This window comes from Bombyx mori, chromosome 25 (genome assembly GCF_030269925.1).
Source record: "Bombyx mori chromosome 25, ASM3026992v2".
Lineage (NCBI taxonomy): Eukaryota > Metazoa > Arthropoda > Insecta > Lepidoptera > Bombycidae > Bombyx > Bombyx mori.
The window spans coordinates 7988814-8270706 of NC_085131.1; the positions used below are offsets into that span (position 1 = coordinate 7988814).

The 281893-nt window shown below is 39.7% G+C and overlaps 2 protein-coding genes, 2 long non-coding RNA genes and 1 other non-coding gene across 8 annotated transcripts; 3 read left to right on the forward strand and 2 right to left on the reverse strand.

The window, feature by feature from the left end:
• Nucleotides 1–14613: 14613 nt before the first annotated feature.
• On the reverse strand, nucleotides 14614–15936 carry LOC134201355 (uncharacterized). Its single transcript, XR_009976610.1, has 2 exons — nucleotides 15812–15936; nucleotides 14614–15404 (listed from the first exon to the last, which is right to left on the reverse strand). It is a non-coding gene; the product is annotated as an uncharacterized LOC134201355 (long non-coding RNA).
• Nucleotides 15937–38315: 22379 nt separating this feature from the next.
• Nucleotides 38316–146450, forward strand: LOC101737236 (neural cell adhesion molecule 1). 2 transcript variants are annotated; one of them, XM_062676171.1, is made up of 18 exons: nucleotides 38316–38608; nucleotides 58354–58581; nucleotides 67172–67313; nucleotides 85419–85627; nucleotides 98242–98352; nucleotides 105312–105518; nucleotides 107984–108129; nucleotides 109063–109213; nucleotides 121945–122075; nucleotides 124264–124423; nucleotides 127856–128017; nucleotides 128914–129048; nucleotides 141917–142102; nucleotides 142557–142718; nucleotides 143239–143496; nucleotides 143857–143922; nucleotides 144084–144160; nucleotides 144253–146450. In XM_062676171.1, exons 2-18 carry the CDS (start codon nucleotides 58482–58484, stop codon nucleotides 144571–144573), a joined length of 2724 nt encoding a protein of 907 aa, XP_062532155.1. In that variant the 5' UTR covers nucleotides 38316–38608; nucleotides 58354–58481; the 3' UTR covers nucleotides 144574–146450. The 2 variants fall into 2 exon arrangements, with proteins under 2 accessions (XP_062532155.1, XP_021202959.1); XM_021347284.3 differs by having other exon boundaries at nucleotides 38339–38580.
• LOC119630614 (U6 spliceosomal RNA) lies at nucleotides 41845–41947 on the forward strand. The gene has a single exon (XR_005246338.1). It is a non-coding gene; the product is annotated as a U6 spliceosomal RNA (small nuclear RNA).
• LOC134201435 (uncharacterized) lies at nucleotides 144018–144742 on the reverse strand. Its single transcript, XR_009976726.1, has 2 exons — nucleotides 144613–144742; nucleotides 144018–144167 (listed from the first exon to the last, which is right to left on the reverse strand). It is a non-coding gene; the product is annotated as an uncharacterized LOC134201435 (long non-coding RNA).
• Nucleotides 146451–254327: 107877 nt separating the features above from the next.
• On the forward strand, nucleotides 254328–256480 carry LOC101737092 (lipid droplet-associated hydrolase). 3 transcript variants are annotated; one of them, XM_004921809.5, is made up of 3 exons: nucleotides 254328–254567; nucleotides 255341–255615; nucleotides 255888–256480. In XM_004921809.5, the coding sequence occupies exons 1-3, from the start codon at nucleotides 254384–254386 to the stop codon at nucleotides 255888–255890; spliced, it is 462 nt and encodes a 153-aa protein (XP_004921866.1). In that variant the 5' UTR covers nucleotides 254328–254383; the 3' UTR covers nucleotides 255891–256480. The 3 variants fall into 3 exon arrangements, with proteins under 3 accessions (XP_004921866.1, XP_062532216.1, XP_012544537.2); XM_062676232.1 differs by having other exon boundaries at nucleotides 254333–254567; nucleotides 255341–255601; XM_012689083.4 differs by having other exon boundaries at nucleotides 254333–254567; nucleotides 255341–256480.
• Nucleotides 256481–281893: the final 25413 nt, after the last annotated feature.

Genomic DNA, 281893 nt, shown 5'->3' on the forward strand with positions numbered 1-281893 from the left:
AAACGAAGCTCTATATCATTATAGTGTAGGGTATATATGCATATATATATAAATGCATAGTAAGCTAAGCGGGGTGGGGTATCATTCCCCTACAATAGTATCTATACTATCTGTCTGGATTTATATAAACGTCGGAGCGGCCGATAATACATTTAAACCCACTCATGGCCACTCATTGTGGGGTCGATGCAGGAATCCGGACGAGAATGTTCTTGATATTTAGAGTTTACATTTGATCATGACACACAACGCAGTCCATAATAATTACGATCAACTCAATAATTGTAGGCAATAGCAAATTCCACTTAATTAATTCTACCCGAGAAAGACTCTGTTACGTTTACAATATTTGTATCTCGTTGAACATCTTTATTCCTGGATCGGTGGATGGTTTATAGGCATATTAAATTGTTTAACTAGATATTACAAAATTCAACCTCCCTTATTACCAAGTAAATCCTTTCCGAATACAGTAGTCTGAAAGAAAACATTCTAAACAAGAAGACTGTCTACTGTTGCAAATATTTATCTTTCCCTGATCCACACTTTTCGGTCAAACAATATCCTGGGTCGCGAAGGTCGAGTACCTAGGAGTCACCCTCGATTGAAGTATGACATCCATTCCCACATTAAATCTCGATAGACTCTATCCGGTGATCTGCAAGTGAGGTTTAGAAATTACTTTTCATAATAAGGTGACACTACAAAACTTCTTATAACGTTCACCCTAAACATGTTCTTTCGGATCCTCTTGATCCACTTTCGTTGGTTTTTCGGTATTCCAAGCACCGGATACATCAAACTCGTTGAGTTTAACTTATAGCTTAACCTTTCTTTTTTGGGCCAGCTGCCGAACCTCCTTCGAGGTCACCGCGTCTAGGTGGCGCGCGCGGTATGTGGGACTGGTCCGCGACCGCGAACCGCGGGCCCAAGGATGTTTTTAGGACAAAAACCCTTTCGCTAAACGACTCCCCTGCACTCTTACACCCGACGTCCGAACTCCGCTCGCGGTCAGGACCCGGTCAGAGTAGGGGGGTTCCCGCGGTCAATACAACCTGTAACCTTAACACAACCCATCAAGTTTCTCGCCGTATCTTCTCCGTGGATCTCGATTCCGATCCGGTGGTACGTCAGAGTAGAGAGAAATATTATTACCGTCACGATTATTTCTGTCGATAAACTGTGATTACAAAATGCAATTGAGATTTCGGGTCTCAAAGGCAAAGCGAAGCATAGATGAAAAAAAAAAAACCGGAAAATATAGGAAACTACATTTATCAAAATTAAATAAGTCATTAGCATCATCATTACTTGAGACGTGAATAAAAGTGAACTGAACTGACAAATAAATAGTAATGAAATCCTAAAGCATGTTACTATTTAATAAATTACATGTTGTTATCTGGCAAGTAAATTCTTGTGCATTCAAGCCATATACAATATACAGCGATGGGTTATATGCAGTATGAAATTAGCGAAGTCTAGCGGCAATAATTAAACGCTGCTTGATCTAACAGGGAAGCTGCGTTTCACTAGCTGAAATTAAACCAAGTTACAGCGAACTTCCCTTGAGGAACGTGCGACTTGAATATTGTTCACAAAAGCTTTATACAAGAGGGGAATGAGAAAAAAATTCTAAAGGAACTTTGGTTTTGAATAAAAACGTCATTAATTTAAACTGGTATTTTGTAAGTATCACTATATAAAAAAATTGCGTATTTCGGAGCACTATCTTATAAGGTAAGTATGGTTTTCAAGTAATAGACAATCAGACTTGCCGTGAGGTTCGAAATCACCACGATCGCGGTCAAAGATGAGAAAATTCGTAGAAAAACTAATGTAACTGATAACCTCATAGTACAAATCCCCAAGTGACATCCCCGACCCAGACGACGGACAAACAAGCAGATGCGGTCGCTTAGACATGTCATTTCAGGTCCTCCCGTTCCAATCTCGGCGCTTACAGATCTTCTAAGCCCTGGTCACCATTCTCATCGAACTCGTCGTGTAATTTAATGCACAGACACAATCCACTCAGCATTTCGCCGGATCTTGTCAGTAGATCTAGATTCCAGTCTGGTGGTGGATTCACCAAGACACTGCTCTTGCTAGGGCTGATGTTAGTAAATTCTTTCAAGCTGAGCCCCGTGAGCTCGCCCATCAACTACGGTGAAGCCAGATCAACTGCGAAGCTACTGGGAGACAGCTAGGCAAAAAAGCAGAAAGTTACGGAGTGTGAAAGAGAGATTTTCCTGCCTCTTACACGGCATACAAGACCGTCGATCTTTTAGATACCCTGAATATCTCAGCTCACGTTATCCGCCTATGGAAGCCTACCCGAATAACCTTGCTAAGCATTTAATGGTCAACCAAATGACCACAATGAGACTCAGAAGAAGAGTGCCTCAAGATCTACTAGATCTACTGTAGATTAATCGATATGGCCATGTCAATAGACATTGTGCGTGCACCGCCTAAGAAATTGTTTTTCTCAAAACTACGTTTGATTGTCTTAAGACAACTTACTGTATAGAATTAAATGTAAAAAAAAACGGTTATCCGCTAACATATACTTTTAGAGTCATAAACGGATACTTGGGTTGTTGAGCTACGAAGGCATTGTAATTGATTGGTCATGTGGTATCAGTCGAGAACAACACCATCCCATCTCATCTTGTGCGAGTCGTAAAAGGCGAACTAAGGAACTTTAGGTAGAATGGGCACCAGTATTATCTTAGTAATATTATACCAGCGTACTTCGGAGTAGTCATGGTTTGATGAATGGGACAGCTTACTGTTATTAGCTTAGATGTAAATGATATGCGTAATATTATAATACGTGTGTATCGCAAATGTTTGAATTCGAATTATCTTCGATAGATTTTTATCGAGTCCGCCGTCATCCTTTATAATGAAAAAAATAATTCAGTATGTTTATCTATAGAAACCCTATTACGCAATTCGATTAACCGGCTCCATTTAGACCGCTAGCTATTCAAAGGATGTTTGTTCCTTTGTTAATTTATTTTTTTTATATTTTCCGGCCCTTATCAACCGACCGTCGCTGCCATAGTCGTAATTTCATAATCCATTCACTTAAGATACCTTTTAGATAGGGTAATTTCTTTTTCCCCAAACGCACCCAAAGTATTTTGTTCGCGGATACGGTCGACTATTAGATAATGTAGATTTTTTAAAAAGGTTTCGTTGTTCTGAAGGTCCGTAGTCCGTAGTAATGTTTGTAATTATATAAGTAAAGTCGTTAAAGTTTTTATTAAAAGTAATTAGAATTTTGGCAGAACTAAAATAAAAATAAGGGCTTGATTAAGAACATAGAGGAATTCAACTAATCTTCAAAAATATGTTGCTGCTTTCAATATCCGAGATATATAAACTCAATATACAAATGAGAATTCAAGCACACGTCTCAAAGTAAATAATATGGTATTCATTTTCTATAACTTCCGGAAACCATTTACTGTTCAGAGAATCTAAAAATTAAGTAAAAACACGTAGTGAATTATTCCTTAAGATAAAACACGAAATATATCTAAAATACATTAATGATATAACGTGACATATGTACTGCTTGTTTCTGCGAAGCAATCATGCGTTCCGGTTTCAAGGATAGGGCAGACGTAATTACTGACGTAACACCCGAGACGCGGAACTCGATATCATAAAAAAGCCTCAAAAATATATATCTGTCTCCTTCTCTCAATCGTCATCGTATAAAACATGAAAGAGACGGCAACTCATACCAAAAATAGCTGTGTGAAAATATAAAAATACACGATCTATTATCACTATCCAGGGCGGAAATAGGGGGAAAACGCATTTTCTATGAACACCACCCGAATAAAGCAGATTACTTCATCAAAAAATCTATATATACAAAAATGAATTGCTGTTCGTTAGTTTCGCTAAAACTCGAGAACGGCTGGACCGATTTGGCTAGTCCAGAGAAGGTTTAAAAGGTGAATAAATATGAAAATGCTCGGAATTAAATAAAAATAACATTTTTCTTTTGTTTCCTTTTGTTTGTTTTAAGTTTATCTTATACAAAAGTTTAGGTCTTTTATTTATCGATCGAGGCACTGCGAAGTGTACCGGGTCAGCTTTTTTTTTTTTTTTTTTTTTTGTCAGGAGGAAATCGCCGGACTTCCGCCCTTCACTGGGGATGGAGGGCGGGGCATGTCGGAGTCGAACCGACTAAAACCTCCTGTCTCTCAACAACCAACGTCCAAACCTCGCAAACCTTCGGGGAAAGTGAAGCGTTTAGTGCGGAGCACATCTCTCCCATCACCCTCCCCCTCGGGACGCCGGACTGGCGGTCGTCGGCGCCACGACCACCAGCCCTCTCGGTCGGCAGGCTATCCGAAGCCCGCCTAGATGGCGCCGGTTAGAATGGTCTATCCTACGGAATACCCCGCTGGGTCAGAACCAGCGTGGGTTGAGGATAGCCGGCCTTCCATCACCCGGATGCTCATGCATAAAATGCGTGCAGAGCAGCTTGCACGTCGTCTTCTTAGGCCCCCTTCGCCGGTCCCCAGGCCGACATGTGAGGGGACCCGAAACACTTAGAGGGCCAGGGCTTGGGCGATATCCGCCTCCCTGGCCCCCGCTCGACGGCGGCGGGCCTGTGCGTCTCTCACGCGCCCCGCCGCCTCCTTCTGCGAGATGGTGCACTCGCAGAAGTCGAGCATCGCCTTCCACGACTCGTCGTCACCGAGCATCGATGCCACAACACTCGGCAACGACAAGTCGTTTCCTATTTTTGCGACGAGGACACGGCGCCACCCCTCCCATGCGGGGCAGGCGACGAGCGTGTGCTCCGCCGTGTCCAAGTCGCAACCACAATGGTGGCACTCTGCCGTCGGCTCGGCTCTGATCCGGTGCAGGAACTCACCGAAGCAACCATGCCCAGTGAGCACCTGCGTGAGCCGGAAAGTGAGGCGTCCTCTGTCACGATTCACCCAGTTCACAAGAACCGGGCGAATCGCCTCGACGGTCCTACGACCAGCCGAAGGATCGGCCAGCCGTCTGGACCATGACTCCAGCACGGACCGCCGAGATTGGGCCTTCCGCGCTCTGACCACACTGGGGCTGGGACGCGCCACGCCCCGGACACGAAGGTCAGCCCGCCACTGATAGTCAGCAGCGAGCGCCTCCGCCTCCAGGACCCAAGGCGGCGTCCCAGCCAGTACACACGCCGCCTCGAAAGAGATGGTGCGATAACCACGGATGACCCTGACCGCGATGGTGCGTTGCGGCCGTTGCAGCAGCTTCGCTACCCCCACGGCCAGGGACTGGCCCCACACGGGCGCCCCGTATAGGGCCATTGATAGCACCACCCCTGTATAGAGACGGCGCGTCACCTGGTCAGGCCCCCCGACATTGGGAAGGAGCCGGCTTAACGCGCCGGCCACCCCCAACAAACGAGGGACCAGATTCTGAAAATGAGCACGGAAGGTCCAACGACTGTCCAGAATGAGGCCGAGGTACTTCAACTGCACCCCGACCCCGATACGGACGCCTCCAACCACGATATGGGCATCGACAGGCGGCACTCTCCGGGGCCTGTGGAACCACATGGCCTCGGATTTACTGAGCGCCACGTCGAGGCCCAATCTCCTGATTTTGCCGACGACATGCGCCACCCCAGCCGTAGCAAGACGGGCAGACTCAGCAAAACTCCCCCCCCGGGCCACGACCAACGTGTCGTCTGCGTAACAGATTACGCTCAGGCCCGGGAGGAGGGCACCCCTCAGCACCCAGTCATACCCGATATTCCACAAAAGAGGGCCGAGCACCGACCCCTGTGGAACACCGCGCACGACCGGGAACCGGTGCACGATCCCACCGTGTCCGGTACACGTGACCGATCTGTCCTCCAAGTAGGAACCCACCAGCCGGCGAAGGTAGGGGGGCACTCCGTGTCGTTCCAGCGCCCCTCCTATCACGGACCAGGGCAGGGTGTTGAACGCATTGGCGATATCGAGTGACACCGCCAAAGCCACCCCACCCCCGGAAACGGCCTCATCCGAGAGGGCCCGCACGCGAAGGATCGCGTCTACCGTTGAGCGGCCCTCTCGGAAGCCATATTGCTCCGCCGACAGATCGGGTCCCACCCTGACCAGATGCTGGATGATGCGGGCTGCCAGAATGCGTTCCAGCAGCTTGCCCACCTCATCCAGCAACACGATGGGACGGTACCCGGCGGCAGTATCCGCCGGGCGCCCCTCCTTTCTCAACAGCACGAGTCTGCCCGTCCTCCACGATGAAGGAAACCGTCCCGACTCGAGGCAGGAGTTGTAAAGCCTCAAGAGTCGGTCCCCCAGGGCACCAAGAGCCAAGGCCCAAACCCGGCCATGGACACCGGGTCAGCTAGTAAAACTATAAATTGATTTGTTTACTGATAAAAACAGAACATTTTAAACAATTCAATTATTTCCAATCAATTTTTATCTGTAGGAATTCACGTCATTCTGCAAACGAACAACCAATTAGATATCGACAATTTTACCAAATAACGGCGTCCGTCAGTTTCGAGTGTCAATTGTTTCAGAGCAAATATTTAACAATGCAAATAATGAAAACCTTTATAATTTGATTCGGCAGGTTTGCGTGATCCTATTTCATAATTCGATCTTATTCCCTACCAAATGTTTCGGATCCTAAAATAATAATTTGAAGTACTACTTACTACTGATTTGTACTAAGCCCGTGCTATCCAACGGCTTCTACGATGAAAAAAAAAAAAATACTTCGCAATAAATGTAAATAAATATTAATATTATAACTCGGAACAAATCAAGCGGAGTCATTCGGCCCCAATTTGGGATTCCCTGTTTTCTGGATACCAGAGATCTATAAACAAACTAATATATGTTTAAATATATAGATAATAAACACCCAGACAAAGAACAAACAAATCTGTTAATCACACAATGTTTGCCGGATGTGGGTATCGCAACAATCAGGGGCCAATAACTGCACCATCGAATCAGTAAAAAAAATTAAAAAATATATATTCTAAATTCAAAATTTATAAATCTACGTAATCACTGGTGGTAGGGCGTTTAGTGAATACGCACAAATTGAGACCACTATCCTGGATATTTCGTGTGCTACTACGAAACTATCGTAATACAAAGCAATTGAAACTTCCACCTCAAGTCTTACGATTGATTGTGATTGTTATGTCCATAGGCGCTGATAATTACCACGTCCCGTATTCTAGTCGGTTAGTTTTTCTACTTTCATTAGTTGTAGCTAACGTATGATGAAAACCTGATGAAAAGAGGTCACCACTGCCCATGGTTACTGGCTATGCTAGGGGCACCTCCAAACAGTTGCCGAGAATAAAAACATAACAAACAAAGGTACTTGACATTTCGAAATAAAACAAAGATAATTTCGCTACATCTATATCTATACTAATATATACAGTGGTTTTTACGGATGTTCCTTTATAACTACTGAACCATACATCCGATTGACTTAAAACTTGGTATCCATGTAGAAAATATAAGTACTCAATGAATAGGCTAATATTTATATGGATAGGCTAATATTTATCTCATCATTAACGCCCCCCAATTGCGGGGGTGCTAATGATGAGAATATTTGTGGGGGTGAGAAATAATAATGTTAATTTGAAATGCCCAGCGAAACGGACGGGTACAGCTAGTAAGCCATAAATTCTGAATGAATTTAAAGTTTCATTTAGACTGTTTTTTTTACCAAGTACTTATTCGGACATATTTGACAAGAAAAAACTACATATTTTTTTAAAACTCTAGATAATTCATAAATAATGAAATATTTTATAGTTTCTTTCTTTTTACTGCAGTATCGCGTCATTTTGACCTAATCAGAGCTTTCATGCGGTATGTTCAGAAAAGTAATATCAACTGACTCGATGCGTGCAAATTACTTTCTGATTTTTTCTTCTCGTCTCTTCTATTCTCTCTGAATACGCATCTAGTTCCCACGACTGTCATCTGACTTGAATACGATTACTATATATAATACTCGTAGTATTCAGAGTGTCTTGTGCCTAATTTGACTCGTAAGGCATTGCAACTCGTAAGAGTAGCCTTTTGTTTTAACTAAAAAACACCAAAACAGTCAAACACAAAACAACAAAACAAACAAACATAAGAACAAAGAGAGCGACGTAATTTTCAAAATAAGTTTGCATATGTACAAGTTCCGAACAATAAAGTTTGGACCGACGGTCTACCGCGCAATTGCACCCGCTCGGTAGAAGGTCTTTCCTTTGTCGTATACCTCTAATATAAACGACATCCAACAAGCATGTTAAAGTAGTAAATTAAAATAAAAGGCCTGAATATATTACTGGTCTAATAAATCGATGCCTCCAATGAACACTACTCTAACTCAAAATTTTGAAATTTTTTCTTGCAAATCGCTTCACTATGTTAAAAGTTTTACAATTAATCATTATTGATGGGGTTCAAAGCAAGACTAAATCAGCTAGTTACACAAAAAAACCATAAATATATCTGCAATAATAAAGATTTTATCAACTTTTTTCGTTTAAACGCTCCTCCTGTAAATCTACGAATTAGGAGTTAGCGTAGTGTTCATTGGAGGCATCGAAATGGAAGATCAGGTGTACTTATAGTCATACCATTATGACGCGATCTGGTAGAGGTAACCATTTTTAATACGGATCAAGACCCTTGCAATTTCCGTACTTGGTCTCAGCAGGAACTGGACGCTTGGGTGAAATAATGAAATTGCTTAGTAAACATGGCTCTAGATACCATCACGCCCCGACACACAACGCTATGGTCTGTCTTTTAAACCCCCCATAATGAAAGTACTTGTTTGTACAGTTATTGTGTTATCAATAAAAAAAATTAGAAGAAAAACTTAAAAACGAGGTTGAAATCATTGGTTGGTTACTCTGTGCTCCACTCAAGTCGGCACCAGCTCTCTCTTTCAGAGTTCCGGGTCGTGGTTCTCTTCTCCTCTTCTCTTCTTCAACCTGTATCCACCCTATGCTGAGTGTAGTTTTCTTCAAATGCACCGCATTCTTTTCGGTCGTAGTTTTATCGAAGCAGTTTTAGGACTTCAATCAATTCCATATTCCACCCACACTCATCAGACAAGAGAAAGCTTTACTAAATTATTTTAATAAACAAGAATAGTCATTTATAATGACAGAGACATAGAACACTAGTCTATTCAGTTCATTGAAAATAACGAGAGAAAATATAGATATAGATTTAAAAAATCGGAAAAAATGAATTTTATACGCATGTGGTATCGAAAGAAATCAGGGTTGCTAACAGGACTGTTTTTCCAGTACAATGCGGATGTTTACCTCTGCAAATGAGATTTGAATATGTTCAATAACATTAAAATTTATATTAATTTATTATACTTAACTTATTAACATTATTATTAAAGCCGACCGTTAAGTACGACTTAAAATGTTTGAATATTTAAAACTACAAAAATGACGGTAATATCAGATAGCAATAGGTACATATAATCTACTATTATAATTTGAGAATAACAAATGGTAGGGTGTTAATCAATCGAGCTTACCAAGCACAAATAACAAGGTCGCAGTAAAAGTCAACAGTGCGGAACAGTTTAGAGAGTTCTCATCAGAGCTCGGCCGAAGCCAGGCGGTTAGCCTAGTCAAAGAGACGATTTGATAACATTCGAGTTGAACGAACCGTAAGGTTAATTTGAATAAATCAAATCTCTCGTAATTCAAACTATATCTGAAGTAAAACGCGTTACAGAACGTTTGAACTTCGTAGTATAAATGAGAGAGAATTTATTTGTACGAAGGCGTCTCGTTTTGTAAAATTATAATACAACACAGTATTAATAATTTTCGTATAATTTACGTACCGAAACAGTTTATTTAGGCTGTTTTCTGTATTATTATTGTCTATTTATATTAAAAAATCCAGAGCCTTCGAGATCTTACTCTTTACTTGGCGACTGCCGAATAACCTTGACGCCCATAAATAACTTGAGAGATAAGCCCCGCCGATCTTAAGATATAAAATAAAAGTTATAACTGTACTATACTAATGACTGAATTAAAAAAAGTGCCTGCTTCAATGGTTATTAATCACCAGACCCTCGATTTTGCTCGATATGATTTTCAGAAGACTGTCGCCACTCAGGTTTATAATATATCTACATACATATGAATATAATTGAAAATAGAATTCGAATTTGGTACGACAATTAAAAATTGCGATGAGCTCTCGTTTCGTTTTCCATTCGTAAAATTGAATTGGCTTTAATAGGATCACGTAAAATATGATTTTGTCGAACGTGTCTCGCTGTGGTGCACCGCACCAAAACTCAGTGCACCTGCGAGTGACTTTGCACCCGCTGCGCGTAGCGTGTACGGAAATCCGATAGTCTTCAAAAGGATCAACTTTATTTTAAGGAACACTGAATATTGCAATTTTAATACGCTTTTATCAGCTTCAGACTTATGTATGTTTGTAACGGAATCTTTGAACATGGTTTTGAACCCCTTCATAACGTTGGATTAACTCGAAATTTGGTATACTTATAAAGGACCGATGACAACTCATTATTAAAAAAAATTGGAAAAATTGAAATTCAACAAAAAATGAAAAATAAATAATAGTTTAAAAAAACTAACAAAATATGCTTTCATAGAAAATCCAACTAAAAATAGAAAATAAAATTTAATAAATTGTAAATAATATGAAAAATATCAAATTGATGATCCGAGAAATGATCGAAATGTTCTTCTGTTTCCAATTTATTGTGAATATTTTGAATACAAAGTATGGTATGCTTATTTTTTACATCAAAAACGTAGATTGAAAATTTACTTTTGTGTTCTTTATATTTAAGGACAATAGACAATATTATCGCTAAATAGAAGAAATGTATCAGTTTTGCTTCAATAAAATACCTATCATGTGTGGTGCACAATTTGTAATGATCCCCATTAAAATTATGTAGTCCTTATTGCAATATCAACATCCACATTCTGAGAAGTGTGTTTGTTATATAAAACACATCGAAGCTTTGTATAAACTTGCTAAATTTTATTAGATCAAATCATAAACTTATGTAATAATCTATAGATACTGAAATCCTCCTAAGCTTACTGACTCCAATTAATAGTTACTAACAATATTGGTATTATGTTTGGAGAAGTTCCGACAAAATAATTACTATCGAAGTATTCGTAACAAGTCGGTGTACTCCGCCGAGACAAAAGCTGACAACTACATATTTACTCAAATTATAGAATACTGTAAATATTATAGCTGATTTTCAAATTATTTTCTATGGTCAGAAATGTGAGAGACATTTGTCTCATAGTCTCGTATATTCGAAGTGATTAGTTTGTGTGTGTATGTGTATGTAATTTTTTTATGTTGAAAAATCCATTACAATAGTGAGAAAGAATAACAAATTGAAAATAACGTTTGCACTTTAACGGATGCGTCAGCCGTTGTTCAAACAACTGAGACTTCAAACTGTCATGCTCTGTGTCATGTCTCCCGTTAACACAGCGCCAACTATGCCTTTGTCCACTGGCTATCCATTAAGAATAATGATAAAATAAAATTCGCAATTGAATCACGGATAAAAATTTCAAGTATTGATTAGACGAACATTGATTTTTATTCCTATTAAATCATACACACAACAGTTAATAATGTCGCAATTATTATTGTGATCGTATTATTTATTTAAGTGTAATTAAGTTACATAATTTTAAAAAGGATTAAATATACTATGCTCGTGATAAAACATTGCTGCTGGTTGCAGTTCCGATGATAACCACTGGCTATGACGTCACTAGTGGCTAGGGCTCCAGAATGACTAAACGCCTTCACTACACACATCTCAAGAATATCACTTCTCTCTCAGACTCATAACCCAGTTGCATAAATTCCAAGAGTTTTCACTTCAACTTGTCAGTGTGTGAACTTTAATTTATAATAAATGATCCTTAATCGTTTCTCAAACAACTTGGATCATGAATCTAAACATAAAAAGTCGCGTCTTGATAAGGTACATCAAAAAGCACCCGTTGCTTTTGGGCAAAACAAAAAGTGTTGTCTCAATAAATAAATTTCACGGCATAAAGACAACACAGTGGCCGTTATGAAAGACGAAGCTCCCCCTGATTGAATTGTACAGATGCTGGATGTCCTTGTCGAAATTATTTTCTATTGGAACATTTTGTTCGGCGACAAAGTTAAATTGGATTTCTTATCGTAGATCGTAGAGTCCGGGTTAAACGGGAGCGATGGTGGATCAGATTCAGCCAGGCTGATGCCCAGCGTGTGCCAATCCACCACAGTCCTCGTGACGGGAACGGAATCGGGAGCGCGACCGAGCTTCATAACGACGGGACGGTGGTCTGAATCTAACTCTGAAACTACTTCGATCGAGTGTAAGCGCAGAGTTACGTTTTTTAATAACGCTATGTCGAGTATATCCGGGCGATGCGCGATATTTAGCGGGTAGTGAGTCGGGGTTAACGGAGCGACGATATCGAAGGCGAGATCATCGACTAACGCGTCAAGCCGCCTGCCATTCGGGGTTGTGGTGTGTGAGTTCCACCTGATGTGTTTACAATTTAGGTCGCCCGCCAGAATAACAGAGCTCCCCATGCCGAGCAGCGCCTCGATATCACTGCTTAGAACGATCTTATCCGGTGGAAGATAAACGGACGCGATAACGATCGGCGCGTGTCCCGTCAGTGAGATTCGGCACACTGATGCTTCGATATTAGCGAGCGCGGGAGGATCGAGCGGGACGCAATGCAGGGCTCTTCTATAGTAAATGACGGTACCACCACCACGGGCAGAGAGCCTGTCGTTCCTGACCATGTTATAGTTCGCGATTTTAGGGTCACGGCGCGCGGGCTTAAGTAGGGTCTCCTGCACTAAAAAGATATCAATTTGATGGTCACGCAAAAAGTCAGAAACCTGATCACGTTGATTTGCGAGACCGTAAGCGTTAAAAAATCCTATCGTCACGGATAGGGGCTTTATTCTACTTATATACGCCATTGATTACCGGCGGAGTGAGGGGAGGACGTACGTATTTAATGACGCGTATACGTCGGCGTATTCCTGCACAACGGCGATAAAGTGTTGTGCAGTGGAGGCAGCGCGAATGGCGTCGCCCAAAGCGTTAACGCGCTCAAAGTTGATCAACTGAAAGAAGTCGATCGCTAAAGCGAGATTTTCGGACGCGGTCGGAGGGCAAGTCGCGGGAGAGGGACGAGTCGCGGGGGCAGGACGAATCGCGGAGGAGGGAGTTGTAGCCGTGTTCGTGTACGGCAGCGGTTTCGCCCAGGCCGAGACACTGGGCACCGCCGCCGGAACGAACGCTGGCTTAGCCTGCGACGCAGAGGGTGCCGAGGCTTTGATGTCTGGGCCGGAAGCTCGGAGGCGGTTTTGGCGGGCGACGCGGCGATTTATTTTCGGGGCTCGGGGGCATCCGCGGTAATTTGCGGGGTGACCCTGTGTTCGACACAGGACGCAGCTAGGCGGTTCCGTCGCGGTTTTTTGATCGCGAGTGCATAGGGCCGTGGCGTGATCGCCTAAACATTTGACGCATCGGGGGCGCGCGTGACAGTTACGGGAAGAGTGCCCATACAATTGACAGTTATGGCACTGGCTAGGAGTGCCTTTTGTATGGGGGGCTTCGACAGCGATGCCAGAGAGCCTACAGACGGTCTGTGTGTTAAAGATTTTCTTACCCTCGGGGGTAGGCTAGAGAGCGACTAGAACCATATTATATGGCTCCCTACCGCGACCGGTGTGCATACGGTGCACAGAATTCACTGGTAGGCCTTGTTCTAACAGGTCGGCTTTTACGAGCTCTACATCTAACTCTTTAGGGATTCCGCGTATTACAACGCGGAGTTCGCGCTCCTCCTGAAGCGTATAAGTGTGGAAGCTTATACGCTCCTTACGGAGGTAAGAGGTGAGGGCCCTATGGTCATCAGATGAATGCACCTTTATTTGGATGCCGTTCGCGAGGTTACGGGCATTCGTGAAATTGATATTTTTGGCCTTAAGGGCCAGGGAAACTCGATCCCAAGCTGCCTTCTCTTGAAGGATTACCGGAGGAGGGGACTGGGTTTTATTTTGTGCCACCGGACGCGGCGACGGACTGGCACGGGCTGGAGGCGCAACGGGAGTCTGGGGGCGGGGGCGCGACGCGTTCGCGGCTTTGCTAATTTTAGCGGCCGCGGGAGCTCGAGACTCCGCGGCACGCTTCTTACCCTTTTGTACCAGGGTAAATCCATCCGTCGATGAGGCGGGGGCGAGGTCGACCTCCATCTCCGAGTCAGAGTCGGAGGACGAGGAGGCGGGCGCCGGTGACCTACGAGCAGGTGTTTTGGAGGACGCGACGGAGGCCGCAGATGATCGCACAGCTGGAACGGTGGCCACGGCGGACGACGCAGCAGTTTTACTCGCCAGTATAGGCGACGCGGGAACGGCAGGCACGACGGAGGTTGCGGTGCTCGATGTAGAAGCTTTGCACGCAAGTAGGGGAGACCGGGGCAAGATGAGATAGCTAAGACAAAACTCGCTGTACAAAGACAATTATACTGTTTAATTAAATTCTTTAAGAAAATAAGTAACGCTTATACATTTGTTTCTTAAAATTAATAATTTTATCAAGCAAAATCACAGAAGTTTTTTGACAAATAATGATTAACGATAATGTGGCAAATTTCCCGTCTTGCCCCATGGACGGGGTAAGATGGGAAATGCTATCGGGCAAAAGGAGTACGTATTTTAATCGGGCAGACAGCGTTCACAAATGTGTGCCTCGTCGTCTTCTTCATCTACTTCGGCACAGGAATCGTGTGCCCAACCATGGCAAATACTGCAGATAGCCCAACTCTCGGTTGACTCTTAGTATAAGTAACCACAATAGATGCAGGCCCAGTCACCGTCCTCCAATTAAGATGAACTATATTCCGATTCGATTTTTTTGGCGAGTCTTTTAGCTTGATGCTTGTTTTCAGTTCTTTTTATCTTCTTATTTCCAACTTTGTGTATTCGTTTTTTACGCCAATCTTCTCCTGTCATGTCGGTTTCTTCATTAAGTGGGCTATCTATATGATTTCGCTGAGCCAACTGATAAGCTATTACACGAAGTTATTTTCCGGTTAACCGTGCTTCCTGCATACTTAGTAGTTACCGGAATCAGTGTCGTCATCCACAGTATCACGAGATTTTCTTACATGGCGGCGGAACATCATATGTAGCAGAGGCTCGAGGAAGCCCCATCCTGTTATTAAGAACCCATAAGACCCAGAACTTCAGGGTCCCATTTGCCACGATCTGTTTTTCGTTTATAGTTCCGAACCATTGTATCTGAGAAAAAAACTTTGTGAGAAAAGCAACGATATATCTTGCTTATGTAGAAGTTACAACAATATGTACTTATACTTTTTTTTATACCACTAAGTCAGCAAAGAAGCTTACAGTTCGCCTGATGGAAAGCGGTTACCGTAGCCTATGGACGCTTGCTTAACCAGGTTGCAATACTATCGATAGGTAAGTGGGTACACAGAAGAAATTATTTAAACCACAAGGAAGGGGCAAAACGGGATAGTATTCCGTTATGCCCCGATCATTGTGCCCCGACCCACATGTATTCAAATAAGTTGAAGCAATTCTAATCTTAAATCTTACCGGCGCAAAAATCTAATCTGAATTTAAAGTGTTATAGTACTACAACACGCTGAGGATTAAAACATTATATTAATTCAAGTACTTACATGTCTGCACATCAGTTTGTTAACCAAAAACCGGATAAGAACACTTGCAAAATCAGTTTTTTTCCTATACAACGCAAAAACGAGATCCAATGCGTTCGCTTTGCTCGGACGCACTTGCGCAGTCTGAATTTCATGCAAATGGTGCCGTTACCGATCCGAACACGATTACCATTCATGGACAAAAGCTTATTTCCCGTCCTGCCCCGAACTTCATCTTGCCCCGGTCTCCCCTACAGGCGACGCAGGAGCGAGCACGGCGGAGTCTTCGAGAGAGCTCGCAGTGTGATTGGCCTTGAAAGCCAGAAACTCTGAGGCGAGCTGTGGATGACGAAGTCGGAGGAATTCCGCGAACACAGCGTCCATGATCGCTGAGTGCCCAGGTGGGGCGGCCCCGGGTCTTGAAGACACTCGCCTTGCGGCGAGGCCCCAACTTCTCGGACCTGAGCGGTTCTATTGAACACAGGTGGCGATGCGGCACGATTACTACAGGACAAAGAAAAAACACAACAAAACGGAAATAACAAAAAGAAACAAAACAATTAAACACTTCCAGGAAAGCAGTTTGTCGGCAGATGTACCACGAACACAGAAATAACGAAAGGAAACAAAACAAATAAAAACTTCCAGGAAAAAACACTTGGTCGGCAGATGTACCACGAACACAGGCCGCGCGAACAATGGCCGGGCTAACAAAAGCCGGGCGAACAAAGGCCGGGCGATCGAGTGGTCGATGGGCACGTCCGCACGTCACGGGTGCCTCTATCGGAATGGCAGTTGTATTCTTTAATAGCCGTCGCCTTCTTAGTTGCTACCTTTACTTTTATTAAATACCCTTAGTTATCCGACACTGATATTAACTTTATAAACAGAACTGAAAACACCATTCTCTTCTTCAACCCTTGTCCACCCAACGCTGACTGTAGGCCTCTTCAAATGCACACCATTTTTTTCGGTCTCTTTCCTTTCGTATCCAATCCTTAACAACTCTTCTCTTTTTTGCCACGTGCCATCCGGCTATGGAATGAGCTCCCCTTTACGGTGTTTCCCGAGCTCTATAACATATCCTTCATTAAAATAAGCTTGTGGAGAGTATTAAGCAGAAGGCAGCGGCTTGGCTCTGCCCCTGGCATTGCTGAAGTCCATGGGCGACGGTAACCACTCACTATCAGGTGGGCCGTATACTCGTCTGCCTACAAGGGCAATAAAAAAAAACAAAAACTATTTTGACCAGGTCATCGGTCCACTTCATTGGTTTTCTGGCTATATATATTATCCACTCACATAACTTAAAATGAGAATTGAATTCAGTGCCAGAAACATTTAAACTATCCTTTGCGTCTCACAAGCCGCTACGTACGAAAATAGTTAGGTGAATATTTCTTTAATATCAAGCAATATTTCACTTCAGGTTCCACACTCCATGGGCTGTACAGCGGCGTCACGTACACTATGAATTCAGTATACGCTGACTCCGAGACTATTCACTATTTTTACGAGTTCCATTCACGTGCACGCGCCTCAAGCGCGGTTCTGAGCTGCCTTTTAGCTTGCAAGCATTTAAAGTTGAAAACTTATATTTGAACCGGCAACGTAAAACAAAGATTCTGTCGTGAAAGTTTTACATACTTTGAATACAATCCTAAAATCCAAACTTAATGCCATCCAATATGTTGCTTTTCTTTTCTTTTTTTCTATCTAATCTGGTAGCCTGGAGCGGCTATTCCAGCGTAACCGTAACTAGTAGGTGAGCTCACGGGGCTCAAACCTGACGACGATGCTAGCACGAACGCTAGCAAGAGTCGTGCTTCGCAGAATCTACCACCGGATCGGAATTGCGACCCACTGAGAAGATCCGGTGAGAAACTCAGTGGGCTTTGTCTGAGAGTTAATTTACTCGTCGAGCCCTTCGTCGCAAGCGACGGGTTCGACGAGAACGGTGACCGGTGCTTGAAGTACCTAGAAGCACCGTTAGTGGATCGGGAGGAAAAATATATATTGCGATGAATGCTGTGATACAGTAATTTTTTTAGTAATAATAGTATAACCAATCTACTAATGACGCAATATTTAAATTTCACTTTATAGGATATTTAGAAAAATCAGGTCAATTTTGGAATCGAAATAAAAGAAAAAAATGCGGCGATTTATCAACAGCATTAACATATATGGCCAATATTTGGATAAAAAAATCATGTCTGGATTTAATTTATCAAGTTTTTTGTCCAAATATACACAAGATTTTAAATATACTTCTTATTTATGTGCCTTTCGAACTTTTCGAATCAAATAATATCAATTCCGATTCTATCATCATTATCATCAACATAATTTTATACCATAATGTTCGATAGCTGACACCACGTGTCATCGGTCCATCGTGCCATATGCCTTCTGAAACCTCTACGACCTAACCAGGGCCAACACTCCTTCGTTTAAAATTAAAAACAATATTATACACCAAAAACGTTGCTTCAATTTTCGATGTTCGAAAATTACCATAATACTAACTAACATCTTTTCTAAATTCACTAGGATCGCCGTTTCGCTAACGGAATTAAATAATATTATTCAAGTTACGCTGACGATAATTTAATTCGCCCAAAATTAGAACCGCCGAGCACACGGTCAGCGCATACGCGCCCAGGAATTTTGCCACTCTATAAATTCGTACCCTAACTTACGGAAAACAGACCGAATCGGAGCGATCCTTTAACTTGCTACGCATAAACTAGCACAGATACATCAGAAACAAAAGTCATTCGAGAGATTCCTCCAGTTCAGAAATTCTAATTGAATTACGAGCTCGAGCCCTGATACCGGTAACTACAACTGCCCTTTGTCTAAAGTTGTAGAGTTATTTCGGGAAATCTCAAACCTTTGCCAGATGCTAGACCAAACGCCGAGCACAGATTAAATCTGTTAATAATGACACATGTTTTTTTTTTTTTTTGTTAAACCGTGAAAGAGATCGCGTGCCGTTCGACCATTAAAACTCCATGAATTAATCACATTTATACGCAATTAATAAGTTGTAAAACCAGCAAGAACGATTATATAATTTTAATATAATTAACTCTGTATTACGTTGAACGTTGTTAATGGAAAATAATTAAATTCGAACGCTTAAATTTTAATGTTTGCTATGTTTAATTAATGCGGAAAATTCTTTTGATAATCTTTAACGGGATTATTTATTTATTAGAGTTTAGGTATATTTATGGGGTTAGCGATACAAGCCGAGAAGGCACATGTGTCACGTTCCATTGAGGTTGTAGTCCACACCCCTCAGCCGTCCTAGCTCTCAGGTCAGATGCCGCCGCGATACGGCACGACCTCGCATTGTGACGCTATCATGCTGCCACGATGAATGTTTGCGGTGAACGCCGTACAGCTTGCATAAACGACTGAAATTAAATATATCATTATACATGGAGACGTTGCGTAAACAAATCTATATATATAAAAATGAATTGCTGTTCGTAAGTCTCGCTAAAACTCGAGAACGGCTGGACCGATTTGGCTAATTTTGGTCTTGAATTATTTGTGGAAGTCCAGAGAAGGCTTAAAAGGTAGATAAATGTGAAAATGCTCTGAATTAAATAATAATACCAATTTTGTTTGTCCCCCTTCGGACGGATTCCTTTTGTTTGTTTTAAGTTTATTTTATACAAAAGTTTAGGTCTTTTATTTATCGATTTAGGCACTACGAAGTCTGCCGGATCAACTAGTAATTTTAATAAATTTTTCTTAGGTTTTCGCGTATTACATTGGTTTTATCTCGCGGCGGCATTTACGTTATTTAATTTTTATGAGCTCCGGTAATCAGTTAACATCAGGTTGGCCGTAAGTTCATCTACGTATGAAAGCAAAAATATACATGAATAATTAATTGAAGGCTTTTTTGAACATTTTAATTAACTACTTCAGAAATACACATAAATATAAAGCGAGAATTTCAAATATTTGCCAATCAAACTATCTTAATCTCTTAATTTATTATCATAAGTGATCCGAAGTTGCTCGAATAAATATTAGCATTATTACTATTAAAGTTTTCAGTATTTGTTGTCGCTTTACCGTATTACAAGACGTAATTATGATTTTTACCAAAACGTAATCCTCAAAACTTTTTTAATAATTTTTTTTAGGAATGAAGGATTAGTAGTGATTGGAACCCTTTCCAGTTTCACGAGGACAGGTGGAATCTCCAAAACTAAATTTGAACTACACATATATAATCCAGAAATGGTACAAAAAACAGTCGCCCAGCAAAGAAGGTAAAATTTTACTACAATTATTTTGCTTCTCTAATTCCATCTATCACGTCACGAACGCATTACTGAAAAATTCAACGTAGCCCCGCCCATCTCCTGTGCTCTTAATGTATTTAGTGTGTTTTCAAACGGATCTTAAGAAAGTTTTGCTAATTGGCAAGGTAACTAATTGGCAGCATGAGTTAAAGATAACTCCGCATCCTGAGAGTTTCTGACAGAATCGTCGGAGCACACTTAGTCTGACAAACGTTTTTTACAAATATTTGAGTTCAACTTAAGTTTCATCGCGACAAAGGGCAAGGGTGACAGTTAAGGTTGCCTCCTTCGTTGATTTAAAAAAAAAAATTAATAAGATACTTTTGTGTTTCCAAATTATATACAAAACCATGCCAAGTAGGCCAGCTCTGCCGCTCAATACAATTGAAAATTCAACCTCACTGCAGAAGGCTTCTATGAGCCTCAGTAACCATTTAACACCAGGCCCTCAACAAATACAAGATATAACTTAGGTCGTTATATATCAAATTTTATTTAAATAAAAAATTTGTCAGCTTGCGGATGTAAAAATTTAACAAATCTATACTACAGTATTAGATTAATTGTATATTACGTTTAGTTGACGATTGGTTACTTCAAATTCCAATATTACCAGTACTTTAATAAACGTTTTAAATGATAATAAATCACATAAAAATATTGACCTAAAATTTACAGTAAGCAGTAATGAGCATTTTATATATGTACGTTTCAACTTATTACGATAATGCTCCAAAAACCTTGTACGAAAAATAAATACTAAACTATTCCGAACAATCACAAAGTTTCCCCTCGTCGGAGTATAAAAACGCATTAAAGGTTGTCCCGGCTGAACTACAAGCTTTTGATTGGAAGTGGCGAGGTTAATCCGCAAAGAAAACGGCCGACAGAGTGGAAAAATAGGTTGAGAGCTGAACGGGATGGTGACCAATTTAAATTCAAGAATGCTTCCGACCGACGCCGGCAGATTCAGTGCACATTTCGCTGCCCCGTTTTATTACTGCGTGGTTTGTTAAAGGAAGGATTTACTTGACTTTTATATTTAAGCGCTGAAATACGAAATGCACAAATTTCGGTAACTGTTTTTACATGTAGTGAATCCGACGTGTCCCTGGAACTTGATAAGTACATACGTACGTATTTATAGAAAAGCATTGCAAGCCACAAATGATATGATGATAGGCCTTTGTCAGTATCCTTTCTTGTAGATCTAATAGCACACAACTTCATTAGCTTATACCTAATTAAAACTAAATTAATCTGAAGTTAATTAATTACTTCCGTATTATATCTACTACTCGCAAAAACCGAACTACTACAGTTTATACCTAATTAAAAGTAAGCTAGGATATGCCAAAAGAACTGTTAACTGTTTACGTTAAAGTGTATAAGTATGTTTATAGAGTGAGATTCTCAGCGGTTCGCAATTCCGATCCGATAGTAGATTCATTCGCGAAGCAGGTTAGGTGTCCTTTGGAGGTGCTCAGACAGCTGTTAGCAAATCCCACCCCTTCTGGCTGAGCCTTTGCTCGCCCACCTGTCCTGGCTAAGCGTTTGTTCGCCCACCCGTCCTGGTGAAACTGGAAAGGCCTCCGGGCCACCAGTAATCCATCAATCCTAAAAAAGCGTTAAGAAAACAATTTACCAATTTTAACTACGTAGCTTGTAATTCTGGAGATCAAACAGTTATTTTTTCCAAATAAATCGAGGAAGAGTTCGATAACAGACTGCATAATAAAAAAAAACGAATAATCTAATAAAAAGTTCATCCAGGAGGCAATTAATACAAATGGGCGACATTTAGATTGGGTCGAAAATTAAAAAATTCTTTCCCATATCGAGACGGTTAAACTAACTGGAATGCATTTAATAAAGAACTGAAAAACGCTGTAACAGGGACTTCAATAGTATATAACGCTTAATTGTTTTTATGTTCATTTACATTTGCAAATGGGATGCTATGAGATGGTTTCGTATAATAATGCTGTTATGGCATTGGATGACCTCAGACTTCAACTTAAAACATGTAGGTAGTGGTAATTTTATCAACACTTTGGCTAACTTCAATTTAAAACCGGAATGAACGCAGGAATGGTTCGCGGCAGAGGTATGAAGACTAATTTTAAAAAGAAAAGGCATTTGAGGAGACTGTGGCTACGTTAAGTTGAAAAAACTTGAGAAGAAACTTGAAAAAACTATACTTGAGACCTTAGAACTTATATCTCAAGGTGGGTGGCGCATTTACGTTGTAGATGTCTATGGGCTCCAGTAACCACTTAAACCAGGTGGGCTGTGAGCTCGTCCACCCATCTATGCAATAAAAAAATAAAAAAAGATTTTTAAAATACGCATCTTATTATACATAATATGTACATACTATAAGCCAATTCAACTCTTTATCGACACGTTTTTGATTTAGCTGTCTTAAAGCAAAAGTCTAACCTTATTTTTGTGGCCCTTTCCTACATATTTGGGTTGTATCTTTATTTATTCATTGCAACGTACCATAGCATGCTTCTTCTCTTGCTGTTTCTCTTACGTCATCCGGTTTTGGTTTCATCTCTAACATTTTATTATTATAAACATTTACACTAAAGTTCAGATTTTTAAATACCAAATTCTATTCATCTTTCATGAATTCAGATTTCTTGAAGAAATGTTCGTTTCATTTCGTTCAATTAAGTTATATACAATATATCAATTAAACCGGGTAAATTTAAAACGATTTATGAGTAAACTCTAAAATAATAAGTCTCTTTACCTATAAAGTTGGCATTCTACAATATTGGCCATTTGAAACAAAATTAATTTATGTATGCCTGGCAATAATTCGAAATTTAAATAATATTATTTTAAAAATACGTATGGAATTCTATTTTTAATTCAATCATGTATTTATTGATTAAAGTTTTGTTATCACTAAATTTGTATCATTCCTCGCCGCTTATTACCAAATGTCACCAGCGATACTGCGTATGTGTACTTTAAAAAACTGGTCACAGTGATGAAGAAGCTCCCAAATCTCTGGCCAGCCTTGGTTAATTACTTATCCCCGCTGCTTTTACATGATAACGCTCAACCTCATATGGTACAAGAGACGATCTCTAAGCTAAAACAAGAGCTAGGGTTGGAAATGGAAATTTTGCTCCATCCACCGTACTCCCCAGACTCTGCGGTTACAGATTTCCACTTTTCTCAAAGTTTGGACATCTTCTTGGCAGGGAAAAAAATCGATACTCGACAGGCAGTATAAAATGCGTCTGAAGGGGTTTTTAGGTCCCGTACACTAGACTTTTTTCATTGAAGGGCATTGAGAAATTAACACTGCGTTGGCAGAGATATATCGATACTATGGATGCCATATTTTGATGGGTAGAAATAAAAAATATTCATTAAACAATTATGTTCACTTTCTATATATTACACAGCAATTTCATAGGTAAATACTCCATATGTGGTATAACTGAAAAATAAGGTGATCTGAAAAAAATTAATAAAAATACAGTTAAAGTATCTTGAATACAGATTATTGCAGCGGCATGCCTAGCCGCATAAATAATAGTTGATAACTCAATGACAAATTCTATGAGAAGTGATAATAATATCATAATACAGTTCACGGCACCAAATTCATCCTAATAAAATTATCCAATAACAAACACGTACCATATCTAGAACATTTGAATTGATGTGCATATTGTTACGAAACTTTCAAATTCTCGTTTAATATTATCCTCCAATCTGATAACGTCGTCATGAATTAGGTTTCTAAGACGCTGAATTTCAGTTTGTGTAAATCTATAGATAAGGCACGAACACCGCCCACAGCTATACCGTATTAACCTTGAAACTAAACAAAGCGTCAATAACTTCATCACAATAGGTTTATATCATTATTAAGAAAATGTAAATTTATCCGAAGTCATGCTATAAATTAATAAGCACGTTTACTAGTGGTAGGTCGTGTTGAGAGCCTCATGGATAGGTACCACTATACCTATTTTTAGTACGAGACAGTAAGGAGTTCCGATTTGAAGTGTGGAACTAGCCTTACGCTATACAATGGAGGTCTAGCGGCAGTCTACAGTTAGACTATTATATTGGGCAATATTGCAAATTGGGCATTATTATTGACTGTTTAGGGTTAAATTTGAAGATTGCGCAATGATTGAACGAAAGTTTGAGTTCATTTAATTTTTTTTTATTTTTACTGCTGAGATGGATGGACGAGCTCACAGCCCACCTGGTGTTAAGTGGTTACTGGAGCCCATAGACATCTACGACGTAAATGCGCCACCCACCTTGAGATGTAAGTTCTAAGGTCTCAATATAGTTACAACGGCTGCCCCACCCTTCAAACCGAAACGCATTACTGCTTCACGGCAGAAATAGGCGGGGCGGTGGTACCTACCCGTGCGGACTCACAAGAGGTCCTACCACCAGTAAATCTTTCTTGCACCATATTTTTTCATTGCAACGTGTAGGGTTAGTATTGCGGTATATTTTTCAGTTTGGGTTCGTCCTTGACACCCATAACTATAGCACGAAAACATTGTGCTGTTCGTATTATTGTGCAATATAATTGATCGTTTGAATTTAGAGCGCCTTTCAATATAATAGTATAATACAATATTGTTGTAGGTCTAGGGGCCTCCGTCGATCTTATACTTATATATCAAGGCGGGAGGCGGTATTAACGTAACAACGTGTATAGGCTCCGGTAATCGTTTAAAATCGGGTGAGCCGCGAGCTCGTTCACAAAGCCAAGCATAAATTAAAAATTGGCTCGTCTGCATTTTTTAAATAACATCAATGAGAGACTTAGCTACTGATTACACTGGGAGCTTTACTTGTAGATTGCATAACGCTAAGTTATAGATATTAAAAAATGAGATGACGCTATGTTACGCTATTTAGCCAAAGATCGCTATTTTGTTAAATAATCACGTACTAAAAATAATAAAAATAAATACATAAATGATCCATAAGTAACAAAAAATAAGCGTAGAATTGTCCATAAAATACAATTTTTTAAGTTTTTTATTTTTATTTCCCATCTTATTCATCATTCGACTACAGTATAAATGTGCAGAATCAACGCATTTTACTTTCTGTTCGAAACCCCCAGTGTCAATTAGCGGGCAATAGACTGCACCCTGTCAGCAATGTAATAAATAATTGGGGCCAAAGCGCACACGACCATACAGGGATCCCCTGTATGGTCGTGTGCGCTCCCTAGAGCCAGAGTCTAAGAGTAGATTGACATTAGGTATTGATGTCTGATCGTGTATACACTAGTATATGCGTTACATGCTTAGATATTTTTAACACCTTAATACTTATAGTACTTATAATTTAATACTTACAAAGATATAAAGACGCAGACAGAGAGCATGAAAAAACAGTTCGAGCCGAATCGGACCCACGTCCCTCGTCCTGGGGCTCTGAGTGTTGCGCCAACTGGTCAGACAATTTTATTATATCACTAGCTGACCCGGCAGACTTCGTAGTGCCTCAATAGTATAATAGTATATAATATTAGTAGTAATAGATAAATAAAAGACCTAAAGTATTGTATAAAATAAACATAGAAACAAACAAAAGGAATTCGTCCGACGGGGGACACGTCAAAGGAAGAACAAAATTGTTATTTTTATTTAATTCCGAGCATTTTCATATTTATCTACCTTTTGAACCTTCTCTGGACTTTCACAAATAATTCAAGACCAAAATTAGCCAAATCGGTTCAGCCGTTCTCGAGTTTTAGCGAGACTAACGAACAGCAATTCATTTTTATATATAGAGATATCATTAGATAATATTTCATATTAATTCAGGTCCCTCGAAGCGAATTATTCGAACATACGTGGTCTGTTAATACGAATTGCCCACATTTGTGGTTTCAGATTCGGATTCCCAGTACAGGATAATTTAGCAAATGAACTTTTCTAAATTGGATCGGGTTCTGGAAAATGCATTCAAAGAGCGTTCGTTCATTGGTTTGGTACGTAGATTTCCAATCTAGTCCGATACTGATTTGCACTTTAGCAATTTTACAAGATTATTTTGTAGAATTAAGTTTTTTTTTTTGAGTACCCTCATAAATAAACTATTTCTAGTTTCATCCACGTTAATCTTAAACACCAAAAAGATGTGTTTTAATTATGTGCTTATACAATGCACCCGGTAACTATTTAACATCAGGACGACCGTGAGTTTCTCGTTAGGTGTTTTCAATGAATGGTGATTCCAATCCGATAGTCGCCAATTCGCAAAGCAACTACCCTTGAGCAATCAGATCTCCTTCAGGGGCGTTCTAGTATCTGTTAGAAACTCTCACCAGTTATGACAGAACCCATGCTTGCCCACCTGTCTTGGTGAAGCTAGATAAGCCTTTGAACCACGAGCAATTCCTCCATCCCAATTATTTTTAATTACGTACACATTGCATACTTAATTGTAATAATAAGTTAAGTAGTGTAATTGTTTAATTGTATATTGTGAATAAAATTATTACCTTACATTATAGGTTAGATTAATTTTCGTTATCGTGTTGTTTTGTCGTATAGTTGTAAGAAACGTTGTGTACATATTCAGCACTTTGTCTTGTTTAGTCGTGCGGGTAAAGCATTTTTTTTTTTTTGCTATGACTATGTGGACGATATCACAGCCCACCTGGTGTTAAGTGGTTACTGGAGCCCATAGACATATACAACGCAAATGCGCCACTCACCTTGAGATATAAGGTCTAAGGTCTCAATTATAGTTACAACGGCTGCCCCACCCTTCAAACCGAAACGCATTATTGCCTTATGGCAGAAATAGGCAGGGTGGTGGTACCTACCCGCGCGGACTCACAAGAGGTCTTACCACCAGTAAAAAGCCAGATTTTGTTTCTTTTTACTTGTGTTTTTTATGAATTTTTTTAGCTTGTGATATGTATTATGTGCCTAATAAATAAATTTTAATAAACTTGAACTCATAACCTCTCCACATCGAGGTTGTGATTCCGATCCGGTAGTAGATTCATTCGCGAAACAATTGCTCTTGAGTTGTTAGGTCTCCTTCGGACGCGCTCGGGCAGTTGTTAGCAAATCCCACCCCTCTTGGCTGAGCCTTTGCTCGCCCACCTGTCCTGGTGAAACCGGAAAGGCCTTCGGGCCACCATTAAACTTTCAATCACATCGAGGTCGTATTTAAAGTACCAACAAAACTTAGGAACAATACTAAGATATTAATAGTATTAGATTTATTGTTATTGTTTCATTGTATCCTGTGTTAATCCATGCGTTTAGTCAGATTAGTTCGATCGTGAATCGGCTGACTTGAATACGGTTGTTTCTATTTAAATCGAGAGCCGGAGTTGCAAGTGGTAGTTGTGTGTGAATGTGAATGTGAGTCGTAGTCGAGAGCTGACAAAGAGGGGTAATATACCACAAAGTGAAGCCGTTCTTGAACTAATTCACAATGCTATAATTGATGACGTTTGAATGTATATTTTAATATTTTTTTTAGGTTATGAGATTTTGTTGGAATTAATGATTTTGGTGGAATTAATTGTATTCATTTTCGTTTAAGTGTTCTAAATGCTTAGATCAATTTTTTGAAGTCGTCGTGGCCTAACGGCTAAGACGTCCGGTGCATTCGTGTTGAGCGATGCACCGGTGTTCGAATCTCAGACGGGTACCAATTTTTCTAATGAAATACGTACTCAACAAATGTTCACGATTGATTTTCACGGTGAAGGAATATCATCGTGTAATAAAAATGAAACCCGCAAAATTATAATTTGCGTAATTACTGATGGTAGGACCTCTTGTGAGTCCGCGCGGGTGGGTACCACCGCCCCGCCTATTTCTGCTGTGAAGCAGTAATGCGTTTCGGTTTGAATGGTTGTGCAGCCGTTGTAACTATACTTGAGACCGTAGAACTTATATCTCAAGGTGGGTGGCGCCTTTACGTTGTGGATGTCTATGGGCTCCAGTAACCACTTAACACCAGGTGGGCTGTGAGCTCGTCCACCCATCTAAGCAATAAAAAAAAAGTCTAAAAATACTAAAGTAGAGAGAGAAAAGAGAGAGAGAAAGAATAAACTTTATTGCACACCAAAACACAATTGACATTCAAAAGCAGTCAAAAAGCAGATACGTTTGTACAATAGGCGTTCTTATCGCTAAAAGCGATCTGTTCCAGACAACCGTTTAATTTACAGAAATTCTGGAAAATATAAAAATATAGCAGGCATGTTGCGGTGTACTATAGACAATACATTGATAAGAAAGTACATACAATAAATAGATAGATACCCTTTACACATAATAAAATATTTGGATAGAAAGTCTTAAAACCGGAAAGATTAATGTTTCAAGGTAAAACTTACTAGAGGCATCTTGTGAGGCCGCACGGGTTGGTACCCCCGTCCCGCCTATTTCTGCCGTGAAGTAGAAATGCGTTTCGCTTTGAAGGGTGGGGCAGCAGTTGTACTGTAAAAAATGAGACTTAGAACTCATCACTCCAAGTGACCACTTAACACCGGGTGAGCCGTGAGCTCGCCCATCTTAGTAATAAAAAAAGCAGAGTAGTAACAGTACCGTGTAAGTGCAGACTTACAACACGATCTGCCATCAGTAATTACGACAATTATAATTTGTACGTTTTTCAATTATATTTTTTATTTAACAATGCTTTTCCTTATTGTTACTAAATTTAGTACAATTAATTTCATATTCACTACGATTTCATTAGAAAACAAATTATAGCTTCTAGTGGGATATGAATGCTAGCATAATCGCATCGCTCCATATGACTAAACCGGCCGTCTTATCTTTCAGACCACGACGACATAAAATAAGATAATGCTGTCTTTTACTTTTACATATGTAAAGGGACTCAATTATAATTTAATTGTTGGCATATTTAACTTTTGTACAGCAGCTAAAATAAATGGATTAAAACCTTGTAGCTTTCATATGAATTTAAATCTATCTACACCGTATCTTTAGTTACTTGGTAACTGCATACTGTTTATTAATCATCATCTCAGCCTGTCTACTGTCCACTGCTGAACATAGGCCTCACCAACTGATGTCCAGTACGGCCGGTCCATTGCCACCTGCATCCAACGTGACCCAGAAATTTTCACCAGGTTGTCGGTCCATCTGATAGGTGGCCGTCCCACACTGCGTTTGCCAGTACGTGGTCTCCACTTCAGGATCTCTCTGCCCCATCAGCCGTCCGGTCTTCGCGCTATGTGACCTGCCCACTGCCACTTCAGCTTGCTAATCCTACCGGCTATGTCAGCAACTTTGGTTATTCCACGGATCTCCTCATTTTTGATTCGATTCTGTTATTAATGCTAGTGTGGTTTTTAATCCTTTGACAAAAATAACTAAATAACAGTAATAACAATTAACTCTTACTTAAGACGATGGCACCATCAATCTTTAAATTAGAAAACCAATGCCGAAATCCTCATCGATCCCGAACAGCAATTGGGTGAATGACATGACCGATACAAAATAAAAATGAATAAAAATATAATTATCTCTTCAAAGAAAAGAAAAAACACAGTGCTTCAAATAATACACGTCTGGCTGCACGGGCGGGTTTCAATTGCACAAAGTCAAATTTTCAATAAGGTAAGTGGAATCGCGGGCGTCTCAATGTCACAATCCGTATAATATTCCAATTTTTATCGTTATATTTCAAACGCATTTATAGATATTCTACATTGCGTATTTCTTAATATCATCATCAGAATCGGTTTCTCTTGGCAGAGTAGTCGTGGTCATGTGGAATTCTTGCTTATTAAAGCCTTGACAGATGTTTTCCATAGTCTGCGAACCGAGGCCCGGCGCACACACTCGTTAAGTAGGGGGTTTCAGTAAGGTCTTTCACCTGATCAGTCCAGCGCATGGGGATTCGTCCACGAGATTTCTTAATATAATGTCACATTAAAACCACTCTGATATTGAATTGATAATACAAAAATAACTGCTTCTAAGCTACTGTCTAGTAGACTTTAAGTTTGTGTTTATATATATCTATATATTTCAAGTCTTTATTTAACATTACCACTGAGTTTATGGAGTAATCTCGGTACAATAAACACAACATATGGCACTGCTGTGCAATTGAAATATTGTGTAGATTAAAAGATTTGTACTGCATTATTAACAAAAAAAAAGCATCTTATAGTTGTTATTATAACACATTTTGATATACTTGTTGACTCCAAAACGGAAAAGCGCGTTCATTCACTAATAAATGAAGTTTCGAATGATCGGTATTACATTAATAACTTTTTCGTTTATTTTACATTGATTAAAATATGTTGATCTACATATCGCGTTTATTAAAATAATTATTTGTATATTTGTTAAGCGCTTATGTGTTCACGTGCCATTTTTTCCAATGCGCTGAACCTTGGTTCGATTCTTCACACCACAATGAACACCACATGAAGTCGTCGTGGCCTAAAGGATAAGACGTCCGGTGCATACGTGTTGGGCGATGCACCGGTGTTCGAATCTCAGGCGGGTACCAATTTTTCTAATGAAATACGTACTCAACAAATGTTCACGATTGATTTCCACGGTGAAGAAATAACATCGTGTAATAAAAATGAAATCCGCAAAATTATAATTTGCGTAATTACTGGTGGTAGGTCCTCTTGTGAGTCCGCGCGGGTGGGTACCACCACCCTGCCTTTTTCTGCCGTGAAGCAGTAATGCGTTTCGATTTGAAGGGTGGGGCAGCTGTTGTAACTATATACTTGAGACCTTAGAACTTATATCTCAAGGTCAACATCTGTAAACAATTCAATGAATTTCAAATTACGATCCGCGCGCGTTACACATAAGATCAACTGGATTCCCGAGTATATTATAAAAGTCTTAATTACACACACAATTGAAAATTATTATAGCAGTATGTCGTTATATGACATAATATATTATATTTTCATGGCCTTCTTACTGCGATAACACATTCAACTGTTAACTGTGTAATTTTGTAAAATAGGTTACCTCCGTATATTCGCGGTGGCCATTCATATTATTTCTCACACTTGGAACTATTCCAGCGATCTCAAACGATCCTCAAGTTACGTTGTAGCGAGAGAAAGATGATAAAATATGCACGGTCATTATTAGCAGTTTGCTATCGAAATGTTAGCATGATATTATTGATTCTGTGTCTATTATGTTTATATGTAGCATGTTTTGGTAACTTGAACATCAACAAAATCAACAACCCAGAACAACTTGGTGTCGCTCGGTGGAGCAGGAGCTAGGGGTCTTGGGCATGACGTGGGAGGAGCTAAAACAGACTGCCCAAGACCAATGGAAAAATTTGATTCGAGCCCTACACCCGAGCAGAGGGTAATAGGAAGGAATGATGATGATGATGGTGATGTTTTGGTACTAGAATTGACATTTTGCACACCAAAAAAACATAGATGAATTGCTTAAATCAAGATGGAGTATCATTAAAATTCAAAGATAGTCTTACTGTTATCGATGATATGCGATCCTATGGTTTCCTGATCGTAAGTAGCTACCGTCGCTAACAGATTTCAATCTAAGAAATTGTTCCTATTCACATTTCAAGAAGGTCATATCATTATGTTCGTTATACTCCGGGCATTTTTTGCAAATCCAATAGCTGGGGACAATAATAAACTGCGGAAGAGTAGTTGTGCGGTTTATGTGGTTTATGATTGTAGTAATAAACGGTACGAACTACGATTGTAAAAGTTTGACATGATCAGATAAAAAGTTACTGTAGTTTTTTTTTACCTAAACCCGTAAACCAGCTCTGGACCCATCTGATGTTACCGGGACCATGAGCACAACGTTAATAGCAGCAACCACCTTGAGACATGAAGCTAAAGTCTAAATTTCAGAGTATAATAACGAAAAAGTACTTTCTACAATTAATTATTAAAATTCTACAACAAAGTAAATTATTGTATACATAAATATTGGCATTTTAACTACTAACCGCGACTGCGACACCACGATCCGTAATACTGATTCATCGTAAACCCACTAGTTTTAGGTCTCGATAAACCATCCCGGGCTGTAATCAGCAGATCGTTAGTTACCCCGGAACACGTCTACACGTGTCTAATATTCCCCGGGAGGCAGTGAAGTCGCGCGAGTGAGAAATGGTCCCCCCGCGCCTCTGTGACAGGGCCACCGATTTTTCTCCTGAGATAGGCTCTCGTATATCTTGAGGGGTGGCGTCAGATAAGGTCTAGGGGAAGCAGAGACAGCTGTTCCCAGGATGAAGATAACACTGCGTTCTCGTACTTGGTGTGTATGTAATTAGATTTTAGACAGATTAATAATAACTAGAGGTCCCACAGTAGTCGAAATTCGACTATAATTAATTGGAATTGTAAGTTTGTACACTATTATGATTTTATTTTCAAAGACTATTATTATACTTCTATAATCACAAATTTTGCCATGACTACACTATAAAAAATATTAACAAAGACAAACAATATTTAATCTATTCTCAATTTGACAACAGGCGTCAAGAACAAAAGTTTGACAATAAATAGTATGCATGCGTGTGTCAAACGCAAATACATGGTATGTAGTATGTGTAATGTTTTCTTTATTGATTTAATGTATCGTTTACGCATTATTTAAAACAAATATTAGCATTGTGCACTTCTTCTCTATATTCTCTATAAGTGTGGAAAATTTCATACTCCTCCGTCCGCGCAATTTTCGTAAAAAGGGATACAAAGTTTTTGCTTCACGTATTAATATATAGATATGAATTTTATATTAAATTGTGCATATTTCAGAACCGGAATGATATAAATTCCCAGATGGAACTTTATTTACTATATTATTCAAGCTGACTAATGTTTAATTCAAACGACGCTTTCTTTACTACAGAGTGGGAATTGGGGGCTAATTAGAAAATGTCAGTGCTATTAATTATCCTTATAAATAAAATTGTTTCGGACGATTTTGATGATAACAGTTTTATTGTTTTTAGTGTTTTCGTGATGTGCAATTGGACTCGTTAGGTGGCACTGCAGCTTGATTTCAGAATTTTTATTAGCTCCATGGCAGGACAGCATCTGCCGGACCCACTAGACATATTGACATGCTAGTAGATGCATATGAACAATGCCGTAAAATGAAAGATTATTTCTTTTCTTTTAGTAGAGTGAACTCGCATGTGTTACAACTATGGCTGAAATGGAATCGTCAATATTAATGCGTTCGCTCTATCACCAGTAAATTGAGACGTCGATGGCAAAAATAATAAAGAATGAGTTCATTGTGAACAAGGTACTGCTCCTATACTTTAGGCTAGGATAGGTTATGTTAGGTAAGAGAATGTAGTAGCTAAAGGTAGCCAAACTTACATAACAGTATCCATTATGATTGGTGAATAGTCAGGCATACCAGGTATATTAATACCTCTTGCCGAAAATGTTTACATAGATTGATCTTTACCTACCATTCTTATATTATATACTATAAACAAAAACGCCAAAATTCATATCGTATTATCTATTATATTATTTAATTGAGTAACAAATTTTTCTTATAAACATTTTATAATATAATTTATAGTAAATATTTTAGATGAATTTCCATTCTTCAGATACGAAATGTGCCGACTTAAAAGGATTTTACAATTTAAATAAAAACCGACAATAAATCTGGAATATTACAAAATCGTATAAATACCGATTTCGCGAAAGGTCTTGGTGGCTACATATAGCTTGAATTCCATTAGGTTTACGGTCTGCTCGTTGGAGAGATCGCGCATGAATTGGATAATTCTTTGAATGACAAACTTACGCAGTAGCCGCACTTAGGCGCCTCCTTTAAGGACCGAAAAGTAAAAGCTTATTACGGTCTAGTTAGTATGACTAACTACAGACTTCTTTTCAGCTTTCGGTCCAGCCGTTCTCGAGTTTTAGCGAGACTAACGAACAGCAGTTCATTTTTATATATATAGATATAAGATATAAGATTTCATTTTGTAAAATATTATTTCTCAAGTTTTGGCCTTAGTGACAAATTTGTAGGCAGCGGCTTGGCTCTGCCCCTGGCATTGCTGAAGTCCATGGGCGACGGTAACCACTCACCATCAGGTGGGCCGAATGCTCGTCTGCTTACAATGGCAATAAAAAAAATAGACCGATTAGACACTGATAACTTTAAGTTTTCTTACAAAAAGGTTTTAGGCGACAATTTTGATTGTTAATTAAGTAATTGAAAATAGTTGTTTTGAAAAGAAAACATAAACGAAACAGATAGACGTAGAAACAAACTCTAACTTAATTACCCGCTATTCTAGAAACGCTTTGTTCAATGACCTTTTAATAACAAAGTTTAACTCTCTGCTAATTGTATTACATTATTTTGCTTTGCCTTCATTATATGAAGAGACAATGGCTGCTTCTATTTTATTATATGTGCTTCTATTATATTATGTTATCATGAATCACGTAAACAGTGAAGCAAATTATATTATATTATTATTATTGTCTATTCTTCATTTTATAAAAGAAACAATACGTTACAAAAAGGAACTTTTTAAACAGTGTGTATGTTTTACACTGTACATCTTGATTAAGGTATAAGATATTAATAGTACTAGACGATGACCGTTTTTTTTTTTTTGAAAAAATTGTATTTTTTAGAAATTATATTTAAATACGAATTACATATTGATAAAGTGATGAAATATTCCAAGATCGTTTAGGCATTTTTAAGTGGCTTCGGGTGGCTTAACAACGCCATCTGCTGAAATAGCTTTAGTGTTATTGTGTCTTTAAAGCAGTTAGTTGCTCTCAATTATGAAAAAAATATTATTGTTCGCCAATAGATGTCGGGATGAGTCATAAAGTTGATTATCGATAAAGTTGATTATTGAAAACACGAAAAAAACAACATTTTCTGAAAATAAACCGTAGCTAGATCGATTTGTCGCCGAGAAATCCCCTTTATACTAAATTTTATAAAAACCGTTGGAGCCGTTGCCGAGATTCAGATTATATATACCTATATATACAAGATTTGCTCGTTTAAAGGTATAAGATTAAAGTCACAGGAATATGAGTAAGCTTTCATTTCATACTAATCCATGTGTGAATGTTGTTAGACACTTATTAAGTTCAGCAAAGCATAGCCAATAAAAAAATTTTTCTAATCGATTACATTGTTAGAATCTGTCCTCAATTCATTTCCAGTTTCCTGGGCGATTTTAAGCGATACGGCGGATTGATAATTACACACATACATTTGTACTAAAAAAAAATTATTTAGTCCCATATGATTTGTGGTCTTTCAATAAGTTATTCTATCCTCCACATTCCACCAACTAAAACATACGCATGTTTAATTTAAACCAAATCCACACATCGAATACAAAGTAACTCACGTTGGGCCGATTCGAAATTTAAATCAAGGGCCAATTCAAATCGATGATCCGTGGCCCAAAAAAAACATCCTGATTAAAATTTCATCAAAGTCCATCGGAAAATATACATATTTTCTGTGTACACAAGAACGCAAAAATCTGAACCCGTTCCTGTATTAACGCCGTACCATTCGAGCAAACAAACCAATTTAATTACGTAACCTTTATTAAAATTCGTTCTGAAAAAGTGTTCGTGTTGCAGTTAAAGCCCGTTTTTGGTTAGGACTCATTTTGCCTACAAGTTAGTTTATTCTCCTCCTTACGTCGTGTTCCTCAGTGTGAAGAGTCGTGACCTTTACGGAGCACTTTTGTTTGGACTAATTTCATTCATTCCCTCCTGTCCTCTGCGTTGAGTGGATAGCGACATTGATGCTGGAGCCCAATGTCGTCTTAATTTGATTGGACCAGCGCATGGGACTACGCTCACTTTTTTTTCCCTACCTAAGGCCTTGACAGCCTATTTTAGCGTAGCCTTAACAAGTAGGTGAGCTCACGGGGCTCAAACCTGACGACGTTGCTAACACGAACCCTAGCAAAGGCCGTGCTTCGCAGAATCTACCACCGGATCGGAAACGCGACCCACTGAGAAGATCCGGCGAGAAACTCAGTTGGCTGTGTCTATGGGTTAATTCGCTCGTCGAGCCCTTCGTCGCAAGCGACGGGTTCGACGAGGACGGTGACCGGTGCTTGTGGTACCTAAAAGTACCGTTGATGGATCGGAAGGATCCGTAATGACGTGTTTTGGGCAACGCCCCCTAGGCCTCTGTCCTTCCACTTTGTCGGTGATACCAATACCTGTAATAAGTATAACTCTAAATACATAAAACTAAAGTTAATTAAAAACTAGTTTTAACTATGTCGTCTTAGTGTGAACTTCATTGCAAATCCGGCCTACTTTCTTTAATTGGGAAGACTAAGGTAGATTAGAAAGACAGTAGATTTTCAGCCTTGTTTTTCAGTTGGTTTCTTTGATCATAATGATATTACCAAAAAACTCTTTTCTCTTACTATTTTTTCTTAAGATGTACAGACGAGCTTACGTTCCACCTCGGGGTATATAGCAACCAAAATCCACAAACATAATCGACAAATCGGGGTAGCTCGAAATGTCTGAACTAATTTATAAGCTATAGATCTAATAAAGGAATTTATTAAAAATTGGACAAAACGGGTACCAACTTAAATCAGATGTGCGCTGTAACATGCACTTCATACATATTGATAATGATATCTTCAACGAAGCATTAAGAAATTTCTACCACATACTCGTATATCAATAAACAGTGACTTTTTGTGTAAGATAAATGTATTTATTATATTAAGATGGTGTCGAAGGGTGTAAGGCCATTTGGTTTAAGCGACATTTCGATGAATACGCGACCGTTAGCTTTGTAATTAAGGGTGCATTTTATTTGGTATAAGAATCAACAGTTCGATGTTTTTAATTAAACTTCAATTAAGTTTACTCCATTCAAATACCTGAAGAAGTTTTTTTTTATGATATTTTTTCAAATTTTAAACTTTAAATGGCTCTCCTGTAAAGTTGCAAAAATTGCAATTAGCCTTTCACCCCTTGGTATGAAGTATTGTGGGAGGTAACGTTTGATTAAGCTTGCATATCAATACTATAATGCAGTATTGCAACAGACTGAAGGTGTGATTTTTCTGAAGACATTTTTAAACGTGATGGTGCTACTATTGTTGGTACGGCGTACTGTGAGCCCGAATCAATATTGTACAGTATCCCATCTAACTCAACCGCGACGCATTCATCCAGTCGTTCCTATATGAGGGTATATGAAAGTTAGGACTGCCATTTTACAATAAATATAGATTCATTCACGAAACAGCTGCTCTTGAATTATTAGGTCTCCTTCGGAGGCGCTCGGGCAGCTGTTAGCAAATCCCACCACTCTTGGCTGAACCTTTACTCGCTCACCTGTCCTGGTGAAACTGGAAAGGCTACCGGTACACCAGTAATCCTTCAATAAAAATATATATATATATATACAAGCCTTAGCCCTGTCTCGAGGTGGGTTGTGACATTCACGCTGTAATGCCCCATGACCACTTCAACAAGGAAAAAATACTTGTGTATCTGGAAATTGTGTACCCCAATCCGTTGATAAGCTAATAAATTAACGAGTTCTGTGAAGTTTTGGTCACTTCTACTGTTCTTCAAAAACAAACATCAATAAATAAATAAATAATAAATAAATATTTACTAACAATCACGCCACGTTAACAGGTCCCGTGGTAAGTTCGTAAAGAACTTGTGTTACAGGTACCAGATAACGGAAATAAATGTAACATTTTTATTATACACATACATATATTTAATAGACATCCATAACCCTGGAAAAGACATTTATATTTATCATACAAATATCTTCCCTTGGCGGGATTCGAACCCGCGACCCCCTTGTGTAGTGACCATGTCACTTACCACTACACCAGACGGCCGATGAACTTTTTAAATATATTTTTTATCTATTAAATGATCATTATTTTAAACAAATACATCACAAAACCAGTACACGAAATCTAATCGTGTGGCACAACATGGTTCTATGTTAATTTAGAATTAGGCAACTAAACCTTTTCAATAACAGGTTTGTAAGACTGAAAATCTTCACAAACGAATCGAGATGAGTTTTCCGAAGGCTTCCGAGTTTTCCCGAGGGTGTATGGAATCCTCACCTTTGGAAAACATCGCCCAATGCCGAATCAGTGCTGGCTCGTAGCTCGCCGCGAAAGGTCGTGACCAAACGCCGTAAAAAAGGAAATATTCGCGCGTAAATTGAAAAATAATACTGTGTTCTGTGATCAATCGAATCTGATTTATTTTTATTCTTAAATAATATTATTTCGTAACGTTTTCAATATGGCAGTGTAATTTTTACAAGATATAAATAATGAGCTATTTTCTCATACGACTTTAGTCTGTGAAATATCTTTAACATTTTTAAGGAGTGTACAACCAATTCATTTTGAGTAAGCAGCTTGGAGTTTTTTGCTAATGGTAGGGCTGGGCTTGTATTGTGCACCTGCAGTAGCTATCATCATCCTGCCGATTTCTGCGGCGTAGACCTTATGCGGTCCTGACCAAACCTGATCGCCTGACCGTCGGTCTTGTATTAAGGACTTCAGCCTCATATCTAAAGAAGAAGCTTTCACGTTGCAGTATCTATGAAATTCAGTGTAGGTATCACGTAAGATTCGATAATTGGTTAGTGGATCTGCTCATCAAAATTTAAAAGAATTAGAATTTTACAAGTTTTATACTTGAAAGAAGCGTGTTTGTTAAGACACTAATAAGTTATTTTCGCACTAATTGAGTCTACAATACAATGTATTGAAGGGTTTGGAGGAGGATACAAAAAATAGACACGAATAGACATCCCATTTAGTTTCAAAACATTTCCTTCCAATATACAATATTCGTAATGTTATTTCAATTCAAATTCAAATAACATTTACAACTATATATTATATTTACTCTTTCTGTATTTCTACTTATTTGTCTGATCGGTTTTACGGCTCAATGAATTTAAATGGCACGGAAATAGCTTCACCCCCGAAGAAGGCTACTATTATTTAAGAATCCACCCTTAAACGTGGTGAAAGGGGTAAAGTTTTGTAGGGGTAACTCTTGATAATGATACGTAGAAACTTGTTATTCCTAATGAGATAACTGTTTTCGTGATCGATACCTCAATACTGCATACAATAATAATCGATATCAATCACCCGGTGACTGATAAATAAAATTCGGGACTATTCCTTGAGTTCTAGAGAAATTTCAGAGAAAATGGAATTTCTTATAAAGCGGCAAAGGAACATGTTGCATTTGTGATAAGGCCACTTAAAAACACACTTTACAAAATAAATTAACATCATTTCTTTTGAATTTGGCCGGAGAAACCGTGCACAAACCTAGTTTAGTTGTATATCGCTACATTGTATATTTTTCTGATTTGTTTTAGATGCCAGCTCTCAAACCACGTTTTGAGATATCAAAAACAAGAGAAAGACACTATATGAATGCCGCTTTTTTGAGACATCAGATCCTATTCTCAATTTCTGTTTTCACACCCTCATACTAAGGACGTGTGATTGCTTTGCAATTATACCTTATATAAACTGCGTCTCAAGATCAGAGCTGGTACAATTTTGGCAATATTGGTGTATGTATCATAATTTTCTTGGACACTGACAGCTAGCCATCTGACAATAACTGTCATAATTAAATACGATGGCATTTAGTATTAAACTTATACTCTGATTTATACTCTTGAAGCTTATACTCTTATACTCTGATGAAAATAAAAATCTCAATTTTTTCATAAAATTATATTACTTGAAATAAGTAATAAAAATATTTACCATACATAAAGTGGGCTCTTTTAGTTCGATTCAAAAGAAACACTTTTACTGTATCAGCTATATAGTCAGTTATTCCGTTCTAATTCAGTTTTCTTGGGAAAATATTTTGAGAAACTTGATTTTCGTTATCAGAATAATTTGATTTCTAATTTGAAACGACTTTTTCAATATTTATAAGCAACACAGGATTTTTTTGTACTATTTGATAATAATTGTCATTTTATCTTAAGTTCTGGTACAATTAATATATTTAATGTGCTCAGTTTTGGCTAATTAAAGTGAGAAGCAGCTCCAATGAGGTTTATGAGATAGAACTTTTTCATTGTTACGCAATCAAACATTAATCGCACGTATTTTGCAGTCAAGACATACCTTAAATATACCTTATATTAATTTCACAGTGGATACCACAATACGAAAGCTGCTACGAGACATGAATGTTTCTTTGTTGTAAGGGGGTGAACGAGTACCCCACCTCGTATACTATAGTGATTACTGGAGTCTATAGAACGACCGTCTGGTGTAGTGGTAAGTGACAAGGGGGTCGCGGGTTCGAATCCCGCCAAGGGAGGATATTTGTATGATAAATATAAATGTCTTTTCCAGGGTTATGGATGTATCTTAAATATAATATGTATGTATAATAAAAATCTTACATTTCTTTCCGTTATCTGGTACCTGTAACACAGGTTCTTTACGAACTTACCACGGGACCAGTTAACGTGGCGTGATTGTTAGTAAAAAGTAAAAGTAATAGTGAAGCAAAAAAAAAACTTTATAGAAGTCAGAACCAAAATCCCGAATTCGAAACATGACACTGAAATTCGCTGCGTGCTTCTCGGCAGAAATATGCAGAACGGTAATATCTAACCGTGCGAGCTCCGAATAAGCCCACCACCAGTTCATGTTTAAATTTCAATAGCACCGGCTATTGGCTATTGCTATCCGAACCTTCAAACCGAATTATACAATATCACTGTTAAATCACTTTCGGCGTATTGGGTAATTTCAGTGATGTATGGTGCATTGCGTATTTTGGCGAGTTATCATAATTTATCCGGAGAAATAGATGTTTCATAAATCAATATTGTCGATATATTGAGAAGTATAAGAATAATAACGACATCGAGTTGACTGTAATTGGAATAACAATTTTTCATGTTTTTATCTTAGGTAAGTCTTAGTCTAATAGCATCTCTAGTCTAATAGCATATATGTACCGTACCTATATGTACCGTCCAACTATCTTATACCTTTAAACGAAATTCTTAATCTCAGAAAAGCTCCAACGATTTTCATAAAATTTAGTATACAGGGGATTTCGGGGGCGATAAATCGATCTAGCTACGATTTATTTTCAGAAAATGTTGTTTTATTCGTGTTTTCAATAATCAACTCTTCCCGACATCTATTGGCGAATAATAATACTATTTTTCTTAATTGAGGGTAACTAACCGCTTTAAAGACACAACAAGATGGCGTTATCAAAAAAAAAACCGGTCATCATCTAGTTAATCATAAAGCTTCCAATCTTCTATTTATTTGTAAACATACGTTAAATATAAGCATGATTGGAAAGTATCACTCAAACGCGTTTAATATTGAACTGTTATTTAATTTAAAGCACTACAAAACCGAACTATTCACTCGAACTCGTTAACTGAATCAGATAGTCGTCTGAATAACTCATTTGATAATAATAAATTGTTGGTCATAATTAAAAATGAACCGTACCTTACCTTAAGTTTTGGTTTATTAGAAACCATTTATTTTAGCTAGTAGTTAACTGATGGTAGAATTATGGATACGCCCCGATTAGTGCCATAATGTTATTCAAATAATCCTTTATAGACATTAACTGTACTTGCTTCGGCACTTCGGCAGTACAAATATTAAAATTGGAACGATACAGAGAAGATTAATATGGCCCCAGCGCAAGGATGACACGAAAAAAGATATCACTAGATAGATAGATAGATATAAGTGGAACTAAGCAAAAGCTTTCCAAATTTTTTTTCTTCATTCCAATCCTTTTTTTGGATGTGGCAACTGCAAGAAATGATGAATTCAATTTTCAGACATTTTTAGTTAGAGATTTCCTTTGTATGCTCTATTCGAAAAGCAATTGATTCAACCCCGATAGTTGAGTATTATCACTTCTTTTCAATTTCTTGACACTCACAATTTCACAATTTCTTCGATGCACGGAAATCATTCAAAGCTTCGATTAAATCTAACTTTTTGAAGTGAAAACTTCTTAAGAATCGTTGTGATTTCAAACCGGATGCAACGGAAAAAACGACAGGTAAGAGACACAAATACAAAAATGTGTAGGTTGAAGCCAGCAAAGAATGAGACAGAAATATACATACTATTTAATACAGCGCCATCTGTGAGTTTTTTTATTTATTTATTGCTTAGATGGGTGGACGAGCTCACAGCCCACCTGGTGTTAAGTGGTTACTGGAGCCCATAGATATCTACAACGTAAATGCGCCTCCCACCTTGAGATATAAGTTCTAAGGTCTCAGTATAGTTACAACGGCTGCCCCATCCTTCAAACCGAAACGCATTACTGCTTCACGGCAGAAATAAGCGGGGAGGTGGTACCTACCCGCGCGGACTACCAAGAGGTCCTACCACCAGTAAATCCAATCTAAGTATGCGGCATCGCGCCATCGCCTCTAACAGAGACGTTCATTATATCGAAAAATAGATTTCAATTTGATTTCGAATCAATCACAACCGGATTATGCGGGCAGTGAAAAAAGTCACCTGAATTTGCGTACAGTTTCGTCGAAAAATGCTCGGTCTACCCTTTACGTACGCCAAAAATCGTTTAAAACTGCCACACCAATTAGGTCGCTTTGTTCGTTCAAAATACCCAATTTTTATTCAAAATAGTCTCACGATGAAAGCAACCCAATTAGTTATTTTATCGTGTTTGTAACATAAACATTTATTTAATGTATTCTAAATAATATAGATCAAAAAACTTTACCGAATTTATTGAAGCTAAAACTGATTTTTGTATTCGTTTAAAATAATAAAGTTCGCTTATTTTTCAAGCAGTGCTTTTTTTTCTCAATTTAAAAAGTCTTTGATGGCGGCATCAGCAATATTGATGTATCAAAATTTTACTTTCTTATAAGCGGTAACCTTAATTGCAACGCAAATATTCATCAATTTCTTTACGAATTACAAAAAAAGCTATATGCTCTTCAAAGTAGCTCAAAATATCAGCGTTATAAAATAGTAAGACCGAATACGAACTTATACAGATACAAGAGAGGTGGATCATCAGAAATTTTTCGGACTACCTTCATGGAAGCGGTGGATGTAAGACGCCGAATAGGCACCGTGGAAATCTTACAAATATTGTTCATTGGGGTCAGAATGCATTAAGAGAAATCGGTCCATGCGCTGCACCGATTTCTCTTAATGCTGGACTCACCTTAATCTCTCTATTATTTTTCATTGCTTATATGGTTGGACGAGCTCACAGCTCACTTGGTGTTAAGTCCTTACGGAGTCCATAGACATCTACAACGTAAATACCCACCTTGGGATATAATTTCTAAAGTCTCAATATAGTTACAACCTGTACCCCAGGTACCTCAGGCTGGGGCAGCCGTTGTAACTATACTGAGACCTTAGAACTTACATCTCGTGGGTGGCGTATTTACAACGTAAATGTCCCACCCCCCTTTGGGTGTATCACCTAACCGTCACCACCTAAATGTCCATGGGCTCCAGTAACCACTTCACACCAGTTGAGGGGCGTGAGCTTGTCGAACCATCTAAGCAATAAAGAAAAAACCCGCATACGTAGATTCCACCATTCTACCTATTTTAGAAGCAGTCACACGTGTTTCAGTTTCAAGGGTTGAGCCAACTATTATAGAACGCAATTAAAAGTGGAGCTTCATGTTTCAAGGTGAGTTCAAGGCATTCATTTCATATCTAGTCTATTCCAGTCACCACTTTCCACCAGGCAGGAAGCAAACTCGTTCATCAGTCTAAGCCTAAATGAATCTTTAAAGCTTTTAAATTCAAGACAACTGCACAGTTCCTTTTAGCTACGAGGATTCGCAATGAGACTTTACCATCGCTTTCTCTCCGAGAATGCTCCTCAATTAACTCCGACTAGAATCAAATATACACGTACCTTGCAGAAAACAATTTTCTATTTAGTATTTATCTTATTACGGAGTTTTTATTTTTTATTTTTGAGTGAATTTCATTCTAAGTAGCTAATTCAAAATTGAAAATTCTAAGTAGATTGGTTGGATTGGATTGGATTTAGGAGATTGTATTCTAAGGTGTTAAGTGTTTTTTTTATTGCTTAGATGGGTGAACGAGCTCACAGCATACCTGGTGTTAAGTGGTTACAGGAGCACATAGATATCCACAAGATAAATGCGCCACCTACCTTGAGATATAAGTTCTGAGGTCTCAAGTATAGTTACAACGGCTGCCCCACCCTTCAAACCGAAACGCACTACTGCTTCACGGCAGAAATAGGCAGGGTGGTGGTACCTACCCGCGCGGACTCACAAGAGGTCTTACCACTAGTAATTACGCAAACTATAATTTTGCAGGTTTGATTTTTATTACACGATGTTATTCCTTCACCGTGGAAGTCAATCGTGAACATTTGTTTAAGTAGGTACGTATTTCATTGGAAAAATTGGTACATGCCGGCGGGATTCGAACACCGATGCATCGCTAGATACAAAATGCACCTGACGCCTTATCTTTTAGGGCACGACGACTTGCAATCTAATTCAAAACCATTTTGGGAAAAATGGTTTTGAATTAGATATTACTTAGTGTCTACGCGAGACACTGTGGCCTTATTGCGTTTATAATAAAACCAATTGAATTCTTGCTACTTGCCTTAATTCTAATTTACAATACTTTAGTCGTGATTGCACGTCGATGAATGTAATGAATCTGATTTTCTCGAAGAGGAAGGATCTTGTCCAATTATGATTTTTGTGAGGTATCATCTATATATTAATACGTGAAGCAAAAACTTTGTATCCCTTTTTACGAAAATTGCGCGGACGGAGGAGTAGGAAGTTTCTCACACTTATAGAGAATATAGGAAGGAGTGCACAATGATAATATTTATTTTTAAATTATGCTTTAATAATACATTAAATCAATAAAAAAACATTACACACATTACCATGTATTTGACGCACACACGCATGCATACTATTTATTGTCAAACTTTTGTTCTTGACGTCTGTTGTCAAATTGAGAATAGATTAAATATTGTTTGTCTTTGCTAATATTTTTTATAGTGTATAGTCTTGGCGAAGTTTGTGATTATAGAAGTATAAAATACAATCATAATAGTGTACAAACTTACAATTCCAATTAATTATGTCGAATTTCGACTACTGCGGGACCACTAGTGTACAATAATTGTACATGCATTTTTCTTTTCTACGAATTATCAGAATTAAATTCGAACACAAAACACATTCCGTTTTCTTTAAATCCCCGCTTACACTTCGAACGGCAGATCGATACCCGTTGTTCAGTAGTGCAATCGTAAATAAATGAAAATCCATTACTAAGAATATACGAACGCGTGAGTATCCAAGCAAAATAAAAATGCTATTCTTTCATATAGAAATACCGAAGTTTTTAAACAATTTTTTTGTTTATACTTTCTTAAAACTACTTAAAGCTTTGTAGTACGCTTCATGAATTTCTCATTGGAAACGAACAAATTTCCATTTTTTTTAAAAAAATACCAAGGCTATCTTATTCATGTGTTCTATATAAAAATAAAACTAGTTTGTGACACTCTTGATTCTATATACATAATTCATATGTATTCGTCGTTTTGTAGACGCTCACGCGTTGTTAGACCTGTTCAGTTGAAATTTATGCTAATGTTTTCATTACAGGAACAGTTTCTGACGAGATGATTGAACAGATTGCTGTATGTACTTCATATATTATACCTTTAAACGAGCAATTCTTGTATATTAATATATATATATATTCTGAATCTCGGAAACGGCTCCAACGATTTTCATAAAATTTAGTATACAGGGGATTCCGGGGGAGATAAATCGATCTAGCTACGAATTATTTTCAGAAAATGTTGTTTTAATCGTGTTTTCAATTTTCAACTTTATCGATTGACTCTTCCCGACATCTATTGGTGAATAATAATACTTTTAAGCTATTTCAGCAGATGGCGTTTTTAAGCCACCCGAAGCCAATGGGTGTTTGGTTTAAGGTTAGACCAAGAAAATGAATTGTTTATTTATATTATTTGTGTCTTTTTCATATAAAATATAAAAAAAATACCGAGCAAAGCTCGGTCATCGTCTAGTAGATTTATTGAGAGAATACATTTGAATATGCATTCTTTTTAAGAACATACAAAACAAATCAGTGAGGAGAGTTCATAAAAAGAAATAGCTATAAAATTATGTCATTACGGGAGGAAAATAAAGTCGATTTTACTTCGGGAAAGCCAAAAATGTTGTTCAAACATTCACAGACGACTTTCGACGAGTTTTTTTTTTCTTTGTTAACAAAAGGTCATGGTATAGACCGATAGACAATTACGGAGCGCTTCGAACACGATATTTACTCACGTCGACCAGATGCTGGGTTTCTTTCGTTCCCAATTTCCCGATACCGACGTACTGACTTATTGCCAGTTGCACTACCTTTTTTTCGACTTTCACCGTAGGATAGACAACTACATTATTTACTATTATTATTAGTTCTAATAAATATGATTTTCTTTTACAGTATTAATTAGAGATAAATAAAACGATTTCATTTCTGTTAAAAAAAAAACTTTTTCAGCCGCAACATTTTGCAGCCGATTTTTATATAACACTTCACGCTTCCATTAAATCAACTTGAGTGACCTTGTTGATATCTTCAAATTGATTACACCTGAAGTAAGCAGGTCGGAATGACTTAAAATAATACTTAGTCTACATCAGCCATACGCGTACCATACCATAGCGTATCATAGCGGTAGGCAGCGGCTTGGCTCTGCCCCTGGCATTGCTGACGTTCATGAGCGGCGGAAACCACTCACCATCAGGTGGGCCGTATGGTCGTCGGCCTACACAGGCAATAAAAAAAACATTACAATATGCAATTAGTTCTACACATAAATATACTAGGCTGGACATAAGTAGCCTGGTTCTTGAGTTCAGGCCGCGCATCGGCAAACGTAGCGTGGAACCCCCGCAGGTAGAGCCTGGTGGTTGCATATTACTTGCGAAGGGTAGCCGGCAAGAACTGGATGAGGGCAGCCGAAGACCGAGCTCCCTGGTGTAATTTGGGCGATAGTTATATTTAACAGAGGGCTCATGATGATGATATTGTATACAACGATAAACTAATTAAGTAGCACTTTCTTTTGTGTTTGTTTATTGATTTTTATTTTTTTTGGTATCTTCACTGTTGTCCATAAGATATTTCAAAAATAGACAGATTCCCTTTCAAGAAACGTGAAACTTTTAGATACTATTTCCTCTTCTCTTTGATTGTTTTTTGTTTCTCATATTGTTCTTATCTTTTTTTAGATTTCTTTGTAAGCAGACGAGCGTACGGCCCATATGATAATCATCGCCGTGAACATCAACAAACTGAGTAAAAAGGGAAGTTATGTTTTTTAAATGTCAACAAGACAAGAATAACATTTTTAATGCCCATTTTCAACATATCTGCAACAATTACAAAACATACTCATATAATAACTAGGCACAGATTAAAACATTACTGCAATTTGAAATGACCCACAGCCATAAATTTCAAATTGGAGTTAATCATTAAAACAAAATGAGATTTTTTTTCGAAAGTCCTCGGATACGTTTTAGTCTAACCCCTAAAAGTGTAATTCAGAAAATATAAATTGCGAAATAATAAAATCTGGAATTCTTAATTGAGCCGATAATTTAAATTTTATTAAAAAGGGATCATCACTGAAGGCGTCTTATTAAGCCGAGGTTTTAAAATAAAATCCGGTGAGTTTTTTTTTTTTTTTTGTAAAATGAAATTAGCCGAAAAAAGCGGCGCCATTAAAATTACATTAGCATAAATAAGAGGAATGCTAATGTAAGGGGAAATAAATCTTGGCAGAGAAATAAAAATAATCCCCTCGGCTAACGGTGTAGTGAGTGACACCCTGGCCGATATAATCTGATTTTCAATAACAATCTTGAGCGTTGAAATCTACCTTATTAACCGACTTCAAAAAAGGAGGAGGTTCTTAATTCGACTGTATTTTATGTGTTATAAACCTTATAACTTTTTTTAGAGAACTAATCGTGATGATTTTTCTTCCCGACGGTTTTCTTTTTTGTTAAAATTTTTGTAATGTTAATATTTTTTTATTGGCATTTAAACATCTCAGAGCTATAAAGTTACGCTTAATCGACTTTGCTTTTCTTGGGCCATTACATACAGTAATAAATTGACATTGACAATGACAGTACTAATAAATTTAATTCTCTTTTTCAATTGATTAATTTTCTATTGATAAAGAATTCTCACAATAGACTAGTAAATGATTACATTTAGTAGCGGAATCTACTTACAATATTTATGAACATGAATATGTTTCGACATTTTTAGAATTATGATAAAATTGTTACTTCGATACGTGCTTCATTGAAGTTTTTTTTTTATTGCTTAGATGGGTGGACGAGCTCACAGCCCACCTGGTGTTAAGTGGTTAATGGAGCCCATAGACATCCACAACGTAAATGCGCCACCCACCTTGAGATATAAGTTCTAAGGTCTCAAATATAGTTACAACGGCTGCCCCACCCTTCAAACCGAAACCCATTATTGCTTCACGGCAGAAAAAGGCAGGGTGGTGGTACCTACACGCGCGGCCTCACAAAAGGTCCTACCACCAGTCTCCGAAAATGACCCAACCTGTTATGATAAATTTGTTATGCGTCATAATTGGATCCGGTACGTGGCGTTACAGCCCTTTTTATTTTTAATTTAAGGGCAGAACAAAGCTTGTCATTTTTGGCTCACAAATCTTTCTAATTTGTTATAAAGTTATTTTACTAACTTTTATTGAAACAATTGTTTTTATAAACGTTATATTTTTTTGTTTTCGTGGAAGACCAGATGCATAGCAAATCTAAGATACTCTGTCCGGTTTTGTGTTGTTTTTCCTCAAAATATGCCTTGATGATATTTGGGCGAACGAAATTTTATAAAGTGGCCGTATTCGAAAAGGCTATCTCCTGGGACATTGAGTTCAACATAAACAAGAGCCGAAAACGTCCGTCAGTTAAGGAAAGTTTAACACTCTTTTATTCTAATTAGTCCCTTGAGAAAAAACTTAGGCCCGACCGAAAGCTGCGGGATAGAAACGCTGACTGCAACCCTTTGAGGTGCCTGTTCTACTGAAAATTATAATGTATCATTGTTACCGCGTAATATGACAGATTAGCTTAACACGTTATAATTGAGAACAAAAAGGATTTATGCATTTACATCACCAAACTCAAATTAAAACAAAGGGATGCATATAACCAAGAATAATGAAATAAATGTTTTTTTTTTTAACATACGATAAATAATTAGGCCAGCTGTTTAATATTTTTGAGTTCAATGAGATTGAAAATATTTATTTATTTATTTATTTATGTACACACAGAAAACAAGACACAGTACAGAGTAATAGGAAAATTATGTACAAAGGCACTGCTTATTTCTTTGAGAAATCTCTTCCAGCAGACCTGCGAGAGGATAATGAGAATAATAATAAAAAGTGATGAGTTTGTGTAGAACAAATAACACATAACTAAAATAACAAATACAACATGAGAATGATAGCACATACACATAGCAAATATTATAAGTAACACAGTAACACTCGTATATGCGAAGAGTATAGAACCATGATCATTCGGTTGATGAGAGATAAAATTGTTTGACCTTGTATTTAAAAACAGAAACAGACTTGCAAACTCGGATGTCAGCCGGCAACGATTACTTTATATTACTTTATACAAACAAATAAAATAAAATAATTACAATGAACATCGTCTATTTGCGCAGTCCGGCAAATTCTACGAACCACGACCCCTACACGGCTACACCAGATTCGATTGGATTCCCTCAGATAGGTATGAATATTCCACGTGCACAAAAATAGTCGCTTCGCCCACGGGCACGGATCGATGGCGCTCCGCACTGGGAAAGATAGGGTAATATCAAAACAGATGTCGACGACGGTTATGTCAACTGGCCGTCCATTCACGAAACTAATAAAAGATTCAGCATTGTCGTTCGGGCGAGAGAAGGTCCTTCCGAAGCATTGGCGCCCATTCCGCTCGGAACGCAAGGTTTTGAGGTCGTAGCGGACTTCAGGCCGTCATTATCACAGGATATGGTTTAGAACGAACACGAGTCGTAATCTCTCGCGTTATTCCCCTTTTTTGTACCCTTTTTGTAGGCGATTTCTTGTCATATCTACGTGCTATCGGACGGAGTATCTGTCGGTAATAACAATGAAGGCTGGTTCGCTTTATTCGGAAGACGGGAATATATATTTTTATTTTAATCAGATTACAAACAGCACTTTACTGTTATGACAATCGTCATCTCTTAAAAGAATACCGTAGTAGAAAAATAAGCGACGTCACTCGGATGTTTTACAAATAAATTGCACCAGTTAACCTTTATCAGAAGCAGTAACTTAACGAAATCTCGACATAAATTTTGTCACGCAATTAGATCCACATACAGCTGTACCAACATAATTAGATTTTCTTGCGTCTAAATAAACAAAGACAACACTTATCCTGTCTAGGGTTTAAGCTAATCTTGGCCTCGAGCGCGGAGAGCTAACAAATTACTAGCAGCGAAAACCGCGTCTATTTTCAAGCCGTTAAGTCGGTAGATTGGTCTACATAAATAGATTTGGTCTCGACGAACGGGATGCACAATTTATAGGGAAGCCGCAAATTCTATCGCTGTCCAGGAGATAATTTTATTATGTTCAGTGAACAACTAACTAAAAGCAATTTTCTTCGGATTTCGCGAGTCGTGGACTTACTTATAACTACTTGTACCCGGAGCAGTCAGTCAACCATGAACATTAAATTTATATATTTGTTTTTTAATTCTTAGAATGGTGGACGAGCTCACAGCTCACCTGGTGTTAAGTGGCTACTGAAGCCCATAGATATCTACAACGTAAATGCGCCACTCACCTTGAGATATAAGTTCTAAGGTCTCAACTATAGTTACAACGGCTGCCCTACCCTTCAAACCGAAACGCATTACTACTTCACGGCAGAAATAGGCAGGGTGACGGTACCTACCGCGCGGACTCACAAGAGGTCCTGCCACCAGTAAAGTTATTCGAAACAATTAATGTTTTTTAATGACAATAATAAACTTGCCATTAAAGCATTAAATAAGTTGTAATTATAACTATAACAAAGTTTGATTAGCTATCATTTTGAACAGTAAATACCATAAATTAAGAACGGTTTCAGCGGTATCATTAGTTTGTTTCATAAAATCATTATATATTATTTCAACATTAGATTCACTTATCATGGCATATATAATTATAATAGCCCATAGGATATAGGAGCCCATAGACATCTACAACGGAAATTCGCCACCCACATTGAGATATAAGTTCTAGGGTCTCAGTATGGTCCAAAACATTGTTCGAAATTCATGTAATCCAATAGTAATAGGACAAGCTGTCCTTGATGAGTTATTTTATTTTGTCTAAGCCAAAAAACCCTAATACTCCTAGGCGGATAGTATTTACGCTACCGATGCCTATCGTATGGACTCTGGTAGTATAAGAACTCGAAAACTCATCAGGTACAAAGAAATTCAAAGAAAGACACGCTCTTGTGAAACTTCAGCTTATATTTAATAGCTCTCTGGAGTCTCGAGTCTGGGAAATTAGTTAAGAATCGTTATACATCAGAACCAGGAATGGACTAGACTAAGAGATTTTGTATATTTGATGTACAATATTAAGGGGCAAACGGAACACGATTTGTGAACGAATATGTTACCCATAAATATAAAATGAAAAGGCGCTGCATACTATAAAGCGTATCTCTTTCTTCATAATCGCTTCTTTTTTTTTTCCTACCTAAGCTGATAGCCTTGAGAGGCTATTTCAGCGTAACCGTGGCTACTAGGTGAGCTCACGGGACTCAAACCTGATGACGTTGCTATCACGAACCCTAGCAAGAGCCGTGCTTCGCAGAATCTACCACCGGATCGGAAACGCGACCCACTGAGAAGATCCGGCGAGAAACTCAGTGGGCTGTGTCCACAGATAACCCCCAAGCTGTGTCTGAGAGTTAATTTACTCGTCGAGCCCTTCGTCGCAAGCGACGGGTTCGACGAGAACGGTGACCGGTGCTTGAAGTACCTAGAAGCACCGTTAGTGGATCGGGAGGATCCGAGATGACGTGTTTTGGGCGACGTCGACTGCTTTCCATTCTGTCCGCAGGATCGGGAATGAACATAATCGCAGTGACGTCATGACGCACTAGCGCACATCCGTGTACGCATGCCCTTAGCATTGCTGACGTCAATGAGCGACTGTAACCACTTACCATCAGGTGACTCGACTGCCTACAAAGGCAATAAAAATAAAAAAAATCTATTTGGCTTTATCAAAAAATAGTGTAACTCGTACAACCTCGCTCGCGGCATGCATTAATTGTCAATCTATATATTAATACGTGAAGCAGAAACTTTGTATCCCTTTTTACGAAAATTGCGCGGACGGACGAGTATGAAATTTTCCACACTTATAGAGAATATATAGAAGAAGTGCACAGTTCTAATATATTTTTTAAATAATGCATAAGAGATACATTAAATCAATAAAGAAAACATTACACACACTACCGTGTATTTGACACACACACGCATGCATACTATTTATTTATTGTCAAACTTTTGTTCTTGACGTGAAATTGAGAATCGATTAAATATTGTTTGTCTTTATTAATATTTTTCTATAGTGTAGTCTTGGCGTTGAAAATATAATCATAATAGTGTACAAACTTACAACTCCAATTAGTTATAGTCGAATTTCGACTACTGCGGGACCTCTAGTAATAGTAGGTATATAAACAAATAATATTATATCTAATCGTACATTCCCGAACGCGACTTCCTCTTATCTTTTCCAGAAAATTTGAGTAGTTCCCGTATTTTCTTTCTATTATTACGATCTTTTGCTCAGAAAAAAATCCAATGAGAAAACGGATTTCAATCATGTAAAAACAAGGAAATCTTAGGAAATATAAGATCGAAAATTACAACAGAATGTATATATCAAACAGCAATTGGCAATTCGGGATAGGAAAGGTTCGACCTATAAACTACGTGAGTCGGTCAGAAACAAACTTGTGCAATAAATAACCCGATCGGATAAGAGAAAGGTACGCACTCAGCCATTTTATATTCAATAAAAAATGAGATAAACCAAATTGTCTTACGATACAGTCGCTCAAAAGATTTATTGGACACCAACAACTTTTATTTTCACCATCATTGAATCATGTTTTCACCCGCATCAAATCTTTGCTTCAGTATAATTACTCTGTAATGAAACTACAATTCATTCCTTTAACATCAATGTGACATACGATATGAAAACACTTTACGCTACTGGTTGCTTTACTGGTGGTAGGACCTCTTGTGATTCCGCGCGGGTGGGTACCACCACCCTGCCTATTTCTGCCGTGAAGCAGTAATGCGTTTCGGTTCGAAGGGTGGGGTAGCCGTTGTAACTATACTGAGACCTTAGAACTTATATCTCGAGGTGGGTGACGCATTTATGTTGTAGATGTCTATGGGCTCCAGTAACCACTTAACACCAGATGGGCTGTGAGCTCGTCCATGCATCTCAGCAATAAATAAAAAATAAAAAATATGAAAACACTACGCTACATGCCTATTCTTATATCATCATCATCATCATCATCAACAGCCCACAGTCGTCCACTGCTGGACATAGGCCTCTCCCAATCCACACCACTGAGCCCGGTCTGCGGCTCTCCTCATCCACTTATATCCTATTCTTATAATGAATTCAGAAATATGGAAAATATACGTAAATTAACTACTCGCAGTCATATTCTTAATACTATTTCACAGGCTCGTGTTTTGGTTCACCGAGGAAACCGTGCTATTTAAACTGCTTTTCCGTAATTTCGAGGCACATACTTAAATGAACTGAACTTTATAATGTTAAAATAAATCAAGTAAATATAAACGACGATATGAGTTACGCTAAATTCAATGCGACATACAAGTGTTCTAATTTTGTGACGAACTCCGAGTTCGCTACGCCTTTCATTTTATGCCAATGAACAAAATCTTTTGCATAAAATTGCGCGAAATCTCATTAGTGTACGCGCAAGGTTTTAAGCATTTGGACCGTGGCCTAGTTTTAAGCTAAACGATTTTGCCTTTATTCTAAAATGACTCGTGTGCTTTCTATATTATAGGACTAGCTGAGCCCACGACTTTTGGATCTAGGGGTATTAATTACCGTGCCGAAATGCATGAACCAAAATCTAATTGCTTACAAATCATGAAGATACTTAGATTGTAGATTACTTTTAAATGTTGGTTCGAAATTTAATTTTTTGATTTATTTATTGCATGGTGGGGTAAGCGGGTTGGCGGCTCATATTGTGTAAAGCGATTACTAGATCCCATAGATATTATAACGGGAATAGCTTCACCTAACTTGAGACGTGAATCCGAAATTTTTTACTGGTTGTAGGATGTCTTGTGAGTCCGCGCGGATGGGTACCACCGCCCTGCCTATTTCTGCCGTGAAGCAGTAATGCGTTTCGGTTTGAAGGGTGAGGCAGCCATTGTAACTATACTTGAGACCTTAGAACTTATATCTCAAGGTAGGCGGCGCATTGACGTTGTGGATGTCTATGGGCTCCAGTAACCACTTAACACCACGTGGGCTAGCTAGTCCACCCATCAAAGCAATAAAAAAAAAGTAGTTGTCCCATTCCGCAAACAATTCATTCTGGAAACGCATGAATACTACGTAGCAGAAATAGCCTTCTAGATTATGAAACAAACTCCAAACAGACAAATTAATAATTACAAATTGACCAGATCCAACTGAAATATACGGAGTCGTTCCCGTGGGCCACTCCCACATTATCCTTTCCATTTGACCGAGTATAATACAACATAATCGAAAAATAAATTTTGTGTTACTCTTCATAACCTTTTTGAAAAGTTTTTTATACCCCAGGATAAGGGTCAGACGGTTCTGTACAGATTAAAAGACATTATTTACCCGTTTGTAACGAACGATGCGTCAAAGTTTTATTTTTTCTGACATGGGACTGAAAATCGTCCTTTTTGAACATGTGTTCCGACACATAATTGTGTGCTAGAGTGAAACGATTCTCTTTGAACTTCCCCAATCTACTCTAATTAATGAAAGACACCTTTTGAAGTGACTTTTATGGATCGCATACGTTCTGTAATTATCTAACTATACTGATATCTTAGAACTTATATCTCAAGGTGGGTGGCGCATTTACGTTGTAGATGTCTATGGGCTCCAGTAACCACTTAACACCAGGTGGGCTGTGAGTTCGTCCACACATATAAGCAATAAAAAAAAAAGATCTTTGTTTTTTTTTTTTTTTCGTACTGAAAGAAAAGCTCGTCATGGGTTTTAAGTTTGTCTTCATTTTAAGATTTTAATCTGACAAATCATAATTTACCAGTCAAAGGTGGACGGTTTTAACAAAACTAAGAGACATAGTATTGTTAAAGATTTTCCCGACTGAGTCAAAAACGGTCGCGCAAATGACAATTGATATTTTTGCACTGGTGGTATATATGCAATCTACAAGTATAGCAAGACTAGTTGACGCGCTGCTGACAATTGAAAGAAGCATTCACCTTAAAGGATCTGGTACTGGTGGTAGGACCTCTTGTGAGTCCGCACATGTAGGTATCACCACCCTGCCTATTTCTGCCGTGAAGCAGTAATGTGTTTCGATTTGAAGGGTGGGGCAGCCGTTGTAAGTATGCTGAGACCTTAGAATTTATATCTCAAGGTGGGTGGCGCATTTATGTTGTAAATGTCTATGGGCTCCATTAACCACTTAACACCAGGTTGGCTGTGAGCTCGTCCACCCATCTAAGCAATTAAAAAAAACATAAAAAAAGGATCTACTAAAACAATAAAACTTTGAAAATTAGAATTTTTCATTTGAATTTGAGTTATTCTATTATGTCTACATTCAAAGAAATGTCAGTGCCAGTGTCATGTATGTCCTTTATAGTATTATCAGGCTAACGACCGTAGCAATAGTTAATGAGTACAAATAACGTAAAATGCGAAACTAGAATGATATAGATCTTTCTTAATGTTTAAAACTTTTTGGGTTGCGGTCGTTCTGAAATAAGTTGAACCGGCAAACATTGTGCTGGCCAAATTTCAATATAATTATTTTCAATGTATGCCTTTTTTATTGCTTAGATGGGTGGACGAGCTCAAAGCCCACCTGGTGTTAAGTGGTTACTGGAGCCCATAGACATCTACAACGTAAATGCGCCACCGACCTTGAAATATGAGTTCTAAGGTCTCAGTATATATTTTTTTTTATATTGCCTTTGTAGGCAGACGGGCATACGGCCCACCTGATGGTGAGTGGTTACCGTCGCCCATGGACTTCAGCAATGCCAGGGGCAGAGCCAAGCCTCTGCCTACCGCTTAATACTCTCCACAAGCCCGTTTGAAGAAGGACATGTCATAGCGCTCGGGAAACACCGTGGAAGGGAGCTCATTCCATAGCCGGATGGTACGTGGCAAAAAAGATCTCTGGAAACGCACTGTGGATAACCGCAGTGGCTCCAGGTAGTCTGGATGAACTCTACTCCGGTGGCGGGCGGTGCGATGGTAAAAACGAGATGCTGGTATCATCTCGAACAATTCCTCAGAGCACTCCCCATGGAACATACGGTACAAAATACAGAGGGAACCGAAGTCCCTCCGCAGACCCAGAGGCTCCCAACGACCGCTACCCCACCCTTCAAGCCGAAACGCATTACTGCTTCACGGCAGAACCTACCCGTGCGGACTCACAAGAGGTCCTAACACCAGTAAAAAATGCCTGCCTGTTTGCTAATTTTTTTTTATCTTCTAAGAAACATCCATTATTACTTTCTGTAAAAACTTTGTGTAGATTAATAAACATTAAACAAAAATCGAACAAAAACCAAACAAACAAAATTTTATTTAGATGATTAATTTACTTAGATGATCAAACAAGCAAATGCTATTCGTTCGATTCATAATATTTCAGTCTAACTTATTACTGCCGAAATACGCGAACAGCCAATGAAACTCGATTTCCTTTTAGCTAAGACGTCGGATGTCTCGTCTTGGCCATTATTAGCGGCAAAATGACAGCTGAATTGGGCGAAAGCCTCACGCCTGTCTAGCTTGAACCTTGTCAGTTACTAAGTAGCTTTGCTAAGACTTACCGGCTTAAGCACTGAGTGAAATTTACTTTTAAACAAGATTATGTTTGTATTTTTTTAATATCTAAGATGAGCGCTAACCTACCCAACAGTTCCCGCTATTTTACTCATTGTAGGGCGGAATGCAAACGGGAATGTATATATGTATAATCCGTGAATTCTATAGGTAGGTTCACTGGTGGTAGGACCTCTTGTGAGTCCGCGCGGGTGGGTACCACCACCCTGCCTATTTCTGCCGTGAAGCAGTAATGCGTTTCGGTTTGAAGGGTGGGGCAGCCGTTGTAACTATACTTGAGACCTTAGAACTTGTATCTCAAAATGGGTGGCGCATTTACGTTGTGGATGTCTATGAGCTCCAGTAACCACTTAACCCCAGGTGGGCTGTGAGCTCGTCCACCCATCTAAGCAATAAAAAAAAGGTACTATAATTTTCTCTAGTAGACATTGTACAAAGGGTAGAACATATCCCAATGTATATAGTCACATCCACATTATATTCCGACTTTAGTTCTCACCCTCTATCAGGATCTTGTGATAGTTGACAATGTTCTTTACCACCAGTAGTTAAGACTGAAATTAGGAGGTTCCGAATTCACTCATTACGTAGGAAAATTAATTATAATATCACCACCTACTACAGGGTGTTCTGAATTAGCGGTCTGATACAAACGACGATGAAACCTGAAAAACGGTAGTACCTATCCGTGTAAACAGGACGCCCAAGAGTTACGTAAATCAAAGTCTGCTGGTTTGATTTTCATTACTTGATATCATTCTAAAACGTCGTAAAAATTACACTGTCATCAAGTAATTCAGACTTAATTACAGTGCTACGCGAGCATAAAGTCAAATATAACAATGATGTCGGTTATGACATTTTCAAAAATTTCGCATACATATAGAAACGTTAAGTGGTGAAGTAGTAGTGGTATGTGTGTAGTGTGACGATGTAAAATATGTTAAAAATGTGGTCGGTAAAGTGGATCAGGCTATTAGTGATGCTGGCAGCGTGCTGGGCTCAAGAAGGCGAGTGGAGTGAAGATGCTGAAGACTTGGGTAAGATTTTTATTTCTAAGCACATCTTTGTTACATGTTTTAGTTCGTATTATATTTGATAAACGTAGTCGAAATCTATAATTGTTGTTGTTGTGGGGGTGGCTCAACCACATACTGGAAAAGAACATGTAGGTACACGCAGACATCAAAGACCTGGTGATAGGACCTTTTGTGAGTCCGCGCGGGTAGGTACCACCACCCTGCCGTGCCGTGAAGCAGTAATGCGTTTCGGTTTGAAGGGTGGGGTAGACGTTGTAAGTAAACTGAGACCTTAGAACTTATATCTCAAGGTGAGTGTCGCATTTACGTTATAGATGGTTATGGGCTCCAGTAACCACTTAACACCAGGTGGGCTGTGAGCTCGTCCACCCATCTACACAATAAAAAAAATAAAAAATATGTGTGGTGTCGTGGGACACCGGATAGGAACGAAGTTCCTTATTATAAAAATATTAATTTTAAGTTCTATTCGAGGTATAAAGAAAATAATTATTCGGGTATACACTTTTTATTATGATTTTTTAATTGATAAAAATAAAAATAATCGCAAGGGTCAACCACTCCGCAGTGCAATGGAACAGACTCGCCTCGGGGGAACCGCCTGCATGATCACGGTATCCCCTACACCAGGTATGATTTAGCAAGAGAAATACGAGAACGTCTATCAACTTTGTAACATCTCGTCAACGCGAATAACAAACTAAATAGAAAAAACCTTACGTTACGGACGTTTTTTCCCGGTTAGCGTACCCCTCTGCATCGTCCCATATCGAAGTTCGTTCCAAAAAATCTTTCAAAATAATACAAACTACGACCGGAATTAGGATTCTTACGCTATAATACAGTAGTTTTCAGTATTATTAATCAATAGACTAATGAAGTGATCACTACATACAATCAAACGATATATACTTCTAACAACACTACGATTTTATTTACCGTTCAATGATCAAAAATATTATTTTAATAAAAAACAGATAATAAAAATGCGATGACAACATAATTTTCAGAAGATTTTTTTCTAATCTGAGGCAATATCAGACTTTTTACTTAACCTGAAACTTGCACAAAACTTTAGACTTCAATAAACTTATCACTTTGGCAACTCAGGGAAGTCCTCGTAGAAGCCAAAAGACACCCAAGAAAACTAAATTATTTGGATAAGCACTCAGCCAACATCACTGTTCTAAACTGAATAAAACTTTGTATAGATAGGTAACAATATTAGTAATAAAACTAAATAAGTGGTGACCTCGATAATAAAAAAGTTCTCGACGTCAAATTAACCTCACCTTCAAAAGCACAAAACTACTTAGCTTGATCTTAAAACATCAAATATGAATATACGCCGCCCAAATTTTCAGGCTGCCCTCAATTATGTTTTTTTTTTATTGCTTAGATGGGTGAACGAGCTCACAGCTCACCTGGTGTTAAGTGGTTACCGGAGCCCATAGACATCTACAACGTAAATGCGCCACCCACCTTGAGATATAAGTTCTAAGATCTCAGTATAGCTATAACGGCTGCCCTACCCTTCAGACCGAAACGCATTACTGCTACACGGCAGAAATAGGTGGTACCTACCCGCGCGGACTCACAAAAGGTCCTACCGCCAGTAAAAATGTTCAGACTAAAAATGTTCAGACTATTTTTCTTTACAACGTTAATTCGTGCAAACAGTCCAATAACAAAATGACGATTTTTTTATTATTATTATCGTCCCTGGTATTCACCACACCTCACGATGAATCGCTGAAGCGATCAAATGAAACAAAATCGAACAAAGTCAAGTGGGAATCGCGCTCAACCCATTAAACGCGATTGCTTGTCGAAAATGAAAATGGGGAAATATATTTTCGTTTGTCCGACAGAACGTTATTCCGATGTTTTTTTCGTGATTTTTATGCAATCCACCGGGAGCTGCGTTTACACGCAACAAATTGCTCACTTTGATTGAGTGCACATTACTGTGATCCTGCGATATGAAATGAAAATATCGACGCTTGAAAGTTAAACGTGACTAAGCGACAATAACTGCTTTGTACATAAATGATAGGCAATAACCATATTCGATGCGCAAAAAAAAATTATTTCTAGGTCTATTAAAATCATTTCAATCCTACTTATTCGTTATGATTCGTTAATGATTCGTTAAAATAGTTTTTTTTTTCTCAGGTATTTCAACTTTAAATTAGTCTACTGTAAAGTTCACTCATTGTCGCTTAGTCACGTTTGTCTTTCAAGCGTCGATATGTATAAATAGAGAACAAATTGCTTAACTGTAGATGTTTTCAATGCCATGCCGAACACGAGGATTTCAATGAGCTGCTTTAACGAATAACTAATTGTTCTCTGCGAATGAAGAAGCGTAAAGGGTGATAATAAAAAAAATGGAGTATGTCCTTTGAATACACGTCTTAATGTAACGAGGAACTTGCTCAAGTTCCATTTTTCATTTGGATGCCTACGAAAGGAACAAAAAAAAGCGACCCAATTAAAAAGTGTTCATGCATGGGTGGCTCTATTCAGCTCCAATTTTATTGGAACGATTAATTTTATTGCGAAAATTTCTGGACAGCGGAACGAATGGAAAACGAGAGTTGGCGGAGGTGGTTTCGTCGACCTTTTGTGGTTGCGCGATGGATGGGTTTGTTCCGCACCGAATCTAATCAAAGGGCAGGCACCCGAAAAAGTATTCGCTCGTTATTGTGAACATGACGAATGAATTGAAATTTTTTAATGTAATTGGAAACCGTTGATGATGGAACGCTCCGTATCGGCGTGTTCGGCAATCATAAATAACCACTGATATATATCCGTTCGACTTGTACGAATTGTTTATTTCGCTTTAGGATTTCCTCGTTCATTATTCGGTGGGGGCTTGCAAAATTTCACTGCTTGAATACCTTTGTTACGTTGTCGGATTTCACTTTAATCTAATTGAATCACAACAAAACATGGCCACAGATAACCCAAGCGAAATTGATTGAACTAGAGGTCCCGCAGTAGTCGAAATTCGACTACAATTAATTGGAATTGTAAGTTTGTACACTATTATGATTGTATTTTATACTTCTATAATCACAAATTTCGCCAAGACTACACTATAAAAAATATTAACAAAGACAAACAATATTTAATCTATTCTCAATTTGACAACAGACGTCAAGAACAAAAGTTTGACAATAAATAGTATGCATGCGTTTGTGCGTCAAATACATGGTATGTAGTGTGTGTAACGTTTTCTTTATTGATTTAAGGTATCTTTTATGCATTATTTTAAAAAAATATTAGCATTGTGCACTTCTTCTCTATGTTCTCTATAAGTGTAGAAAATTTCATACTCCTCCGTCCGCGCAATTTTCGTAAAAAAGGATACAAAGTTTTTGCTTCACGTATTAATATATAGATAATATGACTCGAATTACAACGAAACAAGTCTATTTTATTGATGTAAATCGTTTTAAAGCGGATAAACGAAATACATGCTCGTGAATGCGAAAATATTTGTAACGTTTTGCTTACAAATGCTACTCAAGCGCTGCTGGTTCTGTGCAACTGTCACTAATTAAACTTTGAGTACCATAGAGAGAAACCCTGCTATTTTTAGATTAGGATATTTACATGTTGTTCATTTACCGTGTTTACTTGTTATTTTAGTTTAATGTGTAACGCGTTTTGGTATCTTATTTTGAGTTAATTATTTTGGGTTTTAAAATTATCATGCATTGGTCAGCATTTGTTTAACACAAATTTAACTATTTTAGCAATAAAAACAAACTGTACCGTAGAGTCAGCAATGAAAACGCTAACATTATTCCCGTTTTTTTTTATTGCTCTTATGTGTGGACGATCTCACAGTCTCACAGGATACTGGAACCCATAGACATCTACAACGTAAATGCGCCACCCACCTTGAGTTATAAGTTCTAAGGTCTCAATATAGTTACAGAAGAGATCTTTCTAGTTCATAACATGAGGATTATATTGATCAGGTTGTCAAATAGTATAACAGAGCAGTCATATTATTATTTCAAATCATTAGACGAAGTTTGTTGTTCGCTTCGTGATACCAAGAAATATTATCCAATTTTACATGAAATTCAAGCAAAGACTGTTCCTCTGAAATCCCTTTTGAATTAATTTGCTGTAGGTGGCTAGGATTTGAATTTTAAATTGTTGTTATATCTCTTTGTAATTGCAAATGAAAGAGGAGACGTGTTCCACATAAAACTGAGACAAAACTTAGTATTTAAATGAATAAGGCACACGGATTTCAATTTAGTCAGTATATTTATTTATATTTGTTACTAGCTGACCCGGCAGACTTCGTAGTGCCTCAATCGATAAATAAAAGACCTACACTTTTGTATAAAATAAACTTAAAACAAACAAAAAGAATCCGTCCGATGGGGGACACATAAAAGGAAAAACAAAATTGTTATTATATTTTTATTTAATTCCGAGCATTTTCATATTTATCTACCTTTTAAACCTTCTCTGGACCTCCACAAATAATTCAAGACCAAAATTAGCCAAATCGGTCCAGCCGTTCTCGAAATTTAGCGAGACTAACGAACAGCAATTCATTTTTATATATATAGATTTGGGTTTTTTTAGTGTACTTCTTCTTCATCCTTAGGCAATCATAATTCAGAAAACAATACTTAAAGCTATTTATTAACCGAATTAATACTTCAAAAGATGTTATTACTAAAGTAGAATTTTACACACGATTTTAAAGAGTCAACAAGAGCTTATCACAGATCTGAAATCAGTGCCATCACTGAGAAAAACTTACTTGCTCTTTCCCAAATAGAATAAAGCTACAACTTTATGATACACTGTAGGTAAGGACCTAAAATAATTATAATTAGAAAGAATCTTGGTTACTATATTACTGAGCACTGACCAGAGACAATGTGGAGTGCTCGTATACTTCTTTTGAAATCTGGTAACATATTTATCGAAAACGAACCTATAATCCCAAATGCATTAAAAATTAGTGGAATAGTATCACTTTAAGGTGTTTCAAGTATAATTATGATTAAAAAAGTTTCAACAAACCAAAATCACTATATATATAACTGTCGAAATCGTCCCATAGAACAGCTATTTGTCAAAATAAATTCCTCTACTGGTTCAAAAGTCCTACAGGTCAAGCTCACGACCAAGCTACGTGTCCCGACAGTAATTTTATTAATATTACCAACGGAAACATGTCACGCCCGGATTCACCAACCGTATATCGTAACAGTCGGGAAAAAATATGATTTATTGTAAGAACGAGAGGAAGAAAAATAATACACAGCGCTGCAGGGCATGAATAAACTGCAAATGGTTGTGTGCATTACTATATCTTGATTGCTCATCGTATATTTAGGTAAAAGGCTATTTTTATTTCTATTAACATTGGAACTACAGCAGCTATTTTGTTGTAATACGTTGGCTGAAAGATGGGACTTGATATTCATAAACAGTCGCGGTATCTGAACATGAAAGGTTTGTTCGGTCCCAGCACAGTTTATCAAAAAACACTCATCACTAAGCAATTTACTCTCTTTCTGTTTGTCCACTTTCAGTCGCCTATATGAAAATTAAATAAAATTATAACTAATTTGTTTAGGTATCTGGTCAACTGATAAGTTTATGTTATTGTTTCCTCTGTATAGGTGCCTTTATTTTCCGTTCATCCTCTTCGGCCAACTCATACTCTGAGCCAGGAAGCTCAAGTACCTAAGAATAACCCTGGATGCATCCATGGCATTCCACCCACATTCAAAATCAGTCAGCGACCGTGCCGCGTTTATTCTCGGCAGACTCTACCCCATGATCTTTAAGCGGAGTAAAATGTCCCTGCTTAACAAGATGACACTTTACAAAACTTGCATAAGGTCCGTCATGACTTACGCGAGTGTGGTGTGGCCGTATGCTCGTCTGCCTACAAGAGCAATAAAAAAAAATTTAGGTCGATTAGACACTGATAACTTTAAGTTTATATATATGACGGAGGAGAAACGCTGAAGGAATGTTTTTAAAAAGTGTGACGTCAGCATTGTTGACGTCACGGTCATTAAGTTCTCGATGATGACTCATGTTTGGGCTTCCAAAACAAAACTTCACGAGAACTGCGTATATTGCGCGAGAAGCATAACAACGTTACAGAGAGATCCGTACTGTACTACGGCTCGGACACGAATGAATAAACGCTAGACAGCACGGCCGTATTTATAGGACTTCGTACACGTCAGCGTGTTTACAAGTATTAAACACGTGAGCGTGTTTACAAGATTTTAAAGTATTGAAATTACAATAAAAGGGACTGTTTAACATCAATTTCTTATCACAGAGTAATTAGTTGATGATCAGTAGGTAAATAGTCATATTTGCGCCGACACGGCCATACTGACAGGCGGTGCGTGCTCTGCACCGGCCTCGTTGATTCTCGTAGGTTTTTCTTTGATTCTCATTGACCTGTAGGAATAAAAAGTGTCTCTGAGTAGCGCATCTGTTATACTTGCGTTACTTGTAACTATGAAGGTTTGAGACTTATTAATGCGATTTGATTGTAGGGTTCTCGGAGGGTATCGTAGGGTTCTCGGAGGGTATAGTAGGGTTCTCGTAGAGTTCTCGGCGGTTCTCGTAGAGTTCTCGGCGGTTCTCGTAGAGTTCTCGGCGGTTCTCGTAGAGTTCTCGGCGGTTCTCGTAGATTTATTTAAGGTGTTCGGATAAGGATGTTGTGTAGTGGGATGTTGTGGCGTACACTGTGGTACTTATGTAGTGGGCGTACACTGTGGTACTTATGTAGTGGGCGTACACTGTGGTACTTATGTGGTGGAATTTTAGTAATCAAAAATAAAAACTTATCTTTGAGTGTTGATTTTGTTGCTCGACCATGCTGATTTGTGAAGTAGATGTATAGGCTCATCGGCTGTTGCTGGAGGGTAGTCTTCTTCCGCCGATATAGTTAAATGGTCTCCAGGTTCTTGCTGAGCGGAGGCGGCATGTGATCCCACTTCTGATGACGGAGGAGAAACGCTGAAGGAATGTTTTTAAAAAGTGTGACGTCAGCATTGTTGACGTCACGGTCATTAAGTTCTCGATGATGACTCATGTTTGGGCTTCCAAAACAAAACTTCACGAGAACTGCGTATATTGCGCGAGAAGCATAACAACGTTACAGAGAGATCCGTACTGTACTACGGCTCGGACACGAATGAATAAACGCTAGACAGCACGGCCGTATTTATAGGACTTCGTACACGTCAGCGTGTTTACAAGTATTAAACACGTGAGCGTGTTTACAAGATTTTAAAGTATTGAAATTACAATAAAAGGGACTGTTTAACATCAATTTCTTATCACAGAGTAATTAGTTGATGATCAGTAGGTAAATAGTCATATTTGCGCCGACATATATATATAGATAGAATAGATAACCGATTTCGCTTTTAAGATTACCGTCTTATCGTGGTCGCCTCCAACTATATCTCCGACCCAGACAACGAAACACTGCAAAGCTGGCGTCGCCAAAAGCATGTCTTATCCGATCCACCGTCAGTGCTTTTAAGCTCTCCAAGCACCGGTCACCATTCTTGTCGAACACGTCAAGTGCAAGAGTTCGACGTGCAACCTAGCCCATAGACACAATTCACTGAGTTTCTCATCAGATCTTCTCAGTGGATCGCGATTCAGATCCGTTGGTAGATTCAGTGAAGCACTGCTCTTGCTAGGGCTAGTGTTAGCAAATTCTCTGAGGTTGAGCCCGTGAGCTCACTTACTCTTCCGAGCGTAGCCCCTTAGACTACCAGCGGTCAGTTAGTGAAATAAAATAAAATACCATAGAAACTTTTTGAATGAATGATTGGTTTAGTGCGTTATGAACGCTTTCAATAAAATACGAATTCTTATCAAAATAAACTTCTTCTAACCGAAAACATATTCTATACTAGCGACCTGCTCTCGCTACGCTTCGGAAACATTTAATTTTATTATTGATAGCTAAGTCCCGCGATGTTACCCGCGATTATTGTTGTACCGCGGGTGACGCCGCGGGGCGAAGCTAGTGTAAAAAAAGTAGCGTAAGTTACTCCTTATATCATCAGCTACCTATCAGTGAATGTCCTGTCAAAATTGGTCCAGCCGTTCCAGAAATTAGCCGGAACAAATAGACAGACAGACAGACAGACAGACAAAAATTGTAAAAAATGATATTTTGGTGTATGTACCGCATACATATTTATGTGCATGCAGTAAAAAGCGGTTATTTCAAGATTACAAACAGACACTCCAATTTTATTTATATGTATAGATAACTACGATTTAATTTTAAAAATGCAGCATCAATTTTAGGTTTCCAATAAACAATTTTGCGTTCTCTTTGTACAAAAGGCTTACTTTTACTCATATCGCGGAACATCAAAACGTTTCTAAAATCCCATCACAAAAAATAAATACGCCAAACGAAGTCTTTAACCGGAAAGCATTTTCATTTTCCAATTCCGAACAAGGTTTTTCGGAGACCTTTCATAGACTGTCGGAATCGTGGACAGGTGCATAATAACTTTTGTTTTTATTTTATTTGTTTCAGTGTCGACAGTCGACGTTGACGCGGTGTTGGGGCGCACTGCCTCCCTGCCCTGTGACGTCACACCAGACGCTATTGAAGATCGCGTCTACATGGTGCTCTGGTTCAGAGCGGGAAAAGCCACGGGTGGAAAACCTATATACAGGTTAGTTCATCATATTCAATAACTTACATATATTTCAAAATAACGTATCCACTTTTATAACGTCACTAATGGAATTGGTAAGACGCCCGTGTGTATACGTATCAATGTAATAGGTGCCAGTTTTTGTGAAGAAACACTAAGAAATTATTCATTAATGAATAATCAATGTATATAATAACCATCCTGAGAAAAAATCAAGTCCACAGAATTTATAAATTGTCTTATACTGTTACACCACCCTTCTTATTTCAGCAGATCAATATATAATAAATCGGTGTTACAATTTACTTGAGTATTTACTATTAACAACCAGGGAGGCTGTAGGTTAATCTGCAGCATTAAAAACATAAAATCTCAACAAACAAAGCGAATTAGAATGAAAATTTGTAAAGACATTTTACTAATTTATCGAGTCGCCAAATGACTGTGAAATACATATAAACTCTACCGCGCTCAAGATATCAATCATACAAGGACAAATTTATGTGATTCCAATACAAGATACACATGAATAATACATGTAGAATGTCTCACGATCTCTCATGAAGTCGAATGTAATATCATCATTTGTTATGGAGATTCGAAGGAGTTTTCTCACCAAAGCCGTTGTTATATGACGACTGGTGGACATTATTCCATAGACTAGGATTCGCTCAATGTCGGAATTCGACCATAATGACATTGCTTCCGAGCATTTATACTCATTTTATGTATTTAATATTCTTTGTGGTTCTATTATTTATGATTTGGAAAAAAAACCTGAATTTTTGATATTTTGTTTTTGTTGTCCGGTTGATTATTGAGAGTCAGGTCAGAGATTCCTAAAATCGTATCTAATTTGGCTGACTGGTACTTTAGGAGATCATAAAACACACCTCGGGTCATGTCCAACTACTACAAAATTTTCTTCATATCTATTAACATAATTTTCCTCTTGCCTTCTCTCTCTTTCAAACTCTTTCTACCGTAACCCTTAATTTTACTAATGGAAAGACGTTTTCAAGCCCAAACCAGTGGCTACCACTTGCTTATTTCTACCGTTAAGCATTCTGAATCGTAGAACAAAATTCTACTAGAATTGAATTTTCTTTGGGATCTCTAGAGCGGTAGCATCAAATTCTCATTGATCTTACTGTTCAAATATTACACAAATTTATTAATAACCGAATATGTTCGTCTATATCTATACTAATATTATAAAGAAGAAAGATTTGTTTGTTTGTTTGTTTCGAATAGGCTCCGAAACTACTGGACCGATTTGAAAAATTCTTTTTCCATTAGAAGTCGACATTGTCCCTGATGAACATAGGCTACTTTTTTTTCATTTTTTTTTATTTTATTTTTTTGGTTTCATGTGTGTTTTAATGTTTCCGGGGCGAAGCGAGGGCGGGTCGCTAGTTTGCTAATATTTGCAGAATAATTTTGACTAATCTTACAATTAAGCAAAACTTTGGTCTGCGTAATAAACATTAAGCTAAGCTGGTACACATCTTTAGTACTTACCTTGTACTAAGTCTTATTTATGCGGAATTAAGAAAATAGAGTTTGTTTTAAATTAAAATATGATAGCTCCAAGTCCAGAACTATTAACAAGAAACAGAAAACTAACAAAAATAGCAACGCAAACACATTTTCTTTTTTGGCTCAACTTACACACACTTCCCCTAGGAAATAAGTATTTACACTAATGCCAAAGTAAATACGAAATATGAGATACACCTCAATTTCGGAAGATCCCTTGTTTGTATGGCGCGCCGGATTACCGTGTGCCTTCCGAAATGTAGGGCAGTACATTCGCGGAGAAAAATGGCGGATTGATTTACCGGACCCGTGTCGGCGACCGGATCTCCCGGTGACGTCGGAACTTCCGTGAACATGAACGGTTCCAAGAATAGAAATGGCATAGAATAGCTAAGTTTCCAACTTTTTTGTGAAATTTTAATTTTTCAAGGTATCGTAAGATAGAAGCAGGCTTAGCTAAATTGAGAAAATGGAAAAACAAATAGATTGGATTTTTTATTTATTTATTCGTAAAATCAAAAAAATCTGGTACTTTACTGGTGGTAAGGCACATTGTGAGCTGGTAGGTACCACCACCCTGCCTATTTCTGACCTGCTGCACTAATGAGTTTCGATTTGAATGGTTCGGTAACCGTTGTACTGTCAAAATTGAGACTTAGAACTCATGTTTTAAGGTGGGTGGCAGCATTAATGTGGTTGATGTCTATAGGTTCCGGTGACCAGTTAACACTGGGTGAGCCCTCACGGCCTCGTACATATATTGTTGCGATAAAAAAAAACTAAAAAAGGGGCAAGGTTGGAAAATATTTCTGAAGTTTCTCTAATCAAGAAAGTACATTTAAAAACCAATCAATAACGGAGCACTTCTAAGTATATTATTTATTCTATAACGTAGTTGATACGTCTATAAGACTGGTCTATCGAGACTTGGATCCAACGTTAAGAGTTCCGTATTCCTTTAGAAATTGAGTTCATCATTGAAGTAGCAATCATGAAGTGGATTGAAATATTGGTTCGGGATCGACCCGTAAATGTTTCAACGAAATTTTTCATATTTTATGAAGCCCTTCCGGTATGAAATAAAAACACTCATGTAATGAATTTTGAAATTATAAATACTACGTTAACTTTTCAAATGTTTTACATTACGATCAAATTAATTAGTTTAGATTGAAAACACTGTGCTTGAACTTAAAAATCAAAATGAAATCAAAGCACAAAACCTCAGTTTTCCCAAAAGGTTTGATCAAATTATGATTTTAAATTCATCTCTCGAATTCACAGAAGAATTCCGAATATTTTCACTGGTGGTAGGACCTCTTGGGAGTCCGCACGGGTAGGTACCACCACCCCGCCTATTTCCGCCGTGAAGCAGTAATGCGTTTCGGTTCGAAGGATGGGGTAGCCGTTGTAACTATACTGAGACCTTAGAACTTATATCTCGAGGTGGGTGGCGCATTTACGTTGTAGATGTCTATGGGCTCCAGTAACCACTTATCACCAGGTGGGCTGTGAGCTCGTCAACACATCTAAGCAATAATATATATATATATTAACACCTAAATAAAACATTAACTAGTAAAAAATTTTCATACGTTTTTCATACAACCAAAACTATTTATATACGAAACAAACCTAAATGAAATACCATTATAATTTTTTCCCGTTTAATACCTTCAAAAACCAGCAAGCTACTACCGTGTTGATTGGAGGCACATAATCAAAGAGATATATTTGATTATCTAATGATTTTTTCTGTAGATTTAAGCTATTTTGTACTACAACCGCTGAACATCAGAGTAACTCTAATGTAATCTGAAATGGTCCACTGCTAAACAATCCCCTAAAAGTTTGAAAGAAACCAATCGTCTAAATCAGCCGAATGACTTTGCAAATCCACGCGTAATTTACAACGAGAGTCCAATAATACACCGAGTTCCTTAAAACGAACTCATTTAACCATTGCGCAGATGGTGGCGCTCGTATGGGCCCGCAAATTTATCGGACACCACATTCAGACAGGGTAGTACTTGTGCCGCCAAAAAAAAGACCACCCCAAACTAGAAATGGCTATCATCGGCACTAGTGTCACAATGTTGCCGAATACGTTTAGGAAAATGAGCATTTTTTTTGACTCTTTAAGCCTTATAGCCTCTTTGATTATAATCAGTCACTATTGCCCATAGACATTAATAAAGCCAGTCACGTCAGTCAAGGCGACGAGTACTGCAAAACTGTACTTATACATCGAAGTAATTTGAAGACGTCATGGCCTAAAGGATAAGACGTCCGATGCATTCGTGTTGAACGATGCACTGGTGTTCGAATCCCAGGCGGGTACCAATTTTTTTAATTAAATACGTACTCAACAAATGTTCTCGATTGAGTTCCACGGTAAAGGAATAGCATCGTGTAATAAAAATCAAACCCGCCAATTTTAATTTGCGTACCGCCTATTTCTGCTGTGAAGCCGTAATGCGTTTCGGTTTTAACCCTACAAGGCACCTAGTTCCATATGTGGAACAGTGTCTTTAATCTTTCCTATAGCTACAAAACAAGAAATAGCGTCATCTATTGATATATTGATAGATGCTACAGACATTTAGCAATATTGTAATACGAAACTTTACCTAAAGATGTCTTTCGTGTTAAAGTTATAGTATATGAAGTGTGAAATTTGAATGAAATTGGAACGTTAGTCGTTTGTTTGAATTCAAAAATATTTAAAAAATAGTTATTGAACAGTTTTGACTCGAAAAAAATACTGTGCTGCAACGAAGTGTATATTTTGCAGAGGTAAGTTGTTTTTTTTATATTACAATAGTAAACGTATTAGTAAATCATATTTTTATGCATGTTCCACATACGGTACGTTGAGCTTTAGTGTCTGTTTTCACTTATACATACATTCCTTAGGAATTTTTAGATTTTATTGCAGAAAATGTCGCGAAGAAGATTGCGTGATGAAGATATTGAAGGTTTCTGGGATATTCCTTCTGGGAGAAGAAGATGGTCAAGATTTTTCTGATGCTGAAAGTGATGATGACATCGAAAAGGTTCAGTCCATCCGAAAAATTTTATCAGAACCACCAGCAACGTGGAAACTTCCTTCTCTCCGCAAATATATCAGTTTTCGTCTCCCATCAACGAGCTTGTTACGAATATTGAAAATCGTCAGCCAGAAATATCAAACCCTCAGCCTAGTACATCAGGAATGATTTCAAGGACAACTACAGGTATCATTACACAATCTCAGGAACCTAGACGATCATCGACTATGAGTAACACAATCGGTCATGGATCTAGAAACCCTTTGGCACTGTAACTGTCACTCAAAGAAAAAAAAAGATTTATTTGGAAGAAAACATATTTTCAATCACCCCTTTCTTCATTTACTGGAAACACAAATTTACAGTCACCGATTATAGACTTTGAAATTCCCCTTCAATATTTTTTATGGTTTTTTGATGATGCGTTATTTCAGCATATCGTAGAAGAAATGCACAAATTTAGTGTCTAAAAAAATTTTTTCAAAGAAAATGGTACTTGAGGCTATTTTATCATCTTCTTGATGTAACTAACCCTTGTCAATTGCTGGTTATTGTACAGAAGAGCCGGAGAGCAGCAGCATATACCAACCCCAATGAAACAGAAGGACTTCAAATATGAAGTAGGGAAAAGTTTATGCATATGTGGGTTATCAATAAACAAAAAGAGAGGTAGACCAAGTTTATCTGATGAAGTTGAAAACAAAAGACAGAAGCCAAATACATCAATCCTACCTTCGCGTGATGTCAGGCGCGATGAGTTTGAGCATTTTCCTGTTTGGGGTCAAAAAAGACAATGATGCAAATATCCTGGTTGCAAAGGAAAAGCATTCATATCTTGCGACAAATGTCGCGTAGAGCTTTGCCTCAATAAATGGAACAATTTTTTTAGATCCTTTCATCAATAAACAATTTTATATTAGTTATAAGTATGATTTTGCAATAATATACAAAAGTATAGGTAATAGTCATTTCATTTTGAATAATTTACAATTGAACAAAAAGTACATAGGAAACTTCCAAAGCAATTCAATTGTACTAGTTTAGTATACCAAAAAGTATAGTTAAGGCTCAGTGTACCATATGTGGAACTGAAATAAAAAGTTGATTTTTTCGTAAAATATGGTTTTATTTTTATTTTTATATGTTTTCCCTATCTTCTGATCACTAAATACAAACTATATATTTTTTTGATGCACAAAAAAAAATTGAGCCTTGTAGGGTTAAGAGTGGGGCAGCCGTTGTAACTATACTGAGACTTTAGAACTTATATCTCAAGGTGGGTAGCGCATTTACGTCGTAGATGTCTATGGGCTGCCAGTAACCACTTAACACCAGGTGGGCTATGAGCTCGTCCACTCATCTAAGCAATAATGTTTTTTTTTTTAATAATAATACCAAAAAGCAATGAATACATTTTTTCTCTATCCCATTATAGGTTTGACGTCGATCTTTTCATTAATTTAAGTAATACTCATAAACGTTCAATAAATTACCTCGGTTCCCTAGTTTACTAATACATTTAGTAATAGATCTTCATCATACATCGTTAGTGTAAATCGAACACACCCACCGCCTTCTCGAAACATAAGAAAGCAACAACGTAAAATCTATTAGCGGTAAGTAGTGTGCGCATCAAACGAACACAGCCGTAGAAATTGCACACAGCTTTGAGCCATATTGTCCATTAATCACTAGCGTCGTTTAGCACCATTATTAGGGTAGCTGCGGATCGCTTTTAAATATCTAGGGGCCTTGGCCAGCGTCACTCAAACTAAGTACTTTGGAGGTGACGAACTTAAAAAAGGTAACTAAATTAAAAAAAAGGTTTAACGAATACTTTTTAAACTTTAGTGTATATTTGATTGAGAGTTATTTTTATCTATAAACTAGCTGACCGGCAGACTTCGTAGTACCTCAATCGATAAATAAAAGATCTAAACTTTTGTATAAAATAAACTTGAAACAAACAAAAGGAATCCGTCCGACGGGGAACACATCAAAGGAAAAACAAAATTGTTATATTGATTTTAATTCCGAGCATTTTCATATTTATCTACCTTTTAAACCTTCTCTGGACTTCCACAAATAATTCAAGACCAAAATTAGCCAAATCGGTCCAGACGCTTTCGAGTTTTAGCGAGACTAACGAACAGCAATTCATTTTTATATATATATAGATTACGAAATGTGCATGCCAAAAATATTATAGGTAACTATTTAACTAGAGTATCACAATGCGCGTTTAGATTACTCAATTTTGATTAGATTGTTGCTACTCGACCCAACAGGTGGACAAGAGCCCTTTTTAGGTCACAATCCATCATGGCGACCCAGTGCAAATTGATGGATGACGCCATTTATAGTTCGGATACACTTCTTTTTCTTACTTGTGAACCATAAGCTATTTTGTGAATTTTTTTTTTCTTTTTTTTTTTTGTAGAGTAAGTAGACTTCAAATCTCCAAAACTTAAGCGGTTACGATACGACTTCTCATTTATCCATAATTTATATGTTGCTCATACATTCATCAGTTTATGGAACAACTGATTTATTAGAAAATCCTTCATCATAGAATTTGTTCATGAGCTCAAGCTAAATAAGCGATTAGTAAAAAAAAATGTTTATTAGCTACACCATTTGTGTTTAGATTCGGAACTACGACCACTCGATTCAGGTGGATTTCTGTCATCATATTTACTCATCGACTTAAATACGTAAAAAAAATCCAAATCCAATCCAATATAGGCAGCGAAATGCACAATATTTTACTTACGTCTCTTTATACAGGACGAATCATAAACTTATCGTCCAATAACATTTAAAAAACAAAAATTTCAAGATTGCGAGTTTTATAGAATTTTGTATTCCACCATGATCAAATGAGGAAAAAAAAAGAAAAACACTCAAGTAAAAATAACAGACAAAACAATGCTATTAATTCGTGCCCAAAGGCTCTTTGACTTTCAATTAATAATAATTATTTTATCAACGCAACAATGAACATTACACAAAAAATCGAAACGGTGTAATTGAGAATTACAGACGACATTTTTAAACATGAATGTAAGTTATTTTTATTTAGCGCTACCACAAAAAATGCGATCATTTAATGTACATACGTCGCATATCAACAGATTGTAAACAACCAGAACTAAATAGCGGAATGTGTAAAAATCACGAAGTGTGTTTTTATTTATCAAAAGACTGAGCTGACTTTAAGCCTTTTAGTCGCAATATAATATATAGCATGTTTTGAGAACTTGCCGGAAAACGAAGACAGATTATAAAAGATATCACTAAAAAAACACAATAATCTAAAACTAGCAGAAAACAGCAAATGCACGGAAACCGCGGTCTTGAGATGGCTTTGATTTGACTACCCACAGATCGAAGTTCACCGTCAAACCGGAACGCATTAAAACCTCTACAAATTCAAGTATCAGGCTCACAAGATTAGTGGTAGCAGCATACATACTATCAGAAGTCCCGTGCGTGCCTCACTGTGTTTCATATTCTGAAAATCGAAAGCCCCTATTTAAATTCGCTTTAAACCTTATTGGCTCTTCTGTATTATCGATGAGTTTGAGAAACGTCAATGCTATAAGCCTGACTGTGAAGGCGATAACTTGTCAGCGGATTCAACTGTACCCGTCTTTGATCGCGCCCACCGATTTCCGTTTAAATGTATTGAACGACTTCTCACTTACACAATACGTGTATATAAACTTTATGATGCTGCAACAAACCAGAATTTTCACTGGGGATTAACGTCGGGGACTACTTCAACAGCACTGCGTTAAAATTTGTAGGGTTTTAAGAATTGTTTAACTCTTGACAAAGTAATTAGGTTTGATCACACAAAAACAAGTTTTGATTTGAAGTTTTTTTTTTTTTTTTTTTTTTTTTTTCCCTACCTATGCTGATAGCCTTGAGAGGCTATTTCAGCTTCGCCCTAACGTTAGTAGGTGAGCTCGCGGGGCTCAACCGGAGAGTTGCTAACACTGACCCTAGCAAGAGCAGTGCTTCGCAGAATCTACCACCGGATCGGAAACGCGACCCACTGAGAAGATCCGGCGAGAAACTCAGTGGGCTGTGTCTATGGGTTAGTTCGCTCGTCGAGCCCTTCGTCGCAAGCGACGGGTTCGACGAGGACGGTGACCGGTGCTTGTGGTGCCTAAAAGCACCGTTAATGGATCAGGAGGATCCGTAATGACGTGCTTTGGGCGACGTCGACGGTTTACCATTCGGTCTACTGGGTCGGGTATGTAATTTCCAGCGGCTACGATGAGAGGGTTCTCATGTCGTGCCGCCTTCTCAAAATGGCGCAGTGATGCCGACTGTAGATACTTACTAAGAGAGTCGAGCTCCAGGTCATCGTGGAGATCCACATTCCTAAGGAACCATGGCGCTCCGACGGCTATCCTGCAGAATCGTGATTGAATAACCTGAAGGGATTTCAAGTGGGTGCGGGCTGAGTGAGCGAACACTACGCTTGCATACGTCATGACGGGGCGTATACAAGTTTTGTAGAGAGTTACCTTATTGCGGAGGGACAGTTTGCTTCGACTACAAAGCATTGGATAGAGTCGTCCTAGAATAAACGCGGCGCGGTCGCGTACCGTTTTTATATGGGGACGGAATGTCATCCCTCTGTCGAGGGTGACGCCTAGATATTTGACCTTCGAGACCCACGGTATGGGCTGGCCAAAGAGAGTGATGGGACTAACGGCGGAGGTGTTTGCGCGCCTACTACGGAGTGGGATGCTCGAAGTGATATTCGGAGGGCGACCCCTTTTGAAGAGCACCGCTGCGCTTTTCGTGGGGTTGATGTCTATTCGCCACTTCCGGAACCACTGTCCCATGGTGGCTACTGCGATCTGGAGTCGCCGATGAAGCAGCGACATCTTCCTACACGAGTAGTAGATAGCCGTGTCGTCGGCGAAGAGCGCTAGATGGGTCTCCGGAGACCGGGGTATATCATTGATATACAAACTAAATAATAACGGGGAGAGCGCGAAGCCTTGCGGGACTCCGGCAGTCAGTTGACGGGGACGAGAACGAGTTCCCTCTACTCGATATCGAAACGAACGGTTCGACAAGAAGTCTCGTATGATGAGCACGAGTCTGTCTGGCACTCCCATGTTGTACAGTTTGTAGATCAAACCGTTGTGCCAGACTTTGTCGAACGCCTTCGCGATGTCGAAGAAGAGGGCGCCGGTCGGGATTTGTTTTCGCCTATTTAGTCCTATCAGAATGTGCTCCGTGAGGCGGTGCACTTGTTGTACGCACGAGTGTTTTGAGCGGAATCCGAACTGTTCGTCTATGAGAATTTTGTTCGCGGTAACAAAATCCCAGAGGCGTTTCCTAAGGAGACGTTCGTAAATTTTTCCTATCGTCGAGAGGAGACTAATCGGACGGTAACTAGAAGTTTCGTTTCTCGGTTTGCCCGGCTTATGTATACCGATAACGTCCGCTTCTTTCCACACCGCGGGAAAGATGCAGTGCGTCATAGCGGCATTTAAAATTGTAGCCAACATTGCTATCAGTTGGACTGGCAAAAATTTTAGCGCGCGGTTGTGGATGCCGTCGGAGCCTGGTGCCTTCCTAGGTTGGAGGTTGTGGATCGCGTCTCTAACTTCGTCAGTGGTAATGGGGGGTAACGCGTCCGAGGGCGGCAGGGAAGCTCTGCGCTCGACCTCCCTGTCGACTAACTCGGTGTGTTCGGGGTCCGCGTGTTGAGTGCTGGTGGTGCACTGCTCTTGCAGTGCATCGGCCAGCAGCTCAGCCTTGTCATCGTCATCGAATGCCGGTGGTTGGCCTGAAGGGCGTAAGAGGGGAGGCATAGTAGCGGTAGTTTCGGATTTGAGAGTCCTAGCTAGTCGCCAGTATGCTTGGTGGGAGGGCGCGAGTTGTTCTAAATAACTATGCCAATTATCGTTACGCGCGTCGCTTAAGCGGGAGTGGACTTCGCGTTGTAGACGACGCATCTGAATCCGGTTTGAATGCGTGGGAAGACGATCGTAGGCCCGGATTGCCGCGTTCCTAACTCTTAAGAGATTCCTAAGATCGGGGGACAGTCTGATGCGGTGGAAGCTGTCCTCCACATCGACTTCTTTAGAAGATCTAATGATCGCGGAAGAGATGTGATCGGTAATGATGTTTATGGATTCGACGGTGTCCTCGGGGGATGGATTCGAATCCGGGCCGTAAGGGAGGATTGGCGGAGCGGCGTCGGCTAGGCACGTGCCCAGCTTATTCCAATCCACCATGGTCCTCGTAACAGTGACTGGGTTGTGAGGGCGACCGAGCTGCATAACGACAGGTCGGTGGTCTGAGTCGAGCTCTGACATTGCTTCGATGGAACGCAAGCGCAGAGTTACGTTCCTAAGCAATGCCAGGTCTATAGTGCTCGGACGGAGCGCGATGTTATACGGATAACATGTTGGAGTTGGGGGACCGACTATTTCAAAGGTGAGGTCGTCTATAAACGCGTCGAGACGCCTACCGTTAACGTTTGTACGATGGCAGTTCCACCTAGTGTGGTGGCAATTTAAATCGCCTGCCAGGATGACGGAGTCTCCCATGCCGAACAGTGACTCGATGTCACTGCTCAGGAGGGGCTTGTCCGGGGGGAGATAAACGGATGCGATGACGATCGGCTGGTGTCCCGTCAGCGAGATACGGCACACTGACGCCTCGATATGTAAGAGCGAGGGAGTATCGAGAGGGACAACGTGCAGGGCCCGTCTATAGTAAATGGCAGTCCCGCCTTTCGAGGCGGTGAGTCTGTCATTCCTAACCATGACGTAGTTCGCGACTTTCGGGTCGCGACGCGAGGGCTTCAGACAGGTCTCCTGCACTAACAAGATATCTATAAGATTGTCGCGGAGGAATTCGAAAATTTGATCGCGTTGCCGCGCGAGTCCGTTAGCATTGTAGAATGCTAACGTAAAGGAATACGGTTTTTCTCTACCTTTTTGCGCCATTGATTACCGGTAAAGATTTTATAACGTACGTGACACGGACTCGTAAACGTCCATGTGGTCGAAGGCGGCCGCGAGCCGCTGTTCGGGGGTTACCGACCTACGGATAGCGTCAGCGAACGATCGCAGACGGTCGAAGTTCACCGCGGTGACGAAGTCGCGCACGAGCGCGAAGTCGTTGACGGCAGAGGGTTGCGGGGGACGGAACGCGGGCGCGGGGCGAGGTGCGAGCAGAGGCTGGGGCGCGGGGCGTGTCACGAGCGGGGGCGGGGGTGCGGTTTCCGTTCCCGCCTTAGTATACGGCAGCGGTTTTTTCCACGCCGAGACCGTGGGAACTGCAGCCGGCACGAAGGCGGGTTTCGGCACTGAAGGTGCCGAAGTCTTTGGGCCGACGGTTCGCGGAGCCGGGTGGGTTGGACGTTTTCGCGGAGCCCTAGGACATCCACGGTAGTTCGCGGGGTGCCCTTGCTTTAGGCATAGGACACAGCTTGGAGGTTCGGTCGCGGTTTCCCTAACACGCGAGCAATCTAATGTGGCGTGGTCGCCGAGGCACTTTACGCAGCGGGGGCGCGCGTGGCAATTACGAGCCGAGTGGCCGTAAAGCTGGCATCTGTAGCACTGCCCGGGAGTGCCACGTTTATGGGGGGCTTCGATGGAGACCCCGGATAGGCCGCAAACTGTCGAGAGGCATGAGATTTTCTTTTTTGCCTCCGGGGTTGGCTCCAACGCGACGAGTATCATGTTGTAGGGCTGCTTGCCCCGCCCACTGTGCATCCGATGCACACTAACTATAGGGAGTGCCTGAGCGATCAGGTCCTCCTTAACGTAGTCTATGTCTAGTTCTTTCGGTACTCCGCGTATTACTACGCGGAGCTCGCGGTCCTCCTGAAGAACATAGGTGTGGAAACCTATGTTCTCCTTTCGGAGGTATGCTGAGAGGGCCCTATGGTCGCCCGGCGTTGCGACCTTAATCTGAATCCCATGCGCGACGTTACGCGCATGGATGTAGTTAATTTTATTTGCCTGAAGGGCCTGGGATACGCGATTCCACGCTGTCTTCTCTTGAAGTATCAGCGGGGGCGGGGCAGCTACTTTAGGAGCGGGCGCGGGCTTAGGACGCGGCGGCGGGGTTACGCGGCGAGCGGAGTCCGACTCCGGTGTCACGACTACCTGCGGGCGGGAGGCGGTCGCGGATTTTGTTTGCTTCGTCGTGGAGCTCCGGGACTCCACGGCGCGAGTACGCTTTTTACCGCGCGTTACGGTTTGGAACCCATCCGAAGTTCCAGGCTGAGGGCTTGACGCGGATTCGAAATCCATCTCCGATTCGGTATCGGAGCCTGAACTCGAAACGATCGAGGTCGCGACGGACGAAGCGCGCGATGACGTAAACGACGCGGACGCGGGGGTGGGGGTAGCGTTAGGCGCTTCGTGAGTCGCATCGTCGGAACGTGCGCTCGAACTTAACGCGGCGGCGGGGGGCGCGCGGCGTGCCTCCGAGGCACGGTTGAAATATGCGGCGACGGACGCGGGGGGGGAGGGATTGCCACGGGAGGCCCTATAAGCTAAGTACTCGGCCCTAATTGACGGGTACCTATCCCGGAGGAACCCGACAATGTCACTAGCACTTTCACTGACACTTTCTTCATGCTGCATTTTCGGTCTTCTTGCCCGGGGGGGGCGGCCCCGAGACTTTTGTTGAACTCGCCGAAAGGCGAGGCCCCGGATAGGATTTGTAACCCCCCTGTGCTGCAGGACAGCAAGGAGCAGGGGGGGGGGAATGCCTATGCCGTGAAAACGGCAATCGGCGGGGAAAAGGAAAGGAACCCGCTCGGGCTGTATAGTGCTACAGCAGGCAGAATCGCGAGCGGGGGTCTAGTCTTGAAAAAGACTGTTGTTTTGGGAAAGGTTAGGAAATCGCTAGCCTGTGAGTGCCACAGGAAGCCTGATCGTAGCGATTGGTTTTGCCTTGAAAAAGGCAGTTGGTAAAGGGTGGGTTCGCGGTTACAACACTTTAGCGCACAAAAATGGACTCCGAGACGCAAATCGCAAGCGACCAACGGATCGGCACGTCCGCACTACTGAATTGTAAGCACGATGTATTCACGGTCACTACACTGTCGAGCACAACTGTGAGTTCAGAGACGCAGCTCGCAAGCGGGCCACGGATCGGAAAGCACGTCCGCGCACGACCGAGTCGTGAGCGAGAATTGATTTGAAGTACCCCTCGGGATCCGTTTTGTACATTTGAGGTTTAGATTAGCTTTATTAGCCAGATATATGTGGGAACCTCTATTCGGTTTGGGCCAATGAAACAGTTGATTACTTCACACATACTTGATTTTATTTTCATATTTTGTTAAACAAGTAAATAAAATTTAAAGGCCTTTCGTCTTCAGAGTTTCACTGCGTCTGTCCACCGTTGCGTCCGGTATCTGCTCTCATTTCGTCTTCTCACTTAAAAATAAAATTATGTGTCCAACATTCATTCGCCTTCTTTCTTACCTACTAACACGTCGTCTCCTATCTCTCTCACTCAGTCATGCTCCATATCTGTCATTCATCCATACATCCTAGATGGTACACTTATTCTGGTATTAATTAAATGTCCTTCATTGGTCACCGAAATTCATAAACACTGCTTAGAATTCCGAAAATCAATCAATATATAAGTACCCGCCCTTATGGGATAATGGAGAGGATTAAAGTGAATACAAGTTATATTCCTTTTACCAAACACGGTCTGAGTAATTATTATAAATCTTACTTTGTCTTAAAATTGGCATTCAAAACCGTTTCTTGCTGTAACTACCCTGATAGTTTAATCAGAGTTAAAGCTATAGTAAAACATACCTTATGAATAGGTAATAAGTATCAACAATACAATAATTCATGCTATTTATCGTGAACCTAATACCCAAGTATGACAACCACTAACTCTCAGTTCCCGGACCAAGAGAAATATAATATTAACTGATTAAGTAGATAAGTTTGTACATGACCCTTGTTTATTTACGCTAACAATTTAGAACTCTGCTTAGTTAACAAGTTCATAGGGAGTAATAAACATTAACGTTTCCACATAATCCATATTTAGTGCTGCCAGGATTTAACTATTATTCTGATGTGATTACATTAATTAAATGAAACAGTAGTTTTGTCGCACAGCCTCACTTGCATTCCTTTTTGCAATTAGCACGAATTCTCCTCAAGTGAGTAGTCACCTTAGATTGGTTTTATTTACCTAATCTTAGGTACTCTTTTTTATTTATTTATTGCTTAGGTGGGTGGACGAGCTCACAGCCCACCTGGTGTTAAGTGGTTACTGGAGCCCATATACATCTACAACGTAAATGCGCCACCCACCTTGAGATATAAGTTCTAAGGTCTCACTATAGTTACAACGGCTGCCCCACCCTTCAAACCGAAACGCATTACTGCTTCACGGCAGAAATAGGCAGGGCGGTGGTACCTACCCGTGCGGACTCACAAGAGGTTCTTCCACCAGTTATGGTACTCTTCTATCTAATCTAATTAATTATTATTCAAATCAAGTTTGGTTGAAATTTGAGATCTGATAAACGACATATTACGATCATCTTTTTGTCAATATGAATCGTCTATATACAGAAAGGTTATGGTTACAAAACGAATTATGATGATGAAAAGAAGTCGTTAACGTAATGGTTTGAAACACAGTGGATTTCAAATAAATAGTATATAAGTTAAGAATAGTAAACAGTACAAGTTACGATTAGAAAATATTTTTTTTTTTTGCCGTAAAGGCAGACGATCATACGGCCCACCTGATGGTGAGTGGTTACCGTCGCTCATGGACGTCAGCAATGCCAGAGGCAGAGCCAAGCCGCTGCCTACCGTTTAATACTCTCCACAAGCCTCGTTTGAAGAAGGACATGTCATAGCGCTCGGGAAACACCGTGGAGGGGAGCTGATTCCATAGCCGGATGGTACGTGGCAAAAAAGATCTCTGGAAACGCACTGTGGATGAACGTAGTGGCTCCAGGTAGTATGGATGAACTCTACTCCGGTGGCGGGCGGTGCGATGGTAAAAACGAGATGTCGGTATCATCTCGAACAATTCCTCAGAGCACTTTCGGGGTTGTTGGCAACAATAATGGGCATCCAAAAATCAAAACTCAAATAATGAAAATTGGAAGGCGTTTGTCCTTACTGCATTGTGGTCACGAATCTTCAACATGATAATGTAATGGCGCATGCAAACATTTGTTGTTAGAAAGCTTTTTTCAACGATTTCATAAATAAAGCTATAATAAGTACGTGTTGTAAAACGTGATGAATGCATCGGAATGAAAATAAAAAAAAAAAAATTCTGTACGCAATATCAAAATTCCTATTAAGAATCATATATTTTTTATTACTTTTTAAATTCCTAACAAGCTATTTTATGTTTAGTCACGAATCATTTGTAGCCTTGTTTCTCTGTTTGATATCATATTTTCCATGAAGAGAACAATAAAGAGAAGCCTTCCCAACGGTTTTTTTGCGCGGCTTCCGAATATTGTTGTTTAGAATTTGTATTATCCAAGATTATATTCCGAATGTCCTCAGCGCGGTTCAGATTTTCGCTATTATTATAGTTATCAAACAAGGAGTGCTTTGAAATTTTGTTTTAGATGATCGTGTAATTAGTAATTTCAGGTTTTTTTTTATTGCTCAGATGGGTGGACGAGCTCACAGCCCACCTGGTGTTAAGTGGTTACTGGAGCCCATAGACATCTACAACGTAAATGCGCCACCCACCTTGAGATATCAGTTCTAAGGTCTCAAGTATAGTTACAACGGCTGCCCCACCCTTCAAACCGAAACGCATTACTGCTTCACGGCAGAAATAGGCAGGGTGGCGGTACCCACCCGCGCGGACTCACAAGAGGTCCTACCACCAGTAATTCCGCAAATTATAATTTTGCGGGTTTCTTTTTGATTACACGATATTATGCCTTCACCGTGGAAGTCAATCGTAAACATTTGTTAAGTACGTACTTCATTAGAAAAATTGGTACCCGCCTGAGATTCGAACCCCGGTGCATCGCTCAACACGAATGCACCGGACGTCTTATCCTTTAGGCCACGACGACTTCAAGCGCAGAGAAACCACTCTCTACCATCGAGGACGTTTTCAAACCTCATTCAAAAGAAGATATTGCATAGCATTCATTGAAGGGCTCATTCCAGAGATTGATAGTGCGTGGCACAAAAATAATCTGGAAAGACATTGTGATGAACAAAGCAGCTCTGGGTAGGAGCGATGAACTTCGCCCTTACACGATGTGTATAGTACACAGACAACGTGTAGGTAATTGGTACACTTGATACTCTAGCGCCAAACTATTAATCTTATAATGTAGGTTTTCGTGTCGGCTCACGATTATTATTCGTCCATCAAATTAGATCGTTTCTTGTAAATCATGATATATATTTATTTCCATAGAAGATGCGTTTAACTTATTTGAGCAACACAAGATGTCGTACCTTGAATTTTTTACTCAACCTGAAAATAAATCACGACAAACGACAATTCATTTCCTAGAAAGTACTTTTCCTAGTTTTAATGAGAAACTCTGCAAAGTAAATATTAACTATGCAATTACTCAGCATACGCGTTGTTGTTAGTTAGTCTGTAATTAAATTTTAATAGCTATAAATCTACATGCTATAATAATTTGTTGAAACTGTTTGCGCTTTATTTTTAACTAACAGCGATGTTAGTGAAAATAGTTTATTCTAATTCTAGCTATAACTACTATGTAACAATTATAAAATATAAAAAACCTCTCATTTGAATCTCAAATCCTTAAGATATATTCCTATAGCTTTTTTTCATTTATTTGCGCGATAAATCTATTCAATAGTTGATAAATAGATTTGTATTTATTCATTTATTTGCGCAATAGTTGAATAGATTTATCACGCTAAAATGGCTAAGCGGATTTAGATGAAAAACACGCACGAAGATAGTTATAACCCGGATTAACACATAGGTTACTTTTATCATAGTAAACGACAAAACCCGGACAACCCCGTGTATATCTGTTATAATAAATACGACAGTGCTCTCGCTGGTTCATAATTTTATGTACCAACAGATCTATACCCGATAAATGTTGTTTATAAAGTAAAAAAACACCTTAAATGGCAAACCGAACTAACAATTAACATCTTTTTTTTAACCAATTCGCAATAGTCAGGATATTAAATTATTTTACTGTCATCGGCCCTTGAAGCTTGTTTTTTTTATTGCTTAGATGGGTGGACAAGCTCACAGCCCACCTGGCGTTAAGTGGTTACTGGAGCCCATAGACATCTACAACGTAAATGCGCCACCCACCTTGAGATATAAGTTCTAAGATCTCAGTATAGTTACAACGGCTGCCCCACCCTTCAAACCGAAACGCATTACTGCTTCACGGCAGAAATAGGCAAGGCGGTGGTACCTACACGTGCGTACTCACAAGAGGTCCTACCACCAGAAATGATATAATTATCACTAAATTAACATACCACGTTTGTTTCAGCTTCGACGTCCGCGGGCGCTCGTTCAACAAAGCCCTGCAATGGTCCGACCCTAACGCTTTCGGTCCCCGGGCGTATTTCGCGACAGTCGCCCGTCCGGCTGCCCTCACCCTCGACACGGTTCAGCTAGACGACGAGGGAGTCTACCGATGCCGGGTCGACTTCAAGAACTCGCCAACAAGAAACTTTCAGATACGGCTATCCGTTATAGGTGAGTGAATATATTTTGTCATACGCGCAACACCCAGTACATTGTTCAGTTGCTGAATGTACCTGTCCGTTTCCGATCCGGTGGTAGATTCTGCGAAGCACTGCTCTTGCTAGGGCATTTTTTTTATTGCTTATATGGGTGGACGAGCTCACAGTCCACCTGGTGTTAAGTGGTTACTGGAGCCCAACGTAAATGCGCCACCCACCTTGAGATATAAGTTCTAAGGTCTCAAGTATAGTTACAAAGACTGCCCCACCCTTCAAACCAAAACGCATTACTACTTCACGGCAAAAATAGGTGGTGGTACCCACCCGCTCAGACTCACAAGAGGTCCTACCACCACTAAAAACAGTTGGGCCCGTTAGCTCACCTACCCGTCTGGGCGTAAATGTAATAGCCCAGGGGCTACCAACCAATAGGTATGTCAAAATAATTTGTGCAGTGTAACAATCATACATTTGGATTTTTATGGGTTTCAGTAACCACACGAAACCAGGTGACAGATGTTAATTAAATAAATATTACAAAGCAGCTTTTCATTGCGCAGTCTCTAACTTAACGTATTACGATCTACTTAACAGACTTAGTGGTCGTAAATAAACTAAAATTGTATTTAACTTAAACACTTAACGAGCATTCCGTCACAAAGTTGCGTCAAATTAATTTTTACTAACTCCCTAAGTTGAGGACACTAAGCGAGTCACTCGGAACTCAAATGAAAATACAACTTTTTATCTTAAATTACGAGAGAAATAAGGCGTATATAAATTAAATTAGGCAAAAGGTCCGCGCCGGGCGGTACCGAAAACATTTTTATTATAAACCTAAAGTAATTTCGTTGTAATCATTAAAGTCACAAAACTCTATTAAGGAATGTCTCGAGAAGAAAGAATTATCACTAACTTGAATCAATTGTGTATTGCGCCTCTAGAAAAAGACATTAAATATTCGAAAGAAAAAAAAAACTGAACTACCGCCGCTTCGTTGGTTACTTTTTTCAATTACGCTCAAAATATAATTGCCCACTTAACCGGTGAAACAGTTTCGCAAATAGCACGGCGCCACCACAAAACGTCGACCCTCGAAACCAGAATGGGAATCGCGGCAGATGCTCGCATTCCCACGGCGAAAAACTTCGGCGCGAAATGTCTGCTCTATTCTGAAAATTTATAAGAGAACCTTATCTAAAAAGCCAGCCTTTCAGCGGCTTTCGCGGAACGAGCGATGCAAAACAAAGCTTTGTTAGAGCTCCTTTGAATTTTCGGTAAGGAAAACGAGAGGTTACACACGGCCCTTACCCCGTCAAAGAACGCTCCGAGTGCTGTTATTACAATAATGTACTGCGATATCAAGAATAGAGAGGCGCCGCTTTCAGCTCGCAAAAGAAACCGCCAACTAACTTAGCCACTCGTTCTATGACGTCACGCCCCGTAAATTATGAATATTGTTCTATAACGCAAACATTTTCGCTGTGCCGCTTTTAACAGTGCTAAAATAAAAACGGATACGCGTGTCGATTTGTAGCTTTTGTACGTTTTTAGGAAAATATTTTTATTAAAAACTAAGCATTGTATGCTTTTGTGATGTTCTTTTATTAAAACAAACAAACTGGCATTTGTTTGTCTATAATATAATATTATGAAGAGGAAAGATTTGTTTGTTTGTTTGTATTGAATAGGCTCCGAAAGTACTAAACCGATTTGAAAAATTCTGTCATTATTTGGAAGCTACACTATTCCCAAGTGATATATAGGTATTATGCTATAATTTTTTTTTTTTAAATTAGGGATCCTTACTAAAACTCCCCTGGTGACCTAGCACTGAACCACTGACTTTTGTAACATAGGTTTAAAAAAAAAAAAAGTTTGTAAAAAAATAACCTAAAATATTTTTTACATCGCGTGCGCTGCGAAAACTATTGATGATAGAAAATAATGTACTACGACCCTGTAGAACACATTATTATTTACAAAAAGTGTCGCGACACCATAATAATATGTCTAACTATTATAGCTATGCCGCAATAAGTAGTCTTCTATAATATTTAAAAAAATAAAACAACGTCAAATATCGTTGAAAATTTTGTTCAAGACCCGAGCGTAGCCGGAGCGGACCGCTACTTATTAAATAAAACGAATAAATGTATCTTCGTATTTCAAGTATTGTTTACTGCGCAAAATACTGATGAATAAATAATGAAAGCAATAACTTTAACCGAAACCCACATAATTATCGCATCTACAGGCATGAGTAAAGGGGAATCGGCCAACAAAGTGATTTTATTAACTTTACTGCCCTAGCGCCTGACCGGTACCGCCTCGCCCCAGAATTTATTACACCCCAACCTATCTACATATGTTTATCGCGGAATTTTAAATTGTAAAAGAGCCCCACTTGAAAATACCAGTTACCGCATGAATATACGCTACATTTGTTTTGAGAACCGCATAATTTTATACCGTCGAAATTAGTATGGAAGAGATGATTCAGAATTAAATGTATCGTTGAAAGCGTGTTTTTAAACCGCGAATCATTGTTCTGCTTTTGCAAACTGTTAAATAATTTGGCAACATATAGAACTTTATGACGGAAGATTTTACGTGATCTCTCTAAATTTCGTCTTAAGCTAGGTGGGGTAGGGCTGGTGCAGCTATAGTTATTTATCTCTCAAAGCAATCAGGCCTAAAATATTTCAGCCCTTAAAGCGGCCGATATTCAAACGCATCTTTCGACTAGATATTTGAAGATAAGCAATAGCATTCATATTGGGATATGACCTTTTTTTCTAACTGGAAGTCTAGTCTCCCACGTGATTTACGTACCTAGTACGTGCAGGGAGTGTGTGGGAATTTCGAAGCAGTTCAATACAAGTCTTTACGGCCATCTTGCCCGGGACCCAACCGGAAGAGGTAGCGTAGGAAGGGCGATCACGTTCAACCCTGCAACACGTCGACGTCGCCCAAAACACGTCATTACGCATCCTCCCGACCCATTAACGGTGCTCTTAGGTACCACAAGCACCGGTCACCGCCCTCATCGGACCCGTCGCTTGTAACTAAGGGTTCGACGTCGTGGGTCGCGTTTCCGATCCGGTGGTAGATTCTGCGAAGCACTGCTCTTGCTAGGGCCAGTATTAACAACACTCCGGGTTGAGCCCCGTGAGCTCACCTACATGATAGGGCGAAGCTGAAATAGCCTCTCAAGGCTATCAGCATAGGGAGGTTAAAAACAAGCTGCAACACAACACGTAACCACACCAAGGACGCCTGACCGCCGGAGTCATAATCTACGTAAAACAACTCTATATTGACTTCGATAGGCGGTGCGTCAACCCTGCCACCAAGCATACCTATCCGACTAATTCCGAACCTATTTATAAGCTCAGGTACACGCTCCATAACACCGAAACGAACCAAAAACTACAGCCATGAAAATCTATTAACAACCTGCAGACATTCATGGTTTTTGGCACAGCGCCTATTCATTCGCGGGTTTATTAGCAGGAGTACAGCGAGCGGAATATAATTTATAAGCCCGACCTCGCAATGTGTCTACGTTGGTCCGCAGGCCGCGTCTACATACTTCCGCGTGTAATTCTTTCCGCGCCCGGGTTCTGAGTTAAGTGAAGCAATCCGTAACTGTTAAGTGGGAGGCAAGGGCGGATCCAGCTTTGGCGCCAGGAGGGGGTCACATAATCGTGGGCAAGTTAAGAACTTATAATTTAATTTTGATAACAATAGATAATAAATAAATCATGATGTTCCTCAATTAGTTAGTTCAAGTCCTGGAACTAGCTCAGGGGGGGGTCATGACCCCCATGACCCCCCCCTGGATCCGCCGTTGGTGGGGGGTTGCAGCATTGTAAACGTAAGTCATCGCTTCGCTTCGCGCTACGGTAAGCCGGGTAGTCCTTCCACAAACCGGTAAATCACTTTACTTAGACAACCACAGTTTACGAGCACAGATACTCTACAAACATGCATGCCTTATGTACCACCTCGTTTGATCGATGCCGACACGGTTCTCGTATTGATAAAGGCTTTACGTTACGTATCTTTATCGGGGCAAGCTTTTCGTTTATTTTCAATACAATTAATTTCAGACAGCAATCTGAGACCAATGGAACTTAGAATTATTCTAAACTAGCTGACCCGGCAGACTTCGTAGCGCCTCAGTCGATAAATAAAAGACCTAAACTTTTATATAAAATAAACTTGAAACATACAATATTAATCCGCTCGACGGGGGACACGCAAAGGAAACTAACTAAAGACTTATTTTCAGACAGCTGAAGTGCGTAAAGCATAATAATTTCGGTTTTCAGGTAACGGAATCGCGAGGTTTGTCTCATTCGAAATCAATCAAATAGGGACTTATTAACCCTTGAACCTAATCATAAATTTATATTTAACACTATCTGACCCGGCAAACTTCGTAGTGCCTCAATCGATAAATAAAAGACCTAAACTTTTGTATAAAATAAACTTGAAACAAACAAAAGGAATCCGTCCGACGGGGGGGACACAAAGGAAAAACAATATTGTTATTTTTATTTAATTCCGAGCATTTTCATATTTATCTACGTTTTAAAACTTCTCTGGACTTCCACAAATAATTCAAGACCAAAATTAGCCAAATCGGTCCAGCCGTTCTCGAGTTTTAGCGAGACTAACGAACAGCAATTCATTTTTATTTATACTTTATAGATAGATTTTAGCTCTTAAAACAAAGTTTGAATTTGAAACATGCAAAATTTACGTAGAAAGAATATCGAAAAACTAAAAACCTTGATTGCTTTAATTTGAGGTAAGTAACAAAATGTTATTAAATCATATCAATGTCGCTAGAGTTAATAGAGCCTAAATAGGAAATTACCAAAATTAGTCTCAAAGTTAAGTGTCTCTTTCGTTCATATTTCGAGGATGTTATGTTTGCGCGGCGTCACTTCGAAACACGCCGAAGTTTCTCTACATAGAGAATGTGATTATGCTGCGAACTTTAAGTGAATCGCTCGACATGAACTAAGAGAACTTAATTGTTCGATATAAAGGGCTTAACTCAAAACTTTGCTTGTCTTCGATCTGACTGACTAACGCTTCAAGTACAGTATATCGACACATATAAAATCTCAACGTTTAATTAAAAAGTTAAATTTTTGAGAGAAAAAAAAAAGATCATTTTTTTTTATTGTTTAGATAGGTGGACGAGCTCACAGCCCACCTGGTGTTAAGTGGTTACTGGAGCCCATAGACATTTACAACGTAAATGTGCCACCCACCTTGAGATATACGTTCTCAGGTATCAGTATAGCTAAAACGGCTGCCCCGCCCTTCAAACCGAAACGCATTACTGCTTCACGGCAGAAATAGGCAGGGTGGTGGTACCTAACCGCGCGGACTCACAAGAGGTCCTACCACCAGTAATCATTTGAAACTCGATTCATTTATATTCTAAAGTTTTCGTCAATATTAATAATTATGTTCGTAAGAAGTTAAAACTGAGACCGAAACATTGCAGAACTTAACAATTATCGCGGATCTTCTTCGGGAACCCTTTACGAAATACTTCGGATTGGAGAAAAACTTGGAGCGCTCGAATACGGGAACGACAAGAATATAAAAAGCAAAACTGTAGCCGCTGCGAAGCCGACGTGCGCCAACCATTCGCTGAATTAATAAATGAAACACGAAATTTGAATTTAATGAAAAAAGTTAGCGGGCAGCTGAGCGTATATCGATTCTCTTTACTCGCGAGACGCCGTGGAATACTTAAGACTCATTTGAATGCTTCGATGAATGAAGTGCCTGTGAAGATCTTAAATTGATCTAAATCAACGAAAAGAATGCTATCAATCACTTCATGTTGCTTACTCTTTTAAAAAAAAGGTATCCAAATTTTACCTGTGCTTATTGACATAAATGGTTAAGACAGTAAATAAAAATTGACGAAAAAAAAAGAAACTTAAATGAATTTAAAACATAATTAAAATTATTCGAATTTAGAATTTATTGCCAGTCAAAAATAAATTACGTTTGAAATGTCGAATTTGTAAAATGGCAACTTCATGGGTAAAGACCTATTGTTTTTGAGCTCAGAATAAAAGTATTTTTTTTAGTAATGGCAGTCATGATCGTACTCCTCGAAACACCTGAGTGCTAAATGTCTTGATATAGGGACTAGACTATAACTGAACAATTTTTTCCTCGAAGTCGCAACTAACAAATACATATAGGTATAGATCACAAGCGCTGTCATATCAATGGGCTTCAATTACCACAAACATACTTTAGATGATACATTAAAAGAACGATTGAAACGTAACTAAACTAGATACAGTATGAACTAGACAAGAAGAAAATTAAGTAAAAAGAGATACTAATTAGGTACGTGCAAGAAATACAATTAGCTTCACATTTACACAAAGAAAGTTTCATTAGAACGAACTTCAATTACATTTTAACCCTACGTATAGAAGAAGCTACGTGGCATTCTCGTAAAGGCTCATATAAAACGGGTGACCTATAAACTGGCGTCGTTTACGAACAAGCACCTCATACTCTATCGATCCCTTATTACGTAGTATCATTAGCGTCCGACATCTTTGCGATAGCTACGTCATCACCGTTTCATGTGAGTAAGTTATCTTGACACATTCGTGAACAATAATACGTTTTCAGTTTTGTTATATACAGCGATTCCATTTGACGTTCAGTAGAGAGAGAGAGTAGTCTTTATTTTACACCAAAAAACAAATAAACAGTGCGATACATTAAACACAAAAAAGTACAATTGGCGGTCTTATCGCTAAGAGCGATCTCTTCCAGACAACCATCAGGTGGACAAGAATCATTTGGAAACGAACTACGCGCGGTGTACCATTCCAGTGAAATACATATACATATATGTACACATACATACACACATACATATCTCCATAAATATACATACAATTAATACAAAGTATTATAATATAAGAATAATATTTTAAAATAAAAAAATAATTAAATTAAATTAAAAATAATTAAATTAACGCTATAGAGTTATGCTAAATATGTTCAAATTTTATTTAGTTTCTTTATAGACTGGTTTTTTTTTTTTTTTTGTTTTTCTGAATTTTCAAATATTATTTCGAATAGTTTACATGGCTATAATGAGAGGTATATTGTTGCCTTTATCGAACATTGACATAAACGATTTGATGTGAAACATGAAAAAGCTCTGATTCTAATTGAAGTACTTTAGCAGTTAAAACTAATGCACATTTTATAATTGCATAAACTGTTTTTTTAATTTAAACATACTCAAAGCAACCATTATTGTTATGTAATTGAAGTTCACCGGGTCACACGATCGACAGCAGAATTTTACAACCCCGAGCGTGTAGTTGCTGCATTATTCAGTAGCTATAATCTGTCTTGTAGCCCTATGTCATGCGATTTACTGCCGCATCAAACTAGCCTTATAACTTATGGAGTTAAATGAGGATATCGAAATAATAAGATGTAATGATGATAGCTAATTGATTCTAATATTAACACTAAATTACCCTTTTTTTACTGGTGGTAGGACCTCTTGTGAGTCCGCACGGGGAGATACCACCACCCTGCCTATTTCTGCCGTGAAGCAGTAATGCGTTTCGGTTTGAAGAGTGGGGCAGCCGTTGTAACTATACTTGAGACCTTAGAACTTATGTCTCAAGGTGGGTGGCACATTTACGTTATACGTGTCTATGGGTTCCAGTAACCACTTAACACTAGGTGGGCTGTGAGCTCATCCACACATCTAAGCAATAAAAAAACAAAAAAAAAGCCCTAATGAAGCGTGAAAAGAATGAAGCAAGTGATTCTGAAATCTCCTTTAAACCGTCGCAGAGCCTACTACTGGTGCAGGATTCATCTATACTGCCAGAAACTGCTATGTAAAGTGTAATTACCAGAGATTCCAGAGATTTCTATTTTGTACTAATCGGCTCTGGTATGGACTTCCCCTTCTTGATATTTCTTGAGCGCTATTTTGTCCTTGGTGAAACGTGGTTTTAGGAATATCCTCCGCGGTAGACAGTACTTTGACCATGACTACGTTCATGATCGACAATGACCACGTTCCGTCGTGAGTTGTAAGTTCATTTATCTTCCAAGGCTACAAATAATCATTTAACAACAGGTTCTGTTCGTCAAATTGTTATTAATAATTCCGATCCTCAATTACTCCGAAATTGCAAGTTCTAATAAAGTCAAAACTATAAAATCGTTGATTCCGATAATCGAACACGCAAAACATCATCAACAATGAATCAACTGCAATCTAATAATGAACACTCGCAAAATAAACGCCATATCGCCTCCGAACGTCATTTAATTGACGCTGTCAACTGTGAAATTCAAAATTGGATATTGTTCCGTCGGTCAGCGATTCCGCTATTGAGGGCCAAGTTGGCGAGCGGTCTCCCAGTAATGACTACTAACTAGCCAGCCGGATTCGGGAGCATTTCGTCGTTAGGCTAATTTCTGCCAATAGCTGAAAGGATTTGCTATTATTCGGTTTTGCGGTCGACCCTCCGGGCCGTCGGCGACCTCCTGTATTGTTTGTACAACCGTAATTAGAACCGTTCGTCATGTTGTGTTAGCAGGTTCCGAAGTGTTCACGTTCAGTGGCGATTTTCGACTATTCGTGGTTTGTTTGACATTTATTTGTTAAGTTTTATGTTGCGTTAGTCGTGTTTATGTTCTGACTATCCATTGTAACAATAAATCGTTTTTTTAATGTCACACTATTTGCCGACTTTTCGAATAGGCACCGTACAGACTACGAACATTGCTAAGTGTCATATATATATATTAATACGTGAAGCAAAAACTTTGTACCTATCCCTTTTTACGAAAATTGCGCGGACGGAGGAGTATGAAATTTTCCACACTTATAGAGAATATAGAGAAGAAGTGCACAATGCTAATATTTTTTAAAAATAATGCATAAAAGATATATTAAATCAATATAGAAAACATTACACACACTACATACCATGTATTTGACGCACACACGCATGCATACTATTTATTGTCAAACTTTTATTCTTGACGTCTGTTGTCAAATTGAGAATAGATTAAATATTGTTTATTATTATTTATCTCTGTTAATATTTTTTACAGTGTAGTCTTGGCAAAATTTGTGATTATAGAAGTATAAAATACAATCATAATAGTGTACAAACTTACAATTCCAATTAACTATAGTCGAATTTCGACTACTGCGGGACGTCTAGTTATGATTACTACGCATCACTTAAAGCAGTTTAATGTATGGTTTTTTTCCTTCAACAAATTTTACTTTGAATTTTACCACATAAATATTAATTTGTAGTAAAATTCAGTGTACAATAACACAGGTAGCTACACGCTACCTAGAACAGATAAATTTTAGGCATGCATACTTTTGTGTTCCACTTGTGTTTGCAATGCATTCATTAATAATGTAAGTAATGAGTAACCTAAAAATCTCCTTCATAGCAGAACATCTTAATCCATACGAATTGGCATCTAACTATACTCTAAAGCTTATCAGTATCAATCATACCCAAGCGAAAATTCCTCCTCACGTTTTTGTCACGCAAACCCTGCTCAAAGGACGAAAGCCCCCATTGTGTTGACATGTAACGTTGCATTATTCAATTGCCTGATAGTATTATAAGGGAGAATACAGGTCCGTGTTGAAGTTACGTGCGACACAAAGCATTTATGAGCGACGTAGGCTACGTCGTAAACTGTACTAAGTGAGGGTGATGCCGCGCCCGAGGACACAAATGGGATCGGTGATCATTTTGTATCTTAACATAATTTGGTCCATAATTTTGCTTCGTGTACAAGCACAAAAACATAGTAAACAGAAAACATGCATTACATTAAATACCGCGTTTATTATTATCAATGTTACGAATATGTACTAACGTCTAAAGAGTTCCAAAAATATTTTATTGCCTTCAAAGGAGAGTGCCTGTGTAATTTTTCTAATGAAATACGTACTCAACAACTGTTCACGGTTGACTTCCACGGTGAAGGAATAACATCGTGTAATCAAAAACAAACCCGAAAAATTATAATTTGCGTAATTACTGGTGGTAGGACCTCTTGAGTCCGCGCGGGTAGGTACCACCAACTTACCTATTTCTGCCGTGAAGCAGTAATGTGTTTCGGTCTGAAGAGTAGGGCAGCCGTTGTAACTATACTGAGAATCTTAGAATCATAGAACTTATATCTCAAGGTGGGTGGCGCATTTACGTTGTAGATGTCTGTGGGCTCCAGAAACCACTTAACATCAGGTGGGCTGAAAGCTCGTCCACCCATCTAAGCAATAAAAAATAAAAAAACCGAAACGTGGATTGGTCCACAAGTTTAGATCGCTCAGCGAGCTATGGAGAGGGCCATGCTTGGAGTTTCTCTGAAGGATCAAATTTGGACCGAAGACCCGACAGAGAACCAAAGCTATCACATAGCGCAGCGGAGTAGTAAGCTGAAGAAGCAATGAGCTGGCCACATTAACCGGGCAAGCGATAACCGTTGGCATAAACATGTTCTTGAGTGGAGACTGCGAATTAGCAAACGTATTGTACGACACCTTCAGGCTCGGTGTAATGACGTCTTATGCAGTTGGAAAAAGTTGGATGAGAAAAGCCGAGGCGATCAATGGCGTGTAATTGGCTACGTCCAGCAATGGACTTTTATAGGCAGATGATGATCTCGACGAAAGGGAATTCCAAATTCCGCCCACCGAAAAATGAGTGGGTCGTGGACATCAGCAATGCCAGGAAAACAGCCAAGCCTTTGATGACGGGCATTTGTAAAATTCAAATATAATACAATACATGAACATTTGTCATGACATGTACCTTATATTTATCAATACAAAGCGATAACAAAAGGTTTATCGTATTCGGATTATCACGTCAATTGATAGCGTCGTGCATTTGACAAGTTAATATTCCATCGCTTGTATGTACAAAATATGTAATAAACACGAAATGTCTAGTTAATGTCCTATTATTCGAAGACTGTGAAAATACAAATTTATTTTGACAAGAGATAAATTATTATTATTTTTTTTAATCCTGTAGGCTACTTCATTTTATGTGCCACATTGTATGTTGTACGATCACGGGATTCTGTAGACAACATAACGCAAATACCATCCATTTAAAGACAGTCGAAGTCTCAATTATATTGTGCAACGACCTCAAACTGGAACGCCTGATTGCTTCGCGGCGAAAATTGGATTGCGGTAACTACCCAGCTCCGATTATGATTATATGTAATATATTACGATTATATTACATTAGTTTATTAAAATCCACCTTCAAGAATATATAACACTATTTAATTTCACAACAATACATAAATACTTTTTTGTTATTGCATAGATATGTGGACGAGCTCACAGCTCACCTGGTGTTCAGTGGTTACTGGTTAGCCCATAGACATCTACAACGTAAATGCCGCCACCCACCTTGAGATATGAGTTCTAAGGTCTCAGTATAGTTACAACGACTGCCCCACCCTTCAAACCGAAACGCATTACTGCTTCACGGCAGAAGTAGGTGGAATGGTGGTACCTACCCGTGTGGACTCACAAGAGGTCCTACTTACTACCAGTAATTACGCAAATTATAATTTTGCGGGTTTGATTTTTATTACACGATGTTATTCCTTCTCCGTGAAAGTCAATCGTGAACATTTGATAAGTTCGTATTTCATTGGAAAAATTGGTACCTGCCGGCGGGATTCGAACAGCAGTGCATCGCTGAATACGAATTAAGGAACTTATAAAGCACTACCTGGTCCGGCAAACGTTGTTTTGCCATATAAATTATTTCGAGGAAAGATAAATAACCTAGATACCGACTGCAGCGCCATCTGTCGGGCTGATTTGTAAATCTAGATCATGCTCGAATCCACCTGAAGGTACACAGAAAATTTCATTAAAATCGGTCCAGCCGTTTTGGAGGACTTCAGTGACAAACACACGCACAGAAGAAATATACTTAGTCTGGCCATAAATACTGTTACAATTAAAATTTTAAAAAAATCTATTGCAAATAACATTTATTACTTTTACAGTGTGTTAGTTTAATACATAAATATAAAACAATTTAAAGTATAAAAAGCTAATTCGAAGTGGTCTCCATTGGCTGCAATACAGTCCTTTAAACGTTGAGACCAGTTATCAATAGAAGCACGCACTCTTTCCATGGGAAAATTTTTCATTGCCAATCGTACGGATTGTTTTAGGGACTCCAAATTATCATGGCGTTTAGAGCAAGCCGTGCTCTCTAAAACTGACCATAAATCACAATCCAGCGGATTAAGATCGGGACTAGACGACGGCCAGTCTTCAGCTATGATGAAGTCCGAAACGTTCGTTTCCAACCAAGACTGCGTAAACCGAGCTTTATGACCTGGCGCAGAGTCTTGCTGAAAGGACCATTAAAAAGGACCATATATTATTATAAAGATTGAAATTTCCATCCATATTAGTGCATGATACTCCAGAATTACATACAACGTTGCGAATATTCAATTTAACGTAAGGTCATATCACATATTAAATGTTCCTTTTTGTTTCAGTGCCACCGCATCAACTCATTCTGTACGATAAATCAGGACGAGACGTGTCCGGAGTCGTAGGACCTTTAGAAGAGGGCAACGAACTCGTTCTTATCTGCGAAGTGAGAGGAGGTAAAGAACCTAACACATAATAGTGATAATGTATGTAAAACATAACTGTATGTAAACAAAAACTGTCCTACTGACTGACTAGCCAATCATATCTCGCACACTATTCATAAATGGAACATGTTATGATAGTGTAACTCAAACTATTCTAGACACTATAAATTCATGGCGAAATAGTATCAGTGCGGAATAAACATAGGTTCTCTCCCAAGTGGGAGATGAGAAATTAAAGCGATTACATTGATATATCACTGTTAAACTTACCGATAAGTCAGTCCGTGAGAGATCGGCGCCAAATGGCACCCGGTGTAAAGTTATCTATCGCCCGGGGATACGCTGCGGGGGGTCGATCGCAACTCAAACACAAAATTGCTACCCCCTGTAACTTTTTTATTGCGTGAGTTTATACGACCATAAATAGCGCACAATTTTTACCATTTTAATCTCTCCAACTTCAATAGAACAATCGTGTTCTAGCTTAGAGGTTTTTAACAAGCTTTAATTAGCTTTTTGAAGTTATACTTCTTTAGGCGCGTTATGAAAAATTGATGAGAGTAAAATTTTACGATGCGCGCGCACCGTGACACAAAATTAACAGAATGAAGTTGCCCACTAAATCGCTCATTACAATACGACCGACGTAGCTTGGCGAGTCTGAATATAGCCGCAGGTGAACTTTCCGAACCCTACCGAGAATTACCGAATTTATACGATGTCAAGAAAAGGGATGTCCAATATGCGTGTTTGAGGATGTTGTTTAATCGATTTTCTTTCAACTTAATTAAAATTTAAATAAAAAAAAGAAATAAATTTAGTAAAAATAAAGTATAACTTCTTACGCGCGTACATAAGTACACGCACTCTTTTTTTTTATTGTCCTTCGCCTGTACGTAGGTTGTGTGCTTCCAGCAAAAACTTTGAAAGTAATTTACAGTCACTTAAAAACGTTTGATGACAATACAATAATTTAATAAGACTATTTTATTTTTCCGAATTAATAAATTAAAATTCAGATTTAGAAAGCAACGATTAAGAAAAAAAAACGTAATATAGACATTAAATCTTTGAGTCAACAACATAACTACTTATGTAATATAAATAAATTAAAATTTAGAACGGTTTACAGGAACTATCTATTTTAAATGGGATGATTTTAATTAGATTTCGTTCTATGGCGATCTAAGTCGGACTAATTTGTATTTTGCAACATACTCGTAACTCAGTTATACGATAATTAAATTATGTCTAAAAGAGTCCATTCTTCCGTTTCCTAGTGTCTTTTGATTAAGTTAGTTGCAGGACCCAAGATAAATTAGCTTGCCTTTGGATTTTCCGACCCTCATCGGTGAGTATTTTCGTATGAATGTGCTACACTGGAACTACTGGAGTATTAGGAGTGAGTGCTGTTAACCTTTAAGCTGGTCAGACTATTATCGTTAGATTATGTACCAGGCAAATCAAATGATCAAGATTTGTTGAATTTACCCCAAAGCGCAGAAGCAACTAACAGTATCTTAAAATAAAAGTGGGTTTTACATGTGGTATAAGCCTTCATAATACGAAACTCTAGTCGCAAACATATTTTCCACTGAAATTCAAAGGCTATTATTTATTACTTGTTCAATTTCGATATCTAAATACGTAGTATTAATTTCTGTTTCTTTAACGAGGATTTTGAAATCGTCATGGCTAAGCTTCGTGAAAACCTAACCGAGTTCTCAGCTAGTCGCGATTCCGATCCGATAGTAGATTCATTCGCGAAGCAACTGCTCTTGAGTTGTTAGGTCTCCTTCGGAGGCGCTCGGGCAGCTGTTAGCAAATCCCACCCCTCCTGGCTGAGCCTTTGCTCGTCCACCTATCCTGGTGAACCTGGAGAGACCTCAGGGCCACCAGTAATCCTTCAATCATAAAAAAAACCTAAGACAAAATGTCTCAACTCGACCGATGTTTTCGAATTACGTTACGACTCCCTAAAATGTGTTTCGTTTTTAGTAACAACAAAAAAATCATAATATTGTAAAAATAAAACGCGTATGACTCCCGAACTAAAATAACAGTGAACGACGCGATATCAATCAGCGTAATATAATAGTAATGTTAAACGAACGCTGTGATCGCGTGAGCGAAACAGGGTAAACCGAATAACGATTGGCTGTAATGCACTAAGTAATTTACCGCTCTTTTCATCTTTAAAAATCGATATCAATTTCTCCCTCGGAAAATATTTAATATACCCACATTTGAGGTCCATCATTTTGCTTCTTCTGTTTCGATCTTGCACTGCACAGAGATTCCGTGACGTGATTCTTACATTACAAAATTTAATTAAGTTATGTCAAATAAATAAGACCTAACTCACAATTTCGGTAGTTTAAAATCGAAAATGCCAATTACTAGCCATTAATAGTACGGTTTACCCTATTACGTACAAAATGATGGCAAGTCGAAAACCTTCTCGCATAATCCGCGCTTAATCCTCCGTAACGCTTAATATTTCGAGTTGGAATTATGCATAGCCCAGAGGATTAGCGGGTTGTCATCCCGTGTCGCGTCCCGAACGACTTCGCTACATCACTTTCATGGTCGGCTATACGTACAACTAATTGAATCCATAATTTACTCATAATAATTAATCTTCCCTAGCCCAATGGATAAGACGTTACTATATCATACGGTAGGAGGCGATGGACGAGGTTCGGGCCCCGGCCCGGGAAAAAAAAGTCATACGGTAGTAGTTTTAAATACGTAGATACCCAATGCATTAAGATCTTTTTGGACAAACGAAAAAAGGTGTTTGTAGAACGTACAATGAAAAAAAAAAGTGTAATTAAAAATTAATTATAAACCGAAAAATGCAATATCATTTTATATTAAAAAAAGAATCAAAACTAAGCATGATCTAAAAGATACCGTAAAGAACGTACTAGAAAATATTTTGATACGTATCATAAGCACGCGCCATTAATAATATATTAGTTAATTAAGCATTGTTAGAGTTTATTTAATCAAGAGAATATCAGAGACCTCACAGCTATACTTAGAGTAAATTACATCACGTTCAACGCCAACGTAATCTTCTCGATATTAAATGATCAATATAATAAATAAAAAACTCATTTTCAATTAACTTTTTACTAGATGAACTAAAAGATAAAACTTATAAATAATTTCGCTACGGCACGTGTCTGCTACAAAGTATGATGATTAATTTTAAATAAACTTCTTAAATAATTATGGGATTTCGCACTAATGCTAATACGTAAGGTGCTTAAGAAAAAGTATTGTAACAAATTCTCTCCGCAGTATTTAATTAGTACCGTGGCCCATATAAATAATGTAAATACCACCATTATATAAAAAATGTAGGTAAAAATCTCAAGTGGATTTCATAGGTATCATTTCATAAAAACGGAAAACATTCATACATATCGTTTAGAACAAATTAACTATTTTGGATTATTTTCCTTAGCCAAAGCTTGGAGTTATTTTGAGATATAAAAACCGTTCACATAAATATTATCAAACAATCATAATATGCAGAACAATTAAGATTCGATTAACATAATAGGTTACCACTAATTTGAGGTCATTCACTTTTCACGCTATTTCCACGTTCCTAACAAGCTATAGTTGTGCGCAAGTCTTAGGGGAGTTAACTGGAAGAAGTTCGGAATAAGTGACGTAGAATGATGAATATTGCAAGACCCGGAGTCCGCTGCCACGATAATACAATTATAGCCTGGTGAAGCCGAAATTACGTTATCTGCAGAGGATCTTACTTCAGTTAATTAGGTATATAGAATGTGCAGTAGTGCACTAACTAATATTACGCTAGTGTTAGTGTGCGCTTTTAACTCACACATGCGTTCTAGTTGAAAGAATTGGACAATATTTACAAATTACTGGTGGTAGGACCTCTTTACTGGTGGTAGGACCTCTTGTGAGTCCGCACGGGTAGGTACCACCGCCCTGCCTATTTCTGCCGTGAAGCAGTAATGCGTTTCGGTTTGAAGGGTGGGGCAGCCGTTGTAACTATACTGAGACCTTACAACTTATATCTCAAGGTGGGTGGCGCATTTACATTGTAGATGTCTATGGGCTCCAGTAACCACTTAACAACAGGTGGGCTGTGAGCTCGTCCACGCATCTAAGCAATAAAAAATTGAGACTTCCACATTTGACTATCTCATGTATTTCTATAGCTTTTAAAATCGATTAACAGGCTCGAATTCCAACAGCGAAAATTGTGATCTTCGTACCATAGATAATGGATACTGTAGCCATTAAAAGTGCATTAAGTTCAGTGCATGTGGCAATATTTTCCCAAACATTTATGAAAAAAAATATCTTATTTAGCGAATCCTGAATTAAAAACACTTGAGGCAATAAAGTGCCTTGAATTACCAAATCTACCGGCCAAATTGCAAAGTCTCCTTTAAGACAACGATTATTAGTTACTAGTGCTAAGTATTTCATTTACCTACCCAACTAACACGTTCAATGAATAAAACATAATAATTAAATTCTGCTCCAAAGTGGCTCATAATTGGTTGTTTGTTATTATTCATTAGGGTTTTTCAAATTGAATTTGTCGGCCGAGTGAATTGTCATTTCGAAAAGGAAAACTTTGCAAGCAGTAAGAACTCGTGCAGACCATACTACCAATTAAGTGATGTTCATTGCTGGGTGATCACATAATTTCCTCTGAATTGTTAAAATTTCATTTAAGCATAAGTATAAATTTGGCACGCAGTCATTTGAATAATAAAATCTTGATTGAGACTTTGATTTCCAGATAGTTACTCATTTTTTCATCATTAGATTAACTTTTCGGTATTATAACAATTCGCTTCTATACAAAATACTAACTTGTCAACAATGAAGCTTTTCTCTATTTGAAGCATGTATATTTTTTTGCTTTCTTGTATCGATCTATGTAACAAGACTTATTTTGGCGGAAAACCAAACAGTTTTATTTAATCTACTAGTTTTATTAAAAATAAGTTTATAAGGTAAAGCCACTTTTCATTGTATATTTGCAAACATAAGAACCTCGCTTAGTAGTTAAAGCATGGACTGACTTATAGATAATAAATAAGTCATAAGTACCTATATGAGTTCATTGACTTCCATTTTCCGTATACTCGCCAATATCTACGAACAATTTTTATTGAAGTACCTACACTAATACTTTATTTCATTCATCAAGATTGTCGATTCCGAAACGAATTACTACTAAGTAGTTTTACTAAAGCATTCGGCTATGTATATTGCGAGGTTCATTAACCTATAAAGAGTGAAGGTCGCATAGTTAATAGTTACAAGTGGAATGAAAATGTTCACTATAACATTGAGCCTTATAACGTTTCCTTAAATGAAATGAGTGAGGCTATGTTTGTATTGTTAAAATACAAATTAACTCTTCCAGAAAGGTGTATCTAAATAGCTATACAATTATAAGAAAAACTCACGGTCTGTTTGAGATAGATACCAGAGACCATGGACAACCCATGAACTCACTTACCCTTAACTAGCACTTAAGTTCCATTGTATTCCACTACGGAATTTATGACTGTTTTGGCACAGAAATTGATAGAACAATAACATATAATCCTGCGGGTACTTACTCGTACATTCTTAAATGTGATGATATCGTTCCAATAACCGAACGGGTTATTCATTTTATCGTAATTAAAAAAGTCTTCACAGAAGGGTATATTCAAAAATTCCATTCCAAAGTTATGTTATCATATCCGGGATCCAATTATGGTTTATAGATAATAATACCTTGACAAGTTAACCGGGTACAACTTACTGATTTGATTCGGTTTCGCTGTTATTATTCTGACTGGGACTCTCCAAACCTCGTTCATTATTATAAACGACTAGCCGTACTCGCCCGCTTCGCTGCGCATTTAAAATTAACATTATAATTTATTGTCATTATTATTAGAGAGTCCAACACTCATATAAATATTAGCCTATCCATTAAGCACATGTATTTTCTACATGGATACCAAGTTTCAAGTCAATCGGATGCATGTTTCAGTAGTTATAATGGAACATCCTTAAAAACCACTGTAGATTTATATATTACTAGCGACCCGCCCTCGCTTCGCTTCGGAAACATTAAAACACACATGAAACAAAACAAACAAAAAAATTTAAAAAAAGTAGCCTATGTTCATCAGGGACAATGTCGGCTTCTAATGGAAAAAGAATTTTTCAAATCGGTCCAGTAGTTTCGGAGCCTATTCGAAACAAACAAACAAACAAATCTTTCCTCTTTATAATATTAGTATAGATATAGATTATTTTATTAAATGCGTGAGCATAGTAAACTTCGTGCAATTTATTTTGAGTATCTGGGGTGTCTATTTCTATTGATGCTGGGCACAGTTGGTGTTAAATTGTTCTCTGAACTCAAAGAACTTAAACAGGTATTGAAATCGGAACGCACGACTGCATTGCGTCAGAAATAAGCGGCACGTCGATACCGACCTAGCTGAGCTCACAAAATGCTCCGCCAAACCAAAAATTACGTAAATTTTGTGAATTATGATAATCAGTACTTCAACGTCTAAGCCAGTTGTTTTAGTAGGAAATTCAAAGTACTACACTTATGTGTGGTAGAGCGTCTTGAGAGCCTGCTCGTATCGATAATACCACCCAGCCTATTTTCGCCCTGAAGCAGTAATGTGTTTCGGTTAGAAAAGTACGGCAGTCGTAATTAAAAAAATGAGACATGTGTCAAAGTGGGTAGCGACATTTACGCTGTATAATTCTACATGTTTAAAGGCTCTGGCATCCACTTGTCACCACATCGGCCATAAACTCGTCTACTAATACGTAAGCAATAAAAAATAACTAAATTTTGTGAAGTTATTTTCTCCTTTAGATAACAAAGAAGTGAATCTATTATAACTAAATTACATAAGTAAAACTAAGGTTTATTGTGTCAGGTCGTCCAGCACCTACCGTCATTTGGCTGATTGATGGCACACCTGCGCCTCAGTATATTGGTGAGAAGACCGATACGCACGTGGTCGTCAATCGATTAGAACTGCCACACGTCAGAAGAAGTCACTTGAACACAACCTTCAAATGCCGGGCGTCAAATACGAATCTAGTCAGTCCACAAGAGAAGACCGTCAGATTGGAAATGAATCGTAAGTTTTGTAAATCGTAAGTTACTCGTTAAAGGTAAATAAATAATAGTTTTAAAAAACTAACAAAATACGCTTTTATAGAAAATCCAACTAATAAATAGAAAATAAATTTGAATTAAAAACAGTGTAAGAAAAAATTATTTTATTGTAAAAAAGAGTGGGGTGCTTTTCAGGATATTATCAAAATAACCCTTCTACTCATATCTGTTCATAAAATATTTATAACTACTGATACCATGCACCCTACGCTTTTTTTACAATAAAATCATTATTTCTTACACTATTTTTAATTCAAATTTATTTTGTATTTTTTAGTTGGATTTTCTATAAAAGCGTATTTTGTTAGTTTCTCTAAACTATTATTTATTTTTTTGTTCAATTTAAATTTTTTCAATAATTTTTTTAATATTGAATTGCAACGGTCCTTAATAAGTATACCAAATATCGAGCTAATCAGACGTTTTGGAGGGGGTCAAAATCATGTTCAAAGATTCCGTTACATACTAACATACATACGTCTGAAGCTAATAAAAGCGTATTAAAAAGAATTACTAATAATACAAAACTTTAGTTTCACACTATACTTGGTCTTAACAAAGTACTTACGTCTACAAATTTATGATCGTATTTTTCATCAGAATAAACAGGCAATGTGGGTCAAAATCTGAATTGTATTAGAAAAGCTGACGTTACAAAGAAGTTCATAATTTTATACGTGTAGTTTCGTGCCAAAGAGTCACCAGTTACCAAAGTTGTTAAGTTACAAAAAAAACAATACATTTTGATTAAACAATTTATTTGTTAATCTTTTCAAGTTTAGTATTCTGAGTTTGTTATCTTATTGGGTTATCTTTCTAATTAAATATACATAACTATGTATATTATATTTAATTATGTATATATAATATGTTTACGTAGTGTACATAGTTATATATAATAATAATCTAAAACTATGCAAATATAGCTATGTATACAGAAATACGTGATAAAAAAAATTGATATCGATTAAAGATGTATAGCAGACATTTTAAAAATCCTGGCTAATATAAATATTACTTAAATATACAATTAATGATTCCTAATTCCACAATGTTGATTATTGTAAAAAAAATGTTGTGCTATTCTGAATACTATATTTATTGTTAGTTGAGCACGTTACGAAAGTTTTTAATTAAATTTTTATTTCACTTATATCGCTATTCTCTGCAACGAACGAATTTCTAAAGGACTATTTTTCAAGTTTCATCTCAAGAAAAAGTAGTTAGTTCATACGTCCTTCGTTTCAACTGTTTTTTTTTTTTAATAAAGAAATATTTACTAACAATCACGCCACGTTAACTGGTCCCGTGATAAGTTCGTCAAGAACTTGTGTTACAGGTACCAGGTAACGGTACGTTTAATATACATCCATAACCATAGAAAAGACATTTATATTTATTTACCATACAAATATCTTCCCTTGGCGGGATTCGAACCCGGCTTGTGTAGTGACCATGTCACTTACCACTACACCAGACGGCCGTTAAAATAATATTGACCTTTGAATAGCGAACACCAAAGCTTATACCACTTTGGAACTTAACACTTAAGGCATAAGTCGCTAAAAGTAATACAGAATTTCAATCAATTTTCATTACGCAATATTAACTTCAAAGCAAAGTAGATATTCTCTAATCTAGGGACAAATGATGACGTTATCGATTCAACATTTGGTAATCTAAATTTTGCATAATAATTAGCAATGCCACACATAGTCGATTAGAAGCATGACTCTAAACTATTCGTGCTGGAGCTTACACATTAAAATTAAAAATTCTTTGAATTTTTTTTAACAAATCTAAAATCTTTGTAGATCTAATCACTAAGTGAATCTCTGGTACACTCTCTCAGGAGAAATACCCAATGAAAGAGATATCTTAAATTGCGTGTGGGTATGTGATATCATATTCAGCAGCACTAATTACATTTAGTAAATGATTTACTCGTTTTTGTTCTTCCTTTTACCTCCCATTATTGATGGAAGTCGTATTTTTGAAGGTACTGAATTAACATGGTTCTTGTTATTACTTACGAAATTAGAAAAGCCCAGAGCCCAGCTGATGATGTTCCAGTCGTTCATGGGTATTATCACGGTCATTGGCACTGGCGAGCAGCTTTTTTTTTTGCTTGGATTAGTGGACGAGCTCACAGCCCACCTGGTGTTAAGTGGTTACTGGAGCCCATACACATCTACAACGTAAATGCGCCACCCACCTTGAGACGTAAGTACTAAGGTCTCAGTATAGTTACAACGGCTGCCCCGCCCTTCAAACCGAAACGCTTTACTGCTTCACGGCAGAAATAGGCAGGTTGTTTACCAAGCTATTTATATCTCGATTTAATACCGAACTCAACCAACATAAGTAGTCCATCGTATTAAACAATCACACATTTTTAAATGTATTAAAGCAGAAATAATTTTTCAGTGAAACCGAACATGATAGAGATCCTGAACAAACCAGTCACCTTATCGTCGGAGCGACACGTCACGCTAACGTGCGTATCGGAAGGCAGCCGACCCTCAGCCCAGCTCACTTGGTTCAAAGATAACAGAAAATTTAAAAGGGGAAAGGTAACATTTTATCGCATTCAAATTTCATATTCGTAAAATTATGGGGAGTTCTGTTTAATCGCGTGTAATAAATTTACCGAGTTTTTTTTTTTGCAACTCATTCTAATGATGTGTTTGTTTGTTTTAATGAACTCCTGAATATAAGGAAATTATACCCGAAAATGAAGACTGATTAATTCGAAAATTTAAATCAATTTTGGAATGTAACTAAGTTCTTTGGATACAAATTAACTAATATAAAATCAGCTGACGCCTGGGGTCAACGACTTCGTATATCGCGGGGTGAAGATACGAATACAAATATTGCATTCCATTGAACGATGAGTATTTAATGTAATAGTAACCTTGCAAATGGTGCAGATGTAATTACCATTAACTTCCGAAACGGATTCTTTTATTTTGATGTTTCTATATAAAACCTGAGAAATAATATTACAGAGACATACATTTTATTCTTCAAATCCGAAAAATAACTGCCAGCACCATTAGTGAAAACGTATTTGTATAGCATAACGTAGCTATGATAACACCAATTTACGCATGATTACAATGCATTAACTTCATATTTGCACACTTTGTTATGCATCTCCCGTCCGTGCTCATGGCACTCATGTTCATCATAATTTCTTACTGTCGACAAACAGACCTATTGAGTTATTTGAGAAACATTGAAATCGCAACGCGTATCTTTCCACTCACGTGAGGTCGATGCCTGAACGCCACAGTCTTCTAGTCCAGTACGCCTACGCCTAGTATTAGAGCCGTGAAAACATTAAAACTAGATTATCAAAACAAGCCTATTGGTCCTTTGGTGAAATTACCCTCGACGGTATTAAGCAATAGAAATTAGGCGACACAATCCTACATATACTCAAATATGGATGAAAACCGAACTACGCACAGTAGAATAATCTAATAAAAATAAAACACCAGGTAACCGAAGGAACGAACGAGACGTGGGTCAGCAGTCAGTTGATGTTCACCCCATTACCTGACGATGACAATGTCCAGCTTAAGTGCCAAGCGGACAACAACGCCTTACCCGGCCAGAGCATAGAAGATTCATTCAAACTGAATGTTGTATGTAAGTACCTCCGACTGTTATACATAATCTTTGTAGCGGGCTTAGCTTAGACAGTCTGTGTCGAGTCATTGCACAATAAACAGCTTACAAACTATCGTGTCTTGTCAATAATTATCACCCTGCATAATATCACACACGCTCTATATAAACACAGACTTAACAGTGATGACCCCGACGTGATATGAACACGCAACCTTCTGATTCTGAGGTTGAGCATGCGGCGAACACGAGATCTTAGTCTTTAAAAAAAAAGTTTATATCCATATATAATGAATTTTAGAAAATAAATAATAATTTGTGCAATTAAATGGTTAGGGACGTGTCTTAACTAGTGCTGCCCGAAATAGATCTTTCGGATCCATTATGATGTTTCGTGGAATGCAAAGGGCGTAAACCGAAATTGTGATACTAATATCGATCTTAAAATATTTATAAAATTATCGGTAAGTTTCCAACAGGTAAATTGACTGCCTACTAAATAACCACAAAGTGATTCGGTGAAACATACCACTATACCTACCGATGCGTACTCCACGTGAACAATTTAGGAATTTAGTTGCACAGTTAATATAACTAAACTAATTCCAGTTTGAGGACTGCTAGCTAAATAAACCGCAGCCTCGTTTTGTTGATATAAAGCATTCAAATTGAACGTTCATTATATTAACGTTAAACAAACGCTTTTAATATAATGAGACTGTCACCTATACAATAAATCGTGTTCATACACACATTTGGATTGCGTAATGTAATTAAAACCGAAAACTATGATTGAGCACATTACTTTAGAAAAATATTCGGATAATAATATTTAATTTTACAGAAAGATGAATCTTTTGTTATCAAAAGTAAAAACTTTTGAAGTTTTTCTCTCTATGACTGTTAGTCATCGTCATAGATGCCAAAGTGAATTTACGTCTTACCTTTAGCTAAATACGTATTTGACAGCAAATTATAGAAACCGTGAATCGTTTCAAATCTATTGTTCCTGACATTTTTTGGAATCTCTGGGTCTGCGGAGGGACTTCGGTTCTCTCTGTATTTTGTACCGTATGTTCCATGGGGAGTGCTCTGAGGAATTGTTCGAGATGATACCGGCATCTCGTTTTTACCATCGCACCGCCCGCCACCGGAGTAGAGTTCATCCATACTACCTGGAGCCACTGCGGTCATCCACAGTGCGTTTCCAGAGATCTTTTTTGCCACGTACCATCCGGCTATGGAATGAGCTCCCCTCCACGGTGTTTCCCGAGCGCTATGACATGTCCTTCTTCAAACGAGGCTTGTGGAGAGTATTAAGCGGTAGGCAGAGGCTTGGCTCTGCCCCTGGCATTGCTGAAGTTCATGGGCGACGGTAACCACTCACCATCAGGTGGGCCGTATGCTCGTCTGCTTACAAGAGCAATAAAAAAAAAACCTGTAAACTTGTAAAATTAGGCCACACATCGCGTTACTATAGCAAAGTAAATAAAACAAAATTCTATTTTGAAATGATTGCCACCACCTTTAATACTTTTTAAGTACTTTATGAGTCTTTCTTCGAAGTATCAACAACGACACATACTGGGCTAAGACGCTTGCTGAGGCACTAGGGATGGAATATTCAAACAACTGTTATACAATAGAATTAAGACTTGGGCCTCATTCATGATGACATTCATGTCTTGATGTCCATAAGCTCATATGCTAATCTAAGATGAGATTTAGTTCTATGCGGTTTTACTTAAAACTCTCTCTTTGGAATTAATTCATGACTTGACGCGCTTTTGCGGCAAATCAATATTTAATCGAATCTTAATTATGATCAAATCGATCTTCTAATATTTTTGGGTAATTTATATGCAAAGAATTATGTACAAAACTGAATAGTTGAAACTGGTGTATTGATATTAGTTTTGTACCGATAAATAATTTGGAAAATAAACATAATAAATACATAACTAAAATCGCGTGATCGGTCTCTCGTAGCTTAAAAGGTCCAGGAAATTCCTAAAAAAAAACTTTAAAAAAAAGGAAACACAATCTTAAAAGATTTGATGTCACCAGATGCCAGATTTTTCGGTAAGCTATTTTCGTATCAAGATATTTCAGTCATCTGAAACATTTACTCACTGTGTCGAGTCATCATCTTTCGAAGATAAAAATCCGATCGAAACTCTGTGAAAACTACAACATAAACTTTTTGCTTATTCAACAATTTCTTTGAAATGCTATCGATAGCTAAACTTTATAGGTGAAAAATATAAAAAAATTTTTGTTATAAAACCTCAGTAATTTTTTTTCAATCGAGTTTGCAATACAATTGAATGGCAAGTGACAGCTGTTTGTATTAAAGCACATGTCTATAGAAATAAAAATGAAATACTGTTCGTTTATAAAGACATCAATTGAAAGCGGCTGGGCCGATTTAGATATTTTTTACGTAAAAATATTTGTAATAGTTTTTAAAGCTATAAGTTTAGGGTTCTGATTAAAAATAAATGTGAAACGCGCTACAATCCAGCGTTACAATCTAATCCACGTTGAAAGTTCTAGGTGGTTTTTACTAACACTGTTTGTTTACGTGGGTTCCTGGATAGTTTAAATTTACAATTGAACCCATAGGTGTTATGATGTTATGATTACCAGATTCCAAATTTTTATTAAGATTTTTACGGCAGGTCGATGTCTACCAAGCCCGTTAGAATAAAATGAAGAATTTAACGTATTTTCCTTGTTAACTAGGTTTTTTTTGACCCGTAACAAATCGCCTGGCCTCCGCCTACACTTTGAAGGCGGTGGATCGGGCATGTCTGAGTTGAACCGACTAGAACTCTGTCGATCAACAAGCCACATCTGAGCTTCATGAGAATTCACCAGGCTCGAAAATTTTGAAGCGTTTCGCGGAGAACAAATGTCTCCCTCCACCCCATTGAACGCCGAAGGGTAGGTCGTCGACGCTACAGCCGCCGGGCTATCCAGAGCTCACGTTGGGTCTAGGCAGTCATTTGATTGCCACCTTTTTTTATTTTTATTGCCTAGATGTGTGGACGAGCTCACAGCCCACCTGGTGTTAAGTGGTTACTGGAACCCATAGATATAGGTTCTAAGGTCTCAGTATAGTTACAACGGCTGCCCCACCCTTCAAGCCGAAACGCCTTACTGCTTCAAGGCAGAAATAGGCGGGCGGTGGTACCTACCCGTGCGGACTCACAAGAGGTCCTACCACCAGTAAAAACCTGATTGAATTTAAAAAAAGGACACTTATTGTTGGCACTTAAAGAAATGAATCATGTTATTACAAATATACGATGCATTAATTTTGTATCTCATAATATATTTAACATAGACGATGGCGAAGCGAACGAAAGTAATAAATTCATAATGAAATTATTTTATACTCAAGCTATAAAAAGAACTGAACGAAATATCAAAGAACGGAAACAAACGTGTTGTGGAATTAAGAAATATACTAAAATAAGCGTGGAATTGTTTGTAGAAATCAACGTTATCGTTCGAACGCCGAGGGCGCAGTAACGCGAACTTCTTAATTCTCGAATACTCGTTCCGTAAACGAATATTGCTGCAAAATACGCAATAAAACGAACTTTGCTCAACCAGTTCTCACATCTCTGACGTCGTTAAGCGTAATTATCATTGCTACTTAAGTAGGTGCTCTCGCAGCAGAGACGATCTTACGCCTGACGCGCATACACGAGACAAATCCCTTTACAAATAAAGTTAAGACACCTTTTGTACTCTTATTCTGTTAATGAATGATGGCACAATGATTTGCAGTTTCGTTACGAGGCTTTCGTTGTAATTTATTTGGTGTATTGTTTAATTTCAATTATGCGCGTAATTAATGATGGGCGTTTTAGCGTGAAACACCCGGCCTGGGTCTGCCGTAATGCATTCATGCAATCCACTACGAAGGGTGGTGATAACAATAAAATATACCTTAAATATGATTTCTACGAGATAGCCGCGATGAAGTAGATACCCGACCCATACGACGAGACAACGCACAGCCGCCCTCATCCTAATCATGTCTGTCGGATACTGCCGATCCACTCACGGTGCTATTAGGCATTCCAAGTACCTGTCACCGTTTTCGTCGAACTCGTCGATTGCGTTCGGCGTGCAACCTAACCCATAGACACGACCCACTGAGTTTTTCGCCGGATCTTCTCTGTGAGTCGCGATTCCGATCTTATGGTAAGCTTAGTGATATGTGAACACTAACTAATCTTGCTACCCGTCCGTTGAAACCAGAATAGTCTCTTGAAGTTATTGATAAGTAGTTAGGGGGGAAAAATCAAGCATAATAATAAATAGATAATTAAAGATGTATAATATCTTGACACAAAAAATCCCAATCAAACCTGGAGAACAACCTCGGTTCTCCAGGACTACAACTAGCGATCAACTTACGAACCGAAATTCAAGTACCGCACTGATAACACCAAAGCTGCGACACTGCGCACTCGAAATGAGCACGGAAGGTTCAACAACTGTCCAATTCAAGGCTAAGGTAAAGGTACCTCGTCCGAGAGGGCTGGTGGTCGTGGCACCGATGACCGCCGGTCCGGCGTCCCAAGGGGGAGAGTGATGGGAGAGATGTGCTCCGCACTAAACGCTTTACTTCCCCCCTTTGCCTTTTTATGATTTCTGTCTCATACGAGGTTTGGACGTTGGTTTTTGAGCGACAGGAAGCTTTAGTCGCTTCGACTCCGACATGCTCCGCCTGCCATCCCCAATGGGGGGCAGAAGTCCAGCAATTTCCTCCTGACCAAAAAAAAAGGTACCTCGTACTTGTACCTTGAGGTGTACCTCGAACCCTATTCGAACCCCTCTAATCATGAGATGAGCGTCGACCGATGACACTCTCCAAGGCTCAAGAAACTTGGGAGCTATCAAGAGTCACACCCAGAAAGACAGAAAGCGGTCCATGAAAAAGGACACGGGAGAAGACTTGATAATCGTCTGATCTAATCATCGATTAGGTAGGACACCACGCAAATACCACACTTAACCTAATTTCAATAATCTATCTGATTTCTTGGTCATATACTGCTGGGTTTATTTCTTCTCACATGGTTTTTAAAGTCATTAAATTATGTCGAAAAAAAAGAAGCTTAAATCGTTTTCTAATTAGCTACTTAATTACGTATCATTAAAACTCACGCAACGAATTGTCCAATTTCGTTCTTTTGATAAAGTCGGCTAATAAGTAGTTTTAATTAATAAGTACACTTATACTGTGTTCATGGGTGGTCCTCGTCTGTAGACGAAGTGTCAAAAAAAGTCCAACAAGAACACTATTTATAAAACCATAAATTAAAAACATAATTATTGTATTGTTGTAATTTCAGTAAGACATTTCGTTTTGATTGTTATTTGAGTAACTTAACAACTTCATCCTTTAAAGATGTCTCCAAACTTTGATCGTTAAATTTCCTTTCGACCGAAATTATTCGAAGTAATTGATTCTTTTTCTGATTGGAATTACGCAAGGGGAAGTTTGTTAACTGTCCTCTAAATTTCTTAATCGAAAATTGGTTTTTAAAAGGCTGTAAAGACGAAACATTCTTTTTATGAGGAATAAATACTTTACTTCTTCATTTTTTTATATAGTCAGTTGAATGTCGGAGTCGTCGTGGCAGGATAAGGCGTCCAGTGCATTCATATCTAGCGATGCAACGGTTTTATTAGTGGTAGAACGTCTTGTGAGTCCGCATATCCGTACCACCACCCTGCCTATTTCTGCCGTGAGCCAATAATACGTTTCGGTTTGAAGGATGAGACAGTGTACTATGAAAACGGAAACTTAGAACTCATGTTTCAAGGGTGGCAGTATTTACTCTATGAGCTCCGGTGACCGCTTAAAACCAGGGGGCCGTTAGATTTTCCCTCCATCTATGCAACAACAAAAAAAAATTTGCTTTGCAAAACAATCAAGACACCCGTCTCGTGTGGATGGGCCATGCAGATTATCTATTGACTCCGCTAACCAGTGAACACCAGATGGATGGTGACCTGATTCACACAACTAGTGTACTAAAATCAACAGATTTCGCAAAAAAAAAAACACACCCTGTGGTTTCAGGGTGCAAGAAAAGCTAAAGCTTTTTATGTACAAGGCTACACACCTCCTCATGTTACTCATATAGAGTGCGATTTATGTATAAGCTTTCACAAATCCTAAACAGTCAATGACCCAAAAAAACTTCGCAAAATAAACAATTCACAGTACATCACTCCATGTTTCCGACAAAAAAGCACTTTCCTTTCAAAGCACTCTTTCGGTGTTATTTACGTGAGTGGACAACTTATTATTACCGTCCATTGACGTCAGCAATAAGTCCAGGTGTTGCTTTCGCGCGGAAATAAAAAATTTAAAATTTAAATGCCCATCAAGTCCACTTATCGAACTCACAAAAATAAAAAATAAAAACATTTTGTAGCTCAATATCCTTACGAAAGGGTAAACGTTTAAAAAAATGATCTATAGATTAATTTTTAAATAATTTCATAACAAAGGGTACCTCTTCCATCTCTCTTCAATCTCTTCCATCACAAGATGCTTAAACAAATGTGAGCGTTTGTTGTGCTACTTTCTTATCAACAACATTATTTCTCTTATGAAAACATAAAAAAAATATTATTTTATAAGTCGTTTCTGGTAACAAATTTCTAATTTTTGTGATTTCTAAATCTTTCTTCGAAGTCTCTGCGACGTAAATAAAGAAAATTTTAGGTCAACTACGATACGATTATAGGTGTAGGTGAATGCTAAATATGACTATATCTTTGAATCGCGTTGAGTGGGATAAATTTACAAAATGAAAGTTATAAAAAAAAATCCACGGACCAACGTAAAACGTGGTCACGATTCAGCGTATTTCGCCTCCAACCAAAAACATAGGTACTTCGAGCGTCGTTTGTGTTCCCCGTAAATGCTCTCTCACTTTATTGGGGACTGGCATTTCTGGGTATCTCGCCAAAATGAGTTACGTTATTATGTGAAACCATAAACAGAAGCACTTCGAATTTTCTTAATTAAACTGCCTACAATTAAAACACGCGTCACCGTTTCGTAATTATAATTTTGTTCCGTTTGCTGCCACCGTAGCGAATCAGAGCGATTTAATTTTCTAATGGCACTGCGTTATCTTAATTATTTCAATTCGATTTTAATTCAATTACTGTAACTTACAATCAAAATCATTATTTAACATTTATAGGTGATTAAAGGCACTATTTAAAAAAAAATACGATATTGAACGATGTGACCTCCTTCAATAAACTTTTTTTTTCCGAACAGTAGCTAACTGTCCCTATTATGAAGCAATATATAACAAACTATAGTTCGCGTCAAGTGGGTTAAATAGACTGTTTTTCAATCAAGGAACAAGGCTTTAAAGGGGAATGCCCATTTTCGGCCCAAAGCGGACAATAGATTATAGAAAAAATACTTAGTGCATTAATTTTGTCATAAATAAATATGCATTTACTTCCTTCCAAATGAGCGCCACTACAGTTTACAATAAGTAGTTTAAAAAAAGTAACTCTATTGAAAAAACAAAGATTTTGATTTTTGCGGGAAAAATATTATTGCCAGCTTCAAAACCTTTTACGTATGAAGTAAATATTTTAAGTATATAAATAAAACATATAAATCAAACATTTTAAGTATTATCATTAATCAATCGATTTAAATGGATTTTATGCACATAAAATAACATCGAAGACATACCCATTGGACTTTAACTTGTAACTATACTTGAGACCTTAGAACTTATATCTCAAGGTGGGTGGCGCATTTACGTTGTAGATGTCTGTGGGCTCGAGTAACCACTTAACAACACCAGGGTGGCTGTGAGCTCGTCCACCCATCTGAGCAATAAAAAAAACTACTAGTATTGTTATTTAAATATGTACAACTAAAACAAAAACATAAAAAATAATGTGTACTCGTAAAAAAAAGATTAAGATATAAACCAATTATCGGTTATTTAAAAAAAATATCGATATATGAATTTCATGTAATTATTTTTCTTTATACTGACAGCACTGAATTTAATCTGACTGACTGACACTTCGCTTGCTGCTTGTGGCATAGATTATACACTTAATATATTTGAGAGCTTGTGGTGTTGTGCTTGCGTACAAAATGGATGTGTTTTGATTTTTCTTTGATTTATTTTACTTTTATCAATAATGTTTCATACTACGACTAAAAAACATTGTGTGAATTGTGGTTTTACCCTGACCGAGATTTAAAACCGTGTATATGCTCTCCTTTGCTAGTTTTAGATGATTTACTAATTGTATATGAAGATGAAGAAAATATAGATATTTAAAGAAGTATGTGTGTTTTTTTATACCCTATTGGATAAAAATACATTAGGAACATCTTAAACATTAAGAAAATAAAAGTTCTTGAAGTATCTCACAATCCGACACTTATTTATATAGAAAATTAACCTCAAAACGAGTTTTTATTTTTATTATATTTTTTATAATAGTGGCGTCAATTTCAATATATTTTTTAGATATCCAATACATTTATGAATTTGAATCAGTACATTTTTATAGTAATATTTGATGTCCATCTTGGGCCTAGCACACTATGGAGAGTGGGCATTCCCCTTTGTGGTTAAGTTCAAAGGTGACGTTTTCATTTTAACCTCAGTATTCAGCTAAACAATCTAGGGTCAATAAAAATATAGCGGCATTCTCCATTAAGAAAACTGCGTTTATAGTGTAAAATTTACACAGATGTGCTTAATATAGACGCGATCTTAGCATAGCCTACTCATAAAAGATAAGAAAGAAAAGAAAGTATTCTTCTTTCCTTTCTTATCTTTGAAGTTTATTATTATTTGAAAGTTACTTCTAGAAGGGAGATTAGCAATTAGGAATTTATTTGGGAAAGTGAATATGAAGACAGAGAAGCTAGCTAGTAGTAGAAATACACGAAAGTAGAGTCGCTTGACGATACATCTTCTAAAAGATCTTCTAATGCTGAAGCCTTATTTACAGTTATAATAATGCTCCCACAATTCCTTTACTTAACAGTGTTTGAAATAACAATTAACTGTATCATTATTGAAGCGTTCCTATCCCTGTTCATTGATAAATTCGAAATGTACATACTACTACAAAATTTCTTCACACCGGTCACATAGCTTTTCTTGAAGTCATTGGTACTATAAGGCCACTGAGTTTCCCGCCGGATCTCCTCAGTGGGTCGCATTTCCGCTCCGGTGGTAGATTCTGCGAAGAACGGCTCTTGCTAGGGTTCATTTTAGCAACATCGTCAGGTTTGAGCTCACCTACTAGTTAAAGTTACGCTGATGTGGTCTCTCAAGACAATCAGCTTAGGTAGGAAAAAAGAAAGGTACAATAACTAACACCACACATGAAATTATATTATATAATATTATATTATTATAGATACTCCGTCTCGGTCTATATCTACCGTCTAAAAACCGCAATTTATTATTGAAAATTCATATAAATAGGCAACATCAATTCTATTTCTGTGTTGCAGTATTCTAGATTTCCGCTTTAAAGACTAGGGAAACCAGTACATAATAATCTAGTATTTATATTTAAGTCTATTCTAAGATATTGAAAACGACATTGACGTTGTTATATCTTTGTGTTTCGGTATACACTTAAAACCAGATGGACCGTGTATTACATACTTACAAATCGTAGTCGCCTAACTAAAGGGCTATAAATCCGGTGTATTCGTATAGAACGATGCGAATGTACTAGTGTTCAAACTTCGTAGGTTAGTACTAGTATTTCTAATGAAATACGTACCTAACAGGTGCTCACAAACGACTTCCACGATGGAGGAAAAACAATGTGTAATAAAAATCGAAAACAGAAAAATCTTAAATTTTCCTAATTCACGTTAACAATATGGCTTTCAACACCTCATTTACTAGCTGATCTTTTTTACAAGCTAAACCTTAAAAAAGCTTGTTTGCTCATACAAAATGCTGCAAATTAATCTATTAATATATTTTTAAGGTAAATAAAATAAATTATAATTTTTCTTCAAATAAGTAAACAAATTCAATTCAAAACGTTTGGTATATACAATTATATTACATAAATACCTACTAGACCATCAAACTGGCTATTTTATCTCGAAGGGTGACTGTTTCAACAAAAGCCCGACAAGTAATTTAGCACTAACCCCTTCTGTGTAAATATTCAACTTAACGGACAATTGTCAACATTTAAAAACAGACCTCCTCCGCGTAACAATATTAAAAGCTTGTATGCAGAAGAGAAACTCGGTAAAACGTAATTAAAACCTTGTTAGTGTTGGAGAACACACAACACCAACACTTAACCTCCGCAGAGGACCGGCCAAAACTAATTCAGAATAGTGAGGCTGTCGGCACCCTTTCTCCGCTCGGCGTGGTGGAATCGCAAAACGCTTCAAGGGATTAAACGGAGCTTAGCACCGAGCACGTTTACATATTGACAATGAGGCTTATCTTTGTTTTAAATAGCTCGTCGTCACTTTAGAACAATGTCTTTGTTACGATTTCGCAGTTCACTCACGTCATCTCGGATCCTCCCGATCCACTAACGGTGCTTCTAGGTACTTCAAGCACCGGTCACCGTTCTCGTCGAACCCATCGCTTGCGACGAAGGGCTTGACGAGTAAATTAACCCTCTGACACAGCCCACTGAGTTTCTCGCCGGATCTTCTCAGTGGGTCGTGCTTCCGATCCGGTGGTAGATTCTGCGAAGCACGACTCTTGCTAGGGTTCGTGTTAGCATCGTCGTCTGGTTTGAGCCCCGTGAGCTCACCTACTAGTTACGGTTACGCTGGAATAGCCTCTCTAGGCAACCAGTTTAGGAAGGAAGGAAAAAAAAAAAAAAAAGCCGTTCACAGTCGGTGCGTCCAATCAAAACGAACGCGATCCGTCTAGAAACGGTCACCTTTCGAAAAGAGCAAGGAAGCGCGCTGACTCCATTACGACAGGGGAAATTAATTTTCAAATATAAATAAATTCTATTTACTTCTGCTCGGCGAACCGTAATGCATTTAGAGCTCGGAGAATTTTGCCCGCTCTCGGCGTGAATCGTTTCGGCAACAATTTAAACGGTTGAATCGTAAATGTTTATTTGGCGAACGAGCGCTTCCTCCGGTTGCGGGCAACATCGTTATTGGTCTTTAATGGCCAATAAACTGTCATCGCCCGCCTCGCGGCAGATCCTAAACTTACCTGAACTCGACTAGTAAACAAAAAAAAAACATAATAATGACAGCTGTAACAGAAAAGTAATGGGCGATTGTTTAGTTGAAAATAGACTTAATAACATGTAGGTAGAATGAACGTCTAAGGTCAATAACTTTTTTGTTGGCTCTCAATTCGACCTCTAGAACACAATCTTAAAGGTTAACTATTATAGTAAAAGAGCCATAACTTTTGTAAATCCTTAGATATTTTTAGCACTATATAACCATCTACTTGGTCTGGCCATAAATACTGTTACAATTAAAAATAAACAAAATATTACAGTTGAATTTGGAATCTGTCAATTTTATATGATTGCTCATTGAGTTTTCTCATTTTGGCGCCAATACATTGTACAATATTTTGCGATGTTAAAATGGAGTGGGGTGATAAAGAGAACCGAATCGCTGTGATTGCATTACACAAAGTAGGAATGGATTCAACTGCAATTTTTAAAACTCTCCATATGCTTGGTGTTAGTAAAATGTTTGTGTACCGGGCTATTAATAGGTGCAATGAAACCTCCTCTGTTTGTGACAGAAGATCTGGCTGTTCACGTAGTGTTCGTACGAAAAAGGTGGTCAAAGCAGTAAGGGAAAGAATTTTAAGAAATCCTGTCCGAAAGCAAAAGATTTTATCTCGGGAGATGGAGATAGCACCTAGAACCATGTCGCGTATTTTAAAAGATGACTTAGGTAGTCTATAAGAGACGTACTGGTCATTTCTTAACTGATAATTTAAAAGAGAATAGGGTGGTAAAATCGAAACAACTACTGAAGCGGTACGCAAAGGGAGGTCATAGAATTTTTTTGTTTACGGATGAGAAATTTTACTGGTGGGAGGACCTCTTGTGAGTCCGCACGGGTAGGTACCACCTCCCTGCCTATTTCAGCCGTAAAGCAGTAATGCGTTTCGGTTTGAAGGGTGGGGCAGCCGTTGTAACTATACTGAGACCTTAGAACTTATATCTCAAGGTGCGTGGCGCATTTACATTGTAGATGTCTATGGGCTCCAGTTACCACTTAACACCAGGTGGGCTGTGAGCTCGTCCACTCATCAAAGCCAAAAAAAAAAAAAAGGTATCAAAACATCGGCACAAGTGTATCAAGATACCATTCTTGAGAAGGTAGTGAAGCCTCTTAACAACACCATGTTCAATAATCAAGAATGGTGCTTCCAGCAAGGGTCGGCGCCAGGTCATAAACGGAGACCACTTCTAATAAGCTTTTTATACTTTAAATTGTTTTATATTTATGTTAAACTAACACACTGTAAAAGTAATAAATGTTATTTGCAATAGAATTTTTTATATTTTTTATTGTAAAAGTATTTAAGTATAGGTATATAAGGTACCTCAGGTTCATTGACGTCCGTACAACTTTTCGTAATAAATATATTTCAACCTTTTTTAATTACTGTTTCATTTTTTAATTAATATTAAGCGGGTTTTTTTAATACTTTTATATTTTACTGTAGATCCTCCCGTCGTGTCGTTGTCATTGGGCAGCACCTTAAATCCACATGAGATAAAAGAAGGTGACGACGTCTACTTCGAATGCTCAGTGAAAGCTAATCCACGGGAACATCGGATATCATGGTATCATAACGTAAGTATCTGTTATTTTTTGCCCGCGAAAAGGAAAGGATAGCACAAAAAGAAATTTAAAAAATACTACGCGAATGCTCCTCCTACATAACGCGGATCTGGAATACAATATTATTTTATATTAAATTAATTCAGATAAATTAAATTTATTTGAGATAATTATGTAACTAAATGATAGATGATGGATCGCCTAGACTTACTGGTGGTAGGACCTCTTGTGAGTCCGCGCGGGTGGGTACCACCTCCCTGCCTATTTCTGTCGTGAAGCAGTAATGCGTTTCGGTTTGAAGGGTGGGGCAGCCGTTGTAACTATACTGAGACCTTAGAACTTATATCTCAAGGTGGGTGGCGCATTTACGTTGTGGATGTCCATGGGCTCCAGTAACCACTTAACACCAGGTGGGCTGTGAGGTCGTCCACCCATCTAAGCAATAAAAAAAAACTTAAATAAAATGAATGAATAATCGACTCACAGCATTCGATTTGTTAAATCGATTTCTGTTTCATAACACCGGGGAAAATCTAGTTAGGGCCCTTGAATACGAAGCCTTATTTGCTTTGTTCACGAAAAACCATGTGTATTTTCATAACAATCCCACATTTGTTATTATAAAAGTAAATTACCTCGTAATGATATAGTGGTTTGACCTTTTTCATGTTAACGTAACACTAGTCGAACGGATGTCACTTAATCGATCAATAAATACCTAATACGGAAATGACGAATTAAAATAAACGGAACTCCGTCATCATAACTTAAACAACGATAGTATTTCAGACAGTCTACGCTTACGTGAAAATTTTACATAAATCAGAGCTAAACAAAATGTAGATAGAAAATAAAATAAATAATCACTATATACATCCAATAGTAAAAAAACAAAAACAAAAATAGTTATACCAGTTGCATTTCGTTGGGTTTTAGGAGTCGTATACTTAATTAAAAATATTTTTACATTTATAATTATGAGTGTTTTTACGATCTAAAGTTATCTATCTATCTATACTTATATATATAAAAATGAAATGCTGTTCGTTAGTCTCGCTAAAACTAGAAAACGGCTGGACCGATTTGGTTAATTTTGGTATTGAATTATTTGTGAAAGTCCAGAGAAGGTTTAAAAGGTAGATAAATATGAAAATTCTCGGAATTAAATAAAAATAACAATTTTGTTTTTCCTTTGATGTGTCCCCCGTCGGACGGATTCCTTTTGTTTGGTTTATGTTTATTTTATACAAAAGTTTAGGTCTTTTATTTATCGATTGAGGCACTACGAAGTCTGCCGGGTCAGCTAGTCCATAATATTAACGTCACTGAAGCGAAGCCGCCTCATTCCCTTTTTGTTTCAAAGGAATAGCGGTTATCTCAATGCTTTTTTCGTAGAATGCGACGAAGAGTTAGACGTGCAATCTAGTCTAGCCTATAAATACAACCCATTGACTTTCTCACCGGTTCTTCTCCGTGGGTCGCGATTCGTATCTGGTAATAGATTCAGCATAGCACTGCTCTTGCTAGGGCTATTGTAAACCAGTCCTCCCAGGTTGAACATCGTGAGCCCACATACCAGGCCGCGCTTAATAGGAATAGCCCCATAGCCTACCAACAATTAGGTAGGGGAAAAAAACAAGACAATGAACTTCGAACTCATGTGTTCCGTAGCCATTTCTGAATTGGTGTGATAAAAGTTCACATACCTACCTAACTAAAAAAGGCCGCTCTATATAAATCTAAGTTTGATTTATATAAATTGTGTATATTCATTAGCAAAACGAGACGCCATTTTGCCTCAAAAACTACTCTGTCTTTCTGACACCAATAATTTACCGCGTCTAAAATTAAGTTCCGTTTCAAATCTCTTTAAACAATGGAATGTTTAAATATATCAAATGGGTAAGGAAAATTCTATTTCAGACAAGAGCAGTGGCTATAAAGAAGAGCTTATTGACTCAATACACTAGAATACAGTACCGAAATAGGTATTTGTTTGAATTATTAAAGGTGTACAAGACTCCGAAGCTAGCAATAACAGTTAGAAATGTTTCTAATCATTCATTCTATTATATAGTGTATTTAAGTTTAATTACATTTTAACTTACATATTGCTATTATATTTTAAGCGTCTTACCAATTAAGGTTCAATCAATCTCAAGCTACTTACTACAAGAGGATTTTGTAATTTTGTTCCCAGGACAAGCAAGTTCTTCATAACGTGGTATCGGGAGTAATCGTGAGCACCAAGTCTCTGGTTCTACAGAAAGTGACAAGAGATCTGGGAGGAGACTACTCTTGCAGGGCCACTAATGCTCTCGGTGAAACGGCCAGCCAGACAACACATCTCAGTATACAATGTAAGTTCATTAAAAATGTTAAATTATAACATAAATACTTACATTTACTCTCCATGGGTCATGACTAGGCTTTAGACTGTTTTCTTCAGTTTTCGCTAGCCGCAGAAATAATTAAAACAACTTTTACGCATTGATTTTGTGTTTTTGACTTGACTTGAAACTTTGAAAAGGTATAATAAATGTGTTGGCGCAAGTTCTGGTGCGTAAATTGGTTGAAGTGAAACTTTCAACCCTAGCTCTTGCAGCTTAAAGACCGTCTGCAATGCTGTATGAGTTCGAGCGTTGTTATAAAAACAGAAAAAAAAACAAAAAAAAAACATGTGCAGGTAAAAAGGTAACTGTAGATGGAACTTTATGGGAGTGCTCTTTAAATGTGTAATTTTAGAACGTTTAACATTCATAAATATCAACATGAATTCGTGAAAATATAAAATTTCAAATCACCAAAACAAGAATGTTTATAATTTTTATAGATAACTAACTAGCTATACCCGTACGCTTTGCTGGGCATTTAAAATTAACATTATTATTTCTCACCCCCACAAAGATTCTCATCATTAACGCCCCCGCAACTGGTGTAGGGAGTCCAACACGCATATAAATATTAACCTATCCATTAAGTACATGTATGTTCTACGTGGATACCAAGTTTCAAGTCAATTGGATGCACGGTTCAGTAGTTATAACGGAACATCCGTAAAAACCACTGTAGATTTATATATTAGTATAGATTTAAAAACCTTAAAATTACCATCACTTGCATTTATGGAGCTCGTTTACTATACCTATACAAAAAGTATGCGCATATATCGGTTTGTGATATAATTAATGACATTCAAACTGCACCTTTGATCCAAGTGTTGTACATTGGTATATAGTCTATGGCTTCTTGTTTACCAATGGGTCAGTTTCATTGGAACTAAACGGATGGATCCGACTATCTACAAGAATGCGAACATCGTACAGTTTTACTCATTATAAAGAACTTTGTCATTACGACATTTGTCGTTACGAAATAAATTGAACGGAACCTAAAATAAAGTTAATAATTTCAACGCTTTTAACGTAAAAACAAAAAACGTCATTCAACAGTTTTTAGGTTACGCCAATACAAAACTCATGCAATTATAATAAAATACCATAACTTTTAAAATTAAATTTATTTAACAACGTTGTCATGGGATGCTTAATAACAGCATTGTTTATCAATTAACAGTCACACAGCCGAAGCAAACGTTGAAAATTTTACATTAATAATCAAATTATGACGATGATAACTTTTGCGTCTTCCAAATTGGGGAGTCTTTTACTCCCTAATACAAACAGAGTGCTAATAAATTACATTTTCATTTCGCGAGGGGCTTTTTGTTCGCTGAATGTTGTATCAATCATTCTCAGTGAGATCTTAACAAAGATTTGTTACGAGTCAACGGAGTGAGACAAGATTCTATTGAATAATTCCATTACTGTAATACAATAGCCAACAGTGAAGATAAACTGTAAGGTCTGTTCATATAAGGTGCACACTTACGCCTCAACGTAATTCCTGGATAATGAGTCCTCGTTTTATTCAGGCCGTATCTTCTACCTCATTTTAGGTAATTTTTACGCACGTAGCCAGCCGAGTCGACACACCTCTTTAGTAACATAATCTAGCACTCGACACGTACGACGACTATGTGATGGGGCTACGAGCGTTCTCTTCATAATGAAACAATATAGGTGTCTCTATTAATCACTTTTCACATTTATAATGAGTTGTGTAATTTTTTTTTTGAATTTCAATAGCTTCGTATATCACTGAGAGAAACTTTGTTAGCTCATATATAGCCTTAGCAACTAAACCGTTGCCATCGGGATTAATTAACTATGATAAACAACGAGAAGCGAAATATGTATCATTGCGGCGTCGGCAGTGTTGGCTTCGACTGTATTCCGACAAGTAGAGTCGAGTCACTGAGCGAGCATCAATCATCGCGGGAGACTGCCTTCAAGATTTACGGGTGCGTCGCCGCGCGTCGGACCGATTCGCGACAAATGTACGTTATATCCCACCCTATCCGTCACCTAGGCTCGTTTGCAACATTCGTTCCACGAGTTTGTTGCCGTTTTATTGATTCCATTCCCGCACCTTTCTCCTCCAGCTAAGGAACGCTGTAATTCGCACGCGGTACACGATCGCCGCCGGTCTTACATTAATCCACATACATATTTTCATATTCCCGCTACAGTAATCGCGCCGTGGAAGGGCTGCTTAACGTGAACAAATATTTGAGAGTTTAATGAAAATCTGAGGCAGCCGGGGAGCGCAGTTTAGCAAGTAGATACCTAAATGAATCACAGTCGCCGACTGTACCCGGAGGGGAGCAGTTGGGCGATAAAATTTATATATCGTCTAACTTCTGTTATGATTTAACGAACTGGATCCGAGTTTTCTTTCAGCTGTTTACTGTTAATTTAGGTATTCTTCGTTCTGAGATTATTGAAGCAACAATTCGTTATATCCATAATACTTATTACATTTTGCTGTCTGTACAAATCAAGGGATCTCTAGTTGGAACAGTGAACGTGTGTTTTGATTAATGAGGAAATTCTCGCTGTAATACGGCACAGCAGAATACGTAGTGCCACGAGTGAGCTATGAAAGAATCCTGAGACGTCACCCTTTACATTGCATTGCTAATAAGCGTAGGAATGTTTCTTTTATGAAAACGTTGGCTTTTCAGAATGGTTTACTAGCATTTCATTAGCCTTTCATTTCAGTTTCATTTTCTTCTCTCTAAATATACAAACTATTTTATGCAGACAAAGAAGTTTTTGTATAAATGAAATTTAAACTGAATAGAACTATTATACTAACACTAACACACAGTGGAGATAAAAAGGTCGCGGTTGATCTTTGTGATAGCTGAAGCTATCGCTATTATTCTGCCGCTGCCTGTAATTTTAATCTTTTTTTTTTTTTATAGCTTAGGTGGGTGGACGAGCTCACAGCCCACCTGGTGTTAAGTGGTTACTGGAGCCCATAGACATCTACAACGTAAATGCGCCACGCACCTTGAGATATAAGTTCTAAGGTCTCAACTATAGTTACAAGTTAGAATCAAAATAAAAAAACAATGACGGTGCCAACCCTAATTGGCTTACGAAAACGCGTTAATCTAAAAAACTGTGAGAAATTAATTTATCGTAGATTTAAGATTGTTATTAAATCTTCAGGTACAAAGCCATTGATAAGCTTAAATCTAATAATACCTAAATTTAAAACTAAGTGGCATAATCTACAGAATCGCTGCCTTCGCACTTTGCTGTTAAAGTAGAAATTCCTTATAAAAGTATTTGAAAGGGTTTAATCCTTGTGAGTCTACTTCTCAAAGGCGCTTTTAACTTATTAAAAGACATGTCAAATTAAAAATTTTGTTATTAACATAGATGCACCAGTTTGTTCGCATCCAACACCTCAAGTATTAGGAGCACAAATAGAAGAAGCATTGAGAGTGAGATGCTCTGTCACAGCCAACCCTCCGGACGTGACGTTCTTCTGGCAATTTAACAACAGCGGCGAGAGTCTAGACGTATCTCCGCTAAAATTTGGTAAGAAGATTTCAATTTGGTTATGTCAAACAAATACGGTGGATCAAACGTATGAAACTATCGATTACTCTGATCGTATGAATGTTTTTGTCTCTTATATACTAACAGTATTTTTAAAGACTACTCTGTTTTTTTTGTTTGTTGGATGAGTACAAATACAACAAATATATGCAACTATCGATTACTCTAATCGTACCAATGTTTTTGTCTCTTATATACTAAAAGTATTATTTAAAGACTACCCTGATTTTTTTTATTGCTTAAATGGGTGAAGGAGCTCACAGCCCACCTGATGTTAAGTGGTCACTGGAGCCCATAGACATCTACAAGGTGAATGTGCCACCCACCTTGAGATATGAGTTCGAAGGTCTCAGTATAGTTACAACGGCTGCCCCACCCTTCAAACCGAAACGTATTACTGCTTCACGGCAGAAATAGGCAGGTTGGTGGTACCTACCCGTGTGGACTCACAAGAGGTCCTACCACCAGTAATTAAGCAAATTATAATTTTGCGGGTTTCATTTTTATTACACGATGTTATTCCTTTATCGTGGAAGTCAATCGTGAACATTTGTTAAGTACGTATTTCATTAGAGAAATTGGTACCCGCCTGCGGGATTCGAACACCATTGCATCGCTCGATACGAATGCACCGGACATCTTATCCTTTAGGTCAAGACCACTTCAATATTGTTAATAATATCACACCTCAACCTGCAGTATCTTTCTTAAAATTTCTGTATAAAAACGGTAGTCTGAAAAAGATCACTTTAAGCAATAAAACCGCTTATTGTATGCAATTATTCCTGCCTGTTGGTTGATTTCCAATGCATTTTTTGTGTCCAATAAAATATACTCTCTCTCTTTCTTTCTAAAAGTTTTTTTTTTGTGAATAGGTACAGCGAATGGCAGTACGAGCGAATTGGTGTACAAACCTCAGAGCGAGCGTGACTTTGGAACGCTTAGCTGTAGAGGCGCCAACACTGTCGGGAGACAACTGGAGCCATGTGACTTCCAAATTGTGCCAGCTGGTAAGTTTACAGAAATTGAAATAAACGTTTGTGACGAAATGCGAAACGGTAACTAATAACTGTAACCTACATATTGGTCAGATCTTAACAACATAATCTAAGAGCTAGTGATTAGATTTCGATCATAATAATACAGTACCCGACCATAAATATCGCACATCGACCTTTAGAAAGAGACATTTCGGCTACGACGAACGTTATCTCTCTCGCACGATAGACTAACAGTTCGATTGCACACTTCAACACTTGAACACTAACTGATAAACGTCGGGTAGGTAGTGTGCGACAGGGATAACGCATTGCGAAACTCAAATAAGCCGATTATTTCATTCCAAGACTTTTTTTTTTCCATTTTTTTTTTCCATTCCACTGGGGATGGAGGGCGGGGCATGTCAGAGTCGAACTGACTAAAACCTCCTGTCGCTCAACAACCAACGTCCAAACCTCGCATGAGACAGAACTCATGAAGAGGCAGAGGGGGGAAAGTGAAGCGTTTAGTGCGGAGCACATCTCTCCCATCACCCTCCCCCTCGGGACGCCGGACCGGCGGTCGTCGGCGTCACGACCACCAGCCCTCTCGGTCGGCAGGCTATCCGAAGCCCGCCTAGATGGCGCCGGTTAGAGTGAGCTATCCTACGGAATACCCCGCTGGACCAGAACCAGCGTGAGTCGAGGATAGCCGGCCTTCCATCACCCGGATGCTCTTGCGTAAAACGCGTGCAGAGCAGCTTGCACGTCGTCTTCTTAGGCCCCCCTCGCCGGTCCCCAGACCGACATGTGAGGGGGACCCGAAACACTTAGAGGGCCAGGGCTTGGGCGAGATCCGCCTCCCTGGCCCCCGCTCGACGGCGGCGGGATTGTGCGTCTCTCACGCGCCCCGCCGCCTCCTTCTGCGAGATGGTGCACTCGCAGAAGTCGAGCATCGCCTTCCACGACTCGCCGTCGCCGAGCATCGATGCCACGACACTCGGCAACGACAAGTCGTTTCCTGTTTTTGCGACGAGGACACGGCGCCACCCCTCCCATGCGGGGCAGGCAACGAGCGTGTGCTCCGCCGTGTCCAAGTCGCAACCACAATGGTGGCACTCTGCCGTCGGCTCGGCTCCGATCCGGTGCAGGAATTCACCGAAGCAACCATGCCCAGTGAGCACCTGCGTGAGCCGGAAAGTGAGGCGTCCTCTGTCACGATTCACCCAATCCACAAGGACCGGGCGAATCGCCTCGACGGTCCTACGACCGGCCGAAGGATCAGCCAGCCGTCTGGACCATGACTCCAGCACGGACCGCCGAGATTGGGCCCTCCGCGCTCTGACCACACAGGGGCTGGGACGCGCCACGCCCCGGGCACGAAGGTCAGCCCGCCACTGATAGTCAGCAGCGAGCGCCTCCGCTTCCAGAATCCAAGGCGGCGTCCCAGCCAGTACACACGCCGCCTCAAAGGAGATGGTGCGATAACCACGGATGACCCTGACCGCGATGGTGCGTTGCGGCCGTTGCAGCAGCTTCGCCACCCCCGCGGCCAGGGACTGGCCCCACACAGGTGCCCCGTATAGGGCCATTGATCGCACCACCCCCGTATAGAGACGGCGCGTCACCTGGTCAGGCCCCCCGACGTTGGGCAGAAGCCGGCTTAACGCGCCAGCCACCCCCAACAAACGAGGGACCAGGTTCTGAAAGTGAGCACGGAAGGTCCAACGACTGTCCAGGATGAGGCCGAGGTACTTCAACTGCACCCCGACCCCGATACGGACGCCTCCAACCACGATATGGGCATCGACAGGTGGCACTCTCCGGGGCCTGTGGAACCACATGGCCTCGGATTTACTGAGCGCCACGTCGAGGCCCAATCTCCTGATTTTGCCGACGACATGCGCCACCCCAGCGGTAGCAAGACGGGCAGACTCAGCAAAACTCCCCCCCCGGGCCACGACTAACGTGTCGTCTGCGTAACAGATTACGCTCAGGCCCGGGAGGAGGGCACCCCTTAGCACCCAGTCATACCCGATATTCCACAAAAGAGGGCCGAGCACCGACCCCTGTGGAACACCGCGCACGACCGGGAACCGGTGCAGGATCCCACCGTGTCCGGTACACGTGACCGATCTGTCCTCCAAGTAGGAACCCACCAGCCGGCGGAGGTAGGGAGGCACTCCATGTCGTTCCAGCGCCCCCCCACGGACCAGGGCAGGGTGTTAAACGCATTGGCGATGTCGAGCGACACCGCCAAAGCCACCCCACCCCTGGAGACGGCCTCCTCCGAGAGGGCCCGCACGCGAAGGATCGCGTCTACTGTTGAGCGGCCCTCTCGGAAGCCATACTGCTCCGCCGACAGATCGGGTCCCACCCTGACCAGATGCTGAATGATGCGGGCCGCCAGAATGCGTTCCAGCAGCTTGCCCACCTCATCCAGCAACACGATGGGACGGTACCCAGCGGCAGTATCCGCCGGGCGCCCTTCCTTTCTCAACAGCACGAGTCTGCCCGTCCTCCACGATGAAGGAAACCGTCCCGACTCGAGGCAGGAGTTGTAAAGCCTCAAGAGTCGGTCCCCTAGGGCACTAAGAGCCAAGGCCCAAACCCGGCCATGGATGCCATCCGGGCCGGGTGCAGTGTCTTTCGCGCACATTTTGCGCACGGCCACACGGAGCTCCGCCCCCGTTATGCGGAGCACCTCAGCAGGGACTTCGCCGTCGTATTCCGGCGGCGCGTCCATAGCGGGAGCGACAAATCCTTCCCGCTCCTGCGGGAACAGCGCCGAGACGATGTCCCGCAGCTGCTGAGGCTGGAGACGCTCCGTGATCGGGGGGGCCCATGGGCGCATTTTATTGCGCACCATATGATAGGGCCGCCCCCACGGATCCTCATCCAGCGTCTCCAAGAGACCCTCCATGTGTTGGTTCTTGGCTCTTCTGATGGCCAGCTGCAATGCCCTCTGCGCGACGCGAAATGCACCGTGCAGCCGGGCCTCTGCCGCCGCGAACGCAACCGGATCGTTGCGCCGCGGCAGGCAGCGGTGGCGATGCCTGGCGCACTCGCGCCTCGCCCGAACGCACTCCACGCGGAGTTGCGCAATTTCGGGCGACCACCAGTACGCCTGGCGATTAGGAAGTCGAGGGCCGATCCGGGGCATCGACGCATCACAGATGCGACGCATCGTGTCCCGGAACCACCCTGCCTCTCCCTCGACCTCGACCGGGTGTGGACGCATGGGCGCCCACGCCGCCACCGTAGAGGCTTCCATCAGGAGCTCCTTATTCAGGCGCTTCAGTGCCCACTTGGGGAATGACCGGGACGCACCACGGGGGTGGTCCCCGTGGACGTCCGCGACTGCGGAGCGGGCGGAGAGATCAAACCGAATATATCGGTGATCTGACAGTGTCTCCGCCCCCTCCAAAACTCTCCAGTCGCGGATACGGCGTGCGATGGCCGGGCTTGCGAATGTAACGTCCACAATAGACTCGCCCTGCCACCGCACGCACGTCGCAACCGAACCTCTATTCAACAAACAGAGGCCGGCCGCGTTCGCCCACCTCTCCAGTAGCCTACCACGAGCGTCCGAGCGGGGGGAGCCCCATGCGACAGACTTCGCATTGAGGTCCCCCGCGAGAATCACTGAGCGGGGAGCAAGGCGGCGAGCAATCGCCCCGATCCCGCCCAGGAAATGCCCGAACTCGACAGTAGGCCTGTTCGGAGAGAAGTACGCCCCGATCACGACGGTCCCTTCCAACTGCACCGCGACGAACCCTTGGCCCCTGGTCACCATCGCCAGGGGGGGGATCGCCGCGTCTCTTCTTATGACTATGGCCGCCAGGCCGTCATCGTCCCCGAACCAGCAATCATTTGCCGGGGGAACGAAGTACGGCTCGGCGACCACAGCCACATCTATGGACCACTCCGCCATGCTCTGAGACAGCATGTCCTGAGCTCTGGCGGAGTTATTCAGGTTTCCTTGGAGGAAACGATAGATGTGGTCCATTACTGTTGAACCACATCCATCGCTCCCTCCCCTTCACCGCTGCCCCCGCCCTCCGGCACCGGCGCCGCAGCGGGGATTACAACGTTGGCCAGTGCTCCTCTGGCCAACTTTCTCTTCTGCCGGCGCTTTGCCTTGCGACGCCGGTTGCGTTCGGTATCATCACCGGACGGGAAGCACGCTTTGCCTCCTGCCCGATGGTTTGCCCCGCGCCCGGCTGTAGCGCACAGAGCGCAGTGCGGGGCGGCCGTGCAGGACGCCGCTTTATGACCCGGTTGGCCGCATCGGAAGCAGAGACCACTGCGGTCAACCGAGCTGGTGCACCTGGTGAGGCCGTGTCCAGTGCTAAAGCACCGCAGGCATCTCCAGGCCCGCGGTTCTTGAAGACGCACGTGGGCCGCTATCCAGCCCACTCGCAGTCTCCCTGGATCCCCCGTCGATCTTCCCGGTGGAGGAGTGGCCAATAAGGTAGCCGCCTCAACCGGACAGCACGCCCACGCCGCCCTGGCCCCGGAGTACCCTGAGCGGAGTTCACCCACGGTCACACTCTCTGGAGCACATCCACCCTGGGCGGCTATCGCGGCTGCCACCTCCTCTTTGGTGGCGCAGTCGTCCAGGCCGGTGATCCTAATCTCGGCCATCCTCACCGGCCTGTGCACGCGCACCTCTTCCTCCGGCAGCGCCACGCGGAGCGTCGCCACTAGTTTTTCTGCGATGCCAGAGCTGTCGGCACCGGGACACTCCAGCAGCTTCGCCCCATTGGCAGTCTGCCGGAAACGGAGGCCTTCTTCTGCCCCGATTTCTTTCAAATTTACAGCCGCGCGCGCCCGGGCCATCACATTATTATAGGTAAGGCCCTTTTCGGCGGCGGCCGGCAGCAATGTCACTACAACGGCAGCCGACCGCGCTGCACGCGGCTTCTTCTTCTTGCTTTTCTTCTTGCCAGCGGCCGGTGCTCGACCCTCACGGGGAGCAGCCACGGCCGCTAGCGCTGTTTTACGGGCTGTAGCGGTCGGCGCTCGACCCCCCCGGGGAGCTGCCAGAGCCGCTGTCTGTCGCCATGCCTGGGTGCCCCGCCTCACCACTTCCGTCCAGCCCTCGTCCATGCTTGATGGGGGAGGCGGAAGGGGACGAGGCTGTGGTTGGGAACGTGGGGCGGGATTCTGGTCCCTGACACCTCTGTTGTTCTGGTTCCGGCCTCCACGCCGAACCACTCTCGCAGGTGGGGTAGGAGCGGAGGTCGGCCGGGCGGCCCGATCCCGCGGACTGACCGCGACTGTTGGCACCGGGATGCAGTCTCCGGAACGAATTGAGGAGCGGAGCATCTCCTCGAGGCCGGCAAAGTGCTTGCCGACCTCAACCGCCACCGCCCGCGAGATGCAGGCCACAATTTCCTCTCTGCTTGGGAGGCAGTCATCCACCCCCCCCATCCCAGCAGCCATATTGTTTGGCCTCTGCGACCCCGCAGCACGCGGGGCCGAAAGAGGCGGCTCCGCAATCCTAGGCCGTGGCAGCGCCGGCCACTCGTCCACCATCTTCGCAAGTGGCGAACGGATGTCGCCAGCCTGCGCTGGCGCAGGCCTTACCCTTCCTCTCCGTGTGGATGCAGAGGCAGCCGGTATCGACGGAGGCGGCGCAGGCCTTAACTCAACTCTCCGTGGGGATCGGGGGAGCACAGGAGTGAGTGCTCGCGTCACAGGGGCCACAGGGATGGGCGCTGTCATAGGCGCCGCCACACTCATCGCAGCCTGCGAGGGCACGTTAGTGTCCATCGTCCCCACGGAGGGCCCAGAGCATGCCAGCGTAGGCACTGGCGACAGGGAAGTCTCTCCCCGCGAGGCCGAGGAGTCCCCCGGGATGCGACTCTCCCTGGAGTCAAGCTGTGCGACGAGGCCTTTGTTTTCAGCCTCCCGGCTCGCCACCAAGTCATAGAGCTTGGACATGGTGGGGATCAGTCTCGTCCTTACCATAGCGGCTCCCTCCCGAAGCCTTTTCCGGTAGCTGCTGCCTGGTTGGGCGCCCTTGGCAGCCACGGTTGACAGCAGTTTACCGAGATTGACCAGCGCGAGGTCGAGATCACGAAACGTCTCGTCCCCGCTAGCCATAGACGCAACCGACGTCGACATCGACTCCACCGATGTCGCCGGTGAAACGGCACCCCTCCTCCTTACTGGTGCCCGCTGGGGTGCGGGCATCGTGTCTTTCGACGCGGCAGGCCCCGAAATCACCGGAGCCACGTCCTCGATGGCCATGGTCTTTTCCGGCACCTCAGTGCTGGAGGATGACGCACCGCCGTCGTCGGAAGATACTACGGGGGTCTTCCTTCGGCCCCTCTTTTTCTCCGCCGATGGTTTGGTGGGGATGATCGCACCCGAATCACTGGCGAGCGCAGAGCGCATCGAGCCGGCGATCAGGGAGCGCGTCGGTTCGACGGGAATTCCGCTGCCCGTCGCACAGCCTCCTTCATCCTGGCAATTGTTGCCCCCCCCCAGAGTACGTGGGGCAGCGTGCTTCCACCGAGGTGGAAGCACGGAGGGATTCTCCGCCCGACTCGCGGGCGGTACCCTCCTGGGGTACTAACTTTTCACAATTGGCCATTGTCATGTAGGTGTTCCTTTTTTATTAACCAGGGGTTTGGTCCCCTAGGATCTACGACACCCTCGGGACTGGAAACCCTCCAGCCATACATCCCATCGCCGGGTGTCGAGCTTGAGATTGGGGCATTTTTGAAGAGGTTTACGTCCTCGCGGCTCCGACCAGTAAAGGTAGGAGCCCCCGTTCCCCATCACTGGGGTTTACGGTTTGGCCGACGGTGGCCGAAGCCTGTCCGCCGCTCACAACGCGGTGTGGAGCCACGCCGGCAAGCCGGTACCTCCCATATCTGGAAGGCTTTCCCCTGTAGCCGAAGCCGGGGACATGGCAACCCGCAGCCGGAAGACACAAAAGTGCCGCCAGCTCATCAGGCTCCCGAGAGCCAACCCCTCATCCCCTGAATGCCTCCCTTTGCCAGTGCAAAGGGCGTGGGGAGAGAGCCCCTCGCTCTCTCTCAAGGCAGCACCCGTTGAATACGGAGGCAGCCAAGGAGAGCTGGGTGCAGTTCTCTTGGTCGCGGCGTCCCACACAGATTCCTCTGCACGCGATTTAGGGACGCACGCTTAAGCCCCACCGCCACGACAAGGCGGAACTACATTCGGTGGGGTCATTCCAAGACTAGATCTTATCGCCGGGTACTGTACAATTATTTAAATTCCACAGTTCCAGTCCATTCATAGTTTCTTCGGGTGTACCTCAGGGTTCCATCTTGGGTCCACTATTTTTTAACATCTTTATCAACGAAATTACAAATCTTTTTAAATATTCTACCTGTTACCTATTTGCTGACGATCTTAAAATAATGCGTGTTATAAATGATGTGAATGATGCTGAACTATTGCAGAGTGATATTGATAAATTGGTTGATTGGTGCCAAATTAATAAAATGTATTTGAATATTTCGAAATGTCTACATATAAAATTTACATTAAAACGCAATATAATACCAACACAATATCATATTTCAGGGGAATGCTTGAGTGAAGTTTCTCAGACTCGTGATTTAGGGGTGGAGCTTGATACCAAGCTGAATTTCGCTAAGCACATTGACAAAATTATAGATGCCGCGAACAAATCACTGGGTTTTGTACTTAGGAATGGTAGGGAGTTTAAGAAGGTTTCCACTGTTATGTTAGAAGGTTTCCACTGTTATGTTAGAAGCAAACTTGATTACTGCAGCACTGTGTGGTGTCCTACATACAAAACCCATATTAACAGGATTGAGAGAATTCAAAAAAAGTTACTTCGCCACATGTCGTACCGTTTTAGGCCGCCTAATAATGTTGAATCTTATGTTGATAGGGCTAAATATTTTAAAATGCAAACATTGAATGATCGCCGCGATATGTTAGGCTTGTGTTTTTTACATCAAGTTATGAGCGGTGCTGTCGACTCCCAATCCATCCTCAATAAATTCTCTTTGAAGGTGCCATCCAGGTTACCTCGTCGCCCCGTTGCTCTTTTCAGCACCCGCTTTAGCAGAACCAATCTAGGCAAGCCTGCTCCTCGTCTAACTAATCTTTATAATAATCTAGTCAGAAAAGCTGAAAACCTTGACATATTTGGCGATTCCCTTCCAATATTCAGGAACAAAATTATAAAAAGTTGTTGTTGAACCTCAGCCTCAGCCTTGGTCTGAGTACTCGGGTATTACTGTCCTTGTTGTTTTTCTTTTGTTTTTAATTTTTTATTATTATTAATAGTATTGTTAAATCTCTATTGATATATTAATGTAATGCATGCTGTGATTGCCTCTAATTAGAGTTGCAGTTGTCAATTGCTCTATACATGTCAATGTTATTTTATGTCTTACTGTAAGCCCTGTCGGTACTCCTTAAATAAATAAATTAATTAAAATTTGAGAAAGCTATACATGAAAACTTAACGACTCCTAAGTACGTTACGCCAAAATGCAAAGACGCGTCAGATTTATGGCCAACTATGTCTGAGTTTTCCTTTTTTTGTTCCAACTAATCTCTTATCAACTTTTACCTTGATAATCATGATAGATGTAAATAAGACTATTTAATTTTTTTACAGATCTAAATAAAAGTCATTCCGAGAAAATATATACATATATAAGTATAACATAGCACTCGACACCAGATAAGCCGTACAATTGGACACTACTACTACTACTACTACTACTACTACTACTAGTGCGCTGGCGCTATGACTCTATAGTGGGTCTTGGCCTCCGATAAGAAATGTTGCCATTCATCCCGGCACAGCGCAACACCTTGCCAGTCCGACACTTGGAGCTCACGTAAATTTCCCTCCACAGCGTTAGACCAGTGGTACTTGGGCCTCTCTACGGAACGGCGTCCCTCCGGTACACCCACGTACACTCATTTTACAGCCCGATCCTACGCACTCATGTAGTGCGTAGGGAGCAATCCGAGCCTCCGTGCCTTCATCTCCCCCAGAATATTTGGCTCACCAAAAAGCCTGTCCAAATCCTTGTTTTTCCGATCGTGCCAAGAACCGTCATCTTTCTGAGCCTGTAGTACCAGTATATTTGTGGGACGGTGGGGTGGATGTAATGTGCTCTGCGTCAACCGTGTCCCGCCGTCTCAATAGCCCCGACTGGGCTCCGGCCCACTCCGAGGTAGGGGGCCGGTTGTGAGCGGCAGGAGTTTTTAGTGAGGTTCAACTCCTACATACCCCACCTGCCGCGCGGGTGGGGATCCAGCGATTTTCCCAGGTGGAAAAAAACCAGTACATTTGGACACTTGAATACGTAAAAAGAAATCTAGCTACTAATAAACCGAGTTCTTAAATTTATAAAAGACTACCCTCCGTATCTTATAAAAAGTGATCAAACATTATGTGTCCTCGTTTTACGAACTGTTAAGAAGAAAGATTATTGTATGTTATTTTGAAGCCTTGAATGATTATACTATATCATTACAGCCACATTCAATGATAATGAAAACACTTCAGTATTCAAAAGATCCGTCCACAAGAGTACTTATTAATATGCTGCAACGGTATTTCTGTGATTCTCGAATGTTCCCATACATTAACGCCATTAAGATTTGCAAATGTTTTATAAAACGTGACTTGAGTTTTCGAAATCAATTTTGGTACAATACGATTTTCTTTAAGTGAATCGGTACGTTTTCTCACCCTCGTCTTTTAAATACCAATTTTTTTTTATCGAGAAAATAAAAAAAATCATAAGATCGTACAGTCGAAAATCGCACATCGCAATCTTTTTCCTTTATTGATGCACAAAACAAATTACAACCATAGAAATTATAAGTTTAAATATTTAATATAACAATCTGGATTGCAATTCAAAACAGGTGCATACAGAAAAAGTATAACTGAACTAATGCCTAAATACCTTATGTATATATACACATACACACAAACGCTCACATACACACACATATGTAAGTTACTATCTAATTAAATTTAATCTAATGTATCATTAACTGGACAAAATTAAATGAACAAAAAATGGACGCGCATGTCAATTCTATATTTGTAAAATAATTAAAACCAATATAATTAGTATTTGAAGAAGTAAAAACGCATTTATTCATTTTCTTGGCCACCTCAAGATACCTAAGAAATAGATGCAACATTTCTATTTAACATTTTATTCTAGAAACCCATCCACTCTTAATCTTTTAATTTAAGTAATTGAAAAATGAATAAAATTAACAGAAGCAAATACGACTTCTAATAATATTAAAACGTAAAGTGGCGAAACAGGATGTAGAATCCAAATCCTAATAAAACCACGTATATATAATTTGAATCAACAGCAGGCTACGAATCTACATTTTATAATTCTCGAATTCACCCGGATTTTACTCGCACGTATGTAGCTTGCCGAATCTCATAACTTTTCGTTCATGGTATTAGAAAAACTAGATGTGCAACTTGGCACATATTTTTTGTGTGTGTTTTTTTTATTGCTTAGATGTGTGGACGAGCTCACAGCCCACCTGGTGTTAAGTGGTTACTGGAGCCCATAGACATCTACAACATAAATGCGCCACAGACCTTGAGATATAGTTCTAAGGTCTCAGTATAGTCACAACGGCTGCCCCACCCATCAAACCGAAACGCATTACTGCTTCACGGCAGAAATAGGCGGGGCGGTGGTACCTACCCGTGCGAACTCACAACAGGTCCTACCACCAGTGTTTCTGGAACAACAAAATTTACTCGTTCTGTGTCTCATGAGCAACGTCTACTATTTACCATCAGGAGGGCTGTATACTCGTCTGTCAAGAAAAGAAAAAGAAAGAAAAAAAACTACTTTTAATTATCTTTTTTTCAATACTGGGTGACAGACCAGATGATTTGTCTGCTACTTCTTCACCATGACCTCGTAGTGATAGTAAAGACGCCGAATACTGATGGAAAATGATTAATGGGACCGCTGCCTCAAAGCAAGATTACGATTACTCTTAATCTAATACAGTCGACCACAGTAATATCTTAAGTATCTGAACTATTTTTCTGTTTTTCCATTTACTAATAGTAATATGATGCTAAGAAAAATATCTAATTACTCCCGTTAACCATTGTAAGTTGAATTAAATAAGAACACTTAACTCAATAAAAATATAGATATGAAATCGATTTAAAAAAAAACATAATTTAAAAACCGTATTATCGAAAGCAAGATTAAAATGATTTATGCCGCAATTTATAATTTCACATGTATACCGAAAAAAATCCATAAGTTACAAATCACAATACGTAAGCTATTTCAAAATCAAAAGTGAATCTTTATCCCACATTCATACCAGATTTACAACTTTATTATCGACTATTTACATCAAAATAAATAGAGATATGTGCTAAATAAAGTTGTCTTACACCATATTATGTGTAGCATGCAGATTTTGTGTAAACTAATTAAGCTGTAAACAAAGCAATCAAGCTGAAACGCCAACAGTAAAGTAAACAAGTTTAAGGGAAAAAGGCAAAGCCACATTTTTCAATTAACACTTCCACCGCGCGGCTAACTCTTTGACTTTCAAGAAAATATGAATACAGTACTACAGGCAGTGCACGGTAATACGAGACCAACCCGCAGCGCTTAATATCAAAGCACTTTGTTATAACATATCGTGCTAAATTGTCACACGGCTGCCTTAAGTAAAGACGAAATTAGTGAGTTTCCCTCTGCAGTTAATTTTCTTGTTCGCGTGACGTGTAAATTAGATACGTTTTGTGTTCTTGTGATGTGCCAACAAATTTTGTTAAACTAATTTCATACGTTTTTGCTTTTTTCTGTCTCACTTAGAAATTTAAACGGACATTAAGTTTTATCACTTCCAAGACATCAATGTGGGGATTGATAAAACAGAATAGAGATTAGAGAGAGGACTAAATTATATAATATATAAATTATGTAATATCCCCTTCACACTACACCTACCAAGCTTCATCTCTGCACTCCCCTAAGGTAGACTGTTAGAGAATGCCTATGGCATTAAGTCCGCCTTTATACTTTCTAGTATAAGAAGTTATAAATAAATAAATAAATTAGGAATTTTTTTTTTGTTCGTTTTTTTTTGTGTTAGTTATCATCATCATCAATATCCTGCCCTTCACCCAGTTACCTGGGGTCGGCGCAAGATGTTTTCTCCTTCCATACTCTTCTATCATATACCATATTTTCTTCGCTCACTCCCCTTTACCCATATCGTCCTTCACACAATCCATCCATTTCTTCTTAGGTCTATCACTTCCTCTATATCCTTCCACATTCATTGTTAACATTTTCTTACCAACCTCATTTTCATCTCGTCTCATCACATGTCCATACCAACCCAAACACGCACTTCTCAGCTTCTCTGTCACAGGTGCCACTTTCAGACTTCCTCTAACATATTCATTCCGTATTCTATCCATTCTCGTTACTCCACACATCCATCGCAACATTCGCATCTCTGTATATTAAATTTAAAAGAAAAAGATAGAAATAAACTACGAACTATGTTGTCATCCGATGGATTTTAGGGAAAATTCGACATGGTCTATTCGTTCGTTCGAGCATCACTCAAAAACTACTGCATTCATTTTGATGAAACTCCATTTCAATAAACTAAATTGTTAGTCAACCATTAGATAAAAAAGCTATAAATATGACTTATCTAGCTACGTTTGCGGAAGACGAAATCATAATAAAGTCATAATAACCACTTATATATTTTATATAATGATGAAAAACCAACATATAATGAGCTCCGATATGACGTCCTTTATACTTTTCCTAATAGAAACAATGTTAAGTGTGATTTCCATATTAAAGCGTCACCGTTTTCTTTATAGCAAGGCCTACGGCACCACGCAACTGTTCTCTTCAAGTAAGCAATACCAGTATAGAAGGCATGAGCTCCTGGCTCCGGATCCGCTGCGTCGCTGGCTACGACGGAGGATTACCTCAGTTTTTCATTCTCGAAGCACTAGACCCCATCACGGGCAAGACCAGATTGAATAGCAGCGTTAATGAAACCGGTCAGTCCAGTGTATACATATTTTATGTGTGTGTGTGTTTTGTTTTTATTGCTTATATGGGTTTACGAGCTCACAGCCCATCTTGTGCTAAGTGGTTACTGGAACCCATAAACATTTACAACGTACATGCGCCACCCATCTTGAGATATAAGTTCTAAAGTCTCAAGTATAGTTACAACGGCTGCCCCACCCTTCGAACCGAAACGCATTACTGCTTTACGGCAGAAATAAGCAGGGTGGTGGTACCTACCCGCGCGGACTCACAAGAGGAAATTTAGTAGTTATATTGTAAACACCAATATTTGAATCATCATTATCGACAACCCGTGTCTCTCCACACAATACAATACACGGTCCAAATTCAACTCCCAACTTCCTCTATTATTTACTTAAAATTCAAATAAATTAAAGTTTTTATTTACAAGGCATTTTATTAAAACTCTATTTCCTGTAGATGGCCTCGCTATGTTCAAGTTGGATCTGTCCCAACTCACTTCGACGGGCGAGGGAGATAGCGCAACATTCAATTTGTTGATATACGCTAAGAATTTAAAAGGGGACTCAGAAAAAACTCTCCTGGAAAATATTGCGTTCAACGATGCGGCTAGAAGGACAGGTAGACTTTGGTGATTTATTAACTTCGGAAACAATAATAATTATTGTTTAAAAAATTTGACGAGCCGTTAGTGAAAACAATTCATTTCTAATAACCATTTCCCTTATTAACAATAGTATGAACACGTTTAAAACTTTTTGCGATCCGTTGTAGTAAATCTAGTTCCCCGTAACATCAAAACATGTTGTTGGATGTAAGTTCGAAATGAATATTTCAATTCGATTCATATTTTAATTCGAATTGCTTGATAGGTTTTTCGCAGAATTTTCCGTTCGTGCTTTATTTGCGTATTTGAAAACATGTTTCAATTAGTGGGTATTTAGTTTTATAGTCGAAACTAATAATAATCATTTGTATAATTCAGAATTTCAATATTTTCAGACATGACAATATTTTCAAAAAGAGAAATAGCATTCCAATGCTCTAATTGTCATTACGGTCAAATTCACCTAATCCACTTTTATGTTATTCTTTTTTTCACATGAATTCAAAAATTATTTTTTTTGCAACATTCATACAGACGGCAAAACAACAATGGGAGGGGTGACCCTTGGTGTTTTAGTAGCCGCAGCACTTGGAGCTACATTAGCTTTGGCCGGCTTGGCTTTTGGAGCGCTTTGTGCTAGAAGACGAAGATCCCAACCTCCCCACAAACATCCGCCAAGAGATATGCTGGAACTCAGCGATGGTGGAAGAAGATATGTTGTTGCCTACACTATCAAGCCATCCCCGGATTCAAAAACTCCAGATCCACAACCAGATATTCTTAATGCGCCAGGTAAACGATATGAAGTAATACCTTTTTTTCAGTTTCCAATATTGTGTTAAGAGTTTTTTTTATTGATTAATGAGAACAAGTTAACTTGTTTTATTCTTAACTCGTCCGGACAGATACGACCACCTTACTTATTTCTTCTAAAAAACAGTCATGCGCAAGGTAGCAACCCTTATTACAATATTTGTGCCATTATTGGGTCATCGACCACATAAAATATATGTCTGGTTTTTATGCTGTGAAGTCTATAGGTACCGGTTATTACACAAGCTGGGGTATGATCGTGAACTTAGATAGCTTTAGGTGATTCTCAGTTACCTTGTCGGATTACTTAAACTTGTTTCTATTGTTATTTAATTTTAGATGCTGACGGCCAAGTACCAAAACTAGACGATGCTGATGAGTGGCCTAGTATAAAGGAAGTTCGAGGTAAATTTCAATCTTAAATCTTCTTTAATATCCCAACTAAAGTCCTTAATTTGAGACAATAAGTTGGGTCGCTATTTATTACGTGAATCGCTCTCGGTTTTAAATAAATTTATTCAGATAATTTTCTACATAATATTACAAATTCATAATTTCATCTTCAGGAGAATGGACCAAATCCGGTGCAGTTTTCTCGGCGGAAGATTTAGCGTTGTTAGATTCAGCCGTGCGACCACAACAGGTTAGTGCTAAAAACGATATTTTGTTCTTACAAAAATTTTAATGGAATTTTTTGAGGATTTTTTGAGTTGAATTATAATTATTATTTTCCAGCTAACTCCAGGTAACGAAGTCGCACCTAATAGCAGACAAGACGATGTTTTAAACCAGAATTTACCCCAACCAATAGGTAGTAATAATTTTAGGGCCAACTATGGAACAAATAGTCCTACTTTGGGTAGTCCCAATTTTGTTTGTCCCAATGGTAATTTAGGATCGCCATTTGGGAGCCAATCTTTAGGCCTCAGTGGGCCAACTTTGAGCTCAAGTAGCCTCGCTACTTCGACTTTACATAGAACCAAAGGGAAAGGTAACACGCGGAGAAGAGAACATGTCTTAGCTGAAAACTTACCTGGACCCGAAAGTTGCGTCTAGAACTTTACTTATGATTAATATTCAGAAAGGCCTACTAACTTATTTAGTTATTAATGTCATCTTGGACGATGAGTTATATTTTCATAGTTATCGGATCTATTTATGTAATATGATCGTGTATTCATTGATTGAGATGTCTTGACATTTTAAAGTACCTTTTTAATATAATTTCACTTTCATTACTAAACCAAAACTATAAAAAACATAATCCTAAATTTCAAACTTATTGTTAAAATGATATTTATTAAATAGTTTCTAAAATAACAATATTGCGTTATTGTTAAAATAGAAAACTTTTAAGTTAAAACATAATTAAGTGTCAAAGTGCGTTGACATATGTACCTATTATGAATTAATATTAAATGTGTTTAAATTGACAGGGGCAGTTTTTTTTTAAAATCTTATATGTTGGCGTTTAGTTACAATTTTAGTTTTGCTTAGAATATATATAATATACTTGTAATACAATAATTAGTTACTATGATCGTGTTCCTGTCAAATTTAAAAGTTTTTAGAAATCAGTTTTTTTTTTTTGTTATAGAGTTGCAAGCACTAAAATTACAAACTTCACTCATTCTAATAGACAGTTTACGGTTTAATCTCATGCTCATTTCCTTTGTTTTCGTTCGATCATTCAACTATGAAAACTGGCGTATTAAATGAATGTTAATATAAATGTACTGCGAAAATGTTTTTAATAATTTCCAGACTATGAAAAGAAAGAAAAAAGTCACTTTTCGGTCAAAAATTTTAACTTATTGTAGAGCTTAAAACATAGTATGACTTTGTAAACAATGTATACTGCTGACACCATATGATTAAAGATATAACGGAAAACCAAAAGGTATCCCATAGGTACCAACTATCGATTGGCTGTCAATAAATAAAAAAATAATCTAAAATTTTTTTAATCTTTTTTTAAAAGTCGGTTGTGTGAATGTAAATAATGTTAGCTGTAAAATTTAAATGTATAGAGTTTATAGTGCAAAAAAACGCTTTTATTGTTATATTTTTTATGTGATTCTAGGGAATTTGTAAATTATAAAAATTAAAATTAATCGACCGCTCTAACTTACTGTTTTAAATTGATAACGTAAAATTCAGAGAGTTATTTTGTTTATTTAAAGACATATATAAAAATTTCATTCCAGTTTTATAGAGATATTCTTGATGTCTTGTGACTTCGATCTTGATGTGTAGGGCGTTATTCACATTAAAGTATATAATATAAATATATGTACCGGTAATACGCCAATAAATACGTTTATTAAACTAGTTTGGAGTCTCTTTAAAACAGTTATTTAAGCGGTTATGCTGCAATTAGTGCCATTCCGAGAATTATTGTAAGCGTTTCGAATTGTGTTGATTTTATTGTAGAGTTTAATATCGAAGCCGTGGGATTAAGTGCAGACTCCCGATTTCAGAGTAAGTTGTTTGCATATGCCTTATAATTTTTTTAATAAATAGTTTTAAAGTAAATTAAGGGTTCGTTTCAAAATAATTTTGAAACGGTTAAGACCTGATCTAAGTATTAAATAGAAAGGACGTTTGATGTAAATTACAACAAAAGCAATTGACTATTCTTTTCATGTTGATCAAATAGTGAACAATACAGAACTACAAATTCTACAAAAAAAGACACGAACAATCCGTAAATTATATGTCGCTTCTAGAAAAAGCTGCCATAAAATCTACGTATTGGCTCATTAACCCAATTTCTTGTCAAATTAACAAACAACCTTACTCTGATATCGATTAGAAATGTCCTATTTGATAAGTTTTGAGGATGAATGTAGACGATGAGTAAGAAACAATTCAGAGCTCCAGAAGAGATGACCGTTTTATATTTAATAAATAAATAATGGTTTATAAAATAATCGTGATTTTTATTCCTATTTTACAAATCGCTCCTACAACATTTCGTACTTATTTATTTATTGTTTTTGGAACGAAGTTCCTTATGGGACGATGCGGAGGGGTATCCTAACCGGGAAAAAACGTCCGTAACGTAAGATTTTTATTAGTAATGCACACCGTGTACGACTTAAGTTTATAATAACGTACAAAAAATAACATATTTTTTTATCATTAATTGACCACGATCTCAGAGCGTTCGTTTGCGCAATACACTAACTCTTATGCTAACAACCGTGAATGAAGTGTACCACAATAAGTTCGCACGTTACCGAATGACCGTGGTTTGTTGCGAAACCTCCTCCTCTTTTATTTTCTTTGTACCTCAAATAGAACTTAAAATTAATATTTTTATAATAAGGAACTTCGTTCCTATCCGGTGTCACACGACACCACACATCTTTTTTTTTAACTTATCCGGTTTGATGAACTCACAGCCCAGTGTAAGTGGTTTCCGGTGCCCATAGGTACCAACAACGTAACTACTACCACTCGCTTTGAAACATGAGTTCTAAGTGTCAGTTTTACGGCTGCCCCCACCCTTCAAACCGAAACGCACTGCTTCACTGCAGAAATAGGCAGTGTTGTGGTACCTACCCATACTGGCATTTTTTTCCTACCTATTCGCTCGAAGCGTAAGGGGGCTACTCTAGCTACACCCGGACGGATAGGTGAGCTCACAGGTTCAACCTCAGAGAATTTGCTAACACTAGCTAGCCCTAGCAAGAGCAGTGATCGGAAACGCAACCCACTGAGAAGATCCGGCAAGAAACTCGGCGGACTGGCCGGCAAACAAAACGCCGTAACACCAGTGAAGTATTCCAGATGGTCTGTCTTACAATTACGGCACAATCGTATTTATAGTAAAAACCAAAACTATAACTATAACTTGTAGTCAATAATAATTTGCGCAGGAGTTGCCGCCCCTTTCAACATGTCCTCCGCCTGAAGAACAATAGATCAAAGCGTGGCCATCTTGTGTCTTTACCACTTCGACAAATAAGATGCGCCGGCGACATGTTGCAGGGGGCGTGGTTTAACAGTCTTTGCACACGGCCCTCGCATCACCTGATGTGACGTAAAATCGTATGATTTCGGTGCTGCGTTGAGTGAGATGTGCGAGTTGACTTCTCACTCGCCACACCAGTAATTACGCACATAACCGTTTCTGCGGGTCTACGCAGAACGCATTAAAGCGGAAAACTTTAAACTATTAATATTTGTCTCAACAAGGTCCGGTCGAATAATCTAATAAATACTACCTCCCTTAGCCAGCGCCTGACCCCTCCCTCACCTGACTTGCCGGGTCCGTATATCGGATTAACGCGACGACACGAGGAATATAGCTTCTCTGTCTAGACTGGGCTTAACTAATAACAATACGTTTTTACTAATATTAACGTTTCGTGATATTAACTAAAATATTATGGCATCATTTATATACAGTTTTAGACCTTTAGAACCGGCTAACCAAGTGACCAAAGTAAATTAAAGGTTAATTCAAAAAAAAAAACTCACTTTAGTCCACTATTGTTAGTCCCTTTGCACTCGATAGGTGAGTTTGGCTAACCAAGGTAAATGGTAATCGTCACCTCACAAGCGCAAAACGTCAATAAGGTCGTCCATATGAAACTTCACGTCACAATTTTTTTGCTTGAGGACATCTTACCCTCTAGTTCAATATTTACTGCCTAGTCAATTTTGTCAAAAGGCCGAGACAATTTTGTTCTTGTTCTAATATCACGCCCGAAACTCTTCCAAACATTGATAAAAGCGTTCGGAATCGGCAGACCACTGTTACAATACAAACTATACAAATATTTCGCATCTTTTCAATAAAATCTAAAATTGTAGCGTCCACACCTATTGCCATTTCACTAGAAGCAAAAATGATTTAAAGCAAATCAATACCATCAGCGGTACACAGGCCACAGGAATTCTTTTTTTTATTTATTGCTTAGATGGGTGGACGAGCTCACAGTCCACCTGGTGTTAAGTGGTTACTGGAGCCCATAGACATATACAACGTAAATGCGCCACCCACCTTGAGATATAAGTTATAAGGTCTCAGTATAGTTACAATGGCAGCCCCACGCTTCAAACCGAAACGCATTACTGCTTCACGGCAGAAATAGGCGAGGTGGTGGTACCTACCCGCACGGACTCACAAAAGGTCCTACCACCAGTAATTACGCAAATTGTAATTTTGCGGGTTTGATTTTTATTACACGATATTATTCCTTCACCGTGGAATTCAATCGTCAACATTTGTTGAGTACGTATTTGTTTAGAAATATTGGTACCCGCCTGCGGGATTCGAACACCAGTGCATCGCTAGATACGAATACACCGGACGTCTTATCCTTTGGGCCACGACGACTTCGAAAACTGTTGATATCTTCATAACTCTCGATTTTGTACTTTATTACGAGCGACTGAACTGAATTGCTAACAACATTCGCAACTTAGACTTCATGTAAATCTGTAGTAGGCACGTTAAGGACTACATAAGCGTTGAATTCCTAGGACACGAAGATGGTTCTTACTTCGTTTATTTAGAGAGACATTAAAGCGATGCGAATTTGCTAAACAGACTCGAATGAAATTACACTATGAAACAGGCCTATTCCCTGAGCTTATTCCTAGTGATTACGCCTCCCGCTGCTTTTAAGGAATAGAATTAAAATGAACTGCCTGAGAACGTAATAGTGTTAGCGGTTTTCGGCTTGCGGTCTGGAGTCTTGTTTAGCTACATCATAGTTATTAAAGTTGACTTCCTCCTTGGTTACGTTCGATAAATTAATAACTGCGCTTCGTATGTAATGGATGTATCTACTCACGTTGTTCCGTTTTGATTTACTATCAATAATACAGAGAGAGAGAGAGAGAGAGAGAGAGAGAGAGATATGTGTATGTATTTGTAAGTTAATATAAATTTCATTGCACCTACTACAATTTACTCTGCACTACCTGGTTGACTGGTGGAGAATGCCTTAGGCATTAAGTCCGCCAATGTAAATTTTACATGAAGGGTAATAAAAAAATATAGTTCAAAACATGCAGTTGAAATTGTTCAGATTGTGATTTTTATTTATTAGTTCCGTCACTATATCTTTAAGCAATTCGTTGCGAAGCTAAGTCGTAAAATGGCATGAATGCCTCCGCAACACGTCCGCAAAAGAAAAGTTTTTCATCTTCCTGAAACTAGTTTCGGAGTTCTGTTTAAAATTTACACTTCAGTGAAGCTAAAGCTGAGCTTCGAATGCGGGATGCTCTGTCAAAACGAAGCCAATCATAACTTACAGAGATTTCGTACCTGTACTTTGATTACCAGGTATACATTTTAAATTGGAACCCCTTTTGAGAGAGATTGGCATTAACTTTGGAGATCATGCTTAAATTGACAGATTGTATGTTTTTTAACTTAACTAGGAACAAATCACGCACAGTCATCCGGGCCCAAATTAAGATTCCCCAGTGTTATGGGTACCAGATATTGGCATAAAAATTTATATACGTGTAAAGAAACTATATTTCTTTATAGTACATTTGTACAGCGTTCTATACCTCCTATGTAATCATATACATGACGCTGTTGATAATGGTAACATGCATTGATATTGAAGAAGCCATGCGCGGGGGCATATTGTTACTAAATTAAATTGGATAATAATTATAAGGAATTGAGAGTGGTGGACTTTGAATGTCGTTTTTTTGTTGTCAGGTGAGATACCTATTATAGGTTTGCAATGTGGTCGTACTGTTTGTTACTGTTTTGCACGTTTTAACTTATTACAATAATAAAACATTTGTTTTCAGAGCAACGCCATGTTTATTTCAACTTACAATTCCTACTTATAATTCCTAGTAAGTTAAATAGAAAAAAGTATTATATAAGTTTAAATCTCTATGTACATAGACAGATAATAAAACCTCAGACTAAGAGCAAACAAACCTGTTCATCACACGGACGTTTGTCCGATTTGGGAATCGAACCCGCGACCCTTGGCACAACAGTCAAGGGCGCTTACAACTGCTCCACCGAATCAGGCTTATTATTTCATCATTAATATCAATCTACACTTCTCTACTGCTATACGCTTTCCCCTCTTATGCCACTGAACCCAGTTTTCAACTTTGCACGTTAATTTCTTACTGGCCACCCTTTATAAATCATCGCCACTGTAGGCTGATTATAATTACATCATTAAAATTACTTTTATGGTTTACTTTTTTATTGTCATTATCTAATTTCCGATTACATCATAGCTTTACACAAGACGAAAAGCAAAATTAAACCGTAAAAGCAGCTTTAATTATGTTTACATTTACGAGAATCGACTATTACTATGATTATGTTCATACACAAACTGAAATTCGTTAGTCACACGATCTAATTTGATTTCATCTAATATCCTACATCAGTCTGTCTAAAAATGGTTGTACTCACAGTCGCCGGCTTTTACTAACTCAAAGCTACGAGAACATCATAATGTTAGTATAGTAATGCAGAAAGCCTAAATATATCCATGATATTTGATAAAGTATTATTTAATAATTTCCTCATGAATCGGTAGACAAGATCACGGCTCATTTAACGTTAGGCGGTTAGCGGAACCCATATCGATGTGTACGATATCCACGAATGCCAAAGCCCTTTTTATGACTGCTCCAAACCTCAAATGCTCCATTCTTCATATCGGAATAGGATAATATCGTGGTACTTACTTATGTGGGATCTTAATATAATCAAAATGAATACAATACCACTTCCGTTATGACGTGAAACGAAAACATGTATCTTTTTATCTTTTTAAGCCACAAAACTTTCGCTCGCAATAAGTACTGCTACTTAGCTTCTAACATGGCATCGCCATAAGATATGTTTGTACTGAGATTTCAGGCCGAGATTGTTTGCCAGCGGGAGTCCAAGAGTTTAAGTTTAGTAAACTGCTCTTGCGTACGAGTTTGACTGAGACAAAGAGACGGCGATTGTCGGCGAGGTGCCACATTGTTGGACACCCGCCTAAATACTAGGGGTGTTCTATAAAAAGTGATAATGGGTATGACGCAATTATCATTTGTTAAATTTTATTTTATTTTTCGACGTAGCCATCTTCTCGGTTTGTACACTTTGTATATATTTTTTCTATGGCTAAAATTTCTTTTTTTTTCTTCAAAAATTTACATCCTGATCCCTTTAAAAACGGTGTACCAGCGTCATGCTTCGTCATCTTCAAAGTTATGGCCCCTGAGATATTTCTTTAATCCCAATTGACGATAAGGCAAGTTCTTCCTCAGTTGAACTCAGCACACCAATGCGCAACCGTAGAGCTGAACCCTTAATGTTGCTCTCAAGTCTTAATTTACCAGCTCCTTAGCAAAAATTTTCAAGCAGTGATATTTTTAAGCACATTCCGACACTACGCTAACAAATGACTTCTGTGTATTTAAAAAAAAAACAAAATATAATTGATTGGTTTTTTATTATTATTTTTCATGTCTGAATTGTGCCTGTCAGTATTTATTTTTCTCTTTCCAAGGAGAACGTATATCTCATTAACACTATTTATTGAACATCCCTCGTAAAACAACCATGCCAACACAGATCGTATAGCCCGCTGTGAAAATTAAATTTATTATTGTCTGCAAGTGATTTTTCATATAACATTAAAAAATGTTATCTGGTCAATGGTCTAGACTGATGCGGGGTGCGTCTACCTTGCTTTATTTATTTATTTATTTATTTAAATAAGTACTGCCACATCACAAACATCTAACATTGAAAATAAATTTAAACTATTTAATTTATGGCCTGATGCATGTGACAACAATGGCGTACATAGCATTGGCAATTCATTCTATTTGCTTCTACCTAATGAAAAGACATTGCGGCTTCACTTATATGAATTGATAACAAAAATATATAATACTAGCGACCCGCCCTCGCTTCGCTTCGGAAACATTAAAACACACATGAAACCAAAAAAAAAAAAAAAAATTTTTTAAAAAAAGTAGCCTATTTTCATCAGGGACAATGTCGGCTTCTAATGGAAAAAGAATTTTTCAAATCGGTCCAGTAGTTTCGGAGCCTATTTGAAACAAACAAACAAACAAATATTTCCTCTTTATAATATTAGTATAGAAGAACAATCTGAAATTTGTTTTCCTGTTTCTGTTGAAAATAATTAAAGAACAATTTGATTTATATTTCAGTAATTAGGAATCGGACTTCTATGTCATTTTGATAATAATTTTGACACAGTACAAGTTGAAACATACGATTCTTATAATGTTATTATATCTAACACAAACTAACAATACATTAACATAATAGCTAATCTAAAATTAAGTAATCTAAATGATCATAATTTGACAATCAACTTTTTTTTTAAATATTATTGACAAAGTTACGCCCCAAAATATCATAGAATATCTATAATTCCGTAATTACATACGGACCCCTAGCTTAAAACCTTTCGTGTGAAAGAAGGTGGACTATGAGTCAACGGACCGCGACTGCATTACGGGGGCTTACAGCGGCGTCGAACGTTTGTAAGTAGATACATATGTAGCGACGTTGGTAAGTATGCAGTATACGGCACGAGGATTATACCGAGCTTGGACTAAAGCTGGTATTTATCAGTTTTCTTTATACGAAGTGCGCAGGACTACCAACCGCAGTGCATGCATAATTTCAAATAATTACCAACATATAGATATTACAACATAAACACCACCGGAATAAAACCTTATTTTATTTATTTCACCATTTGGTTAGTATACAGTTGGAATTCATTCAGCTACTATTTGACCATCTGGCTGATCAAATTAATGCATCGTAAATTTCTGCCTTAGGTGTAATATCCATGGTTAAATTTTGTCAAATTAAATATATCCTGTTTTAATTGGATAATTTTAATTGGATATATCAATGAACACATTTTTTAGGACTTTTCTTTTAATCAGCTAATAGTCTAATGTAATTGTTGTAGTTGTATTAAATATGTATTAAAACTGTAATTGTATTATAGGCCACCACGGTACGACCATCATTACTACATATTTCTGCCACAAAGCAATTAATTGAAAGTTTGACCTCATATTTTAAGGTATGTCAAGCATTATATGTTTAAGCTCCGGACACTTAACACCAAATAGACACCTTTTTCGCCTACAAACTCAATTAAAAAACCTTGATTTCTTAAAATTCTATCACTATTATTTCTTCCTAAAGGTATTAATTTTACATCTAGATTTTGCTGTGCTCTAGCGATTTAGAAATTTAGAAACCCAAATAAACGTTTATTACTAAAAAGAAATAAGAAAAATAAAACTACTTGTTATACCTTTTAACAAGAGGTCCTACCACCAGTATTCAGTGTACAATATTATTGTTAAAACTCGTTTGATCTATTTTAATAGATCTTTCTGAATATTGTTAACGCAACATACCAAACGTCTCTTTTTTATAATTTTATTAGATGAAAACCGTTGTTAAGAAGAGATCGCTTGGTAAAACCGCCTATTATACACTGAAAACTATCTATTGATCTTCAATAATAATTATGTTTTCATATGCAATAAAGTACACTCTCTTTCTCGATCAAACTAGAAACCATTAAAGGGGAAAATTGCTTTTTTTATTACGTACGGCAAAAACTAAAATCAAATATTGAGAATGTGTGAAATTTTACATCATTTTTCCCCGACTAAAACCAGGAAACAAGTACTGAATAAAAAAAAAAAAAAATTATTTTTATGTTAATGGGCCACTGCCTTTGAGTACTCAAGAACAATCTTTATGTTTCGTACTACTTCCGACTTAAGAGAACTAAGCACATCGCGGTACACACCCAACCTCGAAACATTCTCGTATAAAAATCACGCATAACATAGTATTACGCGCTGGGGTTCGAGATAAATAAAATTCTACCGAATTACAACTTAACATTGTGTTTATCACTTAAAACACTTTAAAATTCTCAATTCACTTCTTCCGCTTCGCTTCAGGGGATCCGTTTGCTATTTCGCTTCGAGTAGTTCCTGCCATCTCTGCAACACCTTTATAGTCAAGACGAAATCCTTAGAATCGTCGAGAATATTTCACACAAGTCGAGTATTGTGTGTTTCCGCTATCTGACAATAGATGGCGTTGTACTTCTCGAGCGCTCTAGATGCTACTAGATCCTTCGATATTCGTTCGACTATTCGGCGATAGATGGCGTTTCTCTTACCGGCATAACAATAGCTTAGCCACGAGAGAATCTAATTATTGTTTTATTTTAATACAAAAATACGGTAACAGCGTAAAAATGAATCGCTTTTATAGACTCCACTCATTTTTATTTCAGCATAACGATCAAAGAGAAATGTAATAAAAGCTATGTTGCCTTTTAAAATGGGAATACATTTCCAAAACATTCACAACTAACACAAGTAAAGAGCATGTTTTGTGTTATATTTATGACATGCCTTTGTAAATTTTCATACGTGTAATAAGTAATTAACAAACAACATCCCAATACAACCACGATCATCATAAAAGTACATCAAGTATGGATTTTATAAAAACTATGCGTACATGGTGGTTTTCGTGAAACACGTTCAGTTGATATTTTGAAAGCGAAAGTACATGATCTCTTTTTCAAAACACAGATAGCTAGATTGTTTTGTAGTATGTTGTGGTTTATATAATTTATTTTATTTGATATGTATTTCTTATCTATGTATCTTTGTATGTATTTGTATGTATGTATCTATGTATTTGGTTTGGCAATGTAATTTATAACCTAGTGTTTGTTCATTTTACTCATGTCTACTGTAATTCTTTAAATTATCGCCATGTATTAACTTCATCATAGCTACGCACTTCTTGAGTCTTTCACTTCATCAACGAGGGTTAACTGGAAGAGAATGCTTGCATGGCGTTAAGTTCGCCTTTGTACACTATTTTGTGCAATAAAGAATTTTCATTCATTCATTCATTCATTCATTCATTCATTCATTCATTCATGGTGCAAGGAAAGCATAGTTCAAACGACTAGCTGTCAGCTGGCGCGAGGTCAACGACCTCGTGCGAACAAAGCGTCCGCTATTAAATATGAACTCGCTAATTCGATGAGTATATCTGTTTAGCTTAATGTGAATAGTATTTACCGCTAATGAAATGTAAAAATAGGTTTGTATTCAATCGATGCCTTTTCCCAACTATAATATACTAGTGATAAATAATAATAGCATAATATATTAATATATAATTCAATTGACTAGAGATAAAGGGCGAATGAAAGAAAATTCGCTACAATCTTACATAAAACTATTCCTGTATTCAACTCGAGTTGAGCTCGTCTTTACATAAATAGTATTTACAGTTGCTATAATTTTCCTTTATATTTCTGTAAATATAACAAAATAAAAAATAAATAAAAAAACAAACAAAAATTTAGAATAAGATAATAAACTTTTTTTATTATAATACAATAACGAAAAATTAGCATCGTTTAAAACATAATAGAATTTCGTGCTCTAGTTCTTTATAGTACGTACAAAATAAGAAGTTCTTTTTATGAACGTCATATTTAAATATCAGACATCAGACAGTGCTGTTTCAAAGCAAAACGTCTTGTTTCCCAGCAATAAGTCGAAGTTCAAAGCCAAAAATCAACATATTATGAGGTATAACTCATAAGAGTATTATAAAAAAGAGACGCGAACAAAATGCAAACTTGTCTCTATGTATTTTTAGGGTTCTGTAACGAATTCTAGTTTGGTTCCATTCATTTACAACCAAAAAGGATTCTGAAATAAAAAAAGGCAATTGTTCGAGATGATACCGGCAACTAGTTTTTACCATCGCACCGCCCGCCACCGGAGTAGAGTTCATCCATACTACCTGAAGCCACTGTGGTCATCCACAGTGCGTTTCCAGAGGTCTTTTTTGCCACGTACCATCCGGCTATGGAATGAGCTTCCCTCCACGGTGTTTCCCGAGCGCTATGACATGTCCTTCTTCAAACGAGGCTTGTGGAGAGTATTAAGCGGTAGGCAGCGGCTTGGCTCTGCCCCTGGCATTACTGAAGTCCATGGGCGACGGTAACCACTCACCATCAGATGGGCCGTATGCACGTCTATCTACAAGGACGATAAAAAAAAACTTCTTATTTAATAGGGATTAAGGAGACTGTTTCTTAAGCCGAAACGATCAACTATTAGTCGTGAATTAAGCTAATCACAATATTGATTTAATATAATGAGCATTAGTGCTTTTTTCGGATATTTAGCCGCGTCTCACTCCCATCACTACAAATTCTGTACCGATGAGTTTCAGTCCAATCGAGGGATAGTAAATCGTTTTGAATCCAAACGTAAAACACTTAATCAGAAGACGTAAGAATTTAGATTTAGAGTTCCCTTCAGAGAAAGCGAGAAACAATATGTATCAGTCGCAACAATCTCAGCTAACATTGCACGACGGGCCGCTTATAAATATAGAATTAGAAATTGGTTTTTTCGCGATTTCATACTGTACTAACCACTAAACTTAGTCCATTGAAATAACAAATTTCGCGCTTTATTAGATTTTTAATAAAATTGATAAACAATTTCTACTTCAGAAAAGATTTTGTAGCTTTTAAAATATCTAATATTGTTGTATACATACTGTACACTTCATTAATTTTGCTTTTAATTTTAATCTAGGGAGTGCCTTATATGATTTAACTCGATTATGTTTTATTCGCTTACGATCGAAAGACGAGAAGCAAACAGTTGACATAATTGCAAAAATCGGTGCTTATGAGATTAAGGCACTACTGTTAACAAAACATCTACTGTAATGAAAGAACTTCAGATACCTCTTTATCTGGAAACCGAAAATATCGGGGTTCATGCACAGAAACGAAACCAGCGATACTAAGTCACCAAAGTACATCTATTCTCCACGTTAATGGTGATAGGGTGTCTTGTGAATCCGCATGGATAGGTACCACCACCCCGTCCATTCTTCCCGGGAAGCAAAAGTGCGTTTCGGCTTAAAGGATGGGGTAAACGCTTTACTATGAGATTGAGACTTAGAACTGATGTCTCAACGTGGGTAGCGGCATATACTTTGTTGCACTCCGGTAACCGCTTAAGATCAGACGGGCCGTGAGCTCGTCCACCCATCTAAACAAAGAAAGATATCAATTAATGTCTCTACACGATCATGCCATGAAAGCAGTGATTTTTGCCAATTCGAGACGTAATAAAAATTACTCTTGGGGTTTTATCACGCACTTATCATTCTTATTTTATTATAAAATATACGTTTCCAATTCTTAAAAGTTTACGCCATGACTACGAAAACTCATTAAACAATTTAAAAAAAATGTGTTTGATTTTCATATGAATATTTATTGTATTTTCGCGCCAACCTTTGTTAGATGCTTTGGTGTTATAGTGGAGAAGATTGATAAAGGGAATAAATAATATTCTGTTGATAGGATTACATATAGTATATCAAGAACCTAATTCAATTTAATTAAATGCCTCATCTTGATGTTAATCAAGCTGGGTATAGCGAATTTTCGTCTTTTCCACGTGGTATTCGTACAAAAACGCGATCAAATAAATTCACTATATCAGAAAAGAATCTGAAGGAATTTTGTCAGAAAATAAAATATTTTATCTAGGGATAACCAATATAGTAACCTAAATTATGTTGCGCATTTTAAAAGATCACTTGAAGCTTCTAAATAGACGCACCGATCATTGATTAACTGATAATTAATTAAAAAATGATTCTGATAGTAAAATCGAAACCACTTTTAAGACGGTACGCAATGGGTGATAGCAAAACAAAAAAAAAACAAAATGTGTGCAATTCACACGTGGTAGAAGTGAAACCTTCCAAAATTAAAATACAATTATCCTAAACGTCTTAAGTATATGTAAAATTTTGTCATTAGTAAATAATTGTAAGGTAGCGCCCTCTGTGAATTGATATTTTAATTTCACGTATAATCCTAAATTAAAATTCACTACAAGAGCTTTCATAGACACGTTAGTATTAAAAAATCTCACAGATGGCGCTGTATTAAATAGTATGTATATTTCTGTCTCATTCTTTGCTGGCTTCATCCTACACATTTTTGTATTTGTGTCTCTTACCTGTCGTTTTTCCGTTGCATCCGGTTTGAAATCACAACGATTCTAAAGGAGTTTTCACTTCAAAAATACCAAACTATACTTATGACATTCACGTAGTCAGTCGAAGATACGTTTTCTTCAATCATCATAATATGTATGTTCGTTATATAACGATGATCTAAGCCCTTATCATAAACAACATCCATTGCGCCCTTCTAAAAATACTTGTTACCTTCCATAACCCATGAGATCCCAAATCGCAGGTGTCGACCGTTGTAATAATGCTCATCGGGCGTTTTGTTGCTGCGAATATACAATGGTAGCTTATTTATGTAAGCCATGGATCAGTTGAAGTCGTCGTGGCCTAAAGGATAAAGACGTCGGGTGCATTCGTATTGAGCGATGCACCGGTGTTCGAATCCCAAGCGTGTATCAATTTTTCTAATGAAATACGTACTCAACAAATGTTCACGATTGACTTCCACGGTGAAGGAATAAAACATCGCGTAATAAAAATCCAACCCACAAAATTATAATTTGCGTAATTACTGGTGGTAGGACTTCTTGTGAGTCTGCGCGAGTAGGTCTGCCTATTTCTGCCGTGAATTAGTAATGCGTTTCGGTTTGAAGAGCGGGGCAGCCGTTGTAACTATACTGAGACCTTAGAACTGATATCTCAAGGTGGGTGGCGCATATACGTCGTAGATGTATATGGGCTCCAGTAACCACTTAACACCAGGTGAGCTTTGAGCTCATCCACCCAACTAAGCAATAAAAAAAAATACTCGCCTAAAATACTTACGTATATATTTTAGCCAAAGCAGACATTACCTACAAATAATATGGATGATGCCTTCACCTCTAACGCCAGGAGCAGGCTTAGTGATCCCGGTAGCCATATTCGTCGAACTCGGCAAGATCGAAGCAATTTTGTATTACAGATTACAGAGTAAAACAGCTGTTTTGACAATAAATTTATGACTATGACGTCATCTCTTAAGAAAAGAGCGGATACTTGTTTTTTTTTGCCTGCCTATTCGCTGGTAGTCTAAGGGGCTATTCCAGCTACGCCCGGACGGGTAGCTAAGCTCACGGCCTCAACCTTGTGCACTTACATTCCGGACTTATAAAATAAAGTTGGCATCTTCTTTTTATCATCGCACCTCCCGCCATCGGAGCAGAGTTTATCCATATTATCTGCCACGTACCATCCGGCTTTGGAATGAACTCCCCTCCACGGTGTTTTCCGAGCGCTATGACATGTCCTTCTTCAAACGAGGCTTGCGGAGAGTACTTAACGGTAGACAGCGGCTTGGCTCTGCCCCTGGCATTGCTGACGTCCATGAGTGACGGTGACCACTTACCATCAGGTAGGCCGTATGCTCATCTGCCTACAATGGCAATAAAAAAAAAGTAGATACCTAATCTAAGCCGGTTATCGAAGCCAATCAAACGGCGTCTTATTTTATACATAAACTGTAGTTACGATTGATAAAATACAATGATTGTCGTACTCCTGAAATTTGAAATACATAATAGATTCACGGTAGAAATAAGCTGATCGTAAAGGAAATCAGTATCCCTTACCACGAGTATTTAAATTAGATATTAGGTGAGGTATTCCTAATCCCCTGACAATTATTATATATTCATGTATTATTTGTAACTAGTGGTCCTCGCAGTAGTCGAAATTCGACTAAAATTAGTTGAAATTAACAATTTAAACATTTTTATGGTTCTATTGTCAAGCACTATTATATTTCTATAATAATACAGATTTCGGCAAAACTACACTATAAATGTGTGTGCTGCCGGTCATGACATATGGCGCTGAAACGTGGACATTAACTATAGGTTTGGTCCGTAAGCTCAAAGTCGCTCAGCGTGCTATGGAAAGGTGTATGCTCGGAGTTTCTTTGATGGATCGAGTCAGAAATGATGAAATTCGTCAAAGAACTAAAGTAACCGACATAGTCCTAAAGGTTAGCAAGCTGAAGTGGCAATGGGCCGGACATACGGGTCGCAGAACCGATGGCCGATGGAGCAGACGTGTTCTGGACTGGAGACCGCGTACCGGTAAACGCAGCGTTGGGCGTCACCCTGCCCGTTGGACCGATGACTTGCGGCGATATGCTGGGAGAGATTGGATGCGGAAGGCGGAGGATCGTTCATTGTGGCGGACAATGGGAGAGGCCTACATCCAGCAGTGGAGAGATACAGGCTGATGATGATGACACTATAAATAAATAATATTAAAGACAGACAATATTAATCTATTCTCAATTTGACCATAGACTTTAAGCAATAACAAAAGTTTCACAATTGACAATACACAAAGAGTATATTGGTGGTAGGACCTCTTGTGAGTCCGCGCGGATAGGTACCACCGCCCTGCTTATTTCTGCCGTGAAGCAGTAATGCGTTTCGGTTTGAAGGGTGGGGTAGCCGTTGTAACTATACTGAGACTTTAGAACTTGTATCTCAAGGTGGGTGGCGCGTCTACGTTGTAGATGTCTATGGGCTCCAGTAACCACTTAACATCAGGTGGGCTGTGAGCTCGTCCACCCATCTAAGCAATAAAAAAAAAAAAAAAAAAAAAAAAAAAAATGTACGTGTTGCGTCAAATACATGGTAGTGTGTGTAACGTTTTCTTTATTGATTTAATGTCTTTCAATGCATATTTAAATATTAGCATCACGCACTTCTTCTCTATGTTCTCTATAAGTATGGGAAATTTCACACTCCTCCTTTTGTTTCACGTATTAATATATAGATTAAATTTGAAAGAATCTTACAGCCTGTTCTCACAATAATCTCCAGTGGCAAACACTAAAAACACATAACTTGCCACCGCTATTCGCAACCCTTGTAAACTGACATTAGAACATTTATCGTTTACAAAGTGATCGATTTCACACTAACGACTTGTTTCATGTTAATTAAACTACCAACAACACAAAACAAATGCGAATTAATTAGGTATTAGCTACCTAATTTGTTCACCTATTATTTTTTTCCATTGTTACATAATTTCAAAACATTTATGTTATAAATTTGACAACATCTAATGCGATCGTCAAATTAAACATTAAAATTACTCGATGGCCAAAATTTTAAGGAAAACGTAATGAAAACGGTTTAAATAACCTTCCATTATTAAACCATGTGAACACACGAGCTATACAAATTGTCATCAGTGCCAGTAAGCGCCGTGAAATATTCAAAGCCTTATCTGTAATTGAGAACGGTCTCATCGTAGGGAGGGTTTCGGCGCGGCTGCGAGAATCACGGGATCAGATAAACGCAACCGAGGGCTGGCGTACCGAACACTTGTTTGATTTGAAGGCTTTACTGCATTGAGCTATTGAACATAGCTCGCAAACGTTCACTTACTAGTCTTTGGATGCTGAAATGTTCCTCTATTATTCTAGAATCCGGTACGAGTCGGAACTCGGAACAAGAAACATGAAATTAAAAAAAAAATGATCCAAATTATTTTATCTATGATAGCAATAGTTTTTTTTATTACTTAGATGGGTGGACGAGGTCATGTTGCTGATTTTAAGTGATTAGGGAAGCCCATAGACATCTACAACGTAAATGACACCGCCCACTTTGAGATATGAATTCTAAGATCTCAGTTTTTCAAAACTTCGGCTACCTCATTTTTCGAACTGAATCGCATTACTGCTTCACAGGAGATATAGACAGGGTGGTGGTATCGTCTCACAAGACATCTTACAAATGCCATTAATGTGAATAAGAATTTTAAAATCAACAAAAATGGCAACATAGCAAATACCACTTTGTAAAAATCAAAGTAGGTATTCCAGGAACGTTCAAAGAAAAGAACACATAGTTTATGAAATACAAACATTAATTAACAAAAATAAAACATTCATGGAAACAAACCGATCAATTCTTTCTAACATAGCGCACGTCAATACAATATATATTAACTCATAAGGTTACAACTACCATTAAAATGTCATTAGGCACCGATATAGAACACGAAGGGCAGTGTTATTTAACAATAGCCGTTGATAATAACAGTATAACATAGCTCGTACGCCTCGAATGAGAAACCAATAATCGTAATGTGAAGATCAAACGAAACATTCTATAAAGAATTTTGATTTTGTTGTCTAATGCATAAGTATTACAGAAAAGGTAATCAATAAAAATAACATTCTATTCGAAACTATGGTACAAACTAAACTTTCAGATGAAAGTTACACAACACATGAACGTCAAACTTAGAATTACGTCACCATGCGAGTTGTAACCAAAGCGAATCTAGACTAAAAGAAGAATAAAGAACTGAAATGCAGATTTTTTGTTTATAGCTTATATTTAAAAAAAATTGCTTAGATGGAAGGACGAGCTCACAGCCCACCTGGTGTTAAGTGGTTGCTGGAGCCCATAGACATCTACAACGTAAATGCGCCACCCACCTTGAGGTATAAGTTCTAAAATCTCAAGTATAGTTACAATGGCTACCCCACCCTTCCCAGAAATAGTTAGGGTGGTGGTACCTACCCGTGCGGACTCACAAGAGGTCCTAACACCAGTAACGCATAATATCTTCATCGGACTGTAATGCTTGAAAAAACTATTTGTCTCCTTCGTTCTTTAAGCGGTTCACGCGCGAGTCAGAATCACCAAAGATAATATCACCCTAAATTGGTCTAGTCTTTACTTACGGCCTGCGAGAATCCACTCTTCAACAACGCTGTCGCTGAAAAAAAATGGCTATTACCCGAACCAATGACCCATATCCAGTCACTGTGAATAAAATATATAAAACAGCGCTACTACACTTTTTTTTTTTCGTGCCGGGGGCCGATCCTCCTACGAGGTCCCCGCGCCTAGGGGGCGCGCGGGGTATGTGGGACTTGACGATCTGCAAGGTGTTGGGAGCAGACCGCGGGCCCAAGGAATTTTAGGGCCCACCCACTAAACGACTCCCCTGGACTCTTCGCCCAAGGGTCAAATCCCCTCTGAGGTCAGAACCCGGATGAGGTAGGGGGGAGCGCTACTACACATGACCTGTGCTTTTTTTTCTTGAATTGTTACCTTGATACTAATTTTACTGTCCAATACTTGAAATAGTTAGTAAACGAAAGAAAAATTAGGTTTTTATATCTTAATAATTTATGTGTAATGCCGTTATCAAATGAATTTACTATACACATAAGCATTGTGCTTAAATTATTTTATAAATTCTTTGCAAATGTCGAACTAAAACAACGAAACATAAAGCAAAAATGTGTAGTCCCACTAAGTTACAAAAATTACACATAATTTAATACGTTTGTTTCGCTACAGCCTTCTATTTTTCTCAAGGGGAAAACTGAACCCAAATTCAGTCCAAATCGATAGTTGTCATTTTACCTGCAAACAAAAAAGCTTTTCTTTTACGAGTCCGACTCAGCTAGTCAATTTGTGAGTAAGCGATTTTTTTTGTCAGATTTAAGGAACATCCACATTGTTGTTTCATATTCGAATACTTTGTAACAAACCCACAAACGGGCGAGGGATGTCATGGGACTGATCTACAGCGAGCCCTCAGGACCGCACGAAACAAATGTGATAAGCGTGCAACAACCAAGAGAATTTCGGTCGATTTATCTCCGTAACAACAGCCATAAGCCGCGCTGGATACGTTAGAAATGTGGGTAGATTTGGTTATGCGTAAATCTAATCTTATAATATACAAAAAAACACATCTATTTGCAGTCTTATTTCTTTGTTTGGTTATCCCATTGCTGTGGAAGTTTGCTTTTGAACGGTGTTGTTCAATGAAAATTTCGGTACTGCTTTACGATCGCGAGTAGTTTCAATAAAAGGGTGTATTTTATATTTATATCTGTATATCTGAATTTGTATTATATATTTATATCTGTATATTTGTATTTATGTATGTATATCTGAAATTGTAAATTAAGAAATGTGTTCTCGTCCAAAATCCCTCAGTGCCTAAAGACAAAGGTACAACCAATGTTGCCAGTGATGACTTACGGTTCCGAGACGTGGTGCTTCACAAGATATCATTTTAGGAAGCTTAGTGTCGCGCAGCGAGCTATGGAGAGGGCTATGCTTGGTATTTCTCTATGAGATCGAATCAGAAATGAGGAGATCCGTAGAAGAACCAAAGTTGCTAACATAGCCCGTAGGATTAGCAAGCTGAAGTGGCAGTGGGCAGGCCACATAGCGCGAAGATCGGACGGCCGATGGGGCAGAAAGATCCTCGAGTGGAGACCACGTACTGGCAAACGCAGTGTGGGACGGCCACCTACCAGATGGACCGATGACCTGGTGAAAATTGCTGGGTCACGTTGGATGCAGGTGGCAACAGACCGTCCGCACTGGACATCAGTTGGAGAGGCCTATGTTCAGCAGTGGACAGCAGACAGGCTGAGATGGTGATGATGATGATGTATATCTGAATATTTTATACGAAGTGAAGTTGGAATTCACTATTAGTGAAAGGTCTGGTATGTAAACGCTTGGACCAATATTATTTACAGAGGAAAATTGTTCGGTTCAGTTATGTGGACAAATGTCAAAGACATGTTTAACATACAAATGCTTAGTAACCCAATGTTAAAAATAAAAGTGTTTTGGAAACAATTTTTTATGTTGATTTAATTATTTTTCAATTTATTTTTTACTTATATTTTAATTTTAATTTTAAGAGGATTTTTTTAAATCAGTTGTGTTTTTTGCGACGATAAGAAAGAAAAACCTTAAGGTTGAGGTGTCCAGGAGTAGAATTTTGACTAGACGAACACTAGTCACTAGTCAGTTTTATTCAAAGAAAGAGTTCGTTAAAATCAATCTCTCATACAAATTGGGAAACCGAATCATCATTCTCCTGCCCTTCTATAAGTCACACGCGATCAGCGCAACATGTTTTCTCCTTCCATATTCCTCTATCTCTATCATGTACCATTTCTTCGCCAACTCCCCTCTTACACATATCGTATTTCATGTAATCCATCAATTTCTTCTAAGGTCTACTTCTTCCTCTATATCCTTCCACATTCATAGTTAACACTCTCTTACCAAACCCATTTTCATTTTGTCTCATCACATGTCCATACCATCCCAAACGCGCACTTCTCAACTTCTCTGTCACAGGTGCCACTTTCCGACTTTCTCTGAGGGTTGACCTCACGCAGGCGGCTGGTCATAAAAAAATTGCCAAAACTCAGAGCAACATGAGAATTTGGAAAACGAATATTTATGAAAAAATCACTGCATATACACAATATTTTTTTTATTGCTTAGATGGGTGAACGAGCTCACAGCCCACCTGGTGTTAAGTGGTTACTAAAGCCCATAGACATTTACAACGTAAATGCGTCACCTACCTTGAGATATAAGTTCTAAGATCTCAGTATAGTTACAACAGCTGCCCCGCACTTCAACCCGAAACGCATTACTGCTTCACGGCCGAAATAGGCAGGGCGGCGGTACCTACCCGTGCGGACTCACATCCTACCACCAGTATTCAGAATGTAAAATAACGAATTCACGAAATCAAAGACCGAGAACAATTTCAAATTACATTCATGATATGCATTCGAATTGATAAAGACGTGAAATGACTGGGCTAAAGCATTCCCGAGTTTAGAGCGTCGCGGCACATGACAGACAAGTTTAAAACGAACAAGACACACGGGAGACGATTACCATATTCAACGCGTTTCCACGACGCGGTAGGCTTTGTACGAAATTATTTGTCATATTAACGTCACTCCGGTTTCCACATCGGGATGTTAATATATCGAATTATACCCAGAGGTGCTGTGCGGAATGGAATTCGATATCAATATGTGCAAAATATTTGTTCTAAGACATTCGAATTATCGTACGTAACGTTTTACGTGTTTTCGTAAATAAATAAAAAAAAACCCTATGTTATATTGGATTAGAAAAATATCCATTAATGAGATTTTCATTGAAATTGGCATAGTTTTTAATTGAAACTGCTTTTACAGCTTACTTTCACGTTTTTTATAATTAATTTAATATTCGTAGTTTATTTTATATTCGTAGATTGAGAACCAGTGGAGAACCAGTGGTTAGTATATCCTGCCCGAAATAAACCAGGGAATATTATTATCACCCTTTCTATAATATGTGGTACTGTGTCTTACTGGTGGTAGGACCTCTTTTGAGTCTGCACGGGTAGGTGACACCGCCCTGACCTCTTTTGAGTCTGCACGGGTAGGTGACACCGCCCTGCCTATTTCTGCCAAGAAGCAGTAATGCGTTTTGCTTTGAAGGGTGAGACAGCCGTTGTAACTATACTTGAGACCTTAGAACTTATAGTTTAAGGTGGGTGGCACATTTACTTGTAGATGTGTATGGGCTCCAGTAACCACTTAACATCAGGTGGGCTATGAGCTCGTCCACCCACCTAAGCAATAAAAATAAATAAATAAAACCTATTTTTTCTACGTAAGTCTCCCCCGGTGCCTTTCTTCATTACTCGATTAGGAGTATTTTAATTAAATATTAGTCACTTCAAATAATGAAAATAATATTTTCTCAAGTGCTTTCAAGTCGTTGACTTAATTATCTGTTAGGTTTTCACACTCGGGCGAGGCGCGAGTGCGCCAGGCATCGCCGCCGCCGCCTGCCGCGGCGCAACGATCCAGTTGCGTTCGCGGCGGCAGAGGCCCGGCTGCACGCCGCATTTCGCGTCGCACAGAGGGCACTGCAGCTGGCCATCAGAAGAGCCAAAGATCAACACATGGAGGGTCTCCTGGAGACGCTGGATGAGGATCCGTGGGGGCGGCCCTATCATATGGTGCGCAATAAAATGCGCCCATGGGCCCCCCCGATCACGGAGCGTCTCCAGCCTCAGCAGCTGCGGGACATCGTCTCGGCGCTGTTCCCGCAGGAGCGGGAGGGATTTGTCGCTCCCGCTATGAACTCGCCGCCGGAATACGACGGTGAAGTCCCTGCCGAGGTGCCCCATATAACGGGGGCGGAGCTCCGTGTGGCCGTGCGCAAAATGTGCGCGAAGGACACTGCACCCGGCCCGGACGGCGTCCATGGCCGGGTTTGGGCCTTGGCTCTTGGTGCCCTGGGGGACCGACTCTTGAGGCTTTACAACTCCTGCCTCGAGTCGGGACGGTTTCCTTCATCGTGGAGGACGGGCAGACTCGTGCTGTTGAGAAAGGAGGGGCGCCCGGCGGATACTGCTGCCGGGTACCGTCCCATCGTGTTGCTGGATGAGGTGGGCAAGCTGCAGGAACGCATTCTGGCAGCCCGCATCATCCAGCATCTGGTCAGGGTGGGACCCGATCTGTCGGCGGAGCAATATGGCTTCCGAGAGGGCCGCTCAACGGTAGACACGATCCTTCGCGTGCGGGCCCTCTCGGATGAGGCCGTTTCCGGGGGTGGGGTGGCTTTGGCGGTGTCACTCGATATCGCCAATGCGTTCAACACCCTGCCCTGGTCCGTGATAGGGGGGGCGCTGGAACGACACGGAGTGCCCCCCTACCTTCGCCGGCTGGTGGGTTCCTACTTGGAAGACAGATCGGTCACGTGTACCGGACACGGTGGGATCGTGCACCGGTTCCCGGTCGTGCGCGGTGTTCCACAGGGGTCGGTGCTCGGCCCTCTTTTGTGGAATATCGGGTATGACTGGGTGCTGAGGGGTGCCCTCCTCCCGGGCCTGAGCGTAATCTGTTATGCAGACGACACGTTGGTCGTGGCCCGGGGGGGGAGTTTTGCTGAGTCTGCCCGTCTTGCTACGGCTGGGGTGGCGCATGTCGTCGGCAAAATCAGGAGATTGGGCCTCGACGTGGCGCTCAGTAAATCCGAGGCCATGTGGTTCCACAGGCCCCGGAGAGTGCCACCTGTCGATGCCCATATCGTGGTTGGAGGCGTCCGTATCGGGGTCGGGGTGCAGTTGAAGTACCTCGGCCTCATTCTAGACAGTCGTTGGACCTTCCGTGCTCACTTTCAGAATCTGGTCCCTCGTTTGTTGGGGGTGGCCGGCGCGTTAAGCCGGCTCCTTCCCAATGTTGGGGGGCCTGACCAGGTGACGCGCCGTCTCTATACAGGGGTGGTGCGATCAATGGCCCTATACGGGGCGCCCGTGTGGGGCCAGTCCCTGGCCGTGGGGGTAGCGAAGCTGCTGCAACGGCCGCAACGCACCATCGCGGTCAGGGTCATCCGTGGTTATCGCACCATCTCTTTCGAGGCGGCGTGTGTACTGGCTGGGACGCCGCCTTGGGTCCTGGAGGCGGAGGCGCTCGCTGCTGACTATCAGTGGCGGGCTGACCTTCGTGTACGGGGCGTGGCGCGTCCCAGCCCCAGTGTGGTCAGAGCACGGAGGGCCCAATCTCGGCGGTCCGTACTGGAGTCATGGTCTAGACGGCTGGCCGATTCTTCGGCTGGTCGTAGGACCGTCGAGGCGATTCGCCCGGTTCTTGTGAACTGGGTGAATCGTGACAGAGGACGCCTCACTTTCCGGCTCACGCAGGTGCTCACTGGGCATGGTTGCTTCGGTGAGTTCCTGCACCGGATCGGAGCCGAGCCGACGGCAGAGTGCCACCATTGTGGTTGCGACTTGGACACGGCGGAGCACACGCTCGTCGCCTGCCCCGCATGGGAGGGGTGGCGCCGTGTCCTCGTCGCAAAAATAGGAAACGACTTGTCGTTGCCGAGTGTTGTGGCATCGATGCTCGGTGACGACGAGTCGTGGAAGGCGATGCTCGACTTCTGCGAGTGCACCATCTCGCAGAAGGAGGCGGCGGGGCGCGTGAGAGACGCACAGGCCCGCCGCCGTCGAGCGGGGGCCAGGGAGGCGGATATCGCCCAAGCCCTGGCCCTCTAAGTGTTTCGGGTCCCCTCACATGTCAGCCTGGGGACCGGCGAAGGGGGCCTAAGAAGACGACGTGCAAGCTGCTCTGCACGCGTTTTATGCATGAGCATCCGGGTGATGGAAGGCCGGCTATCCTCAACCCACGCTGGTTCTGACCCAGCGGGGTATTCCGTAGGATAGACCATTCTAACCGGCGCCATCTAGCGGGCTTCGGATAGCCTGCCGACCGAGAGGGCTGGTGGTCGTGGCGCCGACGACCGCCAGTCCGGCGTCCCGAGGGGGAGGGTGATGGGAGAGAGTTTTGTCTCATGCGAGGTTTGGACGTTGGTTGTTGAGAGACAGGAGGTTTTAGTCGGTTCGACTCCGACATGCCCCGCCCTTCATCCCCAGTGAAGGGCGGAAGTCCGGCGATTTCCTCCTGACAAAAAAAAAAAAAAAAAAAAAAAAAAAAAAAAAAAAAAAAAAAAAAAAGGTTTTCACACGAAATTGGGACGGGAACTTTTAAAATCACTTAAAAAAACTACCATGCTTTGTATTTTTAGCTTTTAATGTAGATGGTATAAAATATTCTCTCCAACATAAATAAACAAAAAAACATAGACCGCACAGTTATTTACATACATACGTACATATTTAAAAAAAATGACGTTCTAATTTTTCAATACTGAATCCAACTTCAATACCTATGAATACAATATATTGGGCTAAATTACTAATAAGCACTAAAACCTTTGATTATCCATATATATACATATGTCATCAAGTATAATTAATAAGATCCTAAAATATTCGAAGGATTACATTATATTGAGTAATTTAAAAAATTAAATTATTCTTATCTCACAGTAATTGTAATAAGATATTTCTTTTATTTTTCTTACCTTAGTTTTTTTTTTTTGTAATTGATGTACCGTTGGCTGTTAAGCTCAAATCAATATTTCATCATTAATTAGAAAATTCTAAGAAAATATAATCAACAAGAACAATTTTCAGGAGCATTTTAGTCGCGTCATTATTAATTGTCAAAACCGTCTGTCTCTCTAAGTGTTGAAACAAAAATGACAAAAGTACTCGCCACGGACAAAATTCGAAATCATATTTTCGTAGCTTTTAATTAAACGACAATTGTGACACCAAACACAAAACCACGAAGCCAACAAATCAATTTCGCGTCAGGAAATTACTTTGTAAAGTTGAAAAGGGTTGCCCGATACGGTAGCAAATTGAAATTCTTTTGTGCCCCCACGCCTTTACATGTCCGAAATGCTACCTGACTCGTTGAATCATAGCTCGACAACATTTTTCGATCAAACTTTAGAATTTACTGGAGTTACACAAAAAGATACCCTTAAACGCGCTCAAAACGGCCAAAGTTTTTAACTACATGCGTTCGCCTAAGCCAACTTTAAGTTCTTATCTCGTGTGTTGGGAACAAACTCGGAACAACATAAATAAGTATTAAAACGTAAGGAAGTGCGTTCCATGGAAACAAAACATTAATAATGTTGAACAACTGATATTTGAATAGCTTTCGCCCAGCAACATTAGACCGCGAAGATGCTAAGGAGATAATTTGTTGTTTTTGAGGAGAAATAGAAGCTTACCTTCGGAAAGCTCGTTAACAAAATAAGTAATCTGACTAAAAGCATGAAACCATTGAAGTAGAACGCAATTACAAAGTTATGTAATATTCGTAACGATAAACAAAAGAGGCTTTCGTTCAAAATATACCCAACTTACTAAACTCTCTCACACGTCTAAAAGCAAATAAAAAGCACACAAATAAATAAAGAATTCAATAGAGCTATTTTGTTTCAAACGATATCAATTTTCTAATGTTTCAACAGGCTATTAAAATAAATCTATATCTTATTAAGATGAAGTTATTTGTTAAGGCAATTTATTAACATATTCCTTTTAATACTGTGTAAGCTATTATATGTATTTATGTATATATTATTCTGTATATATTTATATATATATTTGTAATTTCATATAAATTTCATTGCACCTACCACCATTTACTCTGCACTGACTTTGGTTGACTGATAGAGAACGCCTTAGGCATTAAGCCCGCGAATTTAAATTTTACATGAAGTGTAATAAATAAATAAATAAACAAAAATAAATAATCTAAAACTCCAGTAACGGTATACTTTATCTTCACGCCAAAAATTGATTCAAGTATTTCATATGACACTTCATGTAGGCTTCCTTTTTTCTATAAATTTTATCTTCTCATTACAATGAAGCATTCCAAAAAGTTTTAAAACTTGTATGTTTTAGGTTACTAATACTTTAAAAAAACCTTTATGATTTTAATTCCACGTGCATATTGTACTGCTTTTCGTGCATAGTGTACCTGCATTTTGTCTCGCCGGAAAGATTTCAGATCCCTCAATCCATCTGAACTGTCGAATTAGAGATAGATAGAGAAACTTACCAGGACTGTGTATCGGAGTTATAAATTCTCTTTTAAATTCTTTGAGTGCTTGAATTATGAATTCGAAACCACTGGATACATTTTACTGAACCCAAAACCCTAATGCTTACAGCTAAAACATATATCATCCTAATCATCATCTAAAAAATCGGAACAATCCTAAAGATTTGACAATCAAATTGTAATTTAGAAATGATATTTATAGTTATAATAAGTTATAAAAATAACAATGCGTCGAACTACAGATACATTCAAAGATATTGAAGAACATACGGAACATCTATATGAAGTGGTAATAGCAAGTAAACGGAACGTTTTCGCAACGTGGCGCAGTCTATAATTGGAAAATATTGCGGGCAGACTTTACGAGGACCCTCGCCACGGGACGGTGGAGACTACACGGCCAATATTCTCTTAGGTCTTTGAGAAAATATTTAAAACCGTCTATCTTGAGTTGTATTTCTCCATGAAAGACAGATATTTTTTTTTGCGTATACAGGTTAACTGACAGTCCACTTCGTAATAAGTAGTTACCGAAGCCCATCACAATGCCTATGCAGTCATCTTGAAACATAAGGTCAAAATCACAGCTATACTATATGGCGGCTCACCCAACCTTAAAAACGAAACACATGACTATTTCGCATTAGAAATAGGCAGGATGTATCTACGCGTTCCATACCACCATTAAATACCGGTTGGCGATCGCAATACGCTGGTATAATACTCAAAGAATGCTGCTGCCCAATATCCGGTAAATACCCTCACTTGCCTTTTACGACATCTTCAAGATGATGTGGAATATTCTAGGCATTCATTCTAATATGTGCACACACCCCACAACAAATCCTAAAAGAATATAATCGTAAAAATCATTTAAATGAAGGCTTTATCACTGAGAGCGACTCGTTTAGAAGTCTTCGAAATCATCGTGGCCTAAAGGATAAGACGCTTGGAGTGTTCGTATCATCAAGCAATGTGACTGTGCCAGTGTTCGAATCCAGCAGGCCGGTACCAGTTTATCCAATCAAATACGTACTTAACACAAGCTCACGAATAACTTCCACGATGAAGGAAAAACATCGTGTAAGACATAGAAATCAAACCTTTTTTTTTTTTTACGGATACCCGGTCGAGGGGGGTAACGGACCGGGTTATGTCGGACTCCGGCGCCTCCTCAGAGGAAGAAGGGGAGAAGAGAAGGGCCGAGGTCCTTCACCTCCCCCAATTTCTCACAGGAGACTACGCCTTGAAAAAGGCGCGCGAAGCACTTGCCCCGCAGAACGACTACCGACTAAACCCCATCGAGCCCCACCACTCCAACTCCACGAAACCCACGGTACCGCACAGTGCGCGCCGAAGGCTCGCCGTCGCCGGTACCCATCCTGTTAATAGGACGACACTCCATCCCTGAGAAAATCCCGCAGGACGTCGTCTCGGAGACACACCGTGAGCGGTGCACAGGAGCCACCTTGCGCCGCCTCACCACCGGACCAACAGCCGAGTACCGGGCACCCCTGCACCCGGCACCCGACAGCCCCTACGGGAGATGAACGAAAGCTTCACGCCCGTGCCGCCCACCCCGCCTTCTTCGCTGAGAAGCCGAAGAGCGATCCCACTCCCTTTCGCGCTCCTCAGCCTCACGGAACGCCATGACCAGGTCGCAAAACCTGGTCATGGCCTCCCAAGAATTCTGGTCCTCTAGCATGCGGGCGATGACAGCCCGCAAGGAGAGGTCTCCCCCCAGCACCGCGATGAGGTCTCGCCGCGAGCGCTCCCAACGCGGGCACGCTTCGAGTGCGTGCTGAGCGTCATCGTCCGGATGCCCACACTGGTGGCAACCCGGATGTGGCTCTCTCCTGCAGACCTTCCACAGGTACCTCCCGAAGCAATAGAAATCAAACCTGCCAAAACTTATAATTTGATAACTGCTATAGGCTGAGAGCCTTCTGAGCACGCACATGTAAGCAAGCAATAATGCGCTCCGTTTTGAAGGGTGGGGCAGCCGTTGTACTATAGAACTTAAACTTTGAACTCATATCTCAAGGTGGGTGGCGGCATTTGCGTTGTCGATGTCTATGGGCTCCGGTAATCACTTACCACCAGAAGGGCTGTTAGCCCGCTCTCACGCTTAAGCAATTTCAAAAACTCTAGATATATATTTTAGTACATAAGAATCGATGTAGCCCAATCGAAAAGTTCTAAGACAGATGTATACACGTAAATAAAGTAAATAAATAACATAGAAACTTTTGTAGCAGTAGTTAAAAAATGGAAGAATTCTTAGTTTCTTGTGTCCAACAAATCATCACACATTCGTCGGCTGTCGTACCTCTCTCAGGTAAATAGGTGTGTCTGAATACCTGAAGGATTATCCCTGAGTTACAAAAGGCTTTTGTTCTAGTACCACGCTTGATTATACGGAAATTGTTCTTGTTACGCCATAATCCTATTTAAAGCCGATATAAATTGATAAATTTTGTTTGTTAACAAAGCTTATGAAGTAAGAGAAACGGACACGATGTTGGACGAGTTGACTCAAATTTGTTTCGCAGTTGATTTTCAATTTGTTCGTTTATATAATAGAATTTACACAAATCAGGCTTAAAATGGAACTGAATGAGAAATATTTAGATACTCTCATACAATACTCTCTCTCTCTTCGATCGGTTCCTCACTGCTGAGGATCGTGACTCCGTCCGATTTCGTCAACCAACTGGCTCCATCGATCCCGCCCTGCAGCCCGGTGGAGTGCGTCGCTGATAGGTATCCGCCAGCGTAGGAGCGGAAAAATTAAAATCAAAAAACACTTCCTTCACATCTACATAATATTTTTTTTTTGTTAATGAATGTACTTCAAAGGATTCAATTACATAGATCAATGTATATTTAGTATATTAAGTAAGCATTATATCTAAAAAAAAAACCTAATATGTGTAAGGTAAGTGTTCGCCTCGAGCCATACCCAATTTACATCCGGATTGACATCTTGCTATGCTGTATGATTATATTATTCTGGTTGTCATATATATGTACCTGTTTGCTTGATGCTTCTTCTTGGAACGCAAAAAAAAATTGCGAATAACGCCCACGAAATTGTAACAAAACGTATTTCTGTTTGTTTTTTTTTTCGGTATTGCGCGAGTCGAAGACATAATTAAAAATCTAACACCCGGTATCATCGTGTCGTGAAGAAGAAAACCCAAGTCAAACGTATTGCCAAAATTCAACACATTGTGAGTTCTTGTTGTATGAAAATTCAAGAATTTCTCAGAAAGTTAGAACAAGGTTAACACAATGTTCAAATGTCAATGAACTTTTTTTTTTTTTTTATTTTTTTTTATGATTGAAGGATCACTGGTGGCCCGGAGGCCTTTCCAGTTTCACCAGGACAGGTGGGCGAGCAAAGGCTCAGCCAGGAGGGGTGGGATTTGCTAACAGCTACCCGAGCGCCTCCGAAGGAGACCTAACAACTCAAGAGTAGCTGCTTCGCGAATGAATCTACTACCGGATCGGAATCGCGACCCGCTGAGAAGATCCGGCGAGAAACTCAGCGAGCTGATTCATGGGTTAGGTTGCACGGCGAACTCTTTGTCGAGTTCGACGAGTACGGTTACCGGGGTCCCTAAGCCTGCTCCTAGTGTTAGAGCTGAAGGCGTCTAGTGCAAAGGTTATTGGATCTGATGGATCCGTAAGGACGTGTCTAGGGCGTCAATGAACTATAAACCAACCGCTTCTACGAAAATTCTGAAGTACTTTTAACGTCGTATACATATAATTATAATGAAAATAATAAACGCGAAATCAATGCGTAAAAATAATTTTATTTAGATATAGGTATCAGTCGAATAGGTTATGGTCTGTATTCAGAGATCACCCGAGCCTATGGACATCACCCAAACAGATGCCTTTCTGTGATATATTGATTCGTGAAGGACTTTCACGGTAAGAAATTCGAATTTACATACTTATAAGCAATCGCGTTTTATAGTGAAACGGCCACTCTTTCAAAGGCATTGATCTCATGGCTTATGCATGGCATTAGCGTTATGATGTGGGTTCTAGTAATCACTTAACACCAATATGTACTAATGTAATGAAAATCTTTTATTACTGTTTAGATGGGTGGACGAGCTCACGGTCCCCCTGGTTTTAAGTGGTTACCGGAGCCCACAGATATCTTTTTTATTTTATTGCTTACATGGTTGGACGAGCTCACAGCCCACCTGGTGTTAAGTGGTTACTGGAGCCCACGGACATCTACAACGTAAATGCGCCACACACTTTGAGATATAAGTTCTAAGATCTCAGTATAGTTACAACGGTTGGCCCAACCTTCAAACCGAAACGCATTACTGCTTCACGGCAGAAATAGGCAGGGCGGTGGTAGCTACCCGCGCGGACTCACAAGAGGTCCTACCACCAGTACAACGTAATCTACAACGTAAATGCCGACACTCACCTCGAGACATGAGTTTTAAGGTCTCATCAGTTTTTACAGTACAAAGGCTGCCCCACCCTTCAAGCGGAAACGCATTACTGCTTCACGGCCGAAATAGAAAGGGTGGTACTTACCCGTGCGGACTCATAAGACGTCTTACCACCAGTAATAAAATCTAAATATGTTGGCCGGTATATTCGTGATTTATCAAAAGTTTCAGCATTGCGTTTACTGTTAGTTTCTTATGCTAATTAAATAGATATGTTAACTATATTCGAAGTATAATTTTCTTTATTTGGATGGCTTAAGTTGAAACGAAGTTACTTAAATCTCCTAGTTTACGTTTTCCTTTAGATTCTTTCAATCTTAGTATCAGAGTTTTCTGAAAGCCCAACCAGAACATAAACAAACCAAAAATATGCAGTTGTAACATCCAGTGATTAACAGTTACAATGTAAGATTTTAAGTACTGATTTTACGGGCCTTTGTAGTAAGCGACACGAACGGCGCAATGGAAAAGCAATCGCTTTGTTCAAAATTCAATTAAAAATACCCAATAACAGTAAATAAAGTTATGCATTGAAAAATTCAATTACCGTAAAAGTAAAAGGCTTCGTGTATTTTTCTCGATCTCCGGAGTTCGCACCAGAAAATTAATGTAGGTAAGAACCAGCCAGCACTTTGCATCGGACCAATTAAAAATTGAGCTCTCACGAAACTTCCCGCGAGACTGCATATTTGCGATCGATAATTTTCTTTTTTTATTGGAATGTCTAATAGAATTAGCAGTTTAAGCGTTCACTTTTATCTGTCCGGATTATAATTGAATTGATTCTTAAATTTAGCTTTATAATATACAGCGTCGTTTTTTTTTGTATTGTGTATTCCACAAACCTTTCAGTTCCCTGGTTCGTCGATAACCACAAAAACTATGAAATGTTCGAAAAAAATAGAAAATATATAAAAATATGCATTAAACACGATATGAAATCGTAAAAGTAATTTTGATTTTGTCTGCAAATCACAAAATCCGAAGAATTTATTGTGATTTGAAATGTTTTTTTGTTTTTATTTAAAAATCATTCAAGTGCTTTCGCTTTCGCTTTGGCCGAATTAATTCTGAAAAATTTGATAAAATCGCATCAACTCTAAACTTAGAGGAAAATTTCGAAGAGAACTAACTAAATACATATATATGTGTATCGCTTCAAAATTAAGCTAATGTATACATCACTCTATGACTGGCAAAGTGGACGGATGAAGACCACGAGGTAGAAGCCTGACACGTTGGACTGACCAGATCCGCAATACCCTCGATACCACAGTTCACGATGCTCTACACTAGGCGGCAGATAGAGGCAAATGGCGTGAAATGATTTTTTATTGCTTATATGGGTGGACGAGCTCACAGCCCACCTGGTGCTAATTGGTTACTGGAGCCCATAGACATCCACAACGTAAATGCGCCACCCACCTTGAAATATAAGTTCTAAGGTCTCAAGTATAGTTACAACGGCTGCTCCACCCTTCAAACCGAAACGCATTACTGCTTCACGGCAGAAATAGGCAAGGTGGTGGTAGCCACCCGCGCGGACTCACAAGAGGTCCTACCACCACCAATGATCCGGAATAACTTGTTGTTACGAGGACGTGGCCACGACCCTCAGTATTGAGGAAACCGTGGCAAGAAGAAGAAGAATATGTCACTCTGTTTAAATACTTGAAATTTAGTGTAGTAATAAATAATAAAATAAATAAATAAATAATAATAATTTAGTGTTAATTGTTTAAAGCTTTGGAATGAACTCCCCTCTACGCTCCCCGCTACGACATGTCCTTCTTCAAACGAGGCTTGCGGAGAGTACTTAATGGTAAGCAGCGGCTTGCTTCTGCCCCTGGCATTGCAGAAGTCCATGGGCGACGGTAACCACTCACCATCAGGTGGGCCGTGTGCTCGTCTGCCTACAAGGGCAATAAAAATTTTTTTTTTTTTAAAGTTGGAATTTTTATTTCATGTAAACTGTATCGCCTACAACATTTGCAATGGGATTAAAATTGAACAACATTTTTATTTGTTTCGTGAATCTTCTTCGAAATGAGTTCGTCGCTCGTAAAGTGAACGTTTTCAGATTCACGACTGCGAACGAACGCATGTACACCGTAAAGTTGTCAAATCTCGCTTTTCATATTAACAGTGTCATCCGGAGATGCTTAATGTCCGCGTTTCCATACTGCCATTACCGTTGTTTAGTACCAACGCCGTGGATCGCGAACTCAAATCCTGATTACGTTTTTATGATTACGTCTACGAAATCTGTTTTGAATGCAACATAAATTTTTGTGGGCCGTCACAAAACTCTGATACGAACGTTACAAGGAATTTAGGGGAAATGATAAACCAGGGAATTTAAGTAAAACGCAAGTCAGGCTATCGAAATGAAAAGATTTTTATTTGAAAACATCTCATATCTATTTAAATTAGCACACCAACCTATAATAATACACAGAATAGTGAACTTTTAAATAGACTAAATTAAGTCGTCGTGGCCTAAAGGATAAAGATGTCCGGTACATTCGTGTCGAGCGATGCACCGGTGTTCGAATTCCACCGGCCAGGCGGGTACCAATTTTTCTAATGAAATACGTACTCAACAGATGTTCACGAATGACTTCCACGGTGAAGGAATAACATCGTGTAATAAAAATCGAACCCGCAAAAAATTATAATTTGCGTAATGATAGGACCTCTTGGGAGTCCGCGCGGTTAGGTACCACCACCCTGTTTCTGCCGTGAAGCAGTAATGCGTTTCGGTTTGAAGGGCGGAGCAGCCGTTGTAACTATACTGAGACCTTGGAACTGATATCTCAGGGTGGGTGGCGGCATTTACGTCGTAGATGTCTATGGGCTCCAGTAACCACTTAACACCAGGTGGGCTGTGAGCTCGTCCAGCTATCTAAGCAAAAAAAATAAAAAAATTAAATTAAAAAATATCGCCAATCGTATTCATATTTTTTTATTGCCCGTGTAGGCAGACGAACATACGGCCCATATAATGGTGAGTGGTTAGCGTCGCTCATAGAAGTCAGCAATGCCAGGGGCAAAGTCAAGCCGCTGCCTAAAAATATTTTCACTACACGAATCCAAGCTATTAGATATGGGGTCTAAATCTCAATTGCATCCTATCCTTCAAACAAGAATGCAACGTTTTCTGGCAAAATCAGGAAGGTGCTATTTTTTTGTGCTAATAATTATCGTAACCGTGCTGCCAGTGAAGACTGTTTAATAAATAAAAAAGATGTGTGGTGTCGTGGGATACCAGATAGGAACGAAGTTCCTTATTATAAAAAAATGAATTTTAAGTTCTATTCGAAGTATAAAGAAAATAAAACTGGAGGTTTCGCAACAACCCACGGTCATTCGGTAACGTGCGAACTTATTGTGGTACACTTCATTCACGGTTGTTTGCATAAGAGTTAGTTAGTGTATTGCGCAAACGAACGCTCTGAGATCGTGGTCAATGAATGATAAAAAAATATGTAATTTTTTGTACGTTATAACAAAGTTAAGTCGTACACTGTGTGCATTACTAATTTGTACGTTATTAAAAAGTTAAGTCCTACACTGTTATTTGCACTGTTTTTGCATTACTAATAAAAATCTTACGTTACGGACGTTTTTTCCCGGTTAGGGTAGCCTTCCGCATCGTCCCATAAGGAACTTCGTTCCAAAAAAACGGACACGATATTAGTCAGTCATCGCTCTGCACCGCTAAAGGCACTAAGAAACTTCGGCGGATATAGATAGCTGAAATAATATACAAGTTCGCCAAGAGCCCGGTACAATGGCCATTAGTTCAGACTCCTCACTAAGTTACATTGCAATACACCACAGAAGTTGCACTAACAAGCAACCATTCTCGCTGTGCCTCGTCCGGCGAGTCAGCCAAACTTAAAACCGAGGTCAGACTTGAACTTCACGTATACAGACCAGCTGTAAACCATTCTCATCCTTGTTTCTCTTTTTAATGCAAACTTATTCGTTTTAACATCGTTTTTTTTTTTGTAACTGTCATTGTCATCGTTATTGTTTTTTTTTTTTTTTTTTTTTTTTTTTTTTTTTTTTTTTTTTTTTTTTTTTTTTTTTTTTTTTTTTTTTCCGTACCTCTAGCAAACAACAAAGCCAGAGATTCATGTTTACATTTTTTGTTTTGTTTTAATTTTAATTATACTTTATACTCCTGCCCATAAGGGGCTTAAAAACTAGGTCACGCATTCATTCCGAGCCTCTTTATCATACCAGTTCTCGCATTTATTCCTCTCGTACTTTCATTCATTCCATTCATACTTTGCATTCCTAGCTGCGGTTACTAAAAGGAGGGGAGGGGAGTAGGGCTGTTGGGACTCTTTATTTCTATAATTATTTACATTTCCTTATTCTACCTTCAACCTAGTACATGTACACTTAATCCTATTTACTTAAGCTAGGTTATTTACAACAGTAATAATATGTTAAAATATTATATGTTATAAAAAATTCTTATGTTCTATTTCTTTTATTAACCTCCTTTATAATTTTTATAGCATATTTTAGGAACAAGTTCCTCGCACAGGTTTTTTTTCATTAAATTGGGGAGTTTTCGCGCATGGAGTCTTTGGCCCAGTTCGACCTCCAAGTCGAATCGTGCTGAGCCAAAGACTGGACACTCCAGAAGCACGTGGGCCACTGACTCGTCGACGTAAGGGTCACAGATGCATGCTGGGCTCTCCTTGCACTTGAACCTGGCCAAGTACTCGGAGAACCCACCATGCCCTGTGAAGGCCTGTGCTACCTCCTTGGTCATTTCGATATTTCTGATTATCCTGTATGCCTCGGACGCGATTGGGAAGTACAGCTTGGTGACTGAGGCCGTTTGTTCGGCGCTGTACCTCCGATCCCATTCGGCGAGCGTGTCCATGCGGATTACACGCTTCGCGAATGAGACCGGACACCGGTCATAGTTGGGTTTCTTCTTCAACCTCAGGGCGGCCGCTTTAGCCAGGGCATCGGCCCTCTCATTCCCCTCAAGTCCCGCGTGAGCCTTAATCCAAAACAAGGAGACGCTCTTGCCCTGCGTTTTGCAGTGACTAAGAGCGCCCCTCATCCGGACCGCAAGGACGTGAAGGGAATCCGGGTCAGCCACTGTCTGAAGGGCCGCCATGGAGTCGCTGAAGATGGCGAAAACGTTCTCTTTTCGCCGGCTGATCTCATTTGCAGCTTCACAAAGGGCCAAGAGCTCTGCCTGGTAGACGGTACAGTGGGGCGAGAGAGCAAGTTTGAGAGTTTTGGCTTCGGCCTCGCCAGTCCAGATGGATAGCGCGGCCCCGACCTTGCCCTCAATCTTGCTCCCGTCCGTAAATATACGCACCTCATATCCTCGATGTTCGAGGTATTGCTCCTCGTCTACCAGGCTTCGTAGCTCCATCCCAACTTGTTCCGCTGGATGAGGCCTCTCCAGTGCCGATGCCACCCGCTCGATATCCCTGTCTCCCAGCACCGGCAGATGCGCCCCCCTCTTGGCCACGTATAGCGAGGCCATCTCGCGTACGCGTAGGTCAAGGGGGAGCACCCCTGCCAGCACCAGTGCTGAGTTCAGGGATACCGTTCGGTAGGCTCGACAGAGCTTCTGTGCGAAGCTACGCTGGACCGCGTTGAGGCGCTTCCGCACTCCCAGTTTGTTTGCGGCCGGCGCCCACGCGCTCGAGGCATACAGGATCACGGGTTCAACCACTGCGATGTATATGGTCTTGATAACTTCGGGGTGCAGACCCCAGCCAACTTTGGCTGCCCTGGTTAGCCTTTTGTATAGGTTTGCGGCTTTAGCGCAAACATTGGCAACATGGGTGTTAAATGTAAGTTTATGGTCGATGGTGAGCCCTAACAACAGTACCTCCTTAGACATGCCAATGTCTACCCCGCCCATGCTCAGGCGCGGGGTGTCATGCTTCAGCTTCCGCGTGATTACCATCGCACAGGTTTTGTGCGGAGCGAATTTCAGCTTGTTCATGACACCCCACGCCCGAACATACTCGAGGGCGGCATTGGCACGTCTCTGAACGTCCATCGCTGTATCCCCGTCGAAGAGGAGGACAACGTCGTCAGCAAACGCCTGGACGTAGTCCCCTCTGGTACTGAGTCCCTTAAGCAGAGGATCGAGCAAGAGGTTCCACAGGATAGGGCCTCCTATGGAGCCCTGGACGCATCCTTTTCCCGTGGCTCTCAGATGTTCGGCGCCCATGTAGCGGACTCCAACCGTCCTGTCGCTCATATAACTATTCATTACTCCCCGTATACCAACCGGGCACGACTCCTCGACGAGCCTCACCTTTATGGCCGGCCACCAGGCGCTGTCGAAGGCCCCCTCTATATCCAGCGAGACCATTAGGATCAGTTTCTTGTCAAGAAGCTTTTCTCTAATGCGTTCCAACAGGGTATATAGGGCGTCTTCGGTGCTCCTCTGTGGCATAAAGCCATATTGGTGAGCGCTCATGCTCGGCAAAATATGGTACTTTAGACGTGCCACTATCATCTTCTCATATACCTTCCCCAGCACAGGCAAAAGGCCAATCGGTCTGTGCGCTTTGGGGGTGGCGTAGTTGTTCTTGCCAGGTTTTCTGAGTATGATGACCGTGGCCGCCTTCCACACCTTCGGGAAGTAACGGAGCTCGAGGCATTTGTTTACGAGCGCCAGGAACAGCTCGGGATCACTGTTGACCGCTTCCTTACAAATGTCGGCGGTCAATCCATCGGCGCCTGGAGCCTTCTTGGGGTTGAAGGACCTCACCGATCTGTCGAGCTCGTGCATGGTGAACGGGGGGTCTCGAGCGCCGCCACTGTCGCTATCTAGTTCAGCGGCTCGCCTCCTCGTCTCGCCATGCCCGGGATCGTCCAAATCGGTAAGGTCCTCCGGATAAAACGTTTCAGCCAAGTACGTGGCTGAACTATCCGCGTCCAGCACTATCCCTTCCCGCTCCATGGGTATGTCTTCCTCCCGTCTCGAAACCCTGCCTATCACCCGATAAATCCCCTCCCACATGCCTTCGCGGTCCTGCCTCTCGCAGAACCCCTTCCAGCTTGCGATCTGGGCCTCTTTTATCGCAGCCCGGTATTTTGCCCGTTCCTCCAGGTACTCTTGCACCACCCTCGGCCTCCGGACCAGTGCGGCACATCGGATCCTCCTCTTTCTGGTGACAACACGCCGTTTCAACCCGGCGAGCTCCTCCGACCACCATGGCACAGAAAATTTCTCCAAATTTTTCTTTTGTGGTATTGTGTGTGTACAGGCGTTTGTAATAGTGTTAGTGTATGTTACTGTGATTTGTTCAATTTCCTGTATAGTGTTAATATTATTTATTGCGTCCCTGTTCAGTGTAGTGCTCAGCAGTAATTCGCCCAGTTTCACACGAAACTGGGCCCAATTTGCCTTTTTCGTGTTGTATATGCGTGTGGTTCTGTGTACTGTATGTCCTTTGGACTTGTGTAAATTAATTTTGAACTCTATACCATTATGGTCGGAACTCGTCAGGTCTTCCAGCACTCGCCAATCGTCCACCAGGCCGAGTACATCCGGTGAGCATGCCGTGATATCGACATAGCTCGTCAGGTGTCGCTCCCCTCGGATTACGTCGAATGTGGGAATTTCGCCTTGGTTGAGGACATGGAGACCGAGCTCGTCGAGGGCCCCCAGCATCGTTATTATTATCGAGCAACACTTCCGGCCTCACATAATAAATTATTTACGAACTTAGGAAATATATAGAACTTATTATTGTCTTATAATATAATTAGTAATTTCATAATCAAGTAAATAGTTCATTCATATTTCTTTGTACTTATAATATTTTATTGGTGCCTTCCACTTGACAGCTTCCGGCGCAATAAACCTTACGGCGCAATAAACCTTAATGTTATTTATGTTACATAATTCGATATTATTAAATAATAATTGTACGTAAATAATCAGCAGAATAAATAAGATAAGCAATGTTTAATATTACCTACTAAGTTTGTATTAAAATAGGTCAAGATGATTGTATAAATACCGGCGGTTAGCATATCTCGGTTGCATTCATATTCTATCCACCGTAACGTGTACTAAAGAGAAAATATTTCGTGTGGATGTAAAGTGTCTCAATTATCGCCGCCACCCTGAGGACCCGTTAATATTATACAAATACCACCAGTAAAATATAGTCGAACATACAATTATACTGTTTAGGTTTAGTGCATTCGCACCAATATGCAGGTTGATGGTCTTACCTTGTTTTGGACTTACAATACGAATTAACGCCAATTTTTTATGCGTCTTTACTTAGAAAATACCTACCTGTGAGATTGGCATACTAGAATAGTTTACATACAAGCATATCTATACTGTTCACCTTAGAAGCCACGTCGATTTCTTAGAAATAATTTTAATGTAATAATAAACGTAATATCGATATTGATGAAACTTTTTGCTCTTAAACTTATTACTGTAATTAAAACTGAATAGCATAATAATTATTAAGTTGATACAAATGATAAACTCTTTATGTTTAAAAATGAAACCAAAAATCTTAAAACTAAGTGTGACCAACTTCATAAATAACTTTCAAGATATATAAATATAACAAATAATTATAACTTATAAAAATATATCAAATACTCATATTAAGTCGTGGTGGCTTAAGGGCTAACACGGCCGGTGCACTCGTATCGAGATCTTACTGGTAGTAGGACTTCTTGTGAGTCCGCATGGATAGGTACCACCACCTTGCCTATTTCTGCCGTGAAGCAGTAATGCGTTTCGGTTTGAAGGGTGGGGCAGCCGTTGTAACTATACTGAGACCTTAGAACTCATATCTCAAGGTGGGTGACGGCATTTACGTTATACATGTCTATGGGCTCCGGTAACCACTTAACACCAGGAGCCGTGAGCTCGTCCACCCAATTAAGCAATAAAAAAAATACATATCCTAATATGCCCGTGTCCGAAACCCACTAGCAGATACTAATATTTCTAATAATATACGTACTTACGTAAATTCACGAATGACTTTCACGATAAAGAATAAAATCAAACCCGGTAAAAAAACGCCTAATTATTCTACAATTGAAAAATAAACATAAAATTACGCTAGTGACCACCAAACACCAGATTCGTAGCTAGCTTATCCTGTCTAAGCAATAAAAATAATACACTCATAATATTATTGATTTAAACAACGAATCGTAAGAGCCTAAAACATTAAACCAAACCGTATTGGTAACACTTGCCTTTAGCATATTATTCATACGTCAATTTAAAAAAAACCCTCTTCAATATAAACCAAAAGAATGATTAGTTTCATCATCTTTTGTCCTACTGATACTGCCTTATGCGGCTGAAATAGCCTCTCAAGGCTATCTATCAGCTTAGGTAGGAAAAAAAAACGTATGAAAGTTCTCAAGTTAATTAGCGGTCGTGAAGTCGGTGAAAATCACGTTCAAATACTCAGTTATAGACAAAAGACATAAGATAACAAACTAACATAGAGTATATGAAAAATAGTAGATTGATATTATTAGATCATGAAAGAAATGATTTATTTTGTAATATGTACAACGTCTGGACGAGTAAAAACAGCAGTTAAATTAGTTACTTATAACCAAATATCAATATCAATAAATTAATTTGATCTTCATCAACTTATAAATGAATTGATCTTCATCAAATTAATTTACTGATACTTTTGAACTACAAACATATTATCCACAAGATACGGTATTTTATAATAACGCTTTTTCTTTTCAGTGTAACTTATAGGCAGAAAAAAGGAAAATTTAGAATTTTAATGAATTCTGTAAATCTAATCTAGAGATGCATGCCTTATTACTTGCTAAGGAAGTCACTCAAATTTTACAATATAATCTCAATGTAATAACGCCATGTCTCAAGGAATATAAAGAATGCCACCAAGACAGAAACTCGAGAACCGCGACTCACAGTCAGCGGGAATGGTCCAAGGACCCTCGAGCTCAGCAGCTGAATTTACTTATTCGCTTTAAAATACAATTCCTCTACAAAAAATTACGACCTCAAACAAAAAAGACGAGTCTCGTGAATGGACATTCTATTTTTGTATTTACTGTGTTTTAATAAGACACGACAGTTTTTAATACGCGTTTATTAGCTTCAGACGTATGTATGTTTGTAACGGAGTCTTTGAACATGATTTTGACCCCCTTCAAAACGTCAGATTAACTCGAAATTTGGCATACTTATTAATGACCGATGACAATTCAATATTTAAAAAAAACATTGAAATTCAACTAAAAAATGAAAAATAAGTAATAGTTTAAAAAAACAAACAAAATACGCCTTTATAGAAACAGCAACTAAAAAATAGAAAATAAATTTTAATAAATTTTAATTAAAAATAGTGTAAAAAAAATGATTTTACTGTAAAAAAAAAGCGTGGGGTGCCTTTCAGGATATTATCAAAATAACCCTTTTACTCATATCTGTTCATAAAATATTTATAACTACTGATACCATGCACGCCACGCTTCTTTTACAATAAAATCATTTTTTCTTACACTATTTTTAATTCAAATTTATAAAAAAAATATTTTCTATTTTTTAGTTGCAATTTCTATAAAAGCGTATTTTTTTGTTTTATTTTAAACTATTATTTATTTGATTTTCTTTAATATGGGCATCTCTAAAGCCTTAATAATTTTTGGTGCACACCAAACCCGATTAACTGCGATATCAAATTTCTAATTAGTCGATAGTATCTAATAATAGTCTCAAATATCGAAAATGCCGCCGGCGAACAAGGAACCACCGCTCGGCACTTAATTAAACTTATATTCTTGGAACTTCTCTTTACACGAACCCGAATTACTTTTTCTGCTTCCTTAATCGAGTTTCCCTTATCCTACCTGAAGACAGTCACCAAGTTTGTTGCGGACGCCTAGTTTCAAGATAATTTTATCTGCCGCTCGTCGCTAAACAAGGCTTTCGTTTTACTGGCCGCTGCGGTGTGCGCTGTTGTCACAAAACTTCACTGAACTTAAATTAGTTCTATTAAGTGTCATTGACTTCACAAGCGACTGCACATTTCTAGATTTTTGGAAGGCGCTGTATTTTGAAATTTAAATTCGTATTTCGCGCTGCTCTTAATTTTTTTATTTATTTATTGCTTAGATGGATGGACTAGCTCACAGCCCACCTGGTGTTAAGTGGTTACTGGAGCCCATAGACATCTACAACGTAAATGCGCCACCCACCTTGAGATATAAGTTCTAAGATCTCAGTATATGTAGTTACAACGGCTGCCCTACCCTTTAGACCGAAACGCATTATTGCTTCACGGCAGAAATAGGCAGGGCGGTGGTACCTACTCGCGCGGATTCACAAGAGGTCCTACCACCAATAATTACGCAAATTATAATTTTTGCGGGTTTGATTGTTATTACACGATGTTATTCCTTCACCGTGGAAGTCAATCGTGAACATTTGTTGAGTACGTATTTCGTGAGAAAAATTGGTACCCGCCTGGGATTCGAACATCGGTGCATCGCTCAACACGAATGCACCGGACATCTTATCCTTTAGGCCACGACGACTACCAAACATTACATATTTCTTCTATATATTAAACATAGATTTACATGGCTAAATCTTTCGGGGAAAATAACCGTATCTGACTGGAGGAAATTAGGCCAAAACATTTTTTTTTTAAATTACAGCGAATGTTCTCAGAAAAAGCGTGGCAGAAAACCTGTCCCGGCGTGGCACGAAAGAGCACAGGTGAGGTAAGCTCCTTTATAAATTGAAGCGAACGGACAAATGAAATAAATAAGGAACACGGCGTTCGTGAAATGGGTTTTTCAAATCGCATAGCTTTTCAGAAATTTATGAATATCGCCTTTCATACTTTTTTCTTGTTGAGCTGATCCCGGACGGGACTCGGCGGACCTTTATGTTCGATCGAGCGCACACAATGTCTGTAATGGCTGCCATTAGGAACATCAATTTGTTGAACCGTGATGCTACACTTGTCCCACTACTTTTCTTCACATGCTCTGCTCACTGCAACCAATTAATCTTTTTGACAGCGTTATATGCAAACACTAAACTTGTTTAGAAAATTTTCTGAGGTCTACTTAAATAAAAAATAAACAATGAGTTAATTTCATTTTTAAACAGATTTTTATTTTCACTTCACTCCAAATAAGATAATAAAATATGCTTGAAAATTTCAAACAAAAATAACATTATCTCAGAAATTGCTCCTATTAAGTTTCTAAAAGATAATCAAAATTAAAATTTCTTGTAGTTAAAACGTTTTTCGAAATTCACAATTACGCTGAACAAACACCGAAGGGCTTTCTTAAGAATTTGAAAGGCTCCCTATTGCGGGCGCGTATTCATATACTTGATTATAATAGAGAAACCAGGCACCGCCGTCTTCCTCCAATTACACGTGACGACGTCAAACAGAGCTTTGAATAAACCGAATTTTCTTTATGTTATTTACTGATTCTAAATCGCAATTCAGCTACCAAATGTGGGCGCGTATTTACCGACCCGCAGGTAAACTTCGCATCCAGTTAAAAAGGAATCCAGAGGAATTTTATCGCTCGTTAGGAACCTTAAGCGGTGAGAGCGTCCGGACCCAGGCGGAACCAGTCGGGAAATATTTCCAACGCCCCTTTACCATTTACTTAGAAATCAATGGCTAATTTTATCTAAAAATTCGTAACCGCATTGATATAGTCTATTTTTTTTTTCCTACGTAACCCGATGGTCTAGAGAGACCATATCAGCGTAACCTTAACTAGTAGGCGAGCACACGGGGCTCAAACTGACGACGTTACTAACACGAACCCTAGCAAAAGCCGTGCTTCGCAGAATCTACCACCGGATCGGAAACGCGATCCACTGAGAAAATCCGGCGAGAAACTCAGTGGGCTGTGTCTGTGGGTTAATTTACTCGCCGAGCACTTCGTCGCAAGCGACGGGTTCGACGAGAACGATCACCGGTGCTTGAGGTACTTAAAAGCACCGTTGTGGATCTGGAGAATCCGAGATGACCTGTTTGGTCGGCGTCGACTGTTTACGGTTTGGTCTGCAGGATCGGCTATGTAGCTCTCGTGTCGTACCGTTTTATCGAAATGGTATGGTCAATGAGGATTGCTTTAAAACATTATCGCACTCTTCTCGCACTCACTCGGGAGGCTGCGGTACAAATGTATCGAATCATGCGGCCAGACTTTAAATCATGTAACAACATGATTCTGAGTAAATACTCAACGCATATTCTTATTATTTCTAAGTCGGTCTCTTCATTGCTGAAGGTCGTATCTAGCTTGAAGTGTCGATCATTCGATACACTATGCTTCTCCACTTCTTCCTGTCCTCGGCGGTCTTTATAGCCTCGGTCATTGGCAGGCCGGTGAGCGTCTTTACCAGATCTGACCATTAAGTAATTGAACAACCCTCTGATCTTCTCCCGTCAACCTGACCAACTACCATCAGCTTCTCTAGGTTAGCATGGTCTCTACGCATCGCTCGTAGAGACCCTGGACGTGAACTTAAGTTCGCGGAAAGAACATTATCTCATATTTATTCCTTCGATGAACAAAAACAAATTATAGTGTTTCTTTTTTAGTGTCACGGGCATTGAATTTTGTAATTTTTATGGTGACTGCGATGGCTACGTAAAGTCAAACTGTAATGCATTCGAAATGTTTGAAATAACATTATGACCATAAAGAACTCGTGATTAAAATAATTTTCATCACTTTTACCTCTCACGAGAAAAAAGTCCATCAGAAATTTTCCAATCCGTAACTTTAATCTAATTTATTTCGTCGTTTGAACTGAAAATTCAATTTCAAAAACAAATCGCTACACGCTTCGGAACGGGTCGCTATCACGTCAACATTTACGCGTCGCCGGTCACACGAAACCCTCGTGTCGATTCGAGCGTGACCACTTACCATCTATTAGCGCGGTCGCCATGTCGGACACCGGCTGTCCGTTAAATCAATTAGTTTAAAGACTAATCAACCGAAAGAGCTGCCGGACGAACTGGATATAACCACTATATTTCGCTTGAAAAACTTAAGTCACTTTTAATTTTACTGTTAACGAGTCTAAAGGAATCGTTTCCGATGACAGTGCTGTTGATTTCCAATACTAATCTAAAAAATAATAACTTTTAAAACTAGCGGTGACTCACGAGGTTGGGTGATGGGAATTGATATCTACCAAGTCAAACGCTTGGCCTTACTTTCATTCATCATCATCATCAACAGCCCACAGTCGTCCACTGTTGGACATACATCATCATCATCATCAGCCTGTATCTCTCCACTACTGGATGTAGGCCTATCCCATAGTCTGCCACAATGAACGATCCTCCGCCTTCCGCATCCAATATCTCCGAGCATATCGCTGCAAGTCATCGGTCCAACGAGCAGAGGCTGCTGGACATAGGCCTCTCCCAATCCACACCACTGAGCCCGGTCTACGGCTCTCCTCATCTACTTCTTGCCGGCCACCGTTCGGAGGTCATCGCACCACCTAGTTAGGGGGCGTCCCACGTTACGTCTTCCGCTGCGCGGTTTCTACTCGAGAACCCGTCTACTCCAGGGATCGTCAGTTCTGCAGCATATATGGCCAGCCCCCTGCCACTTCAGCTTACTGATTCTTTGAGCTCTTTGACTTTAGTTCTCTGTCGTATAACCTCATTCTGGATTTTATCCTTCAGAGAAACTCCGATGGCTCATTCCATGGCTCGCTGAGCGACCTTGAGCTGACGGACCATCCGTACTGTGAGTGTCCACGTCTCGGCTCCGTAATTCATTACCGGTAGGACGCACTGGTTAAAAACTTTCATTTTCAGGTACTGTGGGATGTGCGATGAAAGGGCTACTGAACTGCTGAACAGCTTAGCATATTCTTCGCGATGAATTGGACTCCGGATGAACATGGATAAAACTTACTTCCATTACCACGGCCAAATTTAATACCCTGTAATGCTCTGACGTGGGTTGCTCTGCAACAAGGGGTTTTGTTGTTTCAACGCTAATATACCAATAAATATATAAATAAATGGGTAGGTGAGCTCACGGGCTCAACCTAAGAGTATTTTCTAACACTAGCCATAGCAAGAGCAGTGCTTCGCAGAATTTACCACCGGATCGGAATCGCGACCCACTGAGAAAATTCAGTGGGCTGGAAGCCTCAAAGTGGCGGTATTCACGTTGCGATTTCTATAAGCTCTGATAACTAAATACACCCGAAAACTATCGAAGTATAATGGAGCTTGGCTTGGGAATAAATGACATAGACTTTGGGAAATTATATTTGAATTGATATAACTATGAATATTTCATTTCATTGTTTCGCGAATGAGATAGAGGTAAGTTGTTGGCCGGCAATTTGCCTTTCCGAATAATCCATAAAAACCTTAGATGAATGGTGAAATGGTCATTATAACACATTCATACGATCATCTTCTCTCTTCACTCTTTTCTTCGCTAATAACCCTAAATAAGAAGGGGTGCTTCTGTAAACATGATATTTAAAGCGGATCTAGTCTGTCTACCGAACGAAGATTGTTATGATAATACATTAAAATGAAAAATACATCACTTAAATATCAGACAAATCAAAAGTACGAAAACATTTTAAAGTAAATTAAACTGTAACAAAAAGCTCGATACTGAAATAATAAACAAGTGTGGGCACATTCACGGAATTTATGCAATATTCGAGCTGTTCGCACCGCGGCACCGTGTTCATGGAAACTTTAATTGTTTTACCATTTCACAAGATGGAAACTAGCCAAGTTTGCGGTGACGATGAGTTTATTATATACGCTATTAATTTTTTTCACTTAAAGTTTCGAAGCAGCAAGCTATTTTTAAATTTGAAGTCAACAAAAAACACTGTATATCTTATTAAGGTTAACACGTATCACGTACGTATATTTATTAACGGTTACTTGCCTCTATGGAAGGCGTGCCAGATGTCATACAGTACAATTATGACTTCGATCCAAATTTCGACTTAATCCGACATTTTGACGGGGGTCAAAATCATGTTCAAAGATTCCATTACAAACATACGTCTGAAGCTAATAAAAGCGTATTAAAAATAATACATTATCTCCCCGTTTAATTAACATGTTACTTAAATTACTTTCATCAGTAAGATGTTCCACGAATTCTCTATTGAGTTCGGCATGTTCGGTTACACTAATTATTTCAGCTACATGAGACCTTTAATGACTTGACTTAAGTTCAAGCGTGTTAACAAGAGAATTATTCGTATATTTCAATTTTAATTATTACTCAATGTACCTAAAATATATTTTCATTAAACACAAGTGTGTAGTTTTACAAAGTCAGTACATTAAATTTTTAATACAACTCAATATACGAAATAATATTTGTGAGTCTTGTTAATTACTAATCAGTTTTCAGTTTAATTATATTATATATTCGAAACTTTATGGTAAAGCATTATCTCCCTTTCTAAGTACAAAATTAGTAAATTAACTAACTACTAACTAAGTAAATCTATGAGTAAAGCATTGCGTAGAAAAAGTAGTGCGAATTTATTACTACAAAATACCAACGAATTCGAGAGAGCTGTGCTCCTTGTAATAAATAAATCAATATATACCTTTCCATATGTGCTGTTATATGCATATGACAATAAATAGTAGCCAAATGTGTAAATGAAGGTATTTCCAAAAACACGTTATCCATACCATACCACCTTAAAGTCCATACTACTATAAAGGTTTCGGTAGGTTTGGGTAGGCAGTGGCTTGGCTCTGCCCCTGGTGTTGCTGAAGTCCATGGGCGACGGTAAACAACTCACCATCAGATGGGCCGTAAGCGCGTCTGCCTACAATTAAAAAAAAACTATACCCTAAAGATGTTTAGTATTATAGATTAGTATTTCAACGGATTTTAGTTTTTGTAAATTGGATCAAATTCTCGATTTTATTTATTTGAAATTCAGCCTTATATTACGTAAAAAAAAAGTCGATTTCCAAACAATTTATATATATGTAATGTTTTTAGGAACTATCCAACGAAAACACAGAAGACGTTTGCTTTCGGAGACACGAAAATATTTTCAGAAATTTGTTTCGGTAAACACGCGATCGTCGGAGTTAGGTTCACGCTTCGTTACAAGCGTTTCGTTTTGATTCTATAACTGTTTTCTGCACAAACATGTGTTACGTGTGTGCTGCTTCCAGAATTTATATATCTTCTTTTTCGGATTCGATGTGTGGTTATACTTATCTATGTATTATGTATCAGCGCAATATGTATTATGTTATCGTTAGCAGATCAATAATTTTAGAGAGGATCAGTCGCGGAGATTGGTTATGCCATTACTGGTGGTAGGACCTCTTGTGAGTCCGCGCGGGTGGGTACCAACACCCTGCCTATTTCTGCCGTGAAGCAGTAATGCGTTTCGGTTTGAAGGGTGGGGCAGCCGTTGTAAGTATACTTGACACCTTAGAACTTGTACCTCAAGGTGGGTGGCGCAATTACGTTGTGAATGTCTATGGGCTCCAGTAACCACTTAACACCAGGTGGGCTGTTAGCTCGTCCACTCATGTAAGCAATAAAAAAATAAACAAAAAAAATTTAAAAAATAAAAAAAAAGCTAAGGATGCCGCGACCTATGAGAAATACGATGTTCAACTCCCAGCTTGCCAAACCAAACCAACTAAACTGCACTAATGTTTCTCTCTAAAAATAGTATGATGCACAATAGGCCTAATGAGTACATTCTTTTTATTAATTTTCATTACGAAAGAACCACGTGTGTTACTTATATATACATATACTTATATATAAAAAGAGCTGTCTATTGGTAGTATCTTTCTCATCTTTCGACTTCGGGAAGTGCGGCAATCCTTATACGCTGTATGTAATCCTTTTCGTCCAATTCAACGACAAAGATCTTAATTATAAAAGAGTAAGATCATCTAAAGTGATCTATACGACTTGCCAAACCAAACTTAATCTTAAAAACTCTGATACAGAACTGGCAATAAATTCAACTAAGGTCTTTCTTTGCATTTTTCATGTTTTATGTCAAGTTTGTATGAAACACGAAGAAGCAAACAAACAAAATATTCGTTTGATACATCAATAGAAGACTAGATAATTATAATATCGCCTATATTCACAAGCAATTTTTATGATATAACTGACAATAATTCAGTTCAGATCCAAGTGCTAATATATTATTACGCTATTAAGATAAGCTTGTTTATTCAAATATAACTAGTTTTCAGTCTGAAAAGGAGCGGCTGACGACTGTTGGATACTTCATTAATTGTAGTCAAATATGCCAAGGAATAGGTATCCCTTAGGAATCATCCGATATTTCTTAAAATGTATTATTTTATGCTAAATTTTAATTAAGATTACCTTTGCCGAAATTGGTGTTTCTGTTTATTTATTTGGGAAACTAACAGAATATCCAAATCGTATAATAAAGATAGGTAAACAAAAACCTATCAAAAGGCAACAAATGCTTGTTTACGATCAACAACATTAAAAAAGAATCTCTAGAACCCTAGTTGACAATAGCTTTACATATATCTGTTGGTCCCTATAAGATTTTTAAAGTCATACATACGGGACTGATGCGATTTTGTCTTCAAAGTTAGCCTTATAAACTAAAAACTTCAAAAAAATATGGGAAAAACAAAAATTAACGAACAAAACTGTGAAAAAAATAAGTAATTCCGCATAATAACTAGTCACAACTAATTTCGTAGAAGTCAGAATCACTATTTATTTCTTCCGCGAACAAGTAATTTCATTTTTACTAATACACTCTACTAATACACACTAACATACTCAATACACTAATTCTCAATATAAAATTTAACATAAAAAGACGTTTGAATTTATTTCTGTCTGCATCTATTATTTAAAGATTTACTTAAAAGCAAAAAAAAGAGCTTAAATCTTTACAAAAGCTAAGATTAAGTAAGTTTTATTTATACATATGCTTGATTTTCTTTTAAAAGATTACCGTGCTTTTAGCGAAAACTTTATAAGTCGGGAATAGCTTATCTCTTAGACCTTATTGGGTTAAAGAACTTCTCAAAGTATTTGATAGCGTAAATTTCAGTTTGTTTTTGTTTCAATTCAATCCGATGGTCTCGAAAATCGGAGATTTGGAGATTTTGTTTATTAAGTATATAATTCATATATGTATAAGACTTAAAACCATTTTCAACTAATACTAATAAGTCTAGTCATAGCGTTCTTGGTGAAAATTTCACATAAATAAATAAAATTAAAATTGGACGGTTATAAATATACTATGATGGGTATGTAGTAGCCAGTGTTTGATAAAGGGGATCTTTTTTGGGCAGTAGAATATCACCGGACTTTAGCTAACGTCCTTCCGAAAGCAGGACATATTGCTTCTCAATCATGACGTAGCTCCATATGTGTATATAAAAAAGAGACCTCTAGATTTTAGTACAGGGGTTCCCAAACTTATTTTGTCTACTGCCCACTTTGAGAATAAATTATTTTTAGCGCCCCCATTTTTTCACCTACTTAAAAACCTCTATATCGAGAGCTTAATCGGTGTCTAAGGGTCCTCCTAGATTAAATTACAAATCGCCTCTCAAGCCTATACACAACACCCCCATTTTTTTTCTGGGTCTCTTACCGCCCCCCTTTAGGCCTGTAGCACCCACAGGCGGGCGTTATCACCCACTTTGAGAAAAGCTGTTCTAGTATAAAACAATCGATCGAACTCCCCTGCCCAGATAAAGCACTCCACTTCTTCGTAAGGAGCAAAAGTAAACAGGGTCTAGTCCTGAAAGAGACCACTGTCGGTCTAATGACTGTCCAGCACGAGGCACTAAACTAAACCCAGTCATCAATCCAAAGGCCTGCGACTAAGATATTAGCGTCGACCCAAATTCGCCAAATAGCTGAGCATGGGATTTATCAAACGGCACGTCGAAATGATAATCTCCGATATCTGCCCACGGCCATTATCATCTGATAATTGCCGGAGAGATTGCTATAATTTTTATTCATCATACTTGTTTAGCACCACGCATATCTATCTATACATATAAAAATATATAAATAAGTATGTTTTGACTGAACTAGGAAAAAATGGGTGGACAAATTTGGAAGAAACTTCGTGCAAAGATCCTAATGTAAAATATACAAACCGTTTTACTGTAGTAAATCCCACTAACCTGGCAACGCCAAGTATACATATCTACTATAATAAATGCGATAATGTGTTTGCTGGTTCGTGATTTCACTTACCGATGGATCTACAATTAGCCAATTATGAACAAATAACAAGAAATAAAGTTGTTTTTTTTTCGCAGAATAAAGAATTGCTTTAGAAAGAAAGAGACAGTTACATTCTTTGTGAATAAATAAAAAAAAATTGCGAAACAGGTCTAGTTGTACATAAAACAGATGAGCTACTAACAATGGACCGTATTATAAAACCGGTTCAATAGCTACATGAAAGGAATGCCATGAATTTCTCGATACAAATTTAATGGAAAAAACTCAGCACACCTGTCTCATAAAATCCCCATCACTAGCACTAAGGTGATTTCTCGGTAGTTCCCTCTAAAAATAACTACAAATTTGGGGCATAACAAGAAAAACCCAGACTTAATATTTTGTTAAAAAAGCTTCGCCCGCCTTAACGACCCGAATTCCAAACAATAAAGGTTTATTACATTATAAGTACAACATTTTCAATTTTCTTATATGACCTCTAACGAACTTAACGCAGACGAGTGCTATTTTATGTATTCTCTTAAAGAAGATTGTACTTGGAACAATAGCTGTAAAGACTCTTTCGGCATGTGATAATTAACAGAGGTGAATTTATAGACCTACAAGTTTAATGCACTCGTTAAGACGTGCTAATTAGTTTTGTATAATGCGTGCGAAGGCAGACGAACCAACGACGTATGGTCCGTGTCACACGAGGACATCGGCAATGACAGTAACACAGCCCAGGCTCGAATTCAGATATCTCATAGTAGAACTACATACTTCAAAGGATCTGTCTAAAAAGTTCGTCAGATTGAAAATCACAAATTGAACATCGCACACGAAAAATACATACTCATATAAATGACACATACAAATAAGAAATCTTTATTACATTTAGAAAACCAACAAAATGTTGAGAAAATGTAAATTATAACAGGGAAACAAATGAAATATAACTCATCATCATCATCATTATCCTGCCCTGCTCTCAGTCACCTGGGGTCGGCGCAACATGTTTGCTCTTTCCATACTCTTCTATCATATACCATTTCTTCGCTCACTCCCCTCCTACCCATTTCGTCTTTCACACAATCCATCAATTTCTTCTTAGGTCTACCTCTTCCTCTAAACCTTCCACATTCATAGTTAACACTCTCTTAACAACCTCGTTTTCATTTCGTCTCGAAATATTACTAATAACTACAAATAAATCATTTGCAACCTATCTTAAACTATCGTTGGCTTTACTCGCAAAATCAACGATACACTAAGCTCACGTACAGATTTTCCTGAAGGTCTTTCTATTCTTATCCTAAATAGATAAGCAGTCACTCATTAATTCCGTAATAAAACGTAACAATTTTCCCGAGGAGAGATTGCGTCGAAACACAGCCAGTTAACTGGTACGGCCCATCATCCGAATGGGAGACCATTATCCGTTTATGTTTAATGATTATCTGAAGCTCTCCATAATTCCGCGTAATTCGTAACGTGAGTAATTGCTCATTAGGAATGTTCCGTTTTTGTTGTATTTTTTTTTTCGCCAGCGTATTGGTGATTTTTTTCGATCATATCACATTGTATGCAATTGGATCATGAGAATGCTTTTTTGAGCAATTTACTGCGATAAAATACATATCTATACTAATATAATAAAGAGGAAAGATTTGTTTGTTTGTTTGTATTGAATAGGCTCCGAAACTACTAAACCGATTTGAAAAATTCTTTCAATGTTTGGAAGCTACACTATTCCCGAGTAACATAGGCTATAAACTTTATTGAAAAAAATTAGGGATCCTTACTAAAATTCCAAAGGTGTAAAAAACTACCTAAAATATTCTTTACATCGCGTGTCCTGCGAAAACTATTGATGATAGAATAAAATAATGTACTACGACTTTGTAGAACACATTATTATTTACAAGAAGTGTTGGGACAGCATATGTCTAACTATTATAGTTATGCCGCAATAAGTGTTCTTTTATTTAAAAAAATAAAATAACGTCTAATATCGTTGACATTTTTGTTAAAGTCCCGAGCAGAGCCGGAGCGTGCTGCTAGTAGTATTATATAGTAACGATTTCACTACACTAGTCAAAAATAAACAATGCTATCATAACAAACAAGTAATCTTGCGATCCCATTTATCAGAAAACTCTGCATACGTCGATTTTCTTTGTTTGTTTGTGATTTCAATCTGACCTGCATCCGACACACGATTGTGTTTCATCAATATTTGTAAGCATCGTGGATGGTTGATTGCAGCATACCCGATCCATCTGATGTATCGGGATTTGAGGTTTCAGTCTCTGTAATTTTCTTTCAGTTCCCGATGATATGACCAAGATACTTACCTCATCTATCAAACCTATACTCAGACCTTAGAACTTATATCTCAAGGTGGGTGGCGCATTTGCGTTGTAAATGTCTATGGGCTCCAATAACCACTTAACACCGGGTGGGCTGTGAGCTCGTCCACCTATAGAAGCAATAAAAAAATAAAAAACCTCGAAACAAGACCGAGGTTTAGTCTTCAACTAACAAATCCCAAAATCCCAAATAATAGTTGAACAGATATTCCAGATTCATTCGTCCCTGAGAAATTTCTTGTGTGTGTGTGGAAACAACATAACTCCAAGATTCTTTCGTAGAGCCACCTGCTCTGACCAGGATCCTCATGACCAGCAACAACTATACGAACCGATTAGATAAAAATCAATAAGGCATAATGCTTATACGATTCGAGACAGTTCAGCTAGCATTACAAGTGCTCTATTGCATTTCGTGATTTTGATGAACATAACTATTCCCGAGCGAATGACACCGACCGCAAGAAAACCAACAACGGAACAATGCAACAGCGACGGACAAGCACCGGAAAGCTCTGAAATAAAAAGTTAATTAATGTCCACAAAGCATTACGCAGAAATAGAGCGTCTCTATTCACTTAAGTTTTAGTATTTTGTTCCGTGGAAAATTCCCGTTGTATCTACTATTTACTTGGTGAAATTAAAAAGTTTTTAATTTTCTTTTTTCTTAACTTGCTTCATTAGATTTTTTACTTAACGATGTATTAAAGTAACAATGATTTTAAATGAGTAATATTTATGTGACTTGGGTATAATTTTAAATCAGTAGGTATTTATTTATTAATGACCGAAGAACGTGTTGTCATTCTTCATATCAAAACTTCATAAAATTTTGATGATATTATGAAAATACAGAAAAAACTAATAAACTGAGACGTTTTTATCATTTTGGTATTTGAAAATCTAAATTTTAGTGTGCATGTTTAATCTATATATTAATACGTGAAGCAAAAACTTTGTATCCCTTTTTACGAAAATTGCGCGGACGGAGGAGTATGAAATTTTCCATACTTATAGAGAATATAGAGAAGAAGTGCACAATGCTAATATTTTTTTACAATAATGCATAAAAGATACATTAAATCAATAAAGAAAACATTACACACACTACATACCATGTATTTGACGCACACACGCATGCATGCTATTTATTGTCAAACTTTTGTTCTTGGCGTCTGTTGTCAAATTGAGAATAGATTAAATATTGTTTGTCTTTGTTAATATTTTTTATAGTGTAGTCTTGGCGAAATTTGTGATTATAAAAGTATAAAATACAATGATATTAGTGTACAAACTTACAATTCCAATTATTTTAATTATAGTCGAATTTCGACTACTGCGAGACCTCTAGTATAATGAAATGCATATAATAGAACCAAAAGACGCATAAATGAAAGACCAAAAGAAGAAACTGAAAAAGTTCTTTTTTATAGCACGTTACAATACATATATAGAGACATAGCCCAATTAGAGCTGACGTCAGGCAGACTGTCGATAAAAATTCCTATGCATACGATGATATGCTGTGCCGATGCCACAAAATGATGCTTGAAGGCATACAGAACATTACACCCTAACACCAGCACAACCAGACTCTGAATACCAAATATTTTTGACAGGGATACTAAGTCAGGGGTTTAGATAACTATACCAACGGGGTTTTTGAATTTTATTAAGAATTCAGCAAACACCAAAGTCGATTAAGAAATAAAAATATTTACAGCTTAAATAAACATTTTGAGTATATTAGAGTTCCTAACAGCCCTAATAAGCCGCGTACTAAAGCGACCTCGGGCGAATTAAATGAAACTATGTTAACGATAACGTAGCGAGCAGCGATCCGTCAGTGACGGACCTAAAGCCGTAGAAGCGAGAATTCTACAGCAATTTCTTTAACAACGACGACGTAACAATAAGTAACGCTTAGTTCTACTACCGATCTTAACTGGGCTTAATGCTCATATAAAACGTTATTCGTTTGTTACAAATTACTGTGAGAGTTTTAACTGGATCGCATTTGAAGATCCATTAGGAATCTTTGACGTTTATATAGAATTACATCGTGCCTTTTTGGGGTTTTAGGTAGGATGGCGATTTGTGTTAAGTGGTTATCAGAGTCTATGGACATCATAACGTGAATTTCGTCACCCACTTTTGGATATGAGGTGGAAGTTTCGATAATACTGTACCATGGCAAAAATATAATAGGTAGGACCATGATACATATCCGCGTGGCCTTCAATGCCTATCAACGACCGATGAGGTCAAGGGACTCACACGCATGGCTGAAGGCTGCACGTGATTTCGTTGATTCAGTCCCTTAAGACACCACTTTCCTTCCGCGATAACCCCTCTTCGGAGATTGAATGTCCTACATACCCCATACGCCCTGTCTGCGCCGATATTTTGCACAAAACTCGGCCACCAACTCAAAAAAACGAAATGTAGTATCCAGAAGTCGCCTACCAATATCCTCTGATAAATTATCCGAATTATAGGAATTATATGATATCCGAAGAGACTATGTTTTGTTTTTATTGCTTAGATGAATGGACGAGAGCTCATAGTCCACCAGGCGTTAAGTGGTTACTGGAGCCCATAGACATCTACGACGTAAATGCGCCACCCACCTTGAGATATAAGATATAAAGTCTCATGTTCTATCTAAGGTCTAAGGTTCTATGTTCATGTTAACGGCTCGGCAAAAATGGTATCCAAATTATTGTCTTGCTTGGCTTATCGTTTTTATTACTGACCCGGTAATTGACGTGAACTCTCCTGGGATTGACAAATCAGGTTAGGAACTTGTTAGAAGATTAAGTTATCAAATAAGATAAGCAATTACTATGTAAAGTCCTCTAACCTCGTATTGGTAATAGGTAATGAAAATTACACCTTAAGGCGACTGTGATTATTTTGAATTGTTGCCGGTTATTATTAATAAATACAAAAACCTCATATTCATTGATACAAAATAATATAATTCTTCAATCATTTTAATACGTAGCTCGTTATAGGATGTTTTCTCATTCTTATAGATTTTCGGATCAAGTAATCCAAATTAAATTTAGTGTGCTTAAAATATTTTTCTGCTGTTGAATAATCGAACTAATTTTTTTGTCAGGGGATCGAAACTCAAGAAAAATACAAAATAATCACATATCAATTCTAACAAAGGCAGTTTAGAAAAAAATAATGGAAAGTAGCCGGGGACGCCTTTAGCACCGATGTATCAAAAAAGTACCCTTAATCAAAAACTTTTAAGAAAAATTATAATTTATTAAACAATATTATTATTATAAACGGTTACGTAATGGTGAACTTCATAAAAATGGGTTTTAAAAGTCCTACTAAATTTCAATCGATTTTAAATTTTTGTCTCAAGTTTGTGATAAGACCGATATTTTGTATCATAATTTAATCTTTACGCAGTTCTAATTAGAGACACATTTGTTAATCATTACATGAAGGGCATTACCGTTACGATATCTATTACGATTTTTGCTATAAATTTGCTAGTGGTAGCAAATTTCTCTCATGTTGAGCCTACCTACCGAGTTTACCTATCTACTGAGTTTACCTACCGGTCTGCGTGTAGCTGGAATAGCCCTTTTACCAACGAAAGGGTAAGAAAAAAAAAGACAAATAGTCAATCCAACCTTATTCTTCTCTGATTTTATCTTCTTCATAAACTTCATGTCGCAACAGTTAGAACAACATCGATAAAATAACTATAATAGTTACAAGATGCGGGAAGCCACACGCCAGTGCACTCAGACCCTTGCACCGGCCGCGCTCGCACATTAATCATCGCTGTCTCTTACCCCGCACCCCTCCCTTGTACCCTCGGAACACATAATTCTACGTCTCAGAGCAAACTGACTCCTTACAATGAAATAACCAGCGAACATAGCCGAGATACACGAACACCCACTTCCTACTGACTTGGACATGATATAGATAATGCCTTTACCATCTAAAGGCAATCCAAAAGAGGTATTTTAACATAATTCTAACTATGTAAAGATGTAAATATAACATACCAAATTCAGACGTACTTTTGTTAACATAATATTTGGGATAAAAAAATCCAAAAACCAGTGATCAAAATTCGATCGTCATTTTCCTTTTAAAGATGGAATAAACTAACCATTTTCAAATAGATATAAATAAACTGATAATAGGCAAGAAAAAGGTAATGAACTGTTTATCTATTCATATGTACATAGAAAATGAATGTATTAAGTATTCCATTAAAGGTATTAAATATTTCAAACATTCCTAAAATTTACGCTTCCCTGTGCTCACCCCAGAGACGAAAATTCTACATTTATTACATATAACCGTTCACGGGAGGAACGTTTGATAATCAATTCCACACGTCGTTTTATTACAGAACCGGAGTGCAGAATACGTTAAGTGGCAACATTATGCAAAGCTCGGAGCGCACTATCCCTGCAAGCGCCCCGGAATCGACTCGGTTAACGAAAGCGGTGACGTCACAGAATGGCTCCTCCCGCAGCTCCGCACTCTTGTTCCCATCAGGGAGTCGGCGAGTTAAATTTCAGTCGTTTCGCCGAAGGAATATTTAAAGTGCGTCCCACAAAACGAACGCCAGTGGCACTCTGTCGCATATCCCGAGATATCGTCGGATTTACTGGGTCGAAGGCTTTGTGGGACCGAAATAAAACGGCCCGCTGAGAAATCCACCGCATGTTATTAGGAGAACGCTAGATTTATATCTTGTATTCAATTTGCGTGAGAGCTATTTGTTTGCGTCCGCAGGGGAATGTCGTTTCGACAAGGCTTAGAGCGATAACTTTACTGTGATTAGGAAACGATAACGGTAATAGCCTCGCTCCGTGCCTACATTATTCCTTTTATATTTCCTATTCGTAGTCTCTGATGCATGTAATAGAAAAGCACAGTAAAGACACGTATCTGCGGAAGCAGCGCTTTAGGAAATAATTGCCCCGAATCCCTCCATGTATTGTTCTGAAGTTGTTTCGAATAATTCCAGTGATTTTACAAAATACCGAAAATAAATTTATTTAAACTAGAATTGTATTTAAAAACTATATTTTAACATAAACACATAAGGTGTAAATTTGAAATTATAGAATTATAAAATAAGACTAGTTTAAAAAAAAAAATTAAGCCATTATTAGAAAGCAATTATTACATTCTATTAAATCACTGAAATACTCAAGCAGAAAACTTCAGATTTCGTTTCTATCAAATATTAATAAAGTTTAACAGAAAAATTATGAAAATTCATCTATATTTTTACAAACAAGATAAAATGTTAAAATGATGTGTATCAGCAAACAATACGCAGTCGTAAAACAACTTAGACTTGAATATTATACGCCCACAACCCCGTCATAATATGATCTAACCTCCCCTTACGGAGCACAAATAGGGTAGACTCTATCGAAGTTACAAGATAAACATTATCTTTATTCACGCTGCTAACACCGAAAAAAAAACATTAAAATTAGGAATTTATTATAACAAGAGATTCGTCGGCTGATAACTACAATAATTTCGATCAAAACTTCGCTCTAACCGATAATTTCAGAGAAATATTAATTAAAACAGTAAGTAATATTAATAGATGACTTTGAGAAAAAAGAGGTTTTGTTTAACGGCCTGGCCACGGGGATCGGCGGTGCGAACAGCGAAGCGGTGGACGAGGCGACCATTCGCGCAGCACCGTTTGCAGGCCACGGGTACTCACGTTCGCCGCCGCGACTAATAAGGAAGTCCGACAGCGAAATGTCTATATCGAAATTATCTCGATATTGCTTACAAATTAATAGTTTTTTGGTTCAGGACCTATTATTTGGAAAAGATTGTGAAGTACATGATTTGAATAAGAATCGGAGTATACCTATAGATGGAGAATTCCACAAGAAGTACGAGAAATACTTTGGGTGGCTAGACTTCCAAATAGCAGGTCTAGCTAGTATTTCAGCTATATATATTTTTTATTGCTTAGATGGGTGGATGAGCTCACAGTCCACCTTGTGTTAAGTGGTTACTGAAGCCCATAGACATCCACAACGTAAATGCGCCACCCACCTTGAGATATAAGTTCTAAGGTCTCAAGTATAGTTACAATGGCTGCCCCACCCTTCAAACCGAAACGCATTACTACTTCACGGCAGAAACAGGCAGGGTGGTGGTACCCACCCGCGCGGACTCACAAGAGGTCCTACCCCCAGTAATTACGTAAATTATAATTTTGAGGGTTTCATTTTTATTACACGATGTTATTCCTTCACCGTGGAAATCAATCGTGAACATTAAAATTTGTTGAGTACGTATTTCATTTCAAAAATTGGTACCCGCCTGATATTCGACTACCGGTGCATCGCTCAACACCGGACGTCTTATCCGTTCGGCCACGACGAGTTTAAAAATATAAAAAAAAATTAATAAAAAATATAAAATATAAAAATTTCGGCGTTAATTTTTCGCGGCGAAAACAACTAAACTCATTTAATCACTGCACTATTCGCCGCGACTACCGCTCGACTCCGTGCTTCGCGCCGTCCGTATTCATGCATTTGTTTTGCTCGCCCGCCGCATCGCGCGATTCGCTCGGTACATTTCGCCGGTCGCCGGTGCGCGTGGCTTGTTAGGTACATTTCTGTTACATTTCTGTTCTGTACAGGCTGTTACAGCCTGGCCACGGGACATTCGCCGATACGAATATTCGCGCGGTGCGAACGGCGAAGCGTCTAGCGACTAAAATAAGCGCATAGAAATGTACCTAACAAGCCACGCGCACCGGCGACCGGCGAAGCGACCGGCGGAATGTACCGAGCGAATCGCGCGGGCGACTTACGATGCGGCGGGCGAGCAAAACAAATGCATGAATAAGGACGGCGCAAGCCACGGAGTCGAGCGGTAGTCGCGGCGAATAGTGCAGTGATTAAATGAGTTTAGTTGTTTTCGCCGCGAAAAATGAACGCCGAAATTTTTATATTTTATATTTTTTATTATTAATTTTTTTATATTGTTAAACTCGTCGTGGCCGAACGGATAAGACGTCCGGTGTTGAGCGATGCACCGGTAGTCGAATATCAGGCGGGTTCCAATTTTTGTAATGAAATACGTACTCAACAAATTTTAATGTTCACGATTGATTTCCACGGTGAAGGAATAACATCGTGTAATAAAAATGAAACCCTCAAAATTATAATTTGCGTAATTACTGGGGGTAGGACCTCTTGTGAGTCCGCGCGGGTGGGTACCACCACCCTGCCTGCTTCTGCCGTGAAGTAGTAATGCGTTTCGGTTTGAAGGGTGGGGCAGCCATTGTAACTATACTTGAAACCTTAGAACTTATATCTCAAGGTGGGTGGCGCCTTTACGTTGTGGATGTCTATGGGCTTCAGTAACCACTTAACACAAGGTGGACTGTGAGCTCATCCACCCATCTAAGCAATAAAAAAAAAATATAGCTGAAATACTAGCTAGACCAGCTATTTGGAAGTCTAGCCACCCAAAGTATTTCTCGTACTTCTTGTGGAATTCTCCATCTATAGGTATACTCCGATTCTTATTCAAATCATGTACTTCACAATCTTTTCCAAATAATAGGTCCTGAACCAAAAAACTATTAATTTGTAAGCAATATCGAGATAATTTCGATATAGACATTTCGCTGTCGGACTTCCTTATTAGTCGCGGCGGCGAACGTGAGTACCCGTGGCCTGCAAACGGTGCTGCGCGAATGGTCGCCTCGTCCACCGCTTCGCTGTTCGCGCCGCCGATCCCCGTGGCCAGGCCGTAAGTGCTTGAACAGATGAGAAGTATGTAAATTTCTGGCTGAGGCCGTGGTCGTCCACCACAGATCATATGTTTCTATGATCTGTGTCGTCCACAGAACCTAATGAAAAAATATATATTCTTCTTTTTCTCCACCTTGTTCCACTAGGTGGGGTCGGCCCAGCTAATTTTTCTCTTCCATTCTCCTCTATCAGCCGTAATCTCAACACTCACTCCTCTCTCTCTCTCATATCGTCATTCACACACACCATCCATGTCTTCTTCGATCGACCTCTTCCCCTCTACCTTGCACTACCATTTCCATACATCTCCTAGACAGATGCATCTTCTCTCTACGCATCACATGTCCATACCACGCTAACCGTAATGAAAAAAAAAATGTGCATATAAATTGACGCACAATCGAAGAATATCGTACAACTGATCTCTTCTCTTCACACTCTCCCGTCCGTGTCTACTGTCGAATCTGTTTTCACAGCTCCAATACCCGACCAATTCAATTCAATTAAACAAAAAAAAACAGGTCAAAACGATTCCGAGGCAACCCTGTTTATTGAACCACAAGAACCATAATATAAGAGATAAGACAAAAATGATGTGTCAGCCGGTCTACCAGTCGATGAAGGGGAATGATGAACAAAAGGGGGAGACGCGTTGTTATTGCTAATAAATGAAATTCGTTATTTAATAACACCGACGCCTCGAGCGTCCGGATACCGCGTGCCTCTCTCTCCGTACAGGGGTTGAAGGATACTCTTGCCAAATTCTTAATGTAATTATTATCTATACTATGTAATGGAGCGTTGGATCGTCGTTTTACTCGTGTTTGGTAAATAGATTCAACGTATTGTGTTGTCGTTCATGACCTAACATAGACATGACACGTGTAAAATTTCGAAACCGAAACCTGTACATATTTTATTTAAGTAAGTGAACAGAAAAATTCGTAGACTTTCATGAGTTTTTAATATTTTCTAGTAATTATTAACTATGGTCAAAGCAACTGGCAGAGGACCCGCGTTCCTTTGAAGCCATTGTATATTCTGTACGTCGTGTCGGATGATTTGTAATTTTCATGATATAATTAGAGCCATACCAAAAGTGTTCGTAAAGTTTTTATTTAAGTCGTGCATTGAATGTTGTCCTCCTCGCAACAAATACTAATATATCCTCTGTCTTCATTCTCGTACGTTACAGGTTTTAGTGAAGACAAAATAAATGAAAAATACTATTTGAACAGAACCCAATTGTTTCATTTCTTAAAACGATTAGAATAGAGCCCAACAAAAATACATCATACTTGTTTTTTTTTTTTACTTTCTACGTTCACTATGATTTCAAAATTTAAATCCACCGAAAATCTTAAATTGTCTAGGTTACGAAATTGTAACCCTATCCGAGGTTTTTTTTATTGACAGTACAATGCTAAGTAACCTCAATCACATACGTTTGATTGCGCTAACCCCACACAATTATATCTACATTTATTCACTTTAGATTGAATTTATTAAAGCCAGTATTATACCGAAGTAACCTTAAAACAGACTACCGTTGAACTAATGAAAGATAATACTTAATCTAATTATCTTGGTAATGGAAGAAAAATGCTTTTTTTTCTCCAGATGGTAATGGCATTGAAATCCAATTCAGTACGTAATTAATCAGTAGTAATTGAATTCCGTAATTGAGTACAGAGATCGTTATCCCCTACATTATAATTGAATATATAGACCTAGATTAATAGCGCAATAGATATTTAATAGGAGATGGACGCATTTTCAACACACCGTATGTTTCAGAGATTTTTTATGGGCATACAATGTGGGACAATTCCCAATATACGTCATAAAGCACGATCCTTGTGTCCTGCCACGTGTCGCTGGTATTTTTTTTAATGCTTAGATGGTTGTAAGAGCTCACGGCCCATCTAGTGTTGATTGTTCACTGAAGCCCACAGACATCTACATCTACAACATAAATGTTTTTGAAGTGCAACGGCTGCTCCCTTTCAAACCGAAACGCATTACTGCTTCACGGCAGAAATAGGCAGGGTAGTGGTATCTACCCATTCGGACTCACTCGACGCCCTACAACCAGTAATTATGCAAATAATAATTTGGCGTGTTTGATTTTTATTATACGACTAGCTGACCCGGCAGACTTCGTAGTGCCTCAATCGATAAATAAAAGACCTAAACTTTTGTATAAAATAAACTTAAAACAAACAAAAGGAATCTGTCCGACGGGGACACATTAAAGGAAAAACAAAATTGTTATTTTTATTTAATTCCGAGCATTTTCAAATTTATCTTTTAAATCTTTTAAATCTTCTCTGGATTTTCACAAATAATGCAAGACCAAAACTAGCCAAATCGGTCCAGCCGTGCTCGAGTTTTAGCGATACTAACGAACACAAATTCATTTTTATATATTATTATGTTGTGTCCTTTAGTATGGAAATAAATCGTGAACATTTTATACGTACGTATTACATTAGAAAAAATTGTACCTGCCTGCGGGTTTCGATCACGGGTGAACCGCTTGTTACGAACGTACCGGGCGTGTTATCTTTTAGGCCATGACGACTTAAGTAAATTAGTAGTGAACCCACAACTAGTAATGAGTTAATGACATAATAAATAATGATAGTTTAAAAAAACTAAAAAAAATACGCATTTATAAAAAATACAACTATAAAATCAAATAAATTTTAATAAATTTGAATTAAAAGTAGGTTAAGAAAAAATGATTTTATTGTAAAAGCGTGGGGTGCTTTTCAGGATATTATCAAAATAACCCTTCTACTCATATCTCTTCATTAAATATTTATAACTAATGATACCATGCACCCCACGCTTTTTTTACAATAAAATCATTTTTTCTTACCCTATTTTGACGTAACAACGTCTTATAATTCGATGGAGCAGGCTGCACGCACGAAAAAACATGAGAGCGCGTAACAAACGACAAAGAGGCACAATCGGCCTCCACGTTCGGCAGCGTTCGACATCTGTCTCTCTCCTACTTGAGTGAGCGATGCACCCGCGTGGACAGCTGCTATACAATAATACATTTACATGTTTTCGTCCAATATTTATTTATTAATAATTTCCATTTATCTCCTTCTCTATATCCATACAAAATATCTATCAAACAAATAAAATTAAAATTTTCTTTTGAAAAATGAAATCATTCATTCAGTATTTTCTTATAACGTTGTCACGTTCAACTATCGTCAGTAAACAGACTTACAGACAACCGATTTTTTATTTATTTAAATTTATAAAAAATTATTTTCTATTTTTAGTTGAATTTTCTATAAAAGCGTATTTTTTTAACTATTATTTATATTATTTCAATACAAATGATTTAGAACCAAAGACCGCTGTACTGGACCTTCTTCTTTCCGTTCGCTAATCCTCTAAACATAAGCGTAGCGTAATAACAAGGGAGCCACGAATACCGGTGGCCAATAGGAAGTCTGTTTTCACAAAGATACCGCTTCTTCGTAGCTCGCTCGCCAAACGACTTAATAATTTAATACGATGTCATTAGGGAATGGAAAATATGGCTCGTTTTAAATCAACCAATGTATTGAACGGTAATGATTCCATTTAAATAAATACGTTAGCGTAATGCGAGTTGCGGTGTTGAATTAAATGTATGCTATTTATTAATTTCGGTGAGTTTTATTGTTCATTTGTTGTTTTACACAATATAATTCGAACGATTCGGTTACAGGAACTCGTAGACACTACATATCGAAATTAATGTATATAATATCCTCAATGAGGTTTATAAGGATAACGGTTTAATAGCAACAGTTTAACGGCTATCTTTACCTTCAAATCGGTAGTGACAATTGTTTAGCAGCAAAAATGAATAGAGCAGTCGTATGAGGTTTTTTTATTACTTATATGGGTGGACGATCTCACAGGCCACCTGGCGTTTCGGTTTGAAGAGTAGGGCAGCCGTCGTAACAATATTGAGACCTTAGAAATCATATCTCACGATGGGTGGCGGCATTTACGTTGTAGATGTCTATGGACTCCGGTAACCACTTAACACCAGGTGGGCTGTGAGCTCATCCACCCATCTTCGCATTAAAATAAAAAAAGTGTGTGTGTCCGCTCCGACGCACGACTGGAGTTTACTGGATATAAAAAATTAAACGAAACAATACGAGAAATAGTTCTATATTACGACAACACGATACACTACAGATTATTAACAAATTAACGAGACACAAAACAAACGACTAACAAATATATGAAAATACAATAATGAGAGAAACGCGCGATCAGTACGAGGCTTTGTGGCGGACTGCCGGCGCAGCAGCCCGGCGTCACCTGCGATAACGCGGCCGCGCGTTGGCTCCTGATTGGCGCGCGCACGCATCACGCAATCAGGAGCCAATCAGGCGCATAACGCATTTCGTGTGACATGCTAGTACGATTTTGGTCCCCATAATTTTCATACCCCGGGCCTATATATGTAAATCGATTCTAAAGGAGTAAACTCCAAAAATCTCTTAGTATGTCATTTTCATTTTAATATGTAGAATCGATTAGTAGAGCAATTGGAGTGAAAATTGATGTGCATGAATGTGATAGGACTCAAAGACGATCCAGGTATGGTCTATTTTCAACCCACCCATAGCTAGAACTCACTCTCCGGATCTTCTCAGTTAGCTGTGATTCTGATCCGGTGGTAAATTCAGCGTAGTACTGCTCTAGCTAGGGCTAATGATAACTAATTCTTTCAGGTTGAACCCGTGAGCTCAACTACCTGTCCGCGAGAAGTTGGAATACCCCTTTAGGTAACCAGCGATTACGAAGGTAAAAAAGTAACCCATTCATAAGCATTCGATTTCTACAATTTGCGTTTGTCGTCAAGGTCTCTAGGACGTTGAGTAAAGGAAAATACATAACTAATGAATTTGATAGTTAAATAAATACCAATGTAAATTCGACTGTTATTTGAATCCTTAAGTTAATCGTAGAGAACGGATCGGTAAGTCAAAATAATTGTTTTGCAAATGGCGGAGCGTTCACGAAACAAGGGATATGAGTAGAGGCGCTATTCTGTGATCAAGAGGGCGTCATTCCACAAAGTTTCCGCGTCATTTGTCGCGGGTCGGGCCGCCCGAGTCTCTGGCTCTTCCGGATAAGAAAACGCTCCCGTGTCATCACGCGACCGTTAATGTGTTCGCGCCTCAATGGAGACTCAGCACCAATTTTTGCCACCAACGCCTTTTCTTATCGACATGTTATTATTATTACCTAATTCGCAAATTTTCGCAGTGAATTCTTTTTAATCTCTCATGATTTTATTATAGGTCGTAAAGTTTAGAAAGTTTTTTGACGTGGCAACGTCTTATAATTCGATGGAGCCGGCTGCACGCACGAAAAAACATGACTCATGCGACGCTACCTCGCTCTGAGGCGTTCCATTTAAGGCTTGAAATGCAGGCGAGAGCGCGCAACGAGCGACAAAGAGGCACAATCGGCCTCCGCGTTCGGCAGCGTTCGACACCTGTCTCTCTCCTACTTGAGTGAGCGATGCATCCGCGTGGACAGCTGCTATACAAAAATGAAACCATACCATCGCAGTATTTTCTTATGACGTTGTCACGTTCAACTATCGTCAGTAAGCCGACTTTACAGACAACCGATTTTTTTGTTGTTTGTGTATTGAGTTCATACGATGAAGCATGAATTCTAAAGCATTGATAAAGTTTATATAAAATCGGTCAAAGTAAAATATTTATACAAAAAAATGACTATTAATTAGGGTTCGGAATTAACATCTAACACACCGGAACTATATTAGTTTTTATTAGCACTTATCCACAAAAAGAGAAAATATTTTCGGGTTACCGAACCTCTGCACTACGCATAAATAATTATTTTAGGTGAGACGTTGAAAAGCAATCGTTAGCTTCGCATCAGTTCCACATCATTAGACGTTCGATTCGGTGCCGCGTTTACACGTGCCACTCCGCAAGTCGAGAGAGTTTGTCACCGGAGGTCGTTCGTCGAGTCGCGGGTTATTGGAAAGAAAATCGGGCTGACTCGACGGGATGGGCGTTTATCTCGCATTTACAACCAGCTCGTTACGAGACACGCTCGAGCGTGATAGCCCGACTAATTCGAGCGTGCAGATAAATTTTTGTCAGTCTCAACAAACTTGCCAGCTAATAAACCCACTCAGGTATTCGAATTAAACAAATCTGACACGATTTCGTATTTTTCCTACCTAATAATTTTTTTTTATTGCTTAGGTAAGTGGACGAGCTCACAGCCCACCTGGTATTAAGTGGTTACTGAAGCCCATAGACATCTACAAATGCGCCACCCACCTTGAGATATGAGTTCTAAAGTCTCAGTATAGTTACAACGGCTGCCGCCCCGCCCTTCAAACCGAAACGCATTACTGCTTCGCGGCAGAAATAGGCAGGGTGGTGGTACCTACCCGCGCGGACTCACAAGAAATTCTACCACCAGTAAAAATACAATATAACCTAAAAAGAACTTTTATTTATTAGATTTAACAAAAAAATTACTGAAATTCATAGTTTTCTGGTCGTGTCGATAGTGCTGCTAGCTGTACCCAACTCTTTAAATGAATATTGCATGGATTCAACCTGCTCGCCCTGTAAAATGATGTCGAAATACTGAGAGACTCCGAGAAGAAATTATTTTAAAAGCTTTTCTACTTTATACTTCTTCCTGGATATAGTTAACTGTTTTATTTGCACTAACTGCAACACGAGGGCTTTGCTTTGAATTAAAATAGGTACATAGCCTAAATGATTTATAAATTATATATCTCCGCAATCATTCGTGCGGTGACATAGCATTCGTCATTATAACAATTTGCAGTCATGTGCTTGAAAATTTGTGCATGAAATTTCTCATTAACACTTGAACACCGGTACGTGCCGAAACAGGGAGAATAATTCATAACTCATAACGATATATTATTTACTTGCTCATTCGGCGGTGGATGATTCAAGGATTCAAGAACACATCTCACGCCCCCACAAGCGCCCTTTGTCAGTTGTAATTAATAGGGGTGCATTCATTGTGGACGATGCCAGATGAACCGGCTTTGTCCTCACAAGAAATGCGAAGCAGAAGCAAACTCAGCTGTGTTGCATCTTATTATTGTTCTAATAACTTTCAATTTAATTAATGTGCGTATAAATATGCTTGGAAGTAATGGTATATAACTTGTAACAGGCGACCTTACGAGTAAAAGTCATTCTTGACCCGAGACAATAAATGGATTGGTAATTTCCAATGTCTGGTTGTAATAAAGAACATTTATACTTAGTTCACTTTTGAAAAAGAAATTAATGAATCATCTGATAATGGCAGAAATATATTTCTTAAGGCGCATATTCCATTTATACATATTTAAATTGTTGCAAGTTTATTGTAATATCTATGCTCTATTTTTTTGTAATTTTAGCGGTGGAATAGCTCTTGGTTTCTTCATCTCGCTTCGGTTTCTTCAATACTGTGGGTCGTGACCACTTCCCAGCAACAAGACTTTATTCTGGATCATTCTGCACCATTAGCTCCTATCTGCCGCCGAGTATAGAGCATCGTGAATTGTGCTGTGGAGAGTAGTGCGGATCTGGTCAGTCTAACGTATCGGGCCTCTACCCCATGATCTTCATCCGTCCACCTTTCCAGTGACCATTAGCTTCTTCAAGCTGCCGCGATCCTTCCTCTAGCCGTTGGTAGATCACAATAAACAAATAAATTATAAAACAAGTAATATTAAAGTGCATTTTCGTAGTTGAGAAATTCTTTTCACATTGTCTGGTAAGTCTTTTCAATATTTGGTTCAAACAATCTAAGCATATAAATAGAAAAAGAAAACCCATTTTCTGTTAAATATCTATTGACAAGCTTTAGTGTATTCTTAGCTTTATTCGCGTCGCAGACACAATTAAAATTACTTTTACGGTTTAATCCCGGGTTTATTATACCAATTTTATTACTTTTAACATTATTCGAAACGTCTAATTTACAGTTTCCCAGTTACAGATATTCTTTTAAAGTCTCTTATAGTCGTCTGCGCCCACGAAAACTTTAAGGTATGCGAATTTTAATTACGATTCAGTATTTTTAATTTAAATAGAATTCGAAACAGCTTTTTTTTATTGCTTAGATGGTTGGACGAGCTCACAGCGAACCTGGTGTTAAGTGGTTACTGGAGCCCATAGAAATCTACAACGTAAATGCGCCACCCGCCTTGAGATATAACTTCTAATGTCTCAAGAATAGCTACAACGGCTGCCCCACCCTTCAAACCGAAACGCATTACTGCTTGACGGCAGAAATAGGCAGGGCGGTGGTACCTACCCGCGCGAGATCACTAAAGGTCCTACCACCAGTAAAGACCCGTAATTGCGTACGATATTCTCATCCGTTTTATTTTGTCAGATGTTAAAAGTTAATAATATGACGACCCAGCTAATTTTTGGACGTTACCGGAGAAAGACATCACAACGTGAATGCCGAACCGAAATCATCTTGTTACCAGAGATCCAAGATGTGCCATATCCTTCAAGCTGGAACGTAAGACTGCTTTGCGACGACAATAGGCAGAATGTAAGGCACCAGTAATTACGCAAACCATAATATTTACGTATTTGTTTTTTATTACACGACGTCATCCCTTCAGCGTGAAAGTAATTGGTGAACGTTTATTAACAAAATTTTTGATTAGAATAATTTTGGTAGGTACTCCACTGCGGAACCCACCATGGTCACATCGCTCGAAAGTACAACTGCCATTTTATTCTTTAGGCCACCACGACATTTACTTGTTTCATACACATCCATACTAAAAGTGTTCTCACCTACTGTACTAATACTTTAGTTTCTGTACCAAGCACCAGCTAAATTATGTCTCTGATACTACAAATCCGTGCCCCAAAATATTTAAATCGGCTACGTCATGAGATTATCTGCTTGCTGATGACCAGACTGACCACTTAATCATTTTGAAACTCTAATGAGCGAGCAGTTAAAAGTTCTAGCGCACAACAACACATTAAACTTTGATTGGCTTTTCATAGAGCGGGCCGGCGTAAGAGCCTCGTTAAGTTTACTGCTGCCACAAATCGCCGTTGCTCTGTACAAGCTAAAATAGAGACCGCACACATAAATACAACAGAGTCTTAGTCGGATACTAGAACCTTCTTTCACGTTAAGCCGGACTTTTATCATTCGTTTTAGTGTTATATCTCGTTCGAAGTAAGAACGATGAGTTTATCTAAAATAGATCGGTTGTTTTAGCTCGTTGCGAGAAAAAATATCGGTTTTACGGATATAGATTGTGCTGCTGCTGTGTGTTTCAGCTTGATTAACTCACCTGCTTTTCTTTGTTAATGAGTTTTTGAATTCTGTGTATTGAGTGGAAAACATTATTTAGGTTCAAGTGTTTCGCAGTCAGTATATTTCTTAATGAACGGTAAAAGTTCGCGTTATTCGCGGGGTATATTTTCCGAAAATATACTGCGAATACCAAAACCATGAGTATGGAATGGTAATTTACATAAATGTGATATGTTCCTAGGTGACAAAGAAAAAGCACGTACATATACTTTAGGAGTAGTTGTAATAAGGTATATTTTACTTTTTTATTAGTCCATTTGATGGCGCGTTTCGGTTGGATAACCTACATATTGGAATATTTTTTTATTAAATGTGTATTTACCAATGCACAGATTAAATAGGCGAATAAAGAAATATTTAGCCGTGAATATAGGAATTTATTCGCATTTTTTTATTTCGCGAATAGTGAAAACGCGAATGAAGGAAGCGCGAATAAGGAGCTTTTATTGTATTTAACTGTATTACAATTTTTAGATAGGTAAAATAGGCATGGTGTATATCGATAACATGCATTACTGTGCGGATGATAGCACAGGGGATGCAAGTTATTCTGGCTATTTGAGCTTTCCTTGAAACATGGTTTAGGAGTGACGACCGAAACTTGTGTCTGAAGTAGAGAACTGTTTGGGACGGCTCCCCAATGGGGTGAATTGGATTTAGTTCAATTGAACCCTTGAAGACACAGATTTGAGCGTTCACTGCAAAGAAGAACCCCTTTGTCATAGCGCCGCATTTCCAAGTAGTATCCCTGTAACCTTGCGAGAGTATTAAGATTCTTGGGCTTGTTATTTCGAGAGGCTTTCAGTATTTGAAATATAAAAGTATACGTTATTTGGAAGGTAAAAACATATTAGCTTCCAAAACGTTTAGAGCCCCCATGCGAACGAAGCTTGAACCTACGACGTTTGGACAAGGCATGTATACAAAGCACATTGGATTTTCGGTTCTCATTTTCACGCATCACTTGGAACCTCTGGACCTACGGGGGGACTTTGGTTCTGTCTACGTTTTATACCTTAGGCTTAATGAGAAATACTCCGAAGAACTGTTCAAGATAAGATGAATTTTGTTAAATAAAAAAGAAAAATCTCACAGTAATAATTATAAAAATCACTTTAAATGTTATATCCTAAAACTAACCTTAAGAAAGTATATTCATAAAAACGAGTTATGCGATTTGGAATCCGCTATAATTCAGGTTGATTTCTTTAAATTTTAATAGAGATGTAATCTTTAATAGAGTTTTCTAACTTTATACAGTTTTACTCGAACATTGAAAATAGTCAATTTGTTTCCGAAACCAGGAAAATACTGAATTACAATTCAAACTATTTTAACGACCACATTAATCTGTCTGTATTTGAGTTTATTTGATGTAATTCATTTGATTTTTTTTTTATTGCTTAGATGGGTGAACGTGCTCACAGCCCACCTGGTGTTAAGTGGTTACTGGAGCCCATAGACATCCACAACGTAAATGCGCTACCCACCTTGAGATATAAGTTCTAAGGTCTCAAGTATAGTTACAACGGCTGCCCCACCCTTCAAACCGAAACGCATTACTGCTTCACGGCAGAAATAGGCAGGATGGTGGTACCCACCCGCGCGGACTCACAAGAGGTCCTACCACCAGTAATTACGCAAATTATAATTTTGCGCGTTTCATTTTTATAACACGATGTTATTCCTTCACCGTCGAAATCAATCGTGAACATTTGTTGAGTACGTATTTTATTAGAAAAATTGGTACCCGCCTGTGATTCGAACACCGGTGCATCACTCAACACGAATGCACCGGACGTCTTATCCGTTAGGCCACGACGACTTCAAACGACTGGCATTGAACAAAATGCTCGGTAGAAATGATTTTCTAACGGAAACGTAATCGGACATTCGATCCGAATTGACTATCTGCTACCATCTCCACTGTAGACGAACAAGGAGGTCAATAGAGCCGTGCAAGAGAGACGGTAGACAATAGGTAGGCAGCGGCTTGTCTCTGCCCCTGGCATTGCTGAAGTCTATGGGCGACGGTAACCACTCACCATCAGGTGGGCCGTATGCTCGTCTGTCTACAAGGGCAATAAATTTTTTTTATAAAAAATACATCTAAGTGCCTCTTGCAGACATGGACTATTTCACCAGCAAGAACGAAATCTCTACTTAAAGGCATTACTCAAAACTCTCATTAGATACCGTGAATTAAAAAAAGTAACTGGAAAAGAACAATTTATTACATTATGTTAACAAGTAGATAAAAGGTTTTATTGACAGCTCTTTATAGTTACAGAATTCTATCTCCCGTTACGTGGGATATTTCATCGGAATTCTGCTTATTGGAAATAAATCCTGGATAAAATGGGATCATACCTATTCAGGGCCAGCCTTCAGGCATACAGACGTTCGTATTGGAATAAACTTGTCGGGAATACGTGCAGATGTTTACGGTAATTTCACATGTTCTGTGAAAAACCCGATAGCTGCGAATAATCTGTCTCGGGATTCGAATAAAATAGCTTTGACTCTACGACATTTCTGCCTAATTCCGATAACTTAAAAAGCTCGAAGCTTTTTTCCCCTGTCTGAGTACAAAATACGTGCAAACCTAGAATTCCAGCATCAGAATCATTTATATTCGGATTATCTTTTTGCTAACATCGCTTTAATGTGAATTTGTGTACAGTTTTTAGCTTTTGTCCTTAGTAAATATTGATATTTGTTTAAAAAAAGCTAACCGCCGCACCAACGTTGTAAAAAAATGTTAGTAGTGTTCTGTTATATAAAGTAAAACTAGTTATCATCAATATCAATCTTGCTCGCAGCCAAGCAACGTCTTCTCTGGACCCAAACTACGTCTTCAGAGCGCTGCATAATACAATAAAGGTTTTAACTATATTTCTCAAGGTATTCACGTCGACTTGTCTATATGTGTCAATCGGTACCAAGTACAAGAAAAACACCAATCTGTTAAAGCTACTGGCGCGCTACCTATCGTATTGTTATGCCGGTACAGGTAACACCATCTGTCGTGAAATAGCCGAAACGGATATCGAAATAACTGGAACATCTATTGAATGTTCTGGAACGTTGTAGACATAATCGAAATGACTATAAAAACGTGGCGTACGACATGGTGAGACTAACAGATCGCCTCTAACACGCGAAGAAGTGAATTGTGATAGTGAGGTTTACCTTAATTGTCGTAATAATTGAGTTATAATTAGTCTTTCGGTGATTTTTTTTTATTTCTCCTGAGCCCCAGCTCGGAACAGTATGTTGATGGTAATATGACAAAAATCGTCCTCGAAGTGCTATGAATAAATCAACAAAGCTTAGAAGGAATCAAACAAACCATATCTATACTAAAATATAAATCTACAGTGGTTTTACGGATGTTCCGTTATAGCTACTGAACCATGCATCTGATTGACTTGAAACTTGGTGTCCATGTAGAAAATACATGTACTTAATGGATAGGCTAATATTTATATGAGTGTTGGACTCCCTACACCAGTTGCGGGGGCGTTAATGATGAGAATCTTTGTAGGAGCGAGAAATGATAATGTTAATTTTAAATGCCCAGCGGACGGATACAGCTATAACTACTATAACACTATATAAAAGGTGGATTACTAACGAACTGATACAGCAGGTGTGTTGCGGTGTTTTGTTTTAAAAAATATTTAGAGTCGTATACCAAAATTATTTCCCATAGAAACGATAAACTCACAGTCAAACGTCGACGGACTATTTTAGTGCACTAGGAACATCTTTCAACGCTCAATATCAAACATAATTGCCTTAAAACAAAGAGCACGCTGCACTCATCCAGCTATAAAACAATAGCAGCATTATATTTTATTCTCAAACAAAACAAAGCAACCGCTATGAACCTTAAGCCAACAAATTCTTTTAGCGTCTTAGAAAATAAAACGGGAGGAGGAAAGCGTTGCCCGCGCTGTGACAGTTTATTATTTTCTGGGCCAGTGTCACATACTATTGGACGCTACTTTCAGCTTTACGCGCCTCTTTATTTGACGCCACCTTATAAACGGATATTTTTAATCTAAGCCCTTTGTTTTAGTTCGGAAATATTATAGTTTATAACAAAGGCAGTCGAGCAATTTAAGAGTCCACTAAATTTCAAATCGGATCTTTAGTAGGTACACTGTACAATAAAATAGTATTCATCTATTGATTATTCACGTTTGTATCTTAAACTTAAAGCTAGCTTTCATTAATTTCATTTTATTAATAATAATATAACAACAAAAATTTCATTAACTAATGTGAATTTGTTTTTTTTAAAGTTATTATTATGCAAATGACGCTTTTGTGAGAACAGATCAGAGTGTATATCTACTGTTTCCTTATTTTTATTGCCTTCGAAGGCAGACGAAGTGCTTACGCCCGACCTGATCAGTCGCTACTGACGGTCATAGATATAAGCAATGTCAAGAAAGTAAGGCTGGCTACCACTTAACGACTTACAAACTTTTTTCTGAAAACAATCATTCTTACTGTGCTGTGTGTTCAATTGAAAAAATTTCATATATTCATTAAAGAAATATTTAATATCACAATTTAGTAGCTGTTCATTATACCACTTGAATTTGTCAAGAAAAATATAATATATGTATTCTTCTTCTTCAACCCGTGTTCACCCACCCAATGCTGAGAGTAGGTCTCTTCAAATGCACTCACCCGGTCACCGTCCTTCTCGAACCCGTCGCTTGCGACGAAGAGCTTGACGGGTGAATTAACCCATAGACATAGCCCACTGAGTTTGTCGCCGTATATTCTCAGTGGGTGACGTTTCCCATCCGGTGGTAGATTCTGCGAAGCACTGCTCTGGCTAGGACCAGTGTTAGCAACACTTCCGGTTTGATCCCCGTGAGCTCACCTACATGTTAAGGTGAAGCTGAAATAGCCTCTCAAGGCTATCAGCATAGGGAGGAAAAAAAAAGCACTCAATTCTTTGTTTCGTTGTCTTTTGTTTCGCATCCAACCCCTACCAGCAATTTTGACCAGGTCGTTGGTCCAGCTTATTGGTTGTCTGCCCACCATATGATGTCTAGTACGAAGTCTCCACTCCGGTACTTTTGTGCCCCACCGATTGTATTGTATGTTACGAAAAATATGTACACGATAGAAAAAAACGAACTGCTAAACAATAATAAGAGATCAGCTCGGAGTCGATTATCAGTTGTTGCTGTATCAGATAAGTCTACCAAAAAACGCACTGAGACGGTTCTCTTTTTCCTCACATTATTTTAGTATTTCACGTCACGACACAAAACCACAACGTGAAAACCGCTGTTCACCTTTAGACGTCACCTTAGAGCTAAAAACCTAATTAAATATCTAGTATACGAAATGCTTCAAAATGTTTTAAAATCGATGATCCATTTCCACACGACTAATGAGGGTGGATACAGAGAAAGGCGTACGTAGGGTACTTGTTTACGGACCCTGACGCGGGCACAAATCGAGTTATCACTGCGAACGGTCTGACGAGGTTCGAATGTTAATTGTTCGTTCAAATAATCATTGCGGGGACATTATTTACAGTGGAGATCCGAAAACATTCGTCGGTAAACGTTTCGTATTTATATTTCGAAGTGCAAAGATTTGTTAAATCGCCTTTATTCTGTTTGCACAAGAAATTCCATTCGGACGATCCGCGAATGAAATTAGGATGTCTCATAATACCATTTGTAGCTACGTAATTCTTTCGTTCCAGGTGAATTTACGTAAAGTTGTTGACTGTTACGGGTCTTCGTTTTCTGAGGCCTCGTTAGAGATGAAAACAATTTGTTTATTCAGGAAGATGCTCAATATTACATTACTTAGTATAAGGAAGTGAATAATCAAAGGCGAATTGGTGAATCAATATTAGACTGCTTCTTTCATAAACAACTTTTGATTAAATGGCGTACATAGAGAAATACAATTATGTGAATGCTTCTAAATTTGTTTGTTTCCAAGCGAGATGAGGTGAGCTGAGATGAGTTGAAGTGAGGTGAGATGAGGTACAACGCAGCCTTCACTCGTTCCAGTGGCCATCACGCATTTTTTGAATGACAATTATATTACGTTTCATACCTACGTACTGTTACGCGCTGGGGTTCGGGATAATTAAAAATTCTACCGACGTACAAATTGAATTATATTTATCACTTAGAACACTTTCAAATTCTTGATTCACTTCTTCCGCTTCGCTTCAGGTGATACACTCGCTGTTTCGCTTCGAGTAGTTCCGATTACTGACTAACTGCGTGCCATCTCTGCAACGCTTTTACAGTCGATACAACATCCCTAGAATCGTCGAGAACATTCCTCACAAGTCGAGTACCTTTGATGTGTGTTTCCGCTATTTGACAATAGATGGCGTTGTACACCTCGAGCGTTCTAGATGTTACCAGATCCTTCGATATTCGTTCGACTATTCGTCGATAGATGGCGTTACTCTTACCTACTAAAGTGTTTTACGTGATCATAAAAAATAGATTTATCAATGCATTAAAAAGAAAATTCGTCATTATTCTCAATTATAAAATCCAATGTTAAGCTCACGCAAATACTCCGCGGGGAAATCTTAGCTGAGCATGTTTTATCAAATTTCGTTGTATCGCCGCCGCTTTTTCTTATAAAAACCTTTTTAATACTACCGGAATACTAAGGTCCGGCGCTTTATTACTCTTCACGGCCAATTAACCAATACATTCGACATGCAGCAGCAAGACAATAATAATTGTTAACAAGAACAAAAGCTTTTGTTTGAGCCCTGACAGCGTATAGAAACCAAAGATAACGTAATAATATTATGTCATTATAATTTAAAAATAAATAATTTTAAGGTATAAGTTAAGCTATGAAATAGCGAAACTTAGATCTTGTGATGTTATTAATGTGTTCTTCCAATAATGACTAATACGCTAGCTCTGTGCCCCAGTGATCATATTATCTAGGATACGGAAGTTAGCGGTTAGCGGCGCGCTCCCATTATGTGTTCAACTATCACGTCTTTTGTCAGGACGCCAGTCACAGTGGAATAATTAATAACGACCGTATTCTCGGTGGAAGTAAGACGCAAGACGCGTCGCTATAGTCTCAGTGTATGCTGCACTTAACAGCCTTCCATTTCTAACTTAATCTTTGAATTAGGTACTAGCTTCTTATTTATTCGTATACAAATTCAAAATTTCTTGTTTCCAATGATATCTAGACATAAGACTCATTTGCCTCAGCTTACTTCATTTCTCAGTTTCTTTATACGAATTGGATATCAAAAACAATTACCTTCAATCAGATATAATTTAGCTTGTGCTATTCATGTGTACTCTTATTTTTAAAGTTAATGACCCACTCACCGAAATTCAAAGACATTATTGAAGCATAATCATACACTATTAAATAATTATATAATACACATTTCTCAAAATCAAATCATTACGTCATCCCAGAAACTCGCATGATGTTGATGTTATCCGTGCAAGCTCACAATGCGTTTTACCAACAGTAGTCTACGATAGCAGTATGCTGGTATAAAACTTGTAAAATGCCGCTGCCGATATTCCGGGGAATTAAATCCGTTATGTATACAGCCGCGAAAGTTTAAAATAATTCGAATCTCTTAGTCGCATTTCCCGAAACTAACGGGAAGAGAATGATGGCGCTATGTCAACATCACATAGCTAATAAGACTTAAGCGATCTTAGTTCCTAGTTACACTCTAATTCTTAGACGTCTCTCAAAATGGATTTACATATCATGTTATTCAAAGAACTTTTTTTTTATAGCCGTATAGGCAGACGAGCATACAGCCCACCTGATGGTGAGTGGTTACCGTCGCTCATGGACATGAGCAATGCCAGGGGCAGAGCCAAGCCGCTGCCTACCGTTTAATACTCTCCACAAGCCTCGTTTGAAGAAGGACATGTCATAGCGCTCGGGAAACACCGTGGAGGGGAGCTCATTCCATAGCCGGATGGTACGTGACAAAAAAGATCTCTGAAAACGCACTGTGGATGAACGTAGTGGCTCCAGGTAGTATGGATGAACTCTACTCCGGTGGCGGGCGGTGCGATGGTAAAAACGAGACGTTGGTATCATCTCGAACAATTCCTCAGAGCACTCCCCATGGAAAATACGGTACAGAATACAGAGGGAACTGAAGTCCCTCCGCAGACCCAGAAGCTCCAAACGATCCGTAAGAATGGGATTATCGACAATCCGAACGCCTTTTTTCTGCATGGAGTCAAATGGAAGTAGCTGGTATTAGGGAGCCCCAGCCCAGAGGTGGGAGCAGTACTCCACGCGAGGCCGGACCTGTGCTTTGTAAAGCAAAAGTCTTTGTCCAGGCGTGAAGTACCGCTTCGCTCTGTTGAGGACTCCCAGCATTTTTGACGCCAACTTGGCTTTGCCCTCCAAATAACTCCGAAATCATTCAAAAAAGTTACGAGCGCGGTTTGGGAGCTTCTTTCTTTTAATTTCAAATGAAGTTAGATTACAAAGGTACAATACGTTCGCACAATACAGCCGACTCCGTCAATACTGCGATGGGCGCCTAAATGTAAATTCGACGAAATAAATCGACGACAGCGATACCTATCACCAAACTCGCTCACGAATTGAGGAAAAAGATCCATTTAAATGTAGATTGTCTCCGGTAATACTTCCATTTGTTTTTGTCTCGGAAAGCCAACTGAGATACGGCTGTGCCCGCAAACGGCTTCGCGGTCGCTCAATACAGAACTAGGGAACACCGAACAATTGCTCAGAAAATGTTTATCGTATAAAATTTCTGCGATACAGTGAAACAGGAAGCAGGCGAATTTTAATTGAATATAAAATATAGCTGCAGTTTACGTATGAATTTTTTCACCTATAAAAAATTTACGTATTTAGAACTATCGATACATCACAAAAATAATTTAAATATGAAGCTATTTATAAATGTTAAAAAACATTGTAGTGTAGATAATAAGCAATGCTGCATATTGCAATATAACGCGTATGTATGTGCGATGTCGGGCGACGCTCCTGCGAGGGCAGTCGTTCGCCTACCGCCAGCTAAGCAAGGTGTCCAATAAATGCCTAATATGTCATCAGTATTTTATTGAAGAACCCAAGTAATTGTTACTAAAACATTAAAATTTAAATTTAAATTAAATCCTGACCCATTCTCGATATCTCTAAGTCTAATGCTAACAGCAAACACAGCAGAGGTCCTCGTGCTGTCTGTAGAGTTTTTAGGCTTCACTTGGAGGCAGCTATTAGCTACTTTCCCGCTCCCTTCGCAAGGTCTGCGGATCGCCGTACCCCGTTACGGGGGTAGGGTACGTGCCTCGGGCCGAACCCCTCTGCCCGGGCGTGATCGCCCTGCCACGCTGGGCAGGGATAAGATAAAACGGGGGTAAGTTTTTTGGGGGGTGAGAGATTGCGAAATGCGTACACCGGTCACAGCCACGTATACATAATATGTATATACATATGTCGATGTACATGTCGATATATAATAATGTGGGGATTGAGTCCTGGGCAGAGTACACTCCGGGGGCAACCACCCCCCGGCGCCAACTGCTGTCCCTTCGTAACATAGCCCTCGAGTTGACCCCACACATCCTGCTGAAACTGGAAAGACTCTAGACCGCAAGCTATTCCACGATTCGTAGAACAAATTAAACTTGTCACCATTAATTATTGCTTTTCAGTTCCTCACGCTAGGATATAAATATTTGAACTATAATGTAATATCAAATAGCATATTTATCAGGTGTTTAATTAATTGAATGGGGACTTAAATAAACCCGCTTGCGAAAAATAAGAATGCATTGACAAGAGTATACAGCTATTTGGTTAAATTTCGGGTAAGTCGAGCAATCCGACGACGTCTCTTTGATGAAATTGTGGGCATCTGGAATTTTCCCTTCAACTCGTTATGTAACAAAAGGACGCTGAAAATTACGCTTACAAATTCTAATCATGTTTATTTTCGCGAATATTTTTTGCTTTGCTCAGAATTTATAAATCATTTGCTTCTAATAAAACAAATGTTTAAATCGTAAAACGTTATCATTAATTTATTTGTAATGGTTAGCAATGCTATCCAATGCTCTGGTGGCTCAGTCCAGTCAACGTCTATTGATTAAAAAAAACGCTCATTCGATTTAGGACAAGTCGTCATTATCAAACCAATATCTGCTATGAGCTCTTAAGACAAGTGAGTAAGACGCAGTAGTCGAAATTCGACTATAATTTTAATTGAAATACGATGAAATGAAATTAAAATTAATAAGATTCTATTGTCAAAGACTAATATACTCCTATATCACAGATTTCGCCGAGACTACTCTATAGACAAATAATATTAAAGATAAACAATATTAACCTATTCTCAATTTGATCACAGACTTTAAGCAATAACAAAAGCTTGACAGTAAACAAAGAGTGTGTGTGTGTCAAATAAATGGTAGTGTAGTGTGTGTAATGTTTTTTTAATTGATTCAATATATTATTAATTGATAATTTAAAAAAAAAAAATTCTGCTCTCCTTCTGTATAGTATGTGTGGGAAATTTCATACTCCTCCGTCCACGCAATTTTCGTAAAAAGGGGTACAAAGTTTTTCCTTCGCGTAATAATATATAGATTATTCCGATTTCGTGATAATAAATACACAGATTATTACATTTGAATATCTGTAAACCCAAACCAAATTAAACAGCGTCTAATTTTCCATTAGTTTTTCATTCAATAACTCAGAGCGATCCATTATTTCTTGGCTGAGCCCTCGAGTTTCCCACTGTCTTGGGTAAGCAGCAAAACCTCTGATCCAACAGAAATTCTTCCATAGCAATTTTTTTGTTCGTACCAAATATTATTTCCACAACGACGAACTTTTGAGAAGCGATGATTTCTTATTGACCATTAAGCATCAATAGACTGATATAAAACACCCGGTATCGACTATGTCCTCTCTTTTTTCTGCATTTTTTTACGTATCTAAATAATGATAAAATACTGTCCTCCACACAATAAATAAAAGAGGTAGCTGAACTAATAATACCAATTATATATTCCACAAAACTGACGCGATAGGAGATTTGACGAAAAAATCTGATGTTACAATGCAACTGAGTTTCAAATAAGAAAATATTTTTTCATCGGTTTTCGCGACGCTAAATAATTTGTATGCTATCGTGACAAAGAAATGCAAATAAAGAAATTCCGAACGGTGATGCAAACCGCTGCATTCAATCCATTTGCAACCAAATTACAGTTCATTTCGTTCTTGTAATGAGGGAGTTTATGCCAATGCGTTTCGTGACTCTAATAGGGTTTAATATTATTGTAGCCAACTTAATTTAATGACATTTAAAATTCCCTGCACGCTGCAATAATTCCATAAATTATTCTGTCAGGTAACACAATTTCAACTAAATATTATCTCATATCTGCGGCCATATTATTGTGTACCTAAGTAGAATTTTTGTGGTTTAGGATTGGACTAAGTTTTTAGAGAATGGTTTAAAAAAAACAAAGTATAGCCTAACTAGAACTACAAGTTTATCATAGTAAGTTGGTTTACTGGTGGTAGGACCTCTTCTGAGTCCGCACGGGTAGGTATCACCACCCTGCCTATTTCTGCCGTGAAGCAGTAATGCGTTTCGGTTTGAAGGGTGGGGCAGCCGTTGAATTATACTGAGACCTTAGAACTTATCTCAAGGTGAGTGGCGCATTTACGTTGTAGATGTCTATGGGCTCCAGTAACCACTTAACACCAGGTGGGCTGTGAGCTCATCCACCCAACAAAGCAATAAAAAAAGAAAAAACTTATGCTTCTATAGATTAATCCATAATAAAATATTAACTTAACAAAAATTAAAAATAAAATAATAATTCTCAACACACTTTAAAGTACGAACTTTAACACACAATTGTATTTTTCTTCTTCTTCTTTTTGCTTTCTTCTCCTTATCCCACATTATGTGGCATCTTATTATACTGCATAGTGATTTGGCATGAGTTTTACGACCGCCTGTGCTATATTTCCAGTAATTTGTATATCCATTGCCATAGAAAAGGACTTATTCTGTTTCTTCTTTTCGTTTTCCTTTTACTTAATCCGTTTTTGGTTCTATAGCCTGAATTTTATCATAATTTGGTTTCTGGCTGACTCGATGGTGCAGAAGTTAAAGCCTCTGGCTGTTGCGCCAAAGGTTCGGGTTCGGTCCCATATCTGGCAAATATTAGTGCGTTGAACAGGTTTGTGTCCTCTTTGTCTGGGAGTTTATTATCTACGTATGTATTTATTTAAACGTATATAAGTGTGTATGTCAGTCTCTGGTACCCATAACACGGTGAATCCGAATTGGGGCCGGAGGATGTTGCGTGATTTGTTTACGTAAATAAATAAAACTCTATTTTCAAAAGATCCTAATTCCAAATATAAAAATGAACAACAACAAAAACATATATTTACCTCTCCGCGTTTCCATCTATTGTTACATTAACTGTCACTTTACGTTTTTATTCGTGTAAAGTTCAAGACGAACGAAGAAGAAAGGTGTGTTAATGACGTCTACAATGAGACCTTGTTAGGGGACGAAAACTTTAGAAAGCTCTCGAGCAGCGTGGAAAACATAAACCGGCACGCGAACGCATTTTATAAAGTTAACAGCAACTCGATTAAGGAAGCAGTCAAAGAAAGTTGGCACTGAGAGCCAAGTTTGAGTGGAAGGCGCCTGATTGAATTGTCGGCGAGTGAACGTTCAGCGCGCGCTCTTTTTTACGTTGAGGAAGTAATGCTGTGATTGACGAACACTGGGACACACGTGTACACAAAACAATCGACAATGCTATACAATTTTATTTTATTTATTGGATAGATGGATGGTTAAGTGGTCACCGGAGCCATCTACAACGTAAATGCTGCCAACCACCTTGAGATATGAGTTCTAAGGTCTCAAGTATAGTTATAACGGCTGCCCCACCCTTCAAGCCGAAACGCATTACTGCTTCATGGCAGACTACCCGTGCGGACTCTCAAGAGGTCCTACAACCAGTAAAATTCTTAATTCTTTTTCTTCTCTCTCTTCTCCTCTTCTCCATTCTAGAAAGAGTAGTATTTCTGCATAGATATAAAAGAAGCATGGGTCCCTGTTAGCCTGACATGTTGAGTCAGCTATTAGGGTTTAAAAAATTAAGTATCATTACCCTCGGAATGCTATATCTTATGCATCAATACATGTGAGCTTAGAAGCACACATCTGTTAAGTATCAAAGATACTTTTAATTAAAAAATTTAATCTGTTTTAAGGTTTGCAACCAAACCACTGTCTAAACCAAAACGTGAATGCCACATTTGTATATATATATATACGTATCGCGTTTATTGAGTAAATCAAGCAAGTTTACATATCGCTTTAAAGTTTGTAAGTGAGCCCGCAATGTATGTAAAAGTAACAGACGAATACATCGCCCGCGTCACACGAAACCATTGATCTTGCCCGTCAACTTAGTTGAGAAGTCGTCGTGGCCTAATGGATAAGACGTCCGGTGCATTCGTGTTGAGCGATGCACCGGTGTTCGAATCACAGACGGGTACCAATTTTTCTAATGAAATACGTACTTAACAAATGTTAACGATTTCCACGGTGAAGGAATAACATCGTGTAATAAAAATCAAACCCGCAAAATTATAATTTGCGTAATTACTGTTGGTAGGACCTTATTTTTTATGATTGAAGGATTACTAGTGGCCCAGAGGTCTTTCCAGTTTCACCAGGACAGGTGGGCGAGCAAAGGCTCAGCCAGGAGGGGTGTAATTTGCTAACAGCTACCCGAGCGCCTCCGAAGGAGACCTAACAGCTCAAGAGCAGCTGCTTCGCGAATGAATTTACTACCGGATCGGAATCGCGACCCGCTGAGAAGATCCGGCGAGAAACTCAGCGAGCTGATTCATGGGTTAGGTTGCACGGCGAACTCTTTGTCGAGTTCGACGAGTACGGTTACCGGGGTCCCTAAGCCTGCTCCTAGTGTTAGAGCTGAAAGCGTCTAATGCAAAGGTTATTGGATCTGATAAATCCGTAAGGACGTGTCTAGGGCGTCGACGGTGACTGGCTCCTGCGTGATCAGGAGTCGGAGAGTAGTCAGCGGCGGCAACGATAAGGCGATTATCATGACGTGGTGGGACCTCTTGTTAGTCCGCACGGGTAGGTACCACCACCCTGTCTATTTCTGCCGTGAAGCAGTAATGCGTTTCGGTTTGAAGGGTGGGGCAGCCGTTGTAAATATTACTTGAGACCTTAGAACTTATATCTCAAGGTGGGTGGCGCATTTACGTTGTGGATATCTATGGGCTCCGGTAACCACTTAACATCAGATAGGCTGTGAGCTCGTCCACCCATGTAAACTATAAAATAATAATAATAATAAAATGTAGTGCAAAAATACTTAATCAAAATTTTATTAATCTATCACAATTTTTATTTATTTATTTATTTATTTATTTATTTATTTATTTATTTAAGGATTACCGACAGGGTTTACAGTAAGACATAAAATAACATTGACATGTATAGAGCAATTGATAACTGCAACTCTAATTATAGGCAATCACAGCATGCATTACATTAATATATTAATAGAGATTTAATAATACTATTAATAATTTATATTTTATAATTTTATCATATCAGAAAACACAAGCACTCAATTCCCTACACGTTATATATAATCCGTATATACATACTTACATCTACATGCGATTACAGCGTTAATTAGAACATTTCAATCAAGCCAAGGTAGCAAGCAATCTGGGAATACTTGCGAAACATATATTAGTAGGATTAGTACAACACACATATCATAGCGCGTAATACTTGTAAACAATCTATTAACGGTCATATAATCAGGTCAAGTAATTTGCATACACATATAGGGCATAATTGAACGCTGGGCTTATGTTCTTGTTCGGCACACAGCGGTGGACTTCGATTAATTACCCTTGTCTGTTCGACTGTACGTTGCAGGTACGTCGTACAAAACTAAACGTGCTTTGTACAAAGGGAATGGAATTTGAATTCCAACTAGTTGAATTTTTTTATTGAAATTGTGGTGAAGATGCCTTAGACTACCGTCATTTTATTTCAAATGCGAAATTCTTTGTATATTCATTGATTGATGCTTGTGTCCCGGACTGCTAAATTCAGGCCCTTGAACGCTGGACTTATGTTCTTGTTCGGCACACAGCGGTGGACTTCGATTAATTACCCTTGTCTGTTCGACTGTACGTTGCAGGTACGTCGTACAAAACTAAACGTGCTTTGTACAAAGGGAATGGAATTTGAATTCCAACTAGTTGAATTTTTTAATTGAAATGATGGTGTACCTACCGTCATTTTATTTCAAATGCGAAATTCTTTGTATATTCATTGATTGATGCTTGTGTCCCGGACTGCTGGATTCACGCCCAAGCAAAGGGAATGGAATTTGAATTCCAACTAGTTGAATTTTTTAATTGAGGTTATGGTGTACCTACCGTCATTTTATTTCAAATGCGAAATTCTTTGTATATTCATTGATTGATGCTTGTGTCCCGGACTGCTGGATTCACGCCCAAACAAAGGGAATGGAATTTAAATTCCAACTAGTTGAATTTTTTAATTGAAATTGTGGTGGTGTTAAACTCAACGTACTACTCAAATACGTACTCAACAAATGTTCACGGTTGACTTCCACGGTGAAGAAATAGCATCGTGCAATAAAAATGAAACTCGCAAAATTATAATTTGCGTAATTACTGGTGTTAGGACCTCTTGCGAGTCCGCACGGGTAGGTACCACCGCCCCGCCTGTTTCTGCCGTGAAGCAGTAATGCGTTTCGGTTTGAAGTGTGAGGAAGCTGTTGTAACTATACTTGAGACCTTAGAACCTATATCTCAAGATGGGTGGCGCATTTACGTTGTATATGTCTATGGGCTTCAGTAACCACTCAACACCAGGTGGGCTGTGAGCTCTTCCACCCATCTAAGCAATAAAAAAAGACTACCGTCATTTTAATTCAAATGCCAAATTCTTTGTATATTCATTTATTGATTCGGTGATGCTTGTGTCGCGGACTGCTGGATTGAAGCCCGTGCGTTTGATTCCAATCGAACCAAAATCTATGTGACGAACAGATTTATTTGTTCTTTGTATGAATGTTTAATAGCTATAAGTATTTATCTTTAACAGTACTTTTTACGGTCAGAAAGACTACCATTTCCTCAGTAAAATATTGCTTAATTAATATTAAATAACTACACTCCACTAAATCATTACTAAAATTGGATATTACTCACATGGTAATGTAAATTGAGAAGATTCGAACATAAACATTATACAAACATTGCTCAATAGTACAATTTTCTCACAATTAATATAGTTTTTTCTGTAACAGCCTATTCTTTAGCACCAAAAAAGCTGTATAAATTTTAACTCCATTCTTTTTCAAATTATCAAAATCAAGTAAGTCTATTTATTATAAGCTACAAGTTCAAAATCATGTTTAAAAACACGCGTAATGGCTTTGGATATCGTATTCGTTTCTTTAAATAAAATAATTTTCTTTCGGAAATAATTCCTTCTGCATTTTTGCTCCTCTGTTTCTAGTACTTTTAGGACCCTCAAGCACCGGTCACCGTCCTCGTCGATCACGACGATGAGTTCGAGGACCTAACTAACTCATAGACACAGCCCACCGAGTTTCTCTTCGGATCTTCTCAATCGGTCGCGATTCCGATACGGTGGTAGATTCTGCGAAGCACTGCTCTTGCTAGGGCTAGTGTTATCAAATTCTCTCATGTTGATCCCGTGAGCTCACAGCAAAAAAAAAAGGATTATACTTATCACTAGCTTGCCAACACACGCTTTCTACTAACGCCAAGCTGTTGGATAGAATAATGGCTCTATCCACATAAATGTTAGTTACAGAGAAATTACCATCCTGCTTATTTTGTTTACCGTTATGCAATATAATTGAGACTTCGGCTTCGAGTCTCGGGATGCCGGCATTCACGTAGTGATGTCCACGGACTTCCCTACCATACCAAGAAAATAAAGAACACAATGTACATTAGTGACATTTCTTTTAGAATATTATAAAAATGACAGAAAAGCTAATCCTTTTTGGAAAAGTAATTTAAAATAACCATTGATAAGCCTATGAAGACAGAAAACGTTATTGAGTATGCAACCTGCACATGTGATCCACGTGCACATAATATATTCCACTAGCGCAATTTAAGTTAATTGCATGTGAAATCGATGAGTAAATATGTCAACGCGACATTTTGCGCAATGCGCGTGGACTGACAAACAAAACAACTATCGTCATATTCATTTCTCTGTAAGATAGTAAGAAGAGAAAGAGAGAATCTATACGTGAATACGTGAAGCAAAAACTTTGTATCCCTTTTTACGAAAATTGCGCGGACGGAGGAGTATGAAATTTTCCACACTTATAGAGAATATAGAGAAGAAGTTCTTCTTCTTCTTCTCAGTCGTGTCACTCTTGACAGAGTGGTCGTGATCGTCATGTAGTGTTGGAAGGGGTAGACTTGATGCGTCTCACGATGTCGCGCCATCTCTCCCTGCTCAAGGCCATTCTACTGCACTCATTTAGGGTGTATATTCTTCATTTAGAGAAGAAGTGCACAATGCTAATATTTTTTTTAAGATAATGCATAAAAGATACATTAAATCAATAAAGAAAATATTACACACACTACATACCATGTATTTGACGCACACACGCATGCATACTATTTATTGTCAAACTTTTGTTCTTGACGTCTGCTGTCAAATTGAGAATAGATTAAATATTGTTTGTCTTTGTTAATATTTTTTATAATGTAGTCTTGGCGAAATTTGTGATTATAGAAGTATAAAATACAATCATAATAGCGTACAAACTTACAATTCCAATTGATTATAGTCAAATTTCGACTACTGCGGGACCACTAGTATACTTTATTGCACACGAAAACACAATTAACATTAAAAACAGTCAACAGGCAGATATGTTTGTACAATTGGCGGTCTTAACACTACTAAAAGGACTCTCCTCCAGACGACCGATTTATAAAATTTAAAGAAAAGATAAAGATATAGAAGGTATATGGCGGTAAGATAGATGATTTAATTATGGTAATAGCGGAAATCTCTTAAGGCACCGTCGGCCATACAGCGCCGTGGTGTCATGGGAACCTATCAATCAAATTATCGTAGACCTGAATTCGGGTATGTTTCACTAAGTCTTTCCGGTTCCTGACATGTCAATGGCCTTTATTAGATTCACGACAAAGTTGCCTCTAGCACTGAAATAATTAATGCATAGATGGTAATTAAGTTTACCTTTACCATCTTGAGAAACATATACACACGTCGCGCGCCATCTCGGCGTGGGAACCACTAAAGAGGTTTGACACCCGGCTCAAAAAAAAGGTTGTAGTTGAGTGGTGTCTACTTGTTTAGCAAAGCAAGACAGTCTGTAAAAATGAACGGTGAAGAACTTATTTATAATCGTTATCTCATCTCAAAATTATACAGATAAAAGTAAGTTAAGATACATCATACCGCGCTTATTGATAACATCTTCAACAATTAAGGTTCAAAACAACGAAAGATTTATAGAAATTCTACACAAACATTTGAAATCAAAGGTGTTGTGAGACGTAATTCGCGTAATATTCCTTTTTATTTTCAGTTTATCCCTGAAAGGCGTTTTATATTTATTTTTCCCGGTTAGGTGCGGAGGCACCGGCGCCTAGGGCCGACGGTGGTTGACGCCCAGGGCGCCCTCTGGGACTTTGTTTTGTTTACCTTATCAAAAGGAATCAGTTTCACACATGTACATACATATTGTCCGAATTTATCCGTTCGTTCTAATAAATATTTTCAATCGAAAAATGGTATTCACGTTTTATATTTTAGACTAGCTTTTGCCCGCGACTTCGTCCGCTTGGAATAGTTCACAAATAATGCTTTATTTTAGAACAAATTCGGTTAGGATAAAAAACGTTATAGTGAGCCAAAATTGACATATCCACATATGCTGTCCCAGACTTTTTTTTAGATCTTTTAAAGGGGAACAATTCTGCCATACATTATTTTATCGAAATTTTTACCGTTTCTGCAGCGGAAGCTATCAAAAGGAAAAAAAAAAACGATTTTGAAACATTCTTTATTGGTGCTCCGCTGGTATTTGTCTTAGCGTAATGTTATATAGCCTTTCTCGATAAATGGGCTATCTAACACTGAAATAATTTTTCAAATCAGACCAATAGTTCTTGAGATTAGCGCGTTCAAACAGACAAACTCTTCAGCTTCATAATATTAGTATAGATAGCTCGATTACTATAAATGTCCACTAAGAAATCGTGCTATTTTTATTCGTGTACTATTCAAATTTTAGTAGTAATTTAGTATAATATTAATAATTCTATAAACGATACGCAGAATAGAGAATCTCTTTTTTATTTAAAATCGATTAAAAATTGGGGTTTTTTTTCACACACGATCATCCGACCCCATGTTAGGGTTTCCTGTGTGAGAATCAGAGACTGATATATATATACTGATACACGTTTAAATATATATGGGAATCGAACCCACGACCCTGGGCATAACAGTCAGAAGCATTAACTACTGCTCTACCGAGTCAGTCAAATTGGTTTATGTCATTATAGTATATATTAATGTATAACGTATCGTTATGTATAAAATTCTACCTGGTTCAAATGAAAAAAGCTTTTAATGATAACAGAATATAACATTCAATTCTGATTTATATTTAAGAGCTGAAATACTTATAAAATGATTTCCTCTTAACGACTTGAAAGATCAATGACCGAAGCACCGCCAGATGTTCCATCTTATTAAATAAAATTTTCAAATAACTTTATTGAACGTAATATACTTGGACCGTGAAAGAAACTAAGAAAATTCAGTTACCTTTTCATTGCGAAAATTAATAACTGGCTAGACATATTATTTATAATTAAAACATTTAATAAACTTTAAAAAGCTAGCCTCACGTCAATTTTCTATATTAATCACATAAAAATTTTGTAATTAGAATGTAATATCTTGTTTCTCGATTGATACACCAACCATAATTTACACTGACATTGGACGGACGGTGGATTTACATGATGCATAAGTTAAATCGGAAAAACTAAAGAAAACTCATTTCGGGAGCCCCGATCTACTTTGGGCTACTCAGCTACGTGAGTAGTAATTTATATAATGAAATAATATAAATAAATATAAGCAAAGAAATTTATTAATTCATAGAACTGTATTCTTAATTTGCTTGGTTTTTTTATTGCACGTTATCATTAAAATCAATGATTTAGGGAAGTAAAACAAGATGGCCGACGGTCATTTCGATTCATAGATTTCATTTGAGTTAAAACTCTTTCGTTGGAGCTGAAGCATGTTGTAATATCTATAACAGTTTTTAATGAATTGCCAAACGCTTAAACCACAGGCTAAGGTTTGAATGGAGCAGTATTGACAATTCTTCTTGTCTGTAGTTCGGAAAAACGTTCTTTCTCACTCAAATTGTCGTAGAATATCTAAAACTATGATGAACTCTGTTGACTGACTATAGGCGGGTTTATCGGCTCTACCTAATTCTGCCGCGAAATAGTCACGCAGTTGGAGGACGAGACAGCTATAGTACAATACAAGTACCACTGTCAAAGTCCTTGTAAAATATAGACGTACATTGTTGCTTCTTGCAGCTGTCACAACGTGCAGCAGAGCGTAATGAAATTGTGCATATGTCAGCACGCGTATTGCCAGTCGTACCATGAAGACGATGTTACAAGACAAGCAATCAATGAAGTTCGGAGATAATTCCGTTGATACTACGTTAAACTACGGACTCTTTTTGTTTTGCGTTAACTCTAAATAACTTTAATACCATACCTACTACGATATATCTGTGTAAAATTATTTGCACGTTTTTTTTTTTAATTTGTTGGTTATAGAAAAAGTTTTTGACACCGCACTATCAACATAAGATAGGTCACGCGAGTCATTTCAACAAATTGATCTGTTTCAAATATTTCAAAGCGAAAGTGGCGGTTGAAGCGATACGTTGTAGAAGTTAATATACGTACATGAACCTCTGTAGTTTCACTGTCCCATAAAATGCGTCATAATTAAAACGAATGTGTCTTTCGATCAAGATAATTGATAACTAATACCCTTTTTATTTGTCCACATAACTGGTGAAGTTAAGAAGACAAAAATGTATTATGATTACGATACAATCGAGTCGTAGACACGCAACAGTTGAACCCTAATTGATGAAGACATTTTATATTGTTATACTAAAAAGATGAACAGCCAAGTGATTGACTTAGTTATGACTTAGCGATGACTTACACTATAATAGAAGTTGACGTGCGTATGTATGCTCCCTATAGGCTACGAAACGGCTAGACCGATTTTGATGAAATTTTCAGATTGAATCTTCAGATTGGTCTCAAGGGTGAACGAAGAGGACAAAGTTTGGTAGTGATCGGATCAAACTCAATTCAAACATCGGCCAGCAAAGCCAACCGGGTTTGACCACTTTGATCTTTATATATATTTCTTCTGTGCGTGTGTTTGCCACTGAACTCCTCCTAAGCGGCTGGACCGGTTTGAATGATTTTTTTGTATACATTTGGGTGGCACCCTGGATGGCTTAGATTAAAAAGTCGTCGTGGCCTAAAGGATAAGACGTCCAGTGCATTCGTATCGAGCGATGCACTGGCGTTCGAATCTCGCTGGCGGGTACCAATTTTTCTAATAATATACGTACTCAACAAATGTTCACGATTGACTTCCACGGTGAAGGAATAACATCGTGCAATAAAAATCAAACCCGCAAAATTATGACTTGCGTTGCTAAATATTTTCTCGTATCACGGCCACATTATTGTGTACCTAGGTAGAATTTTTGTGGTTTAGGATTGGACTAAGTTTTTAGAGGATGGCTTAAAAAAAAACAAAGTATAGCCTAACTAGAACTACAAGTTCATCATAGTAAGTTGGTTTACTGGTAGTAGGACCTCTTGTGAGTCCGCACGGATAGGTACCACCGCCCCGCCTATTTCTGCCGTGAAGCAGTAATGCGTTTCGGTTTGAAGGGTGGGGCAGCCGTTGTGACTATACTGAGACCTTAGAACTATATCTCAAGGTGTGTGGCGCATTTACGTTGTAGATGTCTATGGGCTCCAGTAACCACTTAACACAGGTGGGCTGTGAGCTCGTCCACACATCTAAGCAATAAAAAAAAAAAAAAAAAAACACAAATCAACCCGCAGATGGGGTTGCAGTCGGTATCTAGGCTATTTATCTATACTACAACTAAACGGCTGGATCGACTTGAATGAATTTTTGCAGGACAACGTCTGTCGGGTCCGCTAGTATCAAGAAAAAACAATCATTTTGTTAGAATGAAGTCGCTGGCTAAAGGACCTGTTAGCAGAATTACACGTTCGGTAAATAGGATATTTTTGACTATATTTATCTCCGTATTGAGGTTATTAAAAGTCTTATGGTCACACTTTCGGGTATTAGGGCGTAAATTCGTTCCAAAAGTGAGTTGTATGTAATATTCTTACGACGTGTATAGAGCATACGTAGCTATGTGTTTCCAAGTACCAGTGGTCGGAAGCAGTCAGAAAATGCAAGGCGGGACATAATATGACGTTTTTGGATTACGGTTTGTACACAGCACTACAATATTTTTAAAGGCTCGACACTATCGTGCAAATACTTAATGGTAATTGGTAAACGTGGTCAATATCACTACTTATTCAACAATGAAGCCCGATGGGGAAATTATTTAAGAATGTAGGCTTTGCAAGTTTAGACGCCATCCACTATGACACCCAAATAATGGATAGAAGTTCCTATGTTGACTTAAGTTGTTAGCATGGATTCACAATAAGTAACATTAAATAAAAAAGGTTAACTATAAACTACTTCTGTCCGTGAAACCCGACTGAAAGCACATGTGCTTTTAATTACAAAAATGCTAAAATAAATGAAAACAAAACCTGATCGCAAAACAATTCACTTATATGAGTTTTTTGTAAAATTGTGCAAATTCTCTAACCTCTCCTCTAAGTTCAATGAATTGAGCAAGTAATAATGTCGAATTCATTCAAAACTACATCTACGGCCTAATCACGCGTTTATTATTTACGTTTTATTATTTCTGATGTATCGAATACACACAGTTTTCATGGTGTGGTGCGGCCTTTATTCGATAATCCGTAACAAACATTTCCTAGTTCGCGACTGACATAATGAAACACCTGAAAACCAAGCGTATATTCCTTGCATTTCCGTTATAATCTTTGCTCGTTTGTGTTAAGTGGGTAGTCTGCAATGATCCCAGCTTAGCGCTTTATAATGAGGTCCCCAGGCTCCTCAACTTCACTCGCCCTCGTTGCCGTCCCCTCTCATAAATATAATGTGTCTTAACGTATCATATTAGCGGCGGTGAAGTGTTTGCATTGTGACCCATTTAGCAGACTACTCGCTAGTGTCTAACAACTTAATGTGTGTAACGCTACTCTCGCGAGAGATTCCTTACACGGCACTAGTATTGTACCGACGAGTAATTAAAGCAGTCAAGCTAACAAAGGAAGACAACCATATCGTGATTTTAAATTGTCATTAAACATATTTAAATCGACTAGAGGTCCCGCAGTAGTCGAAATTAACGACTATAATTAATTGGAATTGTAAGTTTGTACACTATTATGATTGTATTTTATACTTCTATAATCACAAATTTCGCCAAGACCACACTATAAAAAATATTAACAAAGACAAACAATATTTAATCTATTCTCAATTTGACAACAGACGCCAAGAACAAAAGTTTGACAATAAATAGTATGCATGCGTGTGTGCGTCAAATACATGGTATGTAGTGTGTGTAATGTTTTCTTTATTGATTTAATGTATTTATTAAGCATTATTTAAAAAAAAATTAGCGTTGTGCACTTCTTCTCTATGTTCTCTATAAGTGCGGAAAATTTCATACTCCTCCGTCCGCGCAATTTTCGTAAAAAGGGATACAAAGCTTTTGCTCCACGTATTAATATATAGATAACGGGCTCATAAAATTGAACAGTAACCGTCTTATGTACAAATTCTTAATTCGAAATCAATATCCATCTAGACATTCGTAATGAAATTCAAACATTTTCCGGAACATCGCTTCCCCCTACGCATAAAAATGTATTAACTCCGATAAATTCAGCGTCGTCATCGATTTATTTAGCGCTTAAACGGTACGCTTCCGCCAGTCGTAAATAGGGCTCATCAAAGCGAAGGAGATTATAGCCAACATGCACAATGTTATAAAATCGAGCTCTCCTTTATAAAAAGCGAAAAGAAACGGCGCCTCAGAAGAACTAAGAGCCACTCGAACGTACAATCCGCGCCGGGGGCTGCTTGTCGATAAATCAATTCCCATTTAAACGGCATGTTTTTGACGTGAATAATTCCGTAGCGGCCGACTGCGGGCGTTCGCTCCACTGAATGATAACATAAAGTTATCCGAACGAGACTCCAAAACATAATCATTTAACCGAAACCGTTTCCGTTCGATCTAATAAATAACGAAGCCGCGAACAAATCTAGGGTCGGCAGACTAAAGCACATAAGTCAAAATTTTCAATTTATTTTTTATTACATCATCGGTTTACATTTTGCTCAACACACAATCTGACTAAAGCACATAAATCAAACTCAAGTATTTCATGGCGTATTCAAGCGGCGTTCTGTATCAACCTTATCAAATCCTAATATAATCAAACGAACTAAAAAACATAACTGGACTTATGTTCTAAGGAACACCATAAGTACAAAGTTATTAACGTAAGAAGTTTGACTTATGTTATAAAGAACATCAAAATGTAACATTTCTTTAGAGAAAGTGGTTACTTAAAAATATTTATAACGTAAACAATACTTCGGTAAGTGGTTTTAATTTACTAATGTTGTCGATTGTGCACAGTTTGTTGGTTAGTTGTGTGTGAGTGCTTAAGTATTTTAATTATTTAAGATGAATATTCAAAGAGGCAAGAAATTAGTTGAAATGGCGTTATCCACTCATCTGGAAAGCAATGAAGGTATATTTTCACATATCTTCTAAATTATGATTTGCAAATTACGTAATTATATCAATATTATATCATTATAAATAGATAATTGTCTTGTCCTTTTTTAGAAAATGTAAGTCAACAGTCGATTTTGAACACAGAGAACCTAGTAGTAGACGATCCTATACCGTCAACATCATCCAGTCAAGTCAGTAGTTTAACATACTATTCTGTACTTGACTTCTCTAGTGATGATTTTGTACGAGATCCATGTTATGAATTACCGAGACTTCCAATCACATCAAGTTCAAGTACCTACTTGTGATGAAATTTCAATGAATCGTAATGTGTCTCCAAAAAAGAGTATGCGTACTATAAAAAGAGAAAAAATAAAACGTAACTTAGGACAGGCATACAAAACTTTAAAAGGAAAATGTATATCAGATCGCACTATGAAAAAAAAAAAAATTGAGAAAAAAAACAAAAAAAAAGGCTGCTGAGTTTGTTTCGCCGGTTCTTCTCAAGACTGTGGTTTTTTTTGGAACCGGTGGTAGAGTTAACACTGTTATTTATATTTTGACATTCAACAAGTGTGTTATACTGACATCTAAGTTGAAATAAATGATTTTGAATTTGAAAGAGTTACCTGTTTGCAGAATGAAATGTAAAGAACGTATACCATTAACTGATAGGCATGCCATATTTACAGAATATTGGCAAATGGGGTCATATGTAAAAAAATCTGCATACTTGGCGTCTTTAATGGAAATTCAAGATAAATCTAAGCAAAGAATACGAGCTATTGAACCTGAAAAGCAAAAGCTTAGAATGAAGACATAAAAATACTTTTTTACTGTGCATGGTAAACGTGAACCTGTCTGCCGAGGACGTTTAATGAAACCGTTAGATGAAAGTGTCAATTTTATAAAGACAGTTGCTATGAAAAGGAGATCATCCATAGGAGGTTCTCAAACTGATGATATAATATCTATACAGCCATTACCCATATCCATCGAGAAAAAAAATGATTTAATTTCGCTGCTCCCTTTAATACTAGATATTTTCCATGAATTTTACATAAGTCTTCCCACGTTGGAAACTTTACGAAATACTGATCCAGATATTTTAGAACTCGATGAAGAAGAAGAATTTTAATTAAACATTGAGTTGTTATTTATATTTATGACTTATATTATTATAATATATATCTTAATTGTTGATCTTTTTCACTTAACTCATAATATTATTGTGTTCCTTATAACTTAAGTCATCTAATTATTAAATAATCACATTTACATTAAAATATTAAATTTTAATAATAAGTTAGTGTTATAGACTTATATAATTCAAATAAACATTATTAAGTTTGTTAATGTATAAGATTCTAAATAGTTTTTTTTAATTCCTGTAAAGTCGAGTTTTTTGACTTATGTGCTTTAGTCTGCTGACCCTAGAAATATAAATTTGCATTGATAGATGTGTCTGTTTAAAAGGTACGATATGAAAATATAACGTGATGGATGTTCCGTCGCGGCTTCGATTACGTGTATATTTGACGTAACGCGATACATACGAATCGAAATGCATTAACATTCAAGCTGAATCATCGGAAGACTAACAACGGACCGAAGATCGACGAAAATATATTATGTACCAAGGGTGTTACATTACCATTAATCAAACAACACAAAGCATAGACATACAAATGCGATCGTCACTCGCGAGATTATAAGCTAAGCGAATAAATAAGGACTTGGGTATTAATTGAGATATTTAAAATAAAACTTAATCAACGGTGATATTTGAAAGCTTTTTAAAGAAATACATTTGAAAAAAGGTGTGGTGTCGTGGGACACCGGATAGGAACGAAGTTAAAATAATAAAAAATTATAAAAATATTAATTTTTAGTTCTTTTCGAGGTATAAAGAAAAAAAACTGGGGGTTTCGCAACAGCCCACGATCATTCGGTAACGTGCGAACTTATTGTGGTACACTTCATTCACGGTTGTTTGCATAAGAGTTAGTGTATTGCGCATACGAACGCTCTGAGATCGTGGTCAATGAATGATATAAAATATGTTATTTTTTGTACGTTATTACAAAGTTAAGTCGTACACTGTGTGCATTACTAATAAAAATCTTACGTTACGGACGTTTTTTCCAACTTCGTTCCAACAATGATAGCATACGTGTTTTACATATTCCAAATAACAAATTCTTACACAACGTACCTACGAACTTCATGCAAAATGTTATAATCCAACATAAAGCAATATTGTCTAAAGTAATGACAAAATAATGCGAGTGGTGGCTGATTGCCGAGCGACAGGTGCACGCGTCGTCTGAATACTGAGTACCGTGGAATAGGGATGTTACCGACAGAATTCATCCGCCTTTCGGTGGTATTTAGGCCATTCGATGATTGTTAGTCAAAGACAATTCGAAGGGAATTAATTTTTGAATAGTTATTTAAACACAGTATTTTACAACAAAAAGGAACGGTGTTCGCTGTAATGTGAATTAAATCGTTGTTGACGTTGACCTGCTAACTTAACTACAGAAAATTCCTCGATTACGTCACACAATTATGAATCGTCATGAATTTATTAAATTTTTATTAAACTATTCCCTATACAAAATTGTAAACTATATATTTATATATGTATTTTTGTGTGTATAGTTGTCAAAGAAGAAATGTAATGTAAATATCGCAAAAATACTTTACAAAATATGCACAAATAAGATGTGTGTCTGTTGCCGAAATAAACTACACTATACTTTATACAAAAAGATGGCTGAGCCTTTGCTCGCCCACCTGTCCTGGTGAAAATGGAAAGGCCTCCGGGCCACCAGTAATCCTTCAATCATAAAAAAAAAAAAACAAAAAGATAGAATACAGATTGCCGATCGGATCGGATATGTTTATGGGACATTTTTACAAGGAATTTTCTGAAATTGACATGATGAACAGTTTTAAATTATAATAATGACTGTGTGCAATTCAGTCTTTCATAGTAAGTAAATAAAATAAAATTTCTGGAACACATAACATACAATAACTTTTAGCACTAACAACATTATTGCAATTAATATTCTTAGACATCGTCGAACCAAACGCATCGACACATGATACGTCGTTACTACCCCATATTGTATTGCATTTCACGTAGACATTAATTGTACGATATTCAACCCAAGCACCATTAGTTAAAGTTTCATTTCAACTCAGCGCCCCTGCATCCCGACGCTACTCCTTAATTGAAATAAATCACATTGTATTTTAGAACGATTGCGTTTTGACTTCTATTTATCCTCGAAAATTAACGTTAAAAGACGGCTTATTAATAATTTCATTGTTTACGCTTTAAATGGTTTTCACTTTCTGGAATTTTCGATTTGTAACCAGAATAACGTGGTATTTTCGCCGTATTCAATTTAGAGAATTTACCTTTTCTTAATATAAACCACGATCGAAGAAATTACACCATTATCTTATTCTTCGGAAAGAATAGAAAATAATTTATAAGGGCAATAAAATTTCAAATTTGGTCCTTTCTCATTTCTACACATTTAGGTGATTTACCATACCAATACCAGATCATACCATGCTTACTTACACTCGACTTGAGATTGGTGATACATATTAAAACTAAACGAGAAGTAAGAGAATATGATGACGTTAATGATATTATTTAACTTAACTTATTAAAAATTTACGGTAGGCAGCGGCTTGGCTCTGCCCCTGGCATTAGTAAAGTCCATGGGCGATGGTAACCACTCACCATCAGGTAGGCCGTATACTCGTCTGTCTACAAGGGCAATAAAAAAATTTTTTTTTTCAACTGTTAATATAGATGTTGTATAAAATTTTCGACATATAATATTAGACTGCTTGGAAATTATGTAACTGAAAGTAAAGAATCACCAGATCTTGTAGATTCGAGTGTATTTCTCGGCATAACAATTGCTAGACACAGTTAGGTCCAATATATTCAAGTCATGTCAGCGAATGCGGTATAAAACCGAACGTATACTAACGAAGACACAACATGCTTGGCTTACTTCAGGTATTTTCACATGTCCCCAATACGTACCTATTTTATGTCGCCGATGTTTCAAAAATAATAAGCTATTTACATGCTATTACTACTACTACTATTACTACATGCTATTTATAATTTGCACCTGAAAAAAATAATGGAAGACCAAGCTTAACAAAATCAAAATTATAGTAAATTTCCAGACGCCCTTTTAAACCAAAAAAATACCCGTATAAGTTGACCGGTTCTCCAATGTCTACCATTTGCACAATTTAGATGTAAACAATGGGCAAACGAAGGCTAGCAAAGACAGAGAGACTCGAATGTGAATTATCGAATAATAAGTAACTATTTTCACAGTGCCGTTTTTCCGATACAGACAAGCCCTCATGTCTCAAATCTCATTATGGTTGGCATTCACGTTCCAATATCAATTAGCTCCGGTAATGAACTAAATTCATGCAAGCCATGGTCTCTAGACGAACAAATTAAAAATCAATCACCTACAAGTGCTTTAGGTGATTGGCCATTCTTAAAATAAAATAAGTAAAACAATAAAAATGTAGTTTATTTTCTTTATCGGAAACATCGACTTAACAAACAGCTTAGTGGAACCTTAGCTTAGCCTGAGCACCCACCAAATTTAAGTTCAGCCAATTTATTACAAATAAGTATTTACTGCCACAAAACTATTCGAATCCAATACATTACTACTGAGCAACTGCCGCAGAAGTAACTAATATAATGTAGTGTTTCAACATGACAGGAATTGTTCTTTGAAAACAATTTCTTTGAGTACTGTTACCAGGGTCCTTAAGCCTGCTCCTAGTGTTAGAGCTGAAGGTGTCTAATGCAAGGGTTATTGGATCTGATGGATGTGTCTAGGGCGTCGACGGTAACTGGCTCCGTCGTGATCAGGATTCGGAGAGCAGTCAGGGGCGGCAACGATAAGGCGATTATCATGACGCATAGCATTATCGAAGTACCGTTCCGACGCTGACTTAATTATAGTATTTCCGGATTGATTCGAGGCCGAGGTCGTCGTGTAGATCAACGTTTCTCACGAACCACGGAGCTCCGATGGCTAACCTGCAAAAGCATTGTAGAGATTGGAGGATGTCTATGTGTGTGTGAACGAACACCACACTCGCATAAGTTATGACGGGCCTTATGCAAGTTTTTTAAAGTGTCACCTTGTTCCGAAGAGACATTTTACTCCGCTTACAGATCATGTGCCTAGTGTATATTGTGAAGCGTTCATGCTGAGGAGAACGAGTTTTATGTTTCTCAAAACTAATCAACAAATTCGTCGCATATTTGAAAAGCTTTGTGTATGGAGTTCCACTTCTCTTTCGTAAATAGATTCAAATTCATGAAACAATCATTTCGCAAAAGTGTTTTGTCAAACTACGAAGTAATACATGCGTTACAACCAGTAATTACTCAAAATTGTGTAATCAGCGAATTTGGTTTTATTACACCACAATCGTAAAAGTAATATGTGAACGCATTATTCATAAAATGATCTGTTTAGAACATTTGGGCCTTACCTACCCGAAACTCGATATACTGAATGACTAACGGCCTGGCCACGGGGATCGGCGGTGCGAACAGCGAAGCGGTGGACGAGGCGACCATTCGCGCATCACCGTTTGCAGGCCACGGGTACTCACGTTCGCCGCCGCGACTAGTAAGGAAGTCCGACAGCGAAATGTCTATATCGAAATTATCTCGATATTGCTTACAAATTAATAGTTTTTTGGTTCAGGACCTATTATTTGGAAAAGATTGTAAAGTACATCATTTGAATAAGAATCGGAGTATACCTAAAGATGGAGAATTCCACAAGAAGTACGAGAAATACTTTGGGTGGCTAGACTTCCAAATAGCTGGTCTAGCTAGTATTTCAGCTATATATTTTTTTATTGCTTAGATGGGTGGACGAGCTCACAGCCCACCTTGTGTTAAGTGGTTACTGGAGCCCATAGACATCCACAACGTAAATGCGCCACCCACCTTGAGATATAAATTCTAAGGTCTCAAGTATAGTTATAATGGCTGCCTCACCCTTCAAACCGAAACGCATTACTACTTCACGGCAGAAATAGGCAGGGTGGTAGTACCCACCCGTGTGGACTCACAAGAGGTCCTACCACCAGTAATTACGCAAATTATAATTTTGAGGATTTTATTTTTATTACACGATGTTATTCCTTCACCGTGGAAATCAATCGGGAACATTTGTTGAGTACGTATTTCATTACAAAAATTGGTACCCGCCTGATATTCGAACACCGGTGCATCGCTCAACACGATTGCACCGGACGTCCGTTAGTTAGGCCACGACGACTTTAAAAATAAAAAATAAAAAATTAATAAAAAATAAAAAAATTTCGGCGTTAATTTTTCGCGGCGAAAACAACTAAACTCATTTAATCACTGTACTATTCGCCGCGACTACCGCTCGACTCCGTGGCTCGCGCCGTCCGTATTCATGCATTTGTTTTGCTCGCCCGCCGCATCGCGCGATTCGCTCGGTACATTTCGCCGGTCGCTTCGCCGGTCGCCGGTGCGCGTGGCTTGTTAGGTACATTTCTATGCGCTTGTTTTAGTCGCTAGACGCTTCGCCGTTCGCACCGCGCGAATATTCGTATCGGCGAATGTCCCGTGGCCAGGCTGTAAAAATACATTGCTGTTAGTTCTCCAACGATTCCAACCGCTTTCAACATATATTTAAAATGTGAATAGAAGAAATAATATGTATACCTGCACTTTGAAGATCAATTATTGGAACGATCGAAGTGGACAAGTGTAAACGCGACCCAAACTCCGCGCCATTGGAGAGCTTCTCCAATTTTTGTACAACCGTAAAGCCGTAAGATTTACTGAATGGTTCGAGTTTTAACGAGTACAGCGTCCTCTGCTCTCTACCCTTCCTTGTGCGAAATATAGTTTTACGACAATCGCTACTGAACCAAGAGTTCTACTCTTTCTCACAATATATGTTAAGTTCGTGCCCTATAGTTTTAAGAAGTAGCATATATAGGAATGTCGGACTAAAATGAAAAATTCAACTGTGACATTTAAATTTGTGGATATATATTTTCGCAAAGTTTGCATAACATACAAGTCATGATTTGGAGATACAGGTTGTCAAAAGGGCGACAAAAGAAATGACTGATGAAAATGAATAGTATAATAATATAATATATAAATGAAATGTAGTGTACAGTAATTCTAGACACGCTAGTCAATAATTAATTGATCTCATAATATGAGCATTGTAGCAGCACTCCTAGAGGAGGTTGTCTGGTACTTTTTAAAACAAAATTACGACGCTGACTCATAGTCACTTTGTCTCATCTTAAGAATTACTAATACTATACTAGTACTAATATATTGTTACAACCGCACCGCCAATATTGACGATCGGACCGGTCTCATCCCTGGGGGAAGATATTATCCGGAGCCCCGTTAAGACAAAATATGCAACTCTTCTACTATGTGATTTAGTCGGTTCATTTCACATTAAACCAATACTTAAAAAAAAATTGGCTTCGCTAGTCATATTGGAGCAGATAATCGATAATACCCTTACTGGTGTTAGGACCTCTTGTGAGTCCGCGCGGGTAGGTACCACCGCCCTGCCTATTTCTGCCGTGAAGCAGTAATGCGTTTCGGTTTGAAGGTTGGGGCAGCCGCTGTAACTATACTTGAGACCTTAGAGCTAGATGTAGATGTCTATGGGCTTCAGTAACCACTTAACACCAGGTGGGCTGTGAGCTCGTCCACCCATCTAAGCAATAAACAAATACCCGTTGACGAAAACATCAAGGAGAACGACACACATACACAATTCCTATTACACACTTCGATAATGGTCCTTCTCTTTCTTCGAAAGAATGATTTAGTACGTCCCAAAACGCTTCCAATAAATAGATTCCTTGCTTAGTATTGTATTGAAAGGACCTGAATTTTTTTTTCCAGCAGTCAAAATACATTTGGCATGTAAAATTGGAACTGTGGAATTTAAAAGTTATATTATTCAACGTGTAGAATAAAACAAAGACAATAAGTTTGAAAGTCCTCGTGACAAAACGGCACGAGATAGAAACCTCTCGTCTGTAACAATACGCTTTGTGTCAGTTCAATCTCAAAAGGATATTCGAATGTATTGAACTCGGGAGAATTTCACTCACATTGAACCATTCAAGGGTATCTCACGGAAATTCTTCGTGAAATTTTCACATAATCCAGCGCAGTTTGTCGGGACGGTGCCATTGTTTAGAAAAAAAATCCCAAATCCGATAGGGACCAGCCAAAAATTCTTGCGACCTGTCCACGCGCTGGCTTTCCATTAAGTGCTCACGTGTTTTTTGTTCGACAATTTTCCGAGACGAACCCATTTACAGTTCACACGTAACATGTTATCCAACAGATATGGATGTTGTTAACGATGTTAATATTAATACAAAGTTTACTTTCAAAGCCCATTGTCTTTTAGCGACAAAAATAATAGTTAATACCTAATATTAGTGATTTACATATTATAAATCGTATAATAGTAGTCGTCGTGGCCTAACGGATAAGACGTCCGGTGCATTCGTGTTGAAGCAATGCACCGGTGTTCGAATCCCGCAGGCGGGTACCAATTTTTCTAATGAAATACGTACTCAACAAATGTTCACGATTGACTTCCACGGTGAAGGAATAACATCGTGCAATAAAAATCAAACCCGCAAAATTATAATTTGCGTAATTACTGGTGGTAGGACCTCTTGTGAGTCCGCACGGGTAGGTACCACCACCCCGCCTATTTCTGCCGTGAAGCAGTAATGCGTTTCGGTTTGAAGGGAGGGGCAGCCGTTGTGACTATACTGAGACCTTAGAACTATATCTCAAGGTGTGTGGCGCATTTACGTTGTAGATGTCTATGGGCTCCAGTAACCACTTAACACCAGGTGGGCTGTGAGCTCGTCCACACATCTAAGCAATAAAAAAAAAAAAAAAAAAACGTATAACAGTACACTGATAAATAGTAAAGTTCAACTAAGAACTAACTGATCATTCAATAGTCTTTTACAATATCATTCCGATAATTGTAAGCACCGTTGATTATCTTTTTGTCAGATTTCATAGTTTATTTTTTATATATCTTCTCATACGTTTAGTTGACACAATGAGAGTTCAGCGAGTTCACATTGCTACCACGGCTAGTAAATAATGATAGTTGTTTGCACGCTGCCGGCATTATGATGAATCGGGTATATGTCGAAAAACTTCGTATGCGCTAATTTAAATTCACATGGAAATCAATCAATTATAATATAATTTCAAATTTTGATTAAGATTCAGTATTTTTAATTTAAATAAAATTCGAAACAGCTTTTTTTTATTGCTTAAATGGGTGGACGAGCTCATAGCCCACCAGGTGTTAAGTGGTTACAGGAGCCCATAGACATCTACAACGTAAATGCGTCACCCACCTTGAGATATAAATTCTAAGGTTTCACTCAGTATAGTTACAACGGCTGCCCCACCCTTCAAACAGAAACGCATTACTTCTTCACGGCGGAAATAGGTAGGGTGGTGGTACCTTGCGGACTCACAAGAGGTCCTACCACCAGTAATAAACGAATTACTGAATTTCAGTTTATTAATTTTTTTAAATTAAACAAACCTAATGTGAAAATAAAATTTTTTTTTTTTAGTTTCTTCTAGATTATTGAAAAGTAAGAAAGCAATTTAATTTTGATGATTTTAGAAGAAAATTTCTCGCCAACTATTCATTGAAATATGAAATCCAATTAGAATCCATTTTCATCTTTTAGGCGACTGAAGCCTAAATATATGTATATTGTTAAATAATGTCCTATGCACATAAATTTATTTGCAAAAACGTGTAATTTCTTTAACATCTATTTCTAAAAAAAAAATTGAGTTTTGTTGTATGTTTTTTCTTTATTTAAATCAATCGATTATGCAATGTATATAATGTGCCGACCCTCACTGTGTATTTCTCTGTTGAATAACCCAGTAAAATTAATTAAGATTATATGAGATTTAGGAGATTATAGATAAGTGCTCGTGCTCACGGCCAAATAAAATTGGTTTGAACAAGATTAGTTGAGTAGTGTCATTTAAATTTATTGCATAATAAGCCTCTGCTAATTTGAGGGGCCAAGGTCCTTTGATACTGTAGATTTAATTTTATATTAATCTTTAAAGATACCCCGTTAAAACACGATCTGAACTTTTGGAATATATCATTCACAAATCATAACATCGCCATTTAAAATTCGCACCCAGAAATATTTCAACAATAAAATCATATGGATTGGATAAATATTCCATATTTGCTTTTGAACCAAATCACATTAGCATATTATAAATTCACGTTTTATTAAATATGCCGTTAGCCTTGAGAGCTATTTGGATATGGGACCCGACCACTTTTTATGTTACAAGGCAAACTACACGCAACCAGCCGAAATGCAAGTCAATGAATAAAAATTTTACTTTCACTATATAATAAATAATATGAACGTTACATGCAAGAAATTAGACGATTAACTGAACTGAGAATGTAACTATACCTGAAACCTTAGAACTTATATCTCAAGGTGGGCGGTGCATTTACGTTGTAGCTGTCTATGGGCTCCAGTAACCACTTAGCACCGGGTGGGCTGTGAGCTCGTTCACCCATGTAAGCAATAAAAAAAATAAAAAAAAGATTTAATTTTTGTTTACTTGGCCGGCTGCAAAGGTTGGTTTTTAAAAATTACTTAATCTCTCTCTCTTCGTGTTTGGTTTGTTTCAGGGTAGTGACCACCTCCATCCATGACTTTCGTCCTCACGACTTTGTGTTTGTAACTCGGAGAAAATCAGGGGAAAGGGTGGGGCAGCCGTTGTAACCATACTGAGACCTTAGAACTTATATCTCAAGGTGGGTGGCGCATTGACGATGTAGATGTCTGGGCTCCAATAACCACTTAACACCAGGTGGGCTGTGAGCTCGTCCACCGATCTATGCAATAAAAAAAAATTAAAATCCGTCATTTAAAACTATGTAGGTACTTTCAATTCAAGGTTTAATCTTTTACAGTTTTACGGTAAAAAAATTACGGTCATTTTGTTATTTCCGATGTTTTGAATTTTTTACCGTTTCCGTGTCCCGTCGTCCATGACCAAAGTATTTCCAATCATGTCCACGACTCATGAAAACCGAAGAAAGTATTATAATCATTCAATTCAATTAAAATAACAATGAAGATTATTATTGAAAGTCAAAATAAACTCTACCGTCGGGTCCAAGAAAAGCCACCGTCCTACGCAGCTACGTCAAATTTACTTATAATTTGAATATAAAAATATTATTTCTGCTACAATATACTAACTATTATAACATTATAAATAGAGTCCCTGTTTAATACAACATACTGTTGAAATACAATCATCAATATTGAAAGCAATGAAACAAAAATATCTCGGGAAAACGATGAAATAGTAAAATAGAAATTCTGCACACCTGCATAATATCTCCGTCAATCATACAGGTGTGTGAAATTGAATCTCATGAGCGCAAATCACACGTGCCCCATTACCATACGATGGTGTCGCTCACCCTAATCCCAACTATTTTTTAGAATCAAACCTTACATTCACTAACATAGAGTCTGTTTTTGGTAAATTCTGAAAATCAAGGACAAAGAGAGACACAGACGATCTTCCTTAAAGATTTCTTGAACTTCATTGGCCTCAAAAATGGTCAATAACTTGTTTTTTGGAGTTATATTTGCTAAAGAGAAAAACCTTTTATTAATTATTTATTTTCAATTCAAAATAAGATACGTTCATAATTAAAAGTATTTATATTAAATTTCCTTATTAACCAAAATCAGTTTGGTATTTCATTAGTGGGTATACTTTTTAAACAATTTTTAAAGAAGGCTACAGGGTAGCCTAGGTACACTCATCCACGATTAAGTTTTACTAGTAGCTATAAAATATACGACTGTCTTGTTGACAAAATTTAAATTTATGGTCCATATATATTCATTATATAGCTAAAACCTTACCTAGTATTTAACCACGTACGACTTCTTAAAGTGATAAGTTTACTTTTTGTTTCTTAGTTGAGTGGACGAGCTCACGGTCTACCAGAGTCCTTAGGCATCAATAAAGTAAATGCCGCCACTTATCTTGAGACATGGGTTCTAAATCCTATAGTACAACTGCCCCACCCTTCAAATCGAACCTTGCGGACTCACAAGATGCCCTACCTACCAACATACCAACAGTAAGATTCTCTAGTAACAGTAAAGACGTCCTTACACCTTTTTACTGGTGGTAGGACCTCTTGTGAGTTCGCGCCGGTAGGTACGACCGCCCTGCCTATTTCTGCTGTGAAGCAGTAATGTGTTTCAGTTTGAGGGTGGGGCAGCCTTTGTAACGGTAGAATTATAGGAGACCTTAGAATTTATATCTCAAGTTGGGTGGCACATTTACTTTGTAGATGTCTATGGGCTCCAGTAACCATTCAACACCAGGTTGGCTGTGAGCTCGTCCACTCATCTAAGCAATAAAAAAACACCATTAAAGACGCCCTACCACCACTAAAGACGCCAAACTACCAGTAAAATAAGTATTAAGTGTACAAGAAAACTAAACTGTGAAGTTTAGTTAGAATACGTAGTATAGAAGTCCTTAATATGTATTATCAGTTAGTACACCATCGACGCCATTGCCAGCTACAGAACCCTTGTAAAGAAAACGAGCCACAACAACTTGTCCGTACTTGTTTTCATTAAAATTTAAGTCAATCTTGTAGCTCTATAAAATTTAATTTTATTCGCAATTTGGCAGCATTTAAAAGTGAACGTGTAGTGAATGTATTAAAAAAAAATATGGACGTTTACGAAACCCTTAATAATGTTCCAACTCAGTTGATCGCATGGGGTGATCCATTCGCCAACAATAGTGACTCTGATGTTATTGTGATCATACCCGGCTGTCCAGGGATACCAGAATTTTATAGGGAATTCGGTGCTGAATTATACGAGAACACAAAGCTGTCAGTCTGCATTGTGGGTAAGCGAATAACTTTACGAAATAGTGTTTTCAATTCATGTAACAGTTGTATTAAAAAGAGGTGTTATCTTTTTTCGGGAACTTAGAAATTTCGGGAACTTATTAAAACTCGTGAAGTCGTCGTGGCCTAAAGGATAAGAAGGAAGGAATAACATTGTGTAATAAAAATCAAACCCGCAAAATTATAATTGCGGGTGGTAGGACCTCTTGTGAGTCCGCATGGGTAGGTACCACCGCTCTGCCTATTTCTGCCGTGAAGCACTAATGCGCTTTGGTATGAAGGGTGGGGCTACCGTCATAACTATAGTGAGACCTTCGAACTTATATCCCAAGGTGGGTGGCGCATTTACGTTGCAGATGTCTATGGGCTCTAGTAATCACTTAAGTTCAGGTGGGTTGTGAGCTCCTCCTCACACACCATAAAACTGGAGGTTTCGCAACAACCCACGGTTAATCGATAACGTGCGAACTTATTGTGGTACACTTCATTCACGGTAGTTTGCAAAAGAGTTAGTGTATTGCGCAAACGAACGCTCTGAGATCGTGGTCAATGAATGATATAAAATATGTTATTTTTTGTACGTTATTACAAAGTTAAGTCGTACACTGTGTGCATTACTAATAAAAATCTTACGTTACGGACGTTTTTTCCCGGTTAGGGTACCCCTCCGCATAGTCCTATAAAGAACGTCGTTCCAAAAAAATAAAAATATTATTAGAGCAAAAATCGTATTTAGGACCCGTTAAATAACAATGTTTTAATTTTTTTTTAGGTCATGCAGGTCACGGCTTACCTTCAAAACAATTAATGTATATGGAGAACAAAAAGCACTTGTTCAACGTGAGAGGACAACTCTGTCATAAGCTTGATCTCTTGACCAATTTCATAAGTCATAGACGAAAATTACATTTAATAGGACACTCGAGTGGCTCCTGGTTACTGGTCGAATTACTGGACAGAAACAAACAACTGACAAAACGGACTGTATCCGTGAATCTGCTGTTCCCAACACTACAAAAGATCGCAGAGACACGTAATGGAAAATTAGTGAGCGTTATTAGAAAATTTCATCATTTAACATTACTATTGTTGCAGCTGATACAAATGCTACCTAAAACTATAAGCCATGCTTTAGTCAGACTATATTTAATAATCAATTCACTTCCCTTGCGTTTCGTAGATAGAATATTGTACATGTACCTCAATCCTGACATTGAAAAATATTCGTTGGTATTAGCTTACGAAATCATAGACTCGTCGAGTGAGTTAAATAGGACTGCTATTGATAAGATCAAACATTTGACAAATGTTGTTTACAGTGAAAAAGATAATTGGACTCCAGCCAGTCACATTGAAGATCTGAAAGCGTTTGAACCACATATAAGCGTGAAGAACATCGATGTGGATCACGCGTTCGTTTTGAAATCTACAAAGATCGTGGCGCAAAATGTAACAGAATTCATTAAATCAAGATTAACGTATCAAAGCGTTCTATGATTATTATTATATTACTCTAAAATCCCTAATTTAGATAGTACGTGTTATAAATGAGTCGTCTATTATCAAAGGTGGCAATCTGTGCATTTGGACAAAAAAATGTTATTGATATGTCAATACAGATTGATTTGAATATAATCGTCTCCTTCAAAGAATACGGTTCAAAACCTGCATTAAATAAAGGTTAATAGTTAACCTGTTATTTATCTAAGATGTCGTTCCGAAGAGTTTTGTGACTGCCCATGGAATACAAAGTCAATAATTCGTTTTTCTGATTTACCAATAATTGTCCAAAAGTCACATTGCCGGCTTTGATAATAGTCGACTCAAATATTCAGTTGACGACAACCGCAAAGATTTGTCCAATAATTTATGAGCACATAAAGAGAAATATACAGCTCTTGAACACAATAAATTAATATTTTATTTACGCTCCTATTAAGCACTCCATATTTTCATTGAGAAACTTCCTCGAATACCATTTACCGAGAACAATAAAAAGATATTTGATAACGGCGAATATCAACAGGTCGGATCGAGAGCACTGTCAATTCCCCATATTATGTAGTTCGAAACAACAATTGAGCCGGAGCCGTCGACTGCGATCCGATTTCGAAGACTTTATTCCTGGTATAAAACGGTATAGCCCATACAAAACTATTCAGAACAGTGACGTCATAAACTATTTGGTTTGAATCAACAGCGATCTGGTAATCAAACTTGTTTAATAATTTATTAATATTTGTTTGTTTTGTTTCTAAGCAGTATTTAAATTCATTCTTGTATCATTTTGTTTAACGAAATTTGATTTAAAGTCTATACGAATCCTTCTAAATATATGTCCAGTGCCAAATGACGTCATTAATGATGTAATGACATGATTGATGATGTCATTGCCTCTGCATTCTTAACTATTTCTTTGACTCTTTCAATCCTAAAAAATCCTTTCAACGAGTCAGCTTAATACGAAAATGCACTAAAATTTGCTTTAAAAGTCTTTGAAAGGAATTTACGAAAAAGTTTTATCTCGTTTCCTGTAATCCACGAAGCCCGAATACTATGAGAGTTCCGGCAACAATGTATGCAAATCATGTGTGTTCCGAGCCGATTACATGTCTGGATTCTGCGGATCATTTATAGTTAATGCTAACTAAGGGTTAGAGCTCACTACTATTTATTTTATTCCCCTTAATACTACTATGTATATCCAGGCTATGTTAGCGCGCAAAGAGAATAGAAGGAAGGAATCTGTATCGAAAGCATGATGTATTGAAGCTAAAACTCTTATTGGGTGCATTTTTTTACTGGAGATTTTTTTTTTTTTTTATTGCTTAGATGGGTGGACGAGCTCACAGCCCACCTGATGTTAAGTGGTTACTGGAGCCCATAGACATCTACAACGTAGACGCGCCACCCACCTTGAGATACAAGTTCTAAAGTCTCAGTATAGTTACAACGGCTACCCCACCCTTCAAACCGAAACGCATTACTGCTTCACGGCAGAAATAAGCAGGGCGGTGGTACCTATCCGCGCGGACTCACAAGAGGTCCTACCACCAGTAATTACGCAAATTATAATTTTGCGGGTTTGATTTTTATTACACGATGTTATTCCTTCACCGTGGAAGTCAATCGTGAACATTTGTTGAGTACATATTTCATTAGAAAAATTGGTACCCGCCAGCGGGATTCGAACACCGGTGCATCGCTTCAACACGAATGCACCGGACGTCTTATCCTTTAGGCCACGACGACTTGAAATATGAAATATTGGTAATCCACGTCGGTAGATTTGAATAATGGGTAATGGGAATAATGGATCATGGTTAATGGGAATAAGAGGTCAGCCGTTATGCAATACGTTTAAGATTTCAAGCTCTTATGTCAATTATGTGTTGAGGTGAGCCGTGGGTCGTGGGCCAGGGGTATAGTCAGGCAGTTTGCCTACCGAAAAGACCTCACTTTAATCCTCATTTGAATAAGGGAATAATTCATAACGCTAAGGAACGATTTGCTTCGATTGACTTCCACGGTGAAGGCGCGATTGACTTCCACGATGAAGGAATAACATCGTGGAAATATAATGGTGAAACCCGCAAAATTATAATTTGCGTAATTACTGGTGGTAGGACCTCTTGTGAGTCCGCGCGGGTAGGTACCACCGCCCTGCCTATTTCTGCCGTGAAGCAGTAATGCATTTCGGTTTGAAGGGTGGGGCAGCCGTTGTAACTATACTGAGATCTTAGAACTTATATCTAAAGGTGGGTGGCGCATTTACGTTGTAGACGTCCATGGGCTCCAGTAACCACTTAACACCAGGTGGGCTGTGAGCTCGTCCAACCATCTAAGCAATAAAAAAAAATAAAAAAAGGAAACTCGTAAATTGTATTTATTCACTTTCTATTATAGGACAACTTTTCTGCAAACAGTTGTATAGTTCAGAACAATTCCTAAAAACAAAGACAAAAATGTACATACATATAACAAGGATTTTTTGCTTAAAATAAAACCATCCTTATGTTATCGTGATTTAAAGTCGAAAATTTGCTAACCATACCCAAACGATTGGCGAATTTCCGAGTGAAACTTAATTCTGTAAAAGTAAAGAGTGATTTTCATTAGACAGCGTCATTTGCATGTTATTCATTAGTCCGGAGTGGGCGGTGCTGTATACACGGACCACACCCGCGCTTTGACCGTAAGCTCTAGCACGCTTTGAATATATTTCCTTAAACAAATTATTCTATATACGACATATATCTTGTTAAATAAAGCATATTTGAAGAGATAAAAGTCCTAAATCATAGTCTTATGACATTAAAATTTCGTTAATAGTATAGTGCAAATTATGGTAGAAAAATTCCAAAAAAAATTCAGTCTCTCAAGTCTGTCGATGATCATTAAAATTACTTCGATGTTCTGGAAAGGTCATTGCATGATATTCATTCTATTGATCCTTTATTTCGCAAGCAATATTGCACTGGCGGAGACGTGAACACTACGATTTGAAGAATTAAATCAAAATTGTAGAAAACTCTAACCCGAAATTGGAATACGGAATTCAAAATGCGCTTAATCTTCATTCATTTGTATGCGGGGTGACTTTAAAATAGTCACCTAATTAAAAGACTTCCTTTGTCATGCAGATACGTCGGAAGCAATAAAAGGCTTCGCATTCTAAAAACCCTTCCAAACAAATATTATTTTGTCCTTGGAAACCACAAAGTAAGTATTACTGTAAAGTTTCCTTTTGTACCTTAATTTATTAAGATTCTCTACATTATTTACTCGTAAAAGTTTTCAAAAAATATGTACCAAAACTGCGTTTTTGTTTTTTTAAATATAACACGTACTTCTGCCGCGTTATAGCTGACAAAAAAGTCGATAGCGACACGAAATAAGGACAAGAAAAATCGTAGAATGCAAGTCCGAATATTACTAGAATATGTATTTTATAGATAATTGAAGTTTTTATTTTATCACTTTACAGATTTTTTGTTATTTTTCACGTGTTAAGTAGTAAAATAATCAAAAATAATATTTCATCGTATTTTCATAAATCATCGTCACTGTTTAAAACAATTTTATGGCTTGTTCTTTTTTTTTCTCCTACCTAAGTTGATAGTCTTGAGAGGCTATTTCAGCGTAACCTTAACTAGTAGGTGAACTCGTGGGGCTCAAACCTGATGACGTTGCTAACACGAACCCTAGCAACAGCCGTGCTTCGCAGAATCTACCACCGGATCGGAAACGCAACACATTGGGAAGATCCGGCGAGAAACTCAGTGGGCTGTGTCTGTGGATTAATTTACTCGTCGAGCCCTCCGTCGCAAGCGACGGGTTCGACGAGAACGATGACCGGTGCTTGAGGTGGTTTGTTCAGTTAGCATTAACAATATATGTAAAACACATAATATATAATACAAAACAATATATGTATATATGCAAAAAACATAACATAAACATACTGTAAAAGCTTTGCCAAAAAACCTACGTTTGTTGTTTTTGTTTTAGATTTCAACAAAAAACAGGACGAAAGTTTAAAATTTTATTTGCGGCCAGTATTCGTTCCCACTGGCGAACTACTTTGTTTCTAAATAACAGTACCGTGGCTGCAATTAATTTGGTAACCTCAACCTGAACAAATGCAACCATTTCCGTAATGGACTTCACAAATTTACATAAAACAACAAATCCGCCACAAGCAATAGAACTTACAACGTATAGATTAAAAGCCCTCTTTTTCTTTTATCAGTTATTACATCCAAGCTACTCGACTGCCACTTCATAGAAATTCACATTGACGTGAATATCGAAATATTTTTTTTTATTGCTTAGATGAGTGGACGAGCTCACAACCCACCTAGTGTTAAGTAGTTACTGGAGCCCATAGACATCTACAACGTCACCCACCCACCTTGAGATATAAGTTCTAAGATCTCAGTATAGTTACAACGGCTGCTCCACCCTTCAGACCGAAACGCATTACTGCTTCACGGCAGAAATAAGCAAGCGCAACCTACCCGCGCGGACTCACATGAGGTCCTACCACCAGTCGAAAATATATGTTGTATCACTCATATTTTACAATAGAACAACATAAACAACCCAAAAACAAAAGTTTATTTTAAGACTGGCATTAGTTTAGTTACAAAATTTAATACGCTTACACTCAAATTAAATTAAATCTTTGAGCCGGTTATTAATAACTAGTCTAACAATTCGCTTCTTGTTTTGTCTCTTTCACGTTTACTTTTGGATTAAATCTGACTGATTTTATTAAGTATTCTTAATTATGGGTCATGCGTGCTTAATGTCTAGGCTGGGGAAAACATAAAAACCAACGCCCAAGAAATCTTACCGCCCGCCTAATAAGAGTATACAGAGAAGAGGGATTTCAGACCCTGGCCATCTCTCTCTCTCTCTCTCCTTAACATGTATATGTGCTTAGCTCCAGCACCTACTTACCTAACTAGTGGATTGTGAGCTTACATCGTCGTGATTGCAAATAAAAAAATACAGCAAACAGTTTCATACATTGTGTCATGCATATCTCTCCATTATATGAATTACTAGAAAAAAATATTTTCAATGTTTTATATTCTCGAAATGAATTCCGTGATCTCAGGACTGGTTGAATAAAACGATCAAACCTTCGACCTTTTTAAATAATAGGAAGCAATAGAATTACACAGACGATATAAAAATACATAAACAAAAGGTTTTCTTTTTTCAGGCAATTTTTTTTTCTGTAATAATTATTACCTTTGAAAGATCTCTTAGATTTAAGAATAAAAATACGAGTATGAAGATGTTATCAACGGCGTTCGTATACTCCATTAATCTCAAAACTACAGCACAAGAGCATAGTGGTGATAGCTGATGATCGGCCACTCCGAGACGTCAGCCAATTCCAGCGGCACATTCAAACAATTTGTCCTTCAAGAGATCTAGACTAGTGGTTCAATAATTTTAAGTAGCTTTAATCTACTAAAAACCCCAATAGGCAAAACTGAGGTTCCCTGTAGGTCCCGTTCTCTCTCCGGTGAAGGTCACAGTGCGACCTGAAGAGGTTGAGGCCGCACGGCGCACTACTAGGGCTCCAACGCGCCTTCAAGGAAAAACATCGTAAGAGCGACCAGTTGGCGGTGTATCGCCTCCCAGCCCGGCAGTCTGATTCTGCCTCACCAAGGCGTCCTGGGACTCCAGCGGCAATGCCTGGCCGACCTGACGGGCTGACGTTCCAGGACCATTGCTTCGCCTTGAAAGCCTCCGTCGGCCGGACGTTCTAGAGGTAAGCCACATGTCTGGATTGAGGGATCCCCAAGCCCAGGGATCACGTAGGAGGTTCGAACCTATCTCAAAAAATAAAAAAATCAATAAAAAATAACTGTGGTTAAGTTCTGAATCTCCTTTCCTTTAAAATCCCTTCTCAATTAAATAATTCCTTTCAGACATAACAAATTAATTTACTTAAGACATTCTTTGCATATTCGTTTTTAATAAATAGATACTAATAAAAATTGATTATCATCATTTTTATTTTTCTTATAATATTTATTTCAGTTTTTCATTAAAGCATACAAAAGATGTTTCTTTTAAAAAAAAATTGTGCACTTCCTCAATGATATTATAGGAAAATACAGTATTCATAAACATCATGCTAACACAACTATGCTAACAAAAAATAAATCCAAAAAGGTATACAGGAAAACTGAAACATAAATCACATCAAAACAAAATCAACTTAGAAAAAAAATAAGGCTACGAATGAAAGAAACGAACACATAAAACTAATGACTATTTTAATAAATCGGAATAAAAGATAAACGTGATTGTTTTCTGCCCCTAAAATGGATCAGAATCGACATTTATAGCTCTGTTTTGGTAAATTTAGTGCCAACTCAGCTACCACTATCCACCGTGAATACAGTTAAGCAATTTACACCATTGACTACCTACATTAAAGCCTTTTTCATTTTCCCCCGCGCCATTATTCTCGTGTTTCTTTCCCCTTATAAAAATGACTTAAGCTGACGCGAATGCAAATAAACTGCCTTCGCTTTTTATTCAAACACGTGAAACAATTTCCTTTCCACGATAAATCAGGGTTATTTTTCACAATCATAGTATTTTATTCCGTGAAAATAACTTAGCCGGTTACAGTTTATAATACGAACGTAATCGGGATATATTTACGAAAACGTTTCGTTTCTCAGCGTTATTTTACTGAATAACGCGCCAAAAGATATTCGCCGACATCCCAAATCTGACAAAGCCATAACATAACCTGAAAGTTATCCAAAATAAACATAGCATTAACTTTTATCGGCGGAGGGAAACCGTGGAGCCATGAAACGGAATAAAGAAGTTAAATAAAATAAGGTTTCCGCGGGGCGAGGTGAGTGAGGCGTCCAGAAAGTTCGGCAGGTTCAGCGATAAATTGGAATTTATGGGGGCGCCGCCGTCGAAGCCCGCCGCCGGTGCCGCCGCTGCATAACAACACCAGCTAAAAGCATTGCTTACTCGCTATGTGTTCGTTCTGTTGACTTTAATTATATACGTAACATTTAGTGAAGTAAGTTTAGAGCTAAGATAAATGTTGTGCAGCTATTTTAATAGTCGTTCATACTTGTATTTAGGCTATTAAAAACACATTAAAATTGTGATTTTTCAAATGTGGTCTCATACGAAAACTGAAAACTAAGACATATTTTATATTTCTCAAAATTTCTTATTGACTTTTATTTATTACCTTGTTGACAAAAACATATTTCTGAAATAAGAGTCTTGAAAACGTATTTTTCGGAAAAACGTCTCACTAAAAACAAAGTGACAAAAATATAAAAAAGAAAAAACAAAGATATATTATATAGTCTACAAAATGTAAATTTTACATAAAAATTAGGCTTCAGCATACTCATACTAAACTTCTTTTACTCGTACAAAAACACTAGTGTTAGTCCCCCAACCCTATCCAATCGACGACTACACTCTTAGTCATTTAATTAATTAAATTTATCGTTAAACTCACATGTGTCGTCATAATTCCAGGTAGTACGAGAAACTTTGGACAGAGACAATGTTATTCAAATTGTATGCCATTACGGGGAATTTCACTTAGACGGAACACGAGTATTTGCTCGCCTATGCCTACTTGAGCAGGAGACGTGTAGGAAGTGACTCAGTATGCAATTGCGTAATAATACGGAATCATAATTAAATTTATTCAGTATTCCATAAAGCCTTTTTTCTATGTAATTGTTGGTAGCTTAAGAATCCATTCCAATGCACGGACGGAAAGTCTTTACGACTGCAATTGTTGAAAAATTATTCTCCAAAAAGTTTAGTTAAAAATAATAATGGTAATTTATAAATTAACCATTACAAAAATAAATTTTGAAACAGATAACCAAAACAGTGGATTAACGCAGACGTATTGACGTCATTGAAAATTACGTCCAAATGCAGCGATATTTGTATAAGCAAAAACATAGAAGTTAATCAAAAAAGTATATTATTTAGTTTACTGAAACTTGCATATGAGTGAACTAACTTACTGATTTTATTTTGACAATGGAGTCAATATAAATCACAACGTGAATTTCGCCGAAAACCTCAAGTTATGAGTCTAGCTTCAATGCATATTTCGTTTGAAAATTAAAATCCGCTGGGAATCAAACACTGACATAGCCGCATCGTTTAATACGGGTACACCGTACTAAAGATACTTCATTTTAATTCACAACAACTATTTGAAAAAAAAACTCATTTAAATAAATTACCTTAGTAATTTCAAATTTTCTATTTATTTTTTTGTTATGTTCGTAGACAGTCGATCATGGAACCCGAAGTGGCTGTCGTGGTGTATAAACGTCAGACATCGGGGCACCTACCACAGAACAACATAGCCCCTTAAACTTATACGTAAAATCAAAAGTATTTCAACTAAATGTTATCGGTCACCGTTTCTTGTTCCCTTCCTTCTCCTCCGTGCGTCGTATTCCTCAGTGCTGAGGGTCGTGAGCTTTACGGAGCACTTTTGTTAGGACTATGTTCCTCCATTCACTCCTGTCCTCCGCGCAGTGGATAGCGACATTGATGCTGGATTCCAAAATCGTCTTAATCTGATCGGACCAGCGCATGGGACCACGCTCCCTAGGCCTCTTTCCTTCCACTTTGCCGGTGATGAGAAGTTTTTCGAGATTGTCACCTTTTTTCCACGCAACGTGGCCGAAAAACTCTGAAATCCTCCGTAAGCAAGTGGTGGAGAGTCTTGAGGAGACGCCTAGTTCTTCCAGGATTGATGCGTTTGTCCGATGCGCCGATGTCCGTCCGATGTCCCTTCCTTCTAAATACCACTTAACAATCTCACATTATCCAAATAGAATTGTATCAATAATTGAAAAAAAGAGAAGGCCCTTGCGCGTCACTTTTACGATAAACATTGCGTTGCGTGCAAAACCAATAGTAATTTTCCAGTAATATGAAAGCTAAGAATCACCAGCACCACAACTTGTCTTCGTTCTTCGAAATGGTCCTGTAAGCGTTGCATAGACACTCATAATTTTGCCAGTTAACTCCGTATTCATGTTTCAAAGCACGCGCTAACGCATCTGACGTGACGAGACGACAGGGACCAGAAAGTTATTCCCATGACATGTTGACGCGTGTTGACGCTGTTGACGGTGCGGGACATCTGTAGCTTATAACCTATCTAGGGAAATACAACATCCAATAATACAAATTCATTTATTAGTATTATTACATGTTAGCAGTCGCGTTATAATCAATCAATGATCTAATTGTCCAAAAGTCATATTGTCCTTTTTTCAATAGTCGATTTCGATCTTTAGTAAAATATATATTCTTTTTGTTTTTACAATTCGAATAAAAAACCACATAACTGCTTAGAGCTGATTGATTTCTTATAGTTAACTTAATGAGTACCACGGTACTATATATAACATACATTGAAGTTTCATACAATATTTACACTTCATTAAATCTTTGCAATCGCATTTGAATCTAGAAAAATCAAAATACTTTTCTGGTGCAAATTTCTACAATTGCAACTCAAGACCTTTAATTCCTATATATACAATTGTTTTTTTTTTTTTTTTTTTTTATGATTGAAAGTTTACTGGTGGCCCGAAGGCCTTTCCAGTTTCACCAGGACAGGTGGGCGAGCAAAGGCTCAGCCAAGAGGGGCGGGATTTGCTAACAACTGCCCGAGCGCCTCCGAAGGAGACCTAACAACTCAAGAGCAATTGTTTCGCGAATGAATCTACTACCGGATCGGAATCGCGACCCGCTGAGAAGATCCGGCGAGAAACTCAGCGGGCTGATGCATAGGTTAGGTTGCACGTCGACCTCTTTGTCGAGTTCGACGAGTACGGTTACCGGGGTCCCTAAGCCTGCCCCTAGTATTAGAGCTGAAGGCATCTAATGCAAAGGTTATTGGATCTGATGGATCCGTAAGAACGTGTCTAGGGCGTCGACGGTGACTGGCTCCTGCATGATCAGGATTCGGGGAGTAGTCAGCGGCGGCAACGATAAGGCGATTATCATGACGCATAGCCTTATCGAAGTATCGTTCCGACGCTGACTTCATGTATTTCCGAATTGATTCGAGGCCCAGGTCGTCGTGTAGGTCAACGTTCCTCACGAACCACGGAGCTCCGACGGCTAACCTGCAAAAGCGGGATTGTAGAGATTGAAGGGTGTCTATGTGTGTGCGGGCCGCGTGAGCGAACACCACACTCGCGTAAGTCATGACGGGCCTTATGCAAGTTTTGTAAAGTGTCACCTTGTTCCGAAGGGACATTTTACTCCGCTTACAGATCATGGGGTAGAGTCTACCGAGAATAAACGCGGCACGGTCACGGACTGATTTTATATGCGGGCGGAATGTCATCGATGCATCCAGGGTAACGCCCAGGTACTTGACCTTCCTGGCCCAGGGTATGGATTGACTAAAGAGAGTAATCGGGGGTGTGAGATTCCTCCTCCTAATACGGGAGGAAATCCGTGTGGAGCTTCCCCTTTGAAATAGCACCGCAGTACTTTTCGCTGGGTTGATGTCTATGCGCCATTTTCGGAACCACTGTCCTAGAGCTAGGGCTGCGCTCTGAAGCTTCTTCGCGATTAGGGACTTATTTCTACTAGAATAGTAAACAGTCGTGTCGTCGGCGAATAAAGCTAAATGGGTCGGCGGCGACCGGGGAATGTCGTTGACAAATAAGCTAAATAGGAGGGGTGAGAGGACAGAGCCTTGCGGGACTCCAGCTGTGAGAGGTCGTGGGGAGGAGCGGGTTCCCTCGACTCGATATCGAAAAGAGCGGTTCGACAAGAAGTCCCGTATGATGAGCACGAGACTATCCGGCACGCCCATGTTGAATAGTTTGAAAATCAAACCATTGTGCCAGACTTTGTCGAACGCTTTTGCGACGTCGAAGAAGAGAGCTCCCGTATATAACGGTTTTGGTCGATTAAGCCCCACAAGAATGTGCTCCGTGAGGCGGTGCACCTGTTGAACGCATGAGTGATTTGTACGGAATCCGAATTGTTCATCGATGAGAATGCCCTTGGATGAGACGAAGTCTCTGAGGCGTTTGTAGAGCAGACGCTCATACAGTTTGCCTAGAGACATGAGGAGGCTAATCGGGCGGTAGCTCGTCGGATGATTTTTTGGTTTACCGGGTTTATGTATGCCGATAACGTCCGCTTCTTTCCACACCGCGGGAAAGATACAGTTCGCCATAGCGGCATTGAAAATAGATGCCAATATCACGATGAGTTGGACGGGTAGAAGTTTAATAACGCGGTTAGATATACCGTCGGAACCGGGAGCCTTGCGAGGACGTAGGTCTTTGATCAAGTCTTTAACTTCCATCGGGGTGACGGGTGGTAACGCATCCGAGGGTGGCAAGGAGGCTCTGCATTCTACCTCACTGTCTACTAATTCTACATGAACAGGGTCCACGGATTGAGTGCTGGGCGTGCACTGGGTTTGCAATGTATCGGCCAGCAGCTCTGCTTTTTCATCATCATCGAACGCCGCGAGTCGGCCTGAGGGGCCTACGAGGGGGGGCATAGTTACTACCGTATCCGATTTGAGAGTACGAGCTAAGCGGTAGTAAGACCTTTGGGAGGGCGCGAGTCCTTCTAAGAAATCAGACCATCTGGCATCTCGGACTTCGGCGATGCGAGACTTTACGTCGCGTTGTAGGGCACGCATTCGAATACGATTTTCCGCGGTAGGATACCTGTCGTAGGCGCGTATCGAGGCGTTCTTAGCTCTAAGGAGTTCCCTAATATCGTCGGACAATTTGAAGCGGTGAAGGAAGTCCTCCGCTACAACTTGTTTCGATGACCTATCTAATGTCGAGGTGATGTGTGACGTTAAGATGTCTATGGCTTCAGCGGTATCCTGAGGAGACGGGGTAGAGTCCGGGTTAAACGGGAGCGATGGTGGATCAGATTCAGCCAGGCTGATGCCCAGCGTGTGCCAATCCACCACAGTCCTCGTGACGGGAACGGAATCGGGAGCGCGACCGAGCTTCATAACCACGGGACGGTGGTCTGAATCTAACTCTGAAACTGCTTCGATCGAGTGTAAGCGCAGAGTTACGTTTTTTAATAACGCTATGTCGAGTATATCCGGGCGATGCGCGATATTTAGCGGGTAGTGAGTCGCGGTTAGCGGAGCGACGATATCGAAGGCGAGATCATCGACTAACGCGTCAAGCCGCCTGCCATTCGGGGTTGTGGTGTGTGAGTTCCACCTGACGTGTTTACAATTTAGGTCGCCCGCCAGAATGACAGAGCTTCCCATGCCGAGCAGCGCCTCGATATCACTGCTTAGAACGATCTTATCCGGTGGAAGATAAACGGAAGCGATAACGATCGGCGCGTGTCCAGTCAGTGAGATTCGGCATACTGATGCTTCGATGTTAGAAAGCGCGGGGGGGTCGAGTGGGACGCAGTGCAGGGCTCGTCTATAGTAAATGACGGTACCACCACCACGAGCAGTGAGCCTGTCGTTCCTAACCATGTTATAGTTCGCGATTTTAGGGTCGCGGCGCGCGGGCTTAAGCAGGGTCTCCTGCACCAAAAAGATGTCAATTTGATGGTCACGCAAAAAATCACAAACCTGATCACGTTGATTTGCGAGACCGTAAGCGTTAAAAAAAACCTATCGTTACGGATAGGGGCTTTATTCTACTTATGTACGCCATTGATTACCGGCGGAGTGAGGGGAGGACGTACGTATTTAACGACGCGTATACGTCAGCGTATTCTTGCACAACGGCGATGAAGTGTTGTGCAGTGGAGGCGGCGCGAATGGCGTCACCCAAAGCATTAACACGCTCAAAGTTGATCGACTGAAAAAAGTCGATCGCTAGAGCGAGATTGTCGGACGCGGTCGGAGTGCTGGTCGCGGGGGAGGAACGAATCACGGGGGAGGGACGTATCGCGGGGGCGGGACGAATCGCGGGGGAGGGAGCTACAGCCGTGTTCGTGTACGGCAACGGTTTAGCCCAGGCCGAGCCGCTGGGCACCGGCGCCGGCACGAAGGCAGGCTTAGCCTTCGGCACAGAGAGTGCCGTGGCTTTGATGTCAGGGCCGGAAGCTCGGAGGCGGTTTTGGCGCGCGACGCGGCGATTTATTTTAGGGGCTCGGGGGCATCCACGGTAATTCGCGGGGTGACCCTGTGTTCGGCACAGGACGCAGCTAGGTGGTTCCGTCGCGGTTTTTTGATCGCGAATGCAAAGAGTCGTGGCGTGATCGTCCAAACACTTGACGCATCGAGGACGCGCGTGACAATTACGGGAAGAATGCCCGTACAACTGACAATTGTGGCACTGGCTCGGAGTGCCTTTTTTATGAGGGGTTTCCACGGTGATTCCGGAAAGCCTACAGACCGTTCGAACGTTAAAGATTTGCTTACCCTCGGGGGTAGACTGGAGGGCGACGAGAACCATATTGTATGGCTCCCTCCCGCGTCCTGTGTGCATGCGGTGCACGGAGTTTACGGGTAGGCCTTGTTCGAGTAGGTCGGCCTTTACGAGCTCGGCATCTAACTCCTTGGGGATGCCACGTATGACTGCACGGAGCTCACGCTCCTCCTGGAGCGTATACGTATGATAACTTATACGCTCCTTTCGGAGGTAGCTTGAGAGGGCCCTATGGTCGTCGGATGTTGCTACTTTTATCTGTATCCCGTTCGCGAGGTTACGGGCACTGACAAAATTTATGTTCTTGGCCTTAAGGGCCAGGGAGACACGGTCCCAAGCAGCCTTCTCTTGAAGAATCAACGGAGGAGGGGCCTGATTTCTCGTTTGTGCCACCGGGCGCGGCGACGGCGTGGCACGGGGACAGGGAGCGACGGGGGTCGGAGGGCGGGGGCGCGACGCGTTCGCGGCTTTGCTTATTTTAGTGGCCGCGGAAGCTCGGGACTCCGCGGCGCGCTTCTTACCCTTTTGCACGAGGGTGAATCCATCTGTTAATGAGGCGGGAACGAGGTCAACCTCCATATCCGAGTCAGAGTCGGAAGACGAGGAGGAAGGCGCGGGAGCGGCGGACGCGACGGAAGCCGCAGATGATCGCTGAGGTAGAATGGAAGCTGCCGCGGTAGACGCGGGAGTTTTTCGCGACAGTATGGGGGACACGGGTGTGCTGGGCGCGACGGAGGCTGCGATGTACTGCGCGGGAGTTTTGCGCGCGCTTGCAGGGGACGCGGGAACGGCAGGCGTGGCGGAAACGACGGGCGCGGCGGGCACGGCAGAACAGTTCACGGCGCGTTTAGCTTTGTAAGCTAAAAATTCTGATTCGAGGGCCGGGTATTTCTCGCTTAAGAATTCCGCGAGCAGTGTGTTGGTTGGAGAAAACTCCATTTCTTCGGACTGCCCAGGGGGGGCTGCCCCGGGACTTAAACACGCGCTCGCCTTGCGGCGAGGCCCCTGTGTCGGTAACACTAAATTGGCCGAAGCGTTTCTAGGAATTTTAGAAATTTTAGTGAATAGAATAAATAGAATAGAATTAGAGTGAATAGAACACCTGCACAGTTCCCGGGCGGCAATGCCTTGCAATTAGGCGCAGGTACAAATTCCGAGAAACACTTGGGCCACAGATGTGCCACGAACAATAATCTATTATCACCGGTAGTCACTTCCGACAAAACACTTGGACGCCAGATGTGCCACGAACCGAGGTCGGGCAATCGAACGAACAATGAGCACGTCCACGCGCGTCGGTTGCTCAAATCGGAATGTATACAATTGTATGTGTGACACAGGATGTGGGGGGCAATCTTCAAAGATGAAATGATCAAACTATACTATTCAAGACAACACAAACGGAAAACAATAAATAGCCTTACAGTGACGTAAATAAGTGCGGCCCAAGACGTGAAATTGCGGAGAACAGCCTGTCTATTTCCTAAATAGTCATAGTCACAACTAGTCACTAATCTAAGTATACGGAATTTAAATAGCTATTTTTTTTAAACTCTCTACGCCTAATGGAGTTGAGGGATGGCCAACCAATAATCCAATAATCGACACCGGCGGCCTAGCACATCGGCAGATTTTCAATTGTTTTAAATCGCGTTCAATTGAAAAAGGACTTCAGGCTTTTCAATGTATAAACCACTTCGCAATTAACAAACCTGTCACTGTTGGCAAATACGTTTTAGATTTGAATTACAAACATTAATTTAGCACTCACCAAATGACACGATAACTAAATTTTAAAATAAACAGCTTCTTGAAAATATTCGCTGAAACTTTGTAAGCTAACAATAAACCAACAAATTTCGCACACAATACTTCGAAATGTACAAAACACGAAGGAAACTTTTGCTTGAACAACATTTTAAGACTTTTAGAGAACAAATCAAGTAGTATAGACCAATAAACAACTAGTGATCACAAAGTTGCGTCTTGACGTGGAACAAACAATAAAAGCTTCGTAACGTTGCATTCTGACGCAGAAACTAAATAAAATACTTTGTTTTGACAATAAACTTTATTTGCACATTATAAAGTCGGGAATTTTCTTTTTACTCACGTAGTAAGGCTACGGCTGTTCAGTTTTTTAATTGTATTCCCAATTGCCACACATGTTCCGCGCTATTGATCACTTCAAACTGAGTGAGTAGTATCGAAATGTTTTAAACTTTCACCTTTATATAGATTATAAACAGTATCATTTAATGTGTTCTTACCACGATTTTCGCATTCCTTGATTTCCCGATACATCGGGGATTGCAAAATAATAGTGTATAGAATAACAGTAGTTTAATAATAGTTCAGTATGTGCCCAAAATAATGTAAATGTAGAGGCAAGACCCTGATCATGAGGACTGACATCTAACTTATAAACGAAGAACGAGGCGTTGTTTTATGTATGAGTCCTTTTCAATTCATTTGAACGATACTCTTGTACCTTATCCCTTCCGGGTCAGTTATTTATTGCTGGTGTTTCGCACTAAATCTACCGTGTGTACGTATTTTCATGGGAGTCCTTCTTTCGTCCGTCGTCTCGGAAAGAAACGACAATATCCTCTATTGTTCGAATTCGGGCTTTTGAACCTTTCGAATTCGCATTACTGATTCAGCATCTTCGCTTTCGCATCACTTCACTATAGACGACGGAGAAATTTAAACGAAACCTTTTTTGTAACCAAAACGGAGGGTTGCATTGTGTTATCTATAATTTGGATTTGGTTTGATCTATGCTGAACAAGTCAAGTATATTAAGCGAATCGAATCACCTCATTGGTCCAATTGTTAGCGACAAGTTCGATTCGCCATCCTATACAGATTTGACCTTTATCTTAACAGTGAAGACGATTTATATAGACGCACGCGAGTATGTAAATGATAAAACCGTGTGGCTTTGAATTTGTTCTCAAGACATAGAACAGTACTAACAGACGTTTGGCTACGATTACAAACCTTTTTTCTAAGTTCAATTAACTATGATATAAGTACTGATATAGTAATGTTTTGTGCATTTTTACATTTATTGGAATAAACCGTAGGCTAAACTTCTTTTTTTTTACAATGACGGAACTGCATTCCATTTCGGGAATAAAGTCATTATGATTCAAAACCCGCTTGTGTATTTGGTATTTTAAATCAAAGTGAACTTTGTTAATTACTCGTGTCTTTTTTTTTCCCTACACATTCGGTGGTAGCCTAAGGGGCTATTCCGAATTCTCGCGGATGGATAGGTGAGCTTACGGGCTCAACCTGAGAGAATTTGCTAATACTAGACTTAGCAAGAGCGGTATCTATCACTGAAAAGATCTGGCGTGAAACTCAGTGGGTTGTGTCTATGGGGCATGTGCTACCGCTACCAATAGCTCGGGACCATTGAATACTATACATGACAATAATAGCGACAATAAAAGCATGTGTTCCTAAAAATCAGTCGTAAAAATTTTGAAAAAGGAGTTCTCCGATCTCTCTGCAGCTATATACATATAAGAGATGCATTCACAGCCGTTTACATTTCATATTTGGAACGTTACGCTGTCCCGCATTGACATTCATAGCGAGCCTGTACCTAACTATAAAGCAATATAATATAAAATATTGTGCGACACGAAACTTCATGGTACTACGTAATTTGAAATTCACAACACGCGCAATCGTGAACGCCGTTCAGCAAAATAGGAAGTGTAATAAAATATTTCTGACTGAAATGATATAACTGAAATAGAGTAGTGCATGGGTCATAAAATTCGCATCGTCGAGGAATCACCCCCCCCCTCCTTCCCCACCACAATATTATGGTATTTCTATAACACCGGGATATTAATAGACTGTTTTTACGACGAAGCAATTCTGTTTTAGTGTTTGGATTGCAAGGAATTGTGATTGCTCGAAGCGATTATTTTAGAAGCATAATAATAGTATCTCGATAAAAGTATTCGAAATTTAAAAACAATAATATAAATTTTGTTATTTAAAATAAAGCTATTATCTAGTATGTTAGATAATAACTAAAGGTATATTATCTTAAATAAGGCATAAATACCAAAACCACCAGATGTATTTTTATTTGAATGAATTTGAATTACCCTAAATGTATTCTGCCCATATCTTTAATTACATTATATAACTAGCTGACCCGGCCAACTTCGTAGTGCCTAAACCTATTAACTTAAAAAAAAACAAAAGGAATCCGTCCGACAGGGGACAGACACATCCCCGAGGGACCTGGGCGGGCCCCCCGGCGCGCACTCTGCGTGGCCGGGGGCTCCGTCTGTGGGGGAGTTTTGCTGGACTTCCACCGGGTGCGTCCGTAGGTGGCGGATAACGGGATCCTCTGGGAACAGTCCCACTCCCAGGGGTATCGTCCGATCTTTTTCGTTGCAAGGATTCTTAGGTGTTAGGGAGGTAGGTTAGGTGTAGGTGTAGGATAGCCTAGTTAGGCTTTGCAACGAAAGAGATCGGATGACGCGGACCAAAACCAGCAGGGGGAGTTGCGGGCTCTCCACGCCCTTCACTCGCTGAAGGGTGTTCCTCCTGGAGACGCTCGGGCTCCCTCTCTTTTCCCCTTTCTTCCCCCTTTTTTGTTTTTTCTTCGGGTCGCGTCCGACCCGTTTCGGACGTAACCCACGGGTGGTGGTGGGCCACTTTTGGCCTGCCCTTCGATGGAGAAGTGAGCCGGCGTTGCTTACGCATCTTCCGGCCGCTGGTCGCCATGTCCCCGGCTTCGGCTACAGGGGCACGTCCTCCAGAGGGGGGTACCGGTATACCGGCGTGGCTTCGTCGTTGTTGCTCTTTTGAGCGTCGGGCGGTGGTCTGTCGTGTTGCTCGTTGCACTCGGCGGGCCGCCGGCCAACCCGTAATCCTCACCGTGTGGGGGACGGGGGCCGCTGCCGCGAGGCACGGGGTCGCGAGGACGTAAACCTCTTTAAAAAATGCCCCAATCCTAAGCTCTGGTGCCCGGCGATGGGATGAATGGCTGGAGGGAGTCCAGTCCCAAGGGTACCAACCAGACCCCAGGGGACCGACCCCTGGTTAAACAAAAAGGAAACAAAACATGAAATGGCATCTGTTCCAAAACTACTACCCCAGGAGGGTACCTCCCGCTCCGCGGGGGGAGAATCCCTCCGTGCGGTCGAGCGATCGGCCGCACGCTGCCCCACCGTTTCTGGGGGGGGCAAACACTGCCACGACGAAGGGGGCGACAACACGGGTCGCGTAAGGGACAAAGTCCCCACCGTGCTGCTGGAGAGGTGCGACAGCCTCATCTCGCTGCACTCGGCGCGAAGCTCCGCGAGGGGCGACGCGTCCAGTGGGAGGGAGACACCGGCGCTGTTTGCCGATTGTGATCGGCAGCGGACTCGGCGGAAGCGGAAGTCGGCTCGTCGGCCGGCGTCCTCCGCTCCGTCCGATTCATCGGAAGGAGAGCCTGCCAGCGCCAAGTATATGGCGTTGGCGGAAGGGCCGGCGGCTGCTGCGGCGCCGCCCGCCACTGATTTGGACAAGCCGTCGACTTGCGGACTGGACGCTGCCTCCTCGGCGCAGTCCAGGGCCGCCTGCCGTGAGGCGATAAAAAAGAATAGGAAGCTGGAGGAAATCGAGCGCCTACAGCGATCCCTGACGGAGGTGGGACCATCTGACCCCCTCCGAGCTTGTGGAATAGTCGGGAGAATAGTCGCGACCATTGCGGCTAAATCCACTGCAGGCCTCAAGGGCTCGGAATTGTCGGCCATGAAATCGGCGGCCGCCACGCTCGAAGAAAGGCTGCAGGACGTTGTGGACCGCACCACAACCGTGGAGACGGCGGGATTGCGACAAGAAGTGGCCCTGCAGCACGCCCGCCTCGAACAACTGGCGGATGAGAATGGCCAACTTCGGGCGGAGAACGGACAGCTCCGCGTCGACATGGCCGAACTGCGAACAATGGTTGCCGATCTCATCGAGCGGCAACGCAGCTCGGCCCCTGTCCCTCCTCCGCCCGAAGCAGAAGGCCTTACTGAGGTCGAGGAGCTGAGGCGGCAGCTCCTTATACAGGAGGCAAGGAGTTCGAACGTTGAGCGCGCAAGACCGCCCCTCGCTCATGAGGTGAAAAACGGAGCTCCTACACCGGCACCCCGCAGGACTGTGGCCGCTAAAATGTATAGCGGCCCTAAAAAGGGCGCGACACCCGCGGCACGTCCGGCTGCTTCGGCTTCTGTTCCGGCCAAACCAGGACCATCGGGGACCCAAAAAGATACGGGGGCACCAAAACCCGCTCCCTCAGGAGCACAAAGCACCGGCCAGCGTATGACGCAGAAGACTGCTCCTGCCCCGTCCCAGCCTGCGAAGGCGGGGCCCGGCAGGAGCCGGACCAAGAAGAAGGGGGGCGTCAACGCCGCCAAACCGGCACCGACCCCCCAGCCCCGCCCACTGCCCCCGGCCCCGGTAAACATGAACGAGGCCTGGACGACGGTGGTGCGGCGCGGGCCCAAAAAGGTGGCGGCGCCTCCTGCGCCGCGCCCCAAGCCCGCCCCTGCGGCTGCCGCTCCCCGCCAAGGGGGTCGAGCGGAGCCGAGGGGCCGAACTGGACGAAGGAGGCCGCGCGCCCCGCGGTCGGCTGCAGTGGTTGTGGAGCTGCTGCCGGCCGGCAAAGAAAAGGGCATCACCTACCACGAGGTGATGACCCAGGCGCGCGGTGGCGTAAATGTGGACGCCCTCGGCGTGGAGGGTGGCCTGAGGGTCCGGCAGACGGCCAACGGGGCCCGCCTGGTAGAATGCCCCGGCGCGAATTCCAGCGCCGCGGCAGAAAAACTGGCGGTCCGTCTGCGGGAAATCTTGCCGGACCCCGAGGTGGTGCGCATCGCGCGGCCCGTCAAAATGGCGGAAGTGAAAATTACGGGCCTCGACGAATGCGCCACCAAAGAGGAAGTCGCCGCGGCCATTGCGTCGCAGGGCAACTGTGCCCTCGCCGACGTAAAAGTTGGGGAGCTTCGGCCTACATATATCGGAACCCGGACGGCGTGGGCGCGTTGCCCGGTAGCAACGGCGACAGTCCTGGCTACCCCTCCACAGGGTCGGCCTTCGGACAGCCCGGGACAACTGCGCGTGGGCTGGGTGGTGGCCCACGTGCAACTGCAGGAGAGCAGGCCGTGGCGCTGTCTTCGGTGCTTCGGCACCGGCCACGGCCTCGCCAAGTGCCCCTCGACAGTGGACCGCAGCAACCTGTGCTTCCGCTGCGGCCAACCGGGGCACAAGGCAGCATCCTGCACCGCAGCCGCGCCGCACTGTGTCTTGTGCGACGCGGCTAAAAGGAAGGCCGACCACCGGGCCGGGGGCCCGGCGTGTAAATCCGCCCCCTCCTCTACAAAAACGAGGAGGGGCGGAAAGAAAAAGAAGCCGGCTGCAAAAAGGGCAGCCGGTGAGTCAGCTCCCGCCGCGGCACGAGAAGAGCCGCAGGGCGGGACAGACGAGGGAGCGATGGACGTAGCCCCGTAATGGGTTGCGTCCACCGCTTCCTCCAGTGCAATTTGAACCACTCCGCCAGGGCACAGGATCTCCTCGTCCACACCATGGCGGAGTGGTCAATTGATGTTGCTGTCGCCGCGGAGCCGTACTTCGTCCCCACCGACCAGGACTGCTGGATGGGGGACGTCGACGGCTCCGTGGCCATCGTACTAAGACAGTCCGCGGCGTTACCCCCCTTGGATATGGTGGCCAGGGGACCCGGGTACGTCGCGGCTAGGATCGACGGGACCGTCGTGATCGGGGCGTACTTTTCTCCGAACAGGAGCCTCGCCGAATTCGAGCGGTTTCTGGGCGGGCTCGAGGCGCTTTTACACCGCCTCGGGTCCCGCCCTGTCATCGTCGCGGGGGACCTCAACGCCAAGTGTACGGCTTGGGGTTCCCCCCGCACGGATTCGCGAGGCGGGGCCCTTTCGGAGTGGGCGATCGCGACCGGCCTCTGTCTCCTAAACAGAGGCACGGTCGCGACTTGCGTGCGGTGGAACGGGCAATCTCACGTGGACGTGACGTTCGCGTCCCCGTCCGCCGTGCGCCGCACCCGCGGCTGGCGCGTACTCGAGGGGGCGGAGACGCTCTCGGACCACAGATACGTCCGATTCGAGCTCTCCGCCTCCTCCTTGTCGTCGTCGTCAGCCGTGGGCGCCCGCGGCGAGGAGGAGCTCCCGCAAGGTGCGCCTCGTTCGTTCCCCAGGTGGGCCTTGAAACGGATGAACAAGGAGTTGCTGATGGAGGCGGCCGCTGTTGCTGCGTGGGCGCCAAAACCCGCGCGGCTCGCGGACGTGGATGCGGAGGTCGACTGGTTCCGGGGCACCATGGCAAACATTTGTGATGCCGCCATGCCCCGGGTCGGCCCCCGAGCACCACGTGGGGGTGCGTTCTGGTGGTCGCCCGAGATCGCAAGACTCCGCGAGGAGTGCGTGAGGGCGCGCCGCCGGAGCGCACGCCACCGCCGCCGCCGTCGTCGCGACGCTGCGTTCGCGGAGACGGCGGCCCAGCTGCACGCTGACTGTCGTCAAAAGCAGACGGCGCTGCAGCTGGCCATCGGCGAGGCCAAGAAGCAGAGCATGAAGACTCTCCTGGAGTCGCTCGACGAAGATCCCTGGGGGCGCCCATACAAGATGGTTCGCAGGAAACTGCAGCCGTGGGCGCTCCCGGTGACCGAGCGGCTCCAGCCTCGGCAGCTGCGGGAGATAGTTTCCGCGCTTTTCCCGCCGGCAGCGGGGGGGGACTTTGAGCCCCCCCAGATGGACGCCACGTGGGGCACACCTCCACGTCGCCCCAGCGTTCCCGCTGCCGAGGAGCCCCCTCCCCCTATCACGGGGGCGGAGATCCATGCGGCCGTGTCCAAAATGAGAGCGAAGGACACGGCCCCCGGCCCTGACGGCGTTCACGGCCGGGTCTGGAGCTTGGCCTTCGAGGCCCTAGGGGACCGGCTCGGGGGGCTTTTCGAAGCGTGCCTCGAGTCGGGACGGTTCCCGTCGAAATGGAAGACGGGCAGACTGGTCCTTCTGCGGAAGGACGGGCGCCCCGCGGACTCACCCGCGGGCTATCGCCCCATCGTGTTGCTGGACGAAGCGGGCAAGATGCTCGAGAGAATCGTCGCGGCCCGCATCGTCCGGCACCTGACCGAGACGGGTCCCGATCTTTCGGCGGAGCAATACGGCTTCAGAGAGGGCCGCTCGACTATCGACGCAATTCTGCGCGTGCGGGCCCTCTCCGACGAAGCCGTATCCCGGGGCGGGGTGGCGATGGCGTTATCCTTAGATGTAAGGAACGCCTTCAACACCCTGCCCTGGTCGGTGATCGCGGGGGCGCTGGAGTATCACGGCGTCCCCGCATACCTCCGCCGACTGATCGGCTCCTACCTCGAGGGCAGGTCGATCCAGTGCATCGGACACGGTGGGGCGATGTACCGCTTTCCGGTCGAGCGCGGTGTTCCGCAGGGGTCTGTCCTGGGCCCCCTGCTGTGGAACATCGGCTACGACTGGGTCTTGCGGGGCGTCGTACGGGGTCCCCTCCCCGGGCTGAGCGTAATATGTTACGCCGACGACACGTTGGTCGTGGCTCCGGGGAGGGACTACCGGGAGTCTGCCCGTCTGGCGTGCGCAGGCGTGGCACACGTCGTCACAAGGATCCGACGGCTGGGACTCGAGGTGGCGCTCGACAAAACCCAGGCCCTGTTGTTTCACGGGCCGGGACGAGCGCCGCCTCTGGGTGCCCACCTCGTGATCGGAGGCGTCCGCGTCGGGGTCGGGGTGACCGGTCTTCGGTACCTCGGCCTCGAACTGGATGGTCGGTGGAACTTCCGCGCTCACTTTGCGAAGTTGGGCCCTCGACTGATGGCGACGGCCGGCTCTTTGAGCCGGCTGCTTCCAAACGTCGGGGGTCCCGATCAGGTGGCGCGCCGCCTCTACATGGGGGTGGTGCGGTCGATGGCACTATACGGGGCTCCCGTATGGTGCCACGCCCTGACCCGCAAGAACGTCGCGGCGCTGCGACGTCCGCAGCGCGCGATCGCGGTCAGGGCGATCCGAGGATACCGCACCGTCTCCTTCGAGGCGGCGTGCTTGCTCGCCGGGGCGCCACCCTGGGACCTGGAGGCGGAGGCGCTCGCTGCCGATTACCGGTGGCGAAGCGACCTTCGTTCTAGGGGGGAAGGGCGCCCCGGCGAAGGAGTAGTTCGAGCGCGGAGGCTCCAATCTCGGCGGTCCGTGCTGGAGGCGTGGTCTCGCCGCTTGGCGGACCCGTCGGCCGGCCTCCGTACCGTCGAGGCGGTCCGCCCGGTTCTCGCGGACTGGGTGGGCCGCGACCGCGGATGCCTCACCTTCCGGCTGACGCAAATGTTGACCGGCCATGGTTGTTTTGGCCGGTACCTTTTCAAAATAGCCGGAAGGGAACCGACGGCGCAGTGCCACCACTGCGCTGACCGCGACGAGGAAGACACAGCGGAACACGCATTGGCGCGTTGCTCTGGATTTGACGAGCAACGCGCCGCCCTCGTCGCGGTCATTGGAGAGGACCTCTCGCTGCCGCGCGTCGTGGCTACGATGCTCGGCAGCGAGGCGTCCTGGAAGGCGATGCTCGACTTCTGCGAGTCCACCATATCGCAGAAGGAGGCGGCGGAGCGAGAGAGGGAGAGCTCTTCCCTTTCCGCACCGATCCGTCGCCGTCGAGCCGGGGGCCGGAGGCGGGAATACGCCCGTACGTCCCGGCCCCTGTAGGTGGCGGCCTCCCCCCGGTGAAGGTCAAGGGGCGACCTGAGGGGGTGAGGCCGCGCGGCGCGCTACCAGCACTCTAGCGCGCCGCCGTGGAGTGATTAGAGCGACCGGTCGACGGTGTATCGCGTCCCGACCCGGCAGGCTGGTTTTGGTCCAGCGGGGTATTCCGGGACACCAGCGGCACCGTCTGGGCGGCCCGACGGGCTGCCGTACCGAGACGGCCGACGTTTCAGAGCCTTCGATTCGCCTCGAAGGCTCCGTCGGCTGGGCGTCCTTGGGGTGAGCCGCGCCGTCTGGTTGTAGTGTTGACCGCGGTAGCCCCCCTACCTCATCCGGGTTCTGACCTCGGAGGGGATCGGACGTCGGGTGTAAGAGTGCAGGGGAGTCGTTTAGTGGGTGGGTCCTAAAATCCTTGGGCCCGCGGTCTGCTCACAACACCATGCAGATCGTTGAGTCTCACATACCCCGCGCGCCCCTTTTGCGCGGGGACCTCGTAGGAGGTTCGGCCCTCTACCCGAAAAAAAAAAAAAAAAAAAAAGGGGACAGACACATCAAAGTAAAAACAATTTTTTTTGTTTTTATATATTTCCGAGCATTTTCATATTTATTCACCGTTTAAACCTTCTCTGGACTTCCACAAATAATTGAAGACCAAAATTAGCCAAATCGGTCCAGCCGTTCCCGAGTTTTAGCGAGACTAACCAACAGCAATTCATTTTTATATATATAGATAGATTTATTGAATACAAAATAAAGAAAATAAAACATCGTGACAAATATCCAGAATGCTCTATTCGATATTGTTACTTGTTCCGATTTTGAAATCACCCGGAGTTCGAACGCATCATCCCAGAATTCAAAACCAAGGAATGCGGCTTCAAACGAATCGAAAAACAAAACACGGTTCAATTGGATTGCATCTATCAGAAACTGGGACGGCTCTACGAGTGCTGTTATTTGAACAGATGGAAGTGTACACGCGGCGTAAGGTAAGGATTCCTTTCCCGGCCAATATGTTTCAATTTAAACTAAGCCGCTTGTCGATACGGACGCGCTCCGGTATATCTTCCGATTTCAACTGGATCCCGCGATAACAAAATAATGTTTTCGATGTCGAGACCAAAACTACTCTGAGTTATTTTATTTCGAATTAGATTTAACGGCAGCCTGTACATATTTTTACTCATTTTATTTGGTTTTTTAAGTTATACTTCTTTAGGCGCGTTATGAAAAATTGATGAGAGTGAAATTTTACGATGCCCGCGCACCGTGACACAAAATTAACAGAATGAAGTTGGCCACTAAATCGCTCATTACAATACGACCGACGCCGCGACGTAACTTGGCGAGTCTGAATATAGCCGCAGGTGAACTTTCCGAACCGTACCGAGAATTAGCGAATTTATACAATTTCAAGAAAAGGGATGTCCAATATGCGTGTTTGAGGATGTTGTTTAATCGATTTTTTTTTCTAATTTATTAAAATCTAAATTAAAAAAAAAGAAATAAATTTAATAAAAATAAAGTATAACTTCTTACGCGCGTACATAACGCACACTTTTTTTTTATTGCTTAGATGGGTGGACGGGCTCACGGCCCACTTGG

Bases quoted from the DNA above. Each gene is read 5' to 3' on its own strand.
- LOC101737236 (XM_062676171.1), top strand. From the start codon at position 58,482: ATGTTAAAAATGTGGTCGGTAAAGTGGATCAGGCTATTAGTGATGCTG. The intron at 58,582-67,171 runs GTAAGATTTTTA...TATTTGTTTCAG, and splicing joins TGAAGATGCTGAAGACTTGG to TGTCGACAGTCGACGTTGAC. The intron at 67,314-85,418 runs GTTAGTTCATCA...CGTTTGTTTCAG, and splicing joins GGTGGAAAACCTATATACAG to CTTCGACGTCCGCGGGCGCT.
- LOC101737092 (XM_012689083.4), top strand. From the start codon at position 254,384: ATGGACGTTTACGAAACCCTTAATAATGTTCCAACTCAGTTGATCGCA. The intron at 254,568-255,340 runs GTAAGCGAATAA...ATTTTTTTTTAG, and splicing joins GCTGTCAGTCTGCATTGTGG to GTCATGCAGGTCACGGCTTA.